The sequence below is a fragment of the Xyrauchen texanus genome, chromosome 49, assembly GCF_025860055.1.
Source record: "Xyrauchen texanus isolate HMW12.3.18 chromosome 49, RBS_HiC_50CHRs, whole genome shotgun sequence".
In the NCBI taxonomy this organism is placed as follows: Eukaryota; Metazoa; Chordata; class Actinopteri; order Cypriniformes; family Catostomidae; genus Xyrauchen; species Xyrauchen texanus.
The window spans coordinates 12,398,993-12,687,350 of NC_068324.1; the positions used below are offsets into that span (position 1 = coordinate 12,398,993).

Genomic DNA, 288,358 nt, shown 5'->3' on the forward strand with positions numbered 1-288,358 from the left:
AGGCTATATATTGAGTGATTTAAATATTATTTATCCAAAACTTGAAGGCAGTTGGTTACAAGTATGTCTTTATATAGATGCCTCTCAAATTAATGACAATCCAGGACGTTTTCAACAATATGCTAAAACTCACAGACAGTCTTACCGCTGTGTAGAGGACAAATAGGAAAAAGGTCAAATGGATTAAAGGGTCCAATTACCACTTACCACATTAGAATTAATATATGCAATATCCTTAAAAGATTGCATAAAATATTTATACATTATTAAACATGCAAAGGGGATTTATTAGGAAATCCCTATCCATATTTTCTACATCCACAATATAATAAGACATTTAAAATATAACATTTCAAAATATATATAATTTATTTACTTATTTTGTCATTTCAAAAGACAATTGTGGCTTGAATGCAATATACAGGATGTGGTTTCAACATTCCCTTTTAGTGATATGTTACTTTAATTATAAGATAAGACTTTATTTCATTTTGTAGGGTCACAATAAACCAAAGAGATGAGTGCACTTTGCTTGTTAGCTTAAATATTCTCATTTAATCCTTTCCGTGTGTTTTGGAGTAATTGATACCGTATTGTTTTATGCTTTCTCAGAAAATTGAGCAATATAACTGTCTCAACCATCACAGGCATTTATGATTTATGATGTCTGTCACATGTCTCTGTCAACATTCTCTTCTTTATGTGTTCCACTTCAAACTGAAGCCCCCAATCAAAGTCATTATCCAAGACTACTTCGGCTCGTCGGCTGGGGTTGATGATGAGTGCCACTCATTCTCCTATTGTAAACTTTTTCTTTTAAATTATTATAATTTTTTTATGCATTTGGCAGATGCTTTTATCCAAAGCTAATTACAGAGCCCTTGTTACAGGGACAATCCACCTGGGGCAACCTGGAGTAAAGTGCCTTGCTCAAGGACACAATTGTGGTGGCTGTGGGGATCGAACCAGTGACATTCTGATTACCAGATTACCATTTATGTGCTTTAGACCAGTGGTTCTCAACCTTTTTGACTCCAAGGCCCCCCATTGTTGGAAAAAAATATTCAAAGGCCCCCCATGAAGGCTATTAGATATATTACAAGATACGTATATCTATTATAAAGATATTTCCTTAAAACTTGTGATTCCAAAAGTTATTAAGAGTTATTACATTTGTGGCATTTTCAGTGAGTTAAATTATAATAATTATATAAAAATTATAAACAATCATATTTGTAAAAATAATTTAAGAGATCTTGAGGCCCCCCTGGAAGTATGCTGAGGCCCCCTAGTGGGTCTCGACCCCCTGGTTGAGAACCACTGCTTTAGACCACCTCCACTCACAATAAGTGCTCAAGGAGAGGCAGACAAATCATAGTAGTTTAATTTTTACTGTATTGATATAGCAAAAAGAACATTTTGGACAATATAATGGACCTGTCATCATCAAGATCAGCCTGCTGATTATTGCACTGGAAATGCTGAGAGTATGAAGCAGGAGAAAGAAAAAGAGAGCGAAGAAGCGCTAACCTGAAGAAAATAGTAATGAGGTAATGCCAGCCAGCTATTTATGGTTTTCCTACCACAGCATAGAGGACTTGACTGGAGCCACAAGCTCAAACCACAATATCTTCAATAATTGCACAATTATAATAATTAACTGTAACAGGGTAAGGTGGGCAAGGAGGAGGCGGGAACCGGCAGAACAGTGAACGTAAACTTTAATGACAGACATAAACAACATAAAACAGACATAAACACACACAGCACAGCTACATGTCTCTCTCTCTCTCTCTCTCTCTCTCTCTTGAACTGGCTCCTCCGGCTTCCTCCTGGCTGATTAGCCCTCCTCCTCATCAAATTAACATTTTCATAAATGTAGCACATCTTGAGGTCAACAGGTACATTCCATTAAAAAAAAAATACTTGAAAGCAGTATATGTAAACAAAATTATGAATACAAATATATAAAAACATTATGAAACTGCTTTCATAAAAGGAAAAAATCTGAATGTTTTTCAATAATTTCTGTCTCTTTATGCATAGAAAGAAGAGGTTTATGTCTGGTATGTAAGGCAGGAAGAAGCTATCTGATGCTGGGCAATAAAAGGTAAAAACGAATGGTCAGATTATATTTTAATTTAACTGCATTGTTTTAGTTCCACTTCTGTCACTCACTTGACGTTGTGTTGATGTTGTGACACTAGGGGTTGCTCATGGGAGCCGCAGACATCTCTGATCTTTGAGAAAAGGCCAATGAAAATTGCCGAGTGGAATTTGCATGCCACCCCCTCGGACATACGGGTATAGAAGGAGCTGGAATGCAAACTCTCATTCAGACTTCTTCTTTGGAGCCGAGCGGTTGTATTTCACTGAGCTGAATTACTCTGCCAGCCTTTCATCTCTTGCTCTTACGAGCTGTTGGTTTCTACAGCGCATTGCAGCAGCTCTCCACCTCTCGCACTGGTGTTGTGCAGAGAAACACCCCTGGGTGATTCAGCTGCAATTAGCATATTTTCTAATAAGAAACAAAGAGCATATTTTCTCTAAATGAGAATATTTCCTACTAAAAGAGTGGCACTTTCGAGGTGCCTTTTCATTTGTTTGTTTTTCCTGGTTGCGGCCATTATCTCTCCACTTCTGACGGCCATGATTGCTATCTCACGTGCTTGGGTGCTACCCACGGAGACGGCGTTCACTATCTCTCCACTTCTGATGCCACGATCGCTGTCTCACATGCTTGGGTGCTACCCACGTGGAGACGGCATTTGTTGAGGGATCATGCCCTCGTTGCAAGAGCATGATCATGGCTATGTTGCTGTGATGAAGGTCACGACACGGTCTTTCGGGCAGGCGATGTCCACACCGGTGGTCCAGGAACGTCACATTTGGCTCAACCTGGTCGAGTCGAGAGAGGCTGACAAGGTTCGATTCCTTGATGCCCCCATCTCCCAAGTTGGCCTGTTTGGTGAAACCATTGGAGACTTCGCCCGCCAGTTTTCGATGGTAAGGAAGCAGGCTATTCAGCACATCCTGCCCCGGCGCGGCTCAAGAAGCCTGCTCGTCGCACCCCGTCTGCTCGTCACCAAGGGCGTCCCCCTACAGATGTAACACCGGCTCCGCCACAGCCTGCCCCAGTGGGACGACTTTGGCATGGAGCCAGGAAGTCCGGAACCTGCATTTCAGGAGCTGGTAAGAAGACCACTCCTTCCCTCGGTGGAAGGCCTGGTGGAGAATCCTTATTTCCCTTTTCTTTTGATTTTCCCACGTTATCACGACCTCCAGGTACCGTTTCTCTCTGGCTGGTTCGGTGCCCCGGAGCAAGTATGTCAAACACGGTTGTTCCCTTGATCCCCCTCGCGCCCCCAAGCTCCGTGCGATCAAGGGTTTCGATTGATTCGCGGCGGTAGACCTGAAGCACGCGATTTGCTTTCGAGGACCGGGCATACCAGTACAAGGTCCTCCCCTTCGGTCTGTCCCTGTCACCTCGCACCTTCACGAAGGTCGCAGGGGCAGCCCTTGCCCCGTTAAAGGAAGTGGGCATTTGCATCCTCAACTGTCTCGACGACTGGCTGATTCTAGCGGGACCTGTTGTGTGCGCACAGGGACCTGGTGCTCAGGCATCTCAGCCGTTTGGGGCTTCGGGTCAACTGGGAAAAGAGCAAGCTCTCCTTAGTTCAGAGCATCTTTTCTCGGTATGGAGTTAGACTCAGTCTCAATGAAGGCATGCCTCACAAATGAGCACACACAGTCGGTACTGAACTGTCTGTGTACTTTCAAGCAGAACACGTCGTTCCCACTGAAAACTGTATCAGACAAAGAGCCCCCCTCTCTGTGTGGGGTGTGGTCTCCACGGTGTCCTCCTCTTTGGAGGGACAACCCCCGACATGGACTTTATATGGCCCCCAGCTGAACGATTTCATTTCTCTTGGGGAGAACTTTTGTCTGATCAAAATCTCTTCAAATAGAAAGAAGGAAACGCACACCTGCAAAGCACCCATCAATTATTTTTAATAGGCAAGTACTGAAGATGGGAGGTTAGTGTGTCTATTGAGGCAGAACATCCTTTCAAGACACGGGTGGAATGTTGTTATGGACCATGCGTGACACGGACGGGTTAAGCCGTTGCTTACCGTCTCCCGGACGCGAGTGGGTCCGAGTTGGGGTGGCAAGTGAGGTGGCATCTGCCACCCCGTGCCACCCTTCTGTCCCCACCCATCAGAAGCCATCACTTAGATTTCAAATTCATAAATATGGACATATCTATGATTTTAAATTTTTATTGACCAAATTATTCCAAACAGTCTTCAAGTATTCTTTAATATCCTTACATTAATTGTCCTCCCACATTGCTCAGTTGTATTTGGATGCCCCCCCATACCCAGACGTACACACGTACAGTACATTTCTAAGATGTCTGATTTAGAGTGTTTCATCTGGAAAGCACTGCATTAATATCTTATAAACATCTTAAAAAGAGCAGATTTATATACACTCTGTATCATAAACGTCTCAAAGACATCTACCTAATGTCCTTTAGACATCCGAGAGGAATTGTCTAGACGTAATGCATATGAGCAAACAATCAAAATAAATGAAAAACAAAAAATACATCTTCCACATGTAAACACATACACCAAATAGACGTCTGAATGATGTGCGTGTGCTATCAGGGTCATGTCCTTTCAGTGAGGTCAGGATATTTTTAAACTTTCAGTGTAAACAATTGTCACATGTGGCGATCATTCCCTTCCAAAAATAGTGTATACAAGACCTAGTGCACAATACACCTTCAATAATAGTTGAGTATTGTTGCACTCACCTTTAGTCTACAGAACATTAAGTATACTTCAGTATCAGATGGCCCATCAAATTGCTGAATCGCGGATGCTAGCAGCAGTCTGGAATGCAAAGCATTTGAGAATGGCATTGGTGTGGACAGTGATCTATTTTAGTAAGCCTCTTTTGAGGGCATCAGACTCTATAAATGTGCAGAGTTTCTTCCCTCTGGCCATAACAAAGTCATATTGTGCTTTCATCATCTGAGAGGTAAGTACTGTCAGGTTATTGACATCGATGGGTTAGTAACAAATAAACCGTATATTGTTTTGTTCAATAGAATCAGACAGTAATTGTAGAGTTTTTAGCTTCTTACCTAGATGTCTTCTATACTTTAATACATCTGGCAAGACATTTAAAAAAAATACTTTTTGAAAAGGGACCAATACCAAACTCTTTTAAAGAGTAAAAGATGTGTTTACACAGAGCATTTTGAATTCAGTTTATTTTTAGGAAGTCAAAACTTACCTTTTATCCAGTTTTTGATGTGTAATAGTGAACCTGTACATAAAAATACGCTTTCATTATGCATTGTTTAAAGAAAACTGAAATATTCTGCAATTTGTCATTTTACAGGAAAAAAACAAAGGCATTAACATGTCTGAGTCTACGTAAGTATTTCATGTACTCAGCAACAGTTTCATAATTTGATCTATTTATATTTTAAATACATTCCATAGTTAAATAGTTGATCTCATTCTCTTGTATGTGTGTGTCTGTATGTGCATATGTGTGTATCTTGTGTTGTAGTGTGGTGAGTATCCTACAAGTTCTAAAAATAGAAACTCTTTGACACATATTACTGAGTACATTTTGTATTTCAGTAACAAATAATTAAACAATATGACATTTTTGACAGGGTCACATTGTTGTTCTTGTCATATTGGCTCTCTTCCTTAGAGAAAGTCAAAGATTACTGCATCTCGTCGGTTATTCTTAAAGGTGAGTATTAATGATGTTAGAAATATGTTCATTGTGCTATCTCTGTGTTTATGACATTGTCTGTACTGACGTTGCAAGTGAACATGTTCTACGTAAAGTAACCATTTGGAATAATCAGTTTACCATAATTGTTATATGGCAATGAAAATCGTGCTATTATACAGTGCATTATCACATGTCCCCTACTGAAACAGTCTTATGAATACAGTTAGGTGAAGTGTAATTTGATCAACTGTACTGGGGTGCTTTAATGATCTATCTTCATACCATATCATTGTTCATGTGAATCAGTATCCTCCATCATTTTGATGCATTGATTTACAGACCAAAATACTGAAGAAGGCCAACACATTGCTTGTGGAAGAAAAGGAACAGAAAAAGATTGAGAGAGAAGGAACACTCAGTGAGAGAGTTCCTCCACTCAAACTGTCTGGACTATCTGTACAGGACTTACAGGTTGTTATTCCGTAGTGATCGAAGATGAAAGCCATTCATATTTTGTCAAGATTAATTTGACTCTTACTTGCCAATGTTCTTTTTACAGAATCTGTGCAAAGAAATACATCATAAAATTGATGTTGTGGATGAGGAACGATATGACGTTCAAGCTAAAATTTTCAAAAGTGAAAAGGAGGTAACTTTTTACACTGAGTAATTGACAATACAATTATGTTCACGCGTAAACAAAGTAAACAACTTAATAGTTAGTTTTGTCTGACAGAACTGTGGTAACTCTTTAAATTAAGGTGCTATTTGTTACCATTAGTTGCATTAGGTATCAAGATAACAATGAAAAATGATAATTATTTTGTACAGTAGTTGTTCATCTTGGTTTTTAGTTTATCATTTTTTAGTTCATGTTAGCTTGAAATGCATAAAATGAAGTTAATTAGTATAATATGTAGAATTTAACATTAACAAAGATTGATAAATGCGGTAAAAGCATTGTTAAAAATAAATTCATGTTAACATGTTATTGTGTTAACTAATGTTAATGTATGGTAGGGCTGCAACTTATGATTATATTGATAATCGATTAATCTAATGATTATAAGAACGATTAATCGGCTATTCTGCGATTATTGTTACGATTAAAGTATTCCACAACGAGAGTGCTTCTCTATTTACTTATTTTGTATTTTTGCATTATAAATCCCTCATACTTTGCGATCTACATCACTTGAAGCTGTTTGGTAAGTTTAGAGTGCATCTGGATTGTGAGCTGTCTTATTCCTCTCCTCAGTTTGGCACAAACTGCAGTGTTGCTCTCCCGCATCATCATTAGAGTTCCATGTGATCTCGTGTTACATTAAATGAGATCAAACAACTATTCGACAGTGACATTTTTGCCGGCAATTTTTTATTGTCAACTTTATCAATAATGTTGACTAATTGTTTCAGCCCTAATGTAAATACAACCTTATTGTAAAGCGTTACCAAAATTGCCAATTAGAATCTGAGGTGTAGGAATGATTTCAAAAGTAAAGGGAGGGAAACATGATTTGAAAAGCAATCTCAAATTTGGTAAATACTTATCTTATAAATTCTCATTATTACACGTAATTTACTTTAGATTGGTTGGGAAGAGCCCTGATACAGTCAGTCCTAAATAATTAATGGTTTCATTTTAGATTGCAGATCTGAGCCACAAAATCTTTGACCTGAAGGGTAAAATGAAGAGACCTGCCCTGAAGAGAGTGAGGGTGTCTGCTGATGCCATGCTTGGTGCCCTGCTAGGTGCCAAACACAAAGAATCCATTGACTTCAAGGCAAACCTTAAGACAGTGAAGAAAGAAGAGGAAAAGGTAAGAATCAATATACAGTACCTCGATACAAAAACATCAATAGCTTATCAAGATTTTATAACTGAAACACAACATTTGAAATATGTTATTATTCCAATAATAAATTAAATAACGATTAAAGATTTTTAACAATATTAAAGCTTTTATTAAAGGTTAAAAAACTATTACCTATTAAACATGCTTTCTTTGACTTCTGAAAACTGGCATTGTTTACATAGAAGCAATAATTGTGTCTAATGCATTTAACTTTAATCCACACAGAAAGAGGAAGTAACTGACTGGCGTAAAAATGTGGATGCTATGTCAGGAATGGAGGGCAGGAAGAAGCTGTTTGCTGGACCAAATGCTCAATGAATTTTAAGATAGGGTCATTTCAAATAATAAAATCCCATTTAATTAGGCTATTTAATGCAGTTTAAATATACTATTGTGTAACTACTACATTTGACTGTGGTTATGTGTTTGTTTTATTGTATGAGTTGGATGAATAAGAAAGAAATTTAGTGCAGATCTGCACTATTGTTGTGCATACCTCAGTTGATATCGTTACACATTATGTTGTTTATGACACATATAAAACAGTAGTTTATGATAACATATGATTATTTTATAATTTCATCCTGTCATTATATAATAATTTTTATATCATAATATTTATGTGTAATTAATTGTGTGTATTTTGACAAGAAATAAATCGACATCTGTTTACACAAATCCAGGGTAATTCCAGGGTTTGCTTTGGTAAATGGTAATTTTTGAGGGTTCTGTGTGTAAATGGCGCTTTCCATTATTATAGAGTCTATTATACATTGTCAACAAAAGACAATTAACTTTCAGATAAAGTAGGTCAAAATTAAACGCTAGCTTATTGAAATGTAATAGTACAGCTGGACATATGTGCACAATAATTAAGTCAAGAACGTTTTCAATCCTGTACAAACTAATTTAAAGTTCCTCAGCACCTCAAAAATAACGTTACATTTCCAATTCGCCAACATGGGTTTAAACACGCCTACTTCTGAAGATTCGCGTATCTGATTGGCTGAAACAAGTGTCACTCAATGAAACTGTACGTGTTTGTTGATAGCGGCACTAGCCTCGGATGCAGAGCTTCTGTTTACTGTGGGCTGGGCGGATTCTCATCTAAAGGTGAGCTCTTCATTGTAAATTTCTGTGCATATAGCTTCTTCGATTATCACTTTTCATTATCATTATCACTGATTGGATGATTCATTTTTGCTAGTACGGAACGATTTCATAATAATGTGGCAAGCTAGCCCCGTTTTGTCGAATACTGTTTTCATACAGTAATACAGTAGTTCTGTATTAATTCGTCATATCGCCTCTGTTTAGGTATTTTACTTCAGTGTTTGGATAATTTTAGATTTTAGTTTCTGAATGCCAAAACTTCTCATTTTTATCATATGAAAATAAGACTTGGTCAGACTGCTGATTGAATTAGCAGCTTGCTGACATTTAGTTGACCCTTTCTGTTCTCCAATTATGTTCTCCAATTCTGTTCTCCAATTCTGTTTATACCTGCTGACCTTATTTCTTCAAGCCAGCTACAAATCGCTATTCCATAATTCATTCTCATCTGAGCTGTCTTAAAAGGCAAAGGTCACCCAATTCAAATTCTGTGATCACTTAATCACCTTCATGTTGTTCCAAACCCAGATGACTTTCTTTCTTCCGTGGAATACAAAAAGAGATGCCAGGCACAATCACAACTTCACTATTCACTTTTAAGGCTCCAGACTGCAACTTAAGTAGTTGCAAATGTGACCAAAAATAAATGAATGCGATACTAATTTAATATCTTGTTGTCACCATTGGCAACAGTCAGGTTGTGTACGTTCATATGTAGTTTCATCCGATATCATATTGTGAGTTATTAAATACATCTTCATAGCATCCACCAGTGTGTCTCGAGCCACTTTTCACTCTTTCTGTTGAGATGAGTTTGCTGCATACAACAACAAACACATGCTGAGCCATGGTGTCCGATTCGTCAACAAATTGCTTTTGAACCAGGTCTTTTTAGGGAATCACCCAGAATTAATCAATGTTACTTTCTCAGCAAATCAGCCACAAGTGAGTTAACAACTGAGAGCACAGACATTTCAACATATGAATCCCATGTGTATTTCGGTATTTCTAGACTTGTATTAAAAGTCCTGCACTATGAACCAAATAAAAAAAATCTGTTTTTTTATAGAGTGGGACTGGAGTAGCACAAAAAACAGCTTCTGGGATTTTATTCAATTTGTATTTTCAATCATTATTTTTACATAAGACATACGTACAGCTCTGAAAAAAATTAAGAGACCACTTGAAAATGACCAGTTTGTCTGGATTTATTATTTATAGGTATTTGTTTGAGTTAAATGAACATTTTTGTTTAATTCTATACAGTACTGACAACATTTCACCCAAATTTCAAATAAAATTATTGTCATTTAGAGTAGTGTTTCCCAAACTTTTTCTGCCATGGCACACGTTTTACGATGAAAAAAATTCTACGGCACACCACTTTCCCACATAGGCTAACCATCGTCAATATTTTTCCTTTTCAAGAACTTGTCCATGTTTTCTGTCCGTCTTAGTAGTGAAAAAGAAGTCACATAGGTAGGCTAAGCTGTGTGAGGTCACAGGTGGCAAGAGCGCTAAATGGGTAATGAAAAAACAACAAATTTGCTTCTTTTCTAATTTGTAGATTTGTTCTAGCAATGCCGTAACAAATTACAGGGATGCAAACTCTTGAGGGCTGTAAAAGGTAAGACAATCACTGGTCCACGAAAAAATCTTTCTGGGGATATTTTTTTAAAGAATAATCTAAAAGCTCCAATTCCAGCTATTTTAGTGATTCAAGTTTATTGAAGTTTACAATTTAGCAGAATTAGCAGCAAAATAAAGAGTATTTTGGTGAGGCTTCTGTTTCACAAAGTTGTTCAATGTTATTAACTGATTAGTTCAGTGACCCCTTCTGGAAATGTCACTAGGTGGCGACAAATGAGCATCTTATGTGCTATGAGTGAGTCAGTGAATCATTTTGAGTTGTTCATGACCGAAATCTAGCAAGAGACTTTATAGTGTTTAAGCATTAAAAGAACAAAGCATCCAAAAGTATCCTTTTCCTACAGTAGCTTATTTAAACTGCTGAGCATGGCATGACCACAATAATAGACAAATGATAATAATTTTGAGTTTCAATAATGTTATTTTGACATTGTAAAGCGCATTTCACATGAGTTGAGTCGATGCATCAACGCTCCGTTCAACGCCAGCGTCAAGCGCCGCATCGCCCTCCATATGACAAGATTTTATGAGTGTGCCACATAAAAAAGTGGGAGGTGTGCACAATAAACATTGAAAACATGTATTTGGAAGAGAGAAAAAGCTTGCAGTTGCTTTGAAAGCAGAAAGTAATAAAAGGACTCATTTATGTTGAGGTCGAAGCATTTTCTTGGTGAATTTAAATTAGTTCAACTGTGTAACTGCGTTCTCTGATATTCATAAACGATGAGGTAACATTTAATTATAATTAATTGTGAGACATTCAATGACTCTTCACAAATTTGGACAGTTATTAAATATTTCTTGTTGCTTAATATTCTCAAAGACATTATTGGTGAAGCAAAATCGTGTGTGTGAAAAACACTTTGGTGTAAAGTCACTTCATAGACTTCAATGTATTCTGCAGCACTGATGAGAGTCATGTCACTTTTGCACATTAATCATTGCTCGTCACAATCACAAAAGTGACCGATTATGGTTTCAAAACTGTGAATTTTTCTGAAAGGTGAGGAGTTTGGATCCCTGAAATTGTTTTTATTTTTTCATGCATTTATTTATTTTGTGGAATTTGAAAATTTTCCACGGCACACCTGACTAGTATGCCATGGCACAGTGGTTGGGAAACACTGATTTAGAGCATTTATTTGCAGAAAATGACAACTGGTCAAAATAACAAGAAGATGCAGTGTTTTCAGACCTTGAATAATGCAAAGAATACTCCTATTCATTTATAAACAGCACAATACTAATATTTTAACTTGGGAAGAGTTCAGAGATCAATATTTGGTGGAATAACCCTGATTTTCAACCACAGCTATCGTGCTTCTTGGCACGCACTCGACCAGTCTTTCACATTGCTGTTGGGTGATGCCACTCCTGGTGCAAAAATTCAAGCAGCTCGTCTTTGTTTGATGGCTTGTGGCCATCCATCTTCCTCTTGATCACATTCCAGAGGTTTTCAATGGGATTCAGGTCTGGAGATTGGGCTGGCCATGACAGGGTCTTGATCGGGTGGTCCTCCATCCACACCTTGATTGACCTGACTGTGTGGCATGGAGCATTGTCCTGCTGGAAAAAACAATCCAATAGAGTTGAGGAACATTGTCAGAGTAGGAGGAAAATTTTCTTCCAGAATAACATTGTATGCGGCTTGATTCATGCGTTCTTCACAAAGACGAATCTGTCCGATTTGTGAGATCAAGCTTTTGACTCATGACAATTGAAGGACTCATACACAACTATTACCTAAGATGCAAACATGCACTGATGCTCAAGAAGGCAACACAATTCTGTATGCATACTATACTTTATGTAAATATCTGTTATGTAGATTCTGAAGGGCAGAACTAAATAAATAAAAATATCTTTTATCTCTTACATATATATAAATTCTGAGCGGGCTGTGAAAGTTATGGGACAACTTATGCACTCAACTTTATATATATTAAACCACCTATTATTGGGTTATCACCGGTCTTTCTTTTCTTGTTTATGAACAACAATCTAAATCGAGCAATTCTGTGATTTGGCAACTTAAAACATCTGTATGGCTCCAAAATGTTTTAGTTTAGGAGCCAATGACTCCTAATTTTTGTGTGGAGCCTTGACTTTCATTGTATTTATCAAGATGCTATGAAAAGAATGGTGACAAAGTTTAACATTCAGTCATCCAAACTCCTTTTGTGTTAAATGGAAGAAAGTCATATGGGTTTGGAACAACTTGAGGGTGAGTACATGATAACATTGTATTAAAGCATGTATATAATGTCACTATATAGTCCATGTGCTAGATTATTGAATATATTTGGGTTTAATTTCTGTCTCTGCATCTCATTGCCTTGTAAAACCTTTTCAGGCCTCCAAACTGCATCTTCCGGATGTCCAAATACAAACTTTTCCTGCTCAGGCATGGAGAAGGGGCCTGGAATAAGGAAAATCGCTTCTGCAGCTGGGTTGACCAGAAACTAAGCAAGAATGGGGTGGTGGAAGCCCAAGAGTGTGGCAGGCTCTTAAAAGAACAGGGGTACCAATTTGACCATGTTTTTACCTCAATACTGAGCCGCTCCATCCAGACAGCCTGTTTGGTGCTGGCGGCCATGGGCCAAGAGTGGGTCCCAGTCACCAAATCCTGGAGGTTAAATGAGCGCCATTATGGTGCCCTAATCGGCCTTAACCGGGCTGAGATGGCATTGAACCATGGTGAGAAACAGGTTAAACTGTGGAGGCGTAGCTATGATATCACTCCACCCCCCATTAATGAGTCGCATCCCTATTATGCTGAAATTTATAACGACCGCAGATACAGTACATGTGATGTTCCGAAAGAGGTACTGCCCAAAACTGAAAGTCTAAAGGAGGTGTTGGACAGACTTTTGCCATACTGGAATGATGTCATTGTACCGGTGATCAAGAGTGGCCAAAATGTCCTCATCTCTGCACATGGCAACAGCTGCAGAGCCTTGCTTAAACATTTGGAAGGTAAAAGATATTTGTTTTTGTCAAGCTCTTTTAAACCCAGTTTTATATAGGTTAAGCTGAAATGATACCAGCAGGGGCACAATGAGTTAACTCTATGTTCATATGAACTACATATGTTCTAATTCATAACAAAAATGAATAATGTTTGTTTGGAAGAACATCTCAAACTCTTTAAAACTAAGATATAACATCCCCCTAAAGGCTACTGAGTTAAAATGACTACCTAGTCTCATTGAATGAACGTTACTATAACTACATTTTTGCAAACTGACTTTTATGTGCCAATTTCCTCACAGTTTCCTGGTGAAATGTTCACCAGAGGCACTACAACAACTGTGTTTTTATTAACTTCCACACAAATCATGACTATGACTTTATAGACACACATTTTTCACACTATTACTCAAACACTGCTATGTTATGATATTTAAGCAGTTTTACTATAATGCATCATTTGAAAACGATACATTTTCGTGCTTGTATACACTTATTCCAATGTGATTAGCTTCCGCGGTAGCTCAACTGATTGTGTTGGACTTTGAAGTTGGGAGTCCGTGTTCAGGCCCAGCCAAACAGGCAAGCAGACACGTGAGATGAAATGTCATTGAAGCGTCATTCATTTATGTGCTTGCTTCAGAAAATGAGCTTTCCGTTTTGCATTTCATTTTTAGACATCGGTTAGTTTTACGAATTGGTTTAGGGTAAGGATTTCTGTTTTGTTTACCTCCATTTGCGTTTAAGAAACTATCGGTTAGGTTTAGGCGTTGGTTAAGGTATGAAGATGTTTGTTTTGTATCTACCTCTCATTTGATTTTAGATCACTGTTGGGATAGGTTTACGTTAAAGTTTTAGGTTAGGTAGGTACGTTTCACTCATTTACACCTCCATTTAACATTCACCTTAACCTCGTCTGTATATGACAACATTTTACTTGCTTTTGGCGCCCCCCGCTGGACATTTCACTCTGAAACTGCAGCGAAACATAAAGTATGTCATTTTGTTTTGTAAAAATGTTGCCACAGTCATGTATTGTTCATGACATCAGGCTGTAAAATTACATTAGCACTCTTTGCTATAACCCTTGACCTTTCTTCACTTGGAAGATAGGGCGGTAAATAGGGCTACACGATTATGGCGTAAATCATAATTGCTGGTTATTTTCTTTTAATGTGTAATTACGATTAGTAATTTTGATTAATAGAATTTACATTAAAATTATTTGGTTTGGGGCAGCTGCATGCCATATTCTTTATGTGGGCTATCATCAAAACAAGTTGAGAACTGTGTCCCTGAATTGCTTTAACACTTTGTTTTTCATGCAGTTAAAATAATATTCACATTTTGAATAAATTATACACCGTACAATTTAGATAGTGAGCATTACTGCTATGACTTTAGACTAATTTAAACGCCTCTGATTTGCCTTGGCATTCATGCACACAACGGTTCAAAAAATATCTTGTGAATAGGAATGTTTGGCTATTCAGTCTTTTTCAATTTAAAATTTAAGTTAATTATTTATTAGTTTAGGAGCTTTATTTATTAATAAATGTTATCAGTTATGGAGCACAGAGAGTGGACTGTGTGCAGTAGTATATAGCTATAAAGTTGGTATTAAAAACATTCAAACATCCCCTCAAAATACTTTATTGTGCTTAATATAACAAAATTTGCAATTTTTCTCAACAGATATTTCAGAAGCAGACATTGTCAGTGTAACCTTGCCCACGGCAGTACCAGTCTTACTGGAGCTGGATGAGGATCTTCGACCCATCAAGCCCCGTCAGCTCCTGGGTGACCAGGCCAAAATTCAGGCAGCTATCAAAAAGGTAGAGGATCAGGGAAAGGTCTGTGCAGGAACTAAATAAGGATTCTTTGTGAAGAGTCAAAACCATGCAGATCGGAGTTATTCAAAAAGTAAAGATATTGATGCTAAAAGTTGCTCAATAAGTCCTGAAGCACTGAATCATTATATTTGGTAATATCAGAAAACAGGTCAGCTCCTCTAACTGTTGGAGTCTTTATTGAGGCACAGGTTTCTGATTCAAAAGAGTTTAGATTTATTAAGAATATTTTCTCATTGCAGTAGAAGTAAAATGCAATAGTAGATACTGATATCAATTTATTTAAACTGGTCTTTTAATGGAACATGTTTCTTTTTTGTTATCTTTCTCATCCAAACCTGTTAATTTCTGAAAAACGGTGGTGCCTTTGGAAAAAATAGAATCTGTAAATTGTCTAATAAAAATGTATTGATATTAATGTAGAGCTAATTCTTACATTTGTGTTTGAAAAACAAGAAATACTGGGAGATTTCCAAATAGAAAGGGATCATTTGAAAAAGTAGTAAAAAAAGAGAAAGAGCTTATACCTGCAGAAATCAATACGTGACCATCCAGAGTTACCTTGATATATTGACTCCACTGTCAGGACCTTCCAAGGTACAGTTGAAACCTAATATCTTACTTTTAGAAAGTACTTTTAAAACAGAATTATTTAAAAGGGACACTTTGTTTTTAACAATGTATTTATTAGCAGAAATATTAAGGTAAGTGTTAAGACTAACTTATATTCAGTTTTAAGATGAGCTGACTCATGCAACAGCAAACAGCAAACTCTCACTAGACCTTTTTTACTGTACTTCATTATGATGTACCAACCAATATTAACCCAAACATGTGCAAAGAGAACCGCAAATAGCGTGAGCTCAGCTGCTCTCGACCGGCAAGTCACCATTGCACAAATAGTTGTTTGAAATGTATGTGCATTGTAATACCTGTTTTTAGTTTATTTTGTGTATTTAATATTGCACAAAACTGTACTGTATCAATAGAGAATATATTATATGTTTGTACTTTTTTGTTATAATGGTCATGGATTTCACTGTTACATGTTTAGATGTACTACCCCTGCTTAACAACTGTGATAGAGTTTTGGGACATTATAACTCATTGTGTTATTTTTTTCACCATTCTACAGCACTGGTATGCTAAGATTAGCACATCAAGTGGTAAAACATTTCACACCTATTACATTTTGAAATAGTTTATTGTAGACTAATGTAAAATATTAAAGATTACAATTATAAATGTGGTTAATGAGCATTGAGTGATGTGTGTGACCGAGTCTTTGAGGAAAAAGTAGCTTCTTTATTGAAAGGTATAAAGCATGGAATGTGTTTATTCTATGAAAAACTAATAATCCAAGCAAACCAGGAGGAGGTGCTACTGCACATTGCAAAAGTGTTTTGTAAGGAGCCATATATCCAGTGGTACAAATAATGAGAGCAAGATGGGAAAATGTAATGGGAAATGTTGGTGTTGAGTAGGTTTGTGTTCAGTGTAAGCACTGATGACTGCTGACTAATCTTGGTTGTTCAGTAGGATGTAGCACTTGGCAAACTACCAATTCACTGTTACAGTAAGCCTGTAATATCTCACATTAGTCATGTTGAGCTGGTATGTTCTCAAAATGAGGTACTAAAATAATTCTCATATTATTGAAAGTCCTCTTTGAAGCTCCTGTTATAAAAGTGTTTCAAGCATGCATTTCTTTAACGTATTACATGCTCTGGGAAAATAATATTCCCTCCATGCAAGGAATTACACTTATTTAAGAAATAATGTGATTTTCACTGACATGACCAGAGAGTCTTTTTCAAATTGCATATGATATTAACTCCTTATAAGACAACATATGTCATGGACAGTGTTCTAAAATAAGGAAATTTCCTTACTTTAAAACGTGGATTTGAAATCGTACAACAACATCACAGGAATTTGTGTAAAGAAGCTCTGCCAAGGATCCAATTTGAGACGTTTTCTGTTTGGCTGAAGCCTAGATAGGTCTGGACACAAAGTTGCCTCTTCTTTACTGCCAATCAGAGACCGGTTTTACAGTTTCTTTTAAAATGGTTATTGTTGAAACTTTGGCATGAGCAGCTAATAGAGGGTGAAAGAGCATCAATATCCATATTAGGGGATGTGGTAAAACTGTAATTAACCATCACTGGAATCAAAAAGGGGGAGATTGTGAAAGCTTTTTACATAGTTTGAAATATGTTCATAGATATAGACAAATAGATTCATTTGTTATGGTTTTAGAGAAGTAACAATAATAGACATTTTCCACAGACTGTGATGACGTGTTTCCGCCTAATTCAGCAGTGTAAATCTAAATCTAAAAAAAATATATATTATACATTTCTAAAAATTTAGTGTAAATTTATAACATTATGCTTATTGTTACATTACCCTGGAATTTGTTTAAAAAAAAAACGCATTACCACAGCTGCAAAGGGTTTTTGACTACATCTGCTGAGAGAGTGACAGTAAATTTGTCATCTTCTCCCAGCAGACTGTCTAAATCCACCGCTCTCAATTTTTTATTCTTCTGTAAAATCATTCAAATGTAACTGTGATCTCCCATTCACCTTTGTCGAAGTTTACCCTGCAAACGTTTACTTCTGCGTTCCAAAACCCGGTATGTGAAAAAGGTCTATTGTAGCAACTTTAACATTTTTGGCAGAGACTTTTGTTTCCTTGGTATTTTTTATGATGATATAACAGTCTAATAGAAAAGTGTCTAAAAATGCCATCACTGCGCATAGTTAAATACAATGTACTGTAAATATGAGACAAGGAAATTCCGACCTGTATATGGCAACAAATGAGTGCCATTTATATTACGAGTCTTCAATCATTGACTCATCTAACCACCAAAAAAAAAAAAGAAAAAATGTAATAGATTAGTTCAAAAATGCATTGAGAGCAGTACATAGAGCAGAGTGTTGCACATTGCTTTAGCTTTTTTTGGAACTATTTTCATTGGCAGAGAAGAAATAATGAACTAATTATTATTTTTCTTGTTTGTTGAACTGTTTGTGCCTGTACGGCCAAATCGCAGCTGCGCTTATATGGAAAAATAGCACTCTTGCTTATATGACAGGCTACATCATTTGGCAGAAATACCTCAGACATGTTAAAACAACAATCAAATTAAACTTAAAGCTGCATATCATTTAAACATGAACAAGTATTTGTGAAAGACTATCTTTGGTTGTCTTTCACTAAGTGATGCTATTTATCACTAAAGTCACCAGCCAAGATCAATTTGTTCTGGACAGTTCAACACTTACTTAATGCCAGTCACATCTTGGTAAGATTTCTGTTTTATACACCTAGAACTAATCTGTAAAACTAAGCTGTGATGGGAGTTATATATTAGAGTGCAATAGATGACTATTACATATGGATGAAGGACAGCACCAGAAGTCTGTTGGCAAATGCTTTGAAGTGATGGAACAAAGAAGAGGCGGAGTCTGAATGGCTGCAGATTTATAAAATGTGGAGTCACGACCAATGTAATTTCTTCAGAGTGCCCTCTTTCAGGAGGACGTTCATACTTGAAGGCTAAATAGGAAAGCAAGCTGAAACCTGCTCCAGTCCTGCAACAGGTAGGGGTTATTAGCATCATGATTCATTTTATCCATTTGAAAATGAATTTTAAATTAAAATACAGTATATGCATCATATTGTTACAATATTATTTGAATGATGCTTTTGTCATGGAAAATTGCCAAGCATGCTATAATGAAAATTAAACAAAATTAAAAAAAACTTAATAAATAGGCTTGGCAAAACTCTTAAGGAGACCAAATTAATTTAATGCAGCAAAATGTTTTGATTTGCTTTGCCACTTGTTCTCAGAGGTGGATTGCACTATTTCATTTTCTATGATTGACAGAAACAGCTGTCTACCGTTCTTTAATATTAGGCTACCAGTCTCGTTAATTGGAGGGTCTCCCAGAAATTTACCAACTGCTACTTGCATTAAGCATGATTTCATACCGCCTTTGGATCTTTTTGGATTAGTTTTCTGTATTAAAACAGATTCTACCCTTTCTGACGTAGTTTCAACTTTACCGTGCCAAAACACCACTGAATGCAACTGATGCAGCTTTATCAAACAGTGTTATAGTGGTCCTATAATACATACACTTTATGAAAACATCTCAGAAATTTGTATATGGTCCCCTCTGTGTTCAAACATGAAACATAGGCAGTTGGAAATTATTAGTGAATGCCTCAGTCTTATATCCCAGAGTGCAGATCTGGTGACAGATGAATGAAGCAGTCTGTGTAATGCACAACAGCAGCAGCACCAGCAGTGTGTGTTTTGCATGGCTGTACAAAATCTGGAGGCAATTCAGTGCACAGTGATAACAGGGCCTTGGCACAGGCTGCAGGCAGGATGTTAGGAGTACTGCCCTATTCTTCCGGAGTGGGATGGGATCAAGTTTGGGAATGCTGTTGGCCCTTACTGCCCAGACTCTTGGGAAATCAGAGAGCCAAGGATGCTGGGTCAGTAGGGCCTCTTGAAAGATCAGGTAACTTCATTTTGCCTATAGGAATTATACTTAGATGGATGCAACGGCATGGTAATGCAACATAATTTGGCAGAAATTATATAATCAAACCCCCACAATAATCAAAACAAGCAAGTACAACCCCCCACCCCCCATATTTATACAATGATCAATAGAAATATGTCAATTATTTACACTGTAACCCCAGTGCCCAAATGTTCAGCCAAAATGTACGCCCTTGAAGTGGTCCCAAAAAGTATGACACTTAAGTCATACTTAAGCCATTGCATAAGATACAAAACAAAACATCAAACGAAGTGGCATCCGCAATCTAATGATGCTAGAGCTTTTCGCAGAATGAAATATACCATTTAGCAACTGGTCTCAAGGTGATCATTAGTGGATATATGAAGTCAGATCCCTTCAAGTTCACACTTGGTGTCTCAGCAGAGTAACCACATGTGTAGTGCATAGAGTATGGACACTAAGTCTTACAACTCAAATAAATTCCTTTTTGTGCCATTGTATGCTTGAAAAGTGTTCCAGACTTTGTGCTCAGTGAAATCTATAGTTATTTTAGTTGTGCTTGGTAGAAGCTGGATTTGGACCTTTAGTGCTGTTCGCATAGTTAAATATAAAACAAGACAAGATCTCTCAGACAGCTTATTTGATACACAGTTTATTGCTGTCAGATGTTAAAAAGCTGGTCTTTTGTAGACAAGGTTTCCATAGTACTGCCTTGAATTATGCAGCACACTTTATTTTATTTTTTGTATTTATTTATTTTTTTGATGGACTTGGACATGTTGGACCTGCAGTGTACCACTTAACCCAAGATGATGGGCAATTGGCACATTCAGCATTCCCAAGTCGTGAGGTCAGAGTAAGATGAAACCAACATTTTGTTGGGTAGGTCCATCAAATATGCATGGAAAAGTTTGCAGATATTTTGTAAGACAGAAATCCTAAATTCCATTTTGAGGTTTAGATCTTGAATGTATCCCACTGCAACATACTGTTTATCATATGTTATCCAGGAGTCTCGCTGTGGAAAAGCTTTGGGGCTGGAGCACACTCGTGCCAAGTCAGGTCTTTTCCTTACATGGTGTAAGCAACTAGGCATTAGACCATCTCCTTCCCAATACACATGGATCTGTCTGGCCATGATCAATGTCTTGTTGCCCAGAGACCTGGAATGTGTTTAACTGCAATTAAGTTTCCTTTTTAAGCATCTCAGTGTCCTGTCGTCTACTTCCCTTGTGAGACTATTCTGGAAACTCTGAGGACATATTCTGTATTTGGGACATTTCTTACATAGCTTAAAGTGGGGTCCTTATTTGGGCTGTTTGGCCAAATTAAAAGAGAGAGAACAAATAGTATTGCTTTACAAAACCATGAAAATAGCCCATTTCAAGTCAGGTGATCATAGTTCTTGCTGAGCAATGAGAGAAGCATAATTAATTACCTTAAAGATGGTACAAAGCCACCTGTTCAATAGTGCATTGAAGCTCCTTCAGCATTTTAATGAATATGGTATCTTGGAAATTATTGTTTATGATCATATTTAGTTTTATAATCAAAAGCACTCTTATTTGACTCATACAGCCTGGGGGGATCTACTGGAATTAATTAAAATGGACATACTGTAGGTATGCCTGCAAATGTTTCCTCTTTGCAAACTGGGGAATGTTTAAGGGAGAGCATAATCTTTGAGAGTAAAGGCACTATTGCAGAATAGTATTGCAGTGTTTCAAACTTTGGAATCCTGACTTGCATTGCTATCTGATTCATGAAGTGTTCAATTAAAGAACCCATTAAATCAAAATGGAAGTTTTTTTACTTTTAATCCATGTCTTTTCACTTTGAAGTAACCTGTAACCTACTGTAATTAACTTTTGGCAGATATACTGTATACTATACATTTAAAATGTACAGTCTCTCTCTTCCGGGAAAACAGACTAAAAATACTGATGACTCATCTTGCACTCAAGGGCATATACAAATGTTTCCCCAATCAAATTCCCTCTATAATGAGAATGCCCCGCCCCCAAATATCACATTTGTCTCATTAGCAATAGATAGTAGCAAACTATGTTCATGTCTGTGAAGTTAACCAAAGGCTACTTCTTTTTTTTTTTTTTTTTAAATCTGATAGTAATAAGATCTTACCTGGCATTCCAAGTTGACTGTTGTATGAAAGTTTTGAACCCAATATGATCCTACAAAGCACAACTGAATTTCTTTCCTAGCATCTGTACCTGCATCATCTAATTACAAAAATATATCATATGAGATCTATTGCACCTTGACTAAAAGGTTGTAGCCCTTGGCATACAACTAGCAAAGATATACTGTATGATGGGGTTGTTCTGGAACAAAATCAGTTTTTGCTAGGGTGCCTCAGGGTGCATTAAGTAATCCCATTTCCCATATTTTTTAATGCTTATAGCTGGTATACTAAAAAAGAAGCAGCACACAGAGGCAGAGGGGTAACAGAGTGCAAAACTACTACATGTGGCCTGTTGAAAACATCAGAAGTTGAGACTAATGACGTATACTCTTAAGAATCAGACGAGGGCAGACGAGGAGTGAGGATCTAAATGCAGTTCTTTTTAATGAAGGAACAAACGGTGAACAGGACAACTAAAAATAAAACAACACAGGGAACAAACAAAACATCCACGAGGGGAAAACAAAGTATAAACATGGAAAAACATCCACGGAGGGCACGGGCAGGAACACAATCAAGGACAACCATATCATTCAACGACCGACAACGAATGAACAAAAAACAAGGCTTAAATACACAGGGATGATGATTAAATTACAAACAGGTGAGAACAATGACACTGGCAGTGATGAGGGCAGAGGATTATGGGAAGTGTAGTTCGGGACAGGTGACAGGGGAGAAACACTGAGCAATGTTATCCAATTTTTTGTTTGTTTGTTTTCTCCCTTTTTCTCCCCAATTTGGAATGCCCAATTCCCAATGTGCTCTAAGTCCCTGTGGTGGCATAGTGACTTTTCTCAATCCGGGTGGGAGAGGACGAATCTCAGTTGCCTCTGCGTCTGAGAACATCAATCCGCACATCTTATCACATGGCTTGTTGAGCAAGTTACCGTGGAGACATAGCGTGTGTGGAGGCTTCATGCTATTCTCCACGGCATCCACGCACAACTCACCACACGCCTACTGAGAGCAAACCCAACTATAGTGACCATGAGGAGGTTACCCCATGTCACTCTACCCTCCCTAGCAACCTGGATAATTTAGTTGCTCAGGGGACCTGGCTGGAGTCACTCAGCACACCCTGGATTCAAACTCACGACACCAGGGGTGGTAGTCTGCGTCTTTACTTGCTGAGCTACCCAGACACCATATCCAGTATGTCTTCATTGCTCCAAAAGTGTGCTTGGAATATTAGTTGGGTAATGGAAACTTTCACTGGTAGCATTATGATAAAATGTTTGCCTGGTAGCGATTAAACAGGGCAACAAACTTCTGTTCATTCCCGTTCGGCCCCGTTTCTTGGCTGGCCTACCAGGAAAAGTCCTGGTTCTCCCCATGGCCAGTCCATCCCTGGACCTGCACCAGTAAACATTCATTACAATCAATCTCCAAAAATACATAATATAAACAAAATTATAGACAATCATGTATTTTGTGCTGGATATGGTGTATGGTATTTATTTAGAGGTCTTGCTGAAGCTCTCGTTAGTGTCACGGGATGAGCATCTTTAACTATGTTTGGTTATGCAAGGCCACACCATCGAGCGAAAACTCCCTCCTACTACGCGTTACTTTTTTATTTGGTCTTATTTTTAGGATCCTAGACAAAATTGATTCAGCACATCTTTGGTCAGGGATCCCCATGATCTGCGTTGCCTGGATGGTGTGGCTGGCCTGATTCCCCCAGAAGGAAGTTGAACGCAGAGGGTTTGATTCACAACCAACATACAGCTGCTTCCACAATGGTAGACGTACCAGAAATGTAATCTTGACTTCATAAACACAGATGTGGTTCAAATAAGCAGTTGATGAGAGTGATTTGTGCAGGTCGATTGTTAATCATCAAGGGGGTGTTTTAATTTTTTTTTTATTTAAATGTTTGGCTTTTGTGCCATTTTTAATAACAGGAAAAGTTGAGAGAGGACAGGAAATACATTTGGAGAAAAGGGGCAAATGGATTGGGAAAAACTTTGATTTGAACCTGTGAGGCCCGTTTGGGCACCTCTGCAACATGATCGCATGAGAGGTTGGCATTTTGTTTCTGAGAGTTCCGGTACCCAAGGATCATTCAAATTATGCCGTTTCACTGATAAGTACCATCATCTATGAGACATTTTGCATTGGCTCCAGTGTGTTAAGCTTCAATGCTGGTGCCTTCACTGCAGCATGAGTGCAGTCAATTGCGTTTTCATTTGAAAAACATGTTGCAAATTGCCATTTGATTATGATTGGCGAATTCGGTGAGACGCATTCAATTAACTGCTTTGCCATTGGAGTCACTAAAACAGCAACAACAGCAAAAGTGTGCTTTACGGTAGGCTCTCATGTCAGGGTTTTTTTTTTATAACTCCCAACGCATTTTCTGAATCTTATGATTTGTGTATGATATGCATAAATGCATGAATCCACATGAGCCTTCTGTTGACAGCTGTTACAGGTTGAAGGCTTTGTGACACCTGATTGTTCCCGTATCTATGCAGAAGCATTATATTTAAGCAATATTACTGGAGCAGGAGTGCTGTTTTGCTGCATATCAGCATGATTGTGATTCGCCTGCAGGTAATCACAGCCATGTTTCTATTGAGTAAATCAGCATGATTGCAAGTGACATTGCTTGTATACAAAAGTTCTAATAATACAGTAATTTTACTAATTTTCTACAGTGATTTGATCAGTTAGTTTGTATACCTTCATTTCTGCAAATGAAAAATAGTTGCATAAAAAGCCAAAGTATCAAGCTTTGCATGTCGCATTTTCTATTTCCCACACCCGCTCACTAATGAAAGAAACCCTACTCTGAGCAATACCAGAGGGAGAGAACACACAGACACTCAGACTTAAAAAAAAAAAAGCGACTGCAAAATCATGCAACTCAACATCCCCTTCCACGCTCCATCGCTTACATACTGTGGTCTGGAATGCTGCAAACACAAACAAGTGGAGAGATACAAGCAGTGCTAATGAAAACTAAATAATTTTTTAATTAACTAAAATAAAAAGTAACTAACTTTGATTAATCGAATTAATCGCATACAATCATTTACTGTGAGAGACCCCCAAATAAAGGTATTTAAGAATACAATAATAAAAATAATTATAAAGTTAATAATATAGTTCAGACAATTCAAATACATTATGTCATATAAATACAGAACATCTAGAAAGTATTCACAGCGCTTCACTTTTCCACATGTTATGTTATGTTACAGCCTTATTCCAAAATGGATTCAATTCATTATTTTCCTAAAAATTCTACAAACAATACCCCATAATGACAACTTGAAAGACATTTTCTGGGTGTGATGTCCTCAACGGGGGTGCAGTTTTCAGCTGTACAGGCTGTAATACAGTGAAGAGGAATGCATATTTCATAAAGTAGGTACAGACTACCCAACCAGAACCTAAACCTAAAAATTAGTGGTATAAAAAATTTAATTTTAAAAGGAAAAATCTCAACCTTCAAATCGAGGACATCAGTGCAACTGGAGCCGATACAACATGTCTGAAAGGAGATGGTGCTTGTCAGTGAGTCGGAATAATGTGGCCGATCCTATGGTACACTCTGAAACAACATGCTGACTTCCTGTGTGATTATGCTAATGTACTTGTGCATCAGAAAGATGCTTTTGGAGCATCTTACTTTGGTTGCATCACATCTCACTAGTTTTCAGCACCTGTTGTCAAAAGTGCTGTGTTTTAGGACGATGTGCCAAGAAAAAATAGTCTGAAACTTGAGTGAAAAACACATCTCAAGGTCCCAGCTCGGTGTTGCTATCTTTGAGCGCAAAAGCGCATCTGTGGAAGGCTTTGCTGCCTGTTGCTCTTGTTGGTTTGATGAGGCATGTTGCCTGTACAGCTGGAGTGCTGACTGCCCCCTACTGCATCAAGCTTGTACATCAAGATTGAATTGCTCCGATTGTAGGAACATTCATTATTACTGAATTTACATACAGGTTGGGGGCATGATTAATTGCGTACATGTTATTTTTTATATATATAATTAAATCACACCAAATTAACACAGTAAATAGACAGCTCTAATTTAAATGAGATCAGTAACCAATAAACAAAACAAAATAATTAAACTAAATTATAAAACTAACTGTTATATATTGTAAAATGAAGGACTATGTATAGCATTAAGATTGACTATAAAATTATCCATAGTTGGATAGAATTATCCAAATATATCAGTGCTTTCTAACTCAACCCAAACCCCACTGTATTAAAAAAAATCAACGTCCTCAGTACGCATAGCAGACATTCCTAAAGCTTCTCTTAATAAGAAGCACTCAGGAGGTAATGACGGATCATAGGTATGTCTGATGGCCACACATAAAAAAACCCTTGTGAAACGTCTGCGTGGCTGACACCTGCATGCTTTGCACCTGTGAACATTTGCCCTGTTGACCCACACTCTGGCTGCTTATCAGACATGTTTCCTTACCCACAAAGCCAGGCTTTCTTTCACATTCCAGGGAAAGCTGTAGGTCACTCACAGCTTCATCAGGATTGGCCCAAATTCTTTATTTCATAGAAGATGATGTCAAGATGATGGTATTATACAGTCCAGTGTTTTTTAGTTTTTTTAAAGAATCAACTTGTTGCATTTGAGTATCAACTTTGTCTCAGATTATTTAGTTTTGTTTCGTGTTGGCTAGGGGCTTTTGGCGAATCTCTTGAATTTGGAATTTTTGTTGTTCAGGAAACTATTTTCTGAACTAAGAGAGAGTGAGCTACACAAGCCTTCAAGTACTATTATGCCTATTAAATTGGGAAATATGATTTTTGGCTTTGTTTTGACTGAATCAACAGTCATTATATCGGGGAATGTAAGCAAATTTGCACTTTGGCTCACCGAAACTAGCTGCTTAGCGCTCAGTTTCTTCTATACCTGTGAGACAAGGAGTGTTCAGCAAATGTCAAAAATGAGCATTTTCTCCCCGCTAGAAACAGTGCATGGTCAACCTAAACAGGTTAGCCTGTTTGTTTGGTTTAAGCCATTTAAACTTTCAATAATGTTTCTATGAGTAGAGCCAATTTTGAAAATCTGGTTGAGGGATTGGGAACCAGGATTGGTTGTGAAAGTGACAAAGTTTGACTTAACTGGTAGTTTCCCCAGGGAAGCAGGAATCAAACTGAAATGCTGTGGCCCTGGTAAGTTATTGACCAAACAGCTTAGCAGGAACATTTAAACCTCAGTTTAAATCAGGGTGATCACCTTGACACTGCAGTTCAAATGTTTTACTGTAAATCCAACCCTGTGTGTCTGTCTCTCTGTTGCTCTCACAGGTTAAACTCAAGGAACTTTTAGTGAATCATCATGGATGAGGACTTTGATTTTGAGCGCCGTAGGGAGCTTAGGAGACAAAAGCGTGAAGAAATGCAGAGGGAGGCAGAGAAGTAAGTCTCACACACACACACACACACACACACACACACACACACACACACACACACACACACACACACACACACACACACACACACACACACACAAACATTGACCTTCCCCCACTTTATTGAAACATTCAAATTAAATTAAATCTCAATTATTGTCTCGTTTTTATATCTTATTATGCTATAGTAATGGTTATAAGACCTATATATCTTTATATATCTTGAGTTTCATTATTTTTAGATGATGCAATAAAATTCAGATCAGTGCCGATGTTGTGTGTTATACTATTTTAAGCCACAGAAGTACTTCTGGCCAAGTTGGAGAGGCCTGTGTCTGCGTGTTCCAAACAACCGTGCCTCTCTCAACTCTTTTCCTTATAAAGGTTGGCTTGACATGGCTGTAAATTTCTTACTTTGTTTATAGTGCATCATTACAGTTGACGGATTGGTAGAGTGAAGCCAGATAATATCTGATTTTAGACAGGAATGGATTGGATATAATGTCATTCTCAATACTAAAATGTGGAATTTTGTAATATATTTTTTTTAAATTGTAAACTGTAAATATTGTACATAATATGTTTTCATACATAATGGTAGTATTTTGTTTTACCCAATTTATCTGAGGCTCATTTTAATAAAAATAAATCAGTGCTAGTCATTTGTTGTCATATATAAAATATTCTCATGATGCAACAAATCTTAATTGTAATAAAACAAATGTTACCTGGACATGTTATCTGAGATTCACCCACACTTCTGTGTGCATTTATAAATTAGAATACATGTTGCTGTTAGTAGATAGAGTAGGGTTTACTAATGAAGAAATGTTAAATGGCATTTTAAGAAAAGAGAAATAGCATGTCCACACATTAGTGGTGTTTTGTAGATAATTATTTATCATTTTATTTTTACCCTAGGCTTGTTTAAACCTGACTTGAGTCAGATTTATTAATCAGTCCATTTCAGGTATTCCTGCTGTGCTTTCCTGCAGCGAACAGTTGTGCTTTTTATATAATACACAAAAGTATGTATATTTAAAATGTTTATTTATGCTCCACAGGCTTTTCACTATTCATTTTAATACAATTTTGACAAATACAGTATAAAAAGGTTTTGTATTAGCATGGGCAATGTGCACTGTAGGTTTGTCAGACCAGGTCTGTTCATAATGTTTATAGTTCAAGATTAATTGGCCAACTCAGAGACTCCATTCTCCATTCTTCTACAACTCCCACTGTCCAGCGCTCCATATAAGGCCTGCTCAGCAGATGTGTACTATTGAAGATGACAGATCCTTCGCAACTCTTTGTGAGGGATATAACTTGTTTCAATGAACATATCAAAGTATATGCTAACATGAGCAGAAACTGTATTTTTGACTTTCCGGTTTCTGCGTTCCACTGCCTCCTTTCCAATTGATAACTGGTTAGAATACAATAAAAGAATGGTTTATAACGTTCTTTTTAAAATAACAGTTCTCTGTGCTAAGGGTTGGTGATATACCAGTTGTAGTAGAAACAAGGGACCTGTTCTGTAAAAACAAGGTCAAAAAATGGACTTGCCTCAAACTAAATAAGTGAAAATAAGCAATTTCTTTACTATGTTTTTAAATTATCAGTAGTACCATTCCTTGTGTATTTGAGATACCTATTTAGTGTTAGTTTTAGTGTTTTTGGTTGTTAACTGCTTCGGAAAAATCATATCAAACCACACATTTTCCAAAGTTTCCAATCCTTGCACTCTCAGCATTGATGGCCAAGCAGATTGCAGTGTTAACCCCAAAAGGGAGTTTCATTTTCATTTCTTTACAAGTCTTTGTAATAAATATTCAAATACAGAAGGATAAGACACCATCTTAAAGGTCCAGAGTGTACTACCAGAGAAACTACTGCAGCTATTTGGCATGTTTGTATCTCATTAAACAATGAAAGAAGAAAGTATTTTTTAACATTTAGGAAAATTACACACATCACTTTAAAGCTTCACAAGCTGAGCTGTACAAACAATCTGAGCTGAAAAGGAAACCAAACCTTTGATAAAAATCAGTTTCAAATCCAGCTGATAGTCTGTCCAATTCCACCATGCCGGACTTTATAACAGCCTTTCATCATTTGATTCATTCTGACACTGTAAGGCTTCTTACTTTCTTATTCACTTTATCTTTTTTGTGTGCATGTTAAACACTAAGTGAGGAGGATATTGTTCTCTTCTACTGGACTGCCATATTTCAGTCTGGTCTTCGGAACTGTCTGGTGAACATGTGCTGCAGTAACCATGAGGGAATTTTTATTAAGATGGATGAGTCTCAAGACAGAAACCTCAAGGCATTTCTACCACATCCATGGCTTTGTAGTGAAGAAAACAAACTTTATTGGAATCATATCTGGAAAAAAATATTCTCTATGAAATTATTGATGAAAAGAATCTAAATTGCCTCAAATCCCTGCTGCCTGTCAAGGTTTCAAGTTCAAAACAGCTACTCACAACCCACATATTTATGCCTAAGGAAGTGATCGTGGCATCTCCCGTAAATCCCTAGTGCTTGATTAATCATTTCACCAGATGCTTCAATGTTTTACCAAACGCATTTATTCATTCAATAGTTTCAGTAAATTTCTACTTCAGAACACTGGCATCATAATTCAGTCCAATTGAATTTTCAACTATTCAAAATTCTAAATATCAACAATATTGGTTAAGTAATTTGGGAATGAAGCAACTCATTCTCCATTCATCTTGTTCCACATTGCCACAGTGCAAAAGATGGAATTCACATCAGTATACTGTAAAAATGTTTCATCAGGTAACATAAAAATGAGCTTAATGCGGTATCATCTAAATTAACTGGTTTTATTCAATTCCAAAATATTTTTTAATTTGAATAAATTTACCTGTAGGTAAAAATTACAGTAGGTTACACCAACATGTAGATCAGGTAAAAATATATCCTTAAGGTTACAATTGCAGGTTATGACTTTTGCCAGTTTACTTGCACCTATTTATCTAAATCAACCAACACTGTCAACTCTGGTCTTCAACACAAGCACAGTATTTATAAGTGCGGTTTATCAGGCCTGTCCAGTACTATGTTTCTCTGCACAGACGTTGGAATATTTTGACTGATGTTTTTTTTTCCAAGGCAAATAATTCAGCCATAATGCTTCAGTCTCTGTCAATAGTGTTAGCTTTCTCTCTCCAACTCTTCATTTAATCTTCAACACCAGAGGTCTGAAAGCTATTGTATTCATTCAGCAACCCTTCTCACAGAAGACATATTCTTCCAAGAAAATCACAGATACTCCATCTGACTGTCTGTCGGGATGACCTTTCACCATTTGGAACTCCCAGAGAGGAACAGATTGTTTTGGATTTCCGCTGTTGTCCCGGAATGGAGAAACAGAATTGTGGTCCCTGTTACGCGTGTCTCTCTCTACCATCTACAACATCTGCAAGTCATTGAGAAGGGAAGTGAAGAGGAGAACGGGAAAATAAAACCTATCCTTCATCAATTGGCCATTGCAAGTTCTCACATTGCCTTATAAACACCAGCATGCCATGGCAAACTAATGCCAGGCCAGATATCCTCAAGTGCAAGATGGAAAAATATTTCAGACCAATAGAGCGGTAAGAATGTAGGTAACATCTGTGGCAGCAATGTGGAGAAAAATGTGGAGATGTTTTTGTAGAATTTGGTATTGGCTTTAAGTTTACAGTCTGGCTAATTTGCCATGCCTCAAGGATGCAAACAAGGCTCACTTCTTAGAATTGTTCTCCAAACCACTCTCTGCACACTTCCATGTCTCCAAAATGTTGTTACAGTTGAGGTTTTTGGGTCTGACTGTTGTCTTCAAGCTGGTGAATCACACTTTGGTTTTCACATTTTACTGTTTTCCATAAGAATATAATAATTTATGGAAATGCACCATGGTTATGCTGTACCATGTGTTTTTGGACATGTATCATGGTAATTAATACTGAGCATTTGAAGAACCATGGTATTTACCAGGAAATATGAATATGGCAATCATTTAATGCCATTGTCTAATAACATGACATTACGATCTGACATAATCTCTGTAAGGAATAAATATATAATTTTCTTTTAGTGTAAGAATTTGTAATGTAATTTACACTCCATGTGTCATATTCATTTGATCGTATAATCATTATTGACTCCTCAGGGTGATATAAAGTTTATGATAGCATTTATTTCCCATGTGCTCTTTCTGCATTCAGCCAGGAGGCATTCATATATCTGTCAGTATTGTCTGTCGGCATTCTTACTGAATAATGAGCGTGTTTGTTCCACAACAGGATAAACTCTCAGGATGATGACGAGGAGGCAGCTCGAGAGCATCGTAGACGAGCCCACCAGGAACGCCTGCGCAATATGGAGAATGAGTCAAGCAGCACTACAACAGAAGATAATAGGTAATCCACACCTATAAACAGCTTTCTTCGCCTCTCACATACAGGAAAAACTAAATCTGCTTCACTGACAGGTTATGAAATGAAATCCTAAATAATCCTAATCCTCACTTTGAAACCTAGTCCACCCTTAATTTCAAATCTTGAAACTTTCATTAAAGTTGAATGTGTAATTTCGTATACACACCTACCATATTCTATAGGTCAGAAAAACAGGCAATCAAGCCCCAAACTCATGCAATTGCCTCAGGCAGGTCAGGACACCCTAACCAACAGAGCATTTATTTTTTTATAGTGCCATGGTGTTTACACTTTTCTGTGAAATCAGCCTATGAATAGCTTATTTAAATTGATTCTGCACATTACCATAAGCCTATAAGTTGTGATTGGAGAAAGTATTTTAACCTTAAAAACGTTAAACACTTTACCTCTAAACTTAACTAAAATTTAGACAAGTCTATCCTTAAACCAAAAACTTTTCCTTAAAGCAATTACTTTGCATTGTTCTGATACTGAACACCTAATGATGTTGTTTTCAGTATTGAGACATCAACATTGATCACAAGTTCTGAACCGACCGAGGATGATGACCAGGCTCTCCTGGAAAGGATTGCTCAGAGAGAAGAGCGGAGACAGAAAAGAATGAGAGAGGCTTTAGAGAGGCAGAAGGAAATTGACACAAACATCATGGATGGAAATGTCACCACCACAACAGAGCCAAGTGATAGAAATGGTGAGCAAGAGTCCTCAGAAAACGAGGTCCCTTCAACAGGAACCAACTACTGGAAGGAAAGGGACGAGAAAAAAGAAGAAGAAAAGATAGAAGAAACTAAGGCAGAGGTTGAGGTGACAACCACGGTACAGGAGGAGCCAGCACCAGTCACAGCAGCTGAAGAACCCAAAGAAACTCCTGAGAAGATAGTGGAAGACTACCAGGAAGAGGAGGAGAGACCACAGAGGTCCTACCTCAAAGAACAGGTCATTTCCTCAAACAGTAAATTATTTTGCTCTCAATACATCTTATGATCAAAGTCCAGTAATTTAGCTCTGTGATTCATGTGATTTCTGTGATATTAGTTTAAGAAATATTTTGACACTTAATTTTTACAGGAATCCACAGAGGAACACAAAGATCCAGCTGTTATAAATAAGGTATGACGGTCTTAAGATTTGTCTGGGTTTTTTAACCACAACATTGGAGTGAATTGCTTTGAATTGGTTTCCTAACATTTGTTTTATTTTGTAGGAAGAATCTTTCATTGCAAATAGAGAGACTAATGAAAAAACAGAAGCAGATTTAGCAAGTGCAGATTTAGAAAAGAAAGAGGCTGAAAGTTTGGTATCAAATATGGTAACGCAAGAGGAACCTGCAAAAGAGGACACAGCAGTAGAAGTTGTGTTCAAAGTGGAACCAGCTACATCACAAAATGAAGAAGTAAAGCCTGTGAAGAAAGAGGAACCTGAGAAGAAACCTGAAGAAAAACTTGTGGAGGTGAAGGTTAGAACTCAAGATTCAGAACCTCTTGCAAAGAAGGAAGCTGAGAAACCTACAAAAGAACAAGAAAAACCTTATTTAGCAAAGAAGACTTTTGAAGAAACACCTAAAAAGTCTTTGAGAGAAGTTGAGGTTAAGGCTCAAGTCCCAAAGAATGAAGAGAAGAAACCACAAATGAAGAAGCAGCTTGAAGAAAAACCATTAACACAGAAAAAAATTGAGGAGAAACTTGGGACTCCAAAGCAAGACAGTGAGGAAAAGCCAAAATGGAAGAAAGTGACGGAAGAAACTAGGCCCAAACCTGAAGAAAAAGCTAAACTAAAGAAGGAAGAGGTATTCACCTCTTACCCTGGGTCATGCTTATCACAAATGCACAGTCCACGCTTTTACTGATTTTTAAACAATTTGTGGTCAGCCAGCAAAGGTTGCCAGTGTTTCCCTGGATATGGACACAGCGTCTTCACAAATTACTTTTCCGCTTCTTTGCTTTATATGTGCAGTTCTGAAAATGCAGTGTTTTTAAAAAGACTGCCTGGTGTTTTGCCATTTTAAGCAATTTTACATGGTATGTGGTAGCCCTTTTCCATTCCAGCCTCTTTCCATACACACAAGAGGTGGTCTGAAATGTGCCAGAACAAGCTCAAGATGCCAAGATGCTAAAATCCACTTACTTGTTTACACATTCACTATTTATACCAAATAGTGGACTATATATAGGGAAAATAGAACGATTACAGGCCGTTCTGAAGAGAACTAACCACATTAGATCTAAATGCTGGTTGTTTATAGTCATTTTTGATTACCATGAAAAGATGTTTAAAAATTATTATCTTGTGCAGTGTATGCCTCCACAGAGACTATTTAGCCTGAGATGGAGCACTTGTGATAAAGTGAATGGGAGAATATGGGTGTAGAAAATGAAATCCTACCTTAAGGCCCATTCACACCAAGAATGATAACTACAATGATAACTGCAATGTTAACTATATTAGCGAACACTGCAACAGACAATAACGTTCTGCTTATTCTAAGCACGCTGCAGTTATGATCAATGTCAAGAAAATAAATAAAAAAATAATAGAAAATGATTTCAAAGTGATGGATACCTGAGATCATTTTTGGTACCAGCTTGAATTTGCTTTTCATTATCTCATCTCCGTTAATACTGAAGAAGAATGCTGATGAAGCATTGCCGGATCTTGAGCAGGAGTATCCCTTTTGTTTGCATGTGTTATAATAAGTGGTGATCCGGTGCTGTGGTGTGTTATTTTGAATGTTACGATGAGTCCACCTTGTGGCTCGAGCCCTTTAAAATTGGATGGATTTTGATTGGTTTTCAAGGTTTTGATCGTTCATCAGCTGGAAGAAAATCGCTCTGAAATTATCCAAATGATAGTGTTCCTCTGTGACATTGTCTTATAATTGTGGTGTGGACAATTTTTAAAACTTTATGGATATACAGTAGTTATCATTATAGTTATCGTTCTTGGTGCGATAGCCCTTTACAGGTAAAAAAGTCAATACTTGTCAATTCATTTTGAGAACAACGCAAGTCCATTAGCTGGAGTTTTTTTAGTATAATCTAAGCTAAATTTATGATTGACCAACTCTTTTGGAAATTGCGGTCATACCCCATTCAAGAAGATTGGAACTGTACTTTTATGCCACTTGTATCCATAGAAAATAGCCGCCAGGGTGCGTTCCCAAGATGGCCACCAAGTGGATTAACTTGCCTTGAAAGGGTCTTCGGCAGCAAGCAGTCATAACAATGAAAGTGGTCGAATTTGTGTGACCACCTCCGGTCTGGCCTGTTGTCTCTTACCTGTTAAAAGGAATTGGGAGCTTGCAGTTACCTCATACTGTGTAAAATGTCCTTAAAACTGCATTTTTGTGGTGTCATTTGCATGTGATGTTGTCAATTTTCTACTGGTGGTGCTAACTTTGAGTGACAAACAACATGTTAGCTAATCTATGCTCCTCCACCTTGGGCATCACTAGTATCAATGCTATATCCACCGATCATTAGGTTAAAAAAAAGTTTTTATTCCCTCTCTTTAGATTTTGGCAGAAAAGCCAAAACCCTCATTTTTGCATGCCAAGTTAACATCAGTGGAGCTATTTAAAATTATAGTTAATTTCTGGGTGAACTATCCCTGAACAAGTTTAGGTTTGATAGAATGACACCACAACTTAAGAATAAAATTATAAATAATAAAATTAATTTATTGTTTCTCCATTCAAGCAGAAAGTGACAACTAAGCCACAGGATGCAGTTGACAGCACTGCAAAAGCCAAGAAACCAGAGAAGACGCTAAGGTACAGACAGATTCATTCTCATGTAAGAACTTTTCTATTTACATTTCCAGGTATCCAGTTTTTTGAGAGTCATTATCAATTTTGAGCAATGTTTTAGCCCCATAGGCTTACGGTCTCCTGACACAGAGAAGCACGATCCCATCGCCAAGTTGGAGGCAGAACGCAAGCTCCAGGAGCTGAAACGGCGGAGAAATGAGACGGACAGCGAGTTGCTGGAGAAGATGAAGCAGAAACAGCAAACGGCTGAGGCCGAGCTGGAGGAGCTGAAGAAGAAGAGGGAGGAGAGGAAGAAGATTCTAGAGGAAGAGGAGAAACAGAAGAAACAGCAGCGGGCAGAAAAGAAGGCAAAGGAGGAGGTAGAAAAATGAATATAGAAAGCAGCAGTACTCTGCCCTCCATCTGTAAACCACTGTTGAATCCCAATTTACTTCTTACTACGTTCTTTGTATACTTCTAGTTTCTACTTAAAGAAATATTCAAGGCTGAACACAAGTTAAGCTCAATCGACTGCATTTGTGGCATATTGTTGATTACCACAAAAAACTATATTGATTCATCCCTCCTTTTCTTTAAAGCAAGAATTAACTTTACAGTATGACAATTCATCTTTTAAAACTTGTGTATTCTTTGAGCTGTAACGTGGTTAAAAATCATCATTTTAAAGGTTGTTTTAGGGTTTAAGGTGTTTAGTCGTCATGGCAAGGAAGTTGTAGAAATAAAATAAAAAGATGTGACTTCACAAAGAAAAGTTTAGTAAGCAATTTTATCACACTAAAATCATGTTAACAACATGTTTACATCTTTTGGTTCAACTTTGGAAACAGCTAGTATTAAAGTTTACCTATTGGCTTCATTCACTTCCATTGTAATTACCTCACTGTAACCCAGATTTTGCTTTTTAATCTAAAGAAAAGTAGTGACTGAAAATAATTTTTGCCACAAATTCTGTCGAATGAGTTTCACTTGTTTTGATCCTGGAATATAACTCAAAATAATTGTTGTATGTTGTGTTCTGCAGTGCCAAAGTATGTATTTATAAGACATTTTGTAGTAAGACAGAACGCAAGCAATCGCAAACCTCAGTGTGGCGGTCCCAGCAGCTGAAGGAAGGGAAATAATGCCAAATGCCATTTTGATAGAGGAATCGCCTGTTTGGTGTTAAATCGACAAGCCTGAAATTACCGTTTGTTTTGAGCTAAAGAAGCAATATGGCTGCCTAATGAACTAACTTGCCTTAAAATGGCTTTTGTATTTACTCAATACTACAAAATCTTATTGAAACTAAACATAGTCATTCATAATAAAATTATATTTTGATGCTGCATGATACATCCTCATATATTTTGCTGTGCCTGTGTCGTCCTCCTACCAATACAATGAACAGGAAGAGAAGAGGAAAATGAAAGAAGAGATTGAGCGAAGGAGATCAGAGGCAGCAGAGAAAAAGAAGCAAAAGGAGGAGTCCAAAGAAGGGAGCAAAGCTCCATTCATCGCTCCAAAGGGTGCCTCCGCCAAGGTCAAAGGGTCTATGACCCAATTAACAGAACTGTAATTTACAAAACAGTACAATGGTAATCCATAGTATTTGCTAATAGTATTAAATATATATATATATATATATATATCGTCGAGTACCATGGTCTATAAATATGGTACAGTACAATGGTATATATCAAATACTATATTGTGGAAACACCACTGTACTTTTTTGTAAGAAACATTCATTATTTAGTGTGTAATGTGGAACGTAATAATTACAGATGTGTGCTGTTTGCCACAGTATACAGTATGTACTATGTATAGATACTGTAGATGTAAAAAGTTTTTCCATGTGGATGCTTAGACATCTGTTTAAGAATGTTTTATTCCATATAATTTATATTACATTTGTATCTTTATATATATATACAGTATGTCTGTCAATGAGTAAGCTCGCTGTAACATTTTATATGTAACATTTTAATATTTAACAGATTGGGGAGAAAGCTGAATTTTTGAACAAATCTGCGCTTAAAAGGTAAGAAGTCATGCCGCATGATGTTGTTTTTAGGATATGTGTTTATTCAACAGTTGAATACCTTCTGGGGTTCTGATTGATAATGTGATAGAAATACTATAGAGCTTATTCACAGTAGCCATTTTTGATATTATAATGGGAATGACAACGAGGCTGTGAGGGATACACAGATAATACAGCGTGTACTTGCGTTAGGTTACAAATTGCGCTCTGACACATTTCACAACGCAACGACCCGTGAAATCGAGTTTGCGTAGCAAGATGCGTCTGTGTTCACGTACTTACATAGAGTATGTTTGGGCCTACTTACAGTCTCTTCAATGGGCTGTACTGCAGTTTAAAGTGTTTTTGGATCATTCTGCGGACAAAACATTGATAGAATATCTAAGTACATTCAGTATACAAAGAACTCCAGACAACATGAGTTGTGGAAAATCAGATGTGATCTAGGAGCTTTTTAAAGCTTTATACCATTTTTGAAGAGTTTATACCATTGAAGAGACTGTAAGTCTATCCCTCACAGCCTCGTTGCCATTCCCATTAAAAATCAAAGATGGCGCAAGCTTGAATAAGGCCTATTGAGACATACTTACATGCTACTCTTTGCTTTCACACTAGTCCAGTGAAGATGCCACACACACCATTAGTATGCAAGATTGGAAACAGACTGGAGCAGTACACTTCTGCAGTTCAGGTGAGAAATAGTGAGCACTGAAGCAGCCTCCACCATTTATGTGACATCCATAATCTGTGACTTTTCATCTGTTGTTCACCAGACTAAAGAAGTGACCAAATCACCCAAATCTCCAGTGGATATACCTGTAGCTGAAGGTGTGCGGAACATTAAGAGTATGTGGGAGAAGGGGAACTTGGTCAGTCCCACCTCTAGTCCTGCAAGCCCCCCTGCGGTCACAAAGGTATGTGAGAGGAGAGAAAGTTTGTGCTTTACTGTCTATTTAAAAGTTGTACCTACGAAAACCTTCTGCAAATTATTAAGCATGATTAAACGGTTTGTTTTAATTTCAGTTGAAATGAAAGAATACATTTATGCCAATCACTCAGGAAACAGCTGATCTGAACATTGGCATGGCTGATCGCATTAACAGCTGGAAGACCAAGACTCCTGAGCAGCAGAAACCTGCTGAACCAAAGCCGGCCCCTGAACCAGACAAACCAGTCACCAAAACAGTAAGGATTGAATGAGTCTTTATAGACATGCACAACCCATACTCACTCCCAAAGCGTCAAAAACTGCTGCTTGTGCACGAGCCCAGCGCGTCAGCAGGTGGACGCCAAAAGCACCAGTTTCCGATGCATCCAGCAAGCGCATTGCTTTCAATGACAATCTTTAGGTGTCAAACACTGACGTAAAGGGAATCAGATTTTTATCATTGTCACATTAGACATTTGGGTATAATTTTGTCATTCTGACATGATATGTTGGGGTATGATTTCCCCGTTTATTCACATTTATGTGTTATTTCATATACATATTCTGCTCTGCTGAAGTGACCTATTCTGTTCCGGGTGTATCTAAATGTACCCAACCCCATTCCTAAACCTAACCATATATCAACTATGTTAAACATGAAACCTCATTCATGATTTATATAGATGATAAATGGTTAGGTTCAGGTATGGGGTTGGGTTGGGTTGGGTTAGAGGATCTAAAATAATCAACATGATCGTGTAATATAATCACACTAATATATTTATTAATATAATACAAAATATTGTGGTTAATCACACACAATACAATCCGAAGATTGGCAGTGACGCCTCCCTTTTAGACGCCTCTACGTGCATCAGATACAGATGCCAGTGGGTGCTTTTGTATTTGACATGCTGGGCTCTTGCACAAGTGGTGGTGTTTGACGGCTCGGGAGCAAGTCAGAACTTTGGCATAGAGGTTAGCAAGCATCTGTGCTCCATGCAATATAAACTATTTCAAGTCCAACTTGTGTGATAACAATAAAAAGTGAAAAAAAAAAAAAAAAAGACTTGTAATCTAATAAAACAAAGACGTTTGCAACTATTTTTTATTTCAGACAGGAAAATAGTCACAAAACATATTATAAAATAAAATAAAAGTAATTAATGTTAATAACATGCTGTTGCAACATTATTTGTTTCCCTTACAACAAATCTTACCAGCTGACAACTTAAATTCCCTATATTTATATATTTGAGAAAAAGGAAAAGTACTCTTATTCAATTAATTGTATTAATAATATAAAATGTTATATGTATAGAATAATATGTAGTATGCAATGAATAATGACCATTCTTTATTGGCATATGTTAAAGATTTTAGTTCTAGATTCAAGAATTGGACAGAAGCTTTATAGATGTATTGGCCATGTAGTGGACATACAACTAGTGAGGTACAAAGGTATAGCAGATTAAAAAAAATGTGCCAATCTTCTTGTCAACCCTGGGAGAATTTTTGTCTTTGCAACACAACACAAATATTGAATAGAAAGGAATAAGAGGTTAAGCTGTTGCAATTATGTATCGCTCTGTGTTGATGTGTTGGTCTTCTCCTCTCTCTGTCTCTCTCGAGCTATTGCAGATTCACTCATGTTTATTTCTGGCTTCTCTTACCAACCTTTAAGATCAGAGTCACTCTAACTGTAACATTAAGGAACTTTTCAGTGAAATCTGACAATGCAAAATTCTCATAGGAACAGTCAAGGGTGATTTCACGCAGGTTGTCCTTGCAAGAATGTATTAATCTGAACAGTCTATTATATGCTGTATGGTGCAGGGTGGCCCTCCAGCGAGTCTTGAATGTATTGCATCTGACCATCTGTTGGTGGTTTACATTTAAGAAGTACTACATTAATCAAAATTATTTTTAACTTCCTACAAGCCACTGCATAAACTACACTACAGGGCAAAAGTTTGGACACACTTGACAGAATGAATGTTTCTCATTATCTTTTCATGCAAAATTATGAATATGGTAATCATTCAGAACTATGATATACAGTATATCAAAGTACCATGGTATTGCCATTGGATACCAATGGTACAGTCACTGTATTTTTCCTCTTTCATTAGTGATTTTAACTCTGTCTCCTTCCCACTCCTTTAGACTTGGACTCTTCTATCCCTTATACCTTTCCTGCTACACTTTCCATTGTCTTTCCTCTGCCTCTGCTTAATCCAGGAACGGTAAACTTAAATCAAGCTTCCTTTAATAGACAATGCCACAGGCAGCCTATAATCTGTGATTCTATTTGAGGATTGTAATTTTGTGCTTTTGACAGGACCAAAAGCCAGCTGATGTAACTAAAACACGTGGTCTATGGGAAACAAAAGGCTCATCACCTGCCAAGGTAAGCAGAGTCAAATATTACACAATGTACAATTAGACAAAGACAAGTTACTTTCCATTTATTCACTGTTTTCCTTGACTGACCCAGAAAAGGCACTGATATAAACCCCCATACTTTGAGGTATCAGTGAGTACAGAAGAAGTGCCTGAAACTTGTTGATTTCACTTTGTTTTATGGCTTGTTATTCACTGTACAAAGATTATTCGCTCACCTATACCCGCTTCATTGTTAGTTACTACTCTGCCTAGTCTGTTTCAAAGTGTGGCTGCTCTTCCATCTTCAAGGCTCTGTACCTTCTCAGTGATCAGTTATGTATGACTTGATTTTTTATGGCACTGGTTTGATGTTCAGTGATTCACCCCCATTCCAGAAACAATGATCACGTATTTGCTGTGATAATTTTTCCATTTTTTTGGTCAACAAATCAAATAAATATAATATAACTGTTTATACTAGTTCACCCCAAAAAATAAATAAAATGTACTCACCTTCATGCCAGATGTGTATGACCTTCTTTCTTCTGCAGAGCACAAACAAAGATATTTAGAAGAATTTCTCAGGTCTGTTGGTCCATTCAATGCAAGTGAATAGTGGCCAGAACTTTGAAGCTCCAAAAAGCACATAAAGGCAGTATAAATGTAATCCATACTCCAGTAGTTTAATCCATGTCTTCGGAAGAAATCTAATCAGTTTTAGGTGAGAACAGACCAAAATGTAACTCCTAATTCACTGTACATCTTGCGATCATGATTTCAAACTTCGTAGCGCCAACAAGCTCTTTACACATGCGTCAAGCACTGTTCACTTACATTGTATGGACCTACAGAGCTGAGACATTCTTCTATTCCTTAATAGTACCAAAACTTTCTTCTACCTGATTTTGGCCACATCCACACTAATACATTTTCCTATGAAAACACTTTGATTTTGATTTAACTCCTCTCATCTACACTTGAATGTCATTTGCCATTCATGGAAAAAACTCTCCATTAACCAAATCATTTGGAAAACGATGATGTCTGGAAAAATGGAAGTTTCAAACATAAACAGAGTAGTGTGGACAGGGCTTTATTTTATATCACGTTCTTGAGGTGTTGTTTTTTTCTTCCAGGTGTTCACAGCCAGGAGTAAATTCGTCACTAATGGTGAGTGACTTTAGTATATTTTTACAAGGCGTTTGTAAAGAACTTTACATTTGTAAAGTTTACATTTGTTAAGTTTATTTTTTTACATTTGCACTTTATATTTGTAAAGTTCTGATATAAGATTACACAGTAGTGGCTATATCAGGCATGTGCACACACAATTCAATCCTCTACTTTTCCCCAAAATAATGGACAGTTTCAGTAAGAACAGTTTTGAGAAAGTAGTTTCATAATTTTAAAAATAAGACATTTTAAACATTTATTGTTATTTCAAAAGTGACTTATATTTTTGTGTTGCTTGATTTTGTAGGTTTGGCCTTGATATTATGTGAATAAATTGACACACACACACAAAAAAGAAAGTGTTACAATTATCCCTGCTCTTCCCAAAAAACGAACAAACAATAAAAGTGCCGTTGAAGTGGGAGGAGTTTTAACTGACAGCGTGGTGACAGCATAAACTCTACTAATGCACTAACTGTCTTCTTTCTTTAAAAAAGAAAAACGTTGTGCATTCTCTTACCGCTGTCACTCACCCTCCTCCCTTCTTGTACTTCTCTGAGCAGTTTGAGACTCTGGCAGCACTTCTCATGTTATTGCCTCCTTGGGTCAAAATTCCAACGGGTTCAAAATTCCCACTGACCAGCCGCGCCGCATTGTGTGGCAGAGGCCTGTGACGCATCGCATTCCCTGGCGCAGCTGTTCTTTTGTCACTCTGCAGTGACACATTCGACTGGATTAATGCAGATTTAATATTCAGAGTTAGGGAAAGGATGAAAGTATTTTGTGATAGATTGTGTCACATTAACTGCCTTAACACCCAAATGTAGCATATACTTTGACTGGGATCCTGTTTATGTGGTTTAGATCTTTTAGTAAGATCTTTGGCTTTTCACAGCTCTGGTCTTTCAGCTGAATTTGTCCTTGAAAGTCACATAGGTGATAATGTACCAGGTATTTGTCACACTTGTGACACAACTTGAGACCTCTGACCAAGTCATGTGTGTTTATCTGGGTCATGACACCAACATGTTAACAAACTAACTGTGAACAGGTGAAGAGGAATGATCTATTTGCTTTTGTGTATTTGAGGAAGTGTTGAAAAAGTAAGTTATGAATATGATGTAACTCCTAGAGCAGCCGTGTAGAACAAATGTATCCACTGATTTCTCTTTAGCTCTCTTATTCTTTTTTTTTTTTTTTTTTTTTTTGTGAACTCAATAACACAATTCTCTTCTACAAATTATTCCCTTATATTTTGCAGGAAGAAGAAAATGAAGACATGTAACCAGACCCCAGATCAGGCAATATTAAAGACGTATCCATAAAATATGTATTGATTTGTACAAGTGGTTCTCAAGTGATTTTGCTTCAGGATCTAGATTTTACATGAGATGTCAAGTGTCAGCCCAATCCAGTAGCAAAATTGTTTATTGTACAAAAAAAAAAAAAAAAGATCCACAAAATCAAACATTGAAATGTATTACAATTATCATGCAATGCATAGGCCAAACAACATGCAGAATTGATATATATATATATATTTATACAGTATATATAACTATATATATATTTATACAGTATATATAACCCTTTCTCCCAATTTGGAATGCCCAATTCCCACTACTTAGTAGGTCCTCATGGTGGCACAGTTACTCACCTCAATCCCTCTGGTGGAGGACAAGTCTCAGTTGCCTCCGCTTCTGAGACTGTCAGTCCGTGCATCTTATCATGTGGCTCGCTGTGCATGGCACAGCGTAGACTCAGCATGTGGAGGCTCACGCTACTCTCTGCGATCCACACACACAACTAACAAGCGAGAACCACTAATCGCGACCACTAGGAGATTAACCCATGTGACTCCACCCTCCCTAGCAACCAGACCAATCTGGCTGGAGTCACTCAGCACACCCTGGATTCGAACCCCCAGCACACCAGGGGTGGTAGTCAGCTTCAATACTCACTGAGCTACCCCCCAATATGCAGAATTATTAACAAAAATTATACAACTGTAGAATTGTGATTTTCCAGCCTGAAACAAGGAACAAACACTGGTCTGTTAGAATTAGTATTATATATTATACCAAGTGACATACATTTGCTGAAACAAAAAATATTGGAAGTGTTTTTACCTCACTTTTAAATAAACGTTCCAGGTTAAGTACAAGTTAAGCTCAATCAACAGTATTTCCGCCATAATAGTAAAAAAATCACAGTTACCGTTTCAATGGAAGTGAATGGTGCCAGTACATACATGTAAAAAAAAATACACATTGTTTCAAAAGTCACTGCCACAAGACAAACATTATATATGTTTACTTGATTTTAGTGTGATATAATCACTTATTAACCTTATTTGTGAAGGTTTATTCAATATAACGCTGTAACACCAGCAAACACTTTAAGCGATTTTATCACACTAAAATTACGAAGTACAGAATTCCTTTTCACGCTAAAATCCTGTTAACACATAATGTTCATGTCTTGTGACTATACTGTTGAAACAGTGTGTATTTTAATGTATATAGACTGGGCCAATTCAATTGCATTGTAAGTGCCTAACTGACCCTGATTTTTATATATATATATTTCTGTAGTAATCAACATTATGCTACAAATGCTGTCAGTTGAGCTTAATATGTACTGAACCCAGAACATTTCTGAATGTTGATTACCTATTTAGTTTGTTTTCCTAGCTATGCATTAATCAATATATGTGTTAGTTGCATTTTATTATTTGCATTTAGCCATGTTTTTCCCTGCTGTCTGCTACCTTACCAGTTCAGATCTGCAATGTTGTTGGGTCTCAACCAACTGATTTATGCTTTATAAATGTAATCTTATGAAATAGTAAGTAGGAGAGACTGAACCTGTAATAAAGGACAGCTATAAGGTTAAAATCATCTTTTGGCTCTGTGCTTGAAGCACACCATTTTTCCTTTTCTTATTGATGAAACGGTCATTTGCACATTTGAATCATATAATCTCTTACACTAGAGTACATCTGAATAATTACAGATAAATGTAATCATTCATAGGAAATCTTTGCTCTCTTGAGCAGAATTATAGTACGTTTATACCTCCCAGTAAACAAAATCCTTGAGCTTAATCTAGCCTTGATTAAAAAAGTTAATTTCCCTGGATATAATTTCCTTCTTTATTATCATTGATTCATTAAATAAACATGATGCCTTGAGACTTTGGAACAACCACTTCTCTCAGTTTAGCCTCATATGCATGGAGGATCAAATGACTGAATACAGTAGCTGTTAATTTTACCCTCATGATGCAAAGCTTTGTGATATGTTATCATTGCTGAGATACTAACCAGTTCAAGGGGATCACCTCCCCTTGACTCCCAAAACTGATTAGCGAAAACAGAACTTTGTCGCTCAGTTGTTGTTTTTTTCTTTTCCTTAGTCCTGTTGTGTAGTTCAATTGTCAAGTGTAAATGTTTGAACTCCCGTGCTCAAGCTAACATATGACTTGTAGGTTTTTGATTGTGCTGATCATATTGCTTTTTGCTTTACCAGAAAGTATTTGCACTTAAGCCACACTTTTCCTTGCATAGATAATAAAATTAGGGCTGTGAATCGATAATTATTATGTTTTTTACTAATTGATTGCACAGTTTTCTTTGATTAATCGTGATTAATTGTGATTAATCAAATTTATATTATGGTACATGATACATTACAACAAAGTCAAGTTGCAACAGTAAACCAATCATGTTAGAGCTTTTCTCAAAACGTACATTTTTGTAATTGATTTTGAACAATTGGTTCCAAATTTTTGTGATTAAATCAAATAAAATGCATTATTAATCATAGTAACAATTCAAAATAATATAAATATATTAATCATATTTATTTGAATTACTTATGAATGCATAGTAATATTTCTTTTATAAATAAATACATACATAAAATCCACTTGGTTTGATATTTTGATATGTAATACAATAACATTCATTCATTTTCAAGTGTGGTTAAGTGTCCAAATACTTTTTTAGGGACACTGTATATCAGATGCCTTAACAACTTAATAGCTTCAATTTCAGCATTACAAAGTGTTTAGAAGTTTGGTAGTACTGTAGTTAAACCCGTGCACAATATCAATAAAATCCATCAATTTGCTGTATGTCCTATTTCTTTTCTTACACATTTAATTTGTCAGTGTGAAACCCAACGAGTGTACGACTACTGCATTTGCTGAACAAGTTTTCACAGATACATCCACACATACTGTATCTCTGTCACTGTGTGTATTTTGTGCACAGCACTCAGAGGTCCAGTAGACCATTTGGCATTTGACTGCTTCATAGAAACTGATTTTTTTATGAATGTGTTGGGTTTCATAGGGCAGCAAAACAAGGCCAGCTATGAACAGGTTGTATAGAATATGTGCTTTTAGAATTTCACTGAAATGCATACTAAGGTCTAACAATAGACGAAGCCTCTCCACACACACACCAATGAGAGGGCAATGTGGTCACATGGTCTGTTAGTACGTTAGCCTTAAGACTGAGTCACCTGCCTCAATACTGCACTCTAAAGGAGAGCTGCTCCACCTCAGAGATTGACAAAGAACCTGGTAAGAGGAATTTTGAGATGAATTAGTATATTCTTTATGTATATGTTCAGTATTTCCTCCCGTTTTTTAATTAACTAGTGTTAATTATATACAATTCTTTATGTAAATAATAATGACATGGACTGTCGACAAAAGTGCTTTTCAAAATATGTTTTGATATACAAGTTTTGCACACTGATGTTGCTCTGTGTAGATGTGTTAGTAAATGTAGATTGCCCATCTAACCTGCTTGTAATGTTTGCTGGATTGACAGACATGTCTGATACAGAAGATGTGATGGATGAGGGGGTTCAGTGAGTAACAATATTTAAATTTCCTCAGTTTGCAATGCTTTTGATTTTAGCATTTTAATAATAGAAAAGAATGGAATAGAATCTAACAGTAATCAATGACAAATGATTATAAACCATGCAATTAATTTAGTATGTATTGCATTTTCACTTACAAATCTTTTGTTTCTCTTTTGTCTGTGTGTGTTTGATATTCATCCAATTATATAAAAAAAGGGAGGAAGGTATTGTATCACGTGCAATACGTTCATTTGTTCCTCTAAATGAAGTTATATTACTGACTTGAAATTGCATTTTTATGTGCTCTTCTTTTCATTTCCATTGTTGTTAAAAAACAACCAACTCTCCAATTGCAGTGGACGACTCCAAGTCTAAACCAAAGTGAGTTCCATTATATTCTTCAAACAATCAGATGTATCTTCCAACAAACTGTTTGCTTCCTTAACTGTGTCATAATCTTTTATCCTAAGGTTTCTATCAAATATCCAAGCACCAAAGATTCCAGAGGGAGATAAAGTAGATTTTGATGTAAGTCTGAGATGTTCTATCTGTGACATCCCATTTAATCTCACACACTCTCTGTAACCTGCAGCATCTGTATGTATGTAACAGGACATCCACCGTAAGCGTCAAGAGAAAGATTTATCTGAGCTGCAGTCTCTTATTGAAGCGCACTTCATCCAGAGGCAGAAAGATGAGGAGGAACTTATCGCTCTGGTCAACAGAATTGTGAGTTTCTCCTATTCTCTCACTAGAGCATTTGTTTATTGCTGATGAAAATGTCTTGAGTTTATACTCCTGTTATGCAGCTCCTTATATATATGTAAATACTGTGTTTTACCAGGAGAACAGGCGTGCCGAGAGAGCCGATCAGCAGAGAGTACGAGCCGAGAGAGAGAAAGAGCGTCAGGCCAGACTTGCCGTGAGCTCCTGCAGATTATAACTGTCGCCACCTTCTGTCTTTTGCATAGACACTTGCTGCTTATTTCAACATGGACCAAATCCTTACAAATAAAAGACTAAACTAGATAGAATTCTCAATGTACAATGTACAAACTCAGGGGCCAAGGCTGCACTCTAAAAAAATAACTCTTTGGCTGAACTTGATTCAATCATGGACAGCGGTTCCTCATGTTTAAAATTAGATTACTTCATTTAAAACTACCATTTAATACCAACTTCAATACTTCAATTAGCGTGAACTGAGTAAACTCAACTACTGTAAATTAAATTCAAACCTCTTTCTGTGATTAACTAGTTAGTACAGTGAATGCTATCATGCTAAATGCATGATAATGAGAAGGACTATGCTATGATTAGCATTGCAGTTGCTTAAAGGGATAGTTCACTGATGAGTATGACTTTCTTTCATCTGCTGAACACAAATTAAGATTTTTAGAAGAATATCTCAGCTCTGTAGGTCCACTTTCGCACAACGTGGCCTTGTTTCGCGGCCGGCACACCGGTAAAAGTCCCGGTTCTCCCGATGGCCAGTCCGCCTCTGAGGGCAACATAAAAGTACTCCATATGACTCCAGTGGTTCAATCCATATCTTGTAAAGTGATACGATAGGTGTGAGTGAGTAACAGATAATATTTAAGTCTTATTTTCCTTCACTTTCTCCTTCTGTTTCTGTTTCTGGTGATTCACATTTTTCGTGCATATCGCCCTACTTGGGAGGGAGGAGAATTTATGATTAAAAATTACTTAAATATTGATCTGTTTCTCACCCACACTTCTCATATCTGAACACACAGATTTATTCACTGGAGTTGTATGGACTTCAATGCTGCCTTTATGTGGATTTTGGAGCATCAAAAGTTTGGCACCCATTCACTTGCATTGTATGGACCTACAGAGCTGAGATATTTCTCTAAAAATCTTAATTTGTGTTCTGCAGAAAAAGCAAGTCATACACATCTGGGATGCCAGGAGGGTGTAAATCTTGAGGGAATTTTCATTTTGGGGTGAACTATTCCTTTAATGAATAAAGCAAAGATACATAATTTAAAAAAAATAATCATTTTAAAATCCTTACAGGAAGAGCGAGAGAGAAAGGAACAGGAAGAGCAAAGAAAGAAACATGATGAAGATGCCAAGAAGAAGAAAGCTCTCACTAACATGACCCATCAGTATGGCGGCATACAACAAAAGGTCAGTGTGTACTATATTTAAGACCAGGGCTGGACTGGTAATCTGGCATACTGGGCATTTTCTCGGTGGGCCAACGCATTTTGGGGCCGATCAGGGGCGGACTGGGAAATTGTGAGAACCAAGCGGGCTGGTGGGTCGGCCGCAAAATGTGCCGAATGGGCCGCGATAAGCTAAAATTTATAACACCACGTTATGCATAACGGACAACAAAATGGCACAGCGATATGCAGAAAAGGACAGCGAACCCGCTCAAAACGTTTTGGGCCAATTGCCATGTAAAATCCCAGGCCGATTTATCTTCCCAGTCCAGTCCTGTTTAAGATCATAATATTCTCAAGTCACATGTTCATTCTATGCTGATATTCCCTTTAATGTTATAATTATTTTTGGACCAAAAGAGTGAAGGACGCAAAGGTGCCAAGAAACAGACAGAAAGGGAGAAAAAGAAGAAGATCCTGGCTGATCGACGAAAACCACTTAACACTGACCATTTGAGTGAGGACAAACTCAAGTAAGAGTCTTTTTACATTCACATTACAGACTGTTCTACAATATTCTAAAGACAAATCTCAGAATCTCAGATGTCACATTTTCTGCTATCAGTAATTTTAATTCAGGGTTCCGACAAGTGAAATCAAGGAATTGCATGTCTTTTCCAGTCGTTCATGGTTACTGGATAAGGCTTTTTAAATGTATCATTTTATTGAAAGCACTCAAAAAGATACATTTATAGCAAATAGATATTTTAGACACAAGCATGAATAGAAAAAAAAAATCTATATTGACTACAGAATTTTCCATGTATTTTCCAGGCCTGGAAATCCCAATTTTTTAATTCTGAGGTTTGAAATGACCCTTGCAACCCTGTAATGTTGATGGCATTCTAAGACTTCTTTCTTTCAATGTCCGCTGGTTGATAGTTGTCATTTACCATTGATCTCCCCTTAACCAGTTACTATTATTAGAAACAGCACTCTACATCTCAAAACAACATTCAAAAAGACATTCTGCCATTACTGTCACTCTTTGCAGGGAAAAAGCCAACGAGTTGTGGCAGTGGCTGATGGAGCTGGAGGCAGAAAAATATGATCTGAATGAGAAATTTAAACGGCAGAAATATGATGTAAGTAACGTCTAACTTTATTAAGATCCAAGTAAATGGTGCCTTTCCAGTTTTAAGATGTTGGTACAGCCCATCATGGTTTTCAAGAAAGAAAAATTCTATCAAATATCAAACATAATGACTACTTTCACTGTATTTCCAGATCCATTATGGTGCAGGGTGACCCTCACCACTTTTTTTAAGCATTTAGTGCGTAAATGGCAAGATATGCTTCAAACAACCCGAATTGACTTCAAGAGTAGAGCTTTACAGAAGAGAACTAGTGATCAGTTAAACAATTTGCAATATGGTACTTTTGTAGCGCTTCTGTCAAACTGGTTGCTTGTGGGCAGTTTTACAGCAAGTGATGGTTTAAAGGTGCACTCAATATTTTTTATTAGATTTTTTATGACGTTTTGGACACTGACACTTAGTGGCATGGATGCAGAATCATTCAAAATCAATAGTTTTCGGTTACAGATGCCTTTGTACAAATTCACTATTCACAGTCTGCCATGGTTAATTTAATCCATGAGTTAAATTGTACAATAACAGGGCAGTTACTGACATTTTGAGTAGTATGCAGCTGGTCATGTGATACTCACAAGGGGACCCTCTCGATGTAAAATAAAAGGGCTTTTATAATGTTACTGATATGACTGGAGTCTTCATATCATGAGTGGTCATGATTTTATACATGTTTCAAAATTACCATTCATTTCTTTAGGAGTAAAACTTTTTTAAAAAGGAAAAATATTACTGAGTGCACCTTTCAATTCAAAGAACTCTATGGCTTGAGCTTGATTCTAAGGTAAACAGGTTGTGTTCATTATCACTGCATCAATTTAGCACTTAGCTTTTGATTCTGTCTCACAGATTAATCAGCTCCTTTCTCGGGTCCAGGATCACCAGAGGTAAGAATCACAAGCTCACAATCTCAAACTGCTTTGTGTGAGTCAAATCCATCTTAAAGTCCAAATCTGCAAAAGCCAATTAAATAAATGCTTTTTTTTTTTTTATATATCTTAGTGCCAAGGGACGTGGCAAAGGCAAGATGGGAGGCAGGCTGAGATAAAGGTGTTGAGAGCAGACAACAGGTCTGAGAGGAGTTTGTTTCTTCCTAGTTCTTACATAGTGTTTTTGTTGTTGTTTGTTTCACAGAGGTATTGTAAAGATTCATTATTCTGAATGCACATAATTGCTCAGGTTGTACATTTTTGCTTTGCAGTGCCTTGCTTCTTGATATCACTAATAAATAAATGATGACTGTCGATTTGTGACCGAATCAATTCATGAAACAAATCATAATTCAAGTTAAGGAACACAGCAAGATGAAGTTGTGTTAACTTCAGTGAGCGTGACTTTCACAACACTTGTCAATAACATGTCCTGGTCATATATTCCTCTAAAATCAAAAGAAACTTAAAATTATATTTTTGGTTGATAATAAAGTATATTTTCAGGCCTCTAGTTGATTTTTTGAAATTGTGACATTTTCCTGAGAATTAAAAATGATTTGTAAAGTATCAATACATCAGTAGTATTCCCTGGTACTCCCTTTCATTTTTGCAGATTTTAATTTAAAAAATATATATTTTTACTGTAAAGATAAAGCAAACTTTCTTAATGGTCCTAAATGTATGCTTTTTAAAAAACTATATATATATATATTATGAAAGACTGAAGCATTTCAAAAGTTGCAAATAAAGCAATAACCCTTTTCCTTACTTAAATTACTAGAATGGCAAAATAACAACAAAATCTTATTGACATTTATAAATGAGTTAGAGCACAGATATTTGCACAGCCCAGAACACAAAAATTCAGGCGTTTGTTTATATCATTACCTTTAATTTATCTACATCAGGGACACACAGTCCTTTAACAAGCCACACACGTTATCTGGAGCTTACATGGTAGCTTACATACATGAGAGAAGATATCACTGAATGGGGTGTGAAGCTGTGACGTGATATGTGCTGCCCTCAATGTAGTTCAAGTCCATCGCATACATAATAAAACCATGTTCATTACATACAAATTGACACCGGTGCATTTTTCAAGTTGGGTGTCTGAAATCCAGGCAGGAAGGAACAGGGCCTGTGCAGACCGTAGGGCTTGAGTGAGAGAATAAGGGGGCTGTACATCTGCACGGGACTTCACCACAGGTGTGTTTCTCGGATCTCAGCGATCACCTGACTGGCTTTCTGCAAGGCCTACGAGAAGACAGGATGAGAGTATAAAAACATTAACTGCTGTCCCATTTGCAGCTTATTTTGGCCCAGAACAGCCCATTTAGACAGGAAGATGCTGTCCGACTAAGACGTAACAACCACATTTTTTAAACATGTTTAGAAGCAGGTAAATCACACATTCACACACCAATGACGGCAGAGCTGCCATGCAAGACACTAGCCTGCAGTTGGGACCAACTTGGGGTTCAGTGTCTTGCCCAAGGACACTTCGCCATGTGGAGTTGTGTGGGCCGGGAATCGAACCGCCAACCCTGCGATTAGTGGACAACCCACTCTACCACCTGAGCCACAGCCACCCCAGTAGCCCCAATAGCATACCGGTACATTACAAAACACAACTGTGTTCTGCACTTCTGTCATTGACATGCTTGAATACATGTTTATATCTTCAATTTGTAATTTTAGCAAGGACTTATATTACTTGTTTTATAGGTAGCATTTCAGGTAGCATCAGCACACCAGGCCCCTTTATTACCTTCAGCATATCTGCAGCCTCATTTCGGTGCTGGGCCATGTCCTCTGACTCTGTGAGGAGGTCATTCAGCACAGCGGGTTTATAAAGCTGCCCCACCAGCTCACTCTGTAAGCTGTCCTTTACATGGTTCACAAGGAAGTGCATCACAGCCTTTGGCACACTGCAATGACAGATAGGGACAGGATGCTGGTCTAAATATCAGATATTTGCAAAGAGCAAACCAACAGAGACAATATTACAGAAGCTTCCTATATTAAGTTCTAAGATCTCAAAGTTAGCATTCTGAGATCATTATATTTATGTGTGTGGTTTCTTAATTATTTTTCGATGTAAACAGACATTCTTGACCATTATGTCTTGCTGTTTTGTCAGTGTCTTATGCAGGAGTTTTCTTTAGATGTCATGTAAGGTTAAAAAGAACATCAACTTTTAAAAGCGTGTCTCGAGACACCTGCATTCTGTTCTATTCTTTGCACTTGGAATTGCTTTTTTAATGCAAGAACGCGTTCAGTCTTGATAGCCCCAGATCTAGAAGTTCAAAAGAGCTGGTTTATGTCACATACCTGTCCTGAATGTTTTTACGGACAATAAGGAAATAGGATTTAATCAGCCTCTCAATGACCTCACAGTCCCTCTGTTCACGAGCAGAGAGTTTCCTAGCAACTGGTACAGGCTGGAAGATCAGAACAAATCAACACTAATTAATTAAGTCTGTGCTGTCCAACAACTCTTTAACAGCAGAGCACATGCAAACGCTTGCAGACACTTACACTATAGTGTTTTTACTGTACAGTACATGCAGATCTTATGTCATTATATACCATGTTTAGTCATGTTTTGCAGTTTTATGGACTCACCACATCAAGTAGGTTGACTGCATGTCCTTTCTGAGGGCTGGCTGGGATGGAGCTATGTAGTTTAGACTTATCATCTCCCTGACCATCCTCTCCCTTCTTCAGCATGCCTCTCCAGGTTCCTGTTCCTCCTTCTTGCTCCCCCTGAGCTCCTCCAGACATCTAACAGAGACAAACAGAAAAAACAAAACATGATTGAGCACCAAGAGCCACTAGATTTCTGTTCACTGTCGATGCGGTCAACTGATGTTTTATACGTTGATAAAATTATAATTGAACACAAAGTGATACCAGCAGTATGTACATAATGGTCCACACATAATATAGCACTCCATAACGAAAAAAACAAAACAAAACAATACTAGTGGTAAACCGATATCCTTTTCTTTTTTTGGCCGAGGCCAATGACTATATCTAGAGAGCAGGGGGCCATATATATATATATGAGCCTGGAGTGGTGGTGTAGTTGTCTAAACCACATAACTGGTAATCTGGTAATCAGAATGTCGCAGGTTCGATACCCACAGCCATCACCATTGTGTCCTTGAGCAAGACACTTAACTCCAGGTTGCTCCGGGGGGATTGTCCCTGTAATAAGTGCACTGTAAGTCGCTTTGGATAAAAGCATCTGCCAAATGCATAAATGTAAATATACACATATACACACACACACACACAGACAGTATATTTATTATGTAAAATAAGTGTTAGTTTAAATTCAGCAATTTTGTATACATTGCATTTGTAGTCATACATATAATATATATATAATGGTGTATTCTATATGTCTACATACACCATAGCATTCCCTTTACAAAAAGAATAGAACAGAGGAAGAACAAGGAGCCCTACAACAGATGGTATATATAATTATAACAAACGTGATGTACACAAAATTGCTTAATTTAAACAAACACTTATTTTACAACATTTTTTCACAAAAAATGAACTGAAAACAGAAAATATGATTCATCTATTGATTTTAGAACGGACACAATTTGGATCGACCCTTCTGTTAATTGACCCTTCTGTTAATTGGCCAATAAGTATTTGGCTGATGTGCTGATCTCAAAATGGCCAAAGATTGACAAGTCAATCAGCCAAACCGATATTTCGGTCTATCGCTAGTACAAAAAAAAAAAACAGGGTATTTATCATAGTATGATAAATATTGCAGGCTCAAACTGTGGTGTGTGATGGCTGTGAAAATACAACTTAGGTACAATTTTTAAGTTGCCAAGGAAATTAAAAATCAACCTTTATATAAACAGTGTGAGTGTCACTCGTTTCAAATTTGTACAAGTAAGCTGTGATCCATCTGGATGCAAAACCCTAGCTGCCTTCACAAAACATGCTAAAAATAGATCATCCTTGATATAACAAATCTCTGGTTCATCCTCAGGAGAAAATATTCAGCATGCAAAAACAGGAAGCACTTTAAACATGGTCATGACATGAGGAATCAATTTTCCATGATCTTTTGACATATAGAGGTCATTTACTATAAATAAATACTGTAAGTTTCAGAATTGCAAACTTCCTCCTCAATAGAAAGAGCATTTATTTAAACCAAGCTTTAGAAACAGCTTGTTTGGAATTTGTGTAACTTGTGACATCACGAGGACCAATTACATCTTCATATGACTGCCTCTTCAGCAAGTTACAAACTCAACATTGACTCAAAACTTTAAGTAAACAGTTTCATTCATGAATATTTCAAATGTCATGACTGTTTTATAGTTACGGTGCTGCTGTGCTTGAGTGGACAGTTTAATGTATTCGGATGCAATGCATTAGGTGTATGTTATGCATAAACACAGTTTTATAATGCTGTGGAGCTTGTTGTTCATTTTCTTCCGATTGAGTTTTCCAATCTGACAGTATTGGAGGGGCTGCATGATGTTAGTCAGTCATAACAGTGGCTGTTTACATTGAAGTCTTAAAGGGCCAGATAGCTAAACACCGAGCATTTCAGACAGAGGGCCAGAGAACAGGATGGAAAATAATTATATGAATAAATTATGACTGTTTTGGTGATAAACAAAAAATAAACTAAACAAAAACTATACTAACACTATAAGTGGACCTCAGGGAAGATAATAATTAAAAAAATTAATAAAAAACACACACACACATATATATATATATATATATATATATATAAATAAATATAAGAGAGCCCTTTCTAGAGATCAATACACGTCAAACACATAGTATTAATCAAGGAATATACTTAAGTTTGAGAAGGGACTTATTAGTAAAACAAAATGGCACAGCAATACATGATCTACCATTGGTTTAGTGGTTGGTGACCATGCAGTCAGCAGGGTTGCTGCAGCATTTTTAAAATCAAATTTAAGACTTTTTAAGACCTGAATAAATGAAATTAAAGCTGTATCCCCATACAAATACAACACAATCTCAAAATAAATCATGTATAACAGACTCTTACTTAAAACATATTCAACATGGCCTTCATATCCCATCATATAAATATAATTCAATATATAATGATGAAATAATTGTACATAGTTATCTTTAAATATAATATATATATATATATATATATATATATATATATATATATATATTTTAAAAAATCAGATAATTAAAATGCATTACATTCTTGTGGCAGAAGAGTTAGTCATTGATAAGACAATACAAAAAGCGGCATTAGAATACAATGTATTGTTTACTACCATATTATTGAACATAAGTCAATCATTGGCATACAGTTCACAGCAATCCATTTCACAAGTGAATTTGTCAATCAGATTGAGATTTATTATGAGGGCTTGTTTAAGGACCCGTCAATGAACACCTGCGTCAGACATGCTTTGCATCATAAAAATAATATTTTTAGGTCACTGTGTCAAGTTAAATATAGTTTAAACTTAGAACACATCTTGAGATCCCTTAGTTCAAATTTGCGCTCCATCAAGTGTTTTGAACTTAAGAATGTTACGCATGTCTGTTTTGTTCTGCTGCTCAAGGGTGTTTTTCTTCACTGTATAAACTGGGCATTGCCACACAGCTGAAGTTTCACTTACTTAGTAAACAGGTGGTACTACAAGCTTGCATTTCTCAGGAATCTTCCATATTACGGTCTGGGGCAGTGCAATTAATGGCTTTAATTTTTTTTTAAGTTATTTCTTCCTCTTATTGAAGAGTTTGTTCGCTATATCAAGCTTCATGCAACTTGAAATCTCTGAGCTGCAATGGAGAAAGAGTTCATTTGAGAGTTCACAGCCATGTATACACTAAACAAACTGATCTGTGGCTCTGCAGATGGATACTATTGGACACACTGCATGAAAATCAAGCATTAGTAGTGGGTGTTGCGCTTGTGTGTGTGTGTGTGTTTCGTGTGCATGCCTGTCTGTGAAGTAGATGACAGGACATATGACTGTATATTATTTTATTAAATGACATCCTTCTGCTGTTTAATGATCAGACTTTGACATATAGAGGCTTTTTTTATTATTATTTTCAAATGGTCTTTGATGTCATCTCAAAACTCTCACATTACATTACATTTTGCTAATGGCAGTATACTTCAATCTTAAAATTGTCAAAAAAGTTAATTTAAAATTAACAACATCGTACCATTTATATTTTTTTGGTATCGCGGTATTTCATTAGTACCAGTATCCCGTGCAACACTACTTTATGTACCATTATATAAATAAATACAAATTATGGGATGACCAATATTGGATTTCACTGATGTGTTGAAAGAAAGACAATTTATCTGCTGATAGTTTTTAAAATTGGTAGCCATCATTAAATGTTCTTAGTCTTTCCTTCCTGTGATGGGGAGGGTGCAACCAAAACAACAAATGAAATGTATGTGCTTCACTGCTTCTAGCTGCTCATTCAAACAAATAAGGGATATCAAATGTGCACTTCTACTATAATCTACAACGCATTACAATATAAACAATTACAAGTAAACATTGTCATATTTCATCAACATCATAATGAACAGGTGATCATTTGTGATAGTTTGTCATAAATGCCGATATGTCCTAAAGTGCTTAATTTAAAAGCTGGAAACACTCACAAGCCCCCGTGTGAGTTCTCTGTTTGAAGAAAATACAACAGTGCCGTGTTTCACTTTGAAGGATGCAGCGCATGCATTTATTTAATTAAATCGTATTCTTTTGAAGTTTGATAATCACATTAGGTAATATCAGGATTCATGTATTTCTGTCTCCAAATTTAAGACCTATTTAAATGATAATTAAGACTTTTGTTGTATCATTTAAGATATTTAAGACTTTTTAGGACCTTAAATTTTGGAAAACTGAATTTAAGACATTAAGACTTTTTAAGGATCTGCAGGAACCCTGAGGTAGGGGGTTTGAGTGTTAAAAGAGGAGCAAAGAAACTTGGTTGAAAATCAACTCCATGCTTTGTCCCTACAAATAAGGGGCACCACACACCTTGGGGCCATCGCACTCAGCGGGCAGCTGCTCAGTGGGTGACACAGACTGCCCACCTGGACCCTTTAAGGACTAGACAGGGAGAGAGAGGGGAATGAGACTAGTTAGCTGGAGGTGAAAGCAGCATGCTTTAATCTTATTCTGGTCTAGAGCAAAGAGCAAGAGGCTTTTAGGTTCATGATACAAACTATTCTATAAAGAGGAAAAGAAGCTAAAGGTTTTTAAGAGCAAAGTAGCAACAAAAAAGGATGAAAATAGCAAATAGCAGCCAATCCCACTTCTTGGGAGAAAGCATAATTCTCCCTTGAAAGCTCATAAAATAACCACCCTAATCTAACAGCATACCTTATCACGAGGCACAGAAGAGGGCATCTCTCTAATTCGGTTGCGTCTCTGCTCCTGTTATGAATCGTTTAAAAAAAGGATCACTTCACACTGATGTTTTCCAATCAATGAAAATCATAATGCATTCAAACGAATAAAACCTCAATGTTGTTGTTCATGAGTCCACAAGCATCTGCAAAGTCTGGGTGTTTTGTATTGATATAAGCCAGCTCAATCGCAACAAGGTTGTGAACCTGAAACGGAGTCCACATCACCATTAGAAAAGAGATGTTTGCTAATAATTTTTTTAAGATGATAATAACAAGAATCGAGACTAACCATTTCATTGGTGACCGGTAGCCTCTTCCTGAGCAGAGAGGTGACCACTTCTACAATGGCATCATGAAGCTTTGGAAACCTTAGTAACTCCTAGTGACAAAAATGTATAATAATAAAAAAAAGATTAGAAAAGATTAATTTTAGCATAGTTACTTTGATTCTGAAAAAGAAATACCTGAGTGCTGTAGTTACTACAGTGTTGAATGATCCTCTGCATCTCCTCATGCACTAGCTCCACACAGCGCAGACTGGGCTCCTCCAGACGCTTCACCTGCCTCTTCACCAGCAGCTCAAACGAAACCTCAGGCACAAACAGAGCAGGACGTGGACCCTGCAGAGACACACAGGAAATACATTACCAGCAGTCCTTTATATGACAGTACAGAAAATACACAAAATACTGTTGCAATGTAGTTCTACAATGCACAACAGCCTCTCCAAGACACTATAACTTAAAAATTCTCAGAGGACCAGTGCTAAAATAGAAACCGGCAGTCCAGGAACAGACTACAGTTTTTTTAACTATGGTTGTGAAGAACTCTAATACTAGATGATGGATATGCAGGACTACACAAAAAAAGAAAAGAAAAAAAAAGGGGGTTTTAACACACCGTAGCATTCCTGATAGCTGTAAGCACATCTATGGTTGTAAGTCCACCAAGAGGGTAGACTGATTCCAGTGTCCTGCCAAATGTCTCATGGAAAATGTAACAAATTCTTGCACCACCACACCTACAATACAATCACAAATCAGCTGAGTTTAGCACTAACAATACTGAATAACCACATCATTAAAACATACAATTTTCAATATGGACATTATAACTGTGGTTGTGTAACTGGAAGGAGAAGGGCGACACTAACAGTTCAGCTGTCTCGATATATTTGGCCGTTCCATCAATTGTGTTGCAGTACTCCGTAGCAAACTTGGTTATGAGCTGCAGTAGTGTGGCACTCTGGTCCTCCACCGGCTCGCCGTAGCTGCTGAGCAGAGACTGATACTGGGCAGCCAGAACGTTGATACGTGTCTTCAGCTCCGGTAGACAATCTCTAATGTGATGCATTAACAACCTAATGGAACAGACAGAGTATTTTCAAAGCACAGTTAAAAAGACAAATTTGAAATTCCATTTGAATTCTTTTGTTGCATAATTCAGGCTACAGGTTAAAAGCAGACACTTACCTATTTAATGTTCTGGCGAGATATTTGGTTCCGTTTCTGTTGGCGAGCGAGGGGTATTTCTTCTGTAGGAAGGCATGCTCATTACGCATAGCGTCTGCCATGCTTTTCTTAGTATTGATGTCCAGTTGACTCCTGAATAAAGATATTCAGTCAGTAGCACAAATGGACATGACATTTTGGTAGATCCTTGTTAGATGCCAGATTTATAAAATAGGGTGAATTTGACAATGAAATGTCCAGGTTATATTTCACCTCAAAATCAAAAAAATATATTTCATATATAGTGTTAGCCATGATCATTTAAAAAGTAATCCAATTAAAATGACAAATTACTTGTATTAAAAAGTTGTAATTGGAAAAGTAATCACATTACTAATTACTTGTGTATTTTGTTTACTCAATGTATTAAAAACTATTTCTATTTTCCTCATTCTTTGGCAGAAATGTCATCCACTCAACATTACATTTCTCCCTTATATTCTCTTATGAGGCAAAATAGAGGTACACATAACTAAATTCATGTTGTAAATGTATTCCACATAAATAATATTTCAGAAATGTTTGTAACCCAGTTAATGTACTAAAAAGTAATTAGCTGAAAGCCAGTAACTGTAATTTGATTACAAGAATTTAAAATGTAATGTTACACTTCCTTTTTTGACAAAAGTAATTAGATTACAGTAACTAATTACTTAATGAGAATACACCCAAAACTGTTAATGTACAGTATAATATATATATATATATATTTTACACTCATATACACACACACACACACACACACACACACACACATTTATACGGTATATATACACATTAATTTTATACATACATGCACTACCAGTCAAAACTTTTGAAACACTTGACTGAAATGTTTCACATTATCTTAAAAATATTTTGATCTGAAGGCATATGCTTAAATGTTTGTAGACAAATTAGTTTTGAAGACAAAAATATAATTGTGCGATTATATTAATTTATTTCATTATAAAACTAAAATTAATTAAAAAAAGTTGATTGAAATTGATGACTTATGTTGGTATTGAAGTTGGTTGAGAAATTGTTAAGAGTACATGTCTGCAAATTCTAGGCAAACAATATCTGTACAAACAATAGTTCGCAAGTATATACCCCATGGGACCATGCAACCATCATACAGCCAATTAGCCTATCAGAAGCTAAGTGGCTAATTGCCTAAATGCTTGACATAATTTTCTGGAATTTTCCAAGCTGCTTAAAGGCACAGTTAACTTAGTGTATGTAAACATCTGACTCTCTGGAATTATGATAAGAGTCAATTAAAAGTGAAACAACTGTTGAAAAAATGACTTGTGTCATGCACAAAGTAGATGTCCTAAATGGCTTGCCAAAACTATAGTTTGCTAATATAAAATCTGTGGAGTAGATTAAAAAAATTGTTTTAATGACTTCAACCTAAGTGTTTGTAAACTTCTGACTTCAACTGTATATCCATCTATCTATAAATATATATACATGATACAATATATTTTACATTGGAGTGAAATATGACAAGACATTTCTTGATATTTTTCATGAGATCAACCCGATAAGTGTGGAAAAAAAGGTATGCTGACAGTTTATATTAATTTAGAATATGTTATAGATATTTTTTTATATATTATATGAAAATTATTTTTGGAACCCTCAGTTCCATGTTTTAAAAGAATAAATTTGCTTTAATTTGTACCTGTTGACCACTCCGATCAGTCCAAGTTTGACAGGAATGACCCTTCCCATAAGTACATCCATTGCATCAGTACCAGCATCCATCAAATCTAATTTAGTCACGACAGCAAGTGTTCTGCGACCTGACAGCAGGACAAGTTGAATACAAAAATGAAAGTGTCAGTGCAGAAAATGCATCACATTAAAAAATCAAACTTAATACAGATACTGTGGGCAAAAATAATGAAAAGAAAAAAATAAACACGAATACTATATGCTGACCATCTAGATCCACCTCACGGGCAACTTTCAAAGCTTCAGAGGTAGCCATATCCGTGTTCGCTGCAGTGACAGCTAAGATTATGCAGTTTGGGTTGCTGATGTATTTCAGGATCAGATCACGGATCTGAAGCTCAATATCTTTGGGCTGATCTCCAACAGGGACCTGAACATCAACACATCAATATCAGCATCAAAACCTCCAATGACATGATCCAGAAAGAAAAAAACTGAAACAGGTTACTACTTGTGGTATTGGTTGTGGAATAAAACACCTTTGTGATGCCAGGCAGGTCCACCAGTGTGAGGTTTACAACATATGGTGAGAAGATTTTCAGGTGAATGGGCTCATCACTGATCCCCTGTAAAACACATGACGGAATATTTACGTAAAAAATGCAGTCCTCAACATTCAGTGTTGGTCAAACTGCAGAGCTTAATGCCAACAGAATCTACATAAAGGGTTAAAAATATTTAAGCTGAAGTATGTCATTTTTCATCACTTCCATTTGGTGGTGCAGAAATTACATACTTCAGCTTTAACATCTGATTTCTATTATTTTAGTACTTCTTTAGATTATCTCTTAAGAAAGCTCTTTCATACCTTGTTATTGCCAGAAATTCTTTCTGTTTCACTTTCGATTTCTTGCCTGATTTCATCAAAATCTGTGTAGATCTAAAAAGCAGAGGTACAATATTCACAATAACAGGGAAACAGTGTGAATGTTACATGAGGTGAATGCAAAGCATGTGACTGCCCTCAATGCCACACTGCTGTATATTTTTGTGTGACCATTTCTCCTAATACATTCTTGTTCTTCATAAATTAAAGGGCTTGCTCTTCATCTGCTTCATCATCAAACATTGAGACCCTCAAACAAACTCAATTCACAGTTGTTTATAGCACATAAAGATGGTCAGAATGAGTTGTAAATAATTGTAAACTTTTCCAACTGGACTATCTCAGAGGTGAGGTACTAAACTGGATGTTGGTCAATCATGTTTCAAATATATCTACATTATTTCTTTTTGTGCAAAAATACAAAAAAATCTAAGAATAATTCACAATGGCTGCTAACAGCTCTTGTTACTCAAGGGTCACACAAATTTGACCTCAGTGGGTGTCAGTTGTTTCTCTTAGTCCAATGGTGTATTGTGCTGGTTTCCATACCTTGCTTTTAGTGTGTAGAAATTTCCCCCACTCTTCTCCATCCAGTCCTGTGGGAACATTGTTGACAGTTATGTCAATGACACATTACTGGTTTGGCAATAGCTGTTTCATTTTCACTTTCTTGTGATTTGTTTACTCAGCTGAGAAGCCTACATTGGATTTATTCTCATGGTCAATGCATCAATATTTCATTTCCACCATTGAACAAAAGCATTTTTTTTAGAAAGCGTCACCACAGCAAATTATACAAAAACAATCAGTTATGTAACAGTCCAAGTGCAGTACATTGTGAATAGGACAGTCTACCTAAGCTTTTGGCTCTCACTAACACACACACAGACCTTGAATCTTCACTACAAGGTGAAGTTTAAATAGCAGAGGATGACTATTAGTGTAGTGAATAAATCCAAAATAAATGGACATTTGGGATCAATTTAATTCAACTAAAAGTACTCAGATTCACCACTTCAATAAAATCAAGACAGGATCATTTAAATTCCACTGTCTGGGTTTGTTTGAGTCTGAATTAAGCTAAACTACTATACTGGCAGCTTAATAAATGCTTGCAATTAAATAATGGAGGCAGGATGAGTGCAAAAACAAAAAAATCTAAAAAGGAAGCTGCTCAACACAAGCAAAAGGGCAATGAACAAGGAAAAGGAGACCTTTGTAAAGGCGTCCATTTTTCCAGGCATTGGGGTCTGTGTTTAAAGAGAGATGACAGAGAGTTAGTCTACAACACCTGTAAGAGCAGCAATGAAGTCTTCTAGGACTCTAGAGCAGCCAAAACCAAATGCAGAGATAGAGCATGTTGAGCGCTGAAAGAATAGCTTACCCACAAATGAAATAGTATTTACACACCCTCATGCCATCATAAAACACATGTAGGTGTGAGTGAGAATGTGTATGTCTGTGTGTGTTGCCCAGTGATGGACTGGCCACCTGTCCAGGGTGATTCCCTGCCTTCGGCCCGAGACACTGTTCCAGCACTACCCGCGTCCCTCCATAGGACAAGGGGCTATAGAAGATTGGATGGATTTTGCACTTAAGACTCTCAGCATGATCATGACTTCAAGCTTGATTACACTTCCTAGTGCTTGACGCATGCGCAGAACGCTAGATGGCATTAGGAAACTGAGCTTGAAATCATGATCGCCAAGGAGAAGATTTGAGTGAAAAAGGAGTTACATTTTGGTTTGTTCTCATCGAAAATTGATTGGATCACTCCAGAAACCACTGGAGTCTTATGAATTACTTTTATGGTGCCATTATGTGCTTTTTGGTTACCATTCAACTTCATTGTATGGACCTACAGATCTGAGATATTCTTCTAAAAAATCTTTGTTTGTGTTCAACAGAAGAAAGTCAAACACATCTGGGATGGGATGAGGGTAAGTAAATTATGAGAGAATTTTCATTATTGGGTGAACTATCCCTTTAATCTCAAATTTATGACAGATTCTGATCGACTGGGTTCTTCAAGTACAAAAATGAAACTGGTGCTTTATGAAAACAAACATCTCAGGTTTCCTGTACAGCTATTACTGCACAAATCAGATTAGGTCACTAACCTAACAGCCCCCCATCTCTTTTAACTGACCATAAGTCAACTACCTGACCCCGCTACACTCCCTATGAATGTTTGATTGAGCAAAACAAACCAACTTAGAATGAAGGAATAAGATACAAGCACCAAGTAACAAGCTCAAACGGTCATTTTCTCACACTGTTTAGAATCTTTCCAAGCAAAATGTTCAGAAATTCAAGCTCTCTGCATTCACTGTGAAACATAAAGGTAAAGAAATCATATACCGTTCTCCTCTCCAGTCTTTCGGCTGTCCTCTGGGTCTACGTGAACCAGCTGCAGGATGAGAGGTCTGCGGGTGACGATACCCGTCCCACGGGGCAGGAGGTCTTTGCCAACCAAACTCTCCAGCACAGAGCTCTTCCCGCTACTCTGTTAACCAGATGCACAACAGAAAATACAGTACGTAAAGTCTTTTTTATTTGTATAGTGCTTTTCACAACACACATCATTTCAAAACAGCTCTACAGAAAACCATGCTCCTCATTGTGCAGTTTAAATGAATAATGATGGAAAATCATGCCTTATAAGTTATTGTCTTTAGGCCCCATTGAGCAAACCAAAGGCAAGTCTGTCACAAACAATTTCAGGAACTTTAAAACAGAGGTTATCCTGTGTCAAACTAACAGAATTAAGTCATTAAGTCAAATTCTAAATTTGAATATTCATTTAATTTAAGAAAAAGAATGCACATTTTGGATGTGTGCCAAGACCTGACGATGACTTCAGATCGATCACATTTTTGCACTAAAAAAGGCTAGATACAGCGCAACAAATACAATTTACCATTCTCTTCACCACCGAGTTAAGCCGAATACCTCTGCTATCTGGGAATATTGCTACCCTACCTACAACTGTAATGAATAAAAAACAATGTGGTATTTCACTGTTATTATAGCTTGTGCCTGTGTAGTAACCTGGCATCAGTGCAAGTGTAACACCATGTGGACTGCATATTGAAGCACACCCCCTTTTTTTCCTTTTGACAATATTTGAGAATATCGACAGACTAAAAAAAACAATTAATTTCCACGCACAACTCACCACGCGCTCCACTGAGATCGAACCGCATTATAGTGACCACGATGAGGTTACCCCTTGTGACTCTACCCTCCCTAGCAACCAGGCCAATTTGGTTGCTTAGGAGACCTGGCCGGAGTCGCTCAGCGCACTCTGGATTTGAACTTGTGAATCCAGGTGTGGTAGTCATCGTCTTAACTCGCTAAAATTAAATGCTCTTTATTAACAGCCAGGAATGTTCTTTGCAATAATATAATGGTGCTGGTTTATGTATTTATAGTGCCCTCTTGTGGACTAAGGAAACCATGTCAGTTTAAGAATCAGCTGACTTTAAAATTCATATTTATTATTTGATTTCTTAAATATTATTTGAATTTTGAAAATGTTTAAGGTAAAAATTTGAATGTAGTTTTTCTGCTCAACTGACAGCCCTAATGGGCAATGCTCAATGTTGGACCTTATAGGTCAGACACATTGGTCATGTATTACAACTAAAATTCCCATTGGATCAGTGAATTTTGATCAAACACTCAAGTATGCTTGGAGTAGAAACTAAAAGTCCTCTGGCTAGACATCAAACTTGTGTCCAGACTGATTAAACACAGCAGGCTTTTCTCATGTAACAGCAAAATATAGAAAAACGTATCCTCTTAACCAGTCGGTGAAATACTCTTTAAACTTATTACACTTTAAAGGGGTCATAACTTATTTTAACAAATAAGAGGTCTTTGCACTAAAAACATACTGAAATTTTCAGAACTCAAAACTTCCTCCTCACTGCAAAAAGAGCATTTGTTGAAACCAAGCTGCCAAAATGACTGATTCTCTACTTCCTCCACATTGTGACGTCACACTGTGGTAGACATTTGTATCTAACCACCTCCACAACACATCAACGCTAAATTTACCATATCTCTTCCGTAGCCCTGGCCAGCAGCAGTGAGCAGTGAGATGGCAAGGAGAGAGACAGATCTTATAGCTCTGAGATAAACAACCTTTGTTGTTCAATCATTGGAGACAGTGTAATGGCTATAACGGTAAACTAGCACCTTCCGGTGTCGTGCCAAGGTACTTACCCCTGAAAGGAAGTGTATCCCCGGTCGCGGGAGCGCGCTCGCGTTCAGCAGAAGGTGGGTCATTGGTTTGACCAAGGTAAATGAAACTATAACACATGAATTGTTGAAGTTATAGTTTTACTATTGTTGTTTTATCAACGAGGTTTAGCATAGACCGCTATCACGTGGCCCATCTATCAAAATTAATTATTATCTGTAGGCTAACGATCGAACTTCATTGAACTGAATTGATCGATTCTCACGAGAATGTCTAAAGTTACTGAAAAACCAAGACGAATTTCACTCATAAAGCAAACAGCCTGTGGATATTAAATTGTTCTGAATCCCCACTCCTCCTTCCATGGTGAATTATTATCAAAATTATTTAATAATGCATTGCACTTAAATAGTAGGCTGGTCAATGTCATACACAAAAAGCGATTGTACAGATGATGGCCTATCATCAAGTGTTTTATTTTTTTGAATACTTTACAATATGTCTAATAACAGCAGTGAATATGGACACTTTTCGTGTGTCCTGACAAGTTATAGTGGGATACAGATTTTTTCAGATTTTTATCAGGGGATGTTTTGGCAATCCAAATAATTGTCCTTATAATTGCTGTTAAACATCTTATCCAGCTATCAGAATTATTCCATACTTACCTAAAAAGTATTTGTGTGAAAAATGAAGAATTATAGATGCATGCTCTGTGTTTTTTGTTTTGTTTCTAAGATGACCTGACTGACATATGTCACTTCTGTGGATCAGAAGGGCCTGAGGCAGATTTGAGTTGGGTAAATCAAACTTAAGAAATGTGAAATAAAATATGTTTTGTTAAAAAGTTTTTAAGAATTTTCTTTTATTTTCTTGTATTGTTATTGTTATGGATATTTCTATTCTATTTTACCCAGGACTAACAAACATTTCATTACTCTTTTATCTCCACATGAATTACTGTATATTAAAAATATAACATCAATTACGCAGGAATGAAAATCTGCTGCCTCTTACTGAAGACCCAAAAATCCAAATAATTTGTTTTCCAGATTCAGTGTGACATTTGTTTGCGTGTGGTTCCACCATATGTGCGTTCAAGGCCCACCAACGGAGGAGGCCTTCCTGTGTACTGCTTGTACTACTTAGTTTTGTGTACATTATTGTTCTGGAGGAATTTATGCATTAAATCTTGTTGTATTACATTACACCGTCCAAGTTTGTGTCTTCTTATCTTAAAATTATTATTTTTTGCTTGAAAAATGGCTTACAATATATTAATTAATAAAATATTTGCAGATTAACTTTCTTTCGATTGATTAATAAACTAATACCTGGTATGTATACAGCATGTCAAAAACAGTCAGCCAAAGTTATTGTCTTACTGTATATTTTGTACATTCAAGTGATGAAGAAAGTGGACACTGGATCTACTGTGTGTATCCTATTATACATTAAAACTGAAAGTGTACTGGAGACTCACTTCAAGTTCAGGCCTAAACTTTAAGAATTCCTAGATGCAAAAGGGGAGTACAAGTGTTCTGGTGTGTGGAAGTGTTCGATGTTCAACTTGCAGGAGCTTTGGTGTTTGTTGAGGAGAAACTGAAACTGTTTCATAGTCTGGTGGTGGCAGCGCGGATGCTCTGGTACCTCCTGCCAGAGGGTAGAATGGTGAAGTGTGTGTGTGGAGTCCTTCATGATGCTGACGGCCCTCCAAATACACTGAGCATTGCAGATGTCATAGATTGGTGGGAGTGCAGTTCCTATGATCTTACTAGCTGTCTTCACTATCGGCTGCGGTCGGAGGCCCTACAATTCCCACGCCAGAAAGTGATGCAACTGACTGAAACACTCTCTATAGTATCTCTGTAGAATGTGGTGAGGATGGGTGGTGGGGGGCTTTCCTTGCTTTCTTGGCGCCACAGGAATTGGAGACGTTGATAGGCCATCATCTGTGCAATATGGAGAGGGGGTACTTTTTATAGCAGGTTTAAATACGGTCTGAAAAAATCTGTATCCCACTATTACTTTTGTCAGGAAACAAGAAAAGTGTCCATATTCACTGCTGTTATTAGACATAATGTAAAGTATTCACAAAATAAAACACTTGATGATAGGCCATCATCTGTACAATCGCTTTTTGTGTATGACATTGACCAGCCTACTATTTAAGTGCAATGCATTATTAAATAATTTTGATAATAATTCACCATGGAAGGAGGAGTGGGGATTCAGAACAATTTAATATCCACAGGCTGTTTGCTTTATGAGTGAAATTCGTCTTGGTTTTTCAGTAACTTTAGACATTCTCGTGAGAATCGATCAATTCAGTTCAATGAAGTTCGATCGTTAGCCTACAGATAATAATTAATTTTGATAGATGGGCCACGTGATAGTGGTCTATGCTAAACCTCGTTGATAAAACAACAATAGTAAAACTATAACTTCAACAATTCATGTGTTATAGTTTCATTTACCTTGGTCAAACCAATGACCCACCTTCTGCTGAACGCGAGCGCGCTCCCGCGACCGGGGATACACTTCCTTTCAGGGGTAAGTACCTTGGCATGACACCGGTCGTAAAATTGTCCGTGACTTCTCTAATTAAACAGCAATTTTATCATAGTAAATTTCACACATAGTTCATTCAAAAAAGATTGTTTAGTGTAAAACATGTAAAAGATGCAGACAGATGGTTAACCGTGAAATGATGAGCGGTTTCCTCACAAAAGCGTTTCTTTATTCAGCGTTGTGAAGAATATCTATTGAACATCCATTCAAAAAGAATGGCCTCTTGTCTCCTCACCAGTGTACCAACATAGAATATCTATGGAACAGCAGTGATACGCTAATCTATGCTAACCTTGTAGGCTTCCCTATCAGAAAGGCTTTGAGAGAGCAGGTCAGTCAAGAGCAGAGAGCCATTCAGAAAAGTGGAATCTTGGAGAATCACTTTTGAATGTCTGTGACAGTTAATTAATTAATTCTGATTTGAGCTGATAGAAAGCTGCATTCTGAAGACCGTGACATGATGGGGTTTTTCACAATAAATCTAGCAGAACACCATGCGTATTATCAGAACAGTAAACACTAGTTGATAAACAGCAAGTAATACAACACTTGTAATCTTATATCTTCTCATGTTCTCCTTCATCTATATATTGGTCAGTGTTTTACAACATGAGACCTGCAGCTGTTCAGAGAGGCTTTTTGACAAATTCAGACCGACCATGGCGCATCACTTCATGTGTAAGCTACTGTACTGACAGCAACACAACCATAAACAAATTCACTTCCTAATACCATTTTGTATAGCTGAAAATTTAAATACACCCATAACAATAAGGATCACAAAATGTGCCCGCTATGTCAAACATTCATATTGGAAATTAAATTAGGAAAAGCGCGAGGACTCAATGTTAGCACGCTAGTAGCTAGTTAGCGCTAATTATATTATTTCAAAGCTTGCTTGTCACTACAATTGATTTGTTTTTATTTGTGAAACTGTCAATATATTCAAAGCGACATACTTTTATTAGTCGTTGACCTTGCCACGCATAACAAGTGCAAAAAAAATAAAGACATGTAGCTTATAATAGGCTGTGTTTCAAAATCCTAGTGAACTTCCGTGCTAGACAGCATTTATTGGCCTAAAAGACGCACACGAGTTCAACTCTTATGACCAAAATGCTATCTAGCTAGGCAGCTCACTAGGTTTTGGTACACAGCTGTACAAGTACGCAGGCAGTAATAATGGAAAGCGCAACTAAAATACATTACCTGCGTTCCCACCACTGCAATCTGGGGCAAATGGATAATATCTGCCCCCACTGTGTTAAAAACATCCTGGAGTTTGTTAATGACAGGAATAAGAGCCTCCATCGCGATGACGATCTCTTTTCTCTGTCAAAATGAATGAAAGGCGACTACCCCGGCTAAACACAACACAAACCTAGTCATCCAATGTCCCTCACGCAGGCACCATGAACCAACATCGGCTGCGGAAAAACTGCGCACCGGTGCATTATGGGACATGTAGTTTTATGTGGCAAACCAGCTGTTGACCCACTTCTGAAATTTCTGGAAATAAACTACATTTCCGAGCATTGTTCAGAGTGACTGCGCCAAGGCAACCGTGACCAGGGGCTGCAACAAAATATTTTGGAACATACAGGAAAGTTTTGAGAGATGTGGCATGGTGGTCAAAATAAAATAAAAAATACTCAATATTACATAACCTTGATTCCTTCACTTTTTGTCCAATTGACTTTCATGACTTTTCTAGTTAATCGCGTTACTAGAATTTTTTTTTTTAAATAATTTTATTTAGCTCAACCTGCAATTTCTGGAAATTAAATAAAAGCTGTGAAGTTGAGCGTAACTAAAAAAAATGCATATTACTTATAGCAATTTTCATAATTTTTTAAAATAATTTTGTATTTAATCATTTTTTAATGATACATTTTCATGACTTTTCATGGCCAAAAAAATCTAAAGTTTTAAAATGCCATGATATTTAGAAGTTATCCTTGACTGTAGGAATTCTACATAAATTATGACACATTTAGCCCTGTAGATATTGGTGTTGTAAATATTATCTCTGCAATTATACAAATGCAAAATATATCAAAATATATCTATGCAAAAATACAATCATTAAATGTATAGCATAAGAGGTCATAGATCACTAATGGGACAGCAATAAATTAATATTTGAAATCCCTAAAAAAATGTCACAAAGGATAACTATTTTTCAACATGATTTATTGTTTACCCAAGTGCATTAATTTATAGATGTGGGTTCAAACTTTTCATCCATAGGATTAAAATAAAGAAAGTGCCTGATGAGTTGGCTGAGACTCAACTCATTACAACTATGTCAGCGGGTAACAGTTTGATCAGCAGGAGAGCTGCTTGAAATATTGCACAAAAGATTATTCAACACAAAGATGAGGTCACAGGTGATGTCATAAAGGGACACAGCTGGGCAATGTATATTATTTACAAAAAAAATATTTAAATGGTCCATGTGCATCAGGAATCAACTCTTAAAGAGTTACTTATTCACATATTCAGGCACATTGTTGTTACATTCCCCTGGTGTCTGATAATATTTAAGGGGTAACACTTCCGTTAATAAAACAAGTCAATCAGAATGATGAAAATTCATAAACATTCATGAGTTTGGTCAAAATAACTCAAGAGAAAAATGAAAACGGACATATTTTTCTTTCTTTTAAACAAAAGTTCTTTACAAACCCAACTGGACAACTGATGTACATGACAAAGCGGAGACCCTATTTCTTTTCAGTCTTGCAAACTATAGTACACTCAAGGTCATAAAAGTGCTCCAATCTGTTTACATTAAAACTGAATCTACCACAATGAGTGGGAAAGGCACCTCTCTATCTATTAATTGCAAGAAAGAAACAGTTTCAATATAGCAAACTATATTATTCACAGCAATGCAGCAAACATTTGTTTAGCTTCACACAAAACTAAAAGAGCAGATGTACATGAAGATATGAATCTCAAAGATTCATACTGTGAACATTTAGCACTAACATGATCAAATTCAATCTTGGATAAGCAGATAGGTAATTGAAGAGCTAAGTGGTTTGTTTGATTCTATTTGTTTTGATATAGAAATTACACACATTAGAACAGAGGGTTTATTCTGGTTATTAAAGTGAATTTAGTTCATTCCTGTGCATATAATAGTTTGTACAGGCAAGAAAGTGCAATTTAAACATATATGTCTGCTAATTTTAGGGGGTCAAAATTTCCACATTTAGGTTTAAGATTATTATATTTAATAATGTAATTACCAAATTGACCAATTTTCAAATTTAAGTGGCCAACTGTAATATTTTTGCATCTTCAGGGATGAAAACAAAACAAAAAGCCTGAATTTAGAGTTTGTTCTGAGGCAATTCCAAATGCTATATAGTGTCATTTATAAATGTCAAACAAACAGAAAACTCCATGTTTCCTCATCATAAATAATAGATCACTCACTGATAAAGTTAAACTCCATGCATCGCAGCAGCAAATTAAAACTAAAATAAAAATAGCATGATCCTCAGAGCTGTGGTCCACTCTGATGTTCAGGATGAGGTGCAGTCAGTGAAAGTAGTCACCATGTTTCCTCTCCGTTGGGTCACTGTTCTGCAGTGCTGTTTGGCTGTGCCCTGAAATCTGCCCTCAGTCCTTTTTACGTGTCTGTCAAATGTAAACATTTTCTCCATATCTTCAAACATGTCCTCGAAGACTCCGGTGCCAAATGTACCTTGAAAGTGTCTCTTGTGGTGGTTGTTTGATTGCTGATGAACCCTTAAGTGCTCGTCAAAATGCCGTTTTGGACGAGCGTGCCTGTTTTGGTTGTAAATGTCAAAGTCTCTGAATATATCGTCAAAGTTGAAATCAAAGGAATGATAAGGCTGTCCTCCTCCTCCTCCATTCATGCCTTCATTAGCAAATGGATTGTGTCCTACTCGGTCATATTCTCGTCTTCTCTTCTCATCTGATAGGGTTTCATATGCTGAAGAACAAGAGTTATACAAGTTTAAATATGTGGTTGTGACCATACGATTTAATTCTAGATCACTAAATGAAGCGAATGACTAAGCAGTTATTGGCAACTGCAGAAGCCATTAAATAACACATACCTTCTGCAATCTCTCTGAAATTTGTTTCCGCTTCAGGGCTCTTGTTCTTGTCTGGGTGATATTTCATGGCAAGCTTGTGAAAAGCTTTTTTTATCTGACGTTCAGAAGCATCTTTTGGGACCCCGAGAATGTCGTAGTAGTCCTTTCTAGCCAATATGAGTTCTGTTATCACCAAGATGCATACTGCGAACATCAGTGTTGACTGAGCTGTGGCCATTCTTCTGGCTGTTTGATAAGAGAGTGGAACAGTAAAAGCTTTTGTCAGATTTACCCCACCCTAATACATTAATTATGCTGTAACAACTACAACACACAATAGCCCATACAGCATAAATAGGAATATTGAACAACACACACACACAATAGTTCAAAATATTGAACTAAAAAAGAAAATTTGATTCAAACATATTTAGCTTTTTAAATAACAGCTCAATGCAATCCTCTATATTCTGTTTAACCATTATGTGCTTATCAATAATATTATTAATGATGCTGTGTCCAGGCGTTTGCAGAAATCTTGCATAATCGCACCACGTCCCCTTGGTTAACACAGTGGCTTTCCTGTCTTGTTTTGTTTGATTTTACAAATATTTACATAATCATGTGTGTGTGTGAGAAATGTTAGACTATTATCTTTTGCTGTTATGTCATAATATAATATAATATAATAGTCCTACGTAGCATTTTTGCTTAACATTACTATATGTGCAAGACAGAGTCAGACAGATTGTTAGATTGTATGCAATATTCGGTACTAGACTTCTGTAGATGTTCTATAATGTCTCATTCATTAAGCATGCCTATGTGCTACTCCTGTACCTTACGAAACCGCCAAAAACGAAAACAACTTTCACAAGACATATCTGACTTTCTTCTAATCCTATCCCAAGTTTATCAACATAATGAAGCAATTAGATAGACGGGCCTTTAAATGTATTTTAACACTGTTAAAAAAAACGATACGACCTGAATGTCATAAAAAATTTTGAGCATGTACTTACTCTCGCTGTCAGCACAGTTGAAAATGATCAAAACCGATACTGTTGTTTTCAATCCATGGGCCGTACAACACGACTCGCAATCCTATTGGTCCAGATCTGTACCACGTGCTTCTTCATAGGCACCCAAAAACTCACTGCTGCGTTTCATTTACGCAGAGCGATATGAATCCAATTTTAGTAAACTAATTTAAGATGATCTGTTTTATAATCGTTTATAAACTGAGAGTGGGATATATTGTACATTTAATCAAATTGCATAATTAGTCTGTACAATTCAGTAATTATTTACACAATGTCAAGGCAAACGTTTGATTTATTGTCATGGTCTGCACCTTGGAGAGCTTAAAAGGCATGAAAGATTTTTTTTATTTTTATTTTTCTACTGCTCTTTTACCTATTTTATTACAAAATTTAAATGTGACATCTCTCTAGTGTATATACTGTAATCTCTAATCCAAAAACGGTACCACGTTTTTTTGCTGAGTGTGATTATGTAAAGGAGTATCTTTTGAATTCATTACAACTTTTTTATTTTTGATGTATGTTTTTTTGGATGGATATGAAGGGTGATAATTTCAAAGTGGCAACCCTTTATAAAGAAATGCAAGGTTACCCCATCAAAATCCAACTTGAGCCTTTTCTGTATAGATTTAAAATGTATTTATGACCCTATGTATTCTACTTCAAAGAAGAAAGCAATAAAAACTGATATTTTATTAAACATAAAGATAACTGTTCAAGAGAGTTATCTGGAGATGTTATTGAATGACTGATTGATTGTATTTGTATTTTATATACTTATTTACTGTATTTATGTGACTTTTAATTCAGTTATTCCCATGTTTATGTTCAATTGTTTTTGGATTATTGCTGTATGTCCTCTAGTACAGATGTTTTCCTTTATGTTTCTAAATTAAAAAGTATTAAATGAAAAAGGCTTTTCTGTATTTATTTAAAAGTATTTTAGGACTCAATGTGTTCCACTTCAAACAAGACAGCGATCAAAACATATATTGTATTGAATTATTGGAAACATACCTGTTCAAGGTGAGGTTATTGGATTTCTATTCATTTTAATGTTTTATAGATTATTAATTTATTTTTGTTGTTTTTATATTAGTAGAAACGTTATTTATGCGCTTTATTTTTTATTAATTATTCAGTTGTTTATTTTTGGTCTGGATATGACAGGCTTATTACGATAACAGCTGTAAATTACTCCATGATGTCATCACGTTTCCCACAGTGCCTCAGCAGCAGCAGCACACGCGACGCACGCGCAGTGCGCATTTCTCGAGCGTCTCTCAAAGATGGCGGGTGTCCCCGATCCACTGGAAGATATGCTCTATTCTGAAGTGGACGAGAAAGCCGTCAGCGACCTCGTAGGCTCGTTAGAATCACAGCTCGGTGGACAGAACAAGGCGGTGGGTCCGCAAGGCGAGGTCAGGAGACCAGGGTCGTCCTCAAATGTGATAAATCCACACTTGGGAAAATTACTGCCCGCCCAAGTAGGATCAACACTAGAGCAGCGGCGGCGGCAGCCAGAACGAAAACAGGAGGGAAACTCGCAAGAAAACGGTCCGGACAGGATACAAGCGTCCAGTAATGTCCCTTCCACCTCTAATTTATCTAGTAGCTCGTCATCTTTTGTTAATGCTACGAATCAGGTGCAGTATAATTCATTAGGAGCAACAGCATCAAATCCATCAACTTTGTCAAGTGACGCAGCACCACCAACAACAGACTCGCATCCCAATACAAATAACATTGCGTCTGCTATCCGAACTGTTCCCGCCAGAATACAGACTGTTAACGGAGGCAGTGGCGCACTGAACTCTTCTGTAATCGCCTCTGCTCCTGCCTCTGTGGCGGGATTGCAAGTTGAAGCAGCCAGACCGGGCAGTGTAAATGGTATTGACATTGGTTCAGTTGTAGGTAATGGTAAAAGCATCATGTCTGCTCCGAGTACAAATACTGCTTTTGTGTCTGCTCAGCCCAATAGTACACTGCCACAACCTAATAGCCCAGCAGATCCCACCATTGCACTGCACAGGCCTCCTAATACAAGTGTTGTACATAACGGAAGTGACCCCAAAGTCACAGGATTGCCTGTGCATGGTGCTGGAGTGGGTCTTGTGTCCACTTCAACGGTGGCGTTTACAAACACCGTTGCTAGTGAGCCCAAATCAGACCCTCAAAGCCAGCTCAAAGCAATCGTACCCAACCAGCTTCCTGGTGGTCCTGTAGGTTTGCACCCCAGCACACCCACTCAGATGATTGTGTCCAGTGCTATGCAGCCCAGTTCAGTGGTGACCTCGATTCCTGTGGCAAGCACTGCCTCTGTCCTAGCAAAGCCAGCAGCAACAACTCTCTTAGTACAGCCTACGACCCTGTTGAGACCCGGCACACCAACTCCTGGGATGGCAACAGCGACACCCCCACAGCGACCAGGGGCTCCTGCAACACAGCTGATTGTCAGGACACCGCAACAGACAACTATTCAGCTACCTCCAGGATTCACCATACCACCAGGTAAGGGCTGTGGAATAGAACAATTAGGGGAGCATCTTCATAATGAGTGTTGTTCCAAAGCCAAATTACTTCTGTGGAACGCAAAAGGAGATGTTAGCCTCGGTCACCATTCAATTTCATTGCATCTTTTTTTTTTTCCATGCATTGAAAGTGAATTGTTATTGAGGCTGTCTTTCTGTTAAACATTTCCTTTTGAGTTCCATGGAAGAAATATGACATATGATATGGAACAATGTGAGTGTGAGGAAATAATTTTGGGTGAACTATTCCTTAAAAGAATACATCACCCAAAAAAGCAAATCATTTACTCACCCTTATGCCATCCCAGATGTGTATGGCTTTCTTCTGCTGAACACAAAGATATTTAGAAGAATATCCCAGATCTGTAGGTTCATACAATGTAAGTGAATGGTTGCCAGAAATCTGAAGCTCCAAAAAGCACATTATGGCAGCATAAAAGTAATCCATACTACCCCAGGAGTTAAATCCATATCTTCAGAAGTGATAGAAGTGTGGGTGAGAAAAAGAACTATATTTAAATCCTTTTATACTATAAATCTCCACCTTTGACCAGCCCAGAGTAGGTGACAAAATGCATGAAGATGCATATGCAGTGAAGATTATGCATGCAAAGAAAACTCTGAAAGTTGAGATTTATAGTAAAAATGGACATAAATATCTGTTTCTCACCCATAATGATATCACTTCTGAAAATATGGATTTTTTTTGTGTGTGGATTTTCTCACCAATTTGGAATGCCCAATGCGCTCCAAGTCCTCGTGGTGGTGTAGTGACTCGCCTCAATCAAGGTGGTGGAGGACAAATCTCAGTTGCCTCCTTGTCAGAGGCTGTCAGTCCATGCATTTTATCACATGGCTTGTTGAGCTCGTTACCACAGAGACGTGTGGTAGAGAAGAGCGCATGGAGATTTCACGCTATTCTCTGTGGCATCCACTCGCCCCACCGAGAGCAAGAACCACATTGTAGTGATTTACTTGCTGAGCTACCCAGGCCCCCCGATGATACAGTGCATCCGGAAAGTATACAGTGCTTCACTTTTTCCAATTTTTTTAAAGTTACAGCTTTATTCCAAAATGTATTAAATTAATTATTTAATAATAACATAATAACAACATGAAAGAAGTTTGTTTGAAATCTTTGCAAATTTATTAAAAAAAAAAATAAATAAATGTCATGTATATAAGTATTCACCGACTTTGCTCAATACTTTGTTGAAGCACCATTGGCACCAATTACAGCCTCAAGTCTTTGTGTATGATGCTACAAGCTTGACACACCTATTTTTGGGCAGTTTCTCCCATTTGCAGGATCTCTCAATCTCCATCAGGTTGGATGGGGAGCATTGGTGCACAGCCATTTTCAGATCTCTCCAGAGATGTTCAATCGGGTTCAAGTCTGGGCCACTCAATGACATTCACACAGTTGTCCCGTAGCCACTCCTTTGTTATCTTGGCTGTGTGCTTAGGGCCTTACTGAGGACTGGCTTCCATCTGGTCACTCTACCATACAGTCCTGATGGGTGGAGTGCTGCAGAGATGGTTGTTCTTCTGGAAGATTCTGCTCTCTCCACAGAGAAATGCTGGAGCTCTGTCAGAGTGACCATTGGGTTCTTGGTCACCTCCCTGACTAAGGCCCTTCTTCCCCGATCGCTCAGTTTGGCAGGGTGGCCCGCTCTAGGAAGAGTCCTGGTGGTTCCAAACTTCCATTTACGGATGATTGAGGCCACTGTGGTCATTGGGACCTTCAAATCTGCAGACATTTTGCTGTACCCTTCCCCAGATCTGTGCCTCAATACAATCCTGTCTCAGAGGTCTACAGACAATTCCTTGGACTTCATGGCTTGGTTTGTGCTCTGACATTCACTGGTAACTGTGGGACCTTATATAGACAGGTGTGTGCCTTTCCAAATCATGTTCAATCAACTGAATTTACCACAGGTGGACTCCAATCAAGTTGTAGAAACATCTCAAGGATGATCAGTGGAAACAGGATGCACCTGAGCTCAATTTTGAGTGTCATGGCAAAGGCTGTGAATACTTATGTGCATGTGATTTATTCGTTTTTTATTTGTAATAAATTTGCAAAGATTTCATACAAACTTGTTTCACATTGTTATTATGGGGTATCGTTTGTAGAATTTTGAGGAAAATAATGAATTTAATCCATTTTGGAATAAGCCTGTAACATAACAAAATGTGGAAAAAGTGATGCACTGTATGAATTTTGGATTCAGTTGTATGGATTACTTTTATGCTGCCTTTATTTGCTTTTTGGAGCATCAAAGTTCTGACCACCATTCACTTGCATTGTAAGGACCTACAGAGCTGAGATATTCTTCTAAAAATATGTGTGTTCTGCAGAAGACAGAAACTTAAACACAACACATCTGGGATGGCATGAATAAATTAAGAGAAAATGTAAAAAAAATTTGGTGAACTACTCCTTTAACAAATGCTGTTTATGTATCTCTTTTAAAACCCTTGAGCATTTTAGGAAACTTTGTTGATTAAAGGTTTCATTGCTTAGTTTATGCATTCTTGAGAACGGTTCCTACAGCATCAGGGTACTGAATCATACAGCACTAACAAGTGACTCCTCTGTTGTTGTTTTTCACTTTGTCATTTTGTTGTTCTGCACTAGGCATGGTGCTGGTGCGTACAGAAGCTGGTCAGCTGGCATTGGTTCCCCAGCAGGTCCTTGCCCAGGCTAAAGCTCAAAATCTAAATAAAGGCACCTTGTCTCCGAGACCTGCTACACCTACTGCTGGAGCGGCTTTCAGAGTCACCACACCTGTTGCCCAGGTATAACCAAGACAAGTATTCTTAAAGCATTTTGAGCTTGTGTTGGATATGTCACAGTTTTAGCAACAAATAGTATTTCAGGCAATTTGTTTTATTTTTCCTTTCTCAGCAGTCCTCTCTAACTACGTAAGGCATATGTCCAATCCCTCCTAATAAGACTAAAGTGATACATGCCACCAGTGCTGCATTACAAATACTGTAGTTATTTTCCACCCTGATTGAAAACAAGACTCACAAAGCTTGCTTATAGTGCTAAATTACTGTACAAATCTTCGTAATTATTACAGTATATACAGTATGTTTACATGTGCGGTTATACTCGAGATACAGCAGGTTTTTGCATTGTTGAGCTACAGTCTTGTTGCATCTGTCTGTCCAAATGTACATGACATAATGTTTAATAAAAATATTTGGTCCAACTAAAGTGTGCTGGAAGAAGCCCAGCTAAAATCGAGTTATCTAGGTCTGTTAAGCCACGTTCTCAAATTTTTTAATGGCCGATATCTAGAGAACAGGGTGGCAGATATATTACACAATTTTATATAGTAGTAAATGACATGCATTATTTTGCTAAAACTGAATGAACTTTTATTTAGCATTATATTTACAAAATGTTTAATAAAAAAATGTTTGGTATGTTTTGATGGTAGGTGGCAGTTTCTCCTGGTTTCTAATTAGTCCTCTAATTTTAGTAAATGTTTGCACATGAAGAAATTGTGATACATGAGGAAGAAGGAAATAACCATGGACCGTGTGTGTGCATTAGCAATCATATTTGAATGAATGGCAATGGAGTGTCACAGACGTACCATCTCACAACATTTGTGTGTCAAAGGGACACAGTTTTGATCTAGGTTATTATAATACACACTTCAGCGGAAGCTGTACGAGAGCTCCAAAAGGAAGGAGAGCGAGAGAAACATTTTTAAATACAAGCTCTGTTAACATCATGAAGTGTGCTCTCTGATATTTGTACCGTTTAAATGAGACTATGTTGCACACAGGTCCATAATTGTGGTAACACAATGGCACATACAGTGCTTGGGGTCTGTGTGCTTGGGGTCGTTGTCCTGTTGGAAGATGAACCTTCGCCCCAGTCTGAGGTCCAGTGTGCTGTGGAGCAGGTTTTCATCAAGGATGTCTCTGTACATTGCTGCATTCATCTTTCTCTCGATCCTGACTAGGATCTCAGTCTCCCAGTTCCTGCAGCAGAAAAACATCCCCACAGCATAATGCTGCCACCACCGTGCTTCACTGTAGGGATGGTAATGTCCTGGTGATGAGCGGTGCCTGGTTTCCTCAGACATGACACTTGCCTTTCTGGCCAAAGAGTTCAATCTTTGTTTCATGAGTCCTTCAGGTGCCTTTTGGCACACTCCAGGCGGGCTGTCATGTGCCTTTTACCGAGGAGTGCTTTCCATCTGGCCACTCAACCATACAGGCCTGATTGATGGAGTGCTGCAGAGATGGTTGTTCTTCTGGAAGGTTCTCCTCTCTCCACAGAGAAATGCTGGAGCTCTGTCAGAGTGACCATCATGTTCTTGATCACCTCCCTGACTAAGGCCCTTCTCCCCGATTGCTCAGTTTGGCCAGGCGGCCAGCTCTAGGAAGAGTCCTGGTGGTTCCAAACTTCTACCATTTACGGATGATGGAGGCCACTGTGGTCATTGGGACCTTCAATGCTGCAGATATTTTTCTGTACCCTTCCCCAGATCTGTGCCTCGATACAATCCTGTCTCGGAGGTCTACAGACAATTCCTTGGACTTCATGGCTTGGTTTGTGCTCTGACATTCACTGGTAACTGTGGGACCTTATATAGACAGGTGTGTGCCTTTTCAAATCATGTCCAATCAACTGAATTTACCACAGGTGGACTCCAATCAAGTTGTAGAAACATCTCAAGGATGATCAGTGGAAACAGGATGCACCTGAGCTCAATTTTGTGTGTCATGGCAAAGGCGGTGAATACTCATGTGCATGTGATTTATTCGTTTTTTTATTTTTAATAAATTTGAAAAGATTTCAAACTAACTAATTTCACGTTGTCATTATGGGGTATTGTTGGTAGAATTTTGAGGAAAATAATTAATTGAATCCATTTTGGAATAAAACTGTAACATAACAAAATGTGGAATCAGTGCTCTTGTGAATGCTCATACTGCTGCTTACCTGAAGAGATGGTTAATAGTTAAAAAGTACTTGTATATTGATCTTTTTAGCACCTGTCTGTGTGACTGATTTATTTTTGGAGCTTCAAAGTTCTGATCACCATCCACTTTTTTTTTTGCGTTTTAGGTACCTACTGATCTGATTTGGTCTAAATCAGGGGTTCTAAACGGGGTCAATATAATTAATTATAAATATTTATATTTTATATTTATTGTTTTTACATGCCTTTAGACTAGATCTACTGTTTATAATTACAAAAATGCCATAATTTGTTTTATAGAAATCATGTTACCTCCAACCATGGTAGTGAAGAAGATCCATGCTTCCATGTGTTTACTACGGTCTTGTTACAAATATAAAATATAAAAATAAACAATTAATGAATACTATAAAAAAAGGCAAATGTAAACTATATGAACAAAATCCCTTTTATTATTATTCCTGTCTTCGCATTTTCATTTGATATGCCCTCCATCTGCTTAAATTTAAGAAACGCAAGGATTGGTCTCACATTCATGATGTGTGAGCCTGCTGAATTTAACAACAAAACTTTACAATTATGCAATGCATCGAAGTTGCATTGAGCAAATTAAGCAAATAACACAAATATTGAGTTTTATGTTTTTTTTTTTTTTTTTTGTACAACAAAGTCTCGGCTTTCAAATGGGAGAAAGTGCAGAAATCCCTGTGTCTTTATAACAGCACAAATCCTCAACCAGTTTTTCAAGGTTATTTATATATTTATTTTTTGCTTGTTTTCTGCTAAATGTATTTATTTATTTTGCTGTGATGCTGAAGATTCAGTAGCAGAAAACACTACATTACATGTGAATTTACATCAGTGTTATACTCTTTATGCTTTTTTTCTAGCAGCAAAAGACTGCAGTGGTTACAATTACCAACGCTCAGAAGCCCACCACTACAGTCATTACAGCGGGGGCCCGTGTTCAGCCTGCACCACCACAGACAGTCCTCAAACCATCTCTGACACCGCAGAGTCCCAGCGCAACCTCTGCAGCAGCCCCAGCTAACAGAGCCCCTGTCCTCTCTCAGGTAGCACTTCTAGTTGAAATGTTTCCATTCATAATGTGAGTTTGATTATGGATTCTAATTCATTCCAGTACTTTATTTTAGGAAATGCAAGAAAATGTAAAGAAGTGCAAGAACTTCCTAGCAACACTCATCAAACTGGCATCCCATAATTCCCCCTCACCAGAAACGTCTCGGAATGTAAAAGCACTAGTGCAGGATTTGTTGGTAAGCCTGATTAGGTGTTTAAATGTTGAATTTTTGCAAAAACATCCTTTCTAATTGTTGCATAATTACCCACATTGGTTAATTTTCCTCACATGATTTCATAAAGCAGTTTATGACATCATATATGACAAATAACAAAAGTTTTCTTTTCTAGTGCTATTCTCGTACTCAACTGTAGATGTCAGTAATTGATTTCCTTAAACTTGAACTAGTTATTGAAACTTGTGCCTATAGCTGCTCCAAAATGTCACTTAAGCACTACTTAAAAAATGTATTGATTGTATTGGGTTAGATTTCAAAATATCCTAATGTTTGTCCTCTGTTTACAAACAAGTTTAGAGTTTTTCAAAAATAACTTTTCTCAAGCTTTTTTGCTGATGAAGATAGTTCCCCAACACATTTTGACAACCAAAAGAATGTCCAAGTACAGTACATATTGTCTTTTATTTTTAAACTGCATAGATATTTCTTTATCATTTGAAACCTGACAAACTTTGTGAAATGTTTTGTTTGAAAAATGTGTTTGTACTATACTTCATTTTACAAATAATGGCACTTGATTTGCTATATTTTGTTATATTATGTTATAATATAAAGATATACATTAAGTGTGGCTTCAGTGTCCACATATGTTTTGGGGCCATATTGCAATAGTAATCATGTACAATTTGCCTTTTAAAATCTACAAAGGATGCAAAAATTGAGCCTGAGGAGTTTACAAATCGCCTGCAGACAGAATTGAAATCATCTCCTCAACCTTATCTGATCCCTTTTCTAAAGGTATGACTTGTAACTTTGCTATAAAGACTTATACTGCTTTGAATGCAATTGGTCTCATTCACTTAGAAATGCATACAAATTGCATATTTATGTGCGCTGCATAATTTATGCTGGATTCATGGACACAAATTTGCAACCTTCTAACTTTAATAAATTAGGTAATTGGTATACAAAGTACAAGTGATCTACAAATAAGGGCTTTCTACACTAATGTATGTAAAAAATAACATTTTAACTTTACAATTTTTTTAATTTATTTATTTTTATATAGATTTTCTCCTCAATTTGGAATGCCCAATTCCAAATGTGCTCTAACTCCTCATGGTGCCGTAGTGACTCGCCTCAATCCTGGTGGTGGAGGACGAATCTCAGTTGCCTCTGCGCCTGAGACTGTCAGTCCATGCATTTTAACACGTGGCTTGTTGAGCACGTTACTGCGTAGACATAGCATGTGTGGAGGCTTCATGCTATTCTCCACGGCATCCATGCACAACTCACCATGCGCCCCACTGAGAGCGAGAACTACATTATAGCAACCACGAGGAGGTTACCCCATGTGACTCTACCCACCCTAGCAACCAGGCCAATTTGGTTGCTGAGGAGACCTGACTGGAGTCACCCTGCAAGCCCTGGATTTGAACTTGTGACTCTTAGGGTGGTAGTCAGCATCTTTACTTGCTGAGTTACCCAGGCCCCCCACTTTACACATTTTTAATGCTTCTGAGTCTGAGATTTTTGCATATGTGTGATTTTCAGATAATACAATTGTTTTCGTAAATTTAGAATAAATTTAATTGTGACCTCCTTGATTAATCTTGAAAGTATTTTGCATATGCACGGATGGTGAATGAGGCCTGATGTTCTTAATTACAAAAAATCCCAGAAGACACATCTAAATACAAATGCTGCTATTGCTTTTTTACTTAAAAGTTGATGTTTTCCTCTCTCTTTGTACAGAAAAGCTTGCCTGCTCTACGTCTCAGTCTTCTGAACTCCCAGCAGTCTTTAACTCAATTGTCTCAGAACACCACCACCTCCAGCCCTCTGTCAGTCAACACCATTAAAGCCCAAGTGCCGAGCACACTACCCACCACCGTATCTACTATCCGACCGGCTGCTTCCATGGCTCCAACCACCACCATGGTATCTGTGATGTTCTTATACTGTATATATTTTAGTTTTTATATTTTTAGCGGCAGTCCTTACTGTAGTTTACTTGAATCTGTTTGAAAATGTTACATTTTTCTGTTCTGTTTGGTGACTCTAGTGGGGCAGAAATTACATACTTCAGCTTCAAGATTAATAAGTTGACGAGGCTTGCCTTATGGTTTTGTTCCTTAGGCTGTTAAGAGGCCTGGAGTTCAGGCCATACCCACACGGATGCCGGTGGTGATTACACAGACAGTTCGTGCTCAAAGTAAGCTATTAGTGAACCACATAAAATAGATCAGAGTCCATTACAGAACCCATTAAAGGGAAGTTATTGTTCCTTTTCACATGCAATAGACCAAAGGGCGCACCCTGCTGAAACTAGTAATTTTTATTGCAGGTGCTGCTGGAACACCCTTTCAAGTGAGGAACCCCATGGGTGTGGCTCTGCAAGCCTCAGCCAATCAGAAACAGAAGCTGAATGACCCTGGTGGTGGGACTTTCAGGTAGTATTCCTAAGAGTCCAGTAGGAGGCAGTGTATCTCTAGAATTGTGGGGGGTTTTCATGGCATTGATGGGTTTTCAACAGAATTTGAAAATGTAAGAATGGGTGTGATGGTATGAAGTCATTGTTCAGGACTATTATTTACCATTTTAATAAAGAAAAATTAAGAAATATGTTAATTGATAACAAACCCATTCTTCATTAAACGTGTCTTTAAAATTCTTATTAAAACTGAAATGGTATCAGAAGGAAGAATTCCAGATAGCTGTCTAAAAAATATAAGATGTGCATGTATTTACTGTGTGGACCAAATACCTGAAACCACATTAAAAATATATATATAAAAAAAAAAAAAAGTTTTAAAATTTTAGTAAAATTAGAACAAAGAAAAGTAATTCTCAAATCATGCTCGAGTGCAGGCTGTCATTAAAGTAAAAGGCGGATGCACTAAATACTAAGAAATGTATAATTCATGTCAATTTTTATGTTCATAGTTTCACTGAATTGTCATACAGATAATATAATTTGTAAAGACAAAAATTATATTAAATTAAAGTGCAAAAGAGAGGTCACTAGAGGTCTCAGACTTTTGCTGCCCACTTTGAATATATACCTACCTACATTCACTTTCTCTCAAATTGTGGAATTGTTCTTGTATCTTCTGTTTTTGTGTCTGCAGGGATGATGACGACATCAATGATGTGGCGTCAATGGCTGGCGTAAACCTGAATGAGGAAAATGCCCGAATCCTGGCTACGGGTTCAGAACTCGTGGGCACCCAGATCCGTTCTTGTAAGGACGAGGCCTTTCTTCCTGCCAGTCTTCTTCACAGACGTCTTCTGGAGACTGGTACGAAACAGCTTGCCGCCACAATACTCTTAGTCTGCCAATGTTGCTTGTCAGGATCAGTTTCTCCTGGCAAGTTTACAATCGTAAAGAGGGTTAGGCTGTCCCGTTACTGTGTGGACAGTTAATGTTCCATCTAATTATAGTATCAATGTTGACTGATGACATTTGAGGGCGGATCTTCAAATGGGTGTGGAGTTATGAATGGATTTAAACAAAAAGCTGATGAAAGCTAGTCCGATGAGACAGGCAAGATGTGTCACTCTTTTTTAAGCTCTAAGATTCACCTTCTTGATTTTAGAGCTGCAAAATGAAAGACCAGCAGTTTTTCACAAAATAGGCACATGCATGATTCTGCCTCACTCTAGAATAGGCTTGTCTAGGATGTAGATTAAAATTCCAGACCATGGCTAGAGTTGCCTCTTTAAAAAGCAGAGAACCTATATATATACAGTAGATATCCTTTTTCCATTGAAACTGCTCAACTGGTGAACATCTCATAGAACTGGCCCACATGACTTAAAGGTATAGTTCACCCAACAATGAAAATTGTCTCATAATTTACTCACCCTCATGCCATCCAACAAATTTTTAGAAGAATATCTCAGCTCTGTATTTCCATACAATGCAAGCGAATGGTGATCAGAACTTTGTAGCTCCAAAAATCAAAAAAAGGAAACATAAAAGTAATCCATACTCGTGTTTAAATCCATATCGTCAGAAACAATATAAGAGGTGTGGGAGATAAAAATGTAATATGGATTTAAACACTGGAGTCATAGGGATTACATTTGTGTTTACTTTATATGGTTTTTGAAGCTACAAAGGTCTGATCACCATTCACTTGCATTTTAAGGACCTACACAGGTGAGATATGTTTCTAAAATTCTTCGTTTGTGTAAGACAGTCCATCCACATCTGGGATGGCATGAGGGTGAGTAAATGTGGGGGATGTGATAATTTTCTTTTTTTAGGTGATCAACCCCTTTAAGATCTAAACAATGATTTAACTGACTCCGTTACTACTGTAACCTGCCCTTAATTAACATGCTGCATTACAGTCTTTGTTTACAAGTCTTACAAGTTTAAGAGAGTGTTTTAACTTCAAGATTACTTTGAATTTGCATATTTATGCCATCACAAGCTACTTTTGATGCAACAAAGAGAAGTTCATTGCAATATATTCAGTCGCATAATTTAAAATATTTGTAAATTGTTTTATTTTAGATGGAAGGGGAAACTGCATACTTAGTAACTACATACTTAGTTACAGGATGTATGTTTTCAGATTTTAGGGGTCACGCAAAGTCAGTTTCTCCAGCCGAGAACCACCTTTTCTGCTGTGGAAATGTATGGAACCATTTCAGATTGTATACTGGATCAGGCACCGTGTTGGTAGAAGTGGCGCTATATAGAATTATTAGTGCCGTTCCAAACCCCTCCCCTTTATCTATGCCTATGACATCTAGTGCAATTCCACTGGTCACTCAAATGCTAAAACGGCCTAATGAATGCCCTGTGTTCTGAGCTTGAGGCTTTTTTGTTGGATTTTGTATGAATTCTTTATGTGCCGTCTTCTGATGCCTCGCTGTCAGTTTGCTGTGTGCTGAAATAAGATGTTGCCTCGGGCTCCATTCCTGACAAGGTCACTTGCATACACACTCTGAATGTTCCTGCCAACAAACAATGCACACTTCAAGTACTAAACAGACTGGTATCTACATACCTGTTAATACATTTTACAAACATGTAAGAAAATGTTAGTGATGCATGTCTATGTACAAGTTGCCATCACTATGCTAAAGTGTTGTGGGTGGATTCTAGGTAGTTGTTCTGGGTGGTTGCTTACTGGCCCAGGTCAACAAAGCCAACCCCCATGTCTTGCCCCATGATATTCTTGTACCTAGATATGGCTAGGGTCCCTCTTTTAAAGTAGTAAGTAATAAAGTAGCAATACAACTTTCTTCAACAAGCAGCAAAATCTGATGTACCGTTCATGCCTTAGCAAGCACTACTAACAAGCAAAAAATAAATGTGTTCTATAGTAAGACCCATGTGCAGGCTGATTATTCCCTGTAATTTGCAGGGAATAACAGTGGGCGGAAGTCTGCTCCCTTTTGTCCCACACTAATCTGATGGAGAAAGGTGTATGTCCACAGGAAACAAGGCAGCATAATCAAAACTAAGACACTCCAAATGCTTTACATAGCATCTGCATCTGCCATACTCTTGATGAGTGTTTTCATCAATACTGATTAGCTAACCTTCACATAAATCATTTTAAAGATCTGCTACACAGCAGGAGAAATAGTTGAGGCAGGTCTTTGGATCCCTCTCATCCAAAATGCGCCCTCCATTATTGTATTTAAGCAAACTCTCTCCCCCCGTGCGCTTGATTTAGCACACAGTGCATACCAATGAGTGCCCACGGATATGTGCTATTACATGGAGCCCGGCTGTGGTTGTTGTGATGTCGCCAGGGGGGAGGAGTGTGTTAAAAATGTAAATCTTCCTCCGGGGATGTTCTGCGTGTGTTTGTGTCTGTGAAGATTTCAGCTTGATGGCTGGAGGAGGGAAAGGGGAGGTGCGTTGCGCCACCTGCTGGATGTGTTTGTGACTGAGGGATAGTGATAGTGAGTGTGTGGGTGTGACAAATGCAAAGTGCTGCAGTGAAGTGTTTGCTAGTTATATTTAGGTGATATCATGAGGCAGATTTGAATAAAAAAACAACACAATAATACTTTAATTGGTCTGGCACTTAAAGGGATAGTTCAGCCAAAAATGGAAATGATCATAATTTACTCTCATGCTGTTCCAAACCAGTATGACTTTTTTTTTTTTTGCAGAAGAAAATTAGATGTTAGGCAGAATGTTAGCTTCAGTCACCATTCACTTTCATACATTGAAAGTGAATGGTTACAGAGTCTAGCATTCTTTTACGTTCCATTGAAGAAAATAAGTCATGGGTTTGGAAATACACGAGGGTGTGTAAATAATGAAAGGATAAATCTTTTTTTTGGGAACTATCCCTTTTATGGCTCAAAGAACTGCTCTTCACATTTTCATGTTTCCAAACCTTCCAAAGCAACTTTAACATAAAACTTTGTCTCGTTTCAGCCAAGAAGTTTGGCGTGACGGAGGTGTCAATGGAGACAGTAACTCTCATTTCTCACGCCACTCAGTCCAGGCTGCGCTCCGTGCTGGAGAATGTGTCAGTTGTTGCACAACACCGCACTGACTCCTGCAAAGTAAGAACCAATGCATGAACTACCCACTCCAGTGCACTGAACTTCAAAGAGAAATCGCAAACTGACTTTTTCATTATATATCCTTCACGCTGAAAATGTAACTGCAGAGAAAGGTTATTCTTGACCCTAACCTTAGTTTTGATAATGGTAGATATACTCCTAAGACTAGCCGGAGTAGACTTTGTTGTGTCACAAGAGCTCTAGCTTGTATCAAAACAGTTGATGAAAATTATCACTTACTGGATTTCAAGCCACATACAGGTGAAACTCGAAAAATTAGAATATCGTGCAAAAGTTCATTAATTTCAATAATTCAACTTAAAAGGTGAAACTAATATATTATATAGACTCATTACAAGCAAAGTAAGATATTTCAAGCCTTTATTTGATATAATTTTGATGATTATGGCTTACAGCTTATGAAAACCCCAAATTCAGAATCTCTGAAAATTAGAATATTACATGAAATCAATAAAAAAAAGGATTTTAAATACAGAAATGTCGGCCCTCTGAAAAGTATAATCATGCATATGTACTCAGTACTTGGTTTGGGCCCCTTTTGCATTAATTACTGCCTCAATGCGGCGTGGCATGGATGCTATCAGCCTGTGGCACTGCTGAGGTGTTATGGAAGACCAAGATGCTTCAATAGCGGCCTTCAGCTCTTCTGCATTGTTTGGCCTCATGTCTCTCATCTTTCTCTTGGCAATGCCCCATAGATTCTCTATGGGGTTCAGGTCAGGCGAGTTTGCTGGCCAATCAAGCAAAGTAATACCATGGTCATTGAACCAGGTTTTGGTACTTTTGGCAGTGTGGGCAGGTGCCAAGTCCTGCTGGAAAATGAAGTCAGCATCTCCATAAAGCTTGTCTGCTGAAGGAAGCATGAAGTGCTCTAAAATGTCCCGGTAGACGGCTGCGTTTACTCTGGACTTAATAAAGCACAGTGGACCAACACCAGCCGATGACATGGCTCCCCAAACCAACACAGACTGTGGAAACTTCACACTGGACTTCAAGCATCTTGGATTGTGTGCCTCTCCATTCTTCCTCCAGACTCTGGGAACTTGGTTTCCAAATGAGATGCAAAATTTGCTCTCATCAGAAAAGAGGACTTTGGACCACTGAGCAACAGACCAGTTCTTTTTTTCTTTAGCCCAGGTAAGACGTCTGACATTTGAAGCCCATGTCCAGGACCCGTCTGTGTGTGGTGGCTCTTGATGCAGTAACTCCAGCCTCAGTCCACTCCTTGTGAAGCTCCCCCACACATTTGAATGGCCTTTTCTTGACAATCCTCTCCAGGCTACGGTCATCCCTGCTGCTTGTGCACCTTTTTCTTCCACACTTTTCCCTTCGTCTTAACTTTCTATTAATGTGCTTTGATACAGCACTTTGAGAACATCCAACTTCTTTTGCAATTACCTTTTGAGGCTTTCCCTCCTTGTGGAGGGTGTCAATGATGGTTTTCTGCACAACTGTCAGGTCAGCAGTCTTCCCCATGATTGTGAATTCAACTGAACCAGACTGAGAGACCATTTAAAGGCTCAGGAACCCTTTGCAGGTGTTTAGCTGATTAGAGTGTGACACTTTGAGCCTACAATACTGAACCTTTTCACAATATTCTAATTTTCTGAGATTCTGAATTTGGGGTTTTCATAAGCTGTAAGCCATAATCATCAAAATTATATCAAATAAAGGCTTGAAATATCTTACTTTGCTTGTAATGAATCTATATAATATATTAGTTTCACCTTTTAAGTTGAATTACTGAAATTAATGAACTTTTGCATGATATTCTAATTTTTCGAGTTTCACCTGTATATGTATGCATATTTTGGGATAAAGCATAAAAATGCTGGATGGAAGCACCAAGATGTGAATCAAATTCCAAAATGTGCGGGAAAAAGAAACTTTAATCACTTGAAGTGGATAAATTTGTATTCAGTAAGAAGACATTAACTACATTGGAACACATTTACTAATTAAATTCCTAGATGTGGATCAAAAAACATCATGCGACTGCCTCAACTCGCATGACCGAATAATTGTTGGCCGAATAATTGTTGTCATTCCCAAATGAGCATGTATATCAGCAAGGACACCTACATTTGCTACAAGGTAAATTAAGCTAATATCTTAATGTTAATTTATGTATTAATTCAGGTCTTTTAAAGAGTTATGAGACGTTATAAGCAGTTTGGGTTACTTACACTATGCTATCAGGTGTATAATCGCCATGAAATTACTAATTTCTCTTTTCAAGTGGCTGTTATGATCATTAGGAGCAATCAAAGCACTGCACTGAATTACTGAAAGTGCGGAGGCCCTATTGTTCTTCTAAGGATTTTTCTTCTTCTTTTCAAGGTTTTTGCTACTTTTGGGGTACTTAACATGAGTGAAAATTCTTGAAATATTGCACACACATCAGAGTCGTCGGCTATTAGTGCTGGGCAAAGGTTGCAGGGCGGCTTTGTAGCGCCCCCCTGAAAATGGGCATATAAGGGGGGCTCTGTAGCAACCCCATTTTCACCTATAGTCTCCAAATTTGGTGTATATATATATATATATATATATATATATATATATATATATATATATATATATATATATATATATATATAAATAAAATTAGAGCTGTCGATTTAACGTGTTAATTTAGTGCGATTAATTAAAAAAAAAAAGTAACACAGAAAAATTAACTTAATTAATCGCCCCCGGACCGTAATAAGGCAGATTCCTTCCTGAAAAACGCAAGCTTGTAGTACCACCTGTTTACTCCAGAGGGCAGTAAGTGAAACGTCAGCTGTATGAGCAACTCAGTTTATACAGTGAAAAAAATCAACCCATCAGCAGACAGAACAACACAGACATGCGTTACATTCTTGCATTCAAAACACTTGATGGAGCACAAATCCAAACTAAGGGATCTCAAGATGTGTTCTAAGTATTAAACTATATTTAACTTGACACAGTGACCTAAACGTTTTATGTTTATGAAATTGACGAGACCTTAAACAAGCCCTCATAATAAATCTCCAACTGATTGACAAATTCACTTGTGAAATGGATTGCTGTGAACTGTATGCCAATGATTGGATTATGATCAATAATATGGTAGTAAACGATACATTGTATTCTAAAGCCGTTTTTTGTTTTACCAATGATTAACTCTTCTGCCACAAGAATGTAATGCATTTTAATTATCTGAATATTTTGTTGTGTATATATAATTTTTAAATGTTTAAAGATAACTATGTATCATTATTTCATCATTATATATTGAATTATTTTTATATGAGGGGCTTTCTCAGCAAATATTTGTAAATGCGATTAATCACGATTAATTAATCAGGACACAATGTAATTAATTCGATTAAAAATGTTAATCGATTGACAGCCCTATGTATAATATTATATATATATATATATATATTAGTTCTCATCAAGCAAAAGAACTTTCATACTCCGTCATTAACTCTGCACAACAGGAAGTCAGCCATTTTGGATTTTCTGAAAATAGCCGGCTCTGAACTTTTAAATACTTCTCTTAGGGGGTTCATATGACTGGCACTGAATTGATGCAACATCATGACAATACATTGTAGATGTTAAATTGTGAATGGATTTTCTGGTATTTTGAAAGATGCCACCATGGCGTAGTAATACATTTGTTGAAAAAAGGGAAAAATGTAGTGTCTTATTTCTTGGTGCATAGTGTGATTTTGATGAAAATTCAGCTATATGTTTGGTAATGGGGGCTGATCACATTGATGCAGCAATTATGGGTCACAGTCATGGCACCACCAACTGGCAGCGGGAAGTATGGCACTTTTAACAGACTTTGAAATAGCCTTCTTTAGGGCTGGACATCGAGTTAGATACATTTGTGTCACCAATCGAGTATCGAAAAATGTCTTGTCGTTTGGTACCAAATTTCAATACCTAAGGGGTTAATCTCGTCAACGTCAGTGATAAGCATGAGGTATGCTAGATGTGCCCAAATCTAAAAGTGCCGGTGATTCGCTGTGTTGAGGCACACTAGTTTACGCCGTTACGCCCAGAGACGCGGCTCACACTTGAGGCTGTAGTGTGTATGCGTCCCAAACCCCATAGATGGAAAAGATGTGGAAAAGATCAAAAGTGTGGCTACATTTCACCTGGCTCGATGCCAACAGCGCACAATGCAATATTTGTGAAAAGATAATTACTGCCAAGACCGTCAACACGACAAATCTGATGAAGCACTTGACAGTGCAAGGAATAAACTTAAGAGCAGAAAGTTGCTCCACGTTGCTTCGACTGCAAGAAGAGCATCCTCCTGCCACAGAGCTTCCTTCAAAACTACTGATGAATGCAGTGGCGCTATGACTGGGACACAGACAGGTAAGGTTAACGTTTAGCAAACAAACCAACAAACAAAATCGGCTAACTTGTAGTGGTACATGCTTGTGTACTTGTTAAATGAACGTTTCTGTGTGCGGTGACATAGTTCTATAAACTGGGACCTACGTAACTTTAGATATTGTTTGGATGTAGATAGCTAGCTAAATCAATGCTAAAAATGCTTTAAGGTTGACAGTAACTGATCAAGTTTAACGTACATTAAACTAGTTATCTTGTTAAACTGTACTTATCCTTCGGGTTGTCTGAATTAACAGTTTAGTATTCTTGTTTTTTTTTCCTCTTCACATTAATGTTATAGCCTCTGTCCCTGCCCACCCTGGCATGAGGAGACCAGTAGGCTCAGGAGATGAGTCTGAGTCTGTAAAAAAAGTTAACAAACTGAAAAAATAAAACCAGTTTTTTTTAGGTAATATTGTAATCTTGTTAAAAACTATTTCATAAAATTGGAATTGGAAAAAGGATGGACTGGCGACCTGTCCATGGTGTCCCCCGCCTTTCGCCCAATGTTAGCAGGGATAGGCTCCAGCCCCCCGCGACCCTGTACACAGGATAAGCGGTTGACGTTGGATGGATGGATGGAATTGGAAAAAGTAGCGTTTAGGAACTGGTATCGAAGTCAAGGTAGCGGTATCTAAATTTTTTGAACGATACCCATCCCTAGCCTTCTTGTGTTTACATGAAGTGCTTCAAAATTCTTTAGAATAATGTCAAGACATAGCTATTGTAAAATTGTAAATGACCTTCCACAAGCATCTCAAAATAAGTTGCTGTAATTTTGGCCCATTCCTCCATACAGAACTGGTGTAACTGAGTCAGGTTTGTAGGCCTCCTTGTTCACAGACACTTTTTCATTTCTACCCACAAATTATATTTCTGATTGAGGTCAAGGCTTTGTGATGGCCACTTGACTTTGTTAGACCTTGATGGATAAACCTTGACTTTGTTGGTCAACCTATTGGTGATTTAATAAAAAAAAATTTTTTTTCTTCTTCTCATATTTGTTTGGGGGGTGAATAAGAAAAAAGAAATATGAAAAAAATGTTTTTCTTAAATCACCAAAAGGTTCTACGATTTGGAACACTAGATAACAAGATTAACTGTTCACATAAACTAACAATGTAAGGAAAATAAATAGTGATAAATAACAAATATTAAAGTCTCTTCCACACTCTGAGGTAACAGGCCAGCTGTCAGTGCTGTAACCCATGAACTAAAATGCAAATACATTTTCTCTTTGTGAACAGTATTCTTCAGAATTAAACAAAACTAAATAATAAAAACTTTTCTGTGTAAACAATTCAAGAAAGTTTGAAGTTTTTAGAACAGGATTTGAAATAACCCAATTATCCGTAATATAGTGCGGGGTAATGGTCATGTAGCTTTCTGATGCACGGGACGTCCACCCATCTGTAGTCCATACAATGAATTTGGCATTATTCAACTCCTCCTGTAGTTTAACCTTTACTTCATAATAAAGTTTAGGCAACACATTTTGGGTGAAATGTGGTCGGCCTGGCACTACATATCTGGGTTCCGGCACGTGGAGCAAATTTTTTAATCCGTTGTTTTCAACCACTGAAAAGGGCATGTATTCTGGGCCATGAAAGTGTCGATTACGTTGGTAATATTTTGAGCATGGTCCGAGTTGGCTGGTAACTTCATTTGTAAGGCATTAGGAAGATTAACCTGCTGATGTTGAGATTGCTTCTGTGTACTGATTAGATCAATTTCGGGATGATGTCTTCTGATATGCTTGTGCATATTTGATGTTTTGCCTGTCACCTGAGGAAGTTTTGTGAAACACTTACAGCAAATTGTATGTGTTCTGTCTACGACGCAATTGCCATCCCTATAATCCAATGGATATCCAAAATATTCCCATACTACTGGGTTGTATGTGCCGGAAGTGTCTGCAATTTCAGGGTTATTTGCCATCTTGAGATAATTGAATAGCTCACCTTTGCAGGTGTGGACACGTGATTGGAAAAGTGGTCACAAGACATGTAGTTTGAAGATGCTAAAACAAGTGTAAAGTCATACTTGCCTTAACTTACTAAATAAATATAACCCCTGGAGTAGTATCGATGGTGTTTATGCTGACTATCTGTGATTCAAAAGAGAAATCTCCATTCACTTGCGTTTTAAGGAGCTACTGAGCTAAGGTATTTTTCCATTTTTCTTTAAATGTGTTCTGCTGAAGAAAGAAAGCCATAGACACCTGGGATATCATTAGGGTGAGTAAATAATGAGAGAATTTTTTCATTTTTGGGTGAACTATCCCTTCAACAGCCTTGTCATCAAAGACCAAAACTATCCGTTTCATAATTTTATTTAACAAGAGGACAGGAAATGATGGCAATAAGAAGAGAAAATGAGATCAAGGAATGTTGCAGTCTGGATTCAAACTCGTGCCACCCAATTGTGCACCATGGCTCAATGTGTCCTGGCAAGCTCTGGGATTTTTTTAGGATAAACATCTTCAAGTTTTATTAACCTTTTTTATTTTTGGAGACAAAAATGTAATGCAGATTCTCAAAAAATATCCAAACAAAGAGACTATGTTGTCGCATTGCGATTAAACGAGTATCTGGCACAGCTGTATGAAGTCAGCCCGTTGACATCAGCAAAAACAAGCCAAACTTAAATTAAGACTGGAAAAGTTGGCCCTGATAGTGAGGTACAGCCTCAGTACAAAAGACAGCGTGCAAGAAGAGATGAGATGAACTGTGCCGTTCCTGCCGCTAATAGGCTATAGCCTCAGAAGTGCATGTAAATGTGTGGGTTCCTTCACGTGTGTGTGCCGCACGGCTTTGCTCCTCCGCTGTGCCTCACACAGCCCTTTTACCTGCAATGCTAGTACAACCTTCGCTGGAAAACGAGTCAGGGTTGCCTCGGAGAAACACTGTGAAACACACAATTATCCCATTAGCTCTGGGTGACCTACTAACTTTCATTTATGTGCGAAAGGCAACAGAGTGAAACTTTAGGCAAGTGGGGGAAAGTTAGTTCATACTTGTAACTGCATAAAGGTGATACATGTGTTGATGAATATTTTGGTGTTTTGTTTTTTTGATTTTCCTGCAGGATGAGGAGCTGTATGAGCAGACGTCAGATGTACGTGCCCAGCTGAAGTACTTTGAGCAGTTGGAAAAGATCGAAAAGCAAAGGAAGGATGATGAGGAACGGGAGATTTTAATGAAAGCAGCTAAAGTAAGTTTGAATGAAACTGGAGCAACAACAAAGTTATTAGTTACTATAATCTACTAACTTTTTTAGTAAAAATAAAATGTAGTTTACTCATTATATTTTGTAATAAGATAGCGAGTGCTTACCGCAAAAAAAGCTCAATCAACTAGATGTGTGAAATTGAAAGAAATGCAACAGAAATATATTTTTACTGTACAGTAAAATGTAATATTCATTGTAGTAATAATAATGAGGTTTATTGAGTGTATGCCATCATTAAAGGGGTGTAGTTCACCCAAAAATGAAACTTCTCACATTTACTCACCCTCATGATGTCCCAGGTGTGTGACTTTCTTTCTTCAGCGGAACACATTTGAAGAAAAATAGTAGAATATCTTAGCTCAGCAGGTCATTAAAATGCAAGTAAATGGTGATCAGACATTTGAAGATCTGAAAACCACAGACAGTCGGCATAAAAGTCATCCATATGATTCCAGCGGGTAAATTAATGTCTTCTAAAGCGATACGATCACTTTTGGTGGGAAAAATATACATTTTTAAGTATCTCTAAATCATCGCCTTAAATTAACTTGAGTGTGTGTAAACATTCCATTAAGTAATTTATTTAATCTGATTACAATTTTATAGAAGTGGTAATCTATAGTGAATTACTTTGAGTAACTTGCCTAACAATTTTAAGGGAGTGGCTGCTGGCGCCATTCTGCCCATCTGCGTCATGTTAATGAAAGCTGCCATTTCCTACACATTATTGGCCACTGTTTAAAAGAAACCGGTTGTGCTTTTAAGCCTTGGAGAGAAAAGGCAGTGTGTCATTAAGACACAAGATTGCACTCTGCAGCTTCATACTGTAGCAAATTGCATTTATCGCAAAGCCAGAGGGATTTATCCAGTCTCAAGTTGATTTGATTGTACTATTGCGGCAATAGTATTGCCTGGATTGGAGTACATCAGGGAAAAGGGAATGAGTGTTCTGTTAGGGAGCGAGAGAGGATATTTTAAATTTGCCTTTAAGTCTGTTTCTTTCTAAGGAAGTGTCACTATCATTCCCACTGAGTTGTTGTGGAGAAAAATATAATGTTAAAAGTAAAGAAACCCTAAGGCATCACTTACTTTACCTTTTTGGCCCTAATCAAGGCAACGGCTTGTAAAATGTAACACCTTTTCAAATAACTCTGTTTGCATGTTGGCAGTCATGAGGATGTGACGTTAAAGGAATAGTTAATTACAAACTGAATTAAGGTGCGTAATCATTTACAGTTGAGACTATATAGATTCCAAAGCGGCAACAAATGGCTAGTAGTAACTTCCCAGCATCCATTGCTTTCCCTTGAAGTAAAAAATACGGTGGGGATGTGATGATTTCCCACAGGAAAAGGACATTGCAACATGAAAGCAGAGGTAATTAGTTGATTTAAAGGACAAACGATGATGAGCTTCCACTCCGAAGCCTCAATGTTGTTCGACACCCAGTACAGCTAATTGAGATGTCAGCCAGGTGATAATTGTTCTTTTGCTGTTGCCGGTCTCATATAAATTCTGTTTGGGAATGGAGTTGACCTATTTACAAGTACATTGTTATGTGCCAGGAGTTTGTAATCATTGTAGAATTATTAGTCTGTCAGGCCTAGTTGTAGGTGTTAACCTTTTTTTTTTTTTTCAAGTTTCAGTTTGTTTGTTTTTCTCAAACGTTTTGTGTTCATTTGTAAAAAACAAACCAAAAAAAACAAACATTAAAACCGATATAATTGTTCCCTAATTTCTTCAATTTAAAGGGGTCATATCATGAAAAAATCTTTTGAAAGGAGAGTTTAAATGTAATATATTAAAACAAACTTTTTTTCTTTTAATGGTCTGTCTTGATATGAAATGAGATATATCATACAAACATACATGCTGACTCCAAAGAGCAATACACTTCTCCAAATGCACCGTCCACGATTCTGCAGAAAAGAAATCGCTTCCGTCCTCTGGCAAAAACACTTTAAACATGAACTGCACTCATTGGTCACTGCCTTGGTGTTGTGTTCCTGCCCCACCCACAGCCAGTGATAATTTCAAGCAAGTCGGATGTGTATTTTCAGTGTTTCAAGGCATTAACTCAGCTGGGAGTCCAGACAGTCAAGTGATTAACACCTCCCGCTGAGAGGTGCTAATGGGTGCTATGTCTCCCTCTGCCTGGCCAGTGATTATGTTAATGAAGCTAACACCTGAAGATCATTGGAAAAATCAGCTAGTGTAGCGAAGCTGAAGTTATTTTTAACTTGACATAGCATACTAAAAAAGCAAGATACTGAAAAAACTGTGAGATGTGGCTCAACAGCCAAAGAGGTCCATTTAGCAGATGTTTCAGGGTTCTGACAGCATGGAAAACCTGAAAATATCAGGGAATTTCAAAACAGATTTCTTTCCAGGCCTAGAAAGTCATGAAAATAATATAATCTCAAAAGTCATGGAAATGTTTATAAAATATTTTTTTATAGTTTTCTCTGCTCCAAAATGTTTCATGAACTTGATTATTGCTCATGTAGAGAAAAAACTCAAGCTATAGTAATGTCCAATTTGTCAGTGAATCGTTCTTTTGAGTTAGTTAATTTCAATTAATTTGTCAGTTCATTCGAAAGGTTCACAAATCGGGCTAACTGATTCATTAGAAAATCAGTCTCAATTAAAAAAAATCTGTATTCAGAAATCACAAATGCCTTAAGTTCATGAAAATTCATTGTTCAAAAAGGATAGGAACCCTGATGTTTACATAAAAAACAAGTGCAAAACAGATGCTAAAACATGCTCAATGTGAACGGACCTTTACTCATTAAGACGTTTATGTAAACGTCATCTTCCCATGTCATGGGAAGATGACGTTTACATAAACGTCTTAATGGTACAGCAGAAAATTATGCCATTCTAAGGCCCAGAGAGATGGTCTCTGGAAAACAGTCATGAGTATATAAATGAACTGTTTCTGGTGCAGAAATCCTTCATTAACATTATAAGTGTCCCACAAGTGGAAAATACGTTTGAAAGAAAATGTATGACATGACCTCTTTAAATCCTTCAGATAATAGAAACCGGTCTATTTTAGTTCTAATGTTTCCCTTTTCTTGCAGAGTCGCTCAAGGCAGGAAGATCCCGAACAGGCCCGGCTTAAACAGAAAGCTAAAGAGGTGAGGTTTATGGAAGACTACTTAACAGTACTAATAAAAGTGCTCGACATACATTTTTCATGATTATGCCCTTGTTATTTGTGTGACATAATTTAGTCTGACATTGAGATAAATGGTCTCATACGTCTCCTAACAAGTTTGTTACTGCAAGGGGGGAAGTCATCATTTTGCTCAGATGTCAACCCCTCCATCAAGCATTAAGCATTCCATCAAGCTGTGTTTTGAATGCAAGAACTTATCCTCACTTTGTGCTGCCTGCTGAAGGGTTGATTTGTTCTCTGTATAAGCTGTGTTGCCTATAGAGCTGAAGTTTCGCTTACTGATCCCTGAAGAAAATAGATGGTACTTCAAGCTTGAGTTTCTCAGGAATCTTCCTTATTACGGTACAGGGACATGATTAATTGCATACATTCTTTTAACTCGTTATTTTTTTTAATTAATCGCACTGAATTAACGCAGAAAATCGACAGCCCTAGTTAAAATACTGTAATGGGTTCAATGAAATGAGGAAGGAATGTCACTGTTTATTCAACACAAAACAAAAACATGTCTGTCTCACTTTTTCTCCACACACTTATTTCCCCCATCTCTCACAGTGAACACAGAAACAAGCTATTACCAGCAATTAATCTCAGGTGCGAATCCTTACTACTTATGGATCTCGACCACACCCTCTCCTCCACAAATACTTTTTACTATCTCAGTAAAAAATGCAGAGACTATACATTTTAATTTCCTAATTGTTTTCCAAGCCATGAATAGTCATGGAATTTCACAAAATCTTAATATTCATGGACATTTCTATATTAATTCTATATAATTTTTATTTTTCTATAATATTTTTTCTAAAAATATACTATTTTCTTGCTTGCAAGCTGTAGTGATTTGAGAGCGAATCGTTTTATTGATTAGATTCTTTTAAATTAATTAGTCGACACGCTTCACAAATCGGTCCGATTCTTTAGCGCACCCTGAATTGCACACTTCACCTTTAATTTAGGAACTATTTAGACTGTGGTAAGATTCAGTTAGATTTTAATGCAAAGAAAAATATCAACAATAAGTTCCTTCAAATGTCAAGAAGAAACTTGTGTTTGTTGTTTGTTTTCATTCCCCCTCCCCATCTTTAAATACAACAGTTTACACACCATATGTCACAATGTCACCATATGTCTCTGTTTGTATTGACAACCACTGTTGGATCTGATCCATCAAAGAGCGTCTTCAATGAACCGTACCGTTCATGGAAGAATATTTTATTAAAATCAAGAAGTGCATAGCCCATAGTCTCTCTGTTGCCTTGTTTATATTGTTTGTTTCAGCACTCTGTTGTTTTTCTTACCTGGAGGCATATCGTTATGGAGAACGAGAGAAGCACTTCTTGAAGTCTCCTTTGGTCTTGCTGCGTCTATTTATTTATTTTTTTGTTCAGATCACAGTACTACTAACTAGACTAGCATTGTGAAACGCTGAACAGCAGAGTTCTATAAAATTATTTGCATGTTTTGTCTCGAAGCTAAATGGCAGCTCCTCATCTTTGTTGAAGGCCTGTCTCAAAGCCTAGACAGACACCGCCTCCCCTTCTCTGAACCCCTGGCTCTTCTTTCTTCCATCTCTCCCCTTTCATTTTTCCATGCACCCGCTTGCGTGGAGGATCTGGGGGTTTTGCCACCAGCTTTCTGTTTGCCTTCAGCCTTTTCAGGCTGGAGTTTCCTCAAAGGTGTCACTGTGAGGACAGTTTTTTTTTTTTTTTTGCCTCTTAGACAGAAACGGTGAAGAAAGACTAGAATTTTTGGTGAGAGAGAAGGGGAATGAGGTCACGTCACTGGCCAAATTCAAGTGTGTCATGAGCATATTCGTTAACCTCTGGACCACGGCTTCGGAAACAACTATTTTATCATACAGAACACTTTAAAAGACACCATGAAAGAATTTAACAAGCGCAGTTCTCTTTCCATTTCTGTCTTTTTTCTTATTGAAACAGGAATATTTGGGCGGGCCATATTGAAGGGCTCATCCCTTTTTAAAATAATGTGTAGGCTATAGCTTTTATTTTGTCACAGCCGAAGGCACTTTCATAATGAATTACAGCCATTTTCTTTGTAAACCAATTGATGGTTTGGAATGAAAATATAGTACAAACTAGAGTGCAACTGAAACGGACATGCAAACCATGATGTGCTACTTCTTGTTGCTAGTTGGAGACAGGTGGTATTTATAACTTTAAAGGTGCACTATGTAAACTAAGTTTACTACAAAATAAATTAATTTTATATTGAAACCGATGTATAAAATCATGACCACTCAAATGAGATGAGGACTCTAGTCATATCAGTAACCTTACAAAAGCAGTTTTATTCTACATGAGGCAGGGGCGTCCTCAATTTTAGAAATCACATGATCAGGTGAATACTACTCAATCTCATTAACCATCTTGTTATTGGACACTTTCACTATTGGAATAAATGAATCATGGTTTATTGTGAACAGTGAAATTCCATTACGGTATCTGTAACTGAAAACTATTGATTTTGAATTATGCTGTAATCACACCACTAGGTGTCACTAAGTCCAAGATGACACAAACAAAAAGTTACTGAGTTCACCTTTAAGATAGGGGGACCCTTCTCATTTTAGAAGGCAGTTATTGAATAACTTTTTAATACAGTCATCAAATATCTTTTATTTTTCCTAGATGAGAAAGACAACATTTTTACTTCAATTTTAACTGAACTATTAAGAGCACAATAGGATATAGGACTAAAAGCCATACAGTTCTAATTTTGATATCATTTCAACATGAATAAGTTTTAATTGAGGCACACATAATTAATTTACTACCCTTCATGAAAAGAAAATTAAGTTTCTAAAGAATCAAGTTTAGTAATGTATGGTGTTCATCAACAAAACACTAACCAAGGTATTTTTAGGTTAGTGAAAACTGTACATCATTACGGAACCGATTATATTATTTGATTCATCATGTTAAAACCAATCAACAACATTAAATGAGACCTATTATGCCCTTTTTACAAGATGTAATATAAGTCTCAGGTGTCCCCAGAATGTGTCTGTGAAGTTTCAGCTCAGAATACCCCACGGATCATTGATTATACTATGTTATAAATGCCTGAGTGGAATCAAAAACACGCTGTTTTCATGTGTGTCCCTTTAAATGGAAATGAGCTGCTGCTCCCCACCCCCAACATAGATTTGTTCTCTGTGAATACAATCTGAGACAATGGTAACTTTAGCTGCATAAACTGTGGAATCAGCAAACAAGCACATTCGTAAAGGCGATTTGCAAACATTCACAAAATATAAAGTGTAATGCTTACATCTTCAGGATATAAAGCTGGAACACGAACAGTTGGTTCTGATCCATGCTTGAGAATCAATTTTTTTTAAAATCCTACTTTATATTGACACTCATTCACAGAGCAGTCTGGTGTAAAATTATTTGCACAAACATACACACATTTTTGTATATTTTGGGGTACATTTCCTTCAAAAACAAAACTTGTCCACTGCGTCTTCAGTGGCTCTGATGCCGGGAGTACATGAAGACTCTTATGTTCACTTTTCTAGCCAACAACAGAACACTTATGAAGCTTACGAAGATGAGACATTATTCTTCTCACTCTATCTGGTCCAGTGCGGAAAAAAATGGTGGACTGTGTAGATCCCTCAGGGGAGGATCTATGATAATAGGGTGGAGTCCATCACCAGTCGTGGGCGAGGCCTGCTCTAACGTGACATCACTTTAGTGCAGAAACTAAATCCATTCATTTTCACCAACTTTTTATTAATACAATTAAAAGAGGAGTGGGTGGACTTTTAACATTGTAGGGTGGTTGTGTACACACACTGCCGACTCACATTTATGTACAAACTCCATGTAAAAGTGAATTTTGCATAATAGGTCCCCTTTTAACATATTTCTAGTGCTCCACTGATATTCATATTCTAGTGCAATTAGAATGTGAAAACCCTTTTTGGATATTTCCTCTGAAGTCTTGTTTTCTTGGATTGTTATGTTGTCTCATTATCAAGCATTTACATGGTATTCTTCACCTTGTTAATGAAGAGTTCTGGAAGGTGATAGATACTCTGAACTCTCCCAAGAGCACAAACTGTCACTCATTTGCAGAAGTTCTGCAACTGATATACAGCATATCAAAGACAATGACTCATAATGGTGCTAGAATTAGGATCAGAACTCACGTTCCTATTTTCTCATATCCTTGACTTCAACCAGCACCCTTAAATGAACTGTTACACTCGCCATCAACCTGTGTTAAGGCGTTTCTCTGCGGCGAGTCATTCCGGTGGGCTGGACTGCAGATAAGGATCAATAGAGATGAAGAGCAGTGCTGGCAGGCTTACTGGCTCTGCCTGTCTCACTTGCCTGACCTTTGTAAATTATTACAGGCTACAAGCATTTCTCTACCACCTCCTGCATCTCTTTCTCACCAACAGACAGGTAGGCAGTTGGGAGGAAATGGCATCTTAAAAAATTTTAGGCAAATCCCAGACTGATCTCACAGTGAAATCAAAAACAGTTGGCTGATTTTTCTAAAATCTGTGCTCAGTGAAATTCAAAACACTGCCCCAGTGGCTGAAGCAGTAAGTGTTGGGCTTATGGGCATGTGTGAGCTCCATTTTCCGGTTGTAATGTCCAGGGTGGGGTGCCAAAAGCGAGTTTTGAAGACTGTTCAGGCTGTATTGCACAGGGATATGATTCTTCTGTATTAATACGGAATCATTTTTTTTCCGACCTAAAAATGTGACCCCGCATGAATTGTGGAAATCCGTTTAAGGGGGGGTTGTTAATATTTCATCTGGGTTTCATATGCTATCGGTATATCCGGTATATTCTCGATGCGTATTTTTCACCCAAACAAGTGTCATTCAACCTTTCCTCTGAACAATTTCAATTACACCTGCGTCACGCACAAACTTTAAGAATGCGCCACATGGAGGCTCCTGATTTTTACCATCAGGACTTAATTTAAGTAGGACCGGTTTATTTGAACTCATCAAGAAAAATAAAATGGTTGGCTAAAAACGGATTTGAAACATTACCACTGTTGCTGACAGGTTATAAATCGTGATTGTTAAACTGCAATTACCACGGTGATATTTTCAATGAAATCGTGACATTTATCTTCACATATGAAGTACTCTTTGCCAGTATCACAAACCACTTGTATGTATAATCATAAAACCCTGCAGAGACAGTCCAGACATTAGGAAATGTTCGATCTAGATTTATTTTTCCCTGTTTAGATTTGGACATGAACTTGAGTTGCGGATATAATAAAAATTGACATGAGTTTTTGTGAGACCACTCTCTGAAAAGACTGTTCATTTAAATGCACAATCCAGAAATAATACTAGCCATACAATGAAGAGGGGAAGGCAATCCTCAGAACATGTAATATTATATTCTTATTCATTTTCACATTAATGTGTAAACACCAGCATGACAATTTTAAAAATGAGCACTTACAGTAAGTACATGTTGAGGGGAAAACCCAGCCAAAACTCTTTAAAAGCTGCAAACATATGCATTCGAATTTAAAAAGATTATATGTATGCTGAAATTAAGATTAACCAAGATTAATAAATGCTGTAGAAGTTGTTTTAATTGTTAGTTCATATTAATGTTAATAACAGTTGTTGAGGGGGCAGTGGGGTTTGCTGTTGCCTGCATTTTTGTGCTTAGATGGTCATATGCCTGAATACAGTGAATTAATATTTTATATTAATTCTTCCTAAACATCAGTAGAGTAAATATATAGAGGGAAAAATGCAACCCCTGAATTGTGCTCGTTGCTGATTATTTGAACGCGAATACTTCCTGGTTTCAACGCAGGATCCGAACCGGGTCTCACACTCTGCTGACTCAATGTGCTTCCGATCACACACCAAGGGAATGTAAACACATTAGAGCCGATGTAAAAAATGTCTACTGGAGATGCCGCTTGTCAGGGAGTCGGCATATTGTCGCCCATCCTAGGGTACCCCAGCTCCTGGAAACAACATGCCAACATACAGTGTGATCATGTTGCAAATACATATCAATATTACCTAAAAACTAGGGTTGTCAGAATTCCAGAATGTCAGTAGTAGTATACCAATACCAGTGAAGCTGTACAATTCTCTACAAATTTCCATAGCACAGCAAAACCATGAAAAAAATGTAAATACTATAAGATTTTTTAAATATAGATTCACACCAAAAGTTTGACACAACTAGTATTGCAATGTAGAGAGTAGAGTTGCCTATAGCGATATAGGGTCTATTCCAAAACCTAGGGATCCACCTCCGGAGGTGGCATTTTAAGGCATCATAGGTGTGTTCCCAACGTTTCAAAAGGTGGCTATCTTAAAGGTTTAGTTCACCAAAAAATATAAATTCTCTCATTTGCTCACCCTCATAATATCCCAGGTGTATTTAACTTTCTTTCTTCAGCAGAACACATTTGAAGAAAAATGTAATAATATCTTAGCTCAGTAGGTCCTTAAAATGCAAGTCGATGGTGATCTGACATTTGAAGCTCCAAAAATCACTGACAGTCAGTGTAAATATCATCCACACAACTCCAGCGGTTAAATTTGTGTCTTCTAATGCGATATGATTGCTTTTGGTGTGAAGATCAATATTTAAGTACCATTTAACTGTAATCCATCGCTTCCGGTCAGCAGCTGTATGCACGTGTGATGTAATCGTGTTGGCACATGACACACGAGAACTGACTTACTTGCGACACACCCGGAAGAGCAGCACTGTTTACAACTGAGTAGGAGGAATGCTGTACAGATCTGTATTTGTATTTGTTTACTCACAATGGTGCATTTCTGTGACTGCCCTGGATATATAAATCTAGAGAAGAATTTAGTCTGTAACATGCCAACACGAGACCACGCGAACTCAGCCCTCTCGTGAAGATTACTGTAGGCGATAGCTTATAGTTAAAAAGTACTTAAATATTGATCTTTTTCGCACCAAAAGCAATCGGATCGCTTTAGAAGACATTAATTTAACTGCTGGAGTCCTATGGATGACTGTCTGAAATGTTTTGATCTTCAAAGGTCTGATCACATCCACATGCATTTTAAGGACCTACTGAGCTAAGATATTTTTCTATTTATCTTCAAATGTGTTCTGCTGAAGAAAGTAAGTCATAGACACCTGGGATATCATAAGGGTGAGTAAATAATGAGAGAATTTGGACAAATTCTAAGGTAGCATTGCATGGAGACTTCCCTGGTTAGCCGAACCCAGAATGGACTGCGATGAGCGCAGTGAAAAAGTAAATCCAAGATGTAATATTCTTATAATTCATTCAATATTGAAATGTATAGATTAAAGCAGACCATTTCACTGAAATTGTATATTTGTGTTCAAGTATTCCACCGTTTCTCAAGTATCATCTGTACTGAAATCAGTTGCGAGTCAAGTCTCCCTTTTACTGCGCTTGAGGAGCGCTTGAATGATGTGTGGAGTTGCTGCCTTTGTAGAGCATTTCAAATAGAACGTTTTTTGTTCATTAACATTTTTGTTGGTAAATTTCACAACTATTACAAAGGGGTCGGTTACACTTCTATTAATTAGCGAAGTGTACACGGTTATGGATAATCTCAAAATGGCCAAATATCAGCTGATTTATTGACATGGCCAGTAGGGTTGTGCCGATGGACGATATCATCGTCCATCGTGATGGCTGACCAACATCACGATGTAGAGCCACCATCGTGATGCCACGCCACCTTTTGCGAGTCTTGCTAGTGTGACTCACTAATCCTAGTCTCTTCTATAGTTAACCTAAAAACTTTGCAGGGATTGCTCTGTAAATTAAATTGAGAATATAACTAATGCATATATGCTATTTTAAATACTGTGGTATATGCCAGAGACGTGACGTGTTAGTCTGTGAAAATACCGTGTCAGGCAGGCTACACAAATATTGATCTTGACATTGTTAGCTTCTTGTCTTTTTTTTAAATGTCTTACACTGTACATTTAGATTAAAATATGTTATGTTGTAGGCTACAAGAAAATAGCCTTTATTAATTAATTATTAGTAGTTGTAGTGTCTCAGAATATCTTGCTCATTGTCACATAGCTCTTACAGTGAAGCGGCAGTTTAAGATAAACCCAGACCAGCGAACGTCAAATAACTTTTGTCTGGTTAATACTTTTAAAGAAAAATTTCCTTGGCCATAAATCCATAATGTCAAATCAAATGAAAGAAACAAGGTGAATATGAATAACACACATTTATTAAAACATAGAAGAACAACAAATAAAGAACAAGAAAACGGGAACAACACTCAGACCGAAACTCGTGTTATTTCACTTATAATTAGCAGCACAATTAACTTCAGCACAGGCTACAAAATAAATTATGTTATTGAAATATTGTAAAGTGGTCATATGAACTACACAAATGAACGTTTAAAAAATTATATGCAAAATCGAATAGCTCCGCAACGGATGGCGAAAAATGCGTAAAGAACTCTAATATCTTTCACCATAGACCATGTTTAAATTTCGATGTTTCTGGCCAGAAATACCAACATATTCACTTTATCTGGTTTTAATAAGCTGCGGATTGGAGTAACTACACTACCCGCTGTGCTGAAGACCCGCTCTGATGGAGTACTGGTAGCACATATGCACAGATATTTCCGTGCTAATCTTGCCATGAACGGAAACCTTTTGTCGTTCGTTTTCCACCAAGTCAGCGGGTCCTCTTCCCCATCAATGGCCATTTCCTGCAGGTACATGGTCATTTCTGCCTCGACCTTTTGCTCATCATTGAGTAAAATAACGAAATTATAGTTTTTAAGTGGAAAATAGTATTTATGTAAAGAGATATATTAAAATAAAAAGTGCACAACTCTTCTTAAGTGAAAGCTAAAAAAAAATGCTTTACGTGTCGTGCAACCTACTGATAAAGCGCCGACGAGTCATTAGTTGGGTTAGTAAAATAACGAAATAATAATTTTTCATATAATTTTTGAAAATTATATGAAATTATATAATCCCCGCCCCACCGACGATATCATCGTCCATCGCGATGTTTTACTGTCAACATCGTCAACTGCCAATTTAGGGGGCATCGCCCAACCCTAATGGCCAGTATCTATCACTCACTAATAGGATTCGATACCTAATCACTAGTACGTTTGACATCCTATTAAAAGCAAAACGACTCATTGTTACAAAGGTCTAGCTAGGATTACCTCTTACAATTTCACAATGCTATAAATAATTTATATCGCATTGCTGTACATTTAGAATTTGATGAAGTCTGGAAGAATTTCTAATCTGTATTCACAGTAGCCAACCAAATAAATGTGTTCGCAAGTGAGCAGCAGGTTTTGTGATTGAGGTCAGTCATTAAACAGTGATTATGTGGAGCTACAAAGCTTTGTATTACAGATGGCGTAACTAGGTTCCCCTTTCACTCCTCATCAAATAAACGAATATGAACGCAAGTCAGAACTCTAGCTGCAGGCGTTGAGAGGAGATCAGCGCTGACACCAAACAGTGCCTGTGCTTCCACAACCTTCCATTTAACACTAATAGATTCACTGCATTGTGCCTGTGCAGGGCCTCCTTACCTCGTATTACTTCAAATAGATGCGGCTACCCCACTGTCCATGTCTTTTATGTGCCCTCGGGGTGCGTTCACCGTAGCTGTCAGGGTCAGGTGAAAGTTCAGTGCACCAGATCACTGACATGCAGCAGTCGCACTGGGCGTGTTTGCATGTCAGCCTGGTCTCTCCTGGGCATCCATGCGTGTGCATGCAATGTGCACGACTTCCCTTCCTATTAGCATAACCTTGACTTAATTAGCATGTAAACGTTGCCTTGAATTAGCGTTTTGTCAATTTCTTCCCTCTTCATTATGTTATTTAGTTTGTGTTTGTGAAAGGGCGAGGGGTGCAATTATTTGGAACACTTTGGACCACAAATTGTTTTTAGCAGCACAAGTGACAAAAGTTTATTCAATTAAAAAGAATCTAAATACACATCAGTGTCAGATATTTTTTATTTTTTGTGTTAAACATTTTAGGTTCAATATTTGTCCACTGGAACAAAATTTTAGGGGCATTTTGTTTCATGAGACCATTTTCTTTTCTTTTTTTCAATTGAATTTAAATGAATAAAATCTCTATCAAAAAAGTTGCTGTAAATAATACACAAGAAATGTGTCAACCATCACATCAGGTGTCACGTTAAATTTTGATTTAAACAGTGTTTTTGGGTTCTTGTAATTGTTTTCTACATATTCAGTGGTTTCAGAGCATTTTTCTTTTTATTATTAATGAAAAAAAAAAAAAAACAGTTATCTACCTAATTTACAATGTAATTATCTGACAGCTACTAGTCACTATGGTTTCTGCAGAGGCACTAAACCAAAAACTGGATTCAGATATATTTTGAACTGAATGTATTTCAATTTGATCGAATCTAAGATAACCACTTCATTGTATATGTCTGGGGCATTTTTGTCTCTTTCGATGACACATTTGCTGTGTGCCATGGTTAATTTCAGACCCTAGTACATTTTACTCAGACAGATTTACATCACTACAGAAAGAGGAAAACACACACAAAAAAGAAGGGGAAGAGGACATTTAAAAAATTCTGGATTACAACAAAAGTTGTTCATTTAAGATACTTCGTATTATCTTTACCTACACTTCAAATCACAACTTTGACACTCATTACAGCTCTGTGAACACACTTTCCAATGGGGCCGCTAATGACACACAAGCCGTTCTTGCTTCGCGTTCATGGCCACAGTGGTGTGAGAGTCAGGGTGAGGAGAGGTGAGGACTCTATCTGCATTCTATGCCCGGCAGTGTTCACTCCAAGCTGGGGAACAGAGGACGTGCTGCCCCCCTCCTCATCCTCCCCTCCCGGCATGGCTGGCTCTGTCAATGCCTGCTAGGGTGAGATGACTTAACCTGCGGGCTCTGCTCTTTGAATGTCGCTCGCTCTCTCATTCTCTCACTCACTTTCTCCCTCATTCCCTCGTGGAAAGAAATTGAATTAAGCATCCAGATACAGAAAAAAGCTCTAAGTTATTTGCTGCATGATGTTTGGAGCTTCATTTGCTCTATTGAGCTCTCCGGGGGAGTTGGGAATGAATGTCAAATACACAGCATACAAATATTTGAAAATGATAATTTCAAGTAAGGCAATGTAATACACAGTAATACTTATTTGGGAGCATGTTATTCACAGACATCCACAATGTATAAATGTCTTTTTTATATTTGCATTATGTTAATATGAAGTCTCAAAGCTTTTGTGCTGTTAACATGGAATGTTCTTGCTCATTCAGATGCAGCAACAGGAACTCGCTCAGATGAGGCAACGGGACGCCAACCTCACAGCCCTTGCTGCCATTGGACCCCGCAAGAAACGCAAGCTTGACTCCCCCGGGGCCTCATCGGGATCAGAGGTAAGACAGGACCCTGATGTACAGGAATAGATGTGGCAAGCATTAAAATTAAAGGGGGGATATGTCACTTTCATAAAGTTCTTCAGTCACCCCCTTCTTTATGAGATAATTATACATTTTGAAAGACCAATGCCTTAATGTGCCCCATACAATTTTTAATGTTTCATTTACAGCATTGTACAAAACATTTATCTTAAATTCTTTTTGCAAATAGAATTATATTGGATAGAAGTAGAATAAGGAGTCCTGCAACAGATGGTAGAGCCCAGATCTCAACATCTGGGATAACATGAATAGACAGAAGCAATTGAGCAAGCCTTAATACATAGTGTTCAGCGTTCAGCAATTTTTACAAGATGCTTGACGAAAATCTTTAAAAACTGTGCTAGTGTACCTAGGATATTTGGTGCTGTTTATTCTTACAACATTTATGACCATACACTATATAGGAACGCGTTTACATGAATGGCCCGTGCACGATTCGTTCATTCGTTTTTCTTTTCGAAATTGAAAACAATATCAATTATGCTTTGAATATTATTTTTCATTTGAAAAAAGAAATGGGCAAAAACATGAAAATGGCTTGTTTTGTTTAAAAAACTAAAGTGAGAAATCAGCTCAATTTCTCATGCTTATTGGTCATGGATAAAATGTGAAAATACTGCATTTATTTTTTATTTGCACACTTGGGAGGATATGAAACGCGATTGGTCAACTTACACTGTCATCTGTTCTACCTCAGTCACGTCCTTCAGATAAAGAGTTCAACATAATACAGCCCTGCAGATGGATTAATCTAACTTTAATTAAGAACAATAACATTCATCCAAACATTTGCTCTTGCATGTAAAGCAACCAAGCAATGGATTTATGCAACAGCTCTCCAAGTGAACTGAGCAACCTAAATATTGAAGTTGTAGCTTGAACTATACAATGTTATGTAAATTACTAAAAAGAAATCTAAATGTTTAATGCACGTAAAGTGAGACATTTAGTTTTTGTATGTGATATTTCTTGATTTTCCTCTAGATAGTGTAGTGGAGATCTTTAGTTTAGAATGGTATATGCGCACGATAAACTTGAATTTGGCTTGCCCTAGCGTGCTCTGCTGGTGCATTACGGTTCTGAGAGAGGTTTACAGATATTTATACTAAGGCTACATTATAGCCAACAAGTCTAGTGTATTGCCGTTGCTGATTGGGCTCTGTATTACTTCATGAATTTGGCACCATATTTAAAAATTTTAGTTGCTGTACAATGAGCAGACAACAACCGGGTGAATAATTCATGTTAAAAAAATGGGAAACAGAAAGTGTCTCATATCTTCTACATGGATAGTGTAATTTATATCAAATTTTAACAAAGTATTTGGCCTTGCAGGTTGATCACATTGATGTGGCTATTGTGGGTCACAGTAATAGCTCCACCAACTTGCGGAAGGAAGTGTGGCACTTTTAACAGACTTGTAAATATCCCTCTTATGTTTACCTGAATTGCTTAAATTTTTTTTAGAATAATGTCAAGACAGTGCAGATTTAAAATTCTGAAGGGATTCTTGATATCTTAAATACTGTTGCCATGGCAATGTATTAAACGTCATCATTCCTTTTTATGTATATTCACATGTTTTTTAGGTACTTGGTATACTTGAATTTTTATATTTTGCAGAATCAGAGTTGTCAGCCATTAGGTCTGGGAAAAAGTTAACACATGGGGAGCTACTACTTGACAGCTCCTTGAAAGCTGCCACCCTCCCCTTCTCTGCACATTCCTCCGGAAATGAGAGCGCTCATCCGACTTCCATCAACTTAAAATAACCTGCCTACCAATCTTAACCCAATTTTTTATGCGTTTATCCCCCATATTGAGGACCGCCCCATCACCCAAAATACAGAGTCTATGGGCAAAATAAAGCCCTCCATCTTCTGATTGGCATTGCCAGCAGACCAAGTTTATAAAATCTAGAGGGGGTCCAATAGAATCTATGTAAAATCTTGAATTGTATAAGGTGCACCCTTGCATCTCTAGATGCAGACTTGATGATTTTTTGAATCCTAGCCCACACTCCCTCCTCCAATACCAAGTTTAAATCTTTCTCCCATAATATCTTAACACTACTAGCGCTGAACCACTGTAACCTACGAATAGTGCGATTTAAGAGGTCAGATGACCGTCTAGTCCTGAGACAGAGACACTGCTACTGACACATAATGATCGCTAGATGGCACATCTTGTGCGTAGCCAATGGATTGGTCTTAAAAATTTAACTGCGAGTTAGGTAGCAGTTGGCCTATAAATGCTTATAGACTGAATTCTAGACTGAAAAACTAAAGCAGCCTAATTGTGAGTTGATAGATAAATTAGGTGTATGCCTGGCTAAATAGACAAGTCTTTGTCTAGACTTAAACTGAGTGAGTGTATCTGCATCCCGAGACTATTCCATAGTTTAGGAGACAAATCTGAAAAGGATGTACTCCCTTTTGTGGAATTTGATATTCTTGGAATTATTAACAAGCCAGAATTTTGTGATTGTAATGAACATGATGGAATATAGCATGTTTGAAGGTCACATGAGTACTGTGGAGCTAGACCATTCAAGGCTTTGTATGTAGTTAATAGAATTTTTAAATTAAAATGAAATTTAACAGGTAGCCAATGTAACGATGATAAAATTGGGCTAATATGATAATATTTCTTGGTTGTAGTCAGTACTCTGGCATCTGCATATTGAACCAATTGAAGTTTATTTATTGAACTTGCTGGACATCCTCCCAGTAATGCATAACAATAATCTAGTCTTGAGATCATGAAAGCATGAATTAGTTTTTCAGCATCAGCAACAGAGAGCATGTGTCGTAATTTAGCATTATTTCTGAGGTGGAAGAATGCTGTTCTACAAACATTGGAAAATTAATTTTCAAAGGACATATTGGCATCAAATATAACCCCTAAGTTCTTCGCTGTAGAAGATGATGTAACCGTATATCCATCGAGAGTCCATTTATATTTTAGTGGCTTAATTTTTTGAGGTTTTTGGTCCAATAATTAGTACCTCTGTTTTGTTGGAATTGAGTTGAAGGAAATTTCTGGCCATCCAATCTTTGATTTCACAGATGGTAGCATAAACAGAACAATTGTGTTTGTGGTCCACCCACATGTGCAAATAAAATATTCAAGCATTATTGCATTTATATCCATGACCAAAAAACATGAGAAAGTGAGCTGATTTCATTCTTTTTAGTTTTTATATAAAAGGAATAATCGAAAACAAGTAATTTTCTTGTTTTGAAAATTACTTGTTAGTGCTCTAACAAGTAATGTTGAAACGAAAAGCCAAAATTCAAAGCATAATTTATATTTTGTTGTTCAATTTCTAAACTAATGAATGCAACGCACATGGACTATGACCACGGGCGTTGATGACTTATTTAGCGGTGGAAGAATGTGTATGTGAACATGCTAAGTGATTTGATTTGAGAGTGTATATTGAATTAAATTCGGTCAGTTCATCACACAACTTATGGCTTCAGAAGACTTGGAAATAGTTTTTCCTTTATGGAGCTTGACAAGGTGATTTCATTTTCATCACATGGCACAAAGAGGTGAAAATTTAAAAAATAAATTCCCTTTGAATTCCTTATACATAATGGTACATTATGGTGAGTATTTAATGGCACAATATTAATTTTTGCGATAAATATTAAAGAAATGTGAATGGAACATGTTCAGTCATTGGCAAGGCAATTGGTAGATTTTGGAACTAACAGTCATGTCAGTTTCAATCTCAATCTCTAAATGGCACAATATTGTTCTGATCTATCTTAGTCCCTACCCCTGACATGCATAGATCTGTATGAAGGTTATTTTGTGATAAAGCCCAGAAAAAGAAAATATAAAGATATTCAATATCATTAGCAAGAACAAAGGAGAAGCAATGTCAAGATTCTTTATAGTAGGGATAGTTAAAAACAAAAACATTGTCATTTTTAATTGTCATTTTTGGGTGAACTATCATTTTAGTTTAAAGTATAGCTTTACACACAAAAACATCCCAAACAATCACACGCTCCATAGTTCTTTGTTTCAGTGCAACTATTTTCCATTTGCTAATTTTGTAAATCAAACAAGTGCCATTTCAGTTCAACGTAAATACTGAGACTCCACACGCTGCTGCCCGTGGCATATTATTAATAAGAAATGTGTCAGACAGTATCGCACATTGTGATCATAACTACTATCAACATTAACAGTAGGAACTGTATTCTAATGACCCGCCACATACTGTAGCTTAGATCTTCACTTTACTTGCATTAGTGCAATCTGCTGTGGTGGAGGGCACTAAATGTCCCTTTATGGAGAGCATAAATAACTAAATAAAAGCATTATTTCTGCTCTATGAATGCACTGCTGACCTCTTTCACAATGGATTACCTTCATCTGCCCACATAAACCATTAACAAAACAGATTAGCAAACCCAACGAAACCTTCTTTGCTCTACCAGTCCCTATTTGGCATCACAGATAGGATAGTTTTGCATATCACACGTCTGTAATGAAGGCAAGGAGATGTTTTTGCTCTTCATTTTCAATCCATCATTTCTGTCTTTCACTTCCAACTCAACATAGCCTCTGGCGGTCCCCTCCCAACACGTGCACACAAACTCACTCACACTCCCCCCTCGAAATGGAGCAAAGTGAATGTGACTTTTCTAAAGGGGTCGGTCCTCGCCCAGGGGGCCGTGGCTGGGCCTGCTCTGAAGGGTCCAGTCAGAGATTTCATCTCCACAGCAATGTGCCTGAAGGGCAGCATGGCCCCAAGCAGGAGGCAGCCATGTCATAATGGCTCCACTCATTCTTTCCCCACCCCCGCATCCTGACAGCAAAATACCTCGTCCTTGCTCCCCATTCGCTTCTAAATAAAACCGTCATGCAGTGTAGTTTTGCGGCTAGATGCAGACATACACGGAGAACTTTGTCTGGACATTGAGATACAGTCCTCTCCCATGCCTTGTTTGCAGTGGTTGAGGAAAGGGCACCGTTTTTTGGCTAGCCCTTTGTCTGGCCTCAACGCCCTCAAGGTGGTTTGTGTTTGATTGCTAGTCCGTCTGTCTCTGGGTTGATGAAGTGTTTAGGCAAGAGGGCGATCCTGCAGGGTGGCACGGGGGTAGATTAGTCACAAGCGCAGGTGATGAGGACATTTCTGAAGGGCGAGTTTGAGGGCACGCTGTAATAAAGGCCGGTGAGTTCCTGTGGGCCTACAAACCAGACTGAGCCTGAGGGCGGATCACACTAAACCACACAAGGGTTCAGAGTTGTCCCTACATAGGCAACCCATATAAACATGTTCATACCAGTCCAAAGGCCATGGGGGTAAGAGAATAATGCATTGAGAAGAGATGCTGCAAGATTAAGAAAAGGCGGCAATGTTGAACCATGTGGGAAAAAGAGGAAGAGATGATGTTATTGTATTATGTATGGTACACATCTTGTCCTGTATTAATCTTTAAAGGTCAAAACAATTCCTGCCTAACTAAGAGCATTTGGTTGGTGTGCATGCATTCCATAAGTGTAACATATTGCCTTTAACTTGCAATCAGCCTAGATCAAGTAAAAGAGAGTATTATGAGAAGGCGAAATGGAGAAGGAAAGAAAGAAGAAATGTATCTCTCATACAGAAAGAAGGATGGATATACTGTTGCCCTTCCCTGCAGCAGAATTAACAGGCATCACATGGAAAACAATCTTAGCCCGGCTTTGAAAGAGAGGAGCGGGCCATTAAAAGCAGCCTGAAGGGATGGACTAGACCCAATAGCACTAAAGCAAGCTCTCACTCACTGAAGTGAGGGCTCGCTCACAGGCAAAGAACTGTGCAGAGTTCTATAGCCACAATTAAAATCTCCCCCTCTGCCAGATCACCCATAGGGCAGAGACTGAGCGGGGGGAGAGAGGGAGGAGATGGGGCAGTCATGGAATACCAAAGGCAGATTGAAATTTTTAGCTACTAATGAGCAGTACCAAAGCATGCTTTTTGCAATAGTGGTCTAGAGTTTAAACATTACTGGTCATTGACATGAGAGTATGTGCATGTGTTTTATTTCCTCAAAAGAAATAGTTCACTCAAGAATGAAAATTATATCATGCACTCACCCTCCTGTCGTTCCCATATAGCTTTCTTTTATCTGTGGAACACAAAGAAGAACATTTTCCATAATGGGGTCTGTCCGGCTCCAAAAAGGACAGAAAAGCACCATAAAGATCATACAGCTTTTGCTACTTTCCAAGTTTTCTGAAGCCACATGATAGCTTCAGAACCCCCCACTTTCATTCACAAAGCTCATTCACTTTTATGTCCAATACAAATATGGCGAGTCAAGTTGCATTAGGTATTCAATCAATTAGTTAACCATCATCGGTTCTCATCTGTCTTGTTATAGATGTCAAACCTGGCGCAGTTCATCTTGTTGCAGCATATGTGGCAGTTTTTCGTAACTTGTAATGAAATTTGTGACTCAAATATTCAAATCTTTTAAAGTAAATGTAATAAATGACTACATCTATCCTTAATGCAATTTGTATTTATATGTGCATTCATAACTCATGCTAGCTTATATTCTATTTTTTTAAGGCTGCATACCTTGTAAATCTGCTCGTTAAATGGCTATGAGATACCAGGTTGTCCGTGACAATGGTGTAGTCAGCCACGAAGCAATGTTAAGTCCCCTGTACACCTTGACCTTGGTATTTTATCTCTCTGGTCTGGAAAGCTGTATTGCTAATATAAAATTTTGAATCTCACATGTTTCCTTTAGCTGATCTTGCCGGTTGATTGGAGCTCAAGTTTTTTTTTTTTTGCACGGTGATATGATGAGTCTTGTGTGTGCTATCTGAGGGTTATCTGCATGTGTTTTGACATGATAAGGAGCAGCATGAAGACTCTGTTATCAGTTTGTAGGGGTTGCGTGGAATAACAATGCCAAAAATTTACTCTTTCTGATGCCAGGCAACCATTCAAGAAGAGTAAGTTCTTTGTGGTTAGAGCTTTGTAAGAGTCATGATGTGTTCTGTTTATTATTTTTTGTTTGTTTTTCTTAATTTTGTATTGATCAAATCCTGCCTTGATAGTCAATTTATTTCCCTTTATATTAATTTAGGTCAAACTGGGTTTAATTCTTTGACAAGTAAATCCTAGTATTGAACTGAAATGGATTTTGAATTGAAGAGGGATGTTTAATGTCCTTTTGTTGTCAAGTTCGAGCAGCTTTTAAGTGAAGATATTTTAGAAATAACATCCATTTATCTTTTATAAAAAAAATGTGTGATATCAATGAAGGCTATCGTTTTAAGGATTTTTTTTTTACTTATAATGGACTTATTACTTATACTTCATTATTCAAAATGGTGGTTTTATTTAGTATGTTATGCATTTAATAGTTCTTTGTAGACCTGGGTATTATTTCAGCAAATAAACCAATAAAAATAATAATTTCACATACATCAGTCAGTTTTGACCCACATAACACAAAATAATGCTGAAATAAAGTCAATATAAAAGACACAGTCAATATCAAGACAAATGTGTGCAACACCAAGCTTGGTGTAGTCAAGTGGACAAAATAAGGAACCATGCAAGATGTTTCTAACGATGACCAAATGAGGAGTAGGGCCACCAAAGCAGTTGGCCTCCAGAACAATTTCGGTCCTTCTTGGAACACTGTCATAAAAGTCTTGAACTCTGGAGAGTGGAATATTGCTTCATTCTCCAAGAAGGAGAGTTCTTTGAGAGATGGAGATAGGAATCTGCTCTCTGTTTTATGCTCTAGAACGCACTTTGATCACACAAGGTTTGATGATGCTCATAAATGGCATTAGACCTTATCTTAATTTTAAGCATAATGAATCCAAAACTTCCAAACGTATACCTGTCTGGATGTAGGAGAAAAGAAGAACCATGCCGTGTTAGACCCCATTGCTCTTTTCTATTGCTCTGGGGGCAATGTGGTAGTGTTGTAGAACCAGGTTAAGCATGTAGAAATCTTTTATTGCCCTTGGAATCAAGCAATTTCTGAGTGGCAGCCCTGCCATATGTTTCAGCTTACCTGCTGTTCATGTTGAGTCATCTCAATGATGCTGATTTTATTGTGTTGTAACATTTTTAATAGCTTTACTTTTACTTCTGAATTTTACCTCAAGACCACTTTTCTTGGTTTCCTGGATTGTGACTGGATTGTCATCAGCATGTTTATGGAGATAGCACAGTCCTAGATAGCACCTTCCCCCCTTTCTTTACCTGTTACAGCTAATGAAGATTATTTGGGTGTTTGGTGACAAGAATAAGGTGCTCTACATTCAGTTTGCATAATATCCTAGTACAATAGCCCCCAAAGATGAATGTTACATCCATCGACTCTTTTAGAATGCAAGTGCATGCTTTTCGGCAGCTTAAAAAAATAATTCGGCTCCATCAACAAAGTCAGGCCTTCGGCAGATTTAAGATGCCCATCTCAGAAATTAATTACCTCCCTTGTTAATCTTAGCTAATTAAAATCTTTAAAAACTTTATTGGTTCATTATGGCCGTGGAAGGACAACACCTTCAACAGTGCAAGAGTTTTGTAAAAATTATTTTCGAGTAACACCAATCTGGGAGAAATTTTTATCAATAATGGCCTGATAAAACCTTTTTTGTTGTTAATTCAATAGATCCAACTGACGCAACAGTTTCTACTTTTTTCATAATTACAATTTTGTACCAATATTTGATGACATAATTTTGGCAAATGTTCGAAATGGATTAAATATTTTATCTCATACATCATGCTCATTGATTTCCTCGTTTGTTTTAAACATCAAGGTTGTGGATTTCCTGAATCGTTATGTACGTCTTGTTCATGGATTTTCATCATTGTATACATCTGGTCTGTTCCAAAACTTAGTGAGTCGCCTCATTGTCTCTGGCATTGGCAACTGTCATCTATGGCAGCATCCTACCTGAAATGATGCCTCAGAGACCGATTTGAATAGCTCTACATAGATGGCAGCTCCGCACATCATTCAAATAGCACTTCTCACACAGTGCACAGGACACTCGACTCCCAACTGATTTCAGGGGAAGGGTACACAAGATGCTACCTTAAAATTTGGCCAAAACAAGATATCTTAGCAAAATTAAGATACCTACCATTTAGAACAGCCTTGCTTCGGGAGCGCACCTAAGATGTCTTAAAATGATGCCTCCGGCAGGTGCTCACTAGTTTTTGGAACAGACACATCATGTTCGTGGATTTCCTTAATCATTAAATACGTCATGTTTGTAGATTTCTTCAATTGTAATAAACATCAGTGTCATGGATTTCCTCGATCGTCAGATGTTCATGGATTTCCTTGATCATTATTGTATATGCTTACGTCAGGTTCGCAGATTTCCTGATTACACATTTCCGCCTTATTTAGCAGCGTAAAACTAGCAAACATTTTTTATATATATATATATATATATATATATATATATATATATATATATATATATATATATATATATATATATATAATCTCAAGTGCAAATTTGTAACATTTTACTTTGTATTGTATTACCCTGGAATTAGTAAAAAAAAAAAAACTATTTACCACAGATGCGATGAAGCTTCTAATACAGCTACTGAGAGGACAGAAAATTTGACACTTTCTCTCTTCTGACTGTCTGTGGCATGGGGGGCGTGGTAGTGTGTCGGTCTGCGGGAGAGAGAGAGAGAGAGAGAGAGAGAGAGAGAGCGGTAAGGCTTGTCACCTGGTTTGTAATTACCTCTAACACCTGTGTCTTATTATAGTGATAGGGAGAGAGACATTTAAGGAACGCCAAGTGTCGAGAGAGGGAGAGAGAGTGACCAGAAAGCACGACAGGAAAGCATGACACGACACGATATATATATATATATCACATACATTAAGTTGTTATCGACGGTGACCGTCGATAACAACTTAATGTTATTTTGTAAAGCTATGTGTGTGTATATATATATATATATGCATATGTATATATATATATATATATATATGTATATGTATATATATATATATATATATGTATATATATGAGCACTTCCGCGGTCCAACCAGAAGTATGAAAACAGTTTGTTTGTTTTTATCCCCTTTTCTCCCCAATTTGGAATGCCCAATTCTGAACACTTAATAGGTCCTTGTGGTGGCACGGTTAATAACCTCAATCTGGGTGGCGGAGGACAAGTCTCAGTTGCCTCCACTCCTGAGAAAGTAAATCCGCGCATCTTATCATGTGGCTCGTTGTGCATGACACAATGGAGACTCCACATGTGGAGGCTCATGCTACACTCTGCGATCCACGCTCAACACGCACCCCATTGAGAGCGAGAACCGCTAATCGCAACCACGTGGAGGTTACCCCTTGTGACTCTACCCTCCCTAGCAACTGGGCCAATTTGGTTGCTTGGGAGACCTGGCTGAAGTCACTCAGCATGCCCTGGATTCGAATATGCGACTCTAGGGGTGGTAGTCAACGTCAATACTCGCTGAGCTACCCAGGCCCCTGAAAATAGTCCATTGTTATATACGTCATGTTTGTGGATTTCTTCAAAAGCAATATATGTCATGTTCGTGGATTTCCTCAATACTTATATACATCATGTTTGTGATCTCTTCATTTGCAGTATACTTCATGGTTGTGAATGTCCTCAATCATTATCTACATCATGTTCCTAGATTTCCCTACTCGCTAAATGCATCATGTTTGTGTATTTCTTCAATTGTAGTATGTCGTGGATTTTCTCAGTTGTTATATACATCATGTTCATAGATTTCCTCATTTGCTAGTATTGATACAACAGTTTGACCTCCTTTTGTTTCATAATTTCACTTTTGTACCCATGTTGGGTGACATCCTTTGTTTCCTCGGTTTGTTTTGTGAAGGAAGAAAACAGTTGGTCCAAGATTAGCTGCAGAGGTTGTCTACATGTAGACTAATCCATTAGTGTGGATAGGTTATTGGCTTCCTTCCTGCTGCTCAAATGGAAACCCATTAACAGAGGTAATGTGTGCCTCTGGCAAAGCCCTTGGGTATGGAGGCAGTGGAGGGTGTATCTCTCATGAAGCAAACACACACACACACTGATGTTAAGAAGACAAACAATTTACTGAACCGAGGAGCCAAATCTTTCTTTCTGTGTCACTTTTGTTCTCTAGTTATTTCATAATTTTTTATACTTGTCCTTCTTAAACACTTCTCTGTCTTTCACTCTATATATCTCATAGTTTCAACTGTTTTCTCGTTCTCTCTCTCTTGCTCTTGTTTCTACTGATGCTCTCTGCCTGACACTGGCTTGGGTATAGAGTCACATTGATCTGTGAAAAATCCTTCAGGCAATCATGAAATATTAAATTCAAGTCGTACTCTACCACTTCACTCCTTGCTCTCTTTCTCTCTCTCTTTGCCTGTCCTTTCCCTGCATTTAGTTTCTCACATCTCCATCTCATCAGTTGGAATAAGTTACAACCTTGCAAGTAAGAAAAGTCACACAGTCTGATCTCTATCTGCATTTTAGCATTTGCAGCTAAATCTAAATGTAAACACCTTTCCAGAGTTTATTAAGCAGAACAATCTGACTCAAAGCACTGTCTTGTTTGAGTGTTTAATAGCTTGAAACTTGTCTGTTTGTTGGTAGCTTAAAAATGTGAAACAGAACAGCCATGATGCTGAATTGTTATAGATCTTAGCCTTGGATTTTATGTTTTATATACTTTGGTGTAAGATTGTGGCATAACAATACTTTTTGTTGACAGCTTAAAGAATAAAAACAAAACAGCCATATCAATGGTTATAAAAATTGTGGTAATTAATGAATAATTTCTTTTTTATACATAGTGGTTGTAGCCTATATTTTGTCAGTTGTTATGTTGTGGTCTTAGATATCCTCCATTGTTTTATAAATTGTGGTTGTGGATGCTGTCAATTATTACTGTAGGTACTGTAAATTGTCATTGTGGAATTAGTCAATTGTTATATACATTGTGGACATGGATTTCATCAGTTGTTATATGTTTCATTAGTTGTGGATTTCTGTAATTGTTACAATGTTGTTGTAGATTTCATTAGATGCTGTATACCTCATGTTTATGAATTTCGGCAATTGCTATATACGTCTTGTTTGTCAGTTTCATAAATTACAATAAATATCATGGATAGTTTTCCCCAGTTGTTATACATTGTGGTATTGGATTTAATTAAATTCTACACTGTTCATGGAGTTCCTGCTTTTAAAGTGTTTTATTTTTATTTTTATTTTTTTTAAGTTTTTCTTTCTCCCCCGCTCCAAGAGATCTCTGTTTGGTTGGGTAAATAATCTGTTTCGTATTACCTCAATGACCATCTGTGTATGTAGAAGCCAGAGGGCTGTTGGTACCATCACAGCTTACCCTCCTGATTCCCTCCAGCTGTTCAGCTACCATTACAGCACTTACTATTGCTCTTTATACATTGTGTTTCTCCAGGGTAGAAACACGAAAGCATCACAACGGGTTTCCATTTTGCCATTCATAAATTAACTAATATAAATGGAAGGTTATTTGTTAAATCTGTTCCGTCGCCACAGAAGTGTGTAATATCAACTTCAACAATTTTGAATGTGGTAAGAGGCACAAAATTAGTAGTTGTTTAGACATTCACCATTCCGGTCCACATTAATGGAGTATTTTTGTACTGTAAGCTAAAAGAGTGTTTTTAAGACCATCATGCCACTATATTTGTTGAACTACTTTATATATTTGTATAGCATTGCCCTGGAGCTTTATATGTACCTTGTAGCCATGTAAGCTGTTGACAAGTGCTCTTTTTTTATAAATACAGCCAACACAATGTGGGAGAGATGTTTGAATTCCACGCAGATGTAGGAAGAATGTTTGTTTTCCCGCAAGTGCTGCCTGAAGCATCTCTGTTGTTTGTGCTGAGAGAGTAAAAGACAGAGAGAAAAGGGTGATGGTGTTTCAAAAACGGGTGCAGAATATTTGCGATCGCTTGATGTTGGTAAATCCGCAGCATGGAAATTTACCACATTCTGCAGACTTACGTTTTCAGGGTACATTTAAATTATTTATTGATTTAAAATACATTTTATGGTTGTTTGTTTTTTTTGGGGGGGGGGGGGGGTTAAGCATCATTTTGTTTTAGAGTTGGAGAGTTTTGAACGAGATGTCAAGTAAACAAAATTCACAACATACATCGTTTCAAAGCAGCTTTACAGAAAATCATGTATTAACAGAAAATGAAATTGTAATATCTATAATGTCTTAGTCATTGTTTTGTAGTCTGATAAAATATGATTGTGAATTGTGTTTAAAAACAAGTAATTAAATAATAATTGTATTTAGAAATCCAGTGAGCAAGCCGAAGGCGACTGTGGCAAGGAACATAAAACTCCATAAGGTGTTGGCTAATGGAGAAAAATAAACTTGGGAGAAACCAGCCTGACTGTGGGGCCAGTTCCCCTCTGGCTAACATCATGAATATAATGCCAATATTTCTTAATTATGTATTAAACTAAGTGTTAAGGGTCAGTGTTTAAACTAAAAATGTATAAGAACTTTAAGATTAATGACTAAAGTCTTTGAAGTTCATCCTGGATTAACTGCAGAAGTTCACATAGATGCACTGTCCTTCGTTATTTGGCTGATGAAAGGCTTTGTTGGCTATTAATTGATAGTCTATTTATTCCATTATAAGAGTGTAGTCCATCATTAGACTGAGGTGATGCAGGCAGAGATCAGTGAGGTGCATCACCATTCAACCGGCCGGTAATTTCGGTGAGGTCAACCCTAAATCCAAGGTTCAGGCAATGGCATATGATGTATCCCATGCCTTATGGTTGAAGTTGGCATCAGTTCATCCTCAAAAGTCCTGATGTGATGTTTGGCTGGCACCGGCTGCATTTAGTCGTCATCGCTCAGAGACATGTAGCAGTGGCGTCCAAAACGAAGCAGGAATGCAGCTGGATCCAGCCGGTTCTGGTGACCTCACGATAGGAGTCCCGAGGTTGAGATGGGTATACAAATGGAATAATATTAGCATAGATGTCATTAATTTTATCTGGTTCCGGCAGACCTAACTAAAGCAGACTAATTGTGAGTTGAAGGATAAATTAGATGTATTGCCTAGCTAAATAGATGAGTCTTTAGTATAGACTTAAACTGAGTGAGTGTGTCTGCATTTTGAACAGTGTTAGGAAGACTGTTCCATAGCTTAGGAGCCCAATAAGAAAAGGATCTGCCTCTTTTTGTGGATTTTAATATTCTAGGAACTATTAAAAGGCCAGAATTTTGTGATCATAATAAACCTGATGGAATATAGCATAGTAGAAGGTAATTTAAGTACTGCAGAGCTAGACCATTCAAAGCTTTGTACGTAGTTAACAGAATTGTGAAATTAATATGAAATTTAACTGGTAGCCAATGTATCGATGGTAAAATGTGGTAAATATGGTCAAATTTCTTGGTTCTAGTGATCACTCTGGCTGCTGCATTTTGAACCAATTGAAGTTTATTTATTGATCTTGCTGGACATCCTCCCTGTAATGCATTAAAATAATCTAGTCTTGTTGTCATGAACGCATTAATTGAGAGTTTCGGCATCAGCAACAAGAGCATGTGTTGTAATTTAGCAATATTTCTTAGGTGGAAGAATGCTGTTCTACAAACATAAGTAGTTTGATTTTCAAAGGACAGGTTGTTATCAACTATCTTCGCTGTTGAAGACAATGTAACAGTACATCCATCCAGAGACTAATTATATTTTAGCAGCTTGTTTTTAGAGGTTTTTGGTCCAATAATTAGTGCCTCTGTTTTGTTTGAATTGAGTAGATGGAAATTTGTGGCCATCCAATCTTTTTTGATTGATACATTGATACACTCTGCTAATTTGGAGAATTGTGAAATTTGATCAGGTTTTGAAGAAATATGAAGTTGGGTATCATCAGTATAACAGTGGAAACTTATTCCACGATTCCTGATAATGTCTCCCAGGGGAAGCATATACAAGGAGAATAGCAGAGGCCCTAAAACTGATCCCTGTGGCACTCCATACTTTTGTTTGGTTTGACTATTCCTCATTTACATAAAGTGATAGCGGTCTGCTAAATTGGACCTAAACCATGCTAATTCATGTCCACAAATGCCAACATAATTCTTTAGCCTATTCAAGAGAATTTTGTGATCTATCGTGTCGAAGGCAGCACTTAAGATCTAAAGGCTCTAGAAGTGAAATGCAGCCGTGATCAGATGATAAGAGCAAGTCATTTGTTGTAACTCTGATAAGTGAAATTGTTCATATATATATTCTTTTTCTCTGAAATAAAAATAGTTGGGAGGGTGTACTGCCTTTTCTAGTATTTTTGACATTAACGGGAGATTTGAAATCGGTCTATAATTAGTTCTCCAGGATCAAGACTATTAATAAGCGGTTTGATAACTGCCATTTTAAAGTTTCTTGGGACATGTTCTAAGGATAGCGAGGAGTTAATATTAAGAAGAGGTTCTGATATTACAGGGAATACCTCTTATTAAGAGCTTAGTATGGGATCTAACATACATGTTGTGGCTTTTCAAGTCAAGTGGTTTTTATTGTCATTTCAACGATATACAGTTAGTACAGTACACAGTGAAATGAGACAACGTTCCTCCAGGACCATGGTGCTACATAAAAACAACATAGGACAAACACAGAACCACATGAGACTACACAACTAAATAAAATATCTATATAAAATACCTATATATACCTATATAAAGTGCACATGTAAAAGTACGGGACAGTACAAGAAATTTCTAACAATGAACAGGACAATAGGCACAGTGAGAGACAGTGCAGCACCGACCACAGTTTTGATGATTCAATATATTTTGTTAGCTCTTCATGACCTATGGCAGCGAAGGACTGAAGTTGCCCATGATGAAAATTATGAGTCACTGTTTTCTGAGATACTGTGACAGATGATTTCATAATTCCATACATTGTATTACTTTTGAGATACAATGTTCTGCATTGATTTGGTTTCTGTATCTTTTAAATAGTTGTGTACTCCATTTTCTGAAGTGCCTAAAGTATTGTATTGCTCTACATATGTAAATACTTTTCTATCATGCATTAAAAAACTGAATAAAGGTGGAGATTATAAATTTATTTTGCCAAATCTACTTCCCTGTTCATTTATTAACTTTTAATGTTTGCGCAAAGCGGGCGAGTTTACTTTGCACAAATAAAAAATATATTTACATATTCATCTCTGGCTTGCTTTTGCTTATATGTAAATGATTACTCCCTCCATGTGTCAATGATTCTGAGATCTACTTTTATATTTAGTTTAATCACTGAGAAGGTTTACCTGCAATATTAGTAGCACCAAACATCACAAGCAGCCTCAAGAATGGACAGAGTAGCCGTATAACACTTTTCCTTGAGCAGAATATTGCACTACAGATCACTAAGTTTGATCAAAGTAGAAAGCGAGACGGTTGCCAGATTGCACAAAATAAGTATAACATTAGATGGAATATTTCCAAATGCGCAAGTGTTTCATCTCTTATCTGGCAACCCTGAGCATGTTAAATGCTTGTGGAGACGCGTTAGGTCCCAATGCAAGTTAACTGAAATATCCAATGAAAAATAAAAACACTTTTTCGATAAATGAGCGGCGGGCCGTATCATTTCTGCTTTAGCTGTTTGCGAGATTATCATTAAATCTGCCTCGGCAGTCCTAAATAGTCTATCACTTGGGCGGCCGCCGAAATATCTTCAATGGGAGAACCATGGCGTTGTTCTTTCCCTGCTCTCCGCGACCCAGTCTGAATAGACCAGTTGAGAAACACTGCTTTAACTCACACACAAACTCATGTCAGACCCCCTCGCCTCGCTGCTCTCAGACATTTTCTCCGCTGCAGGCTTGCGTGTCGCAAGTTGACGCGTCTGACAGGCAGACAAGGAATAAAGGAGATGTGCACGTGAGATTCTCCGTCCGGTTGCATTTTTTTCTCAATACCGTAGATAAGCAAATGTACATGGTATGATAACCGTCAATTTTCAAACCGTGGTATACCGTGAAACCAGTATACCGCTGCAACCCTAGTCCCAAACAAGCACTGTCCTTCATAAATGCATTGGAGTGAGTAAGCCATTTGGTGTTTCTTATGTGAGTGGACTGACTCCCTGAACATACACATTGTCTGAGGAAGCTGGGTGCCATTTTTGTTTCTGTTTGTGTTGGTTCCACCTAGCGGCTGGAGTTTGTTTTGTGGAATAACATTTGTCCTTCAAGAAAATTGCATTGACAGAGGATCGCTTTTGCTCTGGGGTTCCCAGCCAGATTGAGAGTGGATGTTGAGGATGACCGTAATATATCTACATGCCTGCACAAAGGATGTCTTTTATAAAGTTGATGGACTGCGTAAGTCATGGTGCATTTTTTTTTTTTTTTTTTTTGGCCTCCGAGTGAATTTGACTCTTGACAATCCTAGGAACAACACCTATTTCTTTCTTTTTGTGCTGGTTCTGCCTAGAGATGCACTGATACCACTTTTCTCTTCCTGTTCCGATATCGGAAATCTCAGTATCGGCCGATCCAATACCAATAAATGTTTTTTGCATAATCAGTATCTTTACATTATTGTGTGGAACTAATTGGGTGTGCTCTTTAATATGTAAAGAAACACAAACCTCTAACTACACATTATTTCAATGTAAATGTATAGCTTATTAAGAAAAACGTTATTGTTAACTAGTATACTGTATAATGTAGCAGCAAATTTAACAGTAATTCCAGTATAAGTCATCAGTAGAAAAGAAGCTGGTTTTTTTTCCCTTTATTTTTTTGCCAATATTTTTTCAACTTGTATCTGGACTTTAAATGATTCAGATCTATATATTTTTTTTTCAATTTAGTTATAAGATATCAGCTCACTTTTCATTCACAGTTATTTTTTGGAACCCATTAAACTTAAATATTATTATCATTTGTAAACATGTTTTTATATCTGACAGTGTCACATTAAGCATTTGTAGCTCAAAAGACTTATATCCTGTCCTCTGAGTAACACCAAAAACTTAAATGTTAATTGTAGCAACACCTCCTCCTCGACCCTTCAGACGAGGCTCATGTTTATAACAATAACCTGGGGGAGTAGATTCATTTAAACTAATACATTCATCTGGTTTAAACCAGGTTTCGTTCAAACAGAGCTCATCTAAACTATGATCTGTAATAAATTAATTTACAATTAGTGCTTTGGCTGAAAGAAATCTAATGTTTAGTAGCCCTACCTTCATATGATATTTCTCTTTCATTTTATAATTTATTTTCCAAGTTTGACCTTAATCAAATGTTTTCTAAATGATTTAGTAAGAGTTTTTTGTTTGGTAGTTCGGGGTAACAGACACATTCTCTATATGATATCTAGGTGATACAGTCTCTATGTTTTGTAGTTTATGTGACCTGTGTGATGTCTCAAGGCAGCTAGCAGACATTCGGATTAACCAGTTTATCTGCCTCCTCACCTGGACCCCAATTAGTCAGATACTTTCATTATTATGACTATGAGCCAAATTACTAGAAAGGAGAGCGCACCTTCCTTCCCACCTTCTCTTTAGCTGGTCAAGTCTCCCCCAAAAACTCTATAGATCCTATGCTATTCTCCGGACACCAATCAGACATCCAGCCATTCAGTGACATTAATCTACTATAAACCTAGTCACCACGATGAGCAGGGAGGGGGCCAGAGCATATTATAGTGTCAAACATCGTTTCACAAGTTCACACACTTCTTTATAATTATCTTTAGTGATCTCCAACTGGCCAAGCTGGACATCATTAGTGCCGACATAAATAAACATTTTAGAAAATCTACATTTAGCATTAGCCAGCACTTTGGGTAAATGTGATCTAATGTCAGATGCTTGAACCCCAGAAATGCATTTAACAATGGTGGCTGGAGTCTCTATTTCCACGTTCCTTACAGCAGGCTTACCAATTATTAAGGCTCTTTCAACATGATTCTCAGTGTTTACATCACTGAGTGGGGAGAATCTAATGGAAACCCTTACAGGAAAGGGATAGTGGTTTCGCTTTGCTGAGCGAGTATGCCGCCAAGACGTCACCGAAACGCCCTGCTGCAGGGCCTCTAGAGCCAGAACCAAAGTTTGTGTTGCTCGCTGTACTACCCGCATCTGAAACGGTATCTACCGGCTTCTCTTTCTCACTGACCTCTTTCTCACACAAGCATTCGGATCCGGTGTCTCTAACGTATTAATTTTCTTCATCAGCCTGACTAATTCCTTACATTTATCACATGTGAATCCCTCACTGCTGATGGAAGAAGCTATAGTAAATATGTGACATGCAATGCAGGGAGAAATAACATGAGCGGATGCCATGACTTGCTGCAATTGTTTGTTGTTGTTGTTGGTTGTTCCTGAGCGGTGAGTGTTTGAGATTGATGTGAATCCCTCATGCAATTGTTTGTTGTTATGGTTGTTCTTGATAAGCAGTGCTTTGAGATCGATACAACACAGAGGAGAAAAAAGGGTGCGCACTGTAAAATACACAGTTTAATCGTGATAAAAATAGACATCGGATACATGTGGAAAATGCACGCAGTTGAATCGCAATAAGAGACTAATGTGGGGGGAAACCTGATGCACACTGAAAAATGGGAGATTTTAAGGATTAAAAGCTGATAACAGATAGATAAGCAATGCTAAAAAGCTAGCGGACTACAAACACAGACTAGGCACCAGCAGCAACAGGTAAAATACTCACAGATGAAATGGTAGAAAAGTGGAAAAACACGAAACACTGTAAAATGACAAAGAATAAAACAATGAAAGTTTGAGAATAAGCAATGATTAGCAGGCTACAAATACTTGTGCAGCGTGCCGTCAAGAACAGGAACATCTCTATTTCGTCTCTATTTTGCAGATCAGGAGCGATGCCAGCTCCGACAGATGAAGCCTGCATGATTCAGCCTTACTGAGGGTTTTACATTAAAGTTCGAAACATACATTACACATGTACATGAACACATACGCAAGCATTTGGCCAGCGCATTGTCAACACATGTTCCGGTATAACGTTCTTGCGATACCATGGTGGGAACAAACCTCAGTAATTAATGGGGCAATAGAGTTACGTTCAAACATCTCTGACATTTAACTGGATGTGTTTTTATTCAGGTAAGTTGGTATAAATATATTTTACTTGCTCAGCAATATTTTCATCAAACTTTTGCTCTGCCATGACAGTAGTTAATAAAAAGAGAAAACTCACACTTATCGCGCTATAGTGTCTCTTGCGGCAACGTTGACAATGAAACTTAGTTTTGTTGTTATGAATTGTGGTCTGACACATTTCAGAATGCAACGATGCGTGACATTGAGCTTGAATTGCCAGATGCATCTGCGTTCGCGTACATGCATAGAGTGTTTTGGCATTAAAGGTTTCTCCCAGAGGTAGGGTTGACATCTGATTTAGAGTTAAGTATATTTTTGGCAATACATTATGGCAAATTTTAGAACTTTATATGTTGCTAAATGCCAGTCATGCAAATGCCAGTCATGCATTTCTCTTCGTGGTTACCGTTTTAGATTTGATTGACCTGCATAAAACTGCATTCCAAGTTCCCAAAAAAAACTGACAAATTGGACCATCATCTCATTATTATTTGATTTCTGCCATTTTGCAACAATTATTACTAATTATTACAATTATTACAGTCTTACTAATACTATTGCTCTTGTTGGGTTTAAGGATTTAAACCCCTAACCTCATGTAGGTTTGGGTTTGTAATTTGTAGGAGAGACAACATTTCTTCTTTTATTTGATTGAATATCAATCTGATCAGTAAAAATGCCAGAATATTATAGATTTAGGTGTTCAGTGACAAGAATTCAGTGACACGTTGTATTTAAAGTTGGCATCTTCATCAATTGCCACCAGTAAGCATTCATTAGATGTTTATATGCTTACAATCATTACATGTTTTTTGTTTTTTGCATTCCACGTTTTGTTGTCTCTTAAGTTAATTATGAGGTATGGTAATGATGGAACACCACAAAGTCTCATATGCCTCTGTTATGGTCTTGGCCATAGGCCTGGATTTTATTCCAGCTCTGCCCATCAGCTCCTTAACTTCACTGGAGGCAAAGGATCTGCAGCTTTGCAGCCATTTCACTAATTAGAAAATTCTTCCCTAAAGCAAGACCTTTTAATTAAGTGTAGTGTCAACTATTTTACAGATTAAATCCATAGTTAATGCACACACCAAACTACAAACCCAGATTGCACCTTAAATGGGACAGACAAGTGACCAATGTTTTATCATCTCGTGCTCTTCCTTTTGACACTTTTGAGCACCATCTCTTGGCACCTCTGTTTCCACCACTCAACCTTCTACGAGGATCCACAGTTGTTGGTTGAAGATACCAATTAATTCCTGGTTTGAAGCCCAACCATGTTCCTCAAACATCAAGTTTTGGAATCACTTAAGGATAGATGGTCCTTGATCAGAGTGAAAGTCTGTCATAAGCTGGATTGTAATGGGTTAAAGTGAAGTGGAGCAGGGTTGAATGGCCCCAGGCTGTAGTTTTGTGCAGAGGGAAGGCGAGTCATTTTCCCAAACACTGCAGACACACAGCACCCTCAGGCTCTCTCTAACCTTTGGAGGCCAGAAGTGCTCACAGTCGTTTGGAGGAATATGGTGGAGTAAGAAGGTTTTTTTTGGGGGGGTTATTTAGAGCATAGAGGGTTTTCTGGTTGGTGTTTGGGCCACTTTGAGTTGAGGGAATTCTCAAGCTTGTCAGTTGTTAGGTGGCTTAAAATTACTTTGGAACACAACTTCTCCTCTATGGTTTGGTTTTCATTGTCTCCACGTTCATGGAAACCTGGAAGTATAAGGGAATTTTAATATAGAGTTTTCCAGGCCTAGAAAAAGTAAATTTCTGTAGTGAATCTATATTATTTTAGTTATGTTCTGTTGTAAAGCATTCCTTCGGTTAGATATTGAGCGCAACCATGGTCACCCACTTTTTCAGCAATCCTGGTACTAGAAGTTATTTTCCCACATGTTGTTTTTCCTTTGGATTTCATAAAGTACTTCTAGTACTAAGGAGTTCTAAGCTATGAACCAAACCAACCAGCTCCAAGATGAATCGCAGCATTACAAACTATGATTTGAGTAAAAAAGTTTCTGAAAATTGGACAATACGACAAATGTACAAAGCTGCGTACTTAACATATTTTAATCAGGGAATGAACTACATCCCATGAAGTATTCAGAAGTCATAATAAAAATGAAAACAATGAAAAAATATAAACTACTCGTTTGAAGTATTTTAAATTTATTGCAATGTATCCATACATATATTATTAGAAGTTTAAAAGTGTAGGGAGACACACCACCTACTTCTATTACCGTTTGTAATAGAAGTAGGTGGTTGCTGCTGTCCTTATTTGGTGTGCTTTGTTTGCTTCAAATTTCTACTGGATCATGGAGTGTAGTTCTTCACCAGGAATTTCACAATCAAATAAAGTTAAAATCACGCAGATGGCTTTAGCATAAGCATATACCCTTGATAAAAACCGTGGAGCTCACGCTAAGTCTTAAATTATCATTAAAAATAAATTCCCCAATGGAAAAAATTCATGGGAGTTTTACTTCTGTAACCAGACTGTTGTGCTTTATTGCTCATGTGTAGAGTAACATTTGTGAATCAATCTTTTGAATCACTTCCTTTAAAAAAAATAAAAATTTTAACTATTCTTTATAATTCATTTATGAATCAATCTGAATAAAAATGTTTTTACTATTATAATCACAAACAACTGGAAAGGTCAAGAAATTTCATTGGTCAAAAAGTATGGCAAACCTTGGATTTTGGCCTTAAATGCACAACTTGCTTGTTTTGAAGATTTCGAGACCTTTACATCTGGTTGAAGGGTTAATTTTATGCCATTCTGCTCAATTCAGGCCTTTCAGAACCCTGCAACTTTAAGCTTCCGCATCTCTTCAGGGTTTGGAGTCAGTTTCTCTGGAGGTGTATGCTGTTCTACACACACTTAACACGCACAAACACAACTCAACGGTTTACAACAAATTTGAACCCTAATGACACTCAAAGATCGCTTGTGCACCCTACACATTCCACTCCACAGTTAATGTGGTTTAAAAAAAAAATACATCTCAGTCAGTGCCTGAGGCACGTTAATGCTCACATCTGTAATATATTCATCCATATCTTTACACATTTATGCAGGCTTAACAAGTTCCATCTCTAACGCACCACTAGGATAGTGGCAAAATGCCCTGAGCGTGTTCACCCACACATGCTAACTGAAACGCAGACTTCATGCACTGCAATGTCGAGTTGTGCAAGTAAAAGTGTCTCTTATAAAGGCTAGAGTTTACCGTATTGCTTTAGTGCTCTTTGTTAGTAGTTTATTTTTATTAAGAGCAGTGGGTATGTGTTTTTAAGTAGTAATTCACAAGTGTTTGTTGATTTGACGTTTATGTGTCAACTATCATGTGGCATTGAGTCAGACTCTGAAATCCAGCACTAACTTATTGTGATTGTTCCCTTAACACATACGGCTATCTAATGCATTGATTTCAGGTTTATTTAAGTATGTGTGATTCATGTGAGGCCAAGCACAAGTGTGCCTTATTCGTTTCCTAAGCTTCCTGGTATGGTCTGTACTGTGTGTGGTTTACGTATGAAAGTTCTGCTATTGATCTCTGATTTCAGTGTCGTATATCATCCTTCCCTAAAAGTTATCCTGTATATTTTCAAATAATGATGAAATATTACCAATGTAGATGTTTGTACAAGTCTCCGTACTGACCTGCCCGCATAAACATGTTGTGGTAAAGTTTGCCAGCCCTGGGTGTGTATGTGTAGGAATCACACAGGGTGTGTAAGAGTGTGTACAAGAGTGATACAGATCCCATAAAGCTGTGGGTTGTTACTGTAGGGTGTGGTGTGTGTTTTGTGCCTGGAGGGTGTCTTACACCTTCTCACGTACACTGTACTTAGTATTCTGTGAAGTCTGGAGACCCTAACCTCATTCCAGCTGAGTGATGTCACGCTATAGACCCCCTGTACGGCTGATGAATATGATACACATGTGATTATCCTCCCTCCTCTGTCTCCTCTCCTGTGAATTGGATGTAAGGTCTTCTCCCTCGAGATGGACTGTGTAAATTATATTAAGTTTACTGATCCAATGGCTGCTCAGGAGCCTTCCATTTCATCAACTCATTTTCAACTTGACTTGGTAATATGTAAGCATAGATTATATTTTATCTCGTTCACCTTTTCCCACTAGCTGACTCTGAACACTGCTGTTGAGATCAAAAGTCTGATGCCCGAGGCGTTAGGTGTGGATCTCTTGCCTAAAGCAGAGAAAAGAAGATCACATGGTGTGCAGGTGTGCTGATAAACACAAAAGCACATAGCTGAGGATCTTCGAGTACTGTTAGGGCGTTATCACACAAATGGTCACATAAGTATCAGAGTAAGACCTGGCTATCTATAGTAAATAATTTCAAAGAAATTTGACTTAAAGCTTTTGTGTAATGTTAAATTCTTTCTCGTATATCCAAGCTTGACCTCCTGGGACCAGAGTGTGACTGCTGTGTGCATTTTTCATTTCCCTTTTTAATTTGCCCCTAATAAACTTGCAAAAAAAAAATATATATATATGAGAAGAGAAAATAGTTCTCCTAAAAAATGTTGTCCTCATATGGGGACAGTGGACCCAGGTTGTGAATAATACCAAGCTATAGAAAGTCAGCTTTTTTATCATGCTGTTTATTATGTTTCCGGGAGTTTTGGTTGTTCATGTTTTTGAGACGTTAAACATTGCAGCTGATTTTCTGTAAAGCTGCCTTGGAACAATGCGTTTGGGAAAAGTACAAATTACTTATACAATTATTTTAATTTTTTCTACTTTGGCAACAAAATCTCAACGCTCTCTCTGCTCTGTGCTGCAAACAAACAAGTATTAGCCAGTGCTGAAGCATTTTACCAATAAAATATTTGCATAATTCTATCTCAAAGTAATGGCCAGCATTGTCCAAACACTTCCAACCATGTTATAAATTCTGAGTCTTTGTACTGATTGCCATTGTCCCATGATGAGTGGTGCAAACATTTTCTGCAGCCTGAAATTTTTGACCGGATGTTAAGTGTGAATGCACTGCTCCCTCGTGCCCTAATTAGTAGATGACTTAACCTCAAGTGTGCTGTCTGTCTGCACTGGTCTCAGAAGCTCCTGAAAGCAACATTTTCCAGCTTTTGGTTGCACCCATTGATTCTCAATGTGATCATGCACAGTGTATTTAGAATTTCTAATGTAATTTAGTCCCATTGTCCTTATCGGAGGTCATCGTTTTTAACAGCCTGCTGTTTTGTGATAAATCACTGAAATTTGTAAAATGGCATATACAAACAGGTTTTCAATGTAAAAATGTAATGAGCTAGGTTTTTACTAGGTTTTTGGCATTTCTGCCAAAGACGAACTACATTAAGTTATTGGGTTTATTTTCAAAACTTGACAAATCTGTCACTTTTATCAACCTGTCATGTCAAAATTGTTATTCAATGTAAATCTGCAGTCAAACTCACCTAATTCTTTCATGTTTCCCACTCAGTGTCCTGCAGGCCCCTCCGGATCAGCGACTGGCTCTACCTCATCCTCCACGTCCTCAGGCCGGCAGGCCCGTCAGCGCATCACCCGAGTCAACCTCAGGGACTTGATCTTCTGCTTGGAGCAGGAGCGAACCACAGCCAGGTCCATGCTGCTCTACAAGGCTCTTCTGAAGTAGCACTGTTCCTCATCCCAACCCAAAAGCTTCAAAACAGATGGATGAGGTCATCCATGCTAATGGTGGTACTCCTGCTTTACCCTCGTTTTACTCTTTACGCTCAAGTCTTCCTCACCTCTAAAGTCATCTCCAGCTGGTGCCTTCAGACTCACCTGTGGCATGAACCCTTTGATCTGAGGCTGAAGGAGTGTGTTGCTGTAAATCTTCCAAATGTGGGACTTCTGAAGTCCTGAAAAGCCCCTTGGATGAGAAGAAAGCTGTGGACAACATGAAAATTTCCCCTTTGGGTCACCTTTTAATGGTTTTATTTTCCCTTTGTTTTGGATTAATGAGCCATCATTTTGAGCAATGTTGATCTTTTTATTCATTAACATGAACTCGGATTGGTTTTAAGTTTCAGTATAAAGATTTTGAGATTTGTTTTATATGAATAGCGGTTGGACTTGAGACGTGTTTTTAACCGAAAGCCTCATTTGCAATATAGACACTGGAAAACGTGAAGGCAAAGTTCCTGGTTTTAGAGGTCTAATGAGTTGAGTATTTTAGTAACTTATAAGTAGTGTATCTTTAAATCATGCTCTGAGGGAACGTGTGGATGTTTGTTGTTATTTTGTTACTGATTATGCAAAATGAAGAAACTCTGTGTTATAAAACACTGACTGTCTTTCATCCTATTGGATGGTCTTTTGAAATTCAGTGACAGTTTTGTCTCGCACACTCAGTGTGGGGTTATATGTGTGAACGGTTTCACTAGTGTCTATGTGTTAAAGGGGTCGTTCACCCAAAAATGAAAGTTCTGTAATCTTCTCTGTGGAGATATTTTGTAGAACATTCTGCCTAATGTCTTATTTTGTGTTCAATGGAAGAAAGTCATATGGTTTGGAACAACATGAGTAAATGATAACTGAATTTTCATTTTTGGGTAACTGTCTTTTTAAGTATACTGTGAAGAAGAAATGGTGCCTTACACGGCCCTCCTGGGACACCATTGTTTTTATTCACGTGAACAGCATGGAAAAATATAAAATGTTAATACTAATATGCATCGCTTGAACATCAATTCTAGAGCAGGATCTCTCATAACTTATTTTTTGAGAATTTATATTAATTTGATGAATTTCAGATTTTTTTTAATACATACAGGTGGTTTGATAGACTGCAGGAATACATTTTAAATATTAATGTTGAATTTTGGTTCCTGTTCTTTTGGAAAACGACAGAATTTTCTGTATGGAATTCAAGTTCGCTGTACATGTTCAACATCTGTCATAAGTGCATTGTGCATTATTGTATGTCTCAAGAACTAAACACACGCATACTGCCCTTTTATGACATGCAGCAGGAGAGGAAGTGAAATTCTTATGGCATTTCTTTACCTTTTGCAGTTTTACAGTTTGCATATGTTGTAAGACAGTCAACATTCATGTGTGCAATGATTCCTTTGAGATCTGAGGCAAAATCTTTTTCCATCTCAGATTTGTTTTAATTTGTATTGTTTGTGCTTATGTTTGGACAAACAGCATTGTTGATCAAGGGATTGTCTTTTGTCTATAAAAAAAAAAAACATCTATTAGAATTTCTATTTTTGCTAAATGTAACAATTTTTGAATGTTTGGTTGGTTTGAAAAAAGCGCTCATCTCTATTAAATTTGTACTTTTGTAAAAGAATAAAGTTCCTAATTATATTTCTGTTATGATTTTCTTTTACGTTATTGGTTGTACTTAAATATATGTTATTGTTTTTAAAGTCAACATGAATTTGTGTTCACAGCCCACAAATAGACAAAGACGAACTTAATTTCATTGGATTAACAAAATAATTTGGGTGATTCTCTTGAAAGTTGTGAAGAAAATGTCCTGGTCCTTTTACTACAAAATCAAAAGAACAAATAAGATAGAATAACTTGCATATACAAAAACAAGCATATTTTAGAGCCATTACGATTTTTTACATTGTGACGTCATTTACATGACAGTTATGTGCATTTTGTACCGCAACGCAAAAAAAGATTTTCATTGGCACAATGTGAAAATTAAATATTTTTTGTATTTATTGTAAAGCATTTATTCAGTACACTCTCTTGGTACTGCCTTTCATTTTACTCATTTTAATATTTAAAAAACTATTATTGAAAAAGATGGTAATGAGAGTTATAATTGAAAACAATGTTAATAGTAAAAGTAGATGCTCAGATGTATTCTGGTAATGACAATTTGTTAAAGTTGCTAAAGTGTCCTGAAAATAATGTCACAGTGCAAAAAATTCTAAATGTTCGTAAATGTAGACTTTATTTAATCTATGCAAAAATATATACTTTGTGTGTGTATATTTAAGCAATATCACATGAGCAAGAGTGCGATATATCCCTATATCAGCACTGCTGTGATTCGGCCGCAGGCAAGAGTGCTGTAGGAAATCACAGCAGTGTTGATTTAGGGCCATATAGCATGATTGCAAGTGTGATATTGCTTAAATTAATAACAGTTTAATAACAGTTCAATGAACAAGTCATAAAAAAAACGCATTTGTGCATGGAACTACATTCTTACGTGACGGATCAGAATCTGCCTTTGCTGGTTCAAACAAAATTATGTGTCCAAGCATTCGTTAGTAATTAAAAAATTCACTTCAGAAATAGTATCTTGTGCTGTTTTGAACAAGTTATTGGATAAACATTTGTTTGTGTGAGAGACTGAGCATGTGCGATCACCTGTTCCCACTCCCAAGCAGAGATGCTTTCAGGTTCTGAAGATCAACTTTCTCAGTGGAAATAAAAATAGTGACCAAGCGGTTGTATCTCTCCCTATTTTGCAGTAGCCGGTGCACAAGAGTCGATCACTGTAGAAACCGCAATGTCCTCCACCATTTTAAACCGTACCCATTGTGTAATTAATCAGTCTGTTGTGTCTCTCAGCTGTGATGAGCCGTAATGCTGAAGTTGTTTGTTTAAAGCAGTTTAAAGCTATTTTCTAGCTTTAGTAGTGTAGTTTAGACAAGCGATCACAAAGAGCTTTTTTATAGACACTGGCTGATGCGGATTCACTTCACGTCACCTAACTGGCTCAAATTACACACAAAAATTATCTTTTGCACCTCCTGCTGGCTAACATATGTAATGTCAAGAACAAAAGACAAACAGTAGCTCTTTACACATCTGCACTGCTCTTACACGTTAGTTTAGAATGGCATGAACACAAGCGGAGTGATACACACACAGTGAAGCGTCCGAGTGCTGATGGTGTCAGACCATCAATGCTCATGGAACCTCTCTCGTCCAATCAGATACAAGGACTGGAACTAACTGTTGTGTGTGTGTGTGTATATATATATATATAGTATATACACCGATCAGCCACAACATGAAAACCACCTGCCTAATATCGTGTAGGTCCCGCTCGTGTCGCCTAAACAGCTCTGACCCATGGGGGTATGGACTCCACAAGACCTCTGAAGGTGTCCTGTGGTATCTGGCGCTAAGATGCTAGCAGCAGATTCTTTATGTCCTGTAAGTTGCAAGGTGGGGCCTCCATAGATTGGACTTGTTGGTCCAGCACATCCCATAAACGTTCAATCGGATTGAGATCTGGGAAGTTTGGAGGCCAAGTCAACACCTTGAACTCTTTGTCATGTTCCTCAAACCATTCCTGAACATTTTTTGCAGGGTGCATTATCCTGCTGAAAGACGCCACTGCCATCATGGAATACTTTTGCCATGAAGGGATGTATGTGATCTGCAACAATCTTTCTTTAGGTAGGTAGTACGTGCCAAAGTAACATCCACATGAATGAGAGACCCGAGGTTTCCCAGCAGTTCATTGCCCAGAGCCTCTGCCAGCCTGCCTTCTTCCCATGGTGCATCCAGTAGCTGTTTTAACCACCACGCAATTGCGTGGGGCCCCGGGCATCGGGGGGGCACCCGCCCTGGTAGGAAAGCTCCGCAAAAAATGCTTGAGGGGCGACATGTTGTTCTGGGTTCATGTGGAACACGCTGTTATCAGTGCTCTTAGACTGGTTCACGTTAGAAGCTGCTGGAGTCGGGACAGGTGAGTTTTTTTAAAGTAGGGCTCTAGATTGTAATATACGAAAAAATATATAGGCCGTCTGAACTTGTTTCGTGCACTCTCACTCACAGATACACGATATGCGTGAACAGATAAGTTAGGGGCCGTTCACACATTTTTGAGGTTTCAAAAATGCGTGCAGAGACACCTGCGTTCTGTATCAGTCGTTGAACTGTGTCTAGATTGTTTTGTTTTTTTGGCACAGGTGTCACTATGATTTTAAGTTCCGAGCGAGTTCAGGTTTCAAAGAGGGGACTGTTACGATGTTTAACATTATTGCAGATTGTTCTGCAACAAAAAGTTTCAGACTTGATAAACGACAATGTTTTTTTCCTTCTCTAGTGTGCAGAGGGGCCGCCATGCCTTCTAAGTTTATTGTTAGTTACGATGTTACCTACAATACTGACATGAAATACAGCCTCATTGTCAGAATATAAACTCCAGGTGAAAGTAAATAAGACAGGAATATATTACTACTGTATACAACAAATCCTCAAAGTAATAATAATACTGTATCTTATTATAATGGCAAACTGGACAACAAGAAATTATTGTTGGATTATAAAATGTTGCTGGGTGAAGTAGTAGGTTTTACACACCCTGTTCAAAATATTGTTTTGTAAAAATGTTGTGTATATAAATATTGCTTTGTATCACTGTATTGTGGAAAAACTAGAAAACATGCATTAATTAACTTTAACTAGATTTGAATGTACTTGGCTACAATGGTTGATATGATGAATTTGAAATTATGATTTAAAATAAATTGTATGTAATATTTTAAGCAAAACGTTTCAAAATGGGGCCACAGCTTGGTCGGTTTCTTGGGGCCTCAGAAATCATAAACCCGCACCTGGGTGCATCCTGCTGCCATCTCTTCCCCAGGTAAACAACACATACGTACCCGTCCATCCACATGATCTAAAAGAAAATGTGATTCATCAGACCAGGCCACCTTCTTCCATGGTCCAGTTCTGACACTTTCGGAGGTGGACAGGGGTCAGCATGTGCATTCTGACCAGTCTGCGTCTACACAGCCCCATACGCAGCAAGCTGCGATTCACTGTGTGTTCTGACACCTTTCTATCATGGTCTAACTTTCTAAGTTTTAGTCATTCTATCCAATTTTTTTCAGCAATTTGTGCTACAGTAGCTCTTGTGTGTGATCGGACTAGACAGGCTAGCCTTCATTCCCCTCGTGCATCAATGAGCCTTGATGAGGTTGTCCTTCCTTGGACCACTTTTCACTGTAAAAAATGTGTGTCATTTTAACGGTAAAAGCTAGTTACCGTAAAATACATGTTAAAACATTTTCATATATTAAAAATATATATATATTTTTTTTATGTAAAAAGTAGGATTTTCCCATATAATTAACTGTAAAAATGTATATTATATTTAACATGCACATTTGACAGTAAATTATTACAATAGTAATTGGGCATTCCTGGAATTCCCTGCGTGACCCATTACATTTAAATATATTCTATGTTAATAGTTATGTTTCATCTTATTTTAAATATCATTTATGTGTGTTATATTTGATGTAGTTTAGTTCATGTATATTGCATAATTTTAATTTCACATGTTACCCTGATGGTGTTTAGTGTTTGTGTGAGTGACACTGAGCACTGTCTCTACATGTTTATTGGTCATTGCTCTTGGAAGAGACACTATTGATGAACTTCATGTCATCATGTCTCTTCTATAATTGCTACAGTGATTAACGATACATTATAAAGTGAAAAGCTGACTTTTACAGTTTCAGAAGTTTAATAAATTAAGTTTCTCATTTAATAATATAAACAACGGTACTGCACCATAAAATAAACCAGTTTTAAACTACAAAACATATACAGGTTGTTCTGTAAAGTTGTTTACATTTTTACTGTATTTTCAACCACAGCTGCCAGTCTTTTTATTTTATTTACAGTATAGGTACTAACTACTGACCCAGTCATCAAGCCGTCACAATTTGGCCCTTGTCAAAGTCGCTCAGATCCTTATGCTTGCCCATTTTTCCTGCTTCCAACACATGAAATTCAAGAACTGACTGTTCACTTGCGTAATAAATGTTATTCACTTCACCTGTCAGTGGTTTTATTGTGGTTGATAAGTGTATATAGAGAGGACCAGAAAAATTTCTTGACAGATGTTTTGGGAATCATCCATTAATGAATTGTTCACAATAAATCCAGGATTTTGTATTAGAAGTAAATATACTTTCAATTATGATTTCATGTTGACATTAAATGCAACAACATGCTAAAAAAGTATTTTCCTCATGTTTGCTCAGGGATCATTTTGTTTTGATTTATTTTTTTGGACACATTGACATACTTTCAATGCTTTAAAATAGGGAAAGAAATCCCAACTTATTAAAATTTATTAAAAGTTCATTTTATCAACATCAATTACAAAAAGAATGTTACAATTCAAATAAACACATGCCTGACATACCACTATGATTCATATAAATAATAATCCATTACAAAAAATGTATTTATTTAAATAATATACATTTGGACCATACTGCAATATACATCTTGACACAACATCCATTAGCGCAGTATTTAAATTAAGATTTGATTATGTAATATCCGACACGCCTCCTCCAACCATCTTCGCACTGGAGACAAATTCATCGATCCCCTTCAAAGTTACCAGGTTGCATCCTTGAAGGTTGTCTTTTTATAATATTGTCTATGAACTCAAAAACTGACATGGTATATTATATTAAGGGGTCTTATAAAGCTGCCGTGAGCCATTATGTACAATGTGCGATTAATCAAAGATTTCAATTTGAACACATTTGCTGAATAATTGCGTGTGTTTTCTCAGTCGCTGTCCAGTTAAGACAACACATAGCACAACTCAACATGTCCATGACATTTACGTGACCTTTACTTTTGAAATGGTGAGGCAGACCGCCTTAAAAATGATGCCTTGTTTTACAATACATTACACATTTCAGTCTGTTTACCAGCGATCAAATTAACGTTTCAAGTTTATTCTTACTCATTCTCTCGCCTTGCGTCTCTAATAGCGATTTTGCTAAGGGAGAGCATGAGTAAAAGGGATTGTGGGAAAGTGAACTTAACTCCTCATTTCTGACCCTTAACCCATCCGTCTCCATAGCTCTGGGCCTTAAGGGGCACAGTAACACCCCCCCAAACCCCCCCCCACCCCCGACTAGCGACTCTAATATACAGTGCAAGCAGCCCTGGAGTGCTGCATTCATTAACAATCTGAGTAATCTCATTTTACCAACTCCTAAAGCTGCCTTCATTAAACAAGACGTTGTTTGGATGCACAGGGCATTGTATCTACAAGAGATCGTTGCTTATCTTTTAAATCAGTTATCAAAGCAATCATTTATAATGAAGTCATACATTGCTAGATGGAACAATATCAACTCTTTTGGCACGTTCAAGGCTAATTTGAAGAAAACGGGGATCCAACATATAGATCAAGTGTTGTTTCGTGTACAATCGGATTTGGCAATGCCATCAGAAAAGCTCTGACAAATGAGTCCAGGTTTCCCTTTAGACTTGCTTGAACAAAAAGCACTGAATGCATTACCAGGCTGTCTGCTTTAGCCATGTAGCCTCTAGTCAAAGCATCTACACAACCAGAACAGAGAAGTCTGCACTTACAACCAATTGACTTCTGAGAACTGCTCTCATATCCTTCATGTAGTGAGGCAACAGCGATAAACCTGTAGGTCATAAAAGAACTGATTTACATAAAATGGGACTGGAAAATGAGAACATTAGATATCTAGATTAAAACTGGAGGACAGATTTTGTATTTTGTGCTGTTAATATTGCCCGTAAGGTTGGAGATCTGACTAGTGCATCGTTTGAAAATGATCTAGCCGAAAGGTATGTGTTCACCATGAGCTTAACTTCCTTATGGAGTTCTTTCTTTCATTTACGCACATACAACGGCAAAATTACCTCTTGGTATTCAACTACAGTTTATGTGGAAGATAAACAAACTATACATTTTTTATGAATCAAGCCAACACAACAGCTAAAATTGTAAACTCAAGGTGAAACATACTATCATGTGACTTAATTTGTTTGTTAAAAAAAAGAAAAGAAAAAAGATGTCAATGAAATGAAGCCATAATAATCGTATATTTTGATTTCAGTCCTCTTAAGAGTCTGAATGGTCAAGCAGGAGACTCTTCTTGCAAACGAACGTCTTGTGTTTGTCCGTTGGCCTTTATTTTTCATCGAAAGCAGACTGAGGCGTTGATGGTCTAGTCTAGAGGCTCTTGTTTTATCCTGATGGGCGTGTGGCTGGTTTGACACCGTCTGTCCTCTCGACTCAGGATGTACTCGCTGAACTGGGAGGAGTCAACGCCTCCTCCGCAAGATGCCACCATGCTGAACCCTTTCTGGAAGAGTCTCTCCAAGACCTAGGAGAAAGCAGGGGAAATGTTTTTGTATATGGAGAAGTCCTAGGTTCAATATAAAAAACTTGGGTTCTGTTCCAAAACCTAGTGATCTTCCAAGCCAGCAACTGCCTACATAGGCAGTTGCCTTGTAAGGCAGCATCCTAGTCTAAACGGAACCTCAGAAAAGACTGATTTGGAATTATCTACATAGGCAGTTGCCTTGTAAGGCAGCATCCTAGTCTAAACGGAACCTCAGAAAAGACTGATTTGGAATTATCTACATAGGTAGCAACACTGCATGCCACACAAATAGCACTCTAAATAACTAGCACTGCAGTGGCAACATGACATGCAATAGAGTGCTCAGTCTGGTTCTGGAAGTAAAAATCCCATTCATGTTTTCCATAGTTTTCCATAGGGATTGATTTTTAACGGTAACTTATAAGCCTTTAAAGACAGATCTACCGTGAGCTCTGAGGTAGTTAATCAATTGCATATCCTTCTGTTGAAGCCATCAGTTTGCAATATTTCATCTTCATTTTTATAAAATCATTTTTAATAGTGGAATTTCTGGTGAAGAACTACACTACCCATAATTCAGTAATTCACCAATCAAAGAACCGCTGCAAAAAGTGAATAAATATTCTGCAATAAATGTAAAATATATTGATTCTATTTATTATCAACCACTTTTAATCAATAGTTTTATATATTGCCATAGTTTTCAATTAGTTAACGTCCATCGCAATGCTTCATGGAATTGTAGTTCATTTCCTCATTGTCTTGTACCTTTGTCTTTCTGTCTGATTTATAGATAATTTTTTGCTTCAAATCAAAGTTTGGAATATTGTTATTCATTTTGGAGCTGGTTGGTTTGGCTCATGGCTTAGAACTTAATGACAAAACTAATGGGAAAAATTCTTTCAGAACCAAGACAGCTGCAAAAGTTGGCGGTCACTGTTGCACTGTATTAATTTCAATTGAGTTTTCTGTTAGCATGTTGAAAAGCTAAGGATGTGATACTCGAATAAGCATAAAAATAGATACTGCACAAACATTGAGTAAATTAATACTTAATTTTAATTACACAGATTTCATTCAATACTGAAAAGTAGCTATGAAATATAGCTAAGTACATGTATAATTTAATCATAATTTCTCTCACAAAATCTCTTCACAAAAGAGATCTCTTTAATCAATTGTTTCTCCTAGATGGCAATAAGATGGAGAGCAAATGGAGACTTTTGCTTTAGTCTCCGGCTCCTCAGATTTTACTATTATTATTATTAAGAAATTTCATGTAATTTAACTCTGGTCATAAATTGGATGTGACCCCTTTAAGAGTTTTCTGACACCCGCTGTGTTACACACATGTGTGCTTTAGAAAGTGAGAGCATATGTTGGGCAAGAGACCTCTCGGTTTTGTTCATTGGTTGATAATTCTTAGGGTGAATGTCAAGTTTTGCAAAAAATGCTCAGAAATTGCATTAAATATGTGTTCACAGGAGTCTTGTGTTGACATTGAGTGTTTGTTGTGGATTATTTTGAAGGGTGCATATGATTGCATATATGGAGTTTGACCCAGTTTGTGGTCAAAGTACTGAGTATGTAAATTGAATATTATTTATATCTTATTTAATGATTTACAGCCCAGAGTGTTTTCCAGTTTAGTGGAAAATGTGTTATGTGTGAAAATGTGTAATGAGAACTTGTGTAGTGAGAATTCTATTGTTTTAAACTGCAATACATCCCCTTAAAGCCTGGTTAAAGCAAAATGCTTTGAGTGATTTAAGCACGTGTTAAATGCATACAATGCTTTGAGTGATTTAAGCACGTGTTAAATGCATACAATGCTTTGAGTGATTTAAGCATGTGTTAAATGCATACAATGCTTTGAGTGATTTAAGCACGTGTTAAATGCATACAATGCTTTGAGTGATTTAAGCATGTGTTAAATGCATAACATGCTTTGAGTGATTTAAGCACGTGTTAAATGCATAAAATGCTTTGAGTGATTTAAGCACGTGTTAAATGTATAAAATGCTTTGAGTGATTTAAGCATGTGTTAAATGCATAAAATGCTTTGAGTGATTTAAGCACGTGTTAAATGTATAAAATGCTTTGAGTGATTTAAGCATGTGTTAAATGCATAAAATGCTTTGAGTGATTTAAGCATGTGTTAAATGCATAAAATGCTTTGAGTGATTTAAGCACGTGTTAAATGCATAAAATGCTTTGAGTGATTTAAGCATGTGTTAAATGCATAAAATGCTTTGAGTGATTTAAGCAAGTGCTTGAATGTATAAAATGGTGTGAATGTTATAAGCATGTATTAAGTATGTGTTGAAGTATATGGTTAAGCTAATGCCCAGTTTGTATTTTCTTTTGACATTAGCCTTTACCATATTTCATTTGTTGTATTTCGTTGTACTATATTTCATTTTTGTATTTCAGTTACTGTTTTTATATATATATAGATATACACAGCCCCATCGACCGCTGTTTAGTTTTTTCAGCAGTCAGAATAAAACCCCCAAAATATATTTTTGTATTCTGTGTTTTCTTTACAACCCCCAGCTACAAAAAATATCCAAAAATGCAAGAAAACTTGTTTACATGAGATTTGAAATAATTCGGTCATTTTCTGCTTTTGATGTCAAGATGTGAACAGTCACACGTACAATATTTGCGTACATTGGATAAGCCAGTAAGAATGCCAAGGAAGGTGTTTATATGTAAAGCTAAAACAGTGTTAAATTGTGCAAATAAATGCCTTACTTGTCTCATTTGTGTCTCATTTGTGAAACATCAGAGACAAAGTTGATGCTTAAAATATACAACTGAGAACTCAATTATGTTTCCTGAGCTATGTAAGAGCAACCTGAGGAATAACATTTTGACTAGGTTTTGTGTTTTCCAAGTAAACTCCTGTTTATGCCACTCTATCAGCACTTCACATAGTTGCATTAAGACACTTTTCAAATCAGCAATCTCAGTAACAGCACTATCAACAACTTCACGCTTACATTACCCTCAGACACTTCTCACTCCAGACCATCCACCCGGGATGAGGAGTGAGCAGACATCCCCTGGGCTGTTTACAGGGGTTTGATGCAGAGTCAAATGAGAATAGGCTCCCCCACTGACAGCTCACACTGAAGTCGCCCGGCTCTTTCATTACAATTACAATACACAATCTGAGCTATTGTAAGAGATCCCTCATCGTCAGAGTGCCATCTCTGGGCATCTACTGTCACTGTCATTCCCGCCACCACGAACGAAAGCAAATGAAATTTTTGATCTGTTTGAGTGCTTGTATTTTTTTTTGAAATTCAATACATGCAGTCTAGAGTATTCACTTACTCCTGCACTTCTTTCAAGTGTGCTTCACATGAAAATGAAAGTTGTGGCTTGGGGCAACAGAGCCAGATAAAAGTCCTTCCGTGGAAGAAAAAAAGAGGGAGAGAGAGAAGGAATCAGTTGAACTGCAAAGGGCCTGAGAAAAAATGTCCACCCTTATCCTCACTTTGGAAGTTGAGGCTGATGATAAACTTGAAGAGGAAATGAACACTTCTTACGACTTAAACACACATGAGGTATAAAAGACGTCAACACCCTGATTCAAGGACCTGCTGAAGAAATCATCTTTTTGAGAACATACCATGTATCGATATTAAGTTTCTTAGGTTTTGTTGCATCAGTATTACAGAAACAAATACAAATGCATGAATCATGCGACATCGAATTTTGTTCTTTTTGTCCAATTTTCAACCTTTTCCAGTAGAATTGATTAGTCATCATTTAGCCACTTCATGTCAAAGATTAACAGAATATTCTGGGTTACCATTTAAGCTCTATCACAACAGAAAATAACTCATCCAACAGTTTGTAAAAACAAACAAAAATATTGTGTTGACAGTTACGTGCTTACAATGGAATTTGAGGGGGAAATACACTACGATTTCTTCAATAGAATTCCATAGTAAGTGGATAACTGTCAACGGGTATTTGACAAGTCCAGCATTTTGCATGCAGCTTTTATGGCATTATATATAAACTGAGAGTCTACATGGAATATTTATATATTGAAATAAAAAAAAATTCACACTGTAGGACCATTTAAAATGAACTAGAGAAGGCAAAAGTTGATTATAAATGGTGAAAACTTGAAAGAAATAGTGTCTAGTTACAGGACCTTAGTTTTAGATTTTCCCTTTTACAGTCATATACATTTTAACCTAAAATCTTGGTTTTGATTATAAAAATGTCCATGGACATGTTGTGTCAACTACCCCAACACATTTTCTTTAATTTTATTTACAAACTGCAAACATTTATTTTCAGTGGTAATCGACCACATCTGGGGTATGAAGTTACCTTGTATTTAATCTTGAATATTTCTAAATAAGTTCCTGAAATGAATCTATCTCAAGAACCATACATAGAATGTCACAAACCTCTCAATTCATGCACTGATGTGAAAGCGTGTGATTATTTCTGACATTACACTCACTTCTCGATGGTTGCATCACTTTGAACTTTCTTACAGTAAACGGCTACAATTGTTGGCAACAAACTCTCTCTCTCTCTCTCTCTCTCTCTCTCTCTCTGTCTTTCTCTATATCTCTCACCCTTTGTAATTCCTCTCTGATCTGTCAACTCACATTTCTTAGGTGGATTTTCATGAACACCTGATGTGTACGACAAAAAAAACGCTACTAAAAAATCCACCAGCCTGATTCAGTTGGTTAAGTATGCAAAAAAGGGGTGAAATAAGTGTTATCAGACCCACTAATTAGTTATACATTAAGTCAATTAGGCATTTGTAAAAAGTAGCATAAACCAGTTTAGGTTGTTCAAAGAAACCAAAGTACAGCATTAAAAATGTAGCATGTGTGTTTAAATGCTTCGGGCAAAGAAATGTGGGAGCACTTTTTTAAATAGAGAGATTTGTCTTAAGGATGAGTTAAAAATAAATTATGCATATCATTTCCCTTCTCTTCTCTTATTTTCATGACTATATATTCCTAGATTATCATTGCCTCCAGGATTCAAGGTAATGGACATTATAATATTTGTGTATATAAAAGTTTCTGTGCATACACTAGTGTGTGTGTTTGTACATTTGTGCATGTGCAGTGTAAGTGTGTTTATGTGTATGTGCTTGGGGTCGTATGTGTTGCAGCACATTTTAAACAGGCAAATCGTGAAGTATGTGAGAATATCTCATGGGGCATAAATGCACCTTTGCAGCTGTGGAAACACGCATTCATCCACACCTGCCTACTATACCTTGCACCCTCTCACATCTCCATCTCCTCCTGTTGGCAGGCAGGAGTTAAGCTGCCTCCAAGACACAGCAGCCCAGCATACTAAATATCCTCCCAATCAAGCAAGCAAGACCAAAGTTCTTTCAAAGTCCATGTCTAAACTTTTAAATGAGAAAACCTTATAAAACATATTCAAGAATATTCAAAGAACTATCAAAAGCCTTGTATATAACATCCCATATGGAGTGCCTCACACTTGGGGTTTATTTCCAGTTTATTTTAGAGTTTTTAGCATGTTTTTATTTATAGAGACAGTAGAGAGGATATAGGAAATAATAGGAAGAGGGGGAAATTAGATGTTGCAGGCCAAATTCGAACCTGCATTTACCAGTTGAGCACCCTAGCTCAACATGTCTGGATAATACTTCTCATAACTGTAACCTTATCTTTTTTAGGTTTCATGAGATTAACCAAAATAGCCTATATCGCTAAATGATGATCATCAAATATTGTGAACTTAGTATTAGCTAATGACAATGCTGTACCTGCACAGAGTTGAGCCTGCAGTAGCCATTCAGTGGAAACCGAATAACATGGGTTGGGTCCTGGTTCCAGCCGGCATTGACTGAATTACACATGACGTCCCCTGTCTCTGGGAAAATCTCCTCTATAAGAGCCTTGTCTCCACTGATGGCGATCCTCTCGCCAAGGTCAGGGGTCACCCGCACCACCAGGCACTCACAAAGTTTAGCCGTCCGTCTCTGCTCCCGGTCCTGTTTCCAGCGCTCCAGCTCTTTCAACATAGGCATCAGCTGGTAATACCGAGCCTCCTCATACAGCAGCTGGAACTCCTGCAGGAAGAACACATGGACGTGAATGCACACACACATAGATAGATGGAAGAGTGAATTAATGAATAAACAAACAAACAAAACCATTGAACCAATGACCAAACAAGTGAATGAACAAACGCATAAAACACACAAAACATTGACCGAATGAATGAGCAAACAAATGTATGAAAAGAACAGTTGAGCGAACAAATAAGAAAACAAATGAGCGAACAAACAAAACATTGAGCAAACAAATAAACAAATGATTGCGCAAACAAAGAAGCCATTGAGTGAACGAATGAATGAACAAACAAACAATTTCTGTGTAATAATTGTGAAAACAAATAAACAAACAGACAAACCATTAAGCAAACAAGTGAACAAACAAACAAATAAACAGGCCGTCAATCAGACAAAGAGCACAATAAAACAAACCATCGAGTGAACGAATGAGCAAACAAACAAACCATTTACATGACATACAAATGTACTTTTATCATAAGTGATTTGATTGATGTTGTGAAAGTACTACAAAAGCAATGGACGTAAAATCAAGAAATAACACGTTGTTTTTTTACAAAAGCTATTTTTTTTAAAAACACAACTGAAGAATACAGACTATTGCATTCATGGTTTCAAACTACATATAACTTATATATAACATACACCAAAACCAACACATGGACGGTTCTGCCTATATGACCCATCTTAAGCCAGGACCGGGGCAGGGGGATGGGGGGGTAAGCCTCCCGGCTCTTCCATCGCAAACAGAGACTCTGATCGGACAGCACAGATTGCCTGCCTATGCCTGAGGCTTCCTTCACCCTGAAGCACATTTACCCCAGTTGCACTCGTCTTTCATTCACTACTAAACCAGATGGCAATGTGCCTCAGTCCTGCAATTACAAATACTAAAAATTCTAATCCTAAATAAATAATTATTGATTTACAGCATAAATATAGAGTGCTTTGGTCATCCATATAGTATGAAGTAAAAATCTCTAAACATTGAGATGCCATTAGAGTTATAATCTGCACTGTGTACACTGCTTTTATGGAGCCAAATATGTCATTTTTGGTCTCTATATTTATTTGATTTTTTGGGATGTGTTATGTTGGTGAGGGTTAAAGGTAAGGTTGAAGAAAAATATAGATTATGGACAAATAAATAGCATCTAAATGTTAAAACCTACTCAAAACTCATAATACTGATACAGTTGCTTCATTCAGAACCTGGTGGCCTATTTCCTCTGTGGCCGTGTAAGATATTTGTGATCTCTGGCCTTCTGGCTCTCCGTCCCCACCCTGTAAGACGACTCATTCCACTGCAGGCTATGCCACTCAGAACAATAGCACCAACCATTTCAGACATGACGCTCTTTTATGATTACCACAAGAAAAGGATTTGTTGTCTATCCCACACCCTTCCTTCAGCATCTCTTCTTTCTCTCCTTATTTTTCCTCTCTTTCTTTCTTTCACCCATACTGGTGCTGACAACACGGATACGGAGATTTTAGGCCTTCAGGCTCTTGCTAATTCAAAGAAAAACAAGCTCCACTTCTTTCCCAGGTCTGCAGTAAGGGCTGGGTATGTTTTAACAGGGCTTCTTCTGTGAGTGACTTTTGGGAATGAGACTCTAAACGTAACAGCCCACAGAAGAGAATTTAGACTTACGCCACATCCATTTGGTCAAATGAAACTGGATGTGGTTCATGGTACTTTTTCAAAAGCAAACACTTCTAGAAGAACAAAAATGTCACCAATTTCAACAATATTTTAAATCTTATAAACATGATAATTGTGGAGCGGAGGGGGGGCGGGGCCGGGCTAGAATGCCGCACGCCATGTCCCCAATCGGCCTGATGGGTTGCGCGAGGGATAAAGGCAGCTGGTGACGACGGTTCGAGAGAGAGAGAATTACGGGCATGTCCGTCATGTGTGTATTTATGTTTGTGTGTTTTGGTTTTGAGTTTAATTAAATATTATTTATGTTGACAAGACGGTTCTCGCCTCCTCCTTGCCCATCTTAACCCCCTTACATTGGTGCCAAAACCCAGGAAGGGGGAGGCGAGAACAGGCTTTTCAACATAAATAATGGTTTAATAATAAACTGAAACGTTAACAGACAAACACACGTAAACGATTTCTCTCTCCCGCACAATCCTCTGCAGTCGACCTTTATCCCTCACTGAGGCTTGATTAGCCTAATACAGAACCGGGTGTGTAGGATCATGACCCGGCCCCGCCCTAGGCCTACCACAATAATTTAAAAGACATAAGTGGGAGAGTGGAGGGACTCTGTCTGACACCATTTATCATTCCACCAGAGAAAAACGTTGTACAGCTTTATTTCAAGTCAGATATACTCTCTTAAAAAGTATGGTCCTTTGCAGCCTCTTAGGTTCAGGAAGTAGCACTTTTTATATTATAACCATTTGTCAATAAATAGGATTCTTCAGGGATATACAAAACTATATCTTTTTTTAAATCGACTAGTCAGTGTGTTTCCAAAACAAATAGTTGACTAATTGGTCTGAAGAAAGCCCTGCATAATTAATTGGTTTTGAGAGCAAAAATATGGAACAGAACGCAGAGGTCTGTTTTTAAATGTTTGACTATACGTCAACTACACACTCATGTTGGCATGCTCAAAAAAGCTTGAGATGTGACGCAACAACCAAAGACCTTCTTCTGAATGTGTATGGCTGAAGTAGCAGTGCTTTAAAGAAGGTCAAGTTAAAGCGTACATTTTCTGAGAGGGTTTTGCTGCGCAAAGTGCATTACAGTAGTGGCACAACCACTAATACTATCAAAACTTTAAAAAAATATATAAATATCTAGATAACATGTCTCGATAGTAAACATCACAGATTGACTAGTCAGTTGTTGGACAACTAGTTGACCATCGTGATCATTCCCAATTCTTTAGTTGCTGATATGCACTGTGAAGAATGGTAACTAGCCATTTTCACCTCAAGGTTCTGTTTCTACTTGATCTAACACAATGTTAGTATTCAGGTTGATTCACTCATATTAAGCCATATTTTTTACTTGAATGAAACCCATTCATTTAGATGTTGCCACATTAAAGGAATGTGCCAGGTTCAATAACAATTCAGCTCAGTCGACAGAATTTGTGGCATAATGTTGATTACCAAAATAAAAAAATTATTTGACTTTTTATTTTAAAGCAAGAATCTGGGTTACAGTGAGGCACTTATAATGGAAGTCATAGGGGGCATATATAAACAATATGCATGTAAGCATGATTTTGGTGTGATAAAATCGCTTACTAAACTTTTGTGTGTAAAGTTATAGCCAATTTTACAACTTCATTACCATGACGATGTAATGTCAACAAACCCTAAAACAACTGTACAAATTACAATTTAAATGACTTTACAACTCACATAATACATGAGTTTTAACAGAAGAATGAATGTAAGTGCTTTAATAAAATGATATGCTTTATATTTCTGTGTTTAAACTCCCCAAAAATTGGCCCCATTCTCTTCCATTTTAAGTGCCTCACTGTAACCTCGATTTGTATTGTTTATTTATTTTTGTAAGAAAAGGAGGAACGAGTCTAAATTAATTTTTATGGTAATCAACATTATGCCCCAAATGTTGTCGATTGAGCTTAACGTGTATTGAACCCAGACCATTCCTTGAAGCCATTTTAGGTTAACTGGCAAAACATATATTTTTTTTTTTTTCAGCTTAGTTCCTTGAATTTGGATTAAAAATGTTATTAATATAAAAAAATGTTTTTCAGATCAGCATACTGGTTTCTTGTTTTATTTCCGTTTTATTTTTTTGAAAGCACCAGCACATTCAAGTTTTTTTTCTGAGAAGTTATTTCCTCTTTTGGCATCAAAATGTAAACCCATTTTGGCTCTATTTGAAATGTATAGGATGATACTTCTCACTACTTGTTATTTCTACTGCGTAACCTCTTGATCATTTTGGCATATGCAAACGTGCATATTGAATTGGTTATCTTGCTATGCTGGAGCCACGAGCATGCAACAGCCAAATACAAAAGTGGTTTCACAGGGCCATGTGCACAGATCAATCATTTCAGTCTTTGGTGGCTGAGTTTTACCACACAGGTAAGGGCTCGGTGACTATTTATAGACAAAGTGTGAAAACGTAAGTGTAATAAGATGTAATGATGTGTCTATGTGCAGTTCTGTACATTTTTTATGAGTGTTATCAAACTGCCTCATACAATGGAGAAAGCTAGCCTCGGAGCCTGAGGCGAAAACAAGACTAGCCTCACCCTAATTAATCTCATTGACACAAATACGTTTACCCATCTGAAAGAAAACACTTTCAGATATGAATGCATGAAGTCATAACCACCATTTTACACTAAAGTAATTCCTACAGAATAGTGTTTTTGCAGAAGGGAATTAACAATACTATTTTTGTAACATATTTTAATATTTTATTTTATAATTGAAATATCATTATTATGACAAAACTCTTGTGTAACGGATTCACCAAGTAATTTTATAAATTGATTTAAATTATAACTCATAAAGTTTCACTGAGTTTGTGGGTAATTTTGATGTATTATTGTAAACTACACTGGTCACACTGTACACTGGAAAAAGTGGTAGGCTATCAAAAAATATGCTTTATATAACAACATCTAAATTAACTGATTTGATTCAAGTCAAAAATTTGAACATCTTTAAATCAACCGAATACATTAGGGTACATCAACAAACTTCATTTAAAGGTTTTGATCAAGCACAAACAGGTTCTTATTTATAGAAATGTACTAGAAATATGTGTTGTTGTGTGTTGTATTTTTATTGTCTTTCCTCGTCAAAGTCAATTTAGACTGCAAACTTACTACTCGGGTAAAACGTAGGCCGGATTTCTTTTGAAATAATTTAAGAATGGCGATGCAAATCACAGCACTGTCTCGACTCGCTTGACTTTAAACATCCCATGTCTGTGATTATTCTTTTATTTTGTCCCAAATTAACACGATATGATGTGGCGAAATAAATGTGTTTTATGTTCTTGGAAGCATGGTTTCTTCTGTTTCAACTCAAACCATTAACATGATGTTCTGGGACTAAAAGAATAAACGACCTGCTGAAGAGGCACTGAGTGTGTCTGCAGTGTGTTAACTCTACCTTGAAATCATCAGGAAGAAGCAGTTTACTGGTTCTCAGGTAACTCAGGATGTAGCGGAATATCTCTCCATCTCTGTCAATGAAATAATGCTGCTTCAGACTGTCCAAAACAATCGGTTCGGTACCGTTGAACAGACGACTGATTCTGGGGAGAGAAAATGTAAATTGGCGATTTTTTTATATTAAAAAGCACTATGTATTAACAATTCCTGAATTCAGAAACTCACTCTATCAACTCTGGTTCCTGAAATAGTTTTTAAAGTCATTTTACTTGCATTTAACATTTTACATTTGAGATAAGTTGAACAGCAAACATGTGAGTTGATTATTTAATCATATTTAATCTCTGGAATGGGGTCAACCGTTTGGTATTATGTTGTATGCTATTTCTGTTCTTTAGATAAATCTACTTTATTTTTGCAAAGATGTTTCTTTATCATTCTCTCATTCTATTTTATTCTCTCTCTCTCTAACTCTTTCTCTCTTTCATTCTGGAAACTGATGCAAAACACTTAATAAGAAAACCAATTCCTCCTTTTGTGCCTCGGGTGGTCCTTTTCTCATATGGTCTTGCCGTTCCCCCAGTTATAATTTCACCATATAGCTTTGGGCAGTCTTAGTTTTTCATCTCAGCCTCTTTTTTTTTTCTTTTCCAAAAAGCAATTAAAATGCTGCCTGCTTTTCACCCTCCCCCCATTTTCCTCTCCTCCCCCTGTCCCCTTGCTCTCCCGCTCCATATCCATTAATAAATCAGAGCAAGCCATGCTCTCTGTTAACCTGAACAGATGTGGAAATGCTTTCACACTCTCTTCCTATCTCACTAACTCACACACACAAACACACACACCATCTCTAACAGGTGGTGCCCCTTTACCACCCTCTATCTCAAACCTCTGTGGATTACGGCTGGGATGATGCAGCAGATATGAATTGCACGATTCTACAAGTGGCAGTGGTCAAATCATGCCTAACTGTGATCTATATGTTAAAAGACTCATGTTCTAATATTTACCAGGATGCCTCTTTTGATCACATAAAATATTTGAATACTGTTTAGTACCCACAAATTAGCTTTAAATGATGTAAAATGCATTTTAAAAGTACATCATTTAAGTATTTAACTTACTTTTTAAGTAAATACATTGCTAAATTGTGTGCAGGAATGCACTGCCTTGTTAGACTTACTTAATTGTTTCAATGTAACTAACATGCCACTACATTGTAATAGCACAGAGGTGAAATAAAGTTGGACCACAGAACTTGCAGTATGACTGTAACTCAACACATAGGCAAGCATACAAACCAGTAACAACAGCTCATGCCCCACAATTGTCAACAGCACTATGATATATCGTTTAAATCAACTTCACCCATCCTAGCAAATCCCAAAAAGGTTGCCCCCCCGGTTTCTTACCTTGAGTCTGGGTATTTGGTGAGGGTGGCCAAACTGCTGGTGTACATGTGCCCACCTACATCAATGTGGACTGGAGCGTTGGCTTTAGTCAGCTGGGCCGGCAGAGGGATTCCCTGAGTGGCCAGAGGAGACACTGGGGACCGGGTCAAAGAGAGCCGAGACATGCTCCTTCCCTCCTGCACAAACAGCACAGTGTCAAATAAACTTCTTCCAGTTCTCTTCTCCCCTTCAATCTCGGCGATCCAAGGAGCGATTCTGGCCTGCAAGCACGCAGGAGATCACTTTTACATCTTCCCCTTCTATTGCATTTTTACCTTAAGAATTAGCACCACAACTCTAATTAAGAAAATTTGCCTGCCGTTTTTTTTCCCCTCCTTTTTACATAGAACCGGAGGGGAGAAATGGAGTGATGCTTATTAGCGAGCACGAAAGGGAGAAAGGGAGAGGGAGAGAAAGAGAGAGAGAGGGATGGATCCTAGTACTGTAGGTGTCTACCTCCAGGGAAAGAGAGAAAAAGCGTAAACTCCTAATTAAAGATATTGGGCGAACGTGTGAGACGCAAAACACCTCACCACCAACAGCTTTTCAGATCTTTGAAAGTTTCAGAGAGCAAATGAATCAACATTTTGAATTTAAATAGGATATTTAAGGGGCTAAACAAGAAAATGGTGCTATGTCAGAATAATTTAATTGTTAACAGTACTTTACATTTTACAGGAAGCATGATATAAAGAAGCACTCCTTTCAGGCAAAGTAGGTTAGATTTCACTGCTGTTAAATAGACCTTTGTTTGGTCAATTCCAATGCATCACTAAACAGATGGTTAAAGTCCCATTTCCTGAGGCACAATGCCTAGAGCAATGTGTGCCCATTATTTTACTTCACTTCAGGGGTTTATGTGTTCTTATAAGATATAGCCAGTGTCAAGACATGAGTTGAACTATACATTTACAAATGTCAAAAATGTAATGGTTAAGTCTTGACAGGTCCATTTTTTAATTGTTATTTCGAAAATTATTTCAGAGTGTCCTTCCGGTCTCATTTTAAAGACTAGACAAACTGAGTTTGATTTGAGTTTATTCCTTCAAGTTTCAATACTGAACAACATATCCAAAAAGGTTTCTGGCCCAGGCATTACTTTCAGAAGAACTGCCCCACTTTTTCTTAATAGTGCTCAGGCACTGTAAAAGTACTAACTTGCAAATGTTATCTCAAGGATGTATTTCTACCTGTTCCAACCATACATATTAGCCTTGTTGGTGTAACCCAATGTATTCAGAGGTTGATACAGTGATGTTAAATAATATTTTTCACTTCGATAAAAACAGTTCGTGTGTGTGTGTGTGTTAAAGGTCAGGAGGGAATGTTATGATTTTTCCAAAATTAGAATCATCAAAGTGAGATAATAGTTTGTGATGTTCAAATTGCAGCACGGAGTGCGTCAAATAGCCCTAAAACTCTCCGTTACGCACTTCCTGCACGCAGTACAGTACTGCTCTGACTGACCTCTCATTTTATTCTCAAATCAGCCCTCCCTGCTGTAAAATGGCTAAAATACTACACACTGAGAACAAGGGTAAAGATGTAGCCTACCTACTACAAAAGCATTCGAGAAATGGATGGAACCCACCGTACCGTTTCAAACATTTTATGAGGTCCGACTCAATCTGAGGATTCTATCAGTCTCTGTGAAGGTTGTTGTGTCCTTTAGAAAAACTTTTCGTAAATGTTTTACAACCACGGTCCACCCACTTCGGCACTCCAAGGTTTCCTCGAACAGAATCCAAATGTTTTGAGTCCCGCAATCCGGGTTCTGAATCCAGCGAAATCTAAAGCCGGTGCGATAGCCGCGATATATATATAGGTCGCTGTGGCTTTAAAAAGTCGCTTAAAACACTGAGGTGTCGGTGTAAGAGCAGAGACGGCTAAATACACTTTCCACTAAAGCTACACAAGGGAGTCAGTCAAGCCTGCGTCCTTACCTTGGAAGACATAGCTGTAAATGTATCTTCAACCCTCTTTAAATCATGAGATCGATCGTGGCGTGTCTTCGTCTCGCGCTTTTTTGTTTCTTGCTCCTTTTTTGTGTAAGCGCGAGAGTGCGTTGAAGGCACAGCGTTCCAGCCCGAATAACAGAGGACAGCTGAACAAGAATTCTTGCTCAAGGCTCTCCAAACGCCCCGGGGCAGGATTAGGCGACAATTAGCTCAACCCTGCCTGAGCTGGGGCGAGTTTACAAGAACATCACTTGATCTCGCATTTAACATTTGGATAGTATACGCATATATGTTTGTTTTAGTCGTACCGAAATTATATCTACTTTGCCACGTCTGAACAAAGATATGTGCGCAAACGCGAGAGCGTGTTCCGGGATAGCGGTTTACAAGGTTACCTGTGTGTTCTTCCATGCATTTGATTAACCTTCAGCAGAAAGAGAAATCAGTTTTTGTTAAAAATTGATTTGGAAACAATGTATACTTTTATTTATTGGCTTAAAAAAAAAAAGCACTGCACTTTCGCGACGGCAGATTTTTCCCCTCAGACTTTTTCACGTGCCTCTTATGGGCTTGGCAGAATTTATCTTCTTAATATGGTTTAATATATTTGAGTACCTCTGAGCGTTGTTATAATATTCTGCTGGCCATGAAAATGAAATGACGTATATCGATATGCATTGTGCCTCTGCAAAAGGCGCCCACACACTCCGCCTCGAGCCAAACGCGCCATTTCAATTTTTGCGCGCGGCTAGATAGAGATATCTGCCTTGATGGCGCACAGCTTTCAGGTGGAAGGCAGGTTCATTGTGCTGAAAAGAAGCAGATTTTACATAGAGGATATGTCACAGTTTAAGACCGTTATAAAATTGTTTTCCTATTAACTGAAAATGTCCTGCATGCATACATTCGTTGGCATTTGGCGCCAACCAGAGACCAAATGGAATGTCCATGGCAAATTCAAATACTAACAGAGGCAAATGAGATATCAATGAATATAAATAATACGTTAAGATGTTCATAAATAAATAAACAATCAAACAAACAGCTATATGAATTATTTTTAGTTCAGTTTTTAGTTTTGCATGAAAAAGAAGAAGAAAAACAGGGAAATGCAAAGGTACCATGAATATTTGTGTCACAAATTTGAATTTTAGAATTTTGGCGTAGACTTAGGCCTACGTTATCACCTTCCCCATAATATCATACATTCTCGAGTGAAAACACAGCAAAGCAAATCTATTTGTACACAGGAATATGTTGCAAACTATTTGGACTTAACAACCGGTATTTTTTCCCGCCTTTGGCTGAAATTAGTTTCCCACATCAGAGGAGAACAGCAGGAAGACGAGATATTTTTGTTCAATTAAAGAAATAAGCCCGGAGTTAGTTCAATTACTTGAGACTGGAGGAAGATGTAAATTTAAAGATTTAAATAGCTTAGAATGTTGCCTCGAGCGCCCTCACTTAATTTCCTTAATTTACAGGGGTTGTAAAACAGATGAGGGGAGAAATGGTTATCCAAATGATGTGCATCATGCCAAAGATTTCTATATCTGAGTAACACTTACTATCTCTAGTCTTGCAGTTTCACTTATTTTTATGCACGTCATATAAAGCAGCCTGAAGAGACAACAGATAGCATCCTGATCTCAATATAAAACTTTATTCACATGAAATAAATTATTCTCAATGAAGCCTTTATAACATTAATATTGGGCCTACATTATTATTTTATTACCTTTAATAGTATTTAAATGATAGTGTTAAAATTTAAATTATTTTATTTAAATTATGTAGGCACTTATTTTTCATGTATTAGTAATTCTAATAGCCTTTGTAGAATTTTCATACATTTAGAGGCTGGAGCCTATTTTTGCCAGGAAAGAAAACTGTACTATTTGTACAACGGTCATAAATGTGTAAATAAATCTAAATACGTAGCGTTCTCCTTGCTAATTTTAATGAAGCCGCCCCTCATTAAACCACAGCGCCATCTGCAGAACATGACTGGTAATTTCAAACATCTCAGTAGTATAGTCGACTCACCTCCTCACAAGCATCTTTGAATTTTTTTTTATGCTGTTGCATTTTGTCTACAACTTTTTTGTCTTTTTGTAATAACTTAATTTCTAAAAGTTATTTCACAGCTTATTCTCCTTCCTCCAGGTCCTTCCATTCCAAAACCCAATCACACAGGGAGACTAAATTTTTTCTTTTCGTTTATTCCTTCCTTTTTAAATATGATTTTGGTGCTGAAGAATAAAAAAATGAGGATTTGCTTTGTTCTGTCTTGCACGTGACAAATGGTAGCTGATGTGATGTGCCCTTTGAGTTAGTAGATTGTGAAAGAGAACAGGATGTCAAGGCCCCGGGGCCCTGAGAGATAAGGGGGTAACGAGGAGGTGGAGCTAAAATAACTGCAGTTGCTCCAGGCAGGAGAGGACTTATTGGAGTGGGAGGACAAGATGTAAAGATCAACACCAGTTTTGACTGTAAATGAAAAATTTTACTTCAGCTCCTAAAGTTTACATGAAATTAAAATAAGGATTTTGTGGCCATTAGTCCATTTGTGTTTGCTTGAGGCCATCAATATGCCATTGTTCTCCTAAATCTGCTCAAATTCATGTTGCACTACACAGCTATTTGTCCCATCAGATATACCACCTGCACCCAAATCATGCAGCAAATCCAGAGAAATACTAGTAGCATACTACCATACTCTTTGCCGTATAGAAATGCAGAGTAGAGCAGTGATGTAACTTATCTATATTGGATGACCTATTTGATTTGTCCCGCCCAAACGTCTTGTTTTAATAGGAAATATGTCAACACTGGAAATGAAACTCAACTCGTCAAGCAATTTGAAGGGGGTTTAAGGAGCTATCATACCATATAGTTACTAAATTCAGCTCAAGGAGCAGTGCAGCTCTTAAAAGTGCAGGGTAAAATGTTTGATAAACATAGTCTATAGAATGCAAATTTAGCATATGACACTTCCATTGGCATGTGCCCAGGGCTCGAGTAGAGGGGGATGCAAGGGTTTGCCATCCCCCTTGTAGCATAAAATACCAAAACCATCCCCCTTGTAAACCATTATGCCCCCTTGCCATCCCCATTAGATTAACTGTATCATGTATTACTTTGAACTAATCATGCAAGTAAAATATTTATATGCATTTAATAAATAACAGACTTTAAATAATGGCAATTAGCCAGTCAGAATTAGATTTTGACACGTCTGGGGTTGCCAGATTTCAAGAGGTGACATCCCCAATCAGATCTTTCCACTTGCAGTTTAGAAATATCCAGCTAGTGTGATGCTTTAAGGCTTATTTATACTAACAAGCTTCGCTTAGTTCACCTACAAGTGATTACGAAATGCAGTGATGTTTTTGTTCTGCCAAGGTGATCATTCACGCACATCTCTGAAATTCTTCACACAAGAGAACTCGGCTGGTCGAAGAGCAATGATGATTGGTTAAAACTATTCATGGGTGTGGTTTGGATGTGACGCACATGCCAGCTGATACCTAAGCTACTGTCATTAAAATGGATAACTTTGAAGACAGTCTCTCAGAGATTGTGTGGAAGCAAACTTTTTTTTTACATGATTTGCGACACAAAATCTGCAAAAACAGCACGGCCACAACAAATGACTGGAGAGAGATTTGAGTTTTTATAAGTGAAAGGGGCTGTGACAAGTTTAATAAAGCAAAGCATCACAGCGCTAAAAGCGGCGGTACACAGAGAGAAAAACCACAGAGGCTATTTGCACTATGAGTAAAAAGAAACAAAGAGCATCTAAGTGCAAATAGCATTAGATTGACTGTGTTTCGTGAATGCTACAGGGTTCTTGAATAATGTATAACATGCAAGGAAGGGCAGCTGGTGGAGTTTCTGGTGCCCCCATAGGCAGGGACGGATTATGACCTGCAAAGGCCCCGGGGCCAATTATCTCCAAAGGCACCCCTCCAAAAGTTGTTGACCTGGGGTTCATTTTCATTGTTGAAGGATTTTCGAGCGGGGGGATCACCAAACTGGATCCCGCAACCTTAAAGCCCAGGGCCCCCCGGGCAGTCAAGGGCCCCTGGGCACTGGCCCCATTGGCCCAGTCGGTAATCCATCCCTGCCCCTAGGGAGACTGCGTAATATATGCAAATTGGGAGTCCCGTTATTTTGAAAGGTAATGGTATTTTTCTGAAAGTGATTAGTCTAATGACTTATAAGTTTAAACAAATACAAACTGACTTTGGCCGAACCATACAGCTCCTTCAGTTTATGTCCATCTTCTATAAAAGACCAATTGAATGTCTATCAGAGAAAACATCACAACCACTTCCATTATAATTAATAAATCTGTCTGCGCTGCAAGTGTGCCATGTTGGAAATGCGGTAGCAAATGAGTATTATGCTTTTGATGAACTTATAGCACAGTACATGGTGTGGACTTTTTATCTGACTTGTTACTCGTTTGAGGTAACAGTACTTCAATGTTCCAGGGCAAATTCAAAACTTTATTATGTATTTACATTTTTTTTATGAAAAGTCACATTTTGTTCATGTGGTGTAAATCTGAGTAACTCCCAAAAAAATTCTGACACCACCATCCACCTTGAAATATTTTTTTTTACAAATCGACCACTGCATGTGCCCATATATCAAACAAAAAAGTGTGATTTATAGTGACATTGCTCTCAACATAATGATCAAAGCAACCATAATAGACTTTTTCACACTCAGAGGTTTGAAATGCGGACGTAAACGTTTGCAGTGTAAACTTTGACATTGGTGAATGGGAAATCACAGCAAATATTATTTTCACTTAACCATTTGCTCCAAGACCAAAATAAAAAATCCACTTTTATGTTTGAATGACATTCCAGAGGAGGAAAAAAACAGAGAGCGTGGATTAAGACAGTCAGATGGGAAAAGATGCCAAAATGATGGTCACATGGCAGCTATAAAAGAAACCCCCTCGCATCTGTGGTAATTCATTTTTTAAAACTAATTCCAGGGTAATGTAACACAAAGTATAATGTTATAAATCTACACTCGATATTTAAAATGTATAATATAAAAAATAATTGCGAAATTTACGCTGCTAAATAAGGGGAAATGTGTCATCACAGTCTATGAAAAAGGTCTATTGTCTTTAAATGACACTAACTCAAAATGTCTGCTCTCTTTTCAACATTGTCGGTGCTGATTGTAAGGGAAATTCCACAGAATGGATTTCCAAACAAGCATGACATTTTTTCGTCCATGGAAGACAAAGGGAGATATTAGGCAGAATGACAGCTTAAGTCACCTTTCATTTTCATTGCATAGAGAAAATATGCAATCAAAGTGAATTGTGACTGAAACTCACACACTGTAAGTTAGCATCTCCCTTTGAGTTCCATGACAAAAAGAAAGTGTTAGTTTTAGAACAACATGATGATAAGTTAATGTATTTTGGGTGAACTATCTATTAAAACAGAAGTGAAAGTGCAACACTAAAATTAACACAAAAAGTGCGAAACTTTGTAAATGATGGGCATTTAAATTCTGCAGAATTCTCTGGGCATACAGAGCGCAGTCCTCGTAATGTCTGATATGTTATGATATAATGACTTTATTATAACAACAAGGAAGGCAATAACACAGAGATGTCAGCAGACTAATGTTAAAAGATGGTGCTAACATTTATTGATATACAGAAAAATCTACTATATGAGAAACAAGGACATGTCCTAATATGAGAAATGTCATAGTAAGGCAAAGGTGTGTCAGATCATGTTGATGCATGACACATTGTAGACAAATTGTTGTTATACATTCACAATAGTTTAAATTTCTTAATATTATACTAGTAAGAACCAAATCCAGCAACAACTTATACCTGTCACAATATAAAAAAATATTTCCACTGCATCACAGTATATATGGAGTAAATTGACACTCATATTTTTAAAAGTTGGACAACAGCATTTGCACTGAGTGTGCACAAATTTGCACCTCTCCATGAAACACCAATGGAGATGTTAGGAGGAAACGTTAGCCTCAGTCGCCATTTACTTGGATTGCTTCTATTTTACTTACAATGAAAGTGAAAGGTGACTGAGTCTAACCTTCTACCTAACATCTCATTTTGTGTTCCACACAGGAAAGAAAGTCATATAGTTTTGGAACAACGTGACAGATATTTCATTTTTGGGCAAACTATCTTTTTAACAGTATACAACATCATATTCACACAGCTTTCTTTGTGTTCCTAATCTGACACAGTACAGCACAAATTAGACACTCTGAGTTAATTCTATTCATTCTAGGCAGTCTTGAGAAAAACATGTCACACTAAGCCAAATTACACTCACAATGTGGGGGCTTTGTTTAAATTGATTAAATATGCAGAAAATATGTGTAGCACTGTAAATAAGATAAAAGCAAGGACCAGCCTGCAATTACTGAAAAAAATATAGAGTATGATTACTTTATAAAGAATAAACAACTATATATAACTTTTAGTAATAAAAAACTTCACTAAGAGAAAATGTGAACATCAAGCCAACAAGTTTTTGTAAAAAGGCTTCAGTACAAATCTTTAAATGGTTTTGAGTAGTTGAACATCAGATAATCCATGTAGTAGAAGTCATACGCCCTCTGTCTTTCAATTGCATTTAGCTGTGCAAAATATCTCCTTGTAATCTGTGAGGAAGTCCTTTCTGCATTAGGGTTCCTATCTTTAAAACTAGGAAATGTTAAATTGGATGGAGCTCCAATACTTCTCAAAAGGAAATTGGCCTCTTCTTCCAGAGTCTCAAATTTCCCGATGAAATCATAGTTGAGCAGACAAGGGCTGCAGAGTTGGCCAACAGTCTCCCAGTGGATGTCCATTCCAACCGGCCGATGCACATCTAACAAATACTGGATAAACTCCTTGAAGGTCACACCAGCTCCTGTGCGTAAGGCAAACTGGGTTGCATTGCTACGATATCTTGAGATAATGGGCTTCCCAAACACTGGGTGGTAGTATGAGTTTGGACTCTCGAACTTATCCCGAAAAGCAGATACCAACCTCTCGAAAGGTTCCCTCAGGAAGAGGACTTTAGTGTAGGTCTTCAAACGCTTGATGATGCCTTTGTGATCAAATGAGTCCAGACGTTTAAGGTGATTCCCATAATGTACCTCATCATGTTGGATCTCTCCAGTTGATGGGGCAAGACCTTGAAGCACCATGAGTACCCTCTTCCAATTAGAGCAACCTGCCTTGGGCACCTCACAGTAAAGGAGTTTGTGGGTGTCCTCCACAAAGATCCGGGACACATGCATACGGGTTATAGTCTGTTTAGTGGTTCCGCTTGTGTATTTGGCACATATCTCTCTCATAAGCCTCTGACGGAACTGCTGTACCCGGGTCAGTTGCTCTATGCCGTCCTTGGTCTGGCCAGGAGGGTCTGTGTTGGGCTGCTGGATAAGTGGTCCGCTCTTAAGGAGTAGTTTACGGTGGCTCTTAGTGACGTGAGAAGCTGTGATGTCTCTGGGGTTGACTAGAGAGGAGCGTTGGGCCCAAGACGAGACTGGATGTTGTACAGGGTGGGTAGGACTAGAAAAGCTGTCCTCCATTGCATCAGAAATCTGTCTGTCATGGTCAAGACAATGAAAACACTGTTCCTGTAGTGAAAGAGAAAATGAAGTTCTATCAGCAACAGTTATTACAGCTGAGTGGGGTTTATATATATATATATATATATATATATATATATATATATATATATATATATATATATATATATATATATAAACACACACACACACACATACAGTAATATGTATATAAACTCCTATAGAGGAGTAATATATATATATATATATATATATATATATATATATATATTATAGAATTAATGTTTTTGCAATAAAATAGGCAACTTCTTTGTCTTGCTAAGGCTAATTTTATAGCTAACATTTTATGAAATGTATCATACATACCCACAATTAAAAAATATTTTCCAACTTTTTCCATAATTTGGTAAAATTATAGCTTGACTGGAAATGATGGCCAATAAAATCACTCTGCTCAGTGATATTCCCCTTGATTAATCTGTTTTCTTCAAACATCACTTGTCACATTTTTTTATTTCAAACATGCACTGACACTCTTGTTGACAAGGTAAACAAGCACATTTTAATAAAAAGAAAAAACATTAGGGGAAAAATTGTTTGGTGTGGTGGAAATGATGCTAAACTGATAATATATATATATATATATATATATTGTTTTTTTTGTTTGTTTTTTTGTTTTTTGTTTTACTCATTCTTTAGATTTTCATAGTTTAAAACATGTAATTTGTATTTTTATAATGGATTTTCACAGTTTAATATTAAAAGTCGGGGACAAATTTAACAGTAAAATCTATACATAAAAGGCATTTGAAAAGCAAAAAAAAAAAGATTGAAAAATTAAAGTGCATTTTGATGCAACCTTTATGTATCAAATGTTTTTTTTTTTTATTAAATTATTTTGTTGAAAATCAACACTTGGTACAAAAAAATGCCCAAAGTTGAAAAACACCCATATAATTATTCCTACTTTTTTTTAATTCTTCATCTTTACAACGTTAAATAGGACAAAAGTCACATGCATTTATTGTTATCTTGCGTCTCCACCTTGAATTAGCAATTCTACTACATTTTTCAGCAGCTTGACAATTGCTGAGCTGTTTTCCATCAAATGTACTCTCCCAGCATTTCCTCTCTCTAATATATAGTGTTAAGAGAATCCGATTATTTGGAAAGTTCAAGTAAATGAACCAGTTAAAAAACAATTCACCAATTAATTTGAGCCCATGCACAGAGGTTGCTGTGCAGTATTCAGGTCTTCTTTTTACTTGCGAAATATTTAGTTCAACACTACATTTTTGCCTCAGTTACATAGAGTATATTAGTACGTTTTCTAGTTTTATTGATCATATTAGTGTAAATTTTATTTTTGTCACCATAAATGTTCATTTATTCAATCTTTCAAAAATTTTTTTTACAAGTGCCAAATAAGTACTGCAAAATTAAATTATAAATTACATTTAGAATTATTTTGCCCCCTAAAATAGCTTCAGTATATTTTTCTACTTTTGTTAGAAACTTATAGTGCAGCTAAATTGTTTTTTTTTAAAGAAGAGCTTAATTTCTTGAAATGATGTGGAGCTTGTAGCTTGGCAAGCAACAGATTAAAAGAAGCTTCCCCAAAACTGCTTCAACAGCAACCACAAAGTGGAGCCAGTGCACAATAATTTCAGCAGCATGGCCACACAGTTCTTTTTACTGTAGCACATGGCATGAAATAAGCAGTTGTGAAAGCAAAGTACAATGAGTACAGCCAGAGGTAAAACCTTGTGATGTGTCACACAGGACACAAATAAGCTTACCTTCCTCGCCGACTGTACATGGGTGAATATGACCTTTGGACCTGAGGGAAAAAGAAAGAGAGAGAATTAATATCAGGATGACATGTCAGGCTCATCCCTTTTTACAATCCACGAACTAGGAAAGTGAACTTTTGGGTCCAGGAATTTTCTTTGGGCTACTTACATTTAAAGCATAACCAACGGAAAGCGAACTGTTATACTGAAATCGCAGACCACACTAATGTGAATTAAAGTACCATATGGCTCAATTAAGTTTTGTCCTTGCTAATGTGTTCCTCATATTACAAAGACAAAGTGAAGAGAAAGGGCAGGCGGACAGAGGGAGGTTGACTCCCATGTTCAACTACTAATGTTTATGTGCCACTGTTTGCAGCAGCTCCAGATGGCCGCCCAGCAGCCTGACAAACATCATCTTGACATCAAAGGTTATTGTGTATGAAGAGTGGTTTGTCAAAATACAGTATATTCAGAAACATATTCATTAGTATTTACCAAAAGAGCAGTCTTAAGTTTGAAGGATGTGCATTGGTAACTTTTTTATTTTATTTATGATTAATTTTTTTTATTGATTTGTCTATTAAACAAAGAAAAGTAAAACATATACAAACAGAATCAATATTTAACCCCCACTATTACCCCCAAAATATAATAATCACACACATTATCCACTACACCTCTCTCTCCACTGTCCCTCCCCGAAAGCACTCCAAAAAATGCCAAATATTTGCCCCATTTCCCCACAAACAAGTCTAAATTCCCCAGTATTCTAGATGACCCCTCTTCAAAAGCTGCCACCCTGCCCATCTCTGAACACCACTCCTGAAATGGGGGTGCTCCAGCGGACTTACATCCCCTTAAAACTATCTGTCTGGTTATCATAACGCTATTTAGGACCCATTCTTTTATGTGCTTATTTTCTATATTGATGACCACCCCATCGCCTAAAATACAGAGTCTGGGGCAAAATAAAATTTTAGTGCCAAATACCTCACACATAAAAAAGAATCTTCTTTACTTTACAGATGATTGGATGCAAATGTGTAAACATGTATTCACCAAAATGTTTTGTTCAGGATTCATTGTTTGGTACCCCCTTCAACTGAACAATTCCAGTCATTGCATTTATAAAATATAATATTTAAAAATCTGATTTCCCACTGTTGAAAGTTTCCCCTGAACTTGTATAGCAGAATACGGTATAACACCTCTGCCGCTGTTTTTCTCTTGACTCGGCAGGTGTAAATACTTCTTGTTTTTCAACCTGACCCTTATTGACTGGCAGTATTAAAATACTCAGCATTGGACTGATACTAAACAGTAATACTGATGTTTATTTAACTATATATTGTATTAGTATTTATTCTTTATTTAAATGGTCAGTAACTGACTGATACTGAACATATTGTACTGATGTTTTAAGCTATTTATTGTATTTTTATTTATTCTTTATTTGAGTGTTCATTTTTAGAATTTGTTGACAATGTATAATAATAATGTCAAATATTCTTTGATAAAAATAATTATTTAAGAAAGCAGCCTTCTGAGTACTTTTGTATAGTCATATCAGTGCAAAATCGGTAAACAATCCAGCTCAATTAACTATATCGGCCACCATATTGGTAATATGTGAATCCCCCCCCCTTTAAAATCGGTATCTGTCTAAAAAATCACATATTGGTCAGGCTCTAGTTAAAAACAAGATTATTAAAACCACATTCCAACATTAGTGCAACAATCAAACCCCAAACTTCTCCCCGAACCAAAAAAACACATGACAGCGCCAACAGGCGTCCATCCCTCTAAACTCAAACAGTCCATCTACACCTACGAGAGCCCCAACAACAACTTTGCCATCAGATTACTTAAATCCGCTGCATCTATAGAAATTTTGTGAGACAGAATTACACATCAAAAAATAATCCACAAAACAAACTCCAGCTGTTAGGCGGAAACAGCACAAAAAGAAACAAAAAGGTGCCCAGCTTCCTCAGATGGTCAAGTGAACGTTCAGTGAGTCAGAGCCACTCGACTGCAACGTGAGAATCACACCATGACTTACTCATTCCATTGACTTTATGAAGGGCATTGCTTGTTGTGGGCATGTAAATATTTTGCGGCCATCCTTAGTATCTATTCTCAATTTGGCCTGGAACATCAGTGCAAAAGCAAACTTCCATTGATGTAAGAGTCTCTTGCACTCGAATCGATCACATTTCTCTCTAGTCGAATTTGCAAAGTCTGAGAACAAGAAAATGTTGTGGTTCTTCCAAGAAAGCCTTCCTTTACTCCTCTCCTCCCGTAACACAAGATCTTTATCGGCCTTTCTCCCTCAGTGGATCTCAGAGCCGGAACACTGTGAGCTCACTCGATTTCCAACTTATGGCCTCGAGCAGACCCAAGAAGAGCTTGTCTAGGAATTTCACCATATCTCGGCCTTCTTCGTTCTCAGGAATTCCAAAATGTTTGGACGTTGTTTCGCCGGCTACAATTATCGAAGTCTTCCAGCTTTTCCCAAACACGCTCCAAGTCTGTCTTGGTCACTAGCGGGTTAGCAGCTAATTCCTTCTCTGATGACTCCAGATAATCGATCTGTTTCTCGACGTCCGACACAATTGTAACAAACTCCAAGAATTTCGTCTCCATGGCAGTGATCGATCAATGTATTACAGCAAGATCCTCCAAGTCAGCAACGACCTTCGCCAGCATTGCCAACATGCTCGACAGTTCACACTGAATCTCTCCCGCCGCACCGTCCAAACTGAGTCCCTGGTCTGATGACTTTGAATTGTTTGGAATATTGTCATCATAGAACAGTTATGAAACAGGGTGTATAGAATCTCACTGGTCAATGACAGAAAAATTATTAAAACTAGCAAAGTGCGCAGAGTTCGCCGTATACACATCTGACCCTTGCATGGCGCCAAGTGACTCTCTTTAAAAATAGCATAAAAAAATATTTTGTAGTCTGAATAGCAAACATATACAAGAAATCTGATGTTAAAAAAACAAATCACTCCCAACTACATGTATGTGCTTTGAAATCTGGCTTACGGTCTCTCTTTTATTCCTTGCCATGCACTCTTTTGTCTGCGATTCATGTCTGGAGTATTGTGTCTAGGTCCTGGCTTCCTGTCTAGTTCGGTTCCGGTCTGTGTCGGGACCCAGACGTACCTACTCCTTGTCTGTCTGTTACTGACGTGGGTGCTTTGCGCTAGTGTCATTTGGCTGCGTGCACTTGCGTCAATAACTTATGTCAGTCTTTGTGACTGTCTCTTGTGGTCGCGGGTGCGTGCTTTGCACTGCGTGCCCGGGTCGTGAGCAGTCTTTCTGCTGTGTTGAGGTTCGGTCTTTGGTATCAGGTGCATGTGTGGCCGAGCTCTCACACAAGTGTCCTGTCTCGTTTTGATGCCTGTTGCGTGCATCGCATGGCGTTTGCCTCGTGATGTACGCTCAGGTTTTGTTTAGTCTCAGAATGCGTGACATCACTTTGTTTAGTGTTGCTACGCATTCTCTCATCTTGTTTGTCGATTGGCATGAGAATATATCGCATCATTGTCTTGTTTGATGTCTTGTGAGAACATGTGGCTTTATTATTTCAGTATCGCCTTGTGTTTCTCTGTCTGATGCCATTCCCCACTTCCTTGTTTGCTCATTATTGTTTCATTAGTCACACCTGCCATGTCTGTTAACCCGCTTGATTTCTCTTCCTATATTAGACACCTCGTGTTTGTTGTTCAGTGTCAGTTTGTCTTATTATCAGTCGTGTTTCATATATCCTGTCGGTCCTGTCTGCTTTGGTCCTGGTCTTCCCTGCCTGGTCCGGTCATTCTTGTGCCCCTGTTCCCAGCTCAGATTTCGGGGTTAATAAACATCCAGTGAGCGGCAGTTCTGCGGATGGAAACGCCTTGTTGATTATAGAGGTCAACAGAGAATGGCCAGACTGGTTCGAACTGACAAAGTCTATGGTAACTCAGATAACCACTCTGTACAGTGGTGAGAAAAATATAATCAGATAATATATAAACAGAATGCTATTCTGAGATGCGGGTTGGCACTGTTTTGGCGGCACGAGGGGGACCTACACAATATTAGGCAGGTGGTTTTAATGTTGAGGCTGATTGGTGTGTATATACATATACTAAACTATACACATACAGTATATGCATTCAGATTTCATCACTAGCTTGATGACAGTTAGAACAGTCAGTCCTAAAGATCAGATATGAACACCAAATCAGACTTCTGTGCTGTATGGACAAAACTTTAGTCTTCAGTTCTCTTTATACGCTGACATAGATATTTTATTCTTGCAAGTTGGAGTAGTCAAAAGAACAAAGCAATTGATGGTGCACACTTGACAGTGGAGCCCAAACCGTTGTTGTTTCTCACTAACATAGGACTGGATGGACAGAATTACACCTCAAGAACTCTGGCAGGTGACGAGAAGATGTCCTGAATCATCCTGAATCAGACTGTGGGGGTTTGGCTGAGACATCTCAATGCTGTGACACTGACCTATGGAAGAGGCCAGACTGGTATTGATTAAACGCCAAAGCCATGAGACTGTTCGTTGATGGATTAATTTCTTGCTGCACCCTGACACAGGTTTAAGAGTTACAGCAGGTTATTTACAGGCCAGAAGAAGGGGCTGGGTAGGTGGATGTCTTTTCAGGGACTCTTTTTTTTGCTTTGATCTGTTCATACATCAATTAGCAAAATTGGTCATGATCAGCTCATCCTCCAAACTGCACTGTTCAATAGACATTTTTGGCAGATTCTGCAAAAACTATCTTCCATATATTCCCACACATTTATAAGTATGACAAATACTAGTCGGCATAGCCAGACCTTTGATATTCAACACAAGGGCCGACCCTCAATGCTTATTTGTGCAAACATTCACTGATGCACAAGAAGGCAACACACTATATTAAAAACCAAAGGGGATGGAAAATTTTAAACAGGATAATTTGTGTAAATTATTATTTTGTCTTGTGGGATATACTGTATGTAAATATCTGTTATCTAGCTTCTGAAGGGCAGTACTAAATTAAAAAAAATTATCTCATATTTGTATTAATTTGGAAAGGGGTGTTTAAACTTACTGAGACAAAAGGGGATACAAACTTTTGAACTCAACTGTATCTCTCTCTGTCTATATATATATATATATATATATATATATATATATATATATATATATGTTTATATTTATATTCATTATAATAGTCTGCTAGAATGATTATACAGAAAACAGCGGTTCAAGAATATCAGACATATCGGATGTGTATGGGCTTCATGGTCAGTATTTTATGAGCAATTAATATAGATTATTTTTAAGACTAGCTAACTTCTATTAAGTGTCTCAAATAAAACTTTGAATATCTTTTAAAGATCTGATGTCCCAAACCTGACGAATATGAGCAAATCCAGTGATTAGTTCTTCACCAGAAGTGCTCACTGTTTCATCCAGGTACACAACTTTGTTTCCAAGGTAGACTGGTAAAAAACTGTGTGCTTTTACTCCAGGAAGTTGCATAAAGCCAGCCAATCAGATTAAAGTTTGCCAGATCTAGAAAGTGCTTTCAAGTTTGGTGTGCAATATGCATCAGACTGTGAGTGAGCGAACAGTGGGCAGGCTATCTGAGGCTGAGACTAAACAAATGCAGATAATAACCAATTTACGGTAGAGAATGCTAAAATATAGGCAATAGTGTTTGTCCTATTTGTCCTCACTTCTGGAAAACAATACAGTCAATTGCATTGGTAAATAGACCTGTATGTAATCTGATGAGGTGGTTCCCTGTAATGAGGACACAGTATAGGTTGCAGATTCTCATAGAGGAGAGAGAGTTTGAATTTCAAAGAGAATCTGCAATATATTCATGGTGTTTCTTCTCTTTTATTCATATATTCAGAATGCTGCTGGTGAGCCCCCTTTTTTTCAGCACAATTTGTGTCATAATGGATTATATCAATTAATCTGGCTGCAATGCTGTGTACTACATCTGAAGCACATTACTGCATATTCTGCACCTTCATAAGGATTGCACAAACATTTCAGAACATTATAATGTCTAAATTAATTATATACCAAACTTACCAAATTATCCAGTTATTTTTGTGTTAATTACTTAAGTTTAATTAAGCAATATCACACAAGCAAGGGCACAACAGCACAATTGTGAGTGTGATACTGGTTTTATACAACTGTTCTATGAACAATAAGTTAATTTCCAATAACTTACATTTTAGACACATTGTGGCCAGCTATATTGCCAATTTTTGCACCACTAATAAAAACAGTTCCAAAGATCCACAGACAGACAGATGGCTGCAGATAGATAGATAGATAGATAGATAGCAGAGACAGACAGACAGACAGACAGACAGACAGACAGACAGACAGACAGATAGACAGATAGATAGATAGATAGATAGATAGATAGATAGATAGATAGATAGATAGATAGATAGATAGATAGATAGATAGATAGAGTATTTGGAATCATCACAGAATGATAAGATGAAAATAATTTCTTCATATCTGCACAGATATGGCACAGCTACAGTATGTGCACTGACCCGACTTTATGCAACTCTCTCACGCTCTGTGGCTCTGCAAGATCTCTCACTTGAGTGGGAGGAGGTGAACGAGACAGAGAGAGGAGGTGAAGTGAAGGCAGGAGAGATTGTGTGAAAGATAACAGACCATCCCTGTAAACAGCTAATGTCTCTGCCGCTGTATGCCTCCCTCCCACTGGCACTGGCAGATCACTCAGGTCTATTAGATCAGTCTCGTCAGAGATGGGCGACCTAAACGACAGGAGGCAAAGCAGGAGAGCGACACTGCTGCACTGTGGCAGTCAGCATTAATGGGGCACGGCACACAACCTCGCTCTCAATGACTTTACAGCTTATGAATAACTAAAATCCTGGGAAGTGGGCAGGAAAAGAAAACACGGAGCGAGTGACTTTCACTGATCTCACTGCAGTATGGATCTTCTAGAATGTTCTCATGCATGCTGGTCCTTTATGAGGTTAAATCTGAAGAAACAGAAAAAAAAATCTGATTTTGTAGAAATCATAGGTGTAAGGCTTACAGCTTACAGTGGTCAATGTTAGGGGCAATGTGTACTTTTTGAATTTACACCATAATACCTGAGGTACTTTTTAAATGAGCAATTTTGGCAATAAAATTGACACTTTTAGGAAGTTAACATATGCCACAGTGTGACTTGCTGTAATACATTTAAAACTATTTTTATTAGCACTTTTTTGTATTCTTTTGTAATTAATTTATTTGAAAGAAGTAAAATAATTTGTTCTATTATTATGTACACAGCTTTTGCAACCTCTATGAGAGACATGGATTTTAATTTATTATATATTTTTTTATTATTTACTGTTTTAAATATTTGTAAAAATTCATTTATTACACCACATGACTATTTAGAAAATTTACTTTTTAATTTATCTGAATAAAAGAGAGACCGCACGCTCACACAAAGACAGACATGGGTGGATAATGCCACGGTCCCGTCAGACCAAATGATGATGGAAAAGTGTGAGATGATAAAAAATTTACGTTCCCCGTCTGTCGCTCACTTCGACGTTGTGTCGAAGAAGCGACACTAGGGGTCTCTCTTGAGCGCAGAATATGCCTCTGATCTATGAAAAAAGGCCAATGAGAATTAGGCAGACAGTATTTGCATACCTCGCCCCCGGACATACGGGTATAAAAGCGGAGAAATACGTCGAGTTCATTCAGAAATTTTCTTCGGAGCCGATGGTCGTGTATGCAGTCAGCTGCGAGTTACACACCCGTTCCTGTTCCTCTGACGCTTGCCTGCTGTTGGATCTATGGCACACTTCAGTGGCTTTCTCCTTCAGTGCAGTTATAAAAGATGCCCTTCCGCCCCTGTATAGTTCCTGGATGCTGTAGAGTGCTCTCCGCTTCAGACAGCCACAGGCGTTGTCTCGTGTGTCTGGGTTGCGATCACACCGAGACAGCGTTGTGGATGGTTCATGTTCTCACTTTCAATAGAAAGCACGCCACTCCAGCCACCCCCCATTGCTCCTTCTTCCCACAGCATTGAGGACGATGCAGCTGGCGATGGAGGCGATCTGGGGATGGCAGCGGGTGCAGCTCTGCCGGGTACGCCCCCTCGGACCACCCGCCCCCTGGCACAGTCGAAGTAAAACCCCTTCCGCAGTACACGGCGAACATGCCAAATCCCTGCTTGTGGAAATCGCTACTTTCTTACTCAAAGACGCGATAGAGCCTGTCCCTCCAACCGAGATGAAGAACGGTTTCTACAGCCCTTACTTCATCATACCCAAGAAAGGCGGCGGCTTACGACCGATTTTGGACTTGAGAGTTTTCAACCGGGCTTTGCACAAACTCCCGTTCAAAATGCTCACGCAAAAACACATCTTAACTTGCGTCCAGCATCTAGATTGGTTCGCAGCGGTAGACCTGAAGGACGCGTACTTTCACGTCTCAATTCTGCCTTGACACCGACCCTTCCTACAGTTTGTGTTTGACGGCCAGGCGTATCAGTACAAAGTCCTCCCCTTCGGCATTTCTCTGTCCCCTCGCATCTTCACGAAAGTCGCAGAGGCAGCCCTTGCCCCGCTCCGAGAAGCCGGCATCCGCATACTCAATTACTTTGACGACTGGCTCATTCTGGCCCACTCCCAAGAGTTACTATGCAATCACAGACACCAGGTGCTCAAGCACCTCCACCGTTTGGGTCTTCAGGTCAACTGGGAAAAGAGCAAGCTCGCCCTGGTTACGAGCATCTCTTTTCTCTGCATGGCATTAGACTCAGTCTCAATGTTAGCACCTCTCACCAACGAGCATGCGCAGTGTGCTGGAATGCCTCGCCACCTTCAGGCCAGGCACAACGGTCCCTTTAAAACTTTTCCAGAGGCTCCTGGGGCATATGGCGTCCTCCGCACCGGTCGCGCCGCTGGGGTTGATGCATATGAGACTGCTTCAGCACTGGCTTCAGACCCAAGTCCCGAGACGAGCATGGCGCCACGGCACGCACTGGGTGATGGTCACCCCCGCCTGCTGCCAAACATTCAAACCCTGGACAGACCTCTGCTTTATGCGGGCAGGAGTGCCCTTGCAGCAGGTGTCCCGACGCATCCTGGTCAAGACCGATGCCTCCAGATCGGGTTTGGGCGCCGTGTGCAACGAGCACGCAGCCGCGGGCCATTGGAAAGGGGCCCCGCTGCGCTGGCACATCAATTGCCTAGAGCTGCTGACTGTTTTCTTTGCCCTGCGGAAGTTTCTCCCATTAGTTTGAGACAAACATGTCCTAGTCAGGTCAGACAGCACCACCGCGGTAGCGTACATAAATCGCCAAGGTGCTGCGCGCCACTCAAATCCCCGGCGACCTCAATGTGGTAGCGGACACGCTGTCATGACAATGCTGGCCCGGTGGAGAGTGGAGGCTTCACCCCCAGTCGGTCCAGCAGATTTGGGAACGATTCGGCAATGCCAAGGTTAACCTGTTTGCCTCCCGAGAGACCTCCCACTGCCTGCTCTGGTATGCCCGAACAGAGGCTCCCCTCAGGGCAGACGCGCTGACACACAGCTGGCCCTCGGGGCTGCGCAAGTATGCATTTCCCCCAGTGAGCCTTCTTGCATGTCTGGCCCCTGGTGGATCGCTTGCACCTAGCACCCTTTCCCTCGGCCGAGGTAAAACTGTGCGCTTTCTCTCCCAGGAGATTCCATAGATCCCTGGATGACTCCTCCCTAGCCCTATGGGTCCGCAATTCGGCAGAGGAATTCGCCAACCCTATCCACTGCGGGTACTCAAACCCTGTATTGGAATAGGTGCTCCACAGGACGGGACTCCTGCGAGGACTCCTCCTGTGTGTATTTTCTGCGGTACGGTCCCCTTACGAGTGGACCCGCGTCTCCCTTAGGCAGTTCCAGCTGCCCTCCGTTCGCCGTGCTGTAGCAACTCCCCCCTCCTTGAGGCTGGATCTACCACCGCACCATTTTTTCCACATGTGACCTGAGTGGCCCATGTGATGTATTTAGCCACTTTTACCTCCCCGTCCCTGGACAGGTGTGGTCTCTGCAGGGTCTTTTCCCCCTGAAAGAATAGGAAACTGGGTAAGACCCCCTTCCCACGATGCATGTAAGGGCCCCAGGCGTTTGGCTCTATGCGAGAAACATAGAGAGAAAAGAGGCCCGGCTAGGCTCGGCCCGGTCCCAGGTTGGCAAGCATCGCCTTGTTCCCCTGTTTAGGGTAACCAGAAGGATTCCAACGACTTTTTATGGGGCATTGGGGAAGGGTATGTGCAGTCTGACACAACTGTCAGCAGTACACGTACACGGCTCAGCGCATGGCGTGATTTAAATTGGACCCTTAGTCTCGCTTCTTCGACACAACATCGAAGTGAACGACAGACAGGGAACGTCTAGGTTACATATGTAACCTCCGTTCCCTGATGGAGGGAACGAGACGTTGTGTCCTCCCAGCCACGTCGCTGAGCCGAGCCACTGTGGTGGCCGGACCATTTACGGCTCCTCAGAAAACTCCTGAATGAACTCGACGTATTTCTCTGCTTTTATACCCATATGTCTGGGGGCGGGGTATGCAAATACTGTCTGCCTAATTCTCATTGGCCTTTTTTCATAGATCAGAGGCATACTCGGCGCTCAAGAGAGCCCCCTAGTGTCGCTTCTTCGACACAACGTCTCGTTCCCTCCATCAGGGAACGGAGGTTACATACGTAACCTAGACGTTACATTTCAACAATTTTTCTGAAAAATAATGCAATGTAACATAACAATAATGTCACAATTTTTTTTTTAAAGTAACATTGGCTACTGGCAGTGGCTAACCTTCAGGTGGAATATAATCCACACAGTCACAAGACAACATGTAAGAATTCGTACAAGATTGCAAAATCAAAATCAAACTTGGCTCATATGAAAAGGAACAAATTTTATTCCCAAAGTGACTAACCAATAAACAAAGGTGAAACTGTTACAATACAGGCATCAAATTTTATCTTGCCTCCTGTTCAACATTTTAAGAAGGGAAACATCTGTGAACAAATGTATTAACTCATTCCATATATATTTCTGCAATATAAATGATGGAATCAAGTGAACAACCTGTAATACACTTCCCCATCTTGTACCAAACCCAGAAGTTTTCTTTCTTCCATGGTACACTAACGTTATTTTCCTATTAAATTGATGGTTAGGTTTAGGGGTTGGGTAGGGGCTAAACATAAGAAAATTTTTAATAACATTGTGCGCTGGTTTATTTTTCTGTATTAGTAATAGTTATACGTTTTCTTACAAGATTTTGTCATCTTGTAATAATTATGACGGCTTGTCATAACCAGGTTGAAAAATATACACTACTCTCTTGTATATTATACTCTCTAAGCTCAAAGTTGTACAGTTCCACACAGACAGCAGCAGAGGCAGAGAAGAATGAGAACAAACATAGTTCCTGTCGCTTCTAATGTAGGAGGTCTTCGTTTACCACAGTGCAGCTTTCCACAAAATCAAATTAATATGTCATAAACATGGCGGCAGACTCCGGCATGATGGGATGTTACTGATTTGACAGAGACAGAGTAGCTCTGTTTACGCCTGAGTAGCAAATGAATTAAAATAACAGGTTTTCACTCATAATTTGAACAGGAAATGGAGACGACAGATCACCCAAAGAAAAATGCCACTTCTTTCTGAGCTATTATCCATCATAAGAATCTGCAGAGGAAAAAAATAACAACTTTGTTGAGAAAGTTTTGTATTGGTGAAATTAAAGGGCAGGACAGACAATTTGACTAATCGCACTTGAATAAAGAGCAGATGGACATTTTGATACATAAATTGTTTCTTTTTAAAAAAGTGTGCAATTTGTCCTATGTGACGAGGAGGAGAACGGGGCTGGGCTGTGAGTGTGCACGGCTGGCCCCCATCAGGCAAATCATCTGAGGAGAGGGATAAGGCCTAGCCGGATGCTGCAGTTCGAGAGAGAGAGAGAGAGCCACACACAGCTGCCATGTGTTTGTTTATGTTTGTGTCTTTTTGTTTAAATTAAATATTACTTTGATTGTTCAGCCGGTTCCCAATTTGAACCCATTACATTGGTGCCGAAATCCGGGAAGGAGGAGGGATGTGCTGTTGTGGAGCCCTCGTCACTACCTTCTGCCCAAAGGAGCAGCTGCCTGGACGTGGAGGAACGGCTGCCATCCGCCAGGGATCAGAGGACTCACTCCTGTCCGTCTGGGGAGGAGGGGCTGTCTTCCGCCAGAGGGTGTGGGAGTGGTCGAGGACCAGGCGACGGCGTGTCTGGGAACCAGCAAGCAATTTTTTTCTCTCCTCTCTCTCTCTCACTGTCTCTCCGCCTTGCCCTTTCCCTCACCCCTTTTCCCTCTCCTTGTCTCCCTCCCAGGTCTCGAGGAAGGCGGGAAAACAGCTGTTTAACAGTTTGGAGGACAGCGAGGTACCAAGTGACAGACTACTGAGATCAATAGCAAGTGACTTGCTAAATTTGGTGGTTCCCAGCTATCAACATCTCCATTTGTACATTGCACAGTAAATGTGACTCAATTTATTGACTGCACTTAATGGTGAGCTAACTCTGGCCCTCTTCTTTAGACCTAATGCACTGAAAAAATCATATCATTTTTACACAACTGATTTGTATGCTTGTCAAACTGAGTTACAATCTATGTCCTTTGTGCAACAACTAATCCAGGAAAACTTCAGTATATGTTACTATAAGAAAAATATCAGTTATCAGAGCATGAATAGAAAACTATGTTCTATAATTGTTGCACACAATCATCCAATCATCTGCAGGATGTGTTTGTAAGTAAGTATGAAAAAGGCTGCAGGATATATCTGTGTACCGGCTCGTATGCTTGTTAAGGATTTGTTTATTTGCCAGACAGAGAGTGGGCGTACAGGTGTGTATGTGTGCTTCTCTGTGTATCAAAAATAGCTCTATAAAAGTAGAGCTAAGCACAAGAAAATCATCTGTCTTGTTTTGGTAGCATTTCCTGTCTGGCTGCAACAACATAAGTTGTAAATTAAATAATACAATTAAAAAAGGTATCATCTTCAATGTTCCGCATTCAGTACAAGTTAAAGGCTTAGTTAACCCAAAAATGAGAATCCTCTCGTCATTCAGGCTACTCACCCTCATGCCATCCTAGATGTGTATGACTTTCTTTCTTCTGCAGAACACAAATAAAGATTTTTAGAAGAATATTTCAGCTCTGTTGGCCAAATCGATGCAAGTGAATGGTGGCCAGAGCTTTGAAGCTCCAAAAAGCAGATCTGGCCAACATTCACATGCATTGCAATGACCAACAGAATTGAAATATTCTTCTTAAAATCTTAATTTGTGTTCTGCAGAAGAAAAAAAAGTCATACACATCTGGGATGGTATAAGGGTGAGTAAATGTTAAAATATTTTTTGGGAGAACTATCCTTTTAAGCTCTTTGGTATGCTTGGGATAAGACATTTACACAAAACGCTGCATCCGCAAAGCAACCAGCATTGTGGATAACCCTACACACCCCTCACACAATCTCTTCACCCTCCTGCCGTCTGGCAAGAGGTACCGAAGCATTCGGGCCCTCGCGGCCAGACTGTGTAACAGCTTTTTACCCCAAGCTATCAGACTCCTCAATACTCAGAGACTGGACTGACACACATACACACCTGTACACCATCCAACTTTTGCACTTTAATTCATTGTCACTTTATACATGGCTGCTACCTCAATAACTGCTATGTCCATAGAACACTATTTCATTGTATGTTATGTTTACATTTAGCATTTTAGAAAGTGTCATCTTTTTGCACTACTCTGATTACAAATGTGTACTGGTCGGCGCTGCACTCTCTCACTGTGCCTATTGTCCTATTCCTTTTAGTAATTTATTGTACTGTCCCGTACTTTTTGCACACGTTTGCACGTGCACTTTATGTAGAAATGTTATTTAGTCTGTGTAGTCTCATGTGGTTCTGTGTTTGTCCTATGTTGTTTTATGTAGCACCATGGTCCTGGAGGAATGTTGTCTCGTTTCGCTGTGTACTGTACTAACTGTATATGGTTGAACGACAATAAAAACCACTTGACTTGACTTGTCAATGTTTGTAAAACAAAGGAAAATCGCATTTACAGTCTATGGGGCGAGGCATTCCGGAGTGTTTAAAAGTAGAAATGTGAAGCTTGTGTTTTTGTTAGTATTTACATACATTAATGTTTCCATAAAAAGATATTCCTTGATCATTGTTTTAGCGAAAGGATTACTGTTCTAGGTTGATAAACTTCTAGTTATGCATTATAGGTGTAATTGGGGGACATAACGTACATTGGCTTTACATGGTCATGAAAGGAGTTGAAAGTTTATATATAACAAAGGTTTGTATATAATTAAAATAGCTTTGAAGACCCTGCATTCTGTTACATTCAGCTCCGCTTCATCTCGATGTTGAAAGAAAGAGCTCACCTTTTGTGTGTGTGCTTCTCTAGAGTTTTAAATGCTGTCTTTGCCCCGGATAGAATGTCACGCTGTGCTCTGTTGGAGTTTGTTGCTGTGATGATTCATGCTTGCTCCCATTTAACTCTGAATTTTAAACTTCATATTGGGAAAACTGCAATGGAATGCCACTTTATGTTGGACTTACAACTCGTGTGGAAATCTTCAGCTCTGATTTTGCTGAAATGCAGGTGTGACAACGATAAACCTTCACTTCTATTAAATAATATGCATTAATGAAGTTTCTACATTATATGACAATAAAACTTGTTTAGCAAACGTTTGCAGAGAAAGCACAGTGGATTAAACTTTCTTTTGATTATCGTAAACCTGTAGACAGGGTTGGGAGGGTTACTTTTGAAACGTATTCCACTACAGAATATAGAATACATGCTATAAATTTGTAATTTGTTTTTTGAGTCAAGCTCAAAAAATTACATAAAATAACCATAAACACAAATAAAGCCGTTCATATTAATTGTGCATTTTAGACAAAGCCACTTGAAGACATGCAATAGCTCTGTGAACAGCTCTATATACACACACTCACGGCTGTTTTTAGCCTTCAGGCAGTGTGCAATATTTGAGCGCTACTCATGAACAAAATCTATCAATAGTTTGGTTCACTTATAATATTAATTTAGAATGGCACTGGGGGTGCTTTTTTTTCTTTTCTTTTTTTTACCAGAATTTGAATAACAAGCGAATTAAACTACTGTGAACTTGGATACAAACAGACATACAGGACTTCCTGGAGAGTTCAGAATGTCAAAATAAAAGCGTGAGGGTTTAAAAGTTAAAGGTGCACGATTGAGATATATTACATTATATTACAATTATAATATATTATTATTTGTTTACAACAAAAAAAGAGATCTGAATCCTTTAAAGTCCAGATACAAAAAAAAAAAAAAGCGGCTTCTTTTTTACTGATGACTTATACTGGAATTACTGTTCCCCTTCTGTCACTCACTCGACGTTGTGTCGATTGTAGTGACACAAGGGGCTTCTTTCGAGAGCCTCGTATACATCTGAATCTGAAAAAGCCAAATTGGCGAACAGAATTTGCATATCCCGCCCTCGGACATACGGGTATAAAAGGCGGGGATCGTGCATCTGTTCAGTCAGATTCTTTCTTCGGAGCTGAGCGGTTGTGTGATCAGCGAGCTGAGACATTCACTACTGTTCCACTCACCTCTAAGATCATTGCTGTTGGATCCTACAACGCATTATCCCTGCGGCTTTATCCCTTCTCTGCACGGCAGTGCAGTCCATGCCCCTGGGCGCTTCGACAGCATTTCTTTAAAGGGTATATTTCCTCTAAAAGAGTTTACACATTGGCGTTGAACGTATTTTTAAAGACGCTTCTTTTTCAAGATGCCTTTCCGCCTTTGTGTAGTTCCTGGATGCTGTAGATATCTCTCCGCTTCTGCCTCACGTGTATGGGCTGCGTTCACACTGAGGCAGCATTTATGAACAACGTTGCGATCCAGCTGGCCACTCCAGCCGCCCCCCGCGTCATGCCTTCTTCCCACGGGATTGAGGCTGACCCGGCTGGAGATGGAGGTGATTTGGGCAGTTAGGCGGGCGCGGTTTTGCAGGGAAATCCCCGTGGACCACCCGCCCCCTGCACGTTGGTTTGCTTCCGTCCGGGCTCAATGTGAGACCGGCTCGCCCAACGGCCAGTCCGATGTCTCCTTCAGACCCCCCGAGCTGGATGAGAATATCGCCGCTGCATCAGAGAGCGTTGCGGCATCTGACACTGAGGACTCGACTGGGCTTCAGTTCTGCTTGCCCACTCTGAGACTGACGCGCAGATGTCCGGCATGCTTGCCAAGGCCACCGAGAGCATTGGGCTGGACTGGAACTTCCCGTCCCCTCCTCAGCCCTCACGGTTAGACGACTGGTTCACAGCCGTGCCCCCCCTCGGTTCCATTCTTACCGGAAGTGCATGACAAGCTGATGAATTCTAGGAGGTCACCTTTTACTGCCTGAAACTGACCTCCTTGCTTGTCCACTCTCACTACCCTCGATGGCGGGGCGGTCCACGTGTACACAGAGGTCCCCCAAGTGGACAAAACGCAGCCACCTGGCGGGATCACCCAGAACTCCCCTCCGAGGCTTGTAGGACGATGTTGTCCCTGCCGTCCAAAGCCTACAGCGCCACTGGATGGGCTGCTTACGCTCTGCATGCCACGGCCCTCCTGCAAACTCACCAGGCCAAGGCAATTAAAGAATTGCACTTGGGTAGTCCTGATACAGATGTGCTGCAGGAACTGCGCTCAGCAATTGACCTCGCCCTCTGGGCCACAAATATCGCAGCGGGGGCACTTGGACAGGCGATGGCCACCCTCGTGGTCCAGGAATGACTTCTGTGGCTGGACCTGGTCGAGATGCGGGATACTGACAAAGCTTGCTTTCTCAACGCCCCCCATTTCCCAGCTCAGCCTATTCGGTGACGCCACTGAGGACTTCGCCCAACGTTTTTCAATGGTGAAAAAACAGACAGAGACCATTCAACACATCAAGCCTCCTAGTTGCCCAAGGAAAGGTGTCCCCCTGTGGCTGCAAAAGCTCAGGCAGCTTCGCCCCAACCGGGCCCAGCTCTCGGGCCCAGCTCTCGGGCCCAGCTCGGGCCCAGCTCTCGGCCCCAGCGTAGAGTTCCCCGCAGGAAGCCGACACCCCTGTCTCACAAACCCCTTTGTGGACCCAAAAGGCTCCCAGGCGTTCCTGAGATGGTCGACTCAGGGAGCGAGATGGCCTCTACGGAGTTGGCCTCTAGACCACAGGGAAACCTTTTCCCACACCCTGACTGGGCTGAGGTGCCCAAAAGAACAGCTTCCTCACTCCTTGACTCACCTAGCTGGTGCTCACGAACGCCGTTCTCATGGCACCCAGGTATTAAACTCTTGCAGTCAAAGTGGCACTATGGACGTAGACCTTTCACCTCCAAATCCACATCCACAACTGTACCACTTACACACCCTCGGCAGGCTGGTTCTGACGAGTCCAGAGGACACCTCACTAGGACCTCCTCCTCAGACACTAACCCGCCCCCCGCCGGGTACGCAGAGCAAGGTAAGTGATTTGAGTCTTTTCTCAGCACACATGCCTCAGGATGCAACTTTGCCTCCCGATGCAACACTACCTGCTCCCCACTGCTGCGAAGCCCCACCAGGTACGTCAAACGTGATCGTCCCCTTAGTGCCCCCCGCTCGGAGCTTGGACACGTCGCTTACGCTTTCTAACCCATCACGCTGGCTGGCCAGGACCATCCGACTCGGCTACGCAATTCAGTTCGCCAGGCGCTCGCCCTGTTTCAGCTGTATCCGCTTCACTTCGGTGCACAGCGAGAAAGCCAGCGCCCTATGGGCGGAAATCACAACCCTTCTACACAAGGACACGACAGAGCCTGTCCCTCCAGCCGATATGAAGAAGGGTTTCTACAGAAATTACTTCATCGTACCCAAAAAAGGAGGTGGGTTGAGGCCAATCTTGGAACTGTGAGTTCTCAACCGGGCTTTGCATAAACTCCCGTTCAAGATGCTCACGCAAAAACATATTCTAACATGCGTACGGCATCAAGATTTGTTTGCAGTGGTAGATCTGAAGGACGCTTACTTCCATGTCTCGAATTCGCCCCGACACTGACCCTTTCTACGGTTTGCATTCGAGGGCCAAGTGTACCAGAACAAGGTCCTCCCCTTCGGCCTGTCCCCTCACATCTTCACGAAGGTTGCAGAGGCTGCCCTTGCCCCGCTAAGGGAAGTGGGCATCCGCATACTCAACTACCTCAATGACTGGGAGGTTTCTCCCACTGATCCGAGGCAAGCATGTCTTGATCCATTCAGACAGCACCACGACGGTAGCGTACCTAAATTGCCAAGGCTGTGTACGGCTTCGTCACATGTCACAACTCGCCCGCTATCTCCTCCTTTGGAGTCAGCATCGACTGAGGTCGCTGCATGGCAATCATATCATGGGCAGCCTCAACACGACAGCGGATGCGCAGTCGCGACAGGCTACGCTCATTGGGGAGAGGAGGCTCCACCCCCAGGTGGTTCAGCTGATTTGGGACCGTTATGGCAAAGCACAGGAAGATCTGTTCGCTTCCCGAGAGAACTCCTATTGCACGCTCTGGTACTCTGGACCCTCAGGTCGGAGGCAAGTCCCCTCGGGACAGATGCGCTGGCACACAGCTGTCCCCGGTGACTGCGCAAGTACGCATTTCCCCCAATGTGCCTACTTGCACAGGTGCTGTGCATGGTCAGGGATGACGAAGAACATGTCACTCTAGTAGATTTTTTTTCACTTGTTTCAACTATAAAACTGCCAGTACAGTAAGACAAAATACATGTTAAAAATACATTCTCTGAAAAACCTAAATATGCAGTGTAACTTATGGAGTGTTGTTTCTAAAACAAGATAAATCAAATTGATCTTGTTTTAAGGATTTTTAGATATTTTTACAGGAAAACAATACAAAAATGATTATCAAGAATATGATTTTTTCCCTAATGTCAAAGGTCTTACTAGAAAAAAGAAATTATGATCCAACATGAATTTTATTGATTAAAAAATATGTGCATGTAAAATGGCTAGAAATAGCATTTCAGCTTAGTGTAAATATGACAATTTACACAAGTTTATTTCTATTTCTTCTGCTCCAAACGTACTTCTCTGTCTGCTCATACGAATGTAACACATCATAAGAAAGTGTTTCACCGTTGTTCAAATGCACTTTGGATCACATAATTTATATGTATAAATGTTTTTCTTCTGAAAGGACTAAATATTAAATAAAACAAATGACAATAAAATGCTAAGTAATCTTTTCAGTAATCAAAATACTTTTTGAATGTAACTGTATTCTAAATACCAATAATTAAAATGTTAACTGTATATGAACAGTTTTATATATATATATATATATCACGGTTACTTATATTTTGTATTTTAAATACGTAATCCCGTTACATGTATTCCGTTACTCCCCAAACCTCCCTGTCGAACAAATGCTAGCATTGCATCATCATCATTTATCAGTTTTGTTACTATAAGACGTCTCTGTAGGCAATCAAGGTACCGCTGAATATCACAATATAATCTATCTCAAAATTTGTAAAAAGGCATCTTTGTGTCAGGAAAGAGACCAGGAGATCGGAGGTAAGTGATTCGAATACAGCTTTATTCAGGTGACAATCGTGTAAGATGAGTATACGGTGAATTTTCAGGTGCAGATATAGTGAAGATCGCTTGATGCACGGAGAACAATAGGTAATCCAGATAACTTCAATAGTAGTATAGTCACTCAGTCTCAGTTCGTTAATCCTTTCTCTCTACTAGGAATGATCAGAGTAACTTGATCAAATCTCGAACATGGGCTCTCAGGAATTGGGTTTTCAGGATACGAGAAGAACGGTCTGTTCCTGTTGGAGGCTTGACAAAGACTGAAATCACAGTGAGAGTTCTTATGAGCTGGTTGATGAGGTAATTGATGATGAACAGGTGTGTGTGTTTAATATTCTGGAGAGAGTGATCTTTGAGTGGTGGACTGAAACGAGCTTGATTGATCCCTGACACTTTGACACTTTTGTGTAAAGTTGTCAGGTATTTGTCACTGAATTATGGATTCAGTGAAAAGTGATGTCAAACATTTTCATTATCGATCATTTTCATGATCAATCATTGCTGTCACTTCTGAGTATGCAGGTACTCGTGCCCATCCTAACTAACTAATTGTCTGTCTACCTGTCTGTCTGTCTGTCTATCTATCTATCTAGAACTGTTAACACCTAGCTTTCAGTAATCTGTGTTAGATGGGAGTACTGTGTCTCAGCTATCCACACTCTAATATAAGTGTAAGTACTTCCACCATTAAATTGAATTGGTTTCTTTGTTACTGTAATTTAAAATGACCTCCGTCATCTTTCTGTCAGAGAATTCTTCAGACAAGTCTCTGGAATGATTCTCACTATCTGAACAGCCCTTCCACACATCAATATTTATACCTATTTATACCAGGCAGTCAGAGAAAGAGTAAACACCTCAAGCTGCCACAGTCAGGGAATGAACTGCAGTGGAGGGAGGGAGAATGAGCAAATCGCAGTGTGATGGAGGGATTTAGTGAGTGATGGGGTGATAGATATTGTGATTGATTGGACGTAGGAATGGTTAGATGGCTATAAGGATGGATAACCTGATGGATATGGTTGTTAAGGATGTAGTTTGCAATTTGTGTCTGGTCATTTCCCGTTCAAATCCAGTCTATTTCCAGTCAAGTGTCCTTCTACCTACTGATGAATACAACGTCAACTCCACATCCAATTATCGTCACACACACACACACACACACACACACACACACACACACACACACACACACACACACACACACACACACACACACATATTTACAAATACATTTTAATGTAGACACTTATTTTATCAATGCTGTTTTCTATGGTAAAAATGTTAAAGGAATAATTTTATGGTGCTTTTATGAAGCTTTCAATTTCAATGTATGTAAAAGAGCACCTTGAAGACTCTGCTAACCATCCAAAAAGTCTTCCACAGAAGAAAGTATTTCATTCAGGTTGGGCACAACATATTGATTTGAAACAACTAACCCTTTAATTATGTTATATTTACTAGCTCTATGTTATAAATGCCTAGTAAACATTCTGTAAAATATGACATTTTAGTTTGACATGGGCTGAAAGATAGCAGCAATGTCAAGACAAACACACAGCACAGGACTGAGGGAGAGTAAGTTCGTTAAAAAGTCGGCAGCTGACAGCACGAGGTGAAGGAAGCAGGGAGCTGAATGTTAATAAAGCTAATGAACTTCTCTCTCCAGCACAGGCTTTTGCAGAGGGCCAGGCGCACACACACACACGCACATTGGCTCTCAGCACAGCAGCTGACAACAGACGGCTGTGCCACCAGGGGGGGGCACAGCCTGATATACAACAGGAGTAAACAACTTACAATAAATTAGTCTCCTAAGTTATAAACCTCATGCTCTGTTGAGATTGACTTTACCGTTTGTGTAAAATGATAATAGTAGGTTCTAAATTTTGATAGGTTCCCTTTAAATTCATTAAATAAGTTTCTCTGAATCGAACCCAGAGGACAGATATTCCGCCACAGCCCGAGCCCGGTCCACGGCCCCAGCGTAGAGCCCCCCGCAGGAAGCGGACGCCAGGACCCCGTCTTAAGTGCCCCTGAGACGGACGACCCAGGGAGCGTGACGTCCGCCGGAACCCTGGAGCTGGTATCCAGACCACTCCTTCCCCCGCTGGAGGGCCGGGAGGTAAATCTTGTGTTCCCTTTTGTTTTGTGTTCGTCACACCCCGAACGGGTTGCGGTACCCACATTTTCAAAGAGCAGTTTCCTCACTCCTTGAGCCACACAGCTGGTGTTAACGACCATCGCAACAGCCGGATACCGAGCACCTGCGACCTGGACGCCACGAACGTGGGCACCCCGCCTTTGCGCGCCTGGCCGCACAACACGCACACCCATGGCCAGGCTGTTGTGACGAGCTACGAGGACGGTCAAAAAGCCCTCCTCGCCCGTCGCCGACACCCCCAACGCCGGGTATATGGAGCAAGGTAAGTGCTTGGAGGCATCAGCGCATCCACCTCGGGACGAAGCGAAGTCCACGTGGCATTTCCTGCTCACCCTTGCTTCGAAGCCCCCCCCCTGTACATCAGATGTGATTGTCTCCTTAGTGCCCCTCGCCTGTAGCTTGGACCTGTGGCTAACTCTTCCAACCTAACGCGGTGGCTGGCCAGGACCATCCGGTTCAGCTACGCAATTCAGTTCGCAAGGCACCCGCCCCGGTTCGCCGGCTTTCGCTTCACCTCGATGCAGGGCGAGAACGCCGCCACCTTGTGTGCGGTGATGGTGACCCTTCTGTGCAAGGGTGCAATAGAGCCTGTCCCTCCAGCCAAGATGAGGAAAGGGTTCTACAGCCCTTACTCCATTGTGCCAAAGAAAGGCAGTGAGTTGCGGCCAATCTTGGACCTGCGAGTTCTGTACCGGGCCCTGTACAGACTCCTGTTCAAGATGATGATGCGGAAATGCATTTTGGCGTGCGTCCGGCATCAAGATTGGTTCACGGCGGTAGGCCTTAAGGATGCGTACTTTCATGTCTTGGTTTTAACTTGTCACAGATCCTTCCTACGATTTGCTTTTGACGGCCGGGCATATTAGTACATGGTCCTCCCCTTCGGACTGTTCCTATCCCCTCGTGTCATCACGAAGATCGCAGAGGTAGCTCTTGCCCCGTTAATGGAAGTGGCCGTCCGCATACTCAACTACCTTCGTGACTCGCTGATTCTAGCACACTCTCGAGAGTTGCTGTGTGCACACATGAACCTGGTGCTCAGGAACCTCAACCGTTTAGGGCTTCGGGTCAACTGGGAAAAGAGCAAACTCTCCCCGGTTCAGAGCATCTATTTTTTCGGGAAGGAGTTAGACTCAGTCTCCATGATAGCGCACCTCACGAGTGAGTGTGCAGAGTCAGTACTGAACTGCCTGAAGTCATTCAGGCGGAGTAAGGCGGTCCTACTGAAATGGTTTCAGAGGCTCCTTGGGCATATGACGTCCTCGGTAACGGCCGCAATGCTCGGGTTGATGCATACCAGAACACTCCAGCACTGGCTTCATTCTCGAGTCACGAGATGGACACAGCACTGTGGCACACATCGCATGGCCATCACGCAGATCTGCCGCCACTTCTTCAGCCCTTACAGCAAGTGTCCATGCTACGCTAGGGCGCTGTGTGCAACAGGCCATTCACATCCAGAGCAGCTTCAATGCCACAGCGGATGCAATGCTCAGCAGAGAGTGGAGAAATTAAAACTCATGTCTCCAAAAGGAAGGCTATAAATGCATGGCAGGCATGTATGATGAAGGATTGCCCAGGACATTTATATTTATAAATATATAAAATGACAGCAAGCATCACTATTACTATTTCCAGAGAATATTTAGCAGAGATGGGTCACTTTTATTAAAATGAATGGGAGAAATTGGAACGGCCAAGGGATGTAGAAAAGGAAGTCCCACCTTACGGGTAAAAGAGCCAATCACCTTTTAGATACAGACATCACCTGTCAATCAACTCATAATATACAATACAATAGAACACAGAACATAATATACACATTAGCTAGTCAATCCGAGAAAATTTTGATTTTCAGTGCAATCAGAGGAAAAGAATCACAGTTTACGATACAAGTGTTGTAAGAATTTACTGCTGATTTGAAATCTTGACTATGGCTTTGGAAATTATAGTCTTTCCCCATTCAAGTAGATTGGAGTTATACTTGTATGCTGCTTGTTTACATTGACAAATAGCTGCCCAGCCTGCCTGCAAGCATTCCAAAGATGGCCGCCAAGTGGACTGACTTGCCTTGAAAGGGACTATTTCTTATATTTTGGTTTAGGGATTTAAACAAAGACTTAACCCTTAGTATTTAACACTGCATGTAACTCACTGCTTTAATAACTTTGCTATTACTTGTCTCAATGATCAATAAAATGATTTCTACCCGCTGGGCGACTGGATACAGACGACAATATTCCATTGATGTACTGTGAAGGAGTGACCCTAGTCATTGCTAGAGACCATCCTATATCAAAGAGACTGGGGCTGGGACCACATTGCAACCATCCAGAAAACCTTAGTAACCACCTGGCAACTGTATAACATGTGGTTAAAAAAAAACCCACTCAGAACTAGGGCAGCAATGGTACATGTATCCGTACAGAACCGAATGGATACAGGGCCTTTGGTACGGTACACACAGACACACGAATGATTACATATCTTAGCATGTGTGAAACCAATATTACAGTTTTTCTCAATCACTTTGGGTCATTTTTTGAAACACTCAGCATTCTCTAAAGTATAATTGTCACAACTGTTCTGATTATTGGATGTCTGTAAAATGTAGTAACTCACCCCAAACATATAATTCATGCTTCAAAACCTAGTTATTGTGTCAGTAAGTTGGCCAATGCCACCAAAATATAAAGTTTTTTTGTCATCATGTGAGCTATACTGGTCAAAATGTTTAGGTGTTTTTTCACCATGGCAGTCAACCCAGGAAATGTTTGTTATATACAAATTTCATTTTTATTCTACATTTTGCTGTCACTGGCTGCTTACTGTACTACACAAAAATGTCAGTTTTGTCTAGCTGAATGCTATTGTGTATCACACTGAGCTTTTTAGACACTGATTTCAACAGTAGGTAAAAGTTTACTGGGAAAAGTCAATACTGTGCAATACTGTAGTACACAGTAAAATTATATGCACATTTGTATGTATACAGTAAATTTATTGTGTAGCAATGTGAGATTTAGCAGACATTACAAACATTCCATGTCATAGATATTTATGAAATATACATGTATGTCTGACAGATTTTGATAATTGAATGGATCATTTTGCATGTGATGAAATAATATCTAGAAGTTGTGAAGAGTATGACAAATTCACTGAGAATCAACTCATCAGTTTTGGTCAGCAAGCCATGTGCATTTAATTATTGTACAAATTGTACTTACTCTTAATTTGCTTAAATTAATAAGAAATTCAAATCTGGTGTGAACAAGAAACTAATTGTTCAAAGATTTGAGCATTGTTTTGAAAAAAGTTATTCTCATTTGAGCAAAGCAATTGAGGAAAAACTGTAAAACAACATATAACAAACAACAAAAACTATGTAGAACTAAAATGAAAGATGAAGTGCTTCAGCCCTTTTATAAAGTTCCTCCAAGAACGCATTTCAGGAATTCTGTAGTGCCCGCTCTACACTGATCAGCCACAACATTAAAACCACTGAAGTGAATAACATTTATTATCTTGTTACAATGGCATCTGTTAAGGGGTGGGATATATTAGGCATTAAATGACATTCAGTTCTTGAACTTCATGTGTTGGAAGCAGGAAAAATGGGCAAGCATAAGGATCTGAGCGACTTTGACAAGGGCCAAGTTGTGATGGGTTGATGACTGGGTCAGAGCATCTCCAAAATGGCATGTCTTGTGAGGTGTTCCTGGTATGCAGTGGTTAGTACCTACCAAAAGTGGTCCAAGGAAGGGCAACTGGAGAACCGGTGACAGGGTCATGGTAGGGCTGCAACAATTATTTTGAAAATTGATTAATCTAATGATTATTAGAAAGATTATTTGACTTTTCAGAGATTACTGCAACGATTCATCATTAGCTCTTAACCGATTATTCTACTTGTGTCCCGACTTAAAAGGTTGAACAAAACATGCTTACTAACAATAAAGAGGACAAAATCATCTTTTAAAAATACCTCTAAATGACATTCACTGAATTAAAGGGGGAAAAATACTTTTTATAAGTTTAATTCAGTAAAGAAATTTACTGCAAAAAAATCCTATTTTCATCAAGTGGTTTTGTATTGTTTTCCAATTAATAATGACTAAAAATCCTTAAAACAATATACATTTAATTGAGAAGCGACATATAAGATATTTAGACTAGAGAATGTATCTTAAATATACAGTAAGTGTATTTTGTATATACGTGTATTTTTTACTTGGTTATACTTCTACGAGTGCAGTAAAAATATACTCATATTCAAGATCTATTCTCTAAAAGCAAGTCTAAATATCGTATATGCGGCTTCTCAGGTGAATGCATATTTTTTAAAGGATTTTTAGATATTTTAAAATATTTGTATTTTTAATCTTGTATTCAACATTCTCAGATAACAATTTTTTCTACTGCAGTATAGATGCTAAAGTAAATGTATATTGTTTTAAAAGAGCTTTACATATTTATATACTTCAATCCATCTTTAACTCACAAAAAAACAAACTCTCTCGTATTAATAAAGCTGCGCATTGCCAATTTTCATCACGATAAATGGTCTGCACTTATAGAGCACTTTTTTCCTTAGTGGTTTTCAAAGCGTTTACACTGCGTCTCATTCACCCATTCATACACACACTCACACACCAATGACGGCAGAGCTGCCATGCAAGGTACTAGCCTGCCATTGGGAGCAACATGGGGTTCAGTGTCTAGCCCAAGGACACTTCAGCATGTAGAGTCATGTGGGCCGGGAATCGAACCACCAACCCTGCACTACCACAGCCGCCCACGATAAGAAATGCACAGTGATGCGAGCCAAAACATTATAATCTAGCTGCATTAAGCGTGCCTGCTCGAGGGATGAGCATCCCCGCACCAGAGTGTGCATCAGCCGGGTGCAGTTTCAGTCTGTCCCCCTAAGATCGGGACATTCGTGCAACTCATAGAAGAGGCGCTGTCCGCACAGAGAAATGCCAGTTTCGGAGTTTGTAGTTATTTACATGATCTGCTTCCGTATTATTTGAACTTTAATAAAGCTATATAACTGCATTTAAGATGTAACATCGGGGTGTTTCCTTTAAAGATGCTCCACAAGCAAGTTTTGCTTCAGCCAGCTCCACTTATTCCACAACGAGAGTGCTTATGTATTTACTTTGTATTTTTGCATTACAATTCCCTCATACTTTGTGATCTACATCACCTGAAGCTTTTTGTAAAGTTTAGAGTACATCTGGACTGTGAGCTGTTTAATTCTTCCTCTACTATGTCAGGTGTGACTGCAGTGCTGCTCTAATCATTAGAGTTTAAAGTGATCTTATGTTACATTAAATTAGATCAAACGACTAAAATGTTATTATTGTAGACATTGTTGATAACGTCGAGTGTATATAAACAAGCACAAGCTGTCGTTGTCCAGCAGGGGACACTGTCAAAGCTAACAGATGCGCCCTGTCCTCTGATATTCTGATTTTCATGGGAATTGTTTTTAATACATTTTAAAATTGAGTGATAAGTACAAGTGGTGAGCTGAAAGGCAAAAAACACTGAAATATGCACTGCTAATATCTTAATTTTGTTACAATTATTATAATTGCAATTTTCTTAACTTTTTTATTATTTATGTTTTTATACAATGTGCATTTAAGTGGCTCTTAAGTTTTGTTGAGAAATCTTAAGAAATATGCATAGTGCAGTCATGTATATGAGCCTTGACAATAAGAATTGTTGCCCATCAGCCCCTGTGTTTTCAATGTAAATAATTTAAAGATAATAAGTAGTTTTCCTTGCTGTACCAAAACTGTAGTACGTACCGAACTATGAATTTTGTGTACCCTTGCAGCCCCACTCAGAACAACTTTTCACCTGAACAGCAATACCCTGGCAACCAACCACAACAGCCTAACATTATGACGGTGAGTTACAGATCTGTATTGTCTTAATGTCAGCTTGTACAATCATAAACAATCCTTTTAGAATCCAACAAACATCAAAATTCCTCCATAACCCCCAGCTATTGTTCTTATGAGGCTTGAGAGCTACAAGGATGACATCTCCACACCACCTTTAGTTTGCCTAGATCAATTTTAAGAAATAATGAGCATGGATTATTCCATGATTGAAATCTACATCACCCCACATATAAGATGAGTTTGAGGTGGTCTACTCTTTCCCAGGATGAGTGGATTTGAACATTTCTCTGGCTAAGAAAGGGGCTGGCCTCTTCTGACCTTGAGGGCTTTCATAAGGAAACATTGAAATCTGGGCTGCAGCATTGCAAAGCTGTACAATATTAAAGCCAAGAACCCTTGCCTTCACAATAAATGTCATACTGTTGAAATGAAATCTTAAGCAACGTCTCTCTCTCTCTCTCGTAATGATATTGCACAGGATATTGCGGCATCAGAGACATCAGGATTATTGTGTGTCTCGGTCTACTGAGGATGTATGCAGTGTATTGGTGTGCTGAATATTAAGGGTCCGAAATTCTTGTTTTTTCAAAACATAAGCTCAAAATAAGGCCAAGCTGAACAATCCCTAGCAACCACACTTGCCAGAAAAACAAACAACAGAGTATTTGTAACTGTCTTCTGAACACTTTGTGGAGACCTTATAGGGATAGTTCACCCAAAAATTACTCACCCTCATGTTGTTCCAGTCCTGTAGGAAGAATGCTAGTCTCAGTCACCATTCACTTTTATTGCATCTGTTTTCCATACAATGAAAGTGAATAGCTAACATCTCCTTTGTGTTGCACAGAAGAATGAAAGTCATTCTCCCTTTAACACAGAACAGATTTCAATGTGGACTCAGACTTTTGTACCCCACTGTAGTTAATAACTATCACAAACTGGTTCAGAGCAAGGTCACTTCAACTTGAGTCTTTATGAGCCTTATTAATTTCCAGCTCTAACAGTTAATTGAGACCTTACAAGAATGACCCAAATGGGGTATGAGTTTATGGCATAAAAGGGATAAAAAACATTCACTTTGAAAAGACGTGAAACTGTAAAATCTTTACGCAGCAAATGAGGTCTTCAATTCAGCTGTAACAGAGTTATTCGGGGGATGTAATTCAATCTGTGCATTTAAGCAGAACTTTGCTGACAAGACTCCTGGCAACTGCTGACCAGTCATACATCATTTGGATTTAGGCTACACTTATCTGTATCATTTATGAGCAGATATTATTTGTTTTCCACAAAAAAACATGTCAGTAAATATGTCTGCCTCAACATCTTTCTTAAACATCAAAATGTGCAGTGAGAAGCAGTGACTGAGGTGAAAGTACAGTAGAGTGAATGTAGAACATATTTTGACAAAACAACTGGATTTTCTACAAAATAATTTCTGGAAAATGTCTTGTACAATATATTTTTTCCACATAACAAGATTTTGGGGCAAAAACTTGAGTCCAGTGTAAGAAGTTAAGAGAATCTGGAAACAAATATCATTACGGCTGCTCATAGTTTCACAGGGTGCATAAAGCTCTATGATGTCATCCATCCATCCATCTATCTATCTATTTTCCAGACTGTCTGTATATCTATCTTTTTGCCAGTCTGTCTGTCTATCTATCTATTTGCCAGTCTGTCTATCTATTTATGGGATGTAATTTCTAAGACTGGCTTTTAGAGCTTATAGTTCAAATTGATCACTGAGCCTTTTTGGGAATACAAACTAAATTATGGTTAGAAAGGTAATAATTGGGAGCAATCTGTGTCTTCACATGAATGCTAAATATTTCAGACAGAAAGAGAGATGGTGCTTGTCAAACATCATCAGTATTGTGGAAGGGTGAGAGAGATCAAGTTGTAACCAAACACTAATGATCTGCCTACTGTGTTACTCTCACAGGCACTCTTCATAAATCAAACATCACTTCTGTGACACCATCACATTAAACACTCCCGCTGTGCATGTGTGTGTGTGTATTTGCCCTGCACAACAAGTCTGAGTTAATGACTTAAGTAAAAATGGTTGATGTGTTAAAGCCCCAATTAAATCACGTGACAAGTACAGTTTTCTTTCTTGTGTTGACGTATAGTATTTCCTATTGAAATAGGAGGTTTGGTAGGGGCATTTCGAAAGGTTTGCCCAACCTTTTTTAAAATAGCTAATAGGTTTTATTCTACATACAACAAAACCATAATTTGGTACTTGCTATTCGGTTGCGGATGGTACTAGGGGATGGGACATTCTATTTCTAGAGAGCATTTGATTGGACAAAAATCTGTGTAGTGCATCAATATTTTAACTTTGTTTTCCTGCAGGAGAAAGAATGTATATATACAAAAGTATGTACCTGCTAAAAGAGAATTTTGTCAACATTTCAGAGTACATTAGCAAATAGGTGATTTCAAACCTAACTGATGTACTAAAAGCCATAAAAATCTCATTTTGATTTTAAGGGGTCTCAAGTGAGAATATTCTGAGGACGAACACAACATTTTAAAGGATCAAATTAACCTCATCAAAGACATCAAAGGCCTTCAGTAATGTCACTATGATTGGAAATGAAATGGGGATGGCACAGATGTCAGAAATGGCTTGACCTCTGACTGTCTGCTCTCTAACCTAGAGGCCTTGAGAAGATTGCTGCTAAAATTCTGAGCACATGCTGCCCACACAAGGATTAGAAATCCTAAGGGAATGGACGACAATACATTTCCGGTAAAAGGATAGAAAGAAAAGAGGATGGAGGAAGGCTGAGCACACCCCGCTGGACTCAAGGGGATCGAAAGGACAAATCATGCATATAATAGTTTCAGGACAGGCAAGGAATGGGAAAATGATTACATCACTATAATCAGATCCCCTAGAGTGACATTGTAACCCGCAAAAGAAGAGACAGTCACAATGTATAGTCAAACTGCGTTTATTGCAGGCAAAGCAAAAGTACAAAATAGGGCAAATCCAGAAGAGAGTGGTCGAGGGGAGCGTAAGGTCGAAGCCGGGGAATCAGGATATGGCAACGGGGCAAATCTACAAAAGAGTGGTCGAGGAAAGCGTAAGGTCGAAGCCGGGGAAATCAGAATCAGTATAACAAGTAAGACAATCGAGTTGAATAGACAGGGGAGCTAGGGGATCACTAGAGCTGGCAAAGCGAAGGGGTAAACTAAACAATAACCAACACGAATGAGACGAAAGGGCAGCGTATAAATAGGGGAAAACGAACAGTGCAGGTGAAACTAATAATCGAGTGATTGGGACGAGTGCGGGTGAAACTAATACTCTGGTGATTGGGAGCGAGCGTGAGAGCCAGAGGGGGGTGATTGGGAGCGAGCGTGTGAGCTCGAGGAAGCGGAGCGAACTAGAGGAGCGGGGTTCGTTACAGACATCATGACACGACACATTGATTTTTGATTTAGGTGCATATTTGGCTATGCTGTGTCAATACAATCAAATATCAATATATCAAAAAAAAATTCTCATGATATTTTATCAATACTTTAAAATCATACTTTAAATATTAAATTCAGCTATTTTTGTATTCATATCATGTCCAGCATTTCAATAAAAAAGCAGGTTATCTAAATAAGTGCAAACTCTGAAAGCAGCATTCCTCAGTGCAGTCAGAGACGCTTCTATGAGGTGTGAGAGAACCTGAAACTGAGCCTGTATCTGTTGCGGACTCGCGGGCCTCTCTAACACATTTGGAACTAGAATTGGGCAAAAATATAGATTTTTTTATACTGAAAAATATTGAAGTGATGGAATATTGATCTTCAATTTAACAACCCTAATGTTGATACTTAAAATACTAAGAACACACTTTTACTCTATGCGCGACCCTCTAGAATGCACTCGCATATGCCACTAAAAATGTCTGTGATTTGCCACAGTAATATTTTAGATTTCACTCACCAGTGTTTCAGATCTTTTCATCTGTGCTGAGAGTAAAATTTTGGTTTGACTTTTATGTGTAATAATGCTTGTCAAAAACGAGATACTCGCAATCCATTTGTCACAGAATAATATCCCTTATAATTTTTGTTCTTAACAATAATAAGAAACATTTAATTTGAATCACACACAGCACAGATGCTTTAAAGAAGCCATTCCACCAAACACTTTTGCCAAATGGTAAATGGTCTGCTCTTATATAGCACTTTTTTAACCTTAGCGGTTTTCAAAGCACTTTACACTGCGTCTCATTCACCCATTCACACACACACATTCACACAGCAATGACGGCAGAGCTGCCATGCAAGGCGCTAGCCTGCCATTGGGAGCAACTTGGGGTTCAGTATGTGGAGTTGTGTGGGCCAGGAATCGATCCAACAACCCTGCGATTAGTGGACAACCCGCTCTACCAACTGAGCCACAACCGCCCCATCAAAATCCCTGCCTCTGGTCTAAAAGAAGCTTTAGCACGTGTTACATATCAACATTTACTTGATATATTCTACATACACTTTTAAATATGACAAATTATGCATGTAAACAACAAACATGTAACAAAATATATACTATATATGCAATATAATATTTGTAATTTAAAGATGTCACATTTATTGATGGACTGCATGGAATTTGCATATTTTAATAAGCTAAAATGTACTAAAATTGTTTAAAACTAATGATGAAACTTCTCAAATTAATATTTCCGTGATTTACCAAGTTAGAAGGACCCTGCGTAATGAATTACCAGCCATAAATATTTCATACTGATCATGAAACTATATTTTGAATTATTTTTAAATAATAATAATTTTTTCACTATGATAATGGTGTAACGATTCCCCGTTGTCTGCCCTGTGTTCTCTGTCGCACTATCACGTTTATGTCATATTTCCTGGTCTGTTCCGTGTTTTCCGTTTCACCCGTCACCGTTCACGCTCCATGTCGCGTTTTCCTTGTTGTTCGCCCCGTGTTTCACTGTCCTTGTCTAAACTACATTTCCCACAATTCCCGGTCTCCCTCACTGCCTGCATTCATCATTGTTTTCACCTGTGTCTCGTTCAGTCTCCACTTTGTACGTGTATTTAAACCCTGATTCTTTGTTTAATCACTGTTGATCGTTGTTTGTATCCGGTATGTTGTCAAGCCTGATCTGTGTATCCTTTACCCGAGTTCCTAGTTCTGTTTTGTGTTTTTGTTCCCTCGTGTGTAATCTGATTCATTGTGTTTTCAGTTGCCTGTTTTCCCATCGTGGACTTTACTTTGTGTTTACCCTTTTATTTATTATATGTTAAATATTCTTTGTGTTTTCAGTTGCCTGTTTTCCCATCGTGGACTTTTCTTTGTGTTTACCCTTTGATTTATTAAATGTTAAATAAAACCGCGTTTGGATCCGCACCTCTTGTCCGTCTTATCCTGTGTCTACACTAGACGTTACAAATGGGATTATTTTCCTGTTTTTCCATGACAAATAGCACAGGTATTTGTGTCGCCTGTCACAAAAACTTAAAGACCCATTGTGATTTTATTACTCATGTGTCAAAAAAAAAACGTTGTAACATAACTTCTGATGGTAAATTTCCCATGTTTTATTTAATAGACATTTTGTGTCTGGTTTTAATCACTAATGTCACTTCTATCAGCGGGGTCAGATTAGGATTCTTACAAATCACTTTAGACCATGTCATTTTGCTGTTCATAATAAAGTAACCAGCCAACTGGCGAGAAACTCTGTTTTGTTTACCCACACTGTTTACAATGCCAATTTTACTGTAAGCCAATTTTATTTGCGGCATGATACAATAAGTGTTAATTTTGGACCCTGAATATAATATATTTGATGTGCTCAGACATTCCCTATATGTGGAAAGTTTTAATCAACATCAAGATTTTAGGTTAGAATGTATTACTGTATAAAAGAAATGTGTATTTTTGGAGCTGTGACTGGTCACAATGTTTAATAACCATTTTGCCAACACTAGTTAATTTTATAATTTTGGGCAACTAAAAGGTGTGACAAATTAAGTGCAAATTAAGTGTAGTCTCTTTTTTTAATATTATGTCATAAAAATGGCATGCATAATAATAACAAAAAACAAAACTCTGTTCAAAATCATTTTAAATTAAGTACTGTATAGCATGTCACAATAAAAGTATTGAGTACGTCTATCTATCCATAATTAGGCAATTCATAAATAAGGCTACACATTGAAGCATGAGTACCTCTTTCTTTTAGACGTCTGTGTAAAGCAGATAAATGCATCTATCCCAGCAATTTCTAGCTCTAGATTTGGCAGCTGTTTTTTCCTAGCCATGGTTTGAAAAAGGTCTACACTTGGATGGGTGAAAATAATTAGGTGCTTGTCACGAGAAAGTGGGCCGTGGCATAGCACTCTGAGAACGCAGGGCCCTACAGTAAATTAAATCTGGAAATGCCAAGTATCCAATTTCTTACATTTGCCATTATGGTCACCCACCCATATCCATTTATCAATTCTACCCTGGTGACGCCTCATTGCTGTACATCACAGCACTGTCTGTGAGGAATCAGTAAACAGTTTCAATGCACAAAGTTCTCGTAGGGAGATGGACCGTGCAGCTCTGACTGAAATACACAAGAAAGACAGAAACACAAATGCACACACATGCACAACCTGTGCACTGTGCCTGTGCACAACCATAGAGGAAAACAGGAAATTATTACACATACAAAGACGTATAAAATTGCACACCTACTTTCCCTTATATGCAAAATGTTATGTATTATTCCCTGCAACAGTACAGTATGTCACGGGGCGCTGAGAGCAAATTAGTAGAGAGGGGGGGGGGGTATCAGTCATTATAATCAAATCTATAGTCAAGTTCCTCTTCGCAGTCAAATGTTTATCTAAACTTGGAGTTTATCAGTTGGTTCTCAATTATACAGGTCAGTATGCATTTGTACCACGGTTCATCTGATTTTGAAGTCTAGCGACGCATCTGAAGTATCTGGTTTAACAGCGTCAAATACAACCTTGGCTAATGCACCTGTATGGCTCTGTAGATGATACAGCTCAATGGACAGACCAGCACGAGAGCAAAGCTCTTAAAGCTCGAGCTCTTAAACTTGCAACTTTGCGAGAATCAGTGAGAAGGCACGAGAAGCGGAAACCATTTGAATTCGGCACAGACTTCTACATCACCACCCTTGAATTTACTAAAGAAACACTAACTGTACTTTAGGCAGAAATAGATTGATAATAAATATTATCATATCACTACTTTTGTCATATTTGTCATAGGCTACATTAGGGGAGTGAGGGAATATAATTAATTATAAATATTTATATTTTATATTTATTGTTTTTACATGCCTTTAGACTAGATCTACTGTTTATAATTACAAAAATGCCATAATTTGTTTTATAGAAATCATGTTACCTCCAACCATGGTAGTGAAGAAGATCCATGCTTCCATGTTTTTACTATGGTCTTGTTACAAATACCACTGTTAAAATATAAAAATAAACAATTAAATAAAAATTGAAAACTAAAAAAAAACCCATTGAGAACCACTGGCCTACAGTGAGTTATATAAACACTGAGATATTGGCAAAAGCATGAAATGCAACTTTAATTTTGTAATTCAGTTAAAGAGATCAAGGACTTTGTATATGCAATGAATCTTTTCATGCATTTTTTCCCCTGTAACAAACACTGATAAAAGGACAGTTTAATACATGATGTGGATTAAAAGCTTGAGATATATCATATTTGAATCTTTTTATCACCTTTGAGCATTGATTTCAGCTAGGCTAACAATGAAATGTATTCCAGGTCAATGCTTTATTATTTAACTGATCTGGTATAAATACAAAAAATCATGATCATTTTATGCCATTTTAAGAGTTTAAAGTGATGGAAAAGACAAGCCACTTTCCATGAATAGGCTAAAAATAGGACGTCAAACAAAAAAATTAGTTTAATATTTATTTATTTATTTTTACAATTTGCTATCATCAGCCTCGGGAAGTCAAATCAAATAAAAATTAATCTAATTAAATGAGCTGTTTCATTTTCTACCATTTACAATGAGGTTTGCAATTTTTGCAACTGTTACCAAAATTTGGAACAATTTTGGTATTCTTTAAACACTTATATGTGTGATATCATTATTTTCTAGCAATACAGATTAAACAAACAACACAAATAAATAGAAATAATTAGGGACACAACTAAATATGATGTATTTCTTGATTTCAGATAATTCATATTTTAAATATTTTACTGCAATTAATTGAATATAAATTCAACAGATGATGTACATCTTTATGCTAATATCCAAGTTGGACAATAGGGTTGCTAACTTTTCTGCATGCAAATAGGGATGTTTGAGCATTTTGAGCACTTCACGTAACGTAAATTTTTGATTGGGGGATGGGTTCCTTCTCAAGCGATTTAACGCTTAAATATGTGATGTCGTGCTTTTGGCCAAAATACGGGATGTCCCAGCAAATACAGGACAACCCTATTGGATAAAGTCAAGCAGATCCTGACCTCGGAAGTGGGGCAGGACAAATTCACAATTTAAAACTAGCTACTTTTCAATTTAGGTTAATTCGGTATTAGAATTTTTTTTAAATTTTATTTATAAGTTCTCTTAACAAAACAATATGGGATTTGTGCCTCCAATATTTAGAAAAAGTAACGGGACAGCAAAGTCTATGCTTTTTGTTAAATGTATCACAAACCAAAAGAGAGACTTTAAGAGGCTTCTCAAAGATTCTTGTAGAAAATGTAAAACAGAATATATATATATATAAAGGACAATATATATATATAATGTCATTTGCTTTCTGCTTCAAAAACTCTTCTTAGAGACAAGACAAGTGATCTCTGTGATGCTGCTGTAGACTAATTAGAGTAACGACCATTATTTACTGGGAAACAGCACCAAATTGTCACATCAATTTGAAAGATGTCTTTTTTTGCTGAAAGATTACAGTCTTTGGGGAGGTAGAAGACATAATAATGATATGGGGAAAGACTATGTGATGGTCAAATGTTTACAACATCATATTGGCAGCATCTACTTTTTTCTTGTTCAGTTTAATTAGTGAAATCATTGACTGCAACACTCCTCCTTTAGATCCATTTATCCACAGTAATTTAATAAATGACATTTAGCTGACATTTATTTCTAGCTGATGAGTCTTAACTGAAACTGCATGCAACAGATTAATTAACTGTAGGGGACAAAATGACAGGATTTCACACATTTAGAACACAAGTCAAATTTTCAAACAATAATCAGTGATAGGAAACCAAAGGTCATAAACTGACAGCACTTTTACTGTTTAAGGGTCACTCCTGTTATGCAGTATATTTTCATATCTCCAGTATGTCAGATTTAATATTAAACTAACAATTTTTAAAGATGAAAATCATCTTTGTGTTCTTTTATAACAATATCAAAATCAATCCAAGTCTCCAGGTGCTATGCTCTAACTTCTAATTTGGAAAACTGGCAATTTATTAAGAAATATTAAGTTAATATTTTTTTATTTATTTCATTTTTCCTTTCTCTAATCAAAACGCTTTAAACAAAACATTTATTTTGAATTGTCTCAATTTAATAGTAATCATTTCATAGGTTTTCATCATGGCCTCAATTTCACTTTCCATCCTGTTAGTCTTTTGTAATAACTAACAAAAGTCAGTTCCTTAATGACATCATCCACCAGGAAATTACATCATTTTGGAGGGAAAACAACAGCACGTTTTAGTTTGTCTCACTCTAAACATTCCATCATCTTAAATAAAATTACAGAAATCTGAACAATATTGTCAAAATTTAAAAAAAAAAAAATGGTTACAAGACTATCAAAATTTACTTTAAATTGACATCCATATGAAATATTAGCATATTTCTGAAAGTCTGGCATTACCTTTTATAGAAATGCTTCCTTAAATTACACAGCCATACACAGTTTTTCAAAGGTTTTAGAAAAATGTACAGCAGTGCAGGTAGAAACAGATTACATGATATCTGGATTACGTAATCATATTATGAAAAAACAGTACTTGTAATGGGATTAAATTACATTTTAAATGACTTGTAATCAGGCTACAATTACTTTTTATAGATTAAATGATTACATATTAACAAGGCAACGGCAGTAAATTGTTAATAATTTATTGGTCATCTTAATAATTCTCTTTAATCAATCTTGTAAAGTTTTCATTCTAAATCAGCACACCACTGATACACATTCTGTAAATCTTTGAGTGTTTTCTGAAGAGAGGGGGAGGGGAAGGATTGTGTGTATTGCACTCAGATCTGAAACTCGTTACAAGCCAGTCATTTAACCACTTGATCTATAGAGATAATTTCATTTTTAAGAATGAAATTACACTAGTGTGCAGCTCACACATTAAACTTAACTGCTTCATAGGATCTAGTGGATGTCATCTCTAAGGGTCCTGCCCGCAAGCTACACAATTGTTCAAATGCAAAATGTGCAACAATATGGAACAAAGCCCATTGCTCTACTGTTGCTGCTGATGCAGAGTCCACTGCATGAAACTTGACATAAAACTTGACAAAATTGTTCCTTGTGTGACTCAGTGGAACTCTGCTGTTTTAAAATATTCTGCTTTTCTAGAATATTCTTGCTGTTCAAAAGATAATATCTTGCAACTCAGCTTTGGAATAGGTGATGGACCATCATCTGTAAGCAGTAAGGTTCAAAAGTGTTTTCAGTGTTTTTAGATGAAACCTAGCAATGCCATTGCTGTTGATTTTATGGTCATTAATGTTCTTAGTGTTGCTATTATTTTATGCACTTAAAATTAACTTGATGTCTCAGTGCTTTGAATTACAAACTTTGGCCATGCACTGTCATTGCTGTTAGATTAAAAGTTTATTTAATTCATGTAATGTTTAATGCACTTTTTAAAAATGTCACAATTGGGAGCTCTTTTTGTTAGTAATAAAGAATGGTATACATTTTCTTCCTCGTTGAACTTATATGTTAAAATTATTATCCTACTCAAATGCATGTGACATAAAACAAAATTGAATTAGGTTGAAAGTAATCCAAAAGTAAATCAAAAATCTACGAGATTATGTTACTGATTGTATTTTTTGTCATGTAATTTGTAATCATAACTGGATTACAATTCACAAGTAATCCGTCCAGCACTGAGCATAACATGAATGGCCCTTAAACGTTGTGTAATATGTATATGACAGCATGTTCATAAAACAGCAGTTATAAAAGCCTTGAAACGTATGTTTAACAAAATCCATACATGTTTGATCCTACTTATGCTGTCTTCAGCTGGTTTAGAAGATCAGAGAGCCAATTGAGAGTTCAGCAAGAGGCCATCACTGGGAGAAAAACGCCCTTGCCCCTGAACTCTGCCTGAACCGTTTTGAGCGATGGTTCATGTTCGGATGGCACACACTCCTAAAGATAGATCAGATAAAAGGCTCTAACAGCAGAGGTGGCTTACTAGAGTGGCTCCCTATTGTCCATTATCATACCTTGTAACCAACATGTTGAACTGGATAGTGGACACAATGTGTCTATGTGCTTATTTATTCATCAAGATTTTAATTTATATGTATGTATAAGGGAAAGTGTACTGTATATCTTAGGTCCTGTAACTATTCACCATTTTTTATGTTTAAAATATATATATATTTTTTTTATAACTTTTGCTTTCAATAGTTCATTTTAAATCATCTTGCAGTAAGAAAGTCAAAATATTCTGCTAGTATACAAATAATTATAATAGTTTTAACAAATGCTGTTTAAGATGTGTAGAATGTCACAACCAGGACATGACAATTTCCCACAACATTTCAAGTCGACTACAATAAAATAAGCCTTTAATAAAAAAGGGTTTAATTTATTAAAATTCATCATTCATTCTGAATAATGTATTTGTGATCATTTTGGCATGGCTTGATATAACCTGTTGTTTAGATGATGCATTTTAGATGAACACACAATCAGCTTATGTAAGCTCTACACATTGCCTGGGGGTTGATTTTAATCAAAGCCTTACAGAGATTGTTATTTTGTTAGGAGCTACAGCTTATGGGAAAGTTATTGCAAGGAGAGATACTGTTAATACAGGTGTTTTGTTCATTAATATTGTATACCTGGCATTCATATTCACATGCCTTGCAGTTAGTTCCTTATATAGAAGCCTAGAGCTTCTCCTACCATTAATAAATGCTTCCTCTACATGCCTGATATGTATTTGTTAAACATCAGCACATTTCTAGCCTTGGAGGATATCCATGAGTTAATTTTGGCAGAATAATTATTTTGGATATCTAAATTCCAAATTACACTACTTCACTTTGTCATTGCTTTCCAGAACATTTGTCTTGAATGTGATTACATACCCACAAGCCTTATCATTTTATAGTCTTTGTGTGATGTGCTAATGTTTGTATTAACCTTAAATAATCACTAGACTATAGGTAGTTAAAAAAAAGCATTAGCATCTAGCTAAATCAATTTCCTTAATATTCATTTGAAAAGGATTGTTCCCCCAAATATGAAAATTCTCTCATCAATTACTCACCCTCATGCCATCCCAGCTGTGTATGACTTTCTTTTTTCAGCAGAATACAAATTAAGATTTTTAGAAGAATACTTAAGCTCTGTAGGTCCACACAATACAAGTGAGCGGTGATCAGACCTTTGTAGCTCCAGAATGTACATAAAGGCAATGTAAAAGTAATTCATACAACTCCAGTGGTTAAATATATATCTTCAGAAGCTATATAATTGGTGCCCCGTCGGGGCATAGGCTGCATATACCGCTGGCTAAAAAGAACATATATATAAAATATAATTTGTTCCATTGGTGGTAACTGATTAATACCACATTATTAATTGAGGTACTATATATTTTTATGGGTAGGTGTGCATATTTGTGTATATATATGCATATGTATTGTATTCACTATACATATACATATATATATACATAACTACTATTCACTAGATTTATGTATGTTTTTAATGGGGACAAATGTGTGTTCCATGTGTTTTACTATGTGTGATGTATGTGGATGTACAGTATTGTCTCATAAGATATTTTTTTTATGCCAGTGTCAAAGATGAATTTCTGTCCAGGAAATCTGAACAGACAATAAAGTAAAAAAAAAAACAATTTCCATTTTTACTTTTACAACTGAAAGTCACATATGGTGCCTATTTAGCTTCACTTTCACAGCAGAAAGTGAAAGTGAAAGTCGAGATTTAGAGTAAAAAATATAATTAGAGAATTTTCATTTTTGGGTGAACTATCCCTTTAAGTGTTAGGTTTAAACATTTAAAAACTACTGTAGCAGCTTCATATTCTTCGACACGTTTGTTCTTAAAATAAGTGAACAACCAAAAACCCATTTTACCCTATTTTACCCGATTTGAATGATGCTGAATCATTCAAAATGATTTGTAAACAGGTCTGACTTATGTATTGAAAGCAAACAATTCAAAAGAAAGTTACTGGCTCAGAAATCAGTCAACACCATGGCATGCAAGCTAATTTTACTACTTAAGAACAATATACTGTATAGCCAATTAAATATTTTCGAAAACTGTAAACTAATTGTAGAAATGTTTGTTACTTTTAAGATAAAAAAAAATAAATTCCAAGCCTGGGAATTTTTTTTTTTTAATTCACTATTTTTTCCAGGCATTCCATGACCTTTGGAACAATAAATATACATATGTAGATACCTCAGAGCAATTAAACTACTTATGTGTTCATTAAAGGATATACTGTGCTACTCTTCAATATGTTTCCCATGATAAATTAATTTATAGAGAACTTAATTTGGAGCTTGAAACGAAAAAAAAAAAAAAATGCTGCCAATATTACAAGAGGAGTCACAGGAATTTTGCATTAAGTAGGATTTATTTACCATATTAACTATAGTGCGTGACCTTTCCAATATGTCCATAGGAAGAGCTGCGAATGAGGCATCTACATGTAAATCTATGGTGGGAACCCGGACACCAGAAAATTTCAAAAGTATCAACATAAACCAGGCTTACTATTTTAAACATATTGTAATTTGGGAAAAAAAAGCACTACAATGAATTAGGGATGGGCACGAGTACTCGAGAACTCGGGTACTCGGTCATGACAGCAATGATCGATCATGAAAACGATGATCGATAGTGATCTCGCATGATGTGACTTTTCACTTCATTCCAAATCGAGTGACAATTATCTGACAACTAAACACAAAAAAAAGAGGGAGCTTACTTTTAATTTTGAGATTGATTATGTTGTGGTTTTGAGGGGTACATTGATTGTCAGAAACATCTCATAGCAACCAAACTGACACAACACCACACGCTGTCGTTACGATAATCAAAAGAGAGTGTAATTAACCGTGTTTTGAACACCTGTCTCTGCAAAACGTTTGCTAAACAAGTTTTATTATCATTTCATGTAAGAACTTTGACTCGTTAATGGATATTATTTAATACAAAGTAAATGTTTGTCACTGACTGAAGTACCACGCACATGCATCTCGATGAAATGGGAGTTGGAGATTTCTGCACAAGTTTCCAAGTCATTTCGTTGCACTTTCCCCTGTTGAAAGGTGAAAATTCAGACTCTCCAAGTTGAATGGAACGCTTCATGAATCACAGCAACAACAATACAGAGCATCGCTGCTTTTTCACAAGAGCGAACATTTGGACACCAGTCGTGTGTGGCAGTGGACTCAACGTGCAGAAGCAATGCATATACAGCAGGCGAGTGTTTCAAACAGCTAGACAGAGCAAGAAACAATGGAACACAATGCAGTGTCTTCAAACTGAACTTCAATTTAACACGCATATTAAAACGCAATGGTTATGGCGTCTCCTGTTATTTGAAAATAGACGGTTCAGACAGTCACTAAAAAACTGGTGTGTGCTTACTAAGATTACTACAGTAACCTGAAGGAATAACAGACAGACCTGTGTTGGGCACATTCTTTCAGAGTTGGACAGCGAATCTTCACATAATGATAAAATATGATGCATTATATTTTGAATCTTTTTTACATATTGTAACATATTATTTTATATCAGCCTATAATAATGAATAGATGATACACTGGAACAACAAGGCACAATGTAGCAGCCATAGACGTTTGTCAGACATGTTATTATATATACAGTTATGAACATGTAATCATCCCTTGAGTACTCGACAAGTACTCAAGTAATTAATCCGAGTACTCGAGTAGACAAAATAACCAATATGCCCATTCATGGACAAATAGTATGCAGATTGGGATGCAGGGTTGGACACTTCATAAAGTCATAAATCCAGATAATGGCATACATATAGTGTCAACTCTCTCATTTGTCATCTTAATTAAGGAGACACCTGCTGTATGGATAGCAGCCAATGGCCTAATTGTGTCAGAACTCTGTGTGCTCAGATACCTCTGCACAGGGAGCAAGGAGGGGTCAGGCTGTGCCTTTGAACGTGGATTAGATGCTACTGGCCGACAGAAAGTGTTGTCCTCTTTCGAAGGAATCCAATAGGTTTGTGTTCTGATAGCACACAAGTCAGGCTGCCCGATACAAAGCACAAGAGTCTTCCTCTATCATCTTTTATCTATAAATACCACAGTAACAAACCACTGCATCAACCAAGCACAGCACCCTCAAAGGGGCATGGAAAGGGGGTCAAATATCAGGATTTCTATAAATAAAGAGATTTAAAATTTTTTTTTTGCTGTATGCTGTTGTGTTATTAATTTAACACTACAATTTGCACATCCTTCGTGGATGCATCCTTCGTGGATGCATCATGCCCTCATTGCTAACCCTAAACCTAACCTCCTCATTGCGAGGACATGACCATGGCAACATTGCGGTCACGGCTTCCTTTCGCAATTTATGCATGAAGCAAGCTGAGGAGTAAAACCATGTGGCCTTAAAGGATTGTTCACACAAAAATTTACATTTTGTCAACATTTATTAACCATCATGTCATCCCAAACTTATATGAATTTCCTTATGTTAGTAAATCCTGATATTTTGGGTGAACTATTCCTTTATCAGAGTCTGGTCTGGCAATTCACCTCCAGTCTTGTAATTCACCTCCATTAATACAATATTATAGATATTCGCCACATTGTTACATTTTTAAAGTGTCATGTAGTAAAATGGACAACATGCACATTATGTGCACTTTCAGAAATTACAAACCTGTAAGAATCATAATTGTACAGTGAATATGATACTAACTGACCTTCATGTCAGGCCTAAATGAACTTAATGAGTGTGGCTGAATGTTAACAAGCTGCATGTATTCAACACTAAAAATCATTTTTCAAGCGCAACAACCTTTGTGCCCAGTATGAGTCTTTTTGACTGAAATGGCTCACAAAACCATTAACAGATCATTCCCTCACTCTGCTGTTCTACTTCTGTCTTTTCTTGAGGCAATGGTTGTATGTAGGAGATACAGTATATACTTCAATTCATCAATGCACTGAGCTGCTTTTATGCCTATTCAAGACAACAGATATTTTGTCGAAAAATAAATAATACAGGCCACTGGCAATTTTCAGATTTCCTTGAACAAAAACATATGTGCTTCACCTCTGTACCCTTTGAAAGTTTTTGTCTGCAGTTTGTGGAAAAAAATTCTGCATGCTTTATTTTGGAGCTACATGTTGTTTAATTTGTATAAAAGCAGTTTAGTATGAAACAGCGAGCATTCCCTATCTGTCACTCACACGATGTTGTGTCAATGAAATTACACTAGGGGTCACTCTTGGGAGCCCGAGACACCTTCTGTCTGATAAGATTTCAGTGGGACTGTTGTATTCTGTGTACGCAGACAGTTCAACACCGACTGCACATGCTCGTTGGTGAGGCGCGCTGTCATTGAGACAGTCTTTTCCCAGTTGATACGAAGCCCCAACCGACTGAGGTGCCTGAGCACCAGGTCCCAGTGCGCAAAACAACATGTCCCTCGAGTGAGCTAGAAGTAGCCAGTCGTTGAGATAGTTGAGAATGCAGACAGGGACAAACCAAGGGGGAGGGCCTCGTACTGGTATGGAAGTACGAGTCCTTCAGGTCTACTGCCGCGAACCAAACTTGATGCCGGACACTCGCTAGGATGCATTTTTGCATCAGCATCTTGGACGGGAGTCTGTGCAAAGCCCGATTCAGACTCGCAGGTACAAGATTGGCCGCAACCCGCCGCCCGTTTTTTTGGGGGTAAAAACCTGCAGGTAAAAGGACAGAGTCGGGGAGCTTCTGGAGTTTTCAAATCTTGCCCTCGCAGTGAGAGCGTGACCCGTCCACAAGAGCTGCCTCTGTGTGGGCAGTGCCCAACACAAGAGGCAGCAACAGTAGCCATGGGAAGCGGAGAGGTAACGATCGGGGGTGTGTTTGCAAGCGGCACTCCTTTTATACCCGTATGTCTGAGCGAGTGGCATGCAAATTCCACACGCCAATTCTTATTGGCCTTTTCTCAAGGATCAGATATGTCTGGGCACCCAAGAGTGACCCCTAGCATCAACTCTTCGACACAACGTCGAGTGAGTGACAGGTAGGGAACACTTTTTGTCGAGAAAATTGGCATTAATGCAAAAATTTTGTGTCACGTGACAGAATTTGCCCCAATCGTTAGCCTGTGTTAATCATGATGACAAGGTATACATCCTTAAAGCCAATTTATTGTACATGACTATGAATTTATCATAACGGCATATAGATGCGATACTGCAAACATGAAATTTCAAGTGCAAGGAGAACAAATGAATGGCCACTGTTTGTGATAAATTTAATCACAGTAGATATCCATTTATTTATTAAAGTTGCTTTTCCACACCATTCAAAATAATAGACGTCAGTCAAGGAATTAGCCTCAAAACATAAAACATATAATTTCTATGCACAAAGATGTATTAAATACAAAATAAATACAAAATACTAGGAGAAAAATATTAGTGTGCTTTTTTTTTTTTTTGGAATACTTATTTTTAGTATTAAGAATAGTTTACTTTTGAAAAAATGCCGGCAAAATTCCCTGTATTAAATAAAATAAATTACCAGACGAAAAAAGCATTAAATAAAAAATGTATAAAAAAATATATATATTTTTAGACCTATATATCAGTCACCTTCCTAAAATAATTGCCTAAGTCATTTTTTCACTTTTCTCAGAAAACACAAAACAATGAACCAATAATTGAATATATGATATTTATTGATAATCGTTTCTAGATGTTTGATTACAATAAAGCCTATTCAAATCTTTCATAATTAGATCATGTAATGTGGAAAAAATTAGACAAAAACTAGATGAAATATTGTTTAAAAATACAGAAAAGAGTTAACAGAAAGCCTAATGCTAGCTTGACTTAGCTATTTTTCTTGACTAAAATGCTGACTAAAAAGACTAAATAAAAAGACAAAAACACAATATTTTTATGCATTTATAGTCTATAGTAAACCTCATCACTTACCAGTAGGGGTGAGCCCTGAATCATGGAAATAACTTCAGAGGTTGAGTAGCTTTTCCATCTTCTTGATGCACCTGCCATCTTAAAAAAACTTGTAAAATTGTCTCATTGCCTTTTGACTTAGGCAAAATAAAACGGCCTAAGTCACACACTTGACATAGGCCATTATACTATAGGGGTAGAATTGCATGATCTGTTCAACTGAGGATGTGGGCGATTTTACCAAAGGTAGCCAGCATCATGAGGAGATGACTTATGCAAAAAAATCATTTTTGTCAAAAAATGACTTAGGCAATTATTTTAGGAAGGTGACGATATGCCTTTTCTTTACACAAATTTAAATTAGCTTTACCCTGTACTGTTGATGAAAAAAGTCGGCTGAATGGCATTCTCAGAATGTTCTGCACTTTTTTCAAGACTATAAACTATCAGAACGAGCTATTGAACATTTTAAAACATTTAAATATTTTAAATCTAACCCTCTTTACCTTGGATCACATTTGCTGAGCTTCTTCATAAAATATAAATTGCATTATGATGCTAAAATGTATTTTAGATGATAATCAAGTTCAGTTGGACATTAAAAGTTGCTGGAGAAATATGCCGGACATAATGCAGTTGTGATGGCAATGCTTTAGATTAGATGATTGTTCAAAATAGCCTGTTAAATATCAGGAATGTATCATATATGTAAACCCTGATATTACACTGCATAATATTTTCTTTAATAGCTGTGCACACAGCATATACACATCGATTGACCGACAAACAGATGCAGGTAAGAGACATTGCATTGCGCCGGGGCAGGATGTGTTGTAAGGTCCCCGTCTGCCTTTTAACCACTGAGGATTTGCTGGGCAGAGGACCACTAAGGTGGACATCCTGGACCACTAAGTTGGACATCGCCTGCCCGAGAGACCACGCCATGAACATCATCGCTCGGAGGGCGAGATTGGTCACCTCGTGCAGTTCCTGCATCAATCTCGGTCAGAACCACCCTCGTGCAGTTCTTTGAGCACCTCGGCTTGGTGCACTTACAGGAGATCCATGGTGTGAAGGGCAGAGGCGGCCTGTCCAGTGGCACTGTAGGCTCAGTCGAGAGTGACGACATAATCCCACACGCCCTGGACGGGAGACTCGGACACATATACACATCGATTGATGATCCTTATACTAAGACCGAAAGTTTCCCCCACTATTTGGTGCAGGTTGTCAGCTTGAACAGGGCCATGCCGATTCGCTTTCGGGTGGGAAACAGTGGCAACCTGCGAAAGGTGCAATATCAGAACCAATATTACAGTCCTAACAGAAGGGCAACTGCTCCCTTTTGATTGCAATTCCAACTCTTCTGATTGCTTTTATTTGTGAAATTAAAATGACAGTAAACTGGCTAATTTCAATGAATTGTCTCAATCTCCCCATTTTACCAAAGCTTCAGAGGAAAAAATTGGGGATATCTGCGATGCGAATTAGCAATAAACACACATTTCTGAATGGAAACGGCTTAAGGGCAGATTTCTGTTGCGATAAACCAAAACTTATGCGACAAAGTGTTTTTTAGGCATGGCATGCTTTTATCGATAAAAGGCCATTTGAATGGAAACAGGCAGAAGATGGCATTTTTACTTTGTCGATAACAAAATAGCGTGAAAAGTGGATGGAAACAAGGCTAATGTTGTTGATAACATCGACTAATCGTTTCAGCCCTAGATATATTCCTTTTACATAGTGAAATATTGGGGATATACTTGTACTTCCCTACTGCAAAATTTGTGAATTGGACGTTTGAAAATTAATTTGAATTTATTTATTGTCAAATGATTAATTTCAGACACATTTTTCTGGTAGAAAAAAATGGTGTTTCCTAATTTTATGGGTTGTATAAATAACTTGTAGCTTGACTGTAGCTTGTAGCTACAGTTTCAAGGTAGTTTCCTCAACTGTCACTTACACTTCAGAACCTCGCTTGTGGGTCATAGGTTAAGCACACAAATTGTCAAATTATTGACAATAATGACATCCTAAATGAGAACTCTAGTTTGTTAATGTTCTGCAGAGGTGGGGTTAAAATTGACTTGAATAATTGCTCTAAATCGCCTTGTAAATCTAGCAGGGCTGTAAACGAGTATTGATCTTGCTTAAGTGGTGTGCAAAGTGAGCTCAACTGCAATCAAATTAGGTGGGGGGAACAGTCTCGGAAATGCTTGCACCATAATGTAGTTCTTTAAAAATCACATTGACTGCAATAGGCTGTCTGAAAGCAATACAATTGATTATCCTGTGATTGATTGCATACTATTTTGGCAGCTAAGAACTCTTGAACAGGCACTTTAGAATGGTTTTGCTGTAACTCTATGAAATTACCTCATAATGGAGTGTCCATCCCTGACCTGATAATTGTAAGGAGGGCTGAGAGGTTCAATTTGGACTTTTAATGTGAATGGGGTCTAAAAACCATAGTATTAAATGTATGGTTTTATGAGTGCCATTTTTTTTTTTTCAAAACACCATGTCTGGGTCTGTGTAAGAAAAAAAAATAGTGCGTTTTAAGTCCACTATTTCTCCATTAAAGCACAAACGGCATTTGAAGGAATGTCATATTAGGAAATATTTGTAATTATTTTATTTTAAAAAATGGGGCAACATTTTAGCATTTTTACAAGATACTCAGGGAGGGAGTTTTAACAATATGATTTGTTTTTAATATATATACTGTATATACAGTATCTCACAAAAGTGAGTACACCCCTCACATTTTTGTAAATATCTGATTATACCTTTTCATGTGACAACACTGAAGAAATGACACTTTGCTACAATGCAAAGTAGTGAGTGTACAGCTTGTATAAAAGTGTAAATTTGCTGTCCCCTCAAAATAACTCAACACAAAGCCATTAATGTCTAAACCGCTGGCAACAAAAGTGAGTACACCCCGAAGTGAAAATTTACAAATTGGGCCCAATTAGCCATTTTCTCTCCCCGGTGTCATGTGACTCGTTAGTGTTACAAGGTCTCAAGTGTGAATAGGGGTAGGTGTGTTAATAGCAAAGAACTCTCTGCGGATCTGAATAAAAGAATTGTTGCTCTACATAAAGATGGCCTAGGCTATAAGAAGACTGCCAAGACACTGACACTGAGCAGCAGCACGGTGGCCAAGACCATACAGCGGTTTAACAGCACAGGTTCCACTCAGAACAGGCCTCGCCATGGTCGACCAAAGAAGTTGAGTGCACATGCTCAGCGTCATATCCAGAGGTTGTTTTAGGGAAATAGATGTATGAGTGCTGCCAGCATTGCTGCAGAGATTGAAGGGGTGGGGGGTCAGCCTGTCAGTGCTCAGACCATACGCCGTACACTGCATCAAATTGGTCTGCATGGCTGTCGTCCCAGAAGGAAGCCTCTTCTAAAGATGATGCACAAGAAAGCCTGCAAATGTGTGTGTGTGTGTATATGTATGTATGTATGTATGTATGTATGTATTTATATATATATTGTAACGGTTACCCTGTCTTGTTTCACTGTTGCCCTCTTGTTTTCCATCTTGTCACTTTTGCACTTCTTAGTTTTCACTTTAGTCCCTTATGTAACTCCATAGTCCTCTGTTAGCGTTCGTGTTCCCTGTCATTGTTTTCACCTGCCCTCATTAGTCTGCCGTTTGCTTCTGTTAATCACCTTATTATCTTGTTTGAGTTCTGTTCGTTCATTGGCCCCTTTCCCCCTTGTTTATGTATTTATACCCTGTGTCTTTGTTCAGTCTCCGTCGATCGTTGTTTGATGTCAACCCGGTGTGTGTTTCCTCCTCTAGTCCCCTGTTCTGCTCACGTCGTGTGTAGTTTACTATTTTATGTTTAATTTCCCCTTCGTGGGTTGTTCCTTTGTGTTTTCCTGTTTTGGTTCGTCTAATAAAGTTCAAGCTGCGTTTGGATCCGCATTTCCTCGTCTGCCTCGTTACTCAAGCATAACAGAATGATCGACCGACCCATGGATCCAGCAGTCCAACGTGCGAACTACCATCTGCTCTGCTTAAAGCAAGAGGACCGCCCCATTGAAGACCACATCCACGATTTCCTGAACCTGGCGAGTGTCTCAGACTTCCCGGACTCAGCCTTGGTGGCCTTCTTTAGGGGCAATCTGAACGCGGCGCTGAGGGAGCGGTTGCCACAGGCAACGCACGGCTGGACGCTCTGCGACTTCCTGGAGGCGACCCTACTAGTTTGCGGCTCACAGCTCACCGTGGGCGTCGTGGAGGAGGACCCTACCCCTCCACCCACTGTGGAGACCCTTCAGCTGTCCGGGGCCCCCCTGTCACACCTACCCCGGTCTGCAAGCCAGAGCCCACGCCTGCCCCGGTCTGCGAGCCAGAACCCACGCCTGCCCCGGTCTGCAAGCCAGGGCCCACGCCTGTCACAGTGAGCGAGCCAGCGGCCACGCATGTCACAGTGAGCGAGCCAGAAGCCACGCATGTCACAGTGAGCGAGCCAGCGGCCACGCATGTCACAGTGAGCGAGCCAGCGGCCACGTATGTAACAGTGAGCGAGCCAGCGGCCACGTATGTCACAGTGAGCGAACCAGCGCCTACGGCCTCTACCATCAGCAAGCCTGAGTCGTCGTCAACCACGGCCAGCGAGCCTGAACCCACGCTGACCAGGAACAGCATCCCAGCCTCGCCAGTCGCATCAGCCCGGAGGAAGAGGAGAAAGGGAGTGGTCTCTGTGCTCCAGCCTCCACCTGCCGCAGCCCCATGCCCTAAACCCCCCTTGACTCTGCCCTCAGCGCCCGGCGAACCTAAGCCGGCACATACCACGGTAACCCAGCCAGAGCCTGTAGCCTCAGACGTCAGTGAGCCAGTGCCGTTAGCCTCAAACGTCAATGAGCCAGTGCCTGTAGCCTCGACCGTCCCTGAGCCAGCGCCTGTAGCCTCGACCGTCCCTGAGCCAGCGCCTGCGGCCTCGACCGTCCAAGAGCCAGTGCCTAAAGCCATGACCGTCCAAGAGCCAGTGCCAGTAGCCATGACCGTCCAAGAGCCAGTGCCAGTAGCCGTGACCGTCCAAGAGCCAGTACCAGAAGCCTCGATCGTCCAAGAGCCAGAGCCTGAAGCCATGACCGTCCAAGAGCCAGTGCCAGTAGCCATGACCGTCAAAGAGCCAGTGCCAGTAACCGTGACCGTCCAAGAGCCAGCGCCAGTGGTCGTGCCCATCCTAGAGCCAGCACCTCCCGAGCCTTCCAGGGCTCCTCCTCTCGAGCCTACCAGGGCTCCGCCTCCCAAGTCTCTCAAGTCTTCCAGGGCTCCTCCTCCCGAGCTTTCCAGAGCTCCGCCATCCGAGTTTCCCGATCTTTCCAGAGCTCCGCCATCCGAGTTTCCCGAGCTTTCCAGAGCTCCGCCATCCGAGTTTCCCGAGCTTTCCAGAGCTCCGCCATCCGAGTTTCCCGAGCTTTCCAGAGCCCCGCCTTCCGAGTTTCCCGAGCTTTCCAGAGCTCCGCCATCCGAGTTTCCCGAGCTTTCCAGAGCTCCGCCTTCCGAGTTTCCCGAGCTTTCCAGAGCTCCGCCATCCGAGTTTCCCGAGCCCTCCAGAGCTCCGCCGTCCGAATTTCCAGAGCTTTCCAGAGCTCCGCCCTCCGAGCTTCCCAGAGCTCCACCTCTCAAGCCTCTCGAGCCTTCTAGGGCTCCGCCTCCCAAGCCCCTCGAGCCTAACAGGGCTCCGCCTCTCAAGCCCCTCGAGCCTTCCAGGGCTCCGCCTCTCAAGCCTCCCAAGCTTTCCAGAGCTCCGCCCTCCGATCTTACCAGGGCTCCACCCCTCAAGCCCCTCGAGCCTTCCAGGGCTCCGCCTCTCAAGTCTCTCGAGTCTTCCAGGGCTCCGTCTCTCAAGCCTCCCAAGCTTTCCAGAGCTCCGCCCTCTGAGCTTCCCAGAGCTCCGCCTCTCAAGCCTCTCGAGCCTGCCAGGGCTCCGCCTCTCGAGCCTGCCAGGGCTCCGCCCCTCAAGCCTCTCGAGCCTGCCAGGGCTCCGCCCCTCAAGCCTCTCGAGCCTCCCAGGGCTCCGCCTCTCAAGTCTCTCGAGTCTTCCAGGGCTCCGTCTCTCAAGTCTCTCGAGCCTTCCAGGGCTCCGCCTTCCAGGCCTCTCGAGCCACCCAGGGCTCCACCTCTCGAGCCTTCCAGGGCTCCGTCCCCAGAGCCTCTTGAGTCTCCTACGGCTCCGCCCCCAGAGCCTCCTACGGCTCCGCCTCCCGATCCACTCAAGCCTTTGATGGCTCTGCCCCCAGAGCCTCTCGAGCCTCCTGCAGCGCCGCCTCTCGAGCCTCCTGCAGCTCCGCCCCCGGGGCCTCCTGCGGCTCCGCCTCCAGAGCCTCCTATGGCTCCGCCTCTCGATCCACTCAAGCCTTCGACGGCTCCGCCCTCAGAGCCTCCCAAGCCTCCTACGGCTCCGCCACTCGAGCCACTCAAGCCTTCGACGGCACCGCCCGCCGAGCCTCCCGAGCCTCCTACGGCTCCGCCACTCGAGCCACTCAAGCCTTCGACGGCTCCGCCCTCAGAGCCTCCCAAGCCTCCTATGGCTCCGCCTGCCGAGCTTCCTCCGGCCCCGCCTCTCGAGCCACTCAAGCCTTCGACGGCTTCACCCTCAGAGCCTCCTACGTCTCTGCCCCCAGAGCCTCCAGAGTCTTCCTGGTCTCCGCTCCTAAAGCCTCCCACGGTGCCGCCTACCCCGGCTCCGCCTCCTGAGCCTCTTTCAGCTCCACCTCCTGAGCCTCCCTCAGCCCCGCCTTCTGGGCCTTCTGAGCCATCACCTCCCTCGGCTCCGCCTCAGAGGTCCTCCTTGGCTCCGCCTCACGCAGCGCCGCCGGCCTCCCCTGTGGCCACTCCATCTCCTAGGCCACCAAAACCGGCCTCTGTTCCGTGGTCACCTCCCAGGTCCCCTGAACCGGCCCTTGGCCCACGACCACCTCCCAGGCCACCAAAGCCGGCCTCTATCCTGTGGCCTCCTCCCAGGCCTCCTGACCCGGTCCCTGTCTTGTGGCCACCTCCCAGGGCTTCTGACCCTGCTCCCGTCCTGTGGCCTCTTCCCAGGCCCCCTGATCCAGTCCCTGTCCTGTGGCTTCCCCCCAGACCTCCTGACCCAGCCCCAGTCCCGTGGCCTCTTCCCAGGCCCCCTGATCCAGTCCCTGTCCTGTGGCCTCCACCCAGGCCTCCTGACCCTGTTCCCGTCCTGAGTCCCCCCTCCTGGCCTCCTGACCCAGTCCCCGTCCAGTGGCCTCCTCCCAGGCTCCCCAAACCTGTCCTTGCCCGATGGCCCGCTCCCAGACCATCAAAACCTGTCCCTGCCCGGTCGATACCTCCCTGGGCCCCTAACCCTCATCTCCACTTGTGCCCCCGTGGACTGTCTCACCTTCGTTCGTGCCCTCGTGGACTGACTCATTTCCCCCCCGGACTTCCTGTCTGCCCCTGGCACCTCCCGGACCTGCCTGTCTTGCCCTCTGTGCCCCCCGGACTTCCTGCCTGCCCAGTGTGCCCCCTGGTCTGCCCATGTGCCCACTTGTACTGTCTGTTTGCCCCTGGTGCCCTCATGTTGTCCTTGTGGATTTTTTGTCTTTTGTTGTTTGTTGTCAAGGATCGTCTGGTATCCGATCCTTGAGGGGGGGGGGGCTATGTAACGGTTACCCTGTCTTGTTTCACTGTTGCCCTCTTGTTTTCCATCTTGTCACTTTTGCACTTCTTAGTTTTCACTTTAGTCCCTTATGTAACTCCATAGTCCTCTGTTAGCGTTCGTGTTCCCTGTCATTGTTTTCACCTGCCCTCATTAGTCTGCCGTTTGCTTCTGTTAATCACCTTATTATCTTGTTTGAGTTCTGTTCGTTCATTGGCCCCTTTCCCCCTTGTTTATGTATTTATACCCTGTGTCTTTGTTCAGTCTCCGTCGATCGTTGTTTGATGTCAACCCGGTGTGTGTTTCCTCCTCCAGTCCCCTGTTCTGCTCACGTCGTGTGTAGTTTACTATTTTATGTTTAATTTCCCCTTCGTGGGTTGTTCCTTTGTGTTTTCCTGTTTTGGTTCGTCTAATAAAGTTCAAGCTGCGTTTGGATCCGCATTTCCTCGTCTGCCTCGTTACTCAAGCATAACATATATATATATATATATATATATATATATATATATATATATATATATATATATATATATATATATATATATATATATATATTGGTTTTGGATAGACAAGATTGACAAATGCTTATCAATAATACTCTTATGGCTAAAATGTTCTGTTCAGTGGCTAAAATGTCAATATGACTAAATGTTACTAAAATATGACTAAAATGTCAACAGTTTTCATTGACTAAAACTACATTAAAAAGCCCAGTAATCCAAACAAAGCACAATTACAGATGTGTTGTGAGTGTCACACCATATGACAAGTCTTCACAGAGATATAAAGAGACATGATGCATTGTTAGCAAAGTGGGATTTCAGAAAATGATCCACACACTGGACAAGAGGTACCAGCGATAAGTAGAACTTTTTAGAAAGAGGATTTGGAAATACCAGTTGGTCATTTAAAAAAAAAAAAAAAACACAACAGCAACAACAACAACAACAACAATTTTAGTGGTTTGAGTGAACCACACTTTTATATCCAGTTTCCTTTTCAAAAGAGTTTATAGAAAGTACATGTTACATTCTGATTAAATGTCCGTTTGTTTGGACAATCTTATTTTCATGAAAATTTGTATGCTCTTATTTATTGTTCCATTTTATTTAGGTGTAATATTGAGAAAATAACAAGTTTGCTGTAATGCAAAGATGTTATTATTTAATTTTGTAAAAATGTTTTAATTTGAAAACACTGCATTTATAGTTGTTGTTGTAGCTAGTTTTTATGTTTGAGTTGAGAAATACACATTTCAGCATTATCAGTAATCTATTTGTGCATTTTCCTTGATAACCAAGCAAGTGGACTCATGTTACCATTTGTTTAATATATTGCAAACGCATATTGCAATATTAGCCTCAATAATCGCAATATGACATTTTCCCCAAATCGTGCAGCCCTAATAGTGAGGCTTGTTAGGTCAGGTGGACAACTGTGTGTGTGTTTGTCTTTTTGGTTGAGTTTTATATTAAAATATTATTTATATTGTCAAGCCAGTTCTCGCCTCCTTCTTTTAACCCCCTTTACGCTGGTGCTGAAACCCGTGAAGGAGGAGGGATGTGCCATAGTGCCAAAAGGCAGCCGAGGCCATCCGCTGGAAGACATAGGAGCCCTGCTGCCTGGATGCGGAGGAACGGCTGCTGACCGCGAGGGGAGGAGGGGCTTACCAACCAACCGCCTGGAGCGGTTAACGCTGCGGTTTTTGGGCAGGAGTTTCCCTACAGCAGGTGTCCAGACGTATCATGGTCACCACACACGCCTCCAAGTTGGGCTTTGGTGCTGTGAGCAACGGGCATGCAGCCGCTGGTTCCTGGACAGGACCGCGACTGGGTTGGTACATCAACTGCCTAGAGTTGCTGGCTGTACTGCTCGCCCTGTACTGCTTGCCCGAACTAAGAAAATCATGATTGTGTCTCATTATATTAAGTCACTATGGATAAAATTGTCTACCAAATGCGTAATGTAATTGCAAATAAATGGGATATATCTATGGAAATATTACAAATGCACATTTTAGCAAGATATCAAATTAGACAATTGCTACTCATGAAGGCATTCACAGCAGTAATTAGAAAGTAAAAAAAAAAAAAAGTTACTTACATGATTCATTCTCTTTCATGAACAAGGTATCTTTCTTAATCAACACTAAGACATGCCTACTCTTGGGCCCATCTCATTCATGTTGGCTCACATTCAAACAGACACAGACAAAAAAAAAGTTTTCTTACTACCATACTCACTGCTGAATGTATTGTATAATGTATCACTGCAGAGACAGAGCATGAGAGCAAAAATTAGACCACTGTACTGGCAAGTATACAATAACCATTGAATGTAACTGGCCTATGATAAATGGTAATACTATTAGACTGCGAAGTCATACTGAAATTAGGTGTGTGTGTGTGGGGGGGTGGTTGGTCCACAGAGACAGCTGTCATTGACAGGGTGGTTGGGATCAGATGGTATAGAAAGACAGATCAATCAGCACAGGAGAGATGAAACTGAATAGACTGAGAGGGACACTATTGAACTGTTACCTACAATAGTTTTCCCACCAGTGAGTGCTTACATAAGACTTGAGTCAGTAGTAATGGATTTGATTTAATTATCTCAGGTCTAGTCATTCTCTACTTACATTCTAATGCAATAAAATGTACACCCTCTTAAAAAAAAATTATTGCATCAGAGCTTTTGTAAAATGTAAAGTTGACATGAAATCAAAATTGACCCTATTTAACTTCTTACTTACTAGTCTTATTGTAAAGGATTCATCGGTGCATGTTATTCCAAACAAGAAATCCTGTTTTTGGTGACATCAATTTGCAGACTATTGAACATTGTTAACCAATAGCCAAAAAGCTATTTATGTTTCCTCCTTTTCATGACTGAATCATAAGTGACCCTACCAGCCCAACACAACATTATGGCTTAAACAATGGTGTTTAGGGTGGGACAATCTGTTTTGTCCAACAAATGCACTGTTTGAATTGAGTCCAAGCTCTTGGGGACTCCCACACTGTTAAACAATTTAAAACATTAATCCAGCTATTCATGGTCTTCTTTAATCATATATTGATATTATCTTTGTCACTCTATTATTTCCTTTCTCTTTGGGTGTCTCTAACATGACAAAATGGCACCACATGTTTACCTGACAACAAACATAGTTTACCTGATTCAGCTGCACTTTTGTGCTGGAGATGCCCAAAGCTAGAAATAGTTTCACTGTCTATTCATCTTAATCAGCTCTGCTGTAACTTGCTATCTCTGCTCCAGACTACAGTCATTAAATACACTACATCTCTGATCGTGTCACTGCATAGGCACTCATCAACTATAATGCATTAATTGCATTAATAATATTAATACGATTATGACAGTATCACAGTGAGCGAGAAGAGTTCAGGACGGCAGAACAAAATGCTGGTAGCTGCAAAATCACAAGACTGTCAGACAGATGCACCACTACCCAATATTCACTACAGGAATCCCTGCTAAAAATGTAAAGAATAACTCGATATAGTCCTTTTGATACTTTAAACTGTAAGACAAGGGTAAGATGTTAAGCTCAATAGATTATTTTTTTTATTATTTAAATAGTGATCACCAAGGCTGAGATGCATACTGAATGGAAGAGCTTTAAATAAGACATAGCTCATCCTAGAACATTACCGAATGCCTTCTTGAATAGATTTTTCTGTTATCAGTATATCAGCATGGATTGTGTAAAGATATTGAGTGAGGAATATTTTGGAATATTTATGAAAACTGGGACAGATAAAGAACAATATCACAACACTGTATCCCCAGAAACATAAAAAAATCTATGTTTCTAGTATTCTAGTTTGATGAAACATCAGGGGACTCCACAAATGTGTTTAATTTCTATTTCAGTGATTTCCCCCCAATTTTTTAAACCTGCATTTAAAAATATCCCTATAGGGATTTAGTTGCATACATTAACAAGCAAACCTAGCCATAAGTGCTTTTTTTTCTCTCTCTCTCTCTCTGTAAATCAGTTCCATTTTGTTTACACTGATTAAGTTAAATACTGCATCAACAAACAGAAGTGAGCTCGACAGGCAACTTCCTTTCAAAAGTCTTTTGGTAGACTTTTCTGTTGACCCACATTTCGGAGAGACAACGTTGCAATATCTCCCCTGCGTATCTCGCAATCAGTATAATATCATTTTCATGAGCTTGTGCGTTCAGCTAACAATTGTCCTCTGTCACAAGATGGAAACAGACAATATTAGCTGCTTTTGATGGCTCAGTAGGGAAGATGTTGTGAGTTTTAAAGCTCAGTTCCCTGCATGCTATCACATAAAAAAAAAAGAAAAATGGCAGTAATCAAACACAGTGTTAGCTCTTTCAGAGGAAACTTTGGAGTAATGGTTATTTTGCTGGAGAGGCACAATATGTCTAGTGCTATAAGACAATTGAATGATTTCAAGGATTGTATTCACATCTTAAAACAACTTAAATTGTTTGTATTTGGTCCGTAACATGTTTTCAGTTAAAGGGTTCAAATCACTCTGTGTCTTAAGGGGCGTTTACACAGACAGTGATTTGAAGTGACCAGAAGTTGTCAATTTCCAGCGGCATTAGTGGAAGGACCCATTGGTGATGCAAATGAACAGCAATATAATGTGCTGACTACCAGTGGGAATGAAAATGTTGCTCAGGTGATCTGCAGCCTGATATAGTTGGACACAGCGGTCAAGTAGGTAAATCTACCAGAAAGCAAGAACAGACTCCGTGACCACCAGCAATTTATTGCTGTTGGTATGAACTCTCCTTTAGAGTGTAAAAAGATAATGTCTTGTTGCAATTATGGTATTGATAAAGGGATAGTTCACCCCCAAAAAACAATTTGTAATCATATACTCACTCTCATGTTGTTCCAAACCTGTATGACTTTATTTCATCCATGGAACACTAATGGAAATATTAGACATAATGTTTGGGACTGACAGCCTCAGTCTCCATTTACAATTGCAAAAGGATGATTCTTAATAAACTTGTCAAGAAAATGTCCTGGCCATATTTAACCTCAAATCAATACAAAACAAATAATAGTTGTTTTTATTTTATTACAAAATCAGCCAAAAACAAAAGGCAGAACTAAGGAAGAATTACTATGATATATAAATATTTTACAATTTCAATAATTTATGATTTTCTTTTTTCAACATTGAGGTAATGAGAATATCATAATAAAAAACTTTATGCATTGTGGTAATGAGTATTGGCTGGTAAAATATGGTTTATTTATTAGTTTATTTTCATTATGGAGTAAAATAAGACCTGGACATTTTCTTGACAGTCTTTGAAACAGGTTTGGAACAAAATGACAATAGGTAAATAATGCAAGAATTTTCATTTTTGAGTGAACAACCCCTTTAAAACGGAAAGAAAAAAGCTGTCTGAATCTCTGTTAAAGTTAAAAGTACAAGTTTGACAGACCTTGGTTCTGTTGCTGGAGTGTCTCTGAGAGGTCCAGTAGATGCAGCAGAAGAAGACCTCCAGCACACAACAGCAGCAGGAACCAGAAGGAGCATGGGAGTCTCATGACAGACGAACGTAGAAACCTTCTCCTGCCTCCACACCCTGCCTCCAGCACCCTACACTCTGCCCACATCACGGCCTGTGACGCACGGCCCAGACGTTTGGACCTACACACACACACACACACACACACACACACACACAAAGACACACAAAAGAATAAAAAACTTCTCAAAGGAAGTCGTGACTGCTCCTCCATTACAAGACACACTAGTCAGCAAAAACAAAAATTGTGGTGCTTGCTATTACTTTAAAACACACTTAAGGTTAGGGATCTGAACAAATCCCTAACCCCAAGTATTAAACTTTGGCATGTGATTTGTCACACAATGTTTGTTTTATGGACATGAATGATACCTCAAAGTATGTGGCTTGTTAAAGAAAGGTTATTACCTTTTACACGATCAAACTTACGATGACCCAAATCATAACTATAGACCATAATATCACAGAGACATGGGGGTGAGCTATTTTTAAGCAAAATACTATAGCAACACCTTAGCATTGTTGTGGCAAGTTTTCTACAGGCAAACTCCACTCACATTTCTTCAGAAAATGTACAAATCCAATTAAGTCTGCTGTTGGGATCTACAGAGAACTTTTATTAGTTTTAGTAGTAAATTGAAAAGGGACAATGTGGCGACTGCAGAATCAGTTGTGAATTTCCTTGTCTGTCTATTGCATACTAAATAAGGCATGCATTTATATAAATAGTGTGTTGTATTTTCGCAGGTTTATCTGATGAATATTCTGCTGACTGCAAGGTCCCATTTCCCAAAAGAGAGTGTGCAAAACAGAGAATACGAACTACAAAAAGTGAGGCACATCTGTGTGTGTGTGTGTGTGTGTTCCTGGTTTGCTGTTCTCAGCAGGTGAAGGTAGCATAAGGAATCATGTGCTCCGAGCCAAAGGGACCTGGAGTCTACACACAACATCTTGCACTGCCTGTTCCATGTGTATTCTCAGTATGCACTGAGATTAGACTGACTAACATGGCCCACACAAACACAAATTCTTATTATGTACATTCATCATAGAATGTGCCTTGTAGAGCTTAATACAAAAAAGATCTAAACTGGAGGATATAATAGACTGATGTGAATTAATTTGCTTTTAGCTTTATTAATAGGAATGTGTATAATAACATTATCCATATTAAACGACAGTGGCACATTTTCACAGATATAACCTATAAGTTTAGTCATTGGTCCTGTTTCATCTAAATAAATCAAAGCCCAGTAATTATTACATTTGTTTGTAGCACTGAGTGAATATTCCTTCATTTGCCTTGCAAAGTCATTTTAATTAGCTTGAAAGTGCTTTCCATTCAGCATTTCAATGTAAATGTGCCAAAAAAAATCAAGCTTTCAACTAGATGGAAACCGGGCTTATCATCTTCACATATCAAAACACAGAAATTGCAGCTAGAGGTTTACACTCGCATCTTTGCAGGCAATCAAGGCTAAGGTAATGAGGGTTAGATTTCTTTAACAACAGATTTGAGTAAAAAAAAACAGTGCACCTGCTCCTTCCAAGACGCCCCCTATCCTTTTATCTGGGCTTGATTGCTTTTCTCTGGATTGGACAACTTCCCCATTACCTCAGTCCCAGTGATATTGCCGATCCTTGACCTGGATGATAGTGGGATTTAAAAGGGTCTTGAGAAGTAAAAGGAAATCTGTGGATGTAATCTAGAGCTGCTCTCCTCACTGGAGCTGGAGGATCTTCTGCTAATAACAGGAGCTTCTCACCAGATGAGCTTACAATTTTACATGAACTTGTGAACTTGTAGTTCATAAGCAGGTCAAAGGTTCTTCATTGTTGTGTTATTATAATTAACAAAACCTAAAACAAAAATAAACTGAACAAAATTTAACTGAAAGAAAAAAACCCAATAAAAAATAACTTAAACTAAAGGTAAATACATTTTCATGACCCCAAGCTAAAATTCAATTGAAAATCAACACAAATGGATTTTTGTTTTTGATACAGAGCATATTCTAAAATACAAATCCTTTAAAACCTGCCTTCATTAAATATGAAAATGCCACTATACAGTATATCACACAACCCTGAGAAATGTTATGCCATTAAACATATTGAAATAACATTGGTTAACAAAAAAAATTTGACAGTTAAAATACCAAAATAAAAACTAAAGACTGTATATTGAAAAACTGAATCTAAACTGAAAATAGAAAATGGAAAACACTAAAGATAAACTAAATTATTTAAGAACAAACTGAAAATAAAATAGAAATGTATAGTGTAATTATTCTGATCTAACTGACAGTTAACACAATAATTAATGTTCCTATTAAACAATCTGTTTAGAAATTGCTTGATGTATTTGAGCATTATTTAGTCTGGTTTTTAATATTCATAGATAAGATTTAAATATGAAAATTAGATGTTAGAATTTCTAAATGTGTGTTTATATTTGTAGGTTGATTTCTCAGAAAAATTTAAATGGAGTGGCTCTGTGGCATTAAATCTATGCTCTGTATTTTTTAACATCCCGACCAGCTTGACAAAATAACATTGGTTCAGCCAATGGCGTGAGTTTGTTTGACCAACAGAAGGAAACAGACATTATTTTTTGCAGTTCCATTTAGTGACACTAGTGGAACAGAAATTACACAATTCCCCTATTGTTTTTGACTTTCTGTGTTGTGTCTGAATAAATAATTATTCTTTAAGGCCATAAGTCACTGTACTAATTCATGGCATGGTATAGTTCACTCAAAAATATAAATTATCTCATCATTTACTCACCCTCATGCCATCCCAGATGTGCATGACTTTCTTTTTTCTGCAGAAGATTTTTATAAGATTGTTTCAGCTCTGTAGGTCCTCACAATGCAAGTGAATCGATACCAAAAATGTGAAGCTATAAAATGCACAAAAACACAGCATAAATGTAATCCATAAGATTCCAGTGGTTAATTCCATATCTTCTAAAGCAATATAATAGATGTGGGTGAGAAACAGTTAAATATTTAAGTCTTCTTCTTTTTTTTTGGTGATTTCCATTCTTCATACATATCGCCCCCTACTGGGTAGGGTTGAAAATTTATAGTAAAAACCAACATAAATATTGTTCTGTTTCTCAACCACAACATATTGCTTCAGAAGATGCTAATGACTGGTAATTCTGATACAGTGTAATGGCCTGTTTCTATCCAATTTGATTGTATTTGTAAGTGGGAAGATATTTGCAAGCTAATAAAAAGCTTCCAAAAACGTCTCGGTTACTATCGTAACCTCCCTTCCCTGATGGAGGTAACAACACGTTGTGGATGTAGTGACACTAGGGGTCTCTCTTGAGAACCTCGGTTACCTCTTATCTTTGAGAAAAGGCCATATGGAGAACAGAATTTGTATGCCCATCCCCCAGGCATACGGGTATAAAAGGAGGGAAGCGTACATATGTTCAGACAGGTTTTGAGCTGAGGAGCTGAGAGTAAGGTCCCAGCCCTTCCAGAGGCTTAGTACAGTGTTGTGGCAAGAGGGACGTTCCCCTTCTGTCACTCATTCAACGTTGTGTCGATGTAGTGACCCTAGGGGTCCCTATCTAAAAATGCCACACAACTGAATGTGTTACGTGGGCTGCTGATGCAGGTGCAAGCAAGCTACTGCGTGCGAAAATAGCAGATGCATCAGACTGCACGTAACCATCCCCAATGCCCCAAGAGACGTCATATAGTTCCCCACATCCCTGAGGGAGGGAAGCAACTTAACTAGCCTGGGAGCAGGCCGTGCCAGCCGTGGCTTATTCTCTCTCTATGTTTTCTCTCCATAGAGTGTTAGATGCGGCTGGGGCCATCTAGCGCTATAACACGCATTGGGGAAGGCGTTCTTTTCCAGTCCTATTCTTACAGGGTGAAAAGACCCCACGGAGACCACATCCTGCCCAACAGGGGAGGTTAACATGTGGCAAATACGTCACATGGGCTTACTAGCCACATATGGAAGTGGGATATGGAATATGGGAGGAGCTCTACAAACACAGCGACCGGGGGGCAGAGGGGGCTCTGCCCAAGGAAGACGCGGGTCCACCGACAGGGGGACCGTACCGCAGAAAATACATCACAGAAGATAGTGGAAAAATCTGAAGTTTCCTGTTGAGCACCTAATCCAGAGCAGGCAAGATGGTGCCTGCAGTGGGTCTGGCTGTGAACTTCTTCCGCTTAGTTCAGAGCCAGAGGGCAAGGGAGGAAGGACACCCAGGGTCCGTGACTTGTGGACTCGACTGGGGGAGTAGAGTGCACGTCTTCACCTCAGGGGGGTGTCGAAGCGCTCAGGGGCGTAGTCTGCACTGGCGTGCAGAAGAAGAGAAAAGCTGTTGAAATGCACCATATTTCCAACAGGGTATGCTCTTCAGAGGTGACTGGGACAGCAGTGGGTTTTACTCAGCTCGCTGACAAACAACCGCCGGCTCCGAATTTAAGGTAGATTTTTTTGCCATTCGAGCCTAGGTAACATCATACAAAGTGTGCAATATTGCCTGCAGCTTTGTCACAATGCTGTCATTTTCAGTCACTCTATTCTCATTAAGTGAACTACACTCACTGACCACTTTATTAGGTACACCTACACCTACTTATTCATGCAATCATCTAATACTGTAGTGTGGCAGCAGTGCAATGCATAAAATCCTGCAGATATGGGTCAGGAGCTTCAGTTAATACTCATATCAACCATCAGAATGGAGAAAAAATTTGATCTCAGTAATTTGGACCGTGGCATGATTATTGGTGCCACACGGGCTGGTTTGAGTATTTCTGTAACTGCTGATCTCCTGGGATATTCACAACAGTCTCTAGAGTTTACTCAAAATGATGCCAAAAACATCATTTTTGGCAATGGAAATGCCTTGTTGATGAGAGAGGTCAATGGAGAATGGCCAGACTAGTTTGAGGTGACAAAAAGTCAATGGTAACTCGGATAACCCCTCTGTACAATTGTAGTAATTAGAATAGTATCTCAGATTGCACAGCATGTCGTACATTGAGGTAGATGGGCTACAAAAGCAGAATACCATGTTGGGAACTTTATTAGAACCATACTGTTCCTAATAAAGTGGTCCGTAAGTGTATGTATTGAATAGTGAATGAGTGAACGAGTCAGCAGTTTTGGACAACTTTTGCATGAATGCTTAAAATGTCGCTTGAATGCACGTTGTACATTTAGCACCACAGCGAGATGACATGATAGAAATGAGCAGAGGCAAAATATCCAGTTTTCCATCCAGTTTTCTCTTTCTCCAGACAAACAGCTACTTTCATGACAAAGTCTCTTGGAAATGAGAAATCATGCCTACACTTTCATAATTACTATAGCAACCAAATTAGATACATAAAATATTGAATATACTGGTTTTGATTCCATCACTTGCAAAATGACCAGATTGGATGGGATTTCAAAAAAACTGATTTGTGTGCAGTGTGAAGAAAGCCTTAGGGTTGTGGTCCTGTCAAAATCTAAGAATCCTGAGTCTTAAACTCCTGGTTACATGATCTGTTGAGCTTTTGTATTCTGCGTAGTCTCATATTAACATTCATTATGGTGACAGATGGTGGACATACTCGCAAATCAATATCACTGTAAGCTCCTCCATTGTCTCTCTCCCTCGCTCTCACTCTACATCCATCCTTGTTGAACACACATTCATCATTGCTCTGTATAACACCACACTTTTGCAATTATTAAGCCTGTTAAATCATTGCTCCAGAATTAGTAATTATAAACCATTGATCTAAAATGAAATGCTTTACAACACGCAAACCTTGCTCATAACAAAATAATTTGCAGACACATTTTAAGTAATCTAAGCACCTACTTTCTCCACATATTTTGTTGGCTGTAATGAACTTTTGAAGGTAAACAATTTTTAGTACAAGGTAGGGCTGCAATGGTACATGTGTCCTTGTAGAACCAAACTGATACAGGGCTTTCGGAATGGTACACGCAGTCACACGAATGATTACATATCTTAACATGCGTTAATCCAATATTAAAACAACATATAAGAAACACAAACCGTGTGGAATTAAAATGTAAAAAAAAATGCGGAGAAACACAGGACCACACAGAACCAAAATTGAACAGAACGGAGCACCAGATGGTACACTAGAAACTGCAGATCAGATAAATACATCTGAAGCTTATACTAGCAAGCTCACTATTTTTCCCAAATGTGATGGAACTAAACAAAATATAAATATGTCGGACTTAAATAAACCAGAGCTTGAAGATCCACCTTGTTTAAGTACAAGTGGTGAGCTGAAAGGCACAGAAATTTGCACTGTTAATGTCTTAATTTTGTTACAATTATTATAATTACACTTTTTTTTAACTTTTATTATTATGTTTTTATACAATGTGCATATAGGAGGCTCTTAAGTTTTGTATTGTAATTTCATTGAAGAAATATGCATAGTGCAGTCATGTATAATGAGCCTTTACAATAAGAATTATCAGCCACTGTTTTCAAAAATATTTAAAGAAAGATTCTTTGTTTTCACTACTGTACCGAAACCATACAAAACCGTGACCCCAAAACCGAGGTACGTACTGAACAGTGAATTTTACTAGTACGTTGATGATTCTGTGAATGGTTTTGTTTAGACAACAGGCTCTGTATTTAACTTTAATACAGAAAGAATTGTATATATCTAAATAATACACTATATCAGTGCTGTAACTACCATAGACATTGAGGGAGAATATCCCCCCAGTATTCAGATTATTAATCGATGACAGGTTCAATAAAGGAACAGTTCACCCAAAAAAAAACAAAAAAATATTAAATCATTATTTACTCTATATTTTTTTCCATGGAACACAAAAGGAGATGTGAACAACCTCAATTCAGGTCTTTTCCATAAAAATGTGACCTTGTCTGTTAAACCCCAAAAATGACACAAAAAAAGTACCCTAAAAGTAGTCTATAAGCGCTATACACGATCAGCCACAACATTAAAACCACCTGCCTAATATTGTGTAGGTCCCCCTCGTGCCTCCAAAACAGCGCCAACTCGCATCTTAGAATAGCATTCTGTGATACTATTCTTCTCACCACAATCGTACAGAGTGGTTATATGAGTTACCGTAGACTTTGTCAGTTTGAACCAGTCTGGCCATTCTCTCATCAACAAGGCATTTCCATCCACAGAACTGCCGCTCACTGGATGTTTTTTGTTTTTGTCACCATTCTGAGTAAATTCTAGAGACCCCTGGTGATCAGCAGTTACAGAAATACACCATACAAGCTAGTCCATCTGGCACCAACAATCATCCATGCGATTATCTAATCAGCCAATCGTGTGGCAGCAGTGTAGTGCATAAAATCATGCAGATACGGGTCAGGAGCTTCAGTTAATGTTCACATTAACCATCAGAATGGGGAAAAAATGTGATCTCTGTGATTTGGAATGTGGCATGATTATTTTGGCTGCACGAGGAGGATCTACACAATATTAGGCAAATGGTTTTAATGTTGTGGCTGAAATGTGTATTCCAAGTACAACCAGTTTGCTGAAATGCCTTGGCTCAAAATATTGATTTGTTTATGAATTAGACTGATCCAGACCTTTAGTTCCAGATCTTGACTCACTGACTCAATGATCCAGTTGCAGCAATTTTCATGGTAACGGCTCACTAGACGTAAGATTATCAGCGAATAACAACTTTAAACAGTGCTGCTCTTCCAGCTGTGACTCACGTGCCTCGGTTCTCACGTGTTTCAAATGCTAATGAGATTACATCACACACGCGTACCACTGCTCACCAGAAGCATGATTTAGAGATTAAAAAAGTACTTACATTTTTATATTTTTCGCACCAAAAGCGATCGTGTTGTTTTAGAAGACATAATTTAACAGATGGAGCCGTTCCGATGACTTTTATGCTGACTGTCTGTGATTTTTGGAGCTTCAAAAGAGAAATATCTATTCACTTGCATTTTACTGACCTACTGAGCAAAGATATTTTTCCTTTTTCTTCAAATATGTTCTAGTGAACAAAGAAAGTAATTAACACCTGGGGTATCATGAGGGTGAGTAAATAATAAGAGAATTTTCAATGAACTATCCCTATAATATTTTTATTTTAGTAAGTGCCCAAATAAGGATCTTTATATGTGGTTGTAATCAGTCTACTAACATACTGTATCTAAAATAGAATAAATCTCCTTGTTTGCCAAAAGAGGGTCTAAAGCCTTTTGAAAGCTGCGTAGGATACAATGACGTCAAAACCTGGATTAATGGATTTTGGTATCTTCTGACCTTAAAGGGTATTTACCGATACAAGAGAGGCTAAATGTACAGTCTAAATCATGACAGCACATCTATAAAAAGAGAGGCTGAAGTCAGATTATTAAGCCTTATTTAAAAAAAAAAAATAGCCTTTCAACCTTCTACTGAAATGTAATAAAGTACAAAAAGCCCCCTTTAAACACAATATGGAAATCCAAATTATGTGATTTTACAATATCTTTTCCTCCCTAATCATCCTGAAATGGTGAAATAAATCACTCTTACTGCACAGACAGAAATCATTTGATCTTTATTTAACTGAGATATGGGACGCCTTTGCAATATTAACTTGGCAATCAAAATCTGCTTTCATGCCCACTCGCGCATTTATCTTCTATATGTAGCTAACTTATCCTTGACATACTCTCCGGCCCACTACCTTAGGTATTACTAGAGTGAATGGAAGATATCTCATTATAACGATTCTCTCACACTGAATGAAAATGATACTGCAGCGTGCATGACTCAGAGCTTATACTTTCAGATCATATAATGTTTTAGGATATTCGTGAGAGAAATCAGATGATTTCTTGCACTTTTTGTCCTCTGTGTCTTTGCTTTCGGAGGGAGGAACTGCACTGATTCCTGGGCATGTGTGATTTTAACTTGCGTGGATTAATGATTTGAGAGCCGCCAAAGCCTTTTCATTTACAGATCACAGCATTTTTTCATTAAGTAAACCACTCTTATAACATGATGGAGGAAGGGTTGAGATTACTTGTAGTATAAACCTGGTTCCGTGCTCTCAGATCCCTCATCTATCAGTTTATCTTTCCGCATGGATATACGGAGTAATCTATAAAGAGCACAAATCTCTAAAATCTCCTGAATTTCATTCTAACACAGTACATCTCTAAATATGCCCCCCACTTCATATATCTTATATTGATATTCAAAAGTGGAGAAGCACAGGCTATTGTTTTTGGTGTCTGTTTCCAAAGCTGCTCAAACTACTACTCAAGCGTTGAAATTGCTTAACAAAAATTAATAAGGTCAAACCTGGTTTTGCAAAAAAATATGAAAGCTGAAACAAATAATGCAAATAATACTCGTGTCAATCATGTCCATTAGAGGTCGACCGATATATCGGATTTACTGATTAATTGGGCCGATCGTTGCATTTTTTAACTATCAGAAAAAATCAACTCTATTTTTGGTTTCATTTCTCCACTGGAGGGTTCTACAGCCTGAACTACTTTGTTCAACTATATAATGGTGCCCTCTAGAGGTTAAATAAAAACAATTACGGACTCTGTGTGTAGTTTGTTCCCCTTCTGTCGATCACTCGACATTGTGTCGAATGAAGCAACACTAGGGGACTTTCTTGAAGGCCAATGAGAAATTGGCAGACAGAATTTGAATGTCCCTCCCCCGGACATATGGGTATAAAAGGAGGGAATCTTGCATCTGTTCATTCAGATTTCTTCTTCTGAGCCGAGCGGTTGTGCAAAAGTCACAACCTCGCCCTCCAGGCCACGAAGGTCACAGCACTCGGGCAGGCGATGGCCACACTCGTGGTCACATAAAAGCATCTTCTTTTACCCTTATTTCCTTTGCCGCACCACACTCTCAATAAAAGAGCTATTTCCTCGTTCCCTGGGTCATCTGGCCTGCAAATGCCATTCTCACAACAACCCGGTGCCACACTCCGTCAGTCCCGGCACCCAAGCCAGCTGGGTGCACGAACCAAAGGTAAGTGCTTTTGAGTCTTCTCTCAGCCCCAAAGCCTCAGGACGCGCTTTTGCCTCCCGACGCAACACTACCTTCACCGCCCGTTGCGAAGCCATGCCAAGTACGTCAAAAACGATCGTTCCCTTAGTGTCCCTCGTACAGACCTTGGACACGTGGCTTTCACTTCCCAACCCATCACGCTGGCTGGCTAGAACCATCCGACCATCAAAACACTTGATAACAATAGGATTTTTTTGCAGTGAATTTCTTTATTCTTTACTATTCGGGGAATGTCATTTAGAGGTATTTTTAAAAGATAATTTTTTTCCTCTTTATTTTTAGTAAGCACATTTAATACAACTGTAACGTAGTTCAATGGAAAGGAGAAGGCGAGAACAGCATATAAATACTAGTTTAATATAAAACTGAAGCAAAAGACAAACACACACATGACGGACATGCCCGTAAACTATCTGCCATTGGCCTTTATCCCTCTTGGTGGCTTATTTAGCCTGATAAGGGACCGGGTGTGTATAATCACAAGCCGGCCCCGCCCTCCGCCCTGCCACATTCCTCCCTTGTTCTCTCAGACTGGGGAGCCCCCGGCCTGACGTACACCCCATCCCCCCTTTTCCTGGAGGAGGGTGTGCTTTAAGCCCTGTCTGCCGGTTGGTCATCCCCATCTACCTGGACGAGGTAGGGGACAAGGGGAGGGAAACAGAAATAATTAAAATGGGGGGGTATACTTCCTGTAACAGTGTAGTACCCCCCAAAAAAACACTGTAAAATTTAAATGAGAGGGAAAAGGCCAACGCAGAACGGCAGTGTGAGAGAGAGAGAGAGAGAGAGAGAAATGGAAAAAAAACCTACTCGCCGGTCCTCGATCACTTCTCCACCCTCTCAGGCGGACGACAGCCACTTCTCCCCGGGCGGACTGGAGTCAGACTCACGACCCCCGGCGGTCAGAACGCCCCTCCGCGTTCTCTGCGACTCGTGGAGACACTCCTCCGCCCCTGGCAGCGGCCCTAACACTGCAGGCGGTCGGGGACACACTTCCCTCCTCCCCTCACGGACGGCGGTCTTCCTTTGACCCCTCCACGTTTCTGGGGGATGGTAGGGCTCTCCTCCTCCTCTGGCAGAGGCTCCATTGTTCCAGGCGGTCAGGAGTCCAGTCCCCACTCGCCTCGCGGACGGCGGCCGTTCACCGGGTCCGGGCGGTCGGTCTACTCCCTCCCCCAGTGGATGGCAGCGGAGCACCCCTGGTTGGACGGCAGTGTCGAGGACTCTGCGACGGGCATCCCTCCTCCTTCCAGGGCTTCGTCACTACAGTAACGTAGTTCAATGGAAAGGAGCGAGAACCGGCTTGACAATATAAATAAATAATTCACTTGGAAAAATAAGCAGAAAATACTTGCAGAAAAGTGTAACACTCGCAATATACAATATGAAAGCATTATTCTCTGAATTATATAAATACAGAGCTTACAAAACGAAAATAAATGATTGCATTTTCTTAACATGTTTTTTTTCATTACATTTATCATATCTTTCGTTACAACTTTTTTTTAATTACTATTTTACTTTTAATAAATTTACTTTAAACGTCTGTAAACTTTAGTTAAGATTCACAACAGAAAAAAAAGATTGAACAATTTATATTAGTAAGTAATTAATGGGTTGTTTTATTCAAATCAGCAGATACAGTTGGATTCAATTATAGAAATCTATGTTGTGGTTGTGCATTATCCATAGGGAATTTGCGAGCATGATATTTTATCAGCCTACAACAATTTACACAATTTTCCATGGCCTATTGTAACATTTTGGGGCGGTTTTCCAGACAGTGTTTAAATTAGGCCAAGACTAGGTCTTAATCTAGAATAGTTAATCACTGCTCTATAAATGGCTTTCTGAAACACAGACTAATTAGAGATTAAGAACACCTGGAATATGAAGTCTTGAACTAAAGTAAACAAGAATAATTTAAAACCACCTGTGCTAGTCTGAATTAGCTGGACTGAGGTTGCCTATAAAACATGGAATGGACCCCGAAAGCCTAAAACATAAGGAACTGGAGAAGCAAATTCATGGAAAACAATGGCAGCAGAAAAGAGACTTTGATCAAAAAACTTCAGTGAGCATGAGAAAACTCTTTTAAAGACAACAGTATCAAGACACCCGGCCATTGAAGACAAACAGCACACATCTGCCGTGGAATCAAAGAAAAGGAATGCATGGAAATCCATCTGTAATGAATTTAATGCAAATTAACTAACATCCACAAGAACAATACAACAACTTCAGGTAAGTATGGTCAACTTTTATTACCTTGATAGCTGTATTTAATCACTGTTTTGTGATATCAATGGATTGACACTACAGTATTATATTCAATACAGGTTTTGTGGAAGAATATAAAAATCAACCTAAAAAAACTGCTGCAGAAGCCCAAAGAGAGAGGTTTAAGACTGGTGGAGGACCTACAAAGAGAGATACTGATCAGTTGGATGACTTACTGCTGGGAATAATGGAGAACCAGCAACCTTTGGAGAACATACAAGATGATGACCATCTAGACAGTTCAGATGAGAGATCACACACACACACTACAATGGGTATATTTTGGCATTTCTTACTCTCCTTTCAAACTTTTATTTCTTTCTGTTTTTTTCATTTGATGTGAAACATTTCTCATTTAATGTGCATTTATTTGATTGTATAACTGTTCTTGTTTCAAGGAGAAAGTCAAAGGGACATAACTGAAGCGCTGCCAGGTAATTTACTCTCCACATTCTCAGAAGTTAGGGTGGCAGTGTCTGCCAGTACTGGTCACCAAAACAAGTCACAATCCATGAAAAGCTGGCTATTGAATTTCATGAACACAAGTTGAAGTACCTTAAGGAGGAGCATGAAATGAAGATCCTCCAAGTAGAACTGGAAATGAAGATGGAGAGAGAGATGCAACTGTCTCAAATATCACAATGCGTAAATCTGAAATATTATTATTTTTTTTAAATCGTTTTGGGTGTTTCTTTAATATACCAGACTTTTACATGTATAATATATACACTTTTAATTTTAAAATACAGTAATTTGCTCATTACATGTGAAAATGTATCAGATCCCAGCAGAAGTGTGATGTCAAAAATTACAAGTGTAATGTCAAAAATTACTACTTAAAGTGACACAATGCAAAAGCATCTCTGTAGGCAAGTCCTTCTGTGTGGTCTGTTGTAAATGGTGGTACATCTAGATTGTCATCCTCCAGTATCGGGGGATCTGGGCATCCATGCTGTTTCAGGTAGTTGTGAAGAACAGCTGTTGCAATGATAACAGAGCAGCATCTTCTTGGTTGGAATCAAAGTGTTTTCCCGAAGGCACTGAAAGCGACTCTTCCAAACATGCGCTCTACTAGTGCGCATATGAGCCTGGTTGTAGCACCTTTGCTCAGTTGTTGTTGGGTGCAAGTATGGTGTAAACAAAATTATTCTGAGCATACCCACTGTCACCAAGCAATATAACAATAAGTAACAATAAGTGTTACTTACTTGGCCAGTAAAAACAATAATTAATTCATACTGAACAACAGTTCTATTCTTTGCATAGACTGTACTTCCAAGTTTAATTTTCCTTTGAATCAATTTAAGTTTGGCAGCAACGCCGAGTTCATATCAGCTTACATCATAAGAGGTGCACTGCTATAGTAACCAGCCTCACGTGAGCAGGGCTTTGGAGGTCTCCAGGTGCTACTGTCTTCCACTGCTCTCATTAAGGTCCTCTCTGCTTACCACAAGACTTACTGTACTTTCCCAAGTAGGATATGTTCCTTGATCATCATCATTGTTGGTTATATAACAACATTCCTATCAATTAATCAGATGTTAGTTAGTGGTAATGGTTAGTTTTAGAGTTAGGACTGACAAGAATTTTATTCCAGGAATTTGACAAGAAAAGGAGTGCTGTTTATGGACAAACTAAATATGATGATCCAGGAACACTTTGGCTTGGCAAAATCACCACATAGGTGACCACATAGCATCATCACCCAGAGGTAGTTTTCTCAGGTCCTCTCCTGGCACTACAGGTTCTCATTTCTCAGCGAGTTGTACATGACACGCAGAATGATCAGTGCTGACAGGTCAGCCATCACTGTGCCCTGCTCTCCCTCTCTTTCCTGTCACCCTCAGACTGGCCTCATATTATGAGAGTGTAAATTACATCAGTCACTGCGTTGGGGCGGATACACCCTCATGCACTCATCCAATATGCTCTTGCACAAAATACACTCTCTGCACACTCACACTGTAATACCGTCTTTGTTTTAACCACTCTCTTTCTCTCACACACTAAGATGCACACACAGTGTTAGTCACAGGCTCAGTAGCACCATATGTTGACCTCCCTTTCACGAGGTGCGCTGGCCTTGAAGGGAAATAAATTACACACTAATATTACTGTGCAGTGGCACGATTCTGCAGCAGACAGATGTTTACTTGAGATGATCTTTAAACAACAGGTTCAGCAAGACTCTTGTTGTCCTTCACTAAGGAAATAAAAATGTTCAATAAACTTAATTAAATTGAGGAAGCCTTTTCAGCTAAATATTTGAACAGAAATGTTGAATTTAATCATAAATTAATTTCATTTTGACTACTAGATGCAATGAAAATTATTAGGACTGAGTGGGAATTAAACTTGGGTCACCTGCAAACATGCAACACAACAGTCTGCATACTATTTAATGAAGTAATTCTACTTTAGAATGACTTCTAAAGCACTCACGTCTGCACTAATCCATTTGAAATTAAGTTTGAAACCTCCTTTTTCAGTTTCCTGATGTCACCGTTTTGTAAATTATGCAATTATGGAAAGCCTTTTCAAAAGTCTCTGTTTTCGTTGGAGAAAAACACTGTCAATGTGTTTTCAAACAAAAACTAATTTTTGTGGATGTGTCCTTAGCATATTTAAAATATTATTATAAAACAGATAATTTTGGCTCTAAATTCTGATTGGATCTGCTGCATTCAAGGTAAAAGGCATGACGCAAATCATTAAAAGCATTACATACAGTATACATATACAGTATTATGGAATGTATTTTTTTATCCATGTTTATTTTACAAAACATTGGCTAATTATTTGTTTTTGTTTTCTGGCATACAGTAAGAAATAAAGAAAACTGTTTTTTAATAAAGTAGAGTATTAAACTATAAAAATTATTAATGTAGTTCCAATGCAAATCTACATAAACGTCCCTTGTTCTAATTTAAATTGATTGCACACGACAGCCAATCAGGTGACTATCCCTCGTCCCCTTCTAAAGCGCAACAATTACTTTCTTCTGTAATACATACTCTTTCTCCTTCAAATCATGCTTTGAGACTCTACTTTATGGTTAGGTTTCGATATGGGGTTTAAGTAAGGGCATAAAATAAATAAACATGTACACAATGTCTCACAAGAGGAACTTCTGCTTAATACTGCATTACACATCCGGGGATTTTCACGTCTACAATTCGTACTAATTCATATGAACGAACTTGTACGATTTCATACGAATAAGTCACCTGGACTAAAATGAACAAGCTGAATATGTGTCCATCCCCTCTCCTAAACACCGGTCCATATTCCAGTCAGACATCCGATAAGTTGAGTGGATGTTTGAATGTCAAACCCCTCGTCCTCTCAGGGCCTGACTAATCATACATAGTGAAAGCTTGTCTTTTTACCTTCTATCGGAGCTTTCTGATTTTGTCCTTGACATGCAGACCGTCAGCAATCTCTGTCAGGGGGGCCCTAGAGGAATACTGTGAGGTTGCGAGGAGTGAGTGGCTCAAGATTTGGTGAACACTTGTGTTAGTGTGTGAATGTGTGTGCATGCAAGTGATAATTCCAGTTTGGATTCTCTGCAGCTATTGCAAGGCATTTAGTTCTACTGTCAAGCTGGGCTGAACTGCTGTCTAAGTAATTCCTGCTGTGCTCTGAGACAATAAATTGAATAGAATGAAATTCTATTCTAATTGAGTGACTAGTCCACTTTTGAATAAAAAATGCATCATAGGAAGTAATGCCTGTGAGGTCATAATATTACTGTAATACTACAGAAGTCAATAACTTGTACCAGATCATAGAGCCATGTGTGCTACCAGAGGAACAAAACATACAAAACTAACTTTCAAGTCATGCAATAGGTCCAAAAGAATTACATTCCAGGACCAGTTGATCCAGGAAAGGATCCTATTTGTAGAAATCACGGTAAACCTATTCGAAATATACAACAACCCGTGTTTGGTCAAAATGTCATTACAATGGTCATAAGAAGCTTCTATAAAGTTATAAACACAACAGATTAATACTTATTAACACTCATTTGAGGCATACAGCAGTGCACACCAGTGTTGCAGTCAAATCATTAGACCTCGAGTCCTAGTCGAGTTGCCAATAACTGCATACAAGTCCGAGTTAAGAGTCCTTGTCTATGTCATAAAATAAGCCAAAAATTAGGGCTGGGATAAACGATTATTTTTTAAACGATTAATCTAGCGATTATTTTTTCGATGCATCGATTAATCTAACGATTCATTTTTTTCCAGTCCGATTTGATTTCGATTCGATTAATCGACTTGTGACAACACCGGTAATACCGGTTTCATCGGGGGTGGGGGTGTATAAAATGTAAAAAATAAAAATAAAAAAAACATTTGCCGGGAGTTGACTGGCGATCTGATCAATCAATCATAATACGCCATTTTTGTCCGACAAAGTAGTCAGGAGAGAGAAGATTAACGTCGGTGGATTTGAATTTGAATAATGGATTGGAGGCTACCATACTGACATCTTTCCGCGGTTAAAACAACAGTCCTTCTGATGTAGGCTACATTCATGTTTAGCCTATTTGATGCTATAAATTAACCAAGGAAAAGATGATCGGTCCACGAGCAGCTTTAACTGAGGCAATCTGTCACGACACATTAAAGAGCCACAAAATAGTAGGCCTATTTATGGTATAATTTTCTTTGAATGACCAAATTTGAAAGTTGAGACTTTATTAAATGTTACCTGCTTGGTCCTGTCTGTCAGCGCGTTGTCAGTGTCCTCTATGTATTTTTCACGACATTCATAGCTATAAGCGCATTATTAATAGCTATAGCGTAAAACTTTAGGTGTCGACAACGTATTATAGCCTACTCCAACGTCGAGTGCAAAGTGGGGAGTTGAAAAAAACTTACGGTGCTCTGTCATCTGCAGCTGCTCCCGGTGAGCCTCTTAAGGTGCTGGTGCATTGCCGTGGTGCTAGAATGGAAGGCCATCTCCATTTTGCAAAGACGACATATCACGGAATTGTTTCCTTTTAAATTAAAGAATTCCCATACTTTAGAGGAACGAGTGCATGCCGCCTTGCACTTCTGATAGTCTGAGGAGCCACTCATGTTTCTACTACTCGCCGGCGCGTTGTCCCAGCCCTACAAAAAATCTAAATTCTGTTGCCATTTTAAGTTTATTGGCACACACACACACACACACACACACACACACACACACACACACACACACACACACACACATTCAGCCTTTCAAAGTGTATTGTACAAGAAACCATACACACAATAACTTTAAGCACAGTTTTCTTAATTTGATTCTTTGTTCTAATTTTAGTAACTGTTTCTTTATCTTGAATAATTGGTTGAGAACTTAATAAAATTATATCTATCTATCTATCTATCTATCTATCTATCTATCTATCTATCTATCTATCTATCTATCTATCTATCTATCTATCAAAATGTTGTATATAGGCCTATACAATAATCAAGGAAATAAATGAGATGCCAGAAAAATAACTTTCCACTGTAAACAACAGTGCCTTCTTGCCATTTATTTGAAACTGTATATATTTATTTATTTATTCATTCTCAGGTATTGTCCTCTAGTGTTGTATTATAAAAATTCATTATAATCCAGGTGTTTGAGCAATTCACATGATTTTTCATGGATGGACGGATGTTTGTCCTTTTGACAATGGTATTACTTAATTGTTTTAGTCTACATATATGATAAACTCACATCACACGAGCCTCCGTCTCTATGTAAAACTGCACCTGTCATAAACGCATGAGCACACGTCAACATGATCTTATGTTCCCGTAATAACTATAACTCTTAATAATGATTAACGATTTTGTTTAAAATATTTCCACATTTTCTATGTATGTGCCGCCACATATATTCTGAAAAATCTTTTATGCATTGTAGACAAATTTGTGCAGGTAAGTTCCCTATCGATTCAGTTCACTCCACATTGCATTTGAACGCTATGAGGAAAATCCCTTTTCCACGACCTAGTTGGATAACACCAATCTTGTGATTGACAATGATGTTTGAGCTCTGCCCCTTTAGGCGCATTTGCCCTATATAAGCGGGCACTCAAAAATAATTTCATCAAAATTTTTTCCTTCAAGACCGACATCGTCTGTCTTGACTACAACGGATCATCTCATCTTGATTAGCCCGCTCTTTGCCATCAACGGATACTCTTCAGCTGAAGGGATTCACTGCAGATGAATCAGGTTGTTCTTCGCCTGAGTTCAGCACCTGCAGGGAAGATTCACCCGCCCCCTCTAATGTTTTGGCGAGGTCGGGTTCTTCGCACAGCGAGACATCTACCGGCTTCCCGCAGCATCCAGGCAGGAGTTGCTTCCTTTCAATATATATATATAATATAATTCCGTCCAAGTGACTTAAAACACACATAAAAGAGCCACTTGTGTTTACACATCTTTTTAAAGATCGCAAGTGTTCCTGTGAGCGACACATCACTCCCGTCTGACCAACATGAGAGCTGATTTCGCTGCCTGGGCTGCACCCACACCGAAGCAGCTCTCACTGGGACAGACTGCCCTCACTGTAAGAATATGAGTCTCAAGATGCTCCGTTCTAGGATCGCCCTTGTTCTGAGGGACGATTCCGCCTCCCGCACCCTCCCAACCGCTTACACTTACAAGTCTCGAGGGACAACATGAGGAAGCAAGGCGAGGCCGTGAGGTAGAAATAGAAGGACCCGAGGAGGATCTCACACCGGTGCAAGCCCCACGAACTTCTTTGCCAGTGCAGTACGCACATGACAACCACCGGCTCTCTATGAATGAGCATGGTGTTGTCATATATGGCGGGTCTGACGATGATAATGATGCTGTGTCCCTCGCAGCATCGGAGAATGGTAAATGGAGGATGTTGCATCCCCTCCCCCCAGCAAGGGTGAGAAGCACGCAATGGCCATTGATACAAGTTACTCCGTGTCATTCCGCAGGCAGTCAAGGAGCTCTGCCTTGAGTGGTCGCCTCCTGTAGAGCCGGAAAACTCTCGTCTGAATGAATAATTCCTGCACACTGTCCACCGTCAAAAGACCGTGGTTCGGAAAGCAGTGTTGTTCTTCCCTGAGGTTACTGAGACCTGGCGCACGCCCTAATTACACCCAGATTTGTCAGATATGGTGCTAAAAATGATCGAACACAGGTATTCGATCCAATTCACATGCAGACCGTCTCGCTTCAGCAGTACTTTGTCTTTTATGGTTCCATCATAGGACATGCATTTATTACGTGCAGAAATTCAAAATCTCGCAAAAGATGCGATAATGATTGTTCCAAGCTGCCATGCCCGCAAAGGGTTTTACAGCTGCTACTTTTACTTTCCGAAGAAAGTTGGCGGGATTCTGGCGATTTTAGATCTAAGACACTTGAACAGCATGATTGAAAAACACCCATTCAAAGGTTAACTTAGAAACAGATCTTATCGCACATCTGCCCACAGGACTGGTTTGCTTCAATAGATCAAAAGGACACGTACATTCATATCCAAATTGTACCGCAACACAGGCTGTTCTTGAGATTCGCGTTCGAAGGGATGACAAATCAATTCAAAGTCCTTCCCTTCAGATTGTCTCGGTGCACGTTCACAAAATGTGTCGATGCGGCGCTCGCCCCTTTGAATATGAATGGCGTGCACATTCTGAAATACCAAGACATTTGGGTATTACTGGCCCGATCAGAGGCTCTGCTATGAGAGCACAAGGACTTGATACTTCACCATTTGAACAGCCTGGGTCTCAATGTCAGCTGGATGAAAAGAACACTTCTTCCAGCCCACAAATCTCATTTGGGGGTTCGACTCAACTACATGAGCATGTGTGCACACTTCACGGGAGAGGGTGTTCAGACCATTCATCAGTGTCTGTCTCAGTTCACACTGGGGACAGCATTTCCACTAAGTCTTTTCAGAAAATTCTGGGTTTTATGGCTCCGGCATCTGCCGTAATACCATTAGGTCTTTTAGACGAGACATCTCCGGTGCTGGCTCAAACACATGTACCGACGCCTGACGTAGGGGCGCATGCATGTCAACATGTCTTGCCGCTGCCTGGCTGCTCTATGCCATGGACAGCTCCAAACCTTTATCAGTAGGGTGTGATGCTGGGTCAGGTTTTCAAATGAAAAGTGGTGACCACGGATGCGTCCAACACGGGTTGGGGCGTGCTGTGCGATGGACACCCAACTTTCGGCAATTAGAGAGATGTGAAATGGGCTTGGCACATCAACTGCTTGGAAATGCTAGCCTTCTTAGCGGTGAAAGCTTTCCATTCCAACATAGTGAATCATCATGTTCTGGTTTGTCTGACAATATCTCACAGGTAAAAATATAAATATAAATTGCCAGGGTGACAATCGATTGCTACCAATGATGAGCCTGTTACAACACCTCGGTGGTATGGAGACTTCATCCTTAGATGGTTCTGAGGATTTGGGAAATGTTTAGCAAAGTGGAAGTTGACCTATTTTCCTCCACAGAGACAGCCCACTGCCCTCTTTGGTACTCCATGTCCCAAGCCCCACTGGGAGTGGCTGCCTTGTCCCACAACAAACTCAGTCTTTAATGAACACCATTTTGCAAGCTAGAGCATCATCTACGAGACGCCTCTATGCACTAAAATGGCTTGTGGATTGGTGCTCTTCACGCAACAAAAAGTGAATTGCTCCATAACAGAGATCCTTACATTCCATCAAGAATGGTTGAAGGCAGGTCTACTCTGTCAACGCTTTTGGTCAATGTAGCGATCATAACTGCAATGTAGTCCTGCTACAGTTCCAACATAGGATTTAAATCTGGGGCTGAGCCCCCTCTTCGAACCCCCTTTTGAACCATTGGAATCTGTTGAGATGCATGTGCTCTCTTTAAAGACTGCACTGCTGTTGGCTCTGGCCTCAGTAAAACAGGTCGGTGATATACAGGCGCTGTCGGTTGACAGCTCATGTCAGGAATTTGGTCCAGGTCTTTCAAAAGCCACCATCAAACTAAAAAAAAAATTGGAAATATTCCGCCTAATGTTATACTTATTTTGTGCAATCTGGCAACCATGCACGCGAGTGCACTTTTTCTGTCTCTTGCTTTCCCCCTTTGAATAAGCAAGGAAAATTGTTATACGGCTACTCTGTGTCCATTCTTGAGGCTGATGTTTGGTGCTACTAATTTAACTAATAATAACAGAGGTAAACCTTCTCAGTGATTAAATTAAATATAGAAGTAGATCTTGGCATCGACACACGGAGGGGTAATCATTGACCATCATGACACTTTTAGCATGTAAACGGGGTAAAGTATTAGAAAAAAAAACATGTAAACTCGCCTGCTTTGCAACAAACCAGAAAAGTTCTACACATTTTTTTTATATATATTAAAACAGACTCCTGATGTAGAGAGTGTTAAATTTAATTACAAATGAACAGGGAAGTAGTTAGTAATGTTGTAGATGGTCGTAGATGGTAAAATAAATGTATAAGCTCAGCCTTTATTCGGTTTTTTAATGCATGATAGAAAAGTATCTACATATGTAGAGCATTACAATACTTTAGGTAATTGCAGAATAGTCTCACTAGTCACAGATACACGTTTGAGTTGAGTACACAACTACTTCTGGGCTCAAAAGTTACAAAAACCAAATCAATGCAGAACATTGTATCTCAAAAGTAATACAATGTGGCCCCCCATGCACTACTTAAAGCCCGATGTGGCCCCTTAAACAAAATAGTTAAAAATATTAATAATTACACATCATCACCTTTACAAATTTGTTTCAGGATTTTACATGAGTAAAAGTAACTGTTATATTTTGACAAAATGTGTATAGTTTCATATGAAATAATCTAAAGGTAGAATCTATTAGACCTCATTTTATATCAACTGTGGCAGTTTTAGTTAAAGTTTCAAGATGTGTTTCAGCTAGTATTTATTTTCATAAATACATTAATTTATTATTATTATTACTATTATTTAAGACTAGCACACTGACTTAACCATGGTAACGAGGAGCCTTTCCTTCTGTGTAATATGTGTATAAATATGTAATATTAGATAACAAACGGGATACTAATGGGCTCATATATGTAAATATGTTCTTCAATTATTAAAAGTGGGAGAGACAACTTCTTGTAGATTTTGTTGTTGACATCAACAACAAAAATAATGTCACTTGATGCATGTCCTTGTACTGGAAAACCATGAACAAAACTATACAACATAAAAGGAAATGCAACCCAGGATACATTAAATACAGTATATGTTTAATCTATGGCAGGTCGACATTTGATGTCCAATGTAAAATCTGAGTTAAAGTTACAGACAGGAGCAGTCTGGCTGTGCTGTCGTGCACCTACAGTATATGTTAACTGTTAATAATCATAAGACTTTACTTCAAAAGCTCACACAGCTGATGTTATTTTTCATTTAGTAGTTCATTTAACATGTAAACTAACATGCTTTAGTTGTATAACATGTTGTAGTTACATGCTATTTTTTTATCATTTTTATAATTCTGTTTATTATAATTCTGTTAGCTTTCTTATTTTTCAAAAGGGAGACTTTTTTTTACACATACTTCAATAAAATAAATGGTTTCAAGTTTCAATTATAATAAAGTGTTTGCTCAAAAATAAATAAATAAATAACCCTTCAGTTTTCACTGATAATACTAATTGTGTAATACCGTATACCGTGATACCGTGAAACCGTGATATTTTCTTAGACGGTTATCATACCGTGAAAATCTCATACCGTTGCAACCCTAATGTGGAGTGCACTCCCCAGTTTAGACTGTTAAATTAGATGTCCTATTGGCATAAAGGCGCATTCAACTAGAGGCATGGTTTCCTCATGGGCATGGACAAATGCTATATCTCTCCAGGACATATGCTTTGCAGCAGGGTGGTCTTTGCAGAACAAATTCGTTAGGTTTTATTACCTAGGCATGCTGCCCATTGCTTTGCGAGTCCTCTCTGTCTAGAGATCTACTATTCCTTCACCCAGCAGGTGAGCCCGACCTCCTTCTTCGGGCTGGCTACCTGTTATAATGTTAATACATCTAAATATCAATTTACACCCACTAGAAGTCACAAGCACTTACAATAGAATAAAACCTCTCTCCCTACCTCTGGTTATGAAGGGGTTAATTATTTTGTGTGTATTATATGACTCTTGAATTTTCCATCTGGTTTTCACCATGAGGATTTGAAGACATATAATCACCACCCAAAGGGCCATGACCTCACATTCTTCTAATGGTGCATTCACATACAACGCAAATTGAGTGTTTTGCATGGCGCGATTACATACAAAGTCAACGCAAAGCTGCGAATAGACGTGAATTTGCAGCAGGCGGCGTTAATGAAGCGAATGGCGTGAATTCGAAAACGCAAAATTGCTTCATTCGCGTGTTCGCCTTGAAATTTTTCAACTTGAGCTAAATATCTGCATGATGTGTCGTCGCAGAAGAAATCAGGAAAAATGGATGAAAAAATGGTGGTAGCGGTGTGTGGGCACCTGGAATTGTATGACACAATGTCAACGTATCTGGGACTTCCACAAAAGATACAGAGCAGCAATCGTTGTGATATCGGCCATGGTTGATGGTGGAAAGATAAGTTGTTGTAGAAGCCCCTCCTCCTGTTCTTTTCAGAAAGAGAAGTCGGAATACTTGCGGGTTCGTGTTACTCGTGCGAACAAATGTAATCCAGCGGTCAAACTCGTGCAAGCAATGCGAGGCAAAATTTTTTTTGCGTTGTATGTGAACGCACCATAAGTGTTTCTACCCTGGTACATATAGGGTATGATGCTACATAGTGCGGCGTAGTGCAGCATTCAAATGCAATGTCAATGTGAACTGAATCGATAGGGTAACCTCGGTTCCCTGAATTGAAGGGAACGAGACATTGCAAAACTTGGCCGCACTACTACGTCAGTGTTTCAAGGAACAAGCATCCCTCTGTCAGAAATTCTGAAGAAATTATGTTTGAACCCCTGCTTATATAGGGCAAATACGCGCCTAAAGAGGCAAAGCATCATTGCCAATCACAAGATTGGTGTTACGATACAAGGACTTCAACTAGGTCGTGGAAAAGGGATTTTCCCTATAGCGTTCAAATGCAATGTCTCGTTCCCTTCATCTCAGGGAACCGAGGTTACGCTTGCGGAACCGGCACATAGCATGACATGCATCTCATGTCATAAAAGGGAAGAACGCAAAAGTTAATGGTTGTAACTAGCACTCTCCTCCAAATCAGAATGCACCCAATGCTCGAGTCCAAGTCTGAGTCATTGGTGTTCAAGTCCGACACGAGTCAAGAGTCATCAATATCGCGACTCCAGTCAGACTCCAGTACTACAATACTGGTGCGCACATCAATTAACAGAGTGTAATTTAAAAAAGTTTGAGACAGAAACACATTTATAGTATATGACGGAGAATGACAAAGGATCAAATCTTGAATCCTGTCATCTTAATCAAGCCGAGTCTACAGCCTAAACAGAAAACAAAGTGACTTGTGTTCATAAGTGGTTGTTTTAAAATGTTATGGCTCTCCGTGGCCTCCACAAACAGCAAAGGTCCATTAGTATAATGTTAAAAAATGCATGAGGTGTCCCACAAGTATTATTTGCACAGAATTGAGGAGGCCATTATATAGGGAATTTCCATGGCAGCAAAAGTTAAAATAAGCCTCCATAAGGACGAGCCTGAAATACAGACGATAGAACTTTAACTGGCATGAGACAAAATGGACATTGAAACAAATCAAGTCCCTGTGTGGCAAAATAAGAGCTCAGACATTCTCATTTCACTGCCTATTGTATTTTATTGGCAAGCATTTTTTTTGTGTGTGTGATTTCAGGATGATCCTAATTTGTGCCATGTGCACACTTTTCTCACAAGATAATAATATTTCTAAAGTACTTTAAATTGCTCGTCCCAGGTATTTTTAGTTCTACAAAGCAACTGGTCAACTAATTGCTTCAGTTTCAACAACACCTTTTTTTTTAATATTATTAATTTGTAACAAACAAACAAAGTAGTAGACATGCTGAAAGCTCTTGTCCTCTGAGCTCATCCATTTCTTAAGCAGAAGAAGCTGGTGCATGTCACCATCCTATTTATAGCCTGCTGAGAAATAATTCAAAGGAATCAGAGGAAATATCTCTTAAATCTTCCCTGTCAGAGACCATGTGGAATGAAAAAGGAGAACATCTCTCTTTCTGCCTCAAAAGCCATCTGAACAAGACAGTGAAGCATACCTCTGAAAAGGTGTAAGCTATATCATGAAGATCACATTGACAGATTTGGCATCTGTTTTGGACAGAAAGAAATGCATGCACTGCATTTGTTTCTAACCCGATTAGTAATTGAAGCATTTCTTCCCAGAGAACTTCCAGAAGTTATGCTCCAGGAGAATGTTTGAATGAGAGCTAAATTCACTCAAACCATTTCAAATTAATTCATAAATAAACAAACAATCATCAATTAGACTACCTTAATTAACTGAATTTAAACTGTTAAGGAGCTATTTTTTTCCTGATCTGACCTTTAAAATTAATATTGTTGAAAGCTAATGTATAGAGATTGATTGATTCACGTCATCATAGGTATTATTGACATGAATAAAACCAGTTAATTTAGATGTTAAAACAAGAAGCAGTTACCTGTCAAAGTATATAAGAGAGTCAGCCTTCAGCGGAACAGATGCTTCAAAACCTTCTTGTTCAGGGCGAAATCAGTTACACAGACAGGCAAATGCCATGGTTTAAACTAATGATGTCTTATGCGTATTTACTCCACTTCTCTTCAGCACCGCGGTCTCTCTGCTCGGACACTTTGTTAGCTTTCTGAAGCTCGAAATTACTCACCTTAGGGACCTACTATTACTCTTTCCTGTATAAATAATCGAGAAAATCCTTTCAAACACGCAACACTTACCTCAGATATCTTCATAAGTCTGAAATGTGGCGTCTCTCGAGCACACACAGCCCGCGAACTGACTTCGTTAAGGGTGACTGAATCGTTGAGATTTAAATTTCAATGCCGAGTTTGTAACTGAACCATAGAACACAAAAGAAATCTGCAGTAGCCTGCGATAGCATTCCTATCTGCAGTCGGAGTCCTGTGTGGCTAGTATCAACCGAGTTTAACTTTGAGGCGACTGGCGCTGGTGTTTTGTGAGATGTGATGTGAATGCGCTCTCGCTTGGAGCAGCGCCGTGCTGGGCGTGCGCATCCCTCAGCTTCTATTCTCGCGCTCTCTGGGGACACCGATGCTCCTGCTGATATTGCCAGGCAACAGCAACTATAATAACCGCCCAAAGTCTGAGGAAGCACGGGTTTGTCGCGCTTTAATACAAATGTCAGTAAATTTGACTTTTAGACATACGGTCTTGCTAAACATACACTGAAATATTTTATTATGAGGTAACCCAAAAATGTGCTTCATGTGGTAACATCGAAATTAGCTGACTGAATTCAAGTAAAAAAGTTAATCTAAATTGACCTCCCCAAATATCAGTTAGATCAAGTAGAAATAGATCCTTGAGGTAACAATTGCTGGTTTTACATTCTGTCAGTAAAGTCAGATATTGGTGGAAATTTTGGATGATGTGAAAAATGTTGGAAGAAAAGAGAGAATTCAACTGGGAAACACGTTGTAATAACTAGGCTACTATCATTTACATTTACATTTGACATTTATTCATTTGGCAGACGCTTTTATCCAAAGCGACTTACAAAAGAGGAGGAACATCAGCGAATCATCTTAGGGAGACAGTAGTACAAAAAGTGCCATATTACAAAGTTTCACTATCATCATAATAGTATACAAAACAGATTTAAGTGCAACAAGAAATGTAAATAATTTTTTTTTTTTTTTTAGTGACCGGTTAAGTGCTTTTGGAAAAGATGTGTTTTTAGCCGTTGTTTGAAGATAGAGAGTGAGTTAGCTTCCCGGATTGAGTTGGGAAGTACTATCAAACACATAATAAGTAAAGGTGCAATATGTAACAATTTTCATGTAATATTTGCCAATGTATGAACGGCTTGTAATGCAACTTAAAAAATGAGCCCTTCCCGGACTTTCTAGGTTGCCTATTAATACCTGTAGACTAATTTTCATGCGAAGGGAGCGGGTTGCTTTTGCCAGGAAAATCCAAAGGATGTGATGTTTATGCAAGCTCCCAAGAGCATTGCCTCAGTGCTTCTGCTTTTCAACAGCGACAACAAACTGCAACAATAGATAAAGTTATCTTAGAGATGGAACCCAGAAAATGTCCGGCTCCCAGCAAAACACTGACTCCTACACAAACTCAGAGTAAGCCCAAAAAAAAAAACTTTTATCTACTGGATCCCATCTGGCTATGCGGGAACATGATCGTGGTCGAGAGAAAACTAGACTGAACATCGGCTGGGCATTTGATTCCAGGAGGGATCTTCCTTTGGTTTTGGGGATTAAAACCGACCCTGAATTGGCGTTCTTCTTATTGGACAGGTAAGCTACATAACTGCAAAGCATGTGAAATATATAGTGTCATAAGGACTGATCTGTGTAATTTTTGCCTGCTAGCGCTGACGAATTGCAAGCTACCTTGCTTCTGTAACGAGGCTGGCAACAGGTAGACGATGAGACTATGATGAAGTGGGAACCCAGGTGCAGTTTATTAATCAAAGTGATATCCATTAACCATAAATTTAAACGTGAACAAAAGATCTGACATAAAACTAGACTTGGCATCGCTTGGACAAAAACAACAATGTTACATTCACATTCATCAATACTAGACAAGGACAATGGGAAACATGAGGGCTTAAATACATGACATGTGTAACAAGACAACCAATGAACAGACATAACTATAAGCAAGATAACAAGACTATTAAACATGAACCAATAACAAGACAAGACTAATAAACAAAGGAACCAATGAGAACAAAACACATGAAACATGGCGGGAATAGGATAATCACATGACTAGACAAGAAAGTGAACAAATTTCAAAATAAAAGACATGAAATCAAAACATGAACAAAAACACATCTAAATATGACAGCTTCATAACTTTCAAATAATTTCAACAATCTTCTCTTCATACTAAAAGTCAGGTATGCTGATTCACAGTAACTGACATAAACAATGCTAATCTGTAATTATTCAGCAAGGTAAACTACAATAACACATGAAATGAATGCTAGACAATGTTCAAGATAATGCAAAAAGCTCTATTCATTAGTGTAACAACTTGGTTATACCGAAAATATTTACAATCTATTATTATAAAACAATAGCGGATCAATATACCAAATTTTCAGTTGTGATGGAATCAAATCGATACTGAATTGTGTCAACATATTTATAATGTACAGTCAGGGCCGTAGACAGTTGTGAGGTCCACGGTGAGGTGTCAAGACTTTTACCAAAATTACACCTACAAATACAACAAATTCTATAAATCAAAATGAAATATAAAAATTAAAGGACAGAAACTAATAATAATACTGAAATAATTTTTTAATCGCAAATGCAGTTAACAATATTAATAATTATGTTTTGTCACATAGAAATGCACGTTTGAAAATAAAGCATTGATTTTGAGTTGGGCAGCTAAATGTACTCATATTAACTACAGAAAAACACCAAAAGTTAATTAACAACTAATTTATCTAAGACTATGCTAACTCCATTATATATTAATATTATTCAAAACAATCAATTGTTTTCCTTTTGCCAGACTCTCAATAATTTAAAGGTGCACTCAGTAATTTTTTTCCCCTTTAAAAAAGTTTTACTTTTGAAGAAATTAATTATAATTTTGAAATAAAATTATGACCACAATGAGATGACGACTGTAGTCATATCCGTAACCTTATAAAAGCTGTTTTATTCTACATGAGGCAGGGGCACCCTCATGGGGGCTGCCATTTTAGAATCACATGACCAGGTGAATACTTCTCACTTAATCTCAGTAACTATCTTGTTATTGGACACTTTCAGTCCTGGATTAAATTAATCATGGTTGATTGTGAATAGTGAATTTCTACAATGGCATCTGAAACTGAAAACTGCTGATTTTGAATGATGCTGCATCCACACCACTAGGTGTCACTGTAAGTCCAAGATGACATGAACAAAGAGTATAATTAACTATCTTTAATTAACATTTTTCAATTAAAGTTTATTAGAACTAAACATATTTACAAAGGAGAAAAATTAATAACTTCATACTTAATTCATGAGTGTCCAGACTTTAATTCTTTTTTGTTAAATTCTGCTTTGTATTTGCCTTTATGACAATTTACCGTTGTTCGTGCAGAGTATCCAGAGTTTAATGGGTAGAGTAGCCAAAAACTGAACTCAAGTAAAAGTACAATTACTTCAAAAACACAATTACTCAAGTAGAAGTAAAAGTACTAACATAAATAATTACTTGAGTAAGAAAGTATCCAATTAAAAGAGTACTCAAGTAGTGAGTAACTCGTTACTTTCACAAATTACATAATAGACATGTACTCCCCTATATTCCATTACATAATACACATTGAACATGTACAACAGAATTATCATTATTATTAATGGAAATTCATTCATTATTCACCATCATGTTGTTCCAAACCTGTATGACTTTCTTTCTTCCATGCAACACAATAAGGATATACTAGACAGAATGTTTAATGAGTCACTATTTACTTTCAGTGAATGTTTACAGTATATATATATATATATATATATATATATATATATATATATATATATATATATATATATATATATATATATATGAAAGTGAATGGTGAGCGAGACTGTCAGTCCCTAACATTCTGTCTAACATATTTTGTGTTCCACATAATACAAAGCATCACACTGGTTTGGAACAACATGAGGGTAAAGAAATGATGACAGAATATTAAATTATGGCTGAGCTATCTGTAATGATTGTGTGAAGTCAGGAGAAGGCAGACGGGAGGTGCGGATCCAAACGCGGTGCTTTATTGACAAACAAATGAAGTACAAAACAGGAGCAAATAAAAAGGACCACGATGGGTAAAAGAAACTAAAGACTAGATAACATACAGACTGGGTGCGGGTAATGAAACATACACGAAGGGCAGGGAGATCCACAAACGGGTTAACAGCGGGGAACACGAACAGCAGGGAAATCCTCGGACGAACACGCAGACAGCGAAAATAAACTGTGAACAGCAGGGAGAGAGGTTAACAGCAGACATGTAACGTAATACCAACATACAACGTCAACGAACGACAAAGGAAAGGGGAAACAAGCGGTTTTAAATAGACAGACATGGTGATAACAAAATAACAAACAGGTGCGGACAATAACACAGAGACGGCGGTGATGAGTGAAACAGAAAACACGATACAGACAACAAAGGATCGTGACACGGAACGTGATCGGCAAAACCGAAAACACGGTGCAGACGACACGAAACATGGTGCGGACAACACGAAACATGGTGCGGACAACACGAAACCTGGTGCGGACAACACGAAACATGGTGCGGACAACACGAAACATGGTGCGGACAACACGAAACCGTGACATAATCCCCCCTCAAAAGGACCGGATTCCAGATGGTCTTAAAAGGAAAACAAGAAACAATAAAAAGGAATGAAGAACCCAGGAGAGAGGGGGTAGACTGGGGGGAAAACAGACAGACCAGGGGGAGAACAAGGGGCACAAAGACAGTTCACGGGGGTGCAAGGGGTGCTGAGACAGGCCCAGGGGGCAATTAGGCAGTCCACGGGAGGCAGGCAGACCAGGGAGGCCAAGAGGGTAGACAGGCAGACCAGGGAGGCCGAGAGGGCAGGCAAGCAGTCAATGGGGGTGTGCGAAGGGGACCGGGTCCGGTGGCCTGGGGGGCGTCAACCGGGCAGGGGCAGGTTCAGGAGGCCTGGAAGGCGGCCACAATGTGGGGGTAGGCCTGGGGGACTCGGGAGCTGGCCACGAGGCGAACACCAGATTAGGAGGTCTGGGAGCGGACCATGGGGCAGGAGCTGGTTTGGGTGGCCTGGAAGCTGGCCTCTGGGCAGGGGCCGGTACAGGAGACCTGGGAGGTGGCCGCAGGACAGAGGCTGGCGGAGCCGTGTGAGGCGGAGCCAAGGAGGACTTCGGAGGCAGAGCCGTAGAAGACTTGGGAGGCGGCGCCGAAGGAGGCGTAGGCAGGGCCGTGGGGGGCTCAGGAGGCGGAGCCGAGGGAGGCTCAGGAGGCAGAGCCGAGGGAGGCGATTGTGTAGACAGCCCGGGAAGCGGAGCTGAGGGAGGCTCAGGAGGCGGAGCCGAGGGAGGCTCAGGAGGCGGAGCCGTGGTAGGCGGGGCCAAGGAGGACTTCGAAGGCGGAGCGTAGAAGACTTGTGAGGCAGCGCCAAGGGATGCTCAGGTGGCGACGCCGAGGGTGGCTCAGGAGGCGACGCTGGGGAAGGCGCCGGAGCCGAGGGAGGCTTCGGAGGCCGAGCCGGGAGAGGCAGAGCCGGGAGAGGCGGAGCCAGGAAGGACCTTGGAGGCGTCGGAGGTGAGGCTGAGGGAGGCTTCTGAGGTGGAACCGGAGCCAGGAGAGGCTCGGGAGTCTCTGGGAGAAGAGCCATAGGAGGCTCAGGAGGCGGAACCATAGAATAATAATAATAATAACTTTATTTTGTATAGCGCTTTTAAAAGTTAATTCTCAGAGCGCTTTACATAAGCAAAATAAAAAAATACAAAAAAAACACATAAAAAGGCATGATCACGAAATACAAATAATTTCACACAAGATTACAAACCTAAAAACAAAAAAAAACAAAATAAATAAATATCAAGACAGAGTAAAACCTCATTAACAACCACTAATATCACCTTTACCCAAATGCTTCCGTAAAATAATGAGTTTTAAGGGATGTTTTAAACCTTTTCAAAGATGGTGCAAATCTTATTTTGGAAGGCAAGGAGTTCCATAACTTTGGGGCGACTGAAGAGAATGCCCTATCACCCATTGTTTTTAGATTCGTTACCGGAACAGCTAAAAGACCGGCATCAGCAGAGCAAAGATTACGTGTTGGGATGTAGGACATTAAAAGCTCGGCGAGATATTGAGGAGCGAGTCCATTCAATGCCTTGTATGTCAACATCAGAATCTTAAAATCAACACGAAATTTAACAGGTAACCAATGAAGGATCTCTAAAATAGGTTTTATATGATCTCTTTGTCTTGTCCTAGTCAGAATACGTGCGGCAGAGTTTTGTACCCACTGAAGTTTATTCAGAATAGATTTTGATGCTCCTGCTAACAAGGCATTGCAATAATCAATTCTAGAAAAAAACAGAGTATTAATTAATTTTTCAGCTACAGGAAAGGACAGCATGGGCCGTAATCTGGATATATTTCTAAGATGAAAAAAAGAAACTCTAACAGTATTACGTACGTGAAGATCAAATTTTAAATTAGAATCGAAAAGTACTCCCAAGTTTTTTAATTTTGATTGGAACTGGATTACAGAGCCATCCACTTGTAACGCTACAGGTTGCACTCTGCGTAACTGGTGGGGCGAACCAATAAGCATCACCTCGGTCTTATCACTATTTAAGCATAAAAAATTAGCAGACATCCAATTTTTAATAACTGTGTGTCATGTTCATTGTTGTCTTTTGTTCTTTTGTGTACTTTTATTTTGAAAATTCCTGTTCAGTTCCTAGTTTTGTCACATCCTGTTTTCCCTCCATGTTTTGTATCTGGGTTTTATTGGTTCATTGTTTGATTACCTTGATTCAGTTCTTGTTTGTCATTGGTTTTAGTTAATTATCTTGTTATCCTGTTTCAGAGTTCTGTTTGTTGATTGGCCTTGTTACCCTTGTCCTTGTGTATTTAAACCCTGTTTGTTCCTTCATTCCCTTGTCGGTCGTTGAATGTTGTTGTACGTGAATGTTATGGTTGTTTCTCCTGCCTGTGGATGTTTTTCATGTTCATGTTGTTTTCCCATCGTGGATATTTCTTTGTTCCTGTTTGTTTGCCCTAACTTTGATTTATAATAAAGAACCTGCTTTTGGAGCCGCACCTCCTCGTCTGCCTTCACTCCTACATTCGTTACACTGTGATACAGTTAGAAAGATGTAATACGGCCACATTTACATCAGATTTTGAGTGAACATATATCTGTGTGTCGTCCGCATAAAAATGAAAATCAAGACCTAGAGACCTCAAGAGTTGGCCAAGAGGAAAAATATAAAGAGTGAAAAGTAATGGACCCAAAATTGAACCCTGAGGAACACCAAATTTTACCATACCAGCCTCAGATCTGCAGCCACCCAGCACAACGAATTGTTTGCGATCTGAAAAATAAGACTTAAACCAGCTCAGAGCAGAGTCAGATACACCAAAGACAGACTCTAAGCGCGAGAGTAAAGTGCTATGATCAATAAAGCAGAATCAGTATTGATAAGCAACCAGCATCGGAAGCCATCAATAAGTCATTTGTGACTTTGACTAATGCTGTCTCAGTGCTATGCATTTTACGAAAGCCAGATTGAAGAGGCTCAAAGAGGTTATTTGCAGACAAATGAGAAAGCAGTTGTGAAGCAACAATACGTTCTAAGATTTTAGCAATAAAAGGGAGACTAGAGATGGGACGAAAATTTGCTAGATTCTCAAAGTCACGGCTATTTGTTTTTGGAACAGGGGTTACAGCAGCAATTTTAAGTGCAGATGGCATGACACCAGAAAACAGTGAGTCATTTATAATACTCAATACAGCCGGGCACAAAGAAGAAAAGCATGACTGAAACAACCCAGCTGGTATGGGATCAACACTTGTGGTGGCAGCCCTCATTTTTAGAACCACATTACACAGAAGGCTCTGGGGGCAGAGCCGTAGGAGGCTTGAGGGGCGGAGCCCTGGGTGGCTCGATAGACTTGAGTGGCGGAGTCCTGGGTGGTTCGAGAGGCTCAAGAGGCGGAGCCCTGGAAGGCTCGGGAGGCGGAGCCCTGGAAGGCTCGGGAGGCGGGGCCCTGGAAGTCTCGAGAGACTTGAGAGGCGGAGCCCTGGAAGGCTCGGGAGGCTCGAGAGGCGGAGCCCTGGATGGCTCGAGAGACTTGAAAGACGGAGCCCTGGGAGGCTCGAGAGACTTGAGAGACGGAGCCCTGGAAGACTCGGGAGGAGGAGCCCTGGAAGACTCGAGAGACTTGAGAGATGGAGCCCTGGGAGGCTCGAGAGACTTGAGAGACGGAGCCCTGGAAGACTCGGGAGGAGGAGCCCTGGAAGACTCGGGAGACTTGAGATGCGGAGCCCTGGGAGGCTCGAGAGGAGGAGCCCTGGAAGGCTCGAGAGACTTGAGCGGCGGAGCCCTGGGAGGCTCGAGAGGCGGAGCCCTGGAAGGCTCGAGAGACTTGAGAGATGGAGCCCTGGGAGGCTCGAGAGACTTGAGAGACGGAGCCCTGGAAGACTCGGGAGGAGGAGCCCTGGAAGACTCGAGAGACTTGAGAGGCGGAGCCCTGGAAGGCTCGAGAGGCGGAGCCCTGGAAGGCCCGAGAGACTTGAGAGGTGGAGCCTTGGAAGGCTCGAGGGGCGGTGGCTCTTGGATGGTCATGGCTACTGGCGCTGGCTCTTGGACGGTCATGGCTACTGGCGCTGGCTCTGGGACGGTCATGGCATCTGGCGCTGGCTCTGGGACGGTCATGGCTACTGGCGCTGGCTCTTGGACAGTCATGGCCACTGGCGCTGGGTCAGGGACGGTTGAGGCTACAGGCGCTGGCTCAGGGACGGTCGAGGCTACAGGCGCTGGCTCAGGGATGGTCGAGGCTACAGGCGCTGGCTCAGGGACAGTCGAGGCTACAGGCACTGGCTCAGGGACGGTCGAGGTTACAGGCACTGGCTCAGGGATGGTCGAGGCTACAGGCACTGGCTCAGGGACGGTCTAGGCTACAGGTGCTGGCTCACTGACCTCTGAAGCTAATGGCTCTGGCTGGTTGACCGAGGTATGCACTGGCTTGGGTTTGCTAGGCACTGAGGGCAGAGCCACGGGGGGTTTAGGGCACGGGGCTGCGGCAGGCGGAGGCTGGAGAGCAGAGGCCTTTCCCCTTCTCCTCTTCCTCCGGGCTGATGCGACTGGCGACGCTGGAACGCTGTTCCCGGTCAGCGTGGCTTCAGGCTCGCTGGCCGTGGCTGGCAAAGGCTCAGGCTCGCTGACCATGGCTGACGAGGGCTCAGGCTCACTGACCGTGGTTGACAAGGGCTCAGGCTCGCTGACCGTGGCTGACGAGGGCTCAGGCTCGCTGACCGTGGCTGACGTGGGCTCAGGCTCGCTGACCGTGGCTGACAAGGGCTCAGGCTCGCAGACCGGGGCAGGCGTGGGCTCTGGCTCACAGACAGGGGCAGGCGTGGGCTCTGGCTTGCACACCGGGGCAGGCATGGGCTGGGAGGCGGAAGCCCGTCTTCTCTTCCTCCTCCGGGCAGATGAAGTGGACTGTGCAGGCTCAGGGGAATCGACTGGTGTGGGGGTTTGTTCGCTGACTGGTGGAACAGGCGTGATGGGAAGAGCCATGGGCGAGTAGAAGGTCGCCACTGCGGGAGGTGAGGTAGGGTCCTCCTCTGCCACGGCCACAGTGAGTGGCGAGCCGCTGACCAGCAGAGCCTCTTCCACCATCTCCTGCAAAGTCCAGCCGAGCGTAGCCGGTGGTAAGCGCTCTTTCAGCGACGCGTCCAAATTGCCCCTGAAGAAAACCACCAGGGCTGACTCCGGGAAGTCCGACAAGTGTGCCAGCTCCAGGAAGTCCCGGATGTGGTCTTCCACTGGTCGGTCCCCTTGCCTCAAACCAAGCAGCCGGTAGTTGGCCTGCTGGACCGCTGGATCCATTGTTTGGTTCGTTCGTTCTGTAATGATTGTGTGAAGTCAGGAGAAGGCAGACGGGAGGTGCGGATCCAAACGCGGTGCTTTATTGACAAACAAATAATGAAGTACAAAACAGGAGCAAATAAAAGGACCACGATGGGTAAAAGAAACTAAAGACTAGATAACATACAGACTGGGTGCGGGTAATGAAACATACACGAAGGGCAGGGACGGGTTAACAGCGGGGAACACGAACAGCAGGGAAATCCTCGGACGGACACGCAGACAGCGAATATAAACTGTGAACAGCAGGGAGAGAGGTTAACAGCGGACATGTAACGTAATACCAACATACAACGTCAACGAACGACAAAGGAAAGGGGAAACAAGTGGGTTTAAATAGACAGACATGGCGATAACAAAATAACAAACAGGTGCGGACAATAACACAGAGATGGCGGTGATGAGTGAAACAGAAAACACGGTACAGACAACAAAGGATCGTGACACGGAACGTGATCGGCAAAACCGAAAACACGGTGCAGACGACACGAAACATGGTGCGGACAACACGTAACCTGGTGCGGATGACACGAAACATGGTGCAGACAACATGAAACCGTGACACTATCACTTTAAAGAGATAGTTTATCCAAAATTGAAAATTCTCTCATCATTTACTCACCCTCATGCCATCCCAGATGTGTATGACTTCCTTTCTTCTGCAGAACACGAATTCAGATTTTTAAAAGAATATTTTAGCTCTGTAGGCCAAAATCTTGATGCTCCAAAAAGCACATAAACGTTATCCATAAGACTCCAGTGGTTTAATCCACGTCTTCAGAAGTGATATGATAGGTGTGGGTGAGAAAAAGATTAATATTTAAGTCCTTTTTTGCTAGACAGCAGGGGGCGATATGCAGAGAAGAATGTGAATCACCAAAAACACAAGAAGAAAGTGAAAGTGATCTATTTCTCATCCACACCTATCACATCACTTCTGAAAATAATGATTTAACCACTAGAGTCTTATGGATTACGTTTATGCTGACTTATGTTTGATTGTTTAGCTTTAAAATGTTGCCACCCATTCACTTGCATTGTATGGACCTACAGAGCTGAGACATTTTTCCAAAAAATCTTAATTTGAGTTCAGCAGATGAAAGAAAGTCATACACATCTGGGATGGCATGAGGGTGAGTAAATAATGAGAATTGTAATTTTTGTGTGAACTATCCCTTTAAGGGCTCTTGTCAGGTCTGGATGAATTTGTCAATAAGAAGTGAGGTTTGGAAACATTTCTAGTAATTATTACAGTGAAAACATGAAAATGTCCCACAAGGACATTATATATAATGCTGAAATATAATGCCTTCTTTTGCTATTTCATAGCTTTTAAAGTCTTGTATGGATTCTTATTACAGTGTAGTTACAGTTTTCAGTGTCGTACATATTTAGATCTTTAGTTTTGTACAGCAGTACTGCCGCTCTCTAAATGCAGAGTACACAACCTATGTAGGGCACCAACCCTGATCGTGGAACACTCGCTGTGTCTGAAACCGCTCCATCCACTTTATAGTGCACTATTTTGAGTTTTCACTATTTTGTAGGAGTGTCTGAATTCTGAGTGAGCCACTCGTTCCCTACTTTTGTTCACTCATTCTTACCCACAGTGCACTCTAATTTCAAGTGTACATTTCAAGTACACTCGATGATGGTTAATTTCACATTGAAGAGTTTGATGCTGCTGCATTGATGACTTGAGTGACAGTCTCATCACTCAAGTGGGAGCGCTTCATCATGTGCAGCTGTGAACTTCCGCTCTCGTAAAAAATTATCTCTCAATAAATTACACATTAATTCAAATTAAATCCAGTAATGTAACGACAGTAACGCCACACATTGTAAAGAAATAAAAGTTTTTATAAAATCATTAGAAATTTACTTAAAAGTAAAAAGTACCCACTTTTAGTGGATTGAAAAGCCTGTAATTACCATTGTGAATGGAACAATGTTTTCCTGTTATCCTCATCACTGTAGTTTAATATGACAGGCTGTTTAATCTTATTTCAACTAGCTTCAGCACAGAGCCTTTAAGTGTCTCGTATCAGATGGGTTTATTGCAGAGAATTCTGTGTCAAATTCAAATGGGTCGCATGCAACTCACACTGTGTTATCCTCGGGACAGCGCACCGCATGCGCAGAGCAGGTTCATCAGATTAGTGAGACAGGCCCGCTTTTACTCTGCTATACCAGGCAAAATGTGCTGCGCAGCTTCAGGTAGTGCCATTTCATCACACTCTTGGAGTATTTGCGGACACTAAAGAATGCAAGACACTCAAAGGAGTTATCAACCGCTTTTTTACTATTAAGTTGTACGTAGCATCAAAATTTATTTTTGAATATGAAAAAATTACAGAGGTCCAGACCTCGGTGACCTCATAGCTGGCTACGTCCATGTGTACAGTCTATTTTATAAACAGCTACTGTCATCATCCACCGAATTAAGCTAACAGCTATTGATAAATCTGGCTAGCTAGCTAACGCAGACATAAGCTATCATATAAATGCAGTCAATATATCATGCAAAGAAAAGTGATTACTTCAAACTGCAGTCTCACATAGTCAGACCTATATCCACACTTTGTTTTAGACCTGTTCCAGCACTGGAGAGTCAAATATAATACACAGTCTCAAAGTTTCTAGTAAAACAATCATAACTGTGTAATTTTAATTATGCTACCTCATCTGTCAGCATGATGCCTGTGAATCACGTTCAGTCTCTTTGTACTTTATTGTTTAGGTCGATGCTCACTAACTCGGGTCCCTATGGAGTGTGTGCACGATCACGAGCACGAGCAACTCATGCAGTTCACTTAATGGCCACAGGTATCATTAATAACAAGGGTTTCTGAATCTTACATACTGCACCTTTAATATATCATTTGTATACACAAATAACTATTTGACAGTGCTTGATTCAATCATGGACAGAGGTTTGAAATGAGTTATCTTAAATTAAATTTACCATGTAATCTCATTTTAAATATTTTATGTAGAGGGAATCTTATTTAATTGATTAATCCTAACTAAATTAGATACCTTAAAAGAATTCAAATCAATAATCTCACTCTGACATAAAAGCACATTAAATGCTAGAATGCTAAACGCATGCAAATGGGGAACACTATGATATGGTTATTAGCATAGCTTTTGCTCATTGAGGAAAGCAATATAGAGCATTCTCAACATGTGCATGTCCTTAAAATATCAGCTGAAGCTCTACTCTTCACCATGGAGAAAATTAACCTTGGGAGAAACCAGTCTCACTGTGGGGGACAGATCCCCTCTGGCTAACATCATGAATAAAATGCTAATATTAATCAATTATGTATAGTGCATTCATGGTTTACAATTATTAAACTAAGTATTAAGGGCCAGTGTTTAAACAAAGAGATTGTAAGAACTGTTAGATTAATGACTAATGTCTTTGAAGTTCATCCTTTGTTATGTGTCTGACAAAAGGTTTTGTTGGCAGTTTAGAGTATTAGAGTATATGTATTCCATTTTAAGAGTGTAGTCCATCATTAGACCAAGGTGATGCAGGAAGAGATCAGTGATGCAGTTCAACAGGCCGGTAATTTCGGTGAGGTCTATCCTAAGTCCAAGGTTCAGGCAATGGCATATGAAGTATCCCATGTCTTATGGATAGAGTTGGCTTCCGTTCATCCTCTGAGGTCCAACGTAATAGACTGAAGTGATGTATGGCTGCACCGGCTTCACTGCCAGTTCACATGGTAATTTTCTAAGTAGTACAGTATCTTAAAAGTATCTTCAAGTATCCTACCACACTTTAAAAAAGTATTTATCAGGTATCCTAAAAAAATATATATATATATTTTATGTGATAAAATCTAAAAACTCTGACTGCATTAGGTTACACCAACAAAAATAGTCATTTAAAGAGTCAGATTAGGTATAGAACTATCCATAATACATGAAAATGGTAAGCAGTCAGTATCATGGTCGAGGCATCTCAAGCTACCATGTTTGTATCTAACTTCGCTGTACCATAGGACTGCCACAGTACCTTTGGTTAGAGCAATGTTGCATGTTCTAATGAAAGTGAAATCTAAAATCAATAGGATTTCTTGTGTTGTCAAAACTGCAGTCTTCTTCCATTGTTTATTGGGTGACACTGAGCAGGAGTCTATAAATAAATTTACAGTCCATAAATAAATTCACTCTCAGGGGACCAAAACAGACTAAAAGAACATTGTGAATTAATGAAACTGAGAATGATACCATTGGGCAGTGCAGGCCTGTATTACCAAGATGTAAATGCACAGCATGCCCTATACAGCATTAGGTTTCATGAACTGTTCATTTAGGTCTATAACATATTGGTGATTTACCTTTGTCTTGTTGATCAAATTTTATTTATGACATTATTTAGTTTATTGATTTCAGCAACTCCAAAACAATAGACTTCTACCACCAAATGGATTAAATGATGTACTGTAGGCATTTGCACTACTCTATCCTGAAGGCATGTATTGATTACTTTATAAATTACTTTCAGCTTGCATCATTTTATTTCTTCACTGTCACTATGAGGTGCCGCTCACTTTTCCTAACAGCAATATATTACACCTCACTGCCCACAAGATAACCAATTGTTTTTTACTCACTGCAAAAATAGACTAAATAATATTGTTCCCCTTCTGTCACTCACTCGGCGTTGTGTCGGTGTAGTGACACTAGGGGTCTCTCTTGAGAGCCCCAAAACACCTCATATCTTTGAGAAAAGGCCAATGAGAATTGGCGATTGGAATTGACATGCCACTCCCCCGGACATACGGTATAAAAGTGAGCTGGAATGCATTCAGATTCAGGAGCCGAGCGGTTGTATATCAGCTCCATCTGCACGCTCAGTGCCAGCCTAGTGTCTCTTTCAGAGCTTGTGGGTTGGATGAGATGTTGATAACTGCATCGGAGAGAGCCTTGGTGATGTCAGACATCAAGGACTCAACCGGGCTGGTGCGTTCGGTGTGCCAGCCAAGTCTGAGGCCGACGTGGTGCTGACTGCCATGCTTGCCCGTTTGCAGGCTTGACGACTGGTTCTTGCCCCCCACCATTCCCCCACCATCGATGAGCTGACGAGGTCATAGAAGGCACCTTTCACTGCCCGATCTCAATCCTTCAGCTCGTCTGCTCTCATTACCCTCGACGACGGCCAAGAGTTATGCCGCGATACCCCAGATGGATGCGGCACACCTGTGCCCACTGAGCACCGCCACCTGGCAGAGTCACCCTGCACTACCTTCCTGAGCCTGCAGAACTACGTCGTCTCTGGTGAACAAAGCCTACAACGTTGCCGGTCATGCCGCCGCCCTTCTACAGGTCCATCAGGCCAAGGCTCTAAAAGAGCTGCACGAGGGTATTTCTGATCCCGATGTGCTACAAGAACTGCGCTCGGTGACCGATCTCACCCTTTGTGCGATGACGGTCATGACGCACGCGCTCGAGCAGAAGATGTTCACTCTCGTGGTCAAGGAGCACCACCTGTGACTAAACCTGGTTGAAATGAGAGACGTGGACAAGGCACGTTCGGACAAGGCTTCGAGCGCGGCCAACTCGGGTCGGAGCGTCGCTCCCTAACGTGGCACGGACTCTACAAGGAGTGTGGAATCCTTGTGGGCACTGGCTAATGGCACCTCTCTAGCAGACATCTGCAGAGAAGTGGGCTGAGCAACACCCAATACCTTCGCGAGATTGTACAATCTCCGGGTTGAGACATTTTTTTCCTGTGTTCTTGTTCAGGTACGTACAGGTACGTTTCGTAATGCGGGGCAGCTGATCGGGTGTACCGCGTGCATATAGCACCTTTCCCCTCCAGGAGGTGAAGTTGTGCACTCTTTTCTCCCATGCGAGTTCACGAACAGTGAACCCTGGATGTCCTTCCTCCTAGCCCTCTGGCTCACGAATTCAGCAGAGGAATTCGTAGTCGGACACAGTACATGTGCTAATGTGCCCTGTATTGGAGTAAGTGCTCCACAGGTGTCGGTTACCCCGGTAACCTCCTGTGATGCATCTTTCGCGGCACACGTCGCTCTTGGGCAGAGCTCTCACTGCCCCTGTTGCTGTGTTTGTAGAGCTCCTCCCTACGAAGGCCGCGCCCCATCCATGTGCAGCCTTGAACCCATGTGACGTATTTGACACATGTTTACCCCCACCCCCCTTTGGGGTAGGGTGTGGTCTCCGCAGGGTCTTTTCCCCCTGAAAGAATAGGAAAGGAAAAGAACACCTTCCCCTGTGCATTTAATGAGCATTAAAAGGCCCCAGCCGAATCTAATACTCTGTGGAAAGAAATAGTGAAAAGGCTGCTCCCATACAAGATATGCCCCCAACCCAGTGATGTGGGGAACAATACAAAAATTTTTGGGGTGTCTGGGGAGGCTATGTGCTGTCCAAGTGCATCTGTTCTGACGCTCACAGTAGCCTGCTTACACTTGTATTGTCAGTTCACGTAACACAGTTCAGCCATTGTGGCATTTCATATAGGGACCCCTAGTCGAGTGTGTGACAGAAGGGGAACATCTCGGTTACTGTCGTAACCTCCATTCCCTGATGGAGGGAACGAGACGTTGTGTCCCTCTTGCCACAGGCTGTACTACCCGCAGGAATGTCCGGGACCTTGTCTCGGCTCCTCAGCACAAAACCTGAATGAACTCTGCATTCCAGCTCCCTTTTATACCCGTATATCCAGGGGAGTGGCATGCAAATTCCAATCGGCAATGCTCAGTGGCCTTTTCTCAAAGATATGAGGTGTTTTGGGGCTCTCAAGAGCGACATCGTCACTACATCGGCACAATGTCTCGTTCCCTCCATCAGGGAATGGAGGTTACAACAGTAAATGAGAAGATTTCATGTTGCAGCTTCTTGTTGATCTATCCCCACAGCACTAAAATCTCTTTTCCAGTCCAAAATGAAAAGCAATATAAGAAATTCTCTTCGAGGTTCTTTAGTTCAGACAACATATAGTACATCCTCATTGACAGAGATGATCTCTTCAGGTTTCACCATCTAATTGTGCTTTCCTTGAATTTTTGGATTGGAAATACAAGTTAGCAAATCCTCATTTGAATTAAAAGTTATGTTTCCTGCAGCTGTTTTTGATATCAGTATAAGAACAGCAATATAAATATATATATATCCTCCAATTAGCCTCCACTACATTTTGTCTAAATTAATATCCTTTTTTCACCTGGAAATATAATCAGCTGATTACAGAAGTAAAATTAATTGTGAACTCTGTTTCATGCTGACATTAATTATTGCAATCCCTGAAGAGTCCACTTCTGACATGTTTATTGACGTTTTAAAAATTATTGACTTGATCTTCAGGTATGTGACTCAGGGACTGTTCACATTGAGTGCATTGTTGCGTCCATCTGCTGTATTTTTTCATTAGTTTTCTACTGTATGTTAACATCCACTAGACAGGTGAATACGTATGTAATCCTTTGTCAGTTGAAAAACTTTTACAAACATCATAATTTTTAAGGAAGGTGTACTACAAAGTGTTTTTGAAAGTCTCACTGATTTCAGTGTAGGAAAATTACATTCTGGTGTGGATGATATAAATAAATGTGTTTTTAATCGAAAATGTATTAGTGTGTATATGATCTTAAAAGAATTTCAACTTTTAAAAAGTCTTGAGACACCTGCGCTCTATTTCATTTGTTGCGCTGCTTTAGGTTATTTAACGCAAGAATGTATTTAGTCTGAACAGCCCCTACTGATGTCATTTTTAATTATATTTTTGATTCTTGAGATTTTTTTCTTGTTTCAGAGTGGCAAATTTATTAATGATTTGCCACATGGACCCCCATCTTGATCACTTCCTGGTACGGATGTCTGGACGTCCAACCAGTACATTATGAGTTCATCTGCAAGGCTAGAATTTTCTTTTTGCTCACTAATGCAGCTCTTACAAAGAGATCAAATTGCAGTTCAGTCAATTATGAGGTTTGTGAATAAAAGAGATGATGATGTCACCTATAGCCCCACCTATATGATTTCCCACAATCAAATCTCAAGCAGGAAATGCAACACACTTTCCTGTACTAATCGTTCATGCACAGATGAGCCTGAACCACTATGTTGCAGTTGTAATATTTGTCTCTGCAGCTCTCATCTGCAAAACAAAACAAAACACATTAAGATTATATGATATAGAGGGATTAAAAAGTCAAAGTCCATATTGAAAAATTTGAATTTTCAAATTCGAATTCATACCTGAAAGGAAATAAAATAAAATAAAGTAAATAAACAAATAAATATTTTTATGTAAAACGTAAAACGTATAATATTTAATATTCTGCACTCTTTCAAGGTCACTAAACAATTTAGTAAATTTGTGACACATACTGACCATCTTAATTACTTTGTACAAAATGTCAGATTGCCTTGCTTCTATTAAAGCACATACAATACTCCAATACATTTATGGAGTCAACTCAAGTGCATGCTATCATTACCACAAAATGGGGACATACCTACACATTTCCACTCAAATTGTTAAACAGTTAATATAATTTCTAATGAAAGAAAACTGGATTAAAGGATAAAAATGCAAAACAAAAGCATTTTCAAGTGTCTTTAAACCACACTGTATGGCTAATTTCATAGCAGTGTGAGAGAAGACGCTTCTCTGAGCACGGTAAATGCTGTAAAATGTCATATGTCAGTTCACTGAAAAGCACGGTTTGTTATTGCAAGTCTCTTGACCTGCTGGTATCAGATGCTCCTCACAATCCAATTGTTGGGAGGGTTGCAGGTCATCAGTAAGGCAATGTAACTCTCGAACACGATTCCCCCCTTAACATGACCTGTAGCACTTTATGAGACATAAACTACCAGTGAAAAGTTTGGACACACCAACTCGTTCTTTATTATTACTATTTTCCATGTTTTTGAATAATAGCAAAGTCATCAAAGCTCTGAAATATTACAAAAGGAAGATATTAGAAGAATATCTCAGCTCTGTACATCCATACAATGCAAGTGAATGGTAGCCAGAACGCAGAAGCTCCGAAAAACACATAAAGGCAGCATAAAAGAAATCCATACAACTCCAGTGGTTTAATCAATGTTTGCTGAAGCAATACAATAAGTTTTGCGTGAGAACAACCAAAATATAACTATATTTTCCCAAATTTTCACTATAAATCTTAACAGCAGTCTTCTTGGCGATCATGATTTCAAGCACGATTATCTGGTATGAGGGTGAATAAATGATAAGAGATAAGAATTTTGGGTGAACTATTCCTTTAAGTATAAACCTTTACATCAAACATAAACTCAGCCAGTTGCATCTCAAATTTTGACAGATAGTGTACTATGAAAGATAAACTTCTAAAACAAGAAAAAACTTCAGCTTCAAAAAGAAGACCTATTTCTAACACAAAGGCTAAATTAATAGTTCTTTATCCAAGGAATGCTATCTCTGTCCTCTTACTAGGTTTAGATGGCTGCCTGTGTCTTCTAAATTTAGATGAAGAAATTGAGTCAGCCCACTGAAAGTCAATGTTAATGGAGATTTATTGGGGAGAGAAAAAGAAGATGTATCCTCACAAGACTCCAGTCGGTGTGATACCACCTGGCCCCACAGGCTCTGTGGTAGCAGCTTTGCATGCTGGGAGGCTGACTCTCGGAGGCACGCTGGGGTGGAGGCAGTACAATGAGCCCCTCCTCACTTCTCAGTATGCACACTACTGTCCTCTGCTGGCTGTCTGGACCACAGTCTACAGAACACTGACACAATTCATAGGGTGTTTAAGCTCAAGTGTGTTTAAGAATATAAGCTCAGTTAACAGCAGGGAGGGCACTTACAATGGAAGTGAAAGGGAGCCATCTATAAACATTGAAATGCAAATTTTTTTTAAAGTATAGCCACAGGAAGTAAAACAAAGTTTTTTATATGATTTCCACATGATAAGAATCAGTGATTTCTTACCAGATTACAGTGTTTAACGGTGTTGCATCGTCATCTCAGCGAAGTTGTAATATCGGTTTTACCTTTACACAGATAAGGTAAGTAAGCACTTTTATCATACTATAATAATATTTACACTTATAATGTTTACATCTTATGGCTACACATTTGAAACAAGTGTGCATTGTAATGTTTATGGACTGGCCCTGTTCACTTCCATTGTAAGTGCCTCTTTGGCCTTTTTTATAAGGTTTTTATTTTTTTCTATCTCAAATTATCTTTTTGTTGGTAATCAACATTATGCCACAAATGCTGTCAAATGAGCTTAACTTGTATTGAACCCAGAACATTCCTTTAAATTTCTCTTCAAAGATTCCATAGACTCCATTGTTACTAACAATCAGATGTGCCAACAACATTCACTTTAACAGTAAAAGCATGGCCATTAACTGACTCCACAGTCGGGTGAACCACTCTGCTTGATTGTTGCAGGAGTTGCTGTTACATTTCTGTACCTCTGGTGGGCGCTGTGACCCACAAACCTCTAAAGTCAAACTGCCCCTGAGGTCTCTGACGCACGCACTACTCTAAGAGTTTTCATACCGGAGTGAGAGTCAGAACACTGAAAACATGGGAAAATAACATTATCAGCAGTACATTTGGCAATTACCCTGAAATGCAATCATGGAGCAACTGAGTCCCTCAACATATTAGTGAGGCAAGACTGTGTTTGTGTGTGTGCGATCGAGTGTGATTTCTGTTATTACCTTATTGCTCCATTCTGTAAAGAACCAACTTCTTGTGCATGGCCCCGTGTCACAGTTCTCCACATCGCTGGGCCGTAAACTCATATTGCATTCCTCATCAGGTGCTATTTCGCCAGTGTTGCTCATGAAAACAACCTCCTGTGACCTTTGACCTATACCTCATGGAGTTGAGCACTGTGGGAATATAACCAACAGCATTACACTACTGTGCTGAGTCTGACACAACATAATATTTTCCAATATTTTCTAGCCTGGCCTTAGTGATTTTAGTCCCCTCCTGTGGTTATCCCCTGCCAACATGTCTGGGTCAGATAAAGGTCACGATTAATTGATTGGCCCTTATGGCAGTGATTCATTCTTGTAGCTTGAATGGTCTTGGGAAATCAAGCATAATTTGCAGAACTGGCCATGTTCGCAAATATATTGCACACTGTGTAGCATAGTCTCTCAGCCTCAGACAGCACACCTACAGGCCGCCCACATTCTGTTCACCGGTCATCTAACGTATATTGAGAAAAAATTCAGCAAAAGCTGGCTGTAATCACCAGTTCCGAGCTGAGTGATTGGCTTTACACAACTTTCAGGAGTCAAGGTGCATTTGTCTGCCTGAAAACGCCCGAAAATCAAGGTAGGCTACTGGGGTGCTACAATGTAGAGGTCTGCGCGGTACTGTTTTTTACATCTCGCTCACGCAAGTTTTTATTCTGCACCTGAACGCTCCCGCTGAATTGTACTTCATGTTCACCCACTCTCTGCCCGCAGTGATTTTCTTCCCGACCGCTCCTGTTCCCACTTTTTTTCCACATAGGGCAAAAGCCATACAAATAGGCAGGAAGTGTACACAAATAATGTTTTTTTTTTCCTGTTATATCTGTTTTATTTTGTCTGTTTATCTTATTTTTATTATCAGATGATGCGTGACATGATTTCCATCTGACTTGCCTATTTCACATCCTTTGATGACACTGTGTTTTCACGCTTTGCTCTGCCATTCTTGTAAAAATAGATATCCACATTGAATTTTTCAGGCTCCCACACACAACTCATAGAATCTATGACATAGATGTACTGTCTTTTACTGCCTTCAATTTAATTTAATTTAATCCCACACCACAAGAAATCTGATCGGGTCCTGCAGGAATGCAGACCTCTACTATAATGAGTGCTTTTGAGGATGAACTGATCACAGGAATGGCAAAGTTTGCCGGTTAGTAGCATTACATAATTGAGGAGCTTCAGAGTTTTGTTTGAGTCACATAATAGTAAGAAACTTAGACAACTACGAGCAGAACTGTATTTTCCAATAGTTGTTTTTTTTATGTTTTTTAAATTATCTTTATGTTATTCTTGTGGTTATTCAACTGTAGTATTTCTGATTAACCAGCCCCTAAACAGCAGGAAAAAACAATATGTTCTGTGGTTGGTCTCTTTACATGTCAGTCAGACAGACCTTTCCTGTCTACGAGGGCAGTTTTTTTGCCTGAATAAGCCGCAAAAGTGGACCAGCCTTCATGCTAGGCGAGACTACTTTAACTGGGGCCAAACCCAGTTGAATGGAACAACTCAACCTGGTCTCATGAAAAGTCGTAACAGTAATACGAGATGGCAAAATCATAAGTAATTGCACAAGTTAGCTCATATAAAAATGTACCACTTTTACTCTCATAAAGAAAAATAAACAAAGCAACACACAATGTTATCACAATTTTTCCAAAGTTTAACCCCACAACTTAACCTAGCCATAATGTCTAACCCCTTATCCAAACCCTAAACCTAACCATGACTTCAATAGGAAAATCATGATCATTCTTCAGATTTTTCCCAAGTTTAACCCCTAACCCAAACCCTAAGCCTAAACCGTGGAAGAAGATAAGGGAGGCGTATTACAGGTAATTGACTTACATCAGTAATTTATTGCAAAAATAAATATGGAAAGAGTATGCATATTTGTTCACTGACATTCTCTTTATTGAAATAAAGTGTTGGATGGGAGGCTGGCTGTAGCTAAATTTTGATGCCTGTATTGTATTGATTTGAAATTCTGTTTATTGATTGGTTGGTCTCTATGGGAATACAAGTTGTACCTTTTCGAACGAGACAAGTCATGAGGCAGCTGCTAAGCAACCTGTTGGATTAAGTACATTTTGCCAAATGTATATAATAAAATTGTTCAACTTGTGGAAATCAATGAGTATGACATGAGCAGTGGATACAGCAACCAGTGCCTTCTAAAACAAACCTTCAGTAAAATAACAATGGCACTAATAAATAGGAATAAAGAATGTACTGTCACCACATTAGGTCTATGGCTGTGACACAATACTGTCACCTCAGGCGATAAACAGACCCATAGTAATCCCGTATACTTGACAGATGTCACATACTGGAGTCCAGTCGGTGCAAATCTGCCAGTCGGTGCATATCTTCAGCTGACAGGTGGCAGCTGTCTTGGGGACAGGGAGATGTCTGCAGAACTTTGGTAACACTGACATTGTTCAATTGGCATTTGTCTGCATACAAAACACTTGGCAGTGCTGTGTGCCGAGACCACAGGTCTTAATGCATTCAGACCATTCACCAATATCCCACCTTTAAAACACAATAAAAAGATACATTCATTATATTAATTGGAGTGACACACCTATCTTTCTCTCTGCTTTACTCAAAATAATACTTTTGTGCCTTGTGTTGCATTCTATTTTTGGTCTAATTTGACTTCAACAGTTGGTCAGATATATGTAAAGCCAAAAGGAGTATCATTAGTACTGGTCAGGGCATGGCTGGGCGTTACGGGGCTCTTCTCTGGGGGCTGGTTTATAAGCTTCATCACATAGCAGCTCTGACACTACCTCATGGCTGAGTGTGAGCATGCAACAAAATACTATATGCCTGATCGCTTTACACATCCAATAGAAGAAAAGGAATAAACATACACATATGTAGCTTTTTTTTTTTTTGCCATTGACATTACACATTTTCCAATTAGAGGGATAATGACATGTCAGTCATCATTTACTCAATTTCTTGTCGCACCAAACCTGTATGATTTTTTTTTCTTCCATGAAACACAAAAGTAGAAATTTTAAAGAATGTATTGTCGCTCTTTGCCACGCAAATACCATGAACTTGAGCTTTCAAGCTTCAACAGGATGCAAAAGCACCATAAAAGTGTCATGAAAGTTATGCATTAGTTTTCTGCAGTCAGATCTAATCTACCCAGGGGCCAGTGCTGTTTCTTAAAGAATTCTTTCCATTTTCAAATCCATCTTTATCAGGGTCATGTATGCTTTCAGAGTCTATCAGAGAAAGCAAACAACTCAAACTCTGTAAATATGACACCAGCTTTGAATAGCTCTCTGTTTTTGGCTCCAGGTCTGTTGTAATGAGGATGCCGTGGGTTTGCAAGGTTCTCTTACGAGAGGTTCTCTCGTATTGCGTAAGCTAGCTTACGCTACGGGAAAGATTCATCTTTTCTGAGATATTGAAGCCAAAAAATTATCCTTAATTTTTGTATCCATTGTCAACGCAGTGCAGCAGCTGCAGACATTGAGCGGGCTAGCTAGCGAGCTCATAGGTTGCTCTGTGGCAACTGCTGCAGCCTATAGACGAGCTTGGGCGAACTCGCATCCAATGAGAGGCGTCCGCGCGCTCACTGCATCAAAGCCCGCCAAAATGGGCGTGACTAGAGTGCATATAAGCGTAGTTCGTAGGCTGGAACCCTGATTTTCATCTCTTCAGCGAAGCTCTCTGCATCGCTGACCTGGAAGCCGCGTCGCCGTTCGAGGGGCATCTAGCAAGCGTGGACAGCGCTAGAAGAAGCCGGCCGTCTCAGCCACCTTCAGCCATCCTGCGAGCTACGCCATCCGATGACGTATCCTTTTATTCAGCAAGCTAGTTCTCACGAACTATTCACAAAAGAGTACGAGCGTCTTTTTCAAGATGCCTCGCTCCACTTGCGCCTCATGTCGCGCCCTTCTCAGCACAGGAGACCGCCACATCATCTGGCGCCTCTGCCTGGGACTGGGGCACGCAGAGCTCGCCCTCACTGAGGGCGGATGCGATTTCTGCGAGGAGCTACCGATGTCGACCCTGCGGGCTCGACTCGGCCGTCAAAGCAGAAACCGCCACGTCAGCCGCGCAGGAAGAAGCACCGCTCACAAAGGCTGCCGGAAACTGTGGTTGAAGCGACTGCCTCGCCGGAGCCTCTCCCTCGAGCATCGCTCACCCTCCCCGCACCCCGCGACGCCGCAGTTGCCGCCGAGCGGCCGCACTGCTGCCATCTCGGATGACGAGGCGGAGGATAAGGGCCGCTGTTCCATCATGGCTTCGGACAGCGAGGAGTGGACAGGCTCCCAAGCCTCCTCCTCGCCCCAGGAATCCAGCAGGACCCGCGCCGAGTCGAAGGGAGTTAACACGCCTCCTCACACAGGCCGTCGACCGCCTCGGGCTCGAGTGGTCACCGCCCCCTGAGCAGGCACCCAACAGACTCGACAGCTGCTTTCTTCAAAGCCATCGCCGCTCTACAACGCTCCCTTCCTGCCGGAATTACATACGGAGCTTGCAAAGTCGTGGAACGCTCCTTTTTCAGCCAGGACCCGTTCCCACGTCTCCACCTCTCTCGCGTCGGTGGACGGCGCCACTGAGAGAGGCTACTCCTCCATCCCCCCGGTCGAGGACTCGGTAGCAGCACACCTTTGTCCGCCCTCCGCGAGATGGCGTTCCAAGCCTGTGCTCCCGTCTAAGGCCTGCAGAGCGACTTCCGCCTATGTTGGCCGCGCCTATTCCGCCGCCGGCCAAGCCGCATCTGCTCTGCACTCAATGGCCGCTTTACAGATCCTACAAGCAGACCTTCTTCGGGAGTGGGATGAGAAAGGCAGGCACCCAGAGGCTGTTACTGATCTACGGCGCGACAGACCTCGCCCTTCGGCTACCAAAGCTGCAGCCCAAGCTCTAGGGAAGTGCATGGCCTCGCTGACTGTGACCGAGAGACACTTATGGCTAACACTAGCCGACATGGGAGAAGCAGAGCGCTCCACGTTCCTCAACGCACCGCTCTCTCCGACCGGTCTCTTCGGCTCCGCGGTGAGTGGCATTGTTGACCGCTTCTCAGAAGTCCAGAAAGCCACCCAAGCCATGAACCTCTTCCTGCCGCGTCGCGCTAGCTCCTCTGCAGGCCGCTCACGTGATCAGCCTCCTGCACGAGCCTCTTCACAGCGCCCAGTTCAACAAACTCAGACTTCTCAGCGTCGACAGGGCGGCCGCCTCGATCAAGCGCTCAGACAGCCGCCGCGAGACCGCCGCCCCGCGGGCCTCGATTTAAGGTAACGCTGAAACCAGAGCAACCGAAGTCTTCCTAACTTTGTTGAACAAACGACGGCTCAGTCCCGCCGCGGCCGGACCACCGTCAAAGCTTTGCCCCCTGTCAGTCCCCTTCTCTCAGGCTACTACAGTGGTGAATTTAGCAGCCAACAAGCCGGTGACACTGCCCGCTTGCTCAGCACTCAAACGCCGTTTTCACGGCTGAACCAAATAAATCTTGTAAAGAGCAAACATGTCTTATGTGTAGAAAAAGTGCCCACAACCCAGTGTTCGCCCCTACACACAAGCATAACACATCCCGTGCCCCTATCAGAGCACGCTCTCATAAAGCGGTTACTGAACCGCTCGAGCGTCAGAGTCAATGAAGGCGCCCACAAATGCGTGCGCGCGCCCATTCTCTGCCCGCTCTGTCACACGCACCAGCCCTATGTGTAGAAAATGTGCCCACAATCCAGTGTTCACTTCTGCACACAAGCACTGCATGTCTCGTGTCCCCACCAGAGCACGCTCACATAAAGCGGTTACGAACCGCTCGAGCGCTAGAGTCAATAAATGCGCCCACAAATGCGTGCGCGCGCCCATTCTCTGCCCGCTCTGTTACACGGCCAGCAACCATTCCTCTGTGTGTAAGTCCCGTGCCCATGACTATGCTTAGCGATCACGTAACAGATGTGACTCTTTCCCCATTCATTCCAATCAGGAAGTCACTCACAAAACAGCCTGTTCATGCTGTCTGCGAGCAATCATGCATGAACACACTAAACGCGCTCACACATTTTGTTCAGCGCTCTGTGTGCGGCAATCAGAGCGAATTGGCCATTCACCCTCTAGCGTTACGCTTCAAAGCGTGGGAAGCTATTCCAGGGATATCCAAGTGGGTGTTAAGCACAATACAACAGGGCTATTTGCTACAGTTCGATCGCCGCCCCCCACGCTTCAGATCGCGGCTCGAAACCACTGTGAACACGGAAGCAGCGTGCATGCTTCGTTCAGAAATAGCAAGCCTTCTGTGCAAAAGGGCCATAGAAAAGTGCCACCCTCTCTGAGCGAAGTCGGGCTTTACAGCCGTTATTTTCTTGTTCCCAAGAAAGACGGCGGCCTCAGACCCATATTAGATCTCAGGGTTTTGAACAAGGTGCTTGCAAAAAGACCGCTCAAAATGCTTACAATCAGGAAACTCCTTGCGCATGTGCGCCAGGGGACTGGTTTATTTCTCTCGATCTGAAAGATGCATACTTTCAGATTCAGATAAATCCCGTCACAGGCCATTCTTGAGATTCGCCTTCGACGGCCAGGTTTATCAATACACCGTCCTTCCGTTCGGCCTGTCCTTAGCACCCGTACTTTCACGAAGTGCATGGATGCGGCGCCGCACTCCTCGCGGAGTCAGGGTTTGCGAATTCTGAACTATTTGGACGACAGGCTGATTATGGCTCAGTCACATATGGAGCTTCTGTCTCACAGAGCAGTTCTCTTCAGCCATCTGAACAGTTTGGGTCTTGCAGTCAATTGGACCAAGAGCTCAATACAGCCCAGTCAGACCATTTCCTTCCTGGGAATAGAACTAGACTCCGTGGCAATGACGGCTCGCTTATCTACACAGCGCACGACGCCGTGTTCAGCGACTAGCCGCATCTTTTCAGATGAACAGCCTCACGCCTCTGAAGAAATTCCAGAGAGTGCTAGGTTACATGGCCTCAGCCGCAGCAGTACTTCAGCTGGGTTTACTGCACATGCGCCCGCTTCAGCATTGGCTAAACACCGCGCCTCGCCGGGCTTGGGCCACAGGCCGCCAGCCCATCAAGGTGACTCAGACCTGCATATCAGCTCTGCAGCCCTGGACAGTGGCCGAATGGTATCAGCGGGAGTGACAATGGGAGCTGTATCTCGCCGAAAGTCATCTCGACAGACGCGCCCAACACGGGTTGGGGCGCGGTCTCGCGAGGGCTCTCCGGTTTTCGGCCTATGGTCAGTTCAGGAAAAGCTCCTTCACATAAATTGTCTGGAAATGATAGCGGTCGAGTACGCCGCGGCGCTTTCTCCCGGTCATTCAGGGTCACCACGCCCTGGTCCGCTCGGACAACAGATCTGTGGTATCCTACCTAAACCGCCAGGGCGGTGTCAGATCCAGGAACCTCTTCCATCTGACAAAACGCATACTGAGTTGGTCCCAGTGCCACCTGCGCCGCTGAGGGCGACGCACGTGCCAGGCCACCTGAACGACGGCCCGGACAGACTGTCCAGAGACAATATTCCCCAGGGGAATGGTCCCTGCACGCCAAACAGTCCAGACGCTATGGCACCTATTCGGCAGAGCAGAGATAGACCTCTTTAGCGCCCAAAGAGAACTCTCACTGCCCAATATTTTCTCGAAAGCGAGGACGCCGCTGGCCCAGGACTGGCCCAGACGCCCGCTTACGCCTTCCCTCCCGCCTCGCTATTGCCACAGGTAATGCAGAGGATCAGGGAAACGCGCCACTCGGTGCTCCTCATAGCCCCGCGTTGGGAGAATCAGACATGGTTCCCGGAGCTTACGCAGCTGTCACTGACAGCGCCGTGGCCCATCCCAGTGAGAGCAGATCTCCTCTCTCAAGCTCGCGGCACAATCTGGCATCCCCACCCAGAGCTGGGCGCTGCATGCGGTGATCAACGACTACCCGCCGCTCTGCCAGAAGGAGTAATAAACACCATCATACATGCTAGAGCCCCTTCCACGAGAAGACTCTATGCGTCAAAATGGTCTGTGTTCTCAAAATGGTGCACCGACAGAGACCTGGACCCGCGGACATGTGGGGTGTCGTCGCTGCTCGTATTTCTACAAAACTGGATAAGGGCAGATCCCCATCCACGCTCAAAATGTATGTGGCGGCCGTTGCGGCGTTCGCTGAACCCTTGCACGGCCAGTCATGGGGTAAAAACGAGCTGGTCATCCGCTTCCTCAGGGGAGCTAGAAGGATGAACAGACATGGTTCCCCCCATCGGTTCCTATCTGGGATCTTTCTATAGTTCTCGAAACTATGAAAGCCCCCCCTTTCGAACCACTTCAATCCGTGGATTTGAAATACCTTTCACTCAAAACCGTTTTTCTGACTGCCCTGTCATCAGTCAAACGTGTGGGAGACCTTCACGCGCTGTCTGTCAGCGCTCCGTGTCTTGAGTTTGGACCAAGTGACTCCAAGGTCATTTTAAAGCCTAGACACGGCTATGTTCCCAAGGTGATCGGTACTCCTTTCAGAGCACAGGTCATTTCCTATCGGCGCTGCCAGCACCGGATAGCGAACGCGACGCCAATCTCCTTTGCCCGGTCAGAGCACTGAGATTGTATACTGCACGCCCGCCGCTTTCAGACGCTCTGAGCAGCTTTTCGTTTCGCTCGAGGGCGCACCAAAGGTCTCGCGCCTCGAAACAGACACTATCTAGATGGATAGTGGACGCTATTGCTGCTGCATACGCGTCAAAAGACCTGCCATGCCCATTGGGCATTAGGGCTCACTCCACTAGAGGCATGGCATCCTCGTGGGCATGGTCCAGCTGGATTTCCATTCACGACATATGTGTGGCAGCGGATGGACTTCCCTCCACCTTTGTCAGATTTTACAATATGGAAGTGCCCGCTCTGCAGGCAAAACTACTAGCGGTTTAATACGCTACAGCTCCCCTGGTGAGCTGCACTGATGGGACACATTCCACACAGACCGGCACCGCAGCTCTGTCGCTCCTTCCCACTATGTGCTTATGTATTACACAATCAATGACCCGCATTCTTGCCGGCCAAATATTATTTCCCCACTCATAAGGGCTCCCCGGTCCCCCTTAATTCCCTGGGGCTCATAGAGTGGATGCTTGGCACGCACGGCGCTGACAATGGGTTCCCGTAGCATAAGCTAGCTTACGCAATACGAGAGAACCTCTCGTAAGAGAACGTATCGGTTACCTAACGTAACCTCGGTTCTCTCTAGATGAGGGAACGAGTATTGCGTGAGCCGGCCGTGCTCGCGCCTACGAGCTGACTTTTCGCTTCAGTCAATGAAAACCAGGGTTCCAGCCTACGAACTATGCTTATATGCACTCTAGTCACGCCCATTTTGGCGGGCTTTGATGCAGTGAGCCGCGGACGCCTCTCATTGGATGCGAGTTCGCCCAAGCTCGTCTATAGGCTGCAGCAGTTGCCACAGAGCAACCTATGAGCTCGCTAGCTAGCCCGCTCAAGGTCTGCAGCTGCCGCGACTGCGTTGACAATGGATACAAAAATGAAGGATAATTTTTTGGCTTCAATATCTCAGAAAAGATGAATCTTTCCCGTAGCGTAAGCTAGCTTACGCAATACTCGTTCCCTCATCTAGAGAGAACCGAGGTTACGTTAGGTAACCGATACGTTTTCTACAGGGAGAATGAATTTGTAGCAGGTTTTGCAGTTGGAAGATCATCTATTTTGGGGAGCACTAAAATACCTAGAGAATTGCAGGGTTTTTTTTATCTTTGTGGAGTTTTCCATTTAAATTTAGTCAAATGTATTAATTCCTGGAAGAACCAAAAAGTGGTAAAGAGATCTAAAACACATATCAAGAGAGATCTGATTAAAACTGTGTTGTTGAAATCAGTACTTATAATAAAGTATTATACTTAATGGTGCATAAGTAATTTTGTTAATGTTTCTCAGGCAAATACAACACCAAATAGTATGCAGCATCATGCAAAAGCAAAAAATAATTCGGTTTGGTGGTGCCATTGTAGAACAGCCAAATTCACCAGCACATCCCTGATTACTCTAATCTCACAGAAAAACTGGCAATACAAGGCCGAAGTCTTTGACTTTCTGAATTACTGAACTACCCCCAGTGACAGAATATGGAACTACAGTAGTGTGCATGTGCACCTTTGCTCTGTGCACTGCGCAAGTTCACGACAAAAGCAAACATTATACAAATGAAACATTTAAATGGATGTTACATGAACAGAACAGGATGTCCGATTTTCAGAAACCTTTGAGAAGTACTTTAATTTACTCCAAACCCTTACTAAACCTAACCCAAACACAACAGTCATGAAACCAAAACAGCATCTTTCACGTAATACTTTGCAAATGTATTAATCTTGCTGTTAGGAATTCCTTGTCTTGTTTCACTGTTGCCCTCTGTCTGCCATTTTTGTCACCTTTGCATTCCTTAGTTTTCACTTTTGTCCCTTGTGTAGCCCCTTAGTCTCTTTGTTAGCCTTCCTGTTCACTTGTCATTGTTAAAGAACTACACTTCCCAGAATCCACCTGCCATCATCACTGCCATTTTGTTCATTGTTCTCACCTGTGTCTTATTCAGTCATCACTCACTGTGTATTTAAGCCCTGCTTTTTGTTCACTCCTTGTCGTTCGTTGAATGTTGTTGTTAGCCTGGTATATGTTCCCTGCCCGTGTTTTCTAGTTTTATGTTTTATTTCCCCATTGAGGGTTTTTCCTTTGTTCCTGTGTTTTGTGTACCCGCCTTGTTTATTTTTCTAATAAAGTTTAAACTGCTTTTGGATCCGCATCTCCTCGTCTGCTTCGCTGCCTCCATTCATAACAGAAAGAACGACCCAACATGGATCCAGCGGTTTTACGAGCAAGCTGCCGTCTGCTCAGCCTCATGCAGGGAAACCGTCCGGTGGAGGACCACATCCACGATTTCCTCGCGATTGCGAGTGCCACCAACTTCCCTGACTCCGCCCTAGTGGCGTTTTTTCGGGCTAACCTGAATTGTGCGCTCCAGGAGCGGTTACCACCGATGACGCGCGGCTGGATGCTCCACAAGTTCATCGAGGAGACTCTGCTGGTCTGCGCGTCGCCGTTAACTGTGGGCGCCATTGAGGAGAACTCTGCCACTCCTCCCACAGTAATAACCCTCCACTCGCCCTTGGTTCGTCCCTTCACGCCTGCCTTGGTCAGTGAGCCTGCACGGTCCACTTCGTCTGCCAGGCGGAGGAGGAGAAGAGGAAAGGCTTCTGCGAGCCAGAGCCCTCGCCTGCCCCGGCCTGCGAGCCAGAGCCCTC

The 288,358-nt window shown here is 39.2% G+C and overlaps 9 protein-coding genes and 1 pseudogene across 17 annotated transcripts; 5 read left to right on the forward strand and 5 right to left on the reverse strand.

Annotated features, from left to right (window-relative positions):
* The first annotated feature begins 5,415 nt into the window (after window positions 1-5,415).
* On the forward strand, window positions 5,416-8,293 carry tnni4b.3 (troponin I4b, tandem duplicate 3). Its single transcript, XM_052122873.1, has 6 exons — window positions 5,416-5,593; window positions 5,740-5,781; window positions 6,106-6,237; window positions 6,326-6,415; window positions 7,413-7,586; window positions 7,848-8,293. Exons 1-6 carry the CDS (start codon window positions 5,546-5,548, stop codon window positions 7,938-7,940), a joined length of 579 nt encoding a protein of 192 aa, XP_051978833.1. The 5' UTR covers window positions 5,416-5,545; the 3' UTR covers window positions 7,941-8,293.
* Window positions 8,294-8,655: 362 nt separating this feature from the next.
* LOC127640358 (bisphosphoglycerate mutase-like) lies at window positions 8,656-16,451 on the forward strand. Its single transcript, XM_052122870.1, has 3 exons — window positions 8,656-8,735; window positions 12,739-13,361; window positions 15,051-16,451. The coding sequence occupies exons 2-3, from the start codon at window positions 12,761-12,763 to the stop codon at window positions 15,227-15,229; spliced, it is 780 nt and encodes a 259-aa protein (XP_051978830.1). The 5' UTR covers window positions 8,656-8,735; window positions 12,739-12,760; the 3' UTR covers window positions 15,230-16,451.
* Window positions 16,452-18,711: 2,260 nt separating this feature from the next.
* Window positions 18,712-47,689, forward strand: LOC127640345 (non-muscle caldesmon-like). 4 transcript variants are annotated; one of them, XM_052122841.1, is made up of 18 exons: window positions 18,712-18,816; window positions 27,251-27,361; window positions 31,676-31,792; window positions 32,329-32,767; window positions 32,900-32,941; window positions 33,036-33,617; window positions 35,527-35,600; window positions 35,698-35,956; window positions 36,985-37,116; window positions 37,574-37,617; window positions 38,236-38,311; window positions 38,394-38,534; window positions 38,680-38,805; window positions 40,890-40,958; window positions 42,070-42,103; window positions 43,368-47,367; window positions 47,457-47,514; window positions 47,599-47,689. In XM_052122841.1, the coding sequence occupies exons 2-16, from the start codon at window positions 27,282-27,284 to the stop codon at window positions 43,379-43,381; spliced, it is 2,229 nt and encodes a 742-aa protein (XP_051978801.1). In that variant the 5' UTR covers window positions 18,712-18,816; window positions 27,251-27,281; the 3' UTR covers window positions 43,382-47,367; window positions 47,457-47,514; window positions 47,599-47,689. The 4 variants fall into 4 exon arrangements, with proteins under 4 accessions (XP_051978801.1, XP_051978803.1, XP_051978805.1 ...); XM_052122843.1 differs by having other exon boundaries at window positions 35,530-35,600; XM_052122842.1 differs by lacking the exon at window positions 18,712-18,816 and adding an exon at window positions 23,590-23,703.
* Window positions 46,952-51,317, forward strand: LOC127640274 (troponin T, cardiac muscle isoforms-like). The gene is made up of 9 exons (XM_052122728.1): window positions 46,952-46,989; window positions 47,457-47,514; window positions 47,599-47,715; window positions 47,831-47,908; window positions 49,027-49,140; window positions 49,539-49,651; window positions 50,173-50,263; window positions 51,119-51,156; window positions 51,272-51,317. Exons 1-9 carry the CDS (start codon window positions 46,952-46,954, stop codon window positions 51,315-51,317), a joined length of 693 nt encoding a protein of 230 aa, XP_051978688.1.
* A 772-nt stretch (window positions 51,318-52,089) lies between these two features.
* LOC127640346 (dynamin-1-like protein) lies at window positions 52,090-70,900 on the reverse strand. Of its 4 annotated transcripts, XM_052122846.1 has the most exons (20): window positions 70,692-70,900; window positions 65,066-65,210; window positions 63,919-63,954; window positions 63,254-63,300; window positions 62,687-62,758; window positions 62,358-62,444; window positions 62,086-62,248; window positions 61,826-61,946; window positions 60,118-60,249; window positions 59,799-60,005; window positions 59,546-59,666; window positions 59,110-59,265; window positions 58,935-59,024; window positions 58,757-58,849; window positions 58,617-58,670; window positions 58,272-58,343; window positions 53,830-53,988; window positions 53,536-53,645; window positions 52,973-53,132; window positions 52,090-52,458 (listed from the first exon to the last, which is right to left on the reverse strand). In XM_052122846.1, exons 1-20 carry the CDS (start codon window positions 70,791-70,793, stop codon window positions 52,402-52,404), a joined length of 2,184 nt encoding a protein of 727 aa, XP_051978806.1. In that variant the 5' UTR covers window positions 70,794-70,900; the 3' UTR covers window positions 52,090-52,401. The 4 variants fall into 4 exon arrangements, with proteins under 4 accessions (XP_051978806.1, XP_051978807.1, XP_051978808.1 ...); XM_052122847.1 differs by lacking the exon at window positions 63,919-63,954; XM_052122848.1 differs by lacking the exon at window positions 58,272-58,343.
* A 777-nt stretch (window positions 70,901-71,677) lies between these two features.
* On the reverse strand, window positions 71,678-74,690 carry LOC127640360 (dnaJ homolog subfamily B member 9-like). The gene is made up of 3 exons (XM_052122872.1): window positions 74,581-74,690; window positions 73,580-73,804; window positions 71,678-73,452 (listed from the first exon to the last, which is right to left on the reverse strand). Exons 2-3 carry the CDS (start codon window positions 73,794-73,796, stop codon window positions 73,019-73,021), a joined length of 651 nt encoding a protein of 216 aa, XP_051978832.1. The 5' UTR covers window positions 73,797-73,804; window positions 74,581-74,690; the 3' UTR covers window positions 71,678-73,018.
* Window positions 74,691-75,889: 1,199 nt separating this feature from the next.
* LOC127640342 (transcription initiation factor TFIID subunit 4-like) lies at window positions 75,890-139,801 on the forward strand. Its single transcript, XM_052122838.1, has 14 exons — window positions 75,890-77,112; window positions 79,774-79,934; window positions 82,975-83,157; window positions 83,239-83,361; window positions 84,052-84,141; window positions 85,099-85,284; window positions 85,483-85,558; window positions 85,691-85,796; window positions 86,475-86,644; window positions 89,759-89,889; window positions 97,375-97,500; window positions 100,605-100,661; window positions 112,031-112,150; window positions 137,860-139,801. The coding sequence occupies exons 1-14, from the start codon at window positions 75,891-75,893 to the stop codon at window positions 138,031-138,033; spliced, it is 2,925 nt and encodes a 974-aa protein (XP_051978798.1). The 5' UTR covers window position 75,890; the 3' UTR covers window positions 138,034-139,801.
* A 4,669-nt stretch (window positions 139,802-144,470) lies between these two features.
* LOC127640356 (BTB/POZ domain-containing protein kctd15-like) lies at window positions 144,471-161,462 on the reverse strand. Of its 3 annotated transcripts, none has more exons than XM_052122865.1 (5): window positions 161,154-161,462; window positions 159,172-159,431; window positions 157,758-157,902; window positions 152,316-152,621; window positions 144,471-146,521 (listed from the first exon to the last, which is right to left on the reverse strand). In XM_052122865.1, the coding sequence occupies exons 1-5, from the start codon at window positions 161,163-161,165 to the stop codon at window positions 146,363-146,365; spliced, it is 882 nt and encodes a 293-aa protein (XP_051978825.1). In that variant the 5' UTR covers window positions 161,166-161,462; the 3' UTR covers window positions 144,471-146,362. The 3 variants fall into 3 exon arrangements, with proteins under 3 accessions (XP_051978825.1, XP_051978827.1, XP_051978828.1); XM_052122867.1 differs by having other exon boundaries at window positions 159,172-159,347; window positions 161,154-161,460; XM_052122868.1 differs by lacking the exon at window positions 161,154-161,462 and adding an exon at window positions 160,807-161,049 and having other exon boundaries at window positions 159,172-159,347.
* A 5,347-nt stretch (window positions 161,463-166,809) lies between these two features.
* On the reverse strand, window positions 166,810-256,592 carry LOC127640353 (carbohydrate sulfotransferase 8-like). The gene is made up of 4 exons (XM_052122861.1): window positions 256,375-256,592; window positions 229,990-230,198; window positions 170,573-170,613; window positions 166,810-168,821 (listed from the first exon to the last, which is right to left on the reverse strand). The coding sequence occupies exons 2-4, from the start codon at window positions 230,162-230,164 to the stop codon at window positions 167,739-167,741; spliced, it is 1,299 nt and encodes a 432-aa protein (XP_051978821.1). The 5' UTR covers window positions 230,165-230,198; window positions 256,375-256,592; the 3' UTR covers window positions 166,810-167,738.
* Window positions 256,593-274,380: 17,788 nt separating this feature from the next.
* Window positions 274,381-288,358, reverse strand: part of LOC127640275 (thrombospondin type-1 domain-containing protein 4-like) — an 18,719-nt pseudogene continuing 4,741 nt past the window's right edge.

Coding starts and splice junctions, on each gene's coding strand:
- LOC127640358 (XM_052122870.1), top strand. CDS start 12,761: ATGTCCAAATACAAACTTTTCCTGCTCAGGCATGGAGAAGGGGCCTGG. Junction 13,362..15,050: donor CTTGCTTAAACATTTGGAAG/GTAAAAGATATT, acceptor TTTTCTCAACAG/ATATTTCAGAAGCAGACATT.
- LOC127640345 (XM_052122841.1), top strand. CDS start 27,282: ATGGATGAGGACTTTGATTTTGAGCGCCGTAGGGAGCTTAGGAGACAA. Junction 35,957..36,984: donor AAAAGAAGGCAAAGGAGGAG/GTAGAAAAATGA, acceptor TACAATGAACAG/GAAGAGAAGAGGAAAATGAA. Junction 38,806..40,889: donor ACAAACCAGTCACCAAAACA/GTAAGGATTGAA, acceptor TGCTTTTGACAG/GACCAAAAGCCAGCTGATGT.
- LOC127640353 (XM_052122861.1), bottom strand. CDS start 230,164: ATGTGGGCAGAGTGTAGGGTGCTGGAGGCAGGGTGTGGAGGCAGGAGA. Junction 170,614..229,989: donor ACTCCAGCAACAGAACCAAG/GTCTGTCAAACT, acceptor TTTTTCCCTCAG/GTCCAAAGGTCATATTCACC. Junction 168,822..170,572: donor ATGTACAGTCGGCGAGGAAG/GTAAGCTTATTT, acceptor CTTTCACTACAG/GAACAGTGTTTTCATTGTCT.
- LOC127640274 (XM_052122728.1), top strand. CDS start 46,952: ATGTCTGATACAGAAGATGTGATGGATGAGGGGGTTCA. Junction 47,515..47,598: donor GAGATAAAGTAGATTTTGAT/GTAAGTCTGAGA, acceptor TGTATGTAACAG/GACATCCACCGTAAGCGTCA. Junction 49,141..49,538: donor ATGGCGGCATACAACAAAAG/GTCAGTGTGTAC, acceptor TTGGACCAAAAG/AGTGAAGGACGCAAAGGTGC.
- tnni4b.3 (XM_052122873.1), top strand. CDS start 5,546: ATGTGTGTGTCTGTATGTGCATATGTGTGTATCTTGTGTTGTAGTGTG. Junction 5,594..5,739: donor GTATCTTGTGTTGTAGTGTG/GTGAGTATCCTA, acceptor TCTCTTCCTTAG/AGAAAGTCAAAGATTACTGC. Junction 6,416..7,412: donor TTTTCAAAAGTGAAAAGGAG/GTAACTTTTTAC, acceptor GTTTCATTTTAG/ATTGCAGATCTGAGCCACAA.
- LOC127640360 (XM_052122872.1), bottom strand. CDS start 73,796: ATGGCCACAGCTCAGTCAACACTGATGTTCGCAGTATGCATCTTGGTG. Junction 73,453..73,579: donor TTTCAGAGAGATTGCAGAAG/GTATGTGTTATT, acceptor CTTGTTCTTCAG/CATATGAAACCCTATCAGAT.
- LOC127640356 (XM_052122865.1), bottom strand. Junction 157,903..159,171: donor ACCAAATACCCAGACTCAAG/GTAAGAAACCGG, acceptor TTCTCTCCCCAG/AATCAGTCGTCTGTTCAACG. Junction 152,622..157,757: donor TTCTTCCTGATGATTTCAAG/GTAGAGTTAACA, acceptor TTCTTCCTGCAG/GAGTTCCAGCTGCTGTATGA.
- LOC127640346 (XM_052122846.1), bottom strand. CDS start 70,793: ATGGAGGCTCTTATTCCTGTCATTAACAAACTCCAGGATGTTTTTAAC. Junction 62,249..62,357: donor ACCTGCCTGGCATCACAAAG/GTGTTTTATTCC, acceptor GTTGATGTTCAG/GTCCCTGTTGGAGATCAGCC. Junction 59,025..59,109: donor GTAGTAACTACAGCACTCAG/GTATTTCTTTTT, acceptor TTTTGTCACTAG/GAGTTACTAAGGTTTCCAAA.
- LOC127640342 (XM_052122838.1), top strand. CDS start 75,891: ATGGCGGGTGTCCCCGATCCACTGGAAGATATGCTCTATTCTGAAGTG. Junction 83,362..84,051: donor CACTAGTGCAGGATTTGTTG/GTAAGCCTGATT, acceptor AAATCTACAAAG/GATGCAAAAATTGAGCCTGA. Junction 85,559..85,690: donor ACAGACAGTTCGTGCTCAAA/GTAAGCTATTAG, acceptor TTTTTATTGCAG/GTGCTGCTGGAACACCCTTT.